General features: G+C 39.9%; 10 protein-coding genes and 1 non-coding gene across 23 annotated transcripts; 5 read left to right on the top strand and 6 right to left on the bottom strand.

Moving 5' to 3' along the window:
• Positions 1 to 7,211: 7,211 nt before the first annotated feature.
• On the bottom strand, positions 7,212 to 29,471 carry rheb (Ras homolog, mTORC1 binding). Of its 2 annotated transcripts, XM_022231419.2 has the most exons (8): positions 29,157 to 29,471; positions 26,565 to 26,636; positions 25,538 to 25,688; positions 23,302 to 23,358; positions 22,229 to 22,276; positions 18,364 to 18,445; positions 16,058 to 16,194; positions 7,212 to 14,741 (listed from the first exon to the last, which is right to left on the bottom strand). In XM_022231419.2, exons 1-7 carry the CDS (start codon positions 29,209 to 29,211, stop codon positions 16,102 to 16,104), a joined length of 558 nt encoding a protein of 185 aa, XP_022087111.1. In that variant the 5' UTR covers positions 29,212 to 29,471; the 3' UTR covers positions 7,212 to 14,741; positions 16,058 to 16,101. The 2 variants fall into 2 exon arrangements, with proteins under 2 accessions (XP_022087111.1, XP_086995741.1); XM_087139615.1 differs by having other exon boundaries at positions 7,212 to 16,194; positions 29,157 to 29,469.
• A 310-nt stretch (positions 29,472 to 29,781) lies between these two features.
• On the top strand, positions 29,782 to 49,972 carry LOC110977367 (uncharacterized). 5 transcript variants are annotated; one of them, XM_022231416.2, is made up of 6 exons: positions 29,825 to 30,007; positions 32,425 to 32,559; positions 33,202 to 33,994; positions 36,213 to 36,476; positions 37,288 to 37,442; positions 47,435 to 49,972. In XM_022231416.2, exons 2-6 carry the CDS (start codon positions 32,497 to 32,499, stop codon positions 47,516 to 47,518), a joined length of 1,359 nt encoding a protein of 452 aa, XP_022087108.2. In that variant the 5' UTR covers positions 29,825 to 30,007; positions 32,425 to 32,496; the 3' UTR covers positions 47,519 to 49,972. The 5 variants fall into 5 exon arrangements, with proteins under 5 accessions (XP_022087105.2, XP_022087104.2, XP_022087108.2 ...); XM_022231413.2 differs by lacking the exon at positions 47,435 to 49,972 and adding an exon at positions 44,577 to 46,589 and having other exon boundaries at positions 29,782 to 30,007; positions 32,425 to 33,994; XM_022231412.2 differs by having other exon boundaries at positions 29,803 to 30,007; positions 32,425 to 33,994.
• A 1,093-nt stretch (positions 49,973 to 51,065) lies between these two features.
• Positions 51,066 to 73,662, top strand: LOC110977376 (uncharacterized). 2 transcript variants are annotated; one of them, XM_087139617.1, is made up of 5 exons: positions 51,066 to 52,855; positions 68,924 to 68,980; positions 70,046 to 70,101; positions 70,348 to 70,443; positions 71,181 to 73,662. In XM_087139617.1, exons 1-5 carry the CDS (start codon positions 52,780 to 52,782, stop codon positions 71,217 to 71,219), a joined length of 324 nt encoding a protein of 107 aa, XP_086995743.1. In that variant the 5' UTR covers positions 51,066 to 52,779; the 3' UTR covers positions 71,220 to 73,662. The 2 variants fall into 2 exon arrangements, with proteins under 2 accessions (XP_086995743.1, XP_086995742.1); XM_087139616.1 differs by having other exon boundaries at positions 51,077 to 52,855; positions 68,921 to 68,980.
• Positions 73,663 to 82,575: 8,913 nt separating this feature from the next.
• Positions 82,576 to 82,649, top strand: Trnat-agu (transfer RNA threonine (anticodon AGU)). Its single transcript has one exon. It is a non-coding gene; the product is annotated as a tRNA-Thr (tRNA).
• Positions 82,650 to 112,165: 29,516 nt separating this feature from the next.
• On the top strand, positions 112,166 to 151,514 carry LOC110977375 (uncharacterized). 2 transcript variants are annotated; one of them, XM_022231434.2, is made up of 5 exons: positions 112,166 to 112,326; positions 126,577 to 126,654; positions 143,594 to 143,670; positions 144,574 to 144,654; positions 149,634 to 151,514. In XM_022231434.2, exons 1-5 carry the CDS (start codon positions 112,275 to 112,277, stop codon positions 149,676 to 149,678), a joined length of 333 nt encoding a protein of 110 aa, XP_022087126.1. In that variant the 5' UTR covers positions 112,166 to 112,274; the 3' UTR covers positions 149,679 to 151,514. The 2 variants fall into 2 exon arrangements, with proteins under 2 accessions (XP_022087126.1, XP_022087127.1); XM_022231435.2 differs by lacking the exons at positions 112,166 to 112,326; positions 126,577 to 126,654 and adding an exon at positions 135,909 to 136,296.
• An 8,336-nt stretch (positions 151,515 to 159,850) lies between these two features.
• LOC110977385 (uncharacterized) lies at positions 159,851 to 166,019 on the bottom strand. Its single transcript, XM_087140425.1, has 3 exons — positions 165,818 to 166,019; positions 164,655 to 164,768; positions 159,851 to 163,031 (listed from the first exon to the last, which is right to left on the bottom strand). Exons 2-3 carry the CDS (start codon positions 164,708 to 164,710, stop codon positions 162,590 to 162,592), a joined length of 498 nt encoding a protein of 165 aa, XP_086996551.1. The 5' UTR covers positions 164,711 to 164,768; positions 165,818 to 166,019; the 3' UTR covers positions 159,851 to 162,589.
• Positions 166,020 to 166,894: 875 nt separating this feature from the next.
• On the bottom strand, positions 166,895 to 195,616 carry LOC110977355 (uncharacterized). The gene is made up of 11 exons (XM_022231396.2): positions 194,256 to 195,616; positions 184,125 to 184,174; positions 182,896 to 183,090; positions 179,687 to 179,914; positions 178,171 to 178,374; positions 176,969 to 177,160; positions 176,406 to 176,684; positions 175,378 to 175,737; positions 174,131 to 174,248; positions 170,912 to 170,985; positions 166,895 to 168,760 (listed from the first exon to the last, which is right to left on the bottom strand). Exons 1-11 carry the CDS (start codon positions 194,408 to 194,410, stop codon positions 167,829 to 167,831), a joined length of 2,787 nt encoding a protein of 928 aa, XP_022087088.2. The 5' UTR covers positions 194,411 to 195,616; the 3' UTR covers positions 166,895 to 167,828.
• Positions 195,617 to 195,748: 132 nt separating this feature from the next.
• Positions 195,749 to 264,893, bottom strand: ubxn4 (UBX domain protein 4). Of its 3 annotated transcripts, none has more exons than XM_022231394.2 (11): positions 264,664 to 264,893; positions 221,144 to 221,249; positions 220,539 to 220,567; positions 218,947 to 219,068; positions 217,968 to 218,240; positions 216,649 to 216,932; positions 214,360 to 214,422; positions 204,216 to 204,318; positions 203,516 to 203,647; positions 201,246 to 201,487; positions 195,749 to 199,614 (listed from the first exon to the last, which is right to left on the bottom strand). In XM_022231394.2, exons 2-11 carry the CDS (start codon positions 221,227 to 221,229, stop codon positions 199,476 to 199,478), a joined length of 1,473 nt encoding a protein of 490 aa, XP_022087086.2. In that variant the 5' UTR covers positions 221,230 to 221,249; positions 264,664 to 264,893; the 3' UTR covers positions 195,749 to 199,475. The 3 variants fall into 3 exon arrangements, with proteins under 3 accessions (XP_022087086.2, XP_086996660.1, XP_022087087.2); XM_087140534.1 differs by lacking the exon at positions 264,664 to 264,893 and adding an exon at positions 224,111 to 224,332; XM_022231395.2 differs by lacking the exons at positions 214,360 to 214,422; positions 264,664 to 264,893 and adding an exon at positions 224,111 to 224,330.
• Positions 209,223 to 214,355, bottom strand: LOC147798410 (uncharacterized; the record flags this gene model as incomplete). Its single annotated transcript, XM_087139932.1, has 1 exon — positions 209,223 to 214,355. A coding segment is annotated over one exon (2,961 nt), but the record flags the coding sequence as incomplete, so codon positions are not given.
• Positions 226,435 to 249,132, top strand: stard3 (StAR related lipid transfer domain containing 3). 4 transcript variants are annotated; one of them, XM_022231397.2, is made up of 12 exons: positions 226,435 to 226,659; positions 230,520 to 230,786; positions 232,174 to 232,332; positions 233,045 to 233,104; positions 233,392 to 233,545; positions 234,331 to 234,450; positions 236,366 to 236,484; positions 237,647 to 237,808; positions 239,212 to 239,387; positions 240,550 to 240,654; positions 242,970 to 243,069; positions 243,851 to 249,132. In XM_022231397.2, the coding sequence occupies exons 1-12, from the start codon at positions 226,612 to 226,614 to the stop codon at positions 244,064 to 244,066; spliced, it is 1,686 nt and encodes a 561-aa protein (XP_022087089.2). In that variant the 5' UTR covers positions 226,435 to 226,611; the 3' UTR covers positions 244,067 to 249,132. The 4 variants fall into 4 exon arrangements, with proteins under 4 accessions (XP_022087089.2, XP_022087092.2, XP_022087090.2 ...); XM_022231400.2 differs by lacking the exon at positions 226,435 to 226,659 and adding an exon at positions 226,754 to 226,884; XM_022231398.2 differs by lacking the exon at positions 226,435 to 226,659 and adding an exon at positions 226,784 to 227,194.
• A 3,498-nt stretch (positions 264,894 to 268,391) lies between the features above and the next one.
• LOC110977331 (homeobox protein HMX3-B-like) lies at positions 268,392 to 274,374 on the bottom strand. Its single transcript, XM_022231336.2, has 2 exons — positions 273,404 to 274,374; positions 268,392 to 270,458 (listed from the first exon to the last, which is right to left on the bottom strand). Exons 1-2 carry the CDS (start codon positions 273,909 to 273,911, stop codon positions 269,920 to 269,922), a joined length of 1,047 nt encoding a protein of 348 aa, XP_022087028.2. The 5' UTR covers positions 273,912 to 274,374; the 3' UTR covers positions 268,392 to 269,919.
• Between the last annotated feature and the right edge of the window lie 4,598 nt (positions 274,375 to 278,972).

The following is a 278,972-nucleotide window of genomic DNA, read 5'->3' as shown; positions in this document are numbered from 1 at the left end:
TAATGGGTCGACAAATTCCGCGCATTGTGATTGGCCAACGCGTTGCAAACTCTTGGGGCGCAGTATTGTGAAACGGCCGTATTCAGTACGCAATACGCGCAACGCATTTACATCGCCTGTATTTGTTTACATGTGCTCCCAAAATACGTTTTTTTGCTCTTCGGTACTGTTGTCTCTTCATTTCAAACGTTGCAACCACATTGTTTTGAATCTGTAAGGGCCAAATAGAGGATTTTTGGCTGGAATTCTTCATTTGTGCGTAAATTCCTCATACTGAAGGGTGAATTTGCCGATAGTTTTGATTTTAGTCGGGCGCCGCGGAAATCACGAAAAACTCCTGTAGTTTTGAATAGGACCTGGCGGTCTATACGTTTATATGTCTGTGTCGAATACAGGCCATCTGTCATTTAGCGCCTTCTGTTGACTGGCTAAATTTAGTGCGCGAAAGCGTTCATTAATTAATTCACCAACACAGATAGTAACGTCTTCGAACCAAGACTAATTCCTGTATGGCGTGGCTCAACTCTTGAAGAGTCTCTTTCGGCTTCTGTCGCCGATGCCTCGGCTCGACAAGGTAGTTCTGGCTTTGGTGTCCTGAGCCAAGCTACCTGTCAAGCAGTTTTACCAGCTCACTACATATCAGCGTTCTAGGCCAGATGGAACCTCATCCAGTAATCTCAGGACATCTCCTTTCAGATAGGCTAGCAAAAAGGCAGCAGCCTGCTCTTCGTTCCACTGGTTCACAACTCTACACGATTCAAAGTGACAGAAATATTCTTTCCACAGCACTTTGCTACTGTATTTGTACAGGATGACACTAGGGCGGCGGTTTGGCCGTTCCACTGTCTCTCCCTCACAATCTCGCTTTTTCCGCTTCAGAGGCTGTGACCCTGCTGAAGTGGTTACTGTTTTCTCCACCGGTTTATTGCCTCCTTTCCCACGTCTGCTGGATGGGTTGCCAAGCTTATAAGATCACGGTGGGCTATACATACCGGAGTCTCCATGCTCTGCAAAGTCGGGTTACAATTCTTTGTACCCTGATCTGCCTCACCTGAGCCCAAAAGAAAGGATTCAAGTTCCTTTATCGCACTTACTGTGCTTCTTCGGGGAGTACTTTCCCCCAAACTCTACTGTCTTCCCAGCTCTGGGAAGGAACTCCGGTGAGTTACCTGAACCCACCAGACCACACGTCTCCAACTGAGAGACATAGCCAGAAGTCACTGCTGGCAACCTGAATGCAGTCTCTGAATGCACTTGTTTAATCACACGCCCGTTTCAGTCAGTTGTGCCCCGACTTCCTTCTGAGGAAGTTTTCTGAAATCCCACGGCAGTCTCTTATTTCTTCGCCATGAGATAGCTCTCCCACTGCAAAAACTGAGCTTCTATCTTAAGCCTTTGCAGCTCTGCCTCAATACTTGGAGGGCTCTGTTTTCTTATACTGTTACACTAACGTGAATTATACTTAAACCTTCCTGTTTCTCACATGGTTATTACCTACACTCGCCAACTTTCCTTTGGTGTTCCTGACACCTCGGACTCACTTTTGCCAATACGGGAAGCTGTCCCAAATCTTACAAATACGGAATTACCATCATGTATCTCGAATAACAATTCTTACCGGATCAATTCCAATCATCTCACTTCTGACACCATTTTTTGTAGCGTTTTATTCCCAACGACCACCCTAGGTCTCGCATATCTGGGCAAGCTATTTCCAACTGTGGGGAAAGACACCTCACTTAAACCTTAACTATCAGCCTTGGCCCCTGAGTTGGACGAGCCGTTTTGGCGGAAATATACCACTGATTGGCAATTAATTTGGTGACCCAGTCGACTGACTCAACAATGAGCATATACGTGCACAAGGTATTACCGGCAAGTTCAAATGAACTTATTAATAAACTTTTCTTTAGCTTGTATAATCGCTATATTAACATAGTTGGAATTATTTTATACAAGAGTTACAAAAGGCAATTACAAAAGAACACTTAATTAATCGGCAGCCAGAGGCGCTCAAAAAGTACCCCTTATAGTTTATTTGAAAAAGAGAAGATATGTGGCCCAAGAATTTGTGGGATTCTGGAAGAATGGCCCAGAATGAACTCCCAAGGTTCAAGGGCTCCCATCCCAGGGCAAAGCATAGAAAAATGCAATGAAAAATTGTCCCAAGAGCTTGAAAAGGTGGAGGGATGTCATTTGAAAAATGGCCGCTGACAGACTTGGGAACGTTCACTTTTTGGGAGGTGAGTTTGTTTTGGGTCGATAATTAAAAATTTCATTGGTTAACCTACTAAAAATTGAAAATCAATTGAGAGCTAAATGACCCCAGAACACTTTGTTTTTTTGTTTGAGAGGCATGAGGCACTTTGGTTGCCCGCACTGGGGCTGCAAACGTGGTCGATTTTACATTGTCTTCAATGGGGCTTCAATTCGTTCAGTGCACCTTTTATATACAGATTACGCGGGTACCAATACAGTGGTCTCGCGCATTCTCTGTGTATGTGCCTATGGGTGCACCACTAAAAGTAAATTCCCTTAGACGGCAGTGATGAATCCCCATACTTCACAAATATTTTAAAAATACAACGTTCACAGGTGTTCAGGCTGCACAGAAAAATGATGTTCCACATGTCCTCTTTCATTTTCCTTTCAATTTTCGGGGGGTTGACCAATGAATTTTTGAGAAAATTTCGCCAGAAGCAGACCACCCCTAAATTGTAGAAAATGTCCCTGTCCAGAAAAGTAGCCATTTTGAAAAACCCTCCCTCGGCAAAATGGCTCAAATAGTGCCACTTTCAAACCCGATTGCATCCAAATTGCTCAGAATTGAAAGCCCCGAGTCCGGCCCAGAGGTCCAGTCTCATATTTCTTCAATTCCTCAGTTCCATGGCTCTCCGGACCCTCTAATATGGAATATTTTGAGTCTATAACTTTTATTAATGAGCTCGGCGGACATATTTCTGGCCTAATTACGAGGGTGCACCCCTATACAAAGATAAGAATGACGTCAACTTCAAGTGCAACCTAAACTTATAAAAGTCATTTCGTCAAACTATTTCAGTGGTTTCATCGTGAATACAGGTCAAGAATGGGCCAAGAAAGCTAAGTTCATGGAGGTCAGGTCAGGACAGGGCCAACCATTCAGAATTTACGACCAGTTGGTTGAAACTCGTTAACTTGTGGCCTGCCTGGGCCTACTGCTTACGTTCGGAGGCAGTAAGGTTGAAGGCCACTATCGTTTCACAGCAACAGAGAATCATTTGAGGAATCATACGAACTTATCATACTATAACTTGCATGCTTTACAAAAGGAGTAAAAGGTTATCCAAAACAAGTATTTCAGAAGCATAAATTATTGTTAGACACTGAAAATTTTAATTGGAGCATTGGCTTGATTGCTTGAGTAGTCCTCGACCTGAGAAATACAAATCATTCTTTCTTTACAATGAAAATAATACTTTAAAATTGTAAGGTTCTGTAATGATCATTTCCTATGCATACAACAAAACAGTCTAAACATAAATACATTGTATACTTCCTGACACTTTAGCTATACTTTAATTAAACACCTACATCTATCTGTACCATGAATATGAATGTGTTTACTCAAGTCATGAATTGTATTTGTATGTAGTGGATTTAACGAGGAGGAGTTTTCTGTTATATCTCTTAGTCTTACAGACTGCAGTGCACGGAATTCCATATCTGCCGTTGGGCGTCGCCTCAGGCTGTCGCCTGTTGTCTCGTCTCTTGCTTTTTGTTGTGTCCCAATTTAATTCTGCCATTTTCCAGTTCCGTATATTATGGTGGTCTATAGCCGCCAAAATTACGTCGCGTCGTCCCGTTGCCCCGACGCCGGACGCCACGACGCGACGCTACGACAGCTCCGTCGCGTCGTCCCGTGGCGTCGCCTCCTTTCTCATTGCTTTAAATTAAATGCAGTGTTTAATGCATTGCGTCGTGCCGTCTGGGCGTCGCGTCGTGCCGTCGAGTCGTGTTGTCGTTTTTCACGCCGTCGCGTCGTGCTGGTTCCGTCTTGCCGTCGCGCTGCCACGTCCTGATGTCTTTCCGTCGCGTCGTGTCGTTGCACCGTAGCGTCACGTCGTGGCGTCGCGTCAGGGCGACGGGACATTTGGCGGATATAGAACACCATAATTTTCCGTCGCCCGTCGAGCGTCGCCCGTCGCCTTTCTGAAAATTCAACCAAATGTTTTTTTGAATTTTTTTCCCGCAAAATTGTTTAGGCAAACGTATCCGCAGTGCAATTCATTCTTGCCTAAATGTGCTGACTTGTTTTCATGAAATTCTAGAAAGAAGTCTGCCAGCCGATACAGACATTCCATTTTTCCTCTCAATTTCACCTTGAAATCCACATACTAGACAGCAAATTGTTTTTGTCAATTGTGCTGCGGATAAGTAACTGTTTATTGAATGTTAGGGGGCAATTATCACTTGGTTTAGTTTTCAGAAAATATTGGTTTTTGTGGGTGCGTATGCCATGGTGGGTAGGCCAGTGAGCACAGGTAGTCTAGCATGTCAGCGCCATTTACGGGGCTAACAAAGTGACATTACTGTTTAAAAGACGTCTGTATGCCTGTACTTGCAACTCAAGTCATCATATGATTTGGAGTATACAGCAGATCGCATCGTAGGTATACCCGCCCTCAACTTAATGTTGAATCGGTTCGTCTCTATAGTATAAAAGATATTCAAGGAATCAAACATTGTAAGTCATATTAACATTCAGTTCAAAGTTAGTCTTGTATTTCCGGGGTATGATCCGTGTTGGGATATCGTGAAGGGACAGACAGGCATGCGCAGATCGATCGAAGAAGTAGGTGAAAAGAGAAGGTCAAAGTGAAAAATAGCACTGCAAGCACAAGCGTGACCAAAGAAAAAAAACGACGGGCGACACACAACGGGCGACGCACGACGGCAGATATGGAATTTCAAAGAATTTGAAAAAATCTTTTTTACTATCGTAAGAAAAATCTGGGTCATTGACTCAACGTTATTGTAGCCTTGCCACTACGATTACATATTTTGCTTATGCAGTCAGTTTATTTCCCTGACACCCTCGCCTGTTTCTAAGCGCGTGTCTATTTCCTTGTTAATTTCAAGTTTCTATTCTTAATAAGAATATTTTATTCGGCCTACTTGAGACGGATTTAAGATCTCGGGGTGGTGAAAAGTCACCTTGTTTTACTGCTGTTGTATTCTTTACCATCAGTCACCACCTCGAATTTGTTTGATATCTCCCATTTAAAATCTTCGCTGAGGGGAACCGACCCAGTTCGCTTCCCTTCCTTCATTATTTTTCCTGCTTCTGACCACACTGTCTGACGTACAGTCTGTACTTTCGTCACCGAGCATTAGTAACAACTATGTCCATCGCCACTAAACTGACCACTGGAGGAAAGTCATCGTCAAGTATGACCATAGAACCCGGCAGAATCACTGAACAGAGCGTCATTATTGGCAGACGTGACAGGCACCCGATGTCACATGATCTTTCAATTTATGCAGTTGATGTAGTGATTGGTAATTGTTTTGATTAACCCTAACTCCCTAGGGTATGTGCAAAATCACATTAAAATTGGAGGATTCAGGAATGTTAGGGTTAATGTCCTAAACTCCGTTCTAAACTCTGAGCCAACAAGTTGAAGCAGAAGATGGTTTAACTGTTACTGCAAATTTTATTCATGGCAACCGAAAACGAGGCTGTAGGGAACTCGCGTGTCATGAGGGCTGTAAACGAAAAGTGTCTTTCCGTGGTTTCCGAGATAACCTTCTGGTTTATGGAGGATTACGTCAAAAAGGGCTCCAAAAGCAGTGGAGAGCAATAATTTGGTAAAGGCTTCACGTATTTTTCAGAAGCCCACATTCGTAATCTGAAGAATAAGCATTTTATTAATGGGATTTTATCTGGGACCTTTTGTTGACGTTGCATGCATGCACCATTTATGTCTAGGTCTAAACAGCCGGTTGTCGCCACGATCGAGCAGTGTGGAGACTTTTTGGTCATTCAGTGGTTTACCTTTAACGACTGGGCTGTTTCCTTTCGAAGTTCAGAATTAACCTTTTCGACGTTCGCATTGAAAAGGTTTATTCTGTAGATGCGAATTCGAAAATTACAGACGTTATTTCATTTATGCTGGGCGCAATCAATCACGGAGGACGAAGGAAAAGACTGGATCAATCGAACTGCTCCAAAGTGCAATAACGTGTACGGTGTAGGGGCAGTGATTATGATTTTTTATACGAACAACTTAAGTGCCCACAGAAGTCGTTTCAAAGTCAAAATCTACCTTGAATAGTGTCCCCTCGTCTCGTTTGATCTTAACAATCAAGTTTTTCCGCTGGATCGTGTTCTTTGGAATCGATGAAAGCTAATTTCTGGCGATGGTCTTCGTTCGTGATTCCTACAACAGGGCACTGAACAACGCTTCGCCATGTTCGCCGACAGCGCGGAATCCCCTACAGCCTCGTGTTCAGTCCCGTTGCATAACATTTGCGTAACTATTAAGAAAAGCTTATGGCAGTGCTTTGCCACGGCAAAGTTTCGGCTACATGATACAAACTGGAATGGTTCCCTGCCTCCATTTTATAGGGACCGACAGCTAGCTGCGGTTTAGCGTATGCTATTAGCCCCTGCAATTTGGATGCTGAATATTTAAATTTTTGTGAGGCCAATAGCCAAGCTTTAACATGTACTACGTTTCAGCGCTGACCCCCCCCAATGTACCTGTTCTTGCTAACCTCTGTTGATCACAGTGTGGTAATTTATATTTCAATGATTATCACGGATAAATCATTTTATTTCAAATCAGTAGCTATTTCAATTGCGTTAAATTTTTGATAAATGAACCATTTACGGTCAAGTTTTTATCGGTAACAAAGAAGAAAAAGCAAAATATGCTATCGGCTCCTCCTGCTTGATTTGTGCATTGAGAGGGGAGGGGGTCGTTTCATCATTTACATACACCCGGCAGGATTCTGCCGGACTCATTACCCTCTACCACGTCCTCACGTTTGTGGTAGACTGGTTCCCGTCCCAGACGTAGTCTTCAGACGTCTTATTACAGACGTCCTCTGAGGGCGGGAAAATGTTTGGAACCGATGTGAAAGTCTTTGAAACATGTTTTAAATAAACCAGTTTCATTCTAAAGCCCATACAAGAGATGTAAAACAAAAAGCCCAAAATGCCAGTCTTTACTGTCTTGTCTACATTTTTAATATTGCTAACCACTCACAACTGTGTTCACTAATACGCGAATCACCTCTCAGTAGCTAAATTCATTAAAAAAAAAAAACGCATAACGACTGGAGGCAACCGGAAGACATTCAAAATAAGGTAGCCTATTAAATATCTATACTAACGTATACATAGTAGGTGTGACCAATGACTGAGCTGAAGCACATACATGTATTTAACCAGTTTTTATTTTTGACCAGTTGAGAGGGTCAAGGTTTGAATCTAAGTGGAAGTTAAGCATTTCATAAAAAGGACGATGCACAACGATGATCACCTGCTGATAATTTAGGCCTCTTCATTTGCATTTATCAAAATAACTAGCCCAGCATTTACTGACTGATTACAAAAAAGATGGGAGTAACAGCACAGAAGCCATTTCTGAAACCTTGGATTTTGTGTCAGGTTCCAGCTTGTTAATTCTCAGCGCTGCGTCGCCACTGTCATTGAAACCATGGCATCATGTTGTGTAAAATCAAATATTCTGTTCGATGTGCAAGTATTTCTATTCTGCAACTTTAAATGTAAAGTTGAGAGTCTTGTAGTAAGAACTGTGTGAACTTGTCAGTTCCACAGGCTTCGAGGTCAAATCCACATCATTTTAATCGACCAGAGAAAATACTGCGATCACAATAAACACATTCAGAATCTTATCAAAGAAGTCAACGGTTTATATATATCTTTTGTTACAGAATAATGCATTAAACTGTACAAGTGCTCAGCTGGAATATTTATGTTGTGAAAACAAGTATTAAGGCATATGTACAGCCAAACAACTAATACTACTTAAGACCTTCACCATCTATTTTTGAGCGATTCATTCACTGAATTCCTCCAAAATTTTTTTTTTTGGGGGGGGGGCACAAAATTAAGGAGGCGTACTATTAAGGTACAACAAATATTAAACGTCCCACTGCTCTAAAGGAAAGCAGTAGCATACATGCCAACATTTGCAAATGAAAAAGTAGTACATTTATGACATTCATTTTCAATTCACAACTACACATGCTTCACAAAGAGGTAGAGATTTTGTTTGGCTGTACTGTATACCAGTAATTACATGTGGATCCCACTCTGCACTACAGAAACCATGAGTTTTACTAAGTTGTAATATCACCCCTAAATTATTGCTCCCCATCAAAATGTTATCTTTTTCTTGTGATTAGCAATAGCTGCAAAAAATATGCACTAGCAAATTCCAATCATACACCTACAATAGCTCTGAAGTATCTTGTTCAATCTCATTTCAGTAAATCGTGTTTTCAAAAGAGATTCCCCCAACACATGGACATTACATGGTTTTAGTTGGCTTGTTGAAAATCAGACACAGTAACTAAAGTAAAAGGTGGCTTGATAATGTATGAGAATGGTTTCTCATGGAATTGTACAAATTTTCATGAACAGTCTAGATAAAAGACTCTTAGCATACAGCAGCAATCTGGAAGAAGATGAATGTTATTTTAAACCTGTAATAACATTCACCAAAATCATACTTTATTTTTTTAAACTACAGCACACACTCTAAAATGGTTTGCTCCAAAACCATTTTAAGCATTTACAATTAGAAACTAGCATTTGCAATTATAATACATGTAAAGCAATCCAAATGAAAGAAGCTTGGAAATAGTCCATATACCTCACAATTTGGTCAACACTCTCCTGGGAGATAAACATACAGCTCGGAGTACCAATTTATGTATCTCATACATGCGCCATTGTAATAACTGCAAAACTCTTGACTTGATTTTATTAGCAATGCAATCAATGCATCTCATTTTGGGGGCCCATCTTGTGACAAACTCTGAATAACAATGAATGTTATATCTTCACTTGCAGAAACACCTTCAAGAACTTAAATTGGTAGAACCACTGACCCTACACGGATGAGGTCAATCTGTGGGAACATAATTTAATAACCAGAACAATGCTGTGGATAATTTGATTATGGATCATTCGAAACTCTTTTTACAATAAATAATATTTGTAAATGCTGAAAGATCAACATTTAACCTCTGAGACTAATTATAATTTGTGAAATTGTTGCCCTATTGTTGGCCATCTCGCTGCAAAATCTCCCAAATCCACCCAAATGTAGTAAACCAATACATTCCTCTAGACCCTGCAGTATGTCATGCTTTGCTTTATTACACATTATTTCTAATGGGAGCCAGGAGGGAATAAATAGTTCAAACTCTACAGGTAACCATACATGTAGGGCATGACATAATCAGTGCATAGATTTATTCTGTATCAAAACCCAGTCTTGCACTGAGCAGAAATTGAGAATTTACATGGATGGGTCATACACAGTTTTGAATAATGGCTCTGGCAAACAATCCACAAACTCCTCTTTTGGAGGAAATAGAAAAAACCACAGCTGTAAGGTTCCATACAATAACAAAGGTACAAAGTAAGAGGCCAAAGTAAGCCTTTACCCAACGTATTTACTGTTATTTTAAAGAGGGTAGTCCATTCCATTCAAAGAAATTACATTCAAGAGAGCGTGAGAGATAACATAACATCATAACATGAAAACCAAGGGGTGCAAGTGGAATGTAATCAGGTCCAATTCAGTCCTAGATATAGAACAAGATCTGTCATCTGGAACCAACGTACATTCTACATGTACCTTGCTACCTCAAACCAATAATAATAGTCAAATGAGCAGTGATTCCAATGTAATGAAATCCCTCCACAAAGATATGGAAGAAAAGATAGTTATCAGTCACCAGCCTTGACACTCAGAAGTCATATGCATTTTGGTACACCCTTATGGTCAATGCCAGCAGATTCACATGCATTCCCTTGGTTCTGGTCTCTCATTTTTTACAGTTTTAAAATAGCCATTGGTGCAGAGTTTTTACTACGTACTATTTCTCAGAGGACGTCTTTGCTGTAAATGCATTTCCATTTCTTCCCAGTTGAGTTGATTAAGATGTGCACAAAAGCAGAGCTACATACATGTACCCAAATTAATAAATATCACGAAAATATGTTGCATTCATAATCCCTGAGATTGGGTACTTAAAAAAAATGATTGAATCATCTTCATATAAATTTCCAGCAAAAGTAAAGGAAAGAAACCTGAGTCTCTCCTTCTTGCAATAAACAAACCTACATCATATTCCTGGGGTCAATTTTCTTAATTGTCAAGAGGACATAAAAAGCATTTTATTAATAAGTAGTCACTTTGCTCTGTAATGGATACAGGAACTAGTGACTAAATCCAGAACCCACTTCTACACAATTACATCAAGGTCAAATGAAATTCTCAAGTTCATTTTTTTTACCCAGGCATAATTACTGATTTACAGGCATACTGATTTTGTGCACCAGGAGTCACACAATTTTGAGATGTTCTAAGATTGAATCAGTCTTAAGAACAAAGTAAATTCTCGCAATGGATTCACTGATATTCTAGCAGCACAGAAACTGTAACAAATATGACATGTGTATGACAAATGAGATCTGTGTAAAAAGTTAAATCCCTCAGGGATAAATCATATACCTTTGGTTATTACAGAAATTAAAATATTTTCATCCACATTAGAAATTAAAAATGCACAAAATTATCCTCTCAAGCTATATAAGATACATCTAGCTTAATTCACCGTTTGAAAGTAAATACAGCATAGCAATACTTTGAACACAGTATCATTGGTATAGGTTTTCCCGGTCAATTTGGGTAAAAGAGAACCAATTTAATTTTAGTGCATTGGAATTAAATCAGTTTTTCCACTCAAGTTTTACCAGTGTTTCAAATTGTTAGTCATTCGGATTCCTTTTATAGCAGTGTGTTCAATTTAGAACAGCGTTGTTCTTTTACATAACGCACAATCATCATTCAATTTAGTAAAGTTGGTGCAACTCGAGATTTTTACCAATGTCCTAATTTTCAATTTAGTACAAAAAACAAACAATAAATTTCAAAAAATGAATATTCAAATTAATGTAAGATTAAGAAATGTCAAAAATAAGACAAAGCAAAACAAAAAGCAACAACTAAACTGAAACAGACTTTTGTCTGTGTTTCTGTCTGTTTCCAAAAGAATGTGAACACATTGGTTGTTTTATTTTCATTTGACCGCAAGCTCAAGGTAGTCTTGCTCGTTTCTCTCAAAAGCATCAATCAACCTTTCCCGATCTACCTGAGACACTTAATGAGCATACAACTGTAGTGAAAGGTTGTCTTCGAAGAACATCAGCAAAGTGTCTCCTGTGCCCATAAGTGAAGGGTATTTATACCATTAACAGTCTAAAGGAACCGTTTGACAGTGCATCTTTTAGATGATAGAAATGCCTGCCCAACAATGAAAACGTATGACCAAACACACCTTAAAAAAGTGCCCGCGACATCAGATTGCTCTTTGGTTGAATTGTTAACTTGGGTGATAATTTGTTACATTGAATGACGTAACAGTACTTTTGCCAGTCTTAAAATGAAACCGATTCACTGTTTTACAGCTGCATTCAACTTTTGTGAAATAGAATGGCACAGACTTTAAACTGGCTGATCATTTGCTGAAATTGACAGGGAAAACCTATATTAAACCTAACAATCCTAAATCATCCCACAGGTGAAGGATTGGAGACACTACAGTCTTAACTGATCAAAATACCAGTCTGTACCAGAAATGCCTGCCAGACTTAACTTGTTTTACTTGTATGAATAACATGTACATGTATACATGAACAAATGACAGCTTAGGTCCAGGCATACTGCTTTACATGAAGACCCTTCCAGTTTGTGCATTCCACAGTAAACTCATTCATGCTTCCTCTACAACACACGCATGTGAATGCTCACGCACAGTGTTACTCTCATGAGGCATTGGTGCTTAATCTGCTTATCACAAGGAGTCCATGACAGCAAAGTTTTGTGTCATGATAGATAATCTCAGCATGGATATGACAGTGATTTTTTGTTATTAATCTTAAACACAGAACGCTTACTTGTAAATCACAACAAGACCCTCAGAGAAAAGGTTTGGGTTCTCTGAGTGCCTCTAAATGCAGCAACAAGGAACAGATGCTGCGAGGCAAACTGAGATTAGATGGAATTCCATCTACAGCCTTTGATTTCTCTTCAATCACAGTCTGCAGTAACTGCAACACCGTTGTTGAGTTGTTGTAGGCTGGAAAAAAGGCACCAGTTAACTTAAACAAGAAACAACCTATTGGAAACCTCTACGACTTACTTATGTAGCACTTTAGATAAAGCCAAGTAAGAGGGAACATATTGTTTATCAGCAAATGAAATCATTCTTTCTACTGCTTTCCTGTTCATTCTTTATTTTACACAATGCTTGACTAAATGTATATTCCTGCCTGGAGGGATCATCAACGATGAGGCTAGACATTTCTTGTGGCGTAAAACTTGTATTTTTGTGGTACAGTCATGCCATGTATAGAGAGGAATAATTCCAGGACACATGCTCAATGACCCGCCAATCATATAAAGGGAATTTATTCAGGCATTGTATAGGATTCATTATCAGTGATTATCCTTAACATACAACATCATCATACTGATCAATGATCAGGTGTCTCAGTGTGAGCCAGTAGACTTCACACACAGGACCCCCTACACTGGTGAGAAAGGCTGAGCTAACACTGAATGTCTGTTTTAGTCCAAGCATAGATCTGATACTTGGTGCCTGTTCATTTCACAAAGATCTGACTCTTGATCAGTGATCCCGACGCTGGTTTGCTCCACCCACATAGCACATTCTGGTGTCACTGATCGCGGTTTGGATCTATGTAAAACAAAATGGCCCATGTATATTAGGAGCACAGCCCTTATACATGTACACGAATCTGCCACTTAGACACAGGGTCTCACAACCTTTGACACACGGGTTTGACTCATCATGCCACACAAGAAGAGATAGACAGGCCAATCAATTACAGGGAAGTTAGAATTAATGACACACAGAAACCAACACAACTATTTCCAAAACAAAAAGTAACACATTCATATTCCTATACAATAACGAGCAATGCTTTCCAGTCAACGATATGCCTAGCATACATACATACATGAATATGCAAGGTTTGTGTCCGTTCAGGTGGATATTAGATAATTACATACGTTAACACGTACATTTGTACTCTACAAGAAGTACATACCAACAAGTGTAAATGCCTCAAACGGCTTTACAGGAAGAGGGTTTACTTGTATGGGCCTAGTTATAGTCCACACAAGGTCTGGACAACCCACATTATAGTAACAATAATACATGTATCAAAACATTTATAAGGCGCACAGAACCTTACAGTATCTGTAATTCAAAGGTGCTGATATAATTCACACTATCCATGTGAATGAATCTCTTTTTTAATGGGTCCATACTAAGTACATGTTTATAAGATTGGCACCTCTACACAAGTGCGCACTCATCTTGGCCCCCTTGGACATCACTGTGTTTTTTATGCAGTGCTATCATCAATGCACACAGCCATGACCTACCCATTTCCATTAATAATGTGGAATGTATAGTCTTCTTCTGCTCCTCTTCAATGAAAATTCTCTTTCCAGCTTTTGTTTGATTTAATTAATAACATCAAGATTATTCAGAAACTTTGAAAGGTTTGAAACCCAGATTAAGTAAAACAATGCAAAAAACCTCTCACATGTCTAATATATTTTGCAGATTAGAAATTTTGGAAGAGAGAAAATGTTCACCACAGCCAGTCACACACTTTTGTCATGGGTAATATAAAGAACAAGTTGTCACTATCTTTAAATGCTCTTCTGAAGATGAAATTAAAGAAGGGAGTCTGCTGACCCTCTGAACAAAGAAACCTGTACATGTACCTTTGGTTTGGGTCACATGGAGAGGGAGACTGAGGGCTGGCTCGTAGACAAAAAACATGTTACTGAGTAATCAGGCACAACCCATCACTGTTTTAAATAGTTCAAATTACACTTTATTTCGTTTTGTCTTTTTTTTGTTTTTCTCTTTTATTTCCATACAATTCTAGACAGCTTTTCTCATAGACTGTTTAAGATACGTGTATAAATCGTAACTTTATACAGTCTGACCTCGATGCTGAGTGGTGCATATTTACACCATGGCATCATCAGGCTAGCAATTTAACTTTGACTGTTTTTTACTTGAAAAATCTACTATAAGATTCCTTATCTTGCTTTTAGGGGCAACTGATGGAGTAATTTTGGTCTTCACTTTGCATTATGTACATAACATCACCTGATTCTTACTTCCAGTCGAAACCAGAAGTGTCTTGCAATTTGGAATTTGTAACAGACACAAACTTGCTTTCAATGGTGTTAGTTTCCAGCAAGACAGCATTGCTGAAAACGTGTGCTGGTGACTTCAGATTCAAACCTTTCATCAACTGCCAATCACTGCCTGTATCATTTTCAAATCAGGAATATTTTTAAGATTCAGATCCATCCATATCTTTAACTAGCAACTGCTATCCCCTTTTCATCATCCGTAGGTACACTGTACTGTATGAAGAAAAGCTGAACAAAGAAATGTACGGAAATTGTATTTAATGTATCCTTTTAGAGGGTGTAAAATTTGACTAAAAATACAATGGATACTGATTTATCCATAATCAATAAAATCCATATTGATTTATCTGAGGAGACACCATTATTGCGATAACACAACACTCATACATAATTATTCTTAACCTTGAGGCATGTGTGCCTTTTGGAAAATCAGGATGCCTTTTTGGTTGCAGAAGCATGTAATGTACACGTACCACCTGCACACAAAAGTGGTAACACTAACACTGCAATAATGGTTTTTAAGGGTTGGTGACAATTTGTCAGATGTGTATCATGTGTTTGTCATATTTTGGGAAGGACTGAATGAACATGTTGGTGAGTTACCGAAACATTTTTAACAAAACTCATAAAATGCAGATAACAATGGGTTGCTGAATTATGACTAATTCTGACTGGAAACTAGTATAGTTTGATTTACTTCTTTCCAAAGTTAATAAAGTTTGTAAGAACCACATTTTATGGGTTCTAAAAGACAGGGTCAGTCAGGTGACCTGAACCAAAACTTGCTTAAAGTACCAATATGATACTTAAAACCTGAAACAATCACTTAGTTTTTTAAACCTTATGTTCTTGGTTGTTGTTTGATTCTGAAATGTAAGCTCACATTTCTTTAGTAACTGAACTATTAAAGTCAGCTGTTATTTGTAATGAACAAGTAAAACTTTGTGGGACATATTTATTCATTTCTGGAGGTTGGTGCCATATAATGAACGATCAAGAAATGAAAATTGGATGACTATGCGAATTTTCCACCAAAAAGACAGGGCAGAAGAACATGCTTGGACTAGAGGCAGGATTTAGCAGCAGAATGGAACCAGATATGCAGACACTTAGAGCACTGTAATAACAAACCAATAGTTGGCAATGTTTGGAAATTGTTCGGATTAAGTCAAAGTGTTTTGGGGCATAAATATTTTGGAAGACCAACACTACAAGATTGTAAGAGTACATGTATGTAAATTACCTTTGTGCCACATTACAATACATTACAAAGGTTGGCTGTAAAGTATCATATACATGTACAATGCATTTCACTAGCTTCAGATGGAGCATATATTGTACACTTTCATTCATTCTTCAAAGAGACACTTACTTCTTATATCATGTGGCTTTTACATGTAAACATAGCACTGAATAGATTAACCCAAATTTATTCATCTACATGTACATGTAAATAGCCTCTAGTATGGAGCTGTAACAGTTAAGAATGCTTTCTTATCTGTACCAACTAGACGAAATACTGAGTTAAAAATGTGACAGTGCACCTTTTATTGCTGGCAGATGACCATGATTTTTACATGAGACACAGTCACAGGAGAACACATTCACTGTCCTTCTTTTGTGTACCCCCATCTTTTTTCTCGATAATCTCTAGTAATGTCTTGAAGATGTCCACTACACTCTGCAACAGTGAAAAACAAAATCAGAAATTATTTGGCAAAACATGACACAACAGAATACGCCTGAAAGACAAGAAACTGAATGTCAACTCAAATTCTGGGTTGAGTACTGGATGGAAACCACAGCGCATCATTCATACTGCTACAAAAAATATTCAACTTCCCACATCACAGCAGTCAACTGTCAAATGTTTGGTCAGAGAGTTCCAATAGTAAAAATAATGAAAGTTTTAACTTTCTCTTAACCATTTCACTCTCAATGGCTGAATTCGGCTTGTTCTCGTCTGTTCAAGAACAGCTTGACTTGTTGTTTGTTAGTAGGCCACTCAAATGCCGGGAACGTACAACCGGTTGTTGCATGGAACATGGCAGCATCCATGTACGTTCTTTCAGAGGAAACTTGGAAAGCTTGGCTGAATTCTTTTCTATTTAAAAAGGAACATTTATTTCTTTGCTATGGAAAATGATTATTGTTAATTTTGTAACATTCATTTCCCATTGTCTCTGGCTTTGTGAGCCATCTCGTTATCTTTTGCGACTGTTCAAAAATCATAATCTCACAAGTTTTTCCGTGTGTTCCTGTAAAACCCTGACGAGGAGGTGGTGTGTAATCCTGTTCCAAGAACATCTTGGATTGTAAAAAGCAATGATGTCAGAAACATCACACAAAACTTGAGCAAATGACCAAGGTTCAGCACTAGTTCACTTTGCAAAGGACTGTGGTTGTGGGATTTTGTTGTTTTAAAGGGTCAAAATATTGGGCCAAAAATAATACCATTTGGGACAAGTTTCTTGTAGAATAATACTGCCAATAAGCAGTTAAAAAAGTAAGTTACTAAACTGTAACTGTTAAGAGGTTACATGTGAACAGTTGAGGTAATTTACATGCAAGGAGGTAAAGACTCATTTCAATAGACCGGAAATATCTATGATTGTTCTGGACCAATGAAAGTACATGTATGGTATAGTATCCAAGACACAACGTAACAAATTGTTCTTGTAGTGAGCTAGTTCAGTATTTTAAAAGATAAGGTCACTTAAGAAAAGAACATGACTTTACACCAGTTTGAAGTTTGAAAATGTTAAGTGTGTATGTGTCGTATTACAGCTGTGGTGATAGGGTAAACCTTGTGTGCTTGCACTGATGTTCCCTAACAACCTGCAACATACTTCATTGTGAATGGTTTCAAACATTTTGCTGGGAGTTAACAGCCAATTAACTTTTGCTGGGAAGGGACAGGTAGGTATTTCAATCATAGATCAGATTCATGGAGGCATAAGATGATAGCCTAGTGGTTAGGGTTTGAGAACAATGAACACAAAGTCAGGGGTTTGAATCCAGTTGCTACTGCTTACATGTACATGTTGTAACCTTGAGCAAGTCACTTCACTCCCACTAGGAGGGGAGTACTTGATACTGGTACATTTTAGGGCAGGCATGGTTGTTGCATTAGATGTTTGTGCCTGAAATGACAGCATTGAGCTGTTTACTCCCAAGGGAGCTGAGATGGTTTAGGAACGAGGGATAATAATGATGTAAGGTTCAATCGTAACGTGGTTCACGGAGACACCATGTGATCTATCTCTTCTGTGAGCAGGTGTGGTTCTGATATGAACCAGGGGCTCGATGTTTGAAGCAGCTTGCTCTGTTTGTCTTTAGGAGAATGCAGGATTTTGGATATAAACCACTCTCCAGCCAGAATCCTGCATTCTTCTGAAGACGAACAGAACAGCTGTTTGAAACATCCAGTCCCCCCCCCGGTTCTTACCAGATCCACACCTGCTCACGGAAGATGCAGATCACACGGTGTCTCTGCAAACCATGTTACTATTGCTACACGTACCTTAACAATGTAAGATTCCTTTATCAGATTCCTGAGAAAGTGTGTTTTACAAGTCAACATTATTTTAATTACTTTTATCATCACTCTGAGAGCTACCAAATATGATACGTATTGTGTTTTGGGAAATAAATTCTTGATCTGAATACACAAGATGCTTTGGGCAGAAATATTACGATGTGCTGCATTTAATCTGTCATGTTACATCAACCTTAACATGGCAAAGGTATTCATGAATGGATGTTAACTTGACACAGGAACCAATCGGCACATTCGCAAAGTGCAAATTGTTGACTAAGGGGAGGGATACTTTGTACATTTTCCACTGACCTCATTCTGCTTTGCTGAAGATTCAATGAAGTTTGCATTCCATGAATTTGCTAATTCTTTACCTTCAGCTGTAGATATAACCCTGTGAATGAAAACACAGCTATTTGTTTAGAGCTGGGACAGGGTAATATGCAATAACTTATTTGACAGTAGCCCGAAACATTGCAGAGGTCAATATTTGTATAATGGTCTTCAGTACCTGGCAGAGACTCCAAATGACATTACAATTTGGGAAAATGAAGCAATGAACGAGGAAATCCTACAGTTAAAGAGCACCACCAATATCAATATACATAGCCTTGGTCAAGGCGTTCATCATTCGTCTCAGTGCAGAGCGCACCAGCTGCTCACTGAATTAGTACGTACCTGTGTGTGTACGTACATACACGTACCGGCTTACATTACAAAATCAAGGCAAAGAGCGACCCCACGCGGCCTAAGAAATATGCAAATCAGCTGAACCAGTACACACGCCCTGGTGCAACCATCCGTAGAAGGTGTATTGGGCAGTGCTCATTATGCTGATGTAACCACGTCCCAAAAGAGGTCTTGGGTTACAACTTTAAATTTTATTTCTTCATGACTATGTTTTCCTTTTGCATACTTAAATTGTTCTTTCCTGAGCTTTGACTTTTCTACTGGTGAGCAGTGTTGCAGTGGTGAACCTTTGATCTATTACCTGTTCCTTTTGTCAAATAGCCTGCTCTTTCATCAGTTTATCTTTAATGTTCCTGCTTTCCTAGGAGATCACAGGATGCTCCTTGTATCCACTGCCTTTAATCTCTGACTAGTACACCAGTGTGTACAGTCCCAGTAAACTTTTCAGGAGATCAGCAGCATGTTGGGACACTTAATTCCTAGTTGTTGTTCATACCTTACTCCAAGCTGTGAAAGCCAAAAACTTCTGCTAAGTGCTCATCTGCCTAGATACTAGATGACCAATCAGTATTGGAGTCGTGTGTGGCACTTTTTAAGTTGTCCAATGAGAGCTTGAGCTAGTTATGAGGCAAAGGCATGTTCTGGGGAGCAGTTTGCCCAAGAGTTTTGGCAAGCTGGGCATTCCAAACTTTGCAGTCATGCTGACTACATGCCTGTCGAACTCTGTCTGCACACTGCACTACTTTTCTTTGGACTGGAGGACTTCAAAATCCAAGTCTTCCCCTTATGTTCACGAGTGTTGGCTCTCTGTCTTAGGCTCTCTATCTTAGGCTCTCTATCTTAGTTACTTAACTGCATGTTCTGAAAGAGGGTGCCGGACAGGAGTTTCTGTAGTCCAGCTGAAGAGCTGTCTCCAGGCCTCTCAGCCACCAAGCTACATATATGAGACTTGCAGACACAGCACAAGTACACCAAGGCATCTGCGACACTAATCACCAGCATCAACCTTGCAAGATCCGCAAGTATCCTTTTACGTAACATTTCTTCTGCTGAACTTTGCCCTTCACTTTTGCCGACTGCCTACACAACACAACAGACTCCTGTCATCCCACCTTGGAATGACTCGTCGCAACTCACCTTGGAATGACTCGTTGCAACTCACCTGTACATCTTGAACATTGGCGCCAAATCTTTTCCTGAGCTTAAAGTGTATTTTAACTTAGCAGGATCCTGCATTCTCTGTAAACCTCATATTTCACTTTGTGGCCATCTGAATTGGTGTTCTCTGCATTTACTTTGTATTTCTCATATTGATTAGCTGGCTCTTTTCCTCCAATAAAGCTAAATCTCTTTTGTATCCTGAATAGTGCGAAGTCAAGATTTTTTTCAAAAGGGAATTAAATTAACATGAAATTTGGTTCCTGCTATTTTGAAATGTGAACCACGGGTTACACTAATGACAAGAGCTGTGGTTTTAAATATGCTTTTGGATTGGTTCATTGCTACATAGCAACTGCATAATTCAAGTCAGTCGTAAGGTGAAAGGTTAACTGAACGCACACGTGGCTATACAGGTACATGACAAGTCAACAATATTTATTTTACCAGCTGATCAGAGTAATCAGAGATCGAGTTCGCCTTTGCTTTGCTTTACTGATTGCGATTGATTTTTTTCCAACAATTTCAATTGGTGGACAAACGTTATCTGGCTTCATCAGTTGCAACACAGACTTGGTCAGCGACCTCCGGTTTTCCATTGACAAATCAAATGACAATTGTCACAACTTGACTGCTTCCCATGGAGTTGTCCGTAACGGTATCGACCCTGCTGGTGTGTTTCGCGGTATCATGCAGTGCATGGACACGCAGCAAAAAAACAATTTCCTGTAGCCTGTTGGCAAATTCAGGAAAAACATTGTGACCCAACAGGAAGTATTCTAGTATTGCTCAGCATGAAAATCACCCACAACTAATTTATCTGCAGTGGAATTCAAGCAGCAAGACAATTAACTTGTTGGCTGCAGTCGTCTCGGAAGGTCGGTCATTTTACATGGTTATCATGCATGCCAGTTCACATTGATGCATTATGCATATGTATACTTTGCTGAGATCGGTCATTGTGCACTCATCGCACGCCTGCATCTATTTATATTTCACATAGGAGGTCATGCGCTAGAAATCTAGCGCAAAGTAAAGAAAAACATGAGCTTCCACGGACGGTTGCACCAAAACGTTCGACCTGGTTTAGCTGATTTGCATGTTTCTTAGGCCGTGTGATGTCGCTCTTCGCCTTGATTTTGCAATGTAGCAAGTATGTAGGTACGCAGGTACGTACTAGGTCAGGGAGCGGCTTGTGCGAGCTGCGCTATGCTGCAACAAATGACTTGACCAAGGCTACATTAAGTTTATCCCTTTCTTGAACAATTCAAGCAGGTTAACACTGAAAAAAAACTTATCATTTCAGCACTACTGAAAGTGCATGTAGTTTACATACCACCCATGAACTCCACCTCCCCAAAAAAGCCTGAGGGGTAACATTAGCATGCATGCGATACATGGTACATGTACTGTTGAGCCTTGTAAATAAGAGCACTCTTAATACAACATTCACAATTTTTTTGGCCCCAATCCATTCTTTTCTCATTGTTTACATTCCCGATTATAAAAGGTTCCTGTTACATAATGTTCAAAGGACCTCCTGTTTACGAGGTTCAACTGTGTAATGTACTTTGCATGTCATTCACTAAGTACATGTCAGTCATTATTACATTATTAAAATACATTGCCACACACTCTACTGCTTTGTGTGCGTGTTGTTTCGTGGTCTTATTCTGTGTAAACTTTAATGAAGCAAGTATGACCTACATGTACACTGACTAAAGTGCAGCCTGAATACAAAAATACAAAATATACGAATAACTCGGACTTGAAAATGCTGTGACATTGTTTTCAAAAAAGGGGAAACACTGTGTGGACGTGTGCAAGTCCACACTTCTTCTTTCACCTCATTCTGTGGACCTCTTTTGTTTGGACATCCATATTAGGTTTGCCATATTTGTGCATACCGGACACACAAGGTAGAAATAGGATGTACCTTTGGCCTTGCCAATGGGGCATTAAAAATATGCTGATCGCAACTTTGACATTCAAAATTGGAAGACACAACCAAAACCAATTGCCATATTCAAAAACTCTTTTACTGTCTGCAACCAATACCATCTGTAGTGTTTTTAGGAGGGGTCAATATACAGGTTTTCCTGGCCAATTTAATAGATTTTTCAGTATTATGACAAAGTGCTCATTTTTGTCTAAATTATGTAAATTTATGTTGAGATCAAGATTCAATTAATTAATATGGTTGTTCAAGTTATAAATAAAAGCATGCAGTTGCACACTTAAAAGAAATTGCCAACTGAATTAACAGTAGGCAATTAAGATTTATATTGGCCACAATAGTGAGCTGTGTACATGTAAGTTTGATCCTTACCTTTCCATGTGAAGATCCTTCTTGTTGCCAACAAGAACCACAGGAACACTAGAATTAGAGGAAATAAAGTAATTTATGTGTACATTGTACACATACAAGAGATCTTCCTCATCATTAGATTCTGAAAATGATGTGTTCTTGACTTTTCTACTCTTCAGCTTTCTACTAAAAGGTAGAAAGTTGTTGATTATAACTTCAAACCAGTGGCTTTAAGGGGGTCCAGGGGAAAATTAATTTGAGTAATGAACTCCTTCCATGGGACCATCAAATTAGCCAACTTCTATTCATCAAAATTAGTGACACTCCAGGAACAGTTTGCTGATCTGGCACAGAGTGACTGATGTAAGAAGGGGGGGTTCTGCAAAATTCACATGGTTTGAGGGTGGATAGTTGACGTTACCTCACCAAAGTATTGCAAGCTGACAAGCTGCAAAAGAATAGATCTTGAGGCTAAGCAAAGGGCACTGGTTTATCAACTTCCAACATAGTGGGAAGCTAATATTGACTAAACTATGTTATTTATACGAAAACAAATTAAATGCCCCACCATCTTTTTATGTGACGCTAGGCTGATGTTCATCTGTACATGTGCATACCCCTATATATGCAACAGCTCTACAAGTGCTTTGTAAAGTGCAGGTAAGCAGGGCCATAGTTTACTGTCAAACCAGTTGACCATACAGGGTTGGCCCACTAGGACAGGTTGGGCAGGGAGAGTTATCCTGCTAACTGACTGTATCCATTTCAAACTTTTGTGGGGTGGTACCGGTAGTTTTTGAACAGGATATTCTTCTAATTTCTTATTAACTCAAACTTCTCAGGACTGCAAAGCATGCATGTACTTTTTGACATGCGGCATATCTTGAAGCTGTGTCACTGAAATAATGGATAGAACATGATTTTGACCCTCAAAATTCATTTTCTCATACCCACAAAGAATCTGCAAATTTTGACAGTAAGGTTGAGTGCAGTAATGCAGAGCTGGATTAAAAAAAGGAAATTAATGATGAATTTCAACAAAAGGATTCTGCAAGAAGAGTTCTGTAGATCACCTATTTCTAAATCTTACTTACTTGACATTGCCTGTTGTATCCAAGAGCTTCTCATGAATAATTTTCACCACATCAAAACTGTTTGAAAAGATGCAAGAAATAGAGTAAAGGTTGAAGACCTGTGTATGGTGATGCTGCTAGAGAACGGAATGCTGAGTACATGTAGATGTATATTTTCAAACCTGTTTCTCTTCTTGTTAACGTTACCTCAAAATAACTGCCAAGAAACAAAACCATTTGCTCTTATGTAACACACTGCCCTGCCATAGGCTTCATCATTTTATTAAATACAATGTACATGTACTTGGTTCACCAGTACGGTTGTTTTTTATTCTTTGGGACACTGATCTTGTTTAATTGATGTTAATTAATTCAGCCACCAATACAAAGGAATTCATTTGAGAGTATAATGAAAAGCAGTTTTGTCTAAAAGCTTTCTGTCAATTCTTTCAAACTGAAAAGAAATGCTTTTTTGTATTTTAAGGTAGAAAAAGCACCCGTTACAATTTTTGTAGACTGCTGACAGGTGCACACATACTGTACATGGAGACTTTCTGAAATGTATTGTACATTACATTGATGGGCATTAGGCAACTTGGTTGCAAAATTTATTAGCATGCAATGACATTAGTTCAAAATTAACTCCTACATGCCTAAAACCCAGGGTTTCTTGACAGAACTTGTTTGTACTTGGCACGCCTATGAAGGCTTCGATTATGATTAGTACATGTGTATCAAACAGACTGTTTTGTTTTTGAGTTGATTTACAGTTCACATCCTAACATATTTTGCTTTGTACATGAGCACTTTTCACTGTGAGCAGACAGTAGGAAAGGTTTTTTTTACCCTAACATACTCATCTGTCCCTGAAAAAATGGACACTTTTAAAATGGTATGTCAGATTTCATATTATTGGAGTAAATATGACTGCAGGAGAAATGATAAAGGCTCTATGCTGTTAAGAAGTACATTGTGATGACATGGGAACAAAACATGTACAAGGACCAAGATGCAGGGCCTTTCAGGGGAAGTCTTAGCCAATTTAAAGAAGAGAGAGGGGTCAAAATTAACTTCAATCTCTTGGTGGCATGCAGGGCCAGCAGAAGTGCACCGCACTTGCCCTTGTGAAAATTTGGTGGCCCAGGTTGAGTACATGTAATGAAATCAATCTTCTCTACCAAAACAGCTGATTGGTCATCCTGGCTGGATTGAAATGCATTTTTTGCGGCCAAAAAAAACTAGTTCTGCTTCTGGTTACACGAATGATCCTATATATTCAGTGCAACTGTAAAATCTATATTGGTAAGTTAGAAAAACACATTTAAAATTTAAACAAAAAAGGAAAAAAAATCCTGTCTTCACAAAACACTTCTCAACAATTTTTCACATCTAAAAGGTTGTATTTTTTGTTTGCCTGCCTACTTTTGCAACATTTAAACATAAATTTCCGTTATTTTCACAAGTTCCCTTCGCATTTCATTATCACGGTGGTGAAAACATGCACCCAATATTGCTCAATGCATAGAAGCAAGGCTTCACTGGTTCCCGCTACGCCGCGCCCTGCCAAAGAAGGTGGGATAATGATGCTGCAACCAGTCCATGCATCCCCATGCAACTCTATAGCGGCACATCGAGAAAAAAATGATGTCACAGGAAGATTTCTACAACTTAATTTCTAGAACTTGATTTGTTGTCTATATATGTACTTTTTGTGGTCACAGACTTAATTTGTGGCTATATTGCTTGTACTTGACAGTCGGCCTGATGCAGACTCAACGCGACATGACCTAAAAGGTTTCTTTGGTGTCCGCGGGCGTTTAAATGACATTGTTAGAAAATGATACCAGTCAACATATCAGTACCCAGATCGTTTGCACGTGTATGAGCTGTATGCATGATTTTGCAATGAACATAACGTCGCACTGGGCACTACATGCGTATGTGGCACATGACCGCAGCGCATTATAGCAGGCAATCACGGCTGCGTGGACTGTGGAAATTATACTGTCAACTTGGAAGTGCTGCGCTGGTGATTTTAAACACGAGTCGTAAATGTCATAAAAGTTTTGAAAATGTGGCAATATTCCTCAAATGACCACTGTCCTGCCTGGCCATCGTTTTTGGAGAATGCAGTGGCCCAATGAATTTTTTGGTGGCCCCGGGCCAGTAGACCGCCACTAATTTTGACCCCTGAGAGAAGTTGCACCCGTGGACGTCAATAGAAATCTTAAGTAATATCAGATAATTTCCTTTTCACCTTTTTTGTGATGTGACTGTATAGACAAGGACGTAACCATGTATCGTGAAGGTGAGGGACTGTGGGAAGATGGAATACTCATCCTGGCCTGCTGTGTCCACGATCTTCAGTTTGTACTCTTGATTGCCAAGTTTGATCATTTTTTCAAAAGCTGCAATGCAATGAAAATATGATGAATTTCTGCCCCAAAATTTAGCTACCAATGTTCTTCCTCTTGGAAGTTTGTACATGTACTTGTACATGCAGATTACATATACTTACAGTAATTTGGTGAGAATTAAAAGCTGTTACTAAGGTTGCATGTACCATGTAGGCTGGTGGTACATGTATGCATAACATGTACATATATGTGTCTTCAACTTGAAGGGTTTATAACTTGCTGAAATGCACATGGGCATCTAAAGTTTAAAAATGTGTACATGAGTTTGGTGCCACCAAAAGAGATTTTCTGGTAGAAAAAGCACCTGAGAGCTTTGGGTGCCATTTGCCCCCCTTGGCAGTGGGTAATGGGGGGAGGGACTTTCCCCCTCCACAAATTCCTGGTGCTCCCCCAGATGACCCCCACTAAGAAAAATGGATGAATGGATATTGAACAAGGCTAACAAAAGCTTGCCCAAAACAAACCACATGCCTGAAAGCTGGTGTCCCTCCATAAGATGCCGGCCCCCCCATAAGATGCTGGTGCCCTTCACTAGTAAAATTCTAGCTACGCCACTGCTCCTTGGTTGTAAAAAAAACACCATGGACCACTACACCACAGGCAACAATAGTTAAATGTATGTTCCTAGAACGAGCACTGGATGAAAATGGCTTATCTTCATAATTGATGCTCTTTGTTTACAAATTGAACTAGATCGTTCCAAGTGTTGAGACAACAGCTGATCTGGTATATTGAGGTACATGTACATATACATGTAGGTTTGAAAATTTCAAAATATTTGATAATCACTAACAAGCTTGTGAGTACATGAAATGACCATTTAACTAACAAAACTTAGACACAGTCGCTTACTTCGATGTAACTTACTGTTTTCAATGGTTGGGTCGTAAGCATCCACAAACTGGTTCTCCACAAACTGTATGGTCAATGATGACTTCCCTGCAATACGTCAACAAATGCGAAACAAGTAAAAATGCTCAGTGATTCAAATAATTTCTCCTTACTCTGGGCAAACAACAACCGTAAAGATATTTTCAAAGCCATGCAATCTCTGGTGTTTCTCAGTTTTTGTGAAATGCTTAGCTATTCAGCCTGGGGAAGGGAGGTCAGATGAGTGTTTTAGTATGCAAAAACAAAACATTGTATCCATATGGATACAAATTCTGTAAAGTGTGTACTTGTATGTGAAAATCTTAGGAAATTTACAGGAAAAGAGGTATTTGTCTGCAATTGAACATGTACAATGTACATCTTTTGAGCATTTCGGGCTTTTGACAAAAAAATCCATTTGTTTTAAAATTCAACCAACATCAAAACAATCAACAGATTGCACATATTAATTGATTGCACCCAACATACACCTGTACACATAAACAGGCACCAAAATCATCTTTTGATTTCAAAACCAACTCAAATGAACAAATGCTGCAGAATTACACGTACATTCATTCTAGGCATATTGTACATGGATATCATCACATTCAGACATGCCTTTTTCACTTACCAGTTCACGTTAGCTATTGAGAGAGTGTTTTGTCAAGTGTCAACGGTGAAAAGCGACTTGACTTGTATGCTTACAGGTATGTGACACTCAGTGTACGCGTACAGTTTTACATAATTTTGAAAAAATGTTATAATTTTGTTATAGTTTCCTGTTTCCTATTTAACCAGTTGGAAAGCCCCTTAACTGAAATTATGTTTCTTTTGGGCAATCCAGCGCAAGCTGGTTAATATTATGTCCTTTATGTTTTGCTTCAAATGTTTCAATGTATCTTTGTGCACCTGACGTCTTTGTAAATGTATCCCAAGAACTGAAATAAATAAATGTATGGCGTAAGTTCACGTCACTAGAATCTCTATGGAATTGTACAGTTTCATCAATAAACAGTCCAGTTCTTCAAGTACAAAATTCTAAAAAGAGAGCTTAAAAATATCGGTGCTGCCTTTTGGTTTCCAGAAGTAGGCCTACCCTCAACATATCAGTGTTCAGTGCAACCTTGTATATTGTGCAAATCTATTGTACTTCATCCTAAAATCATTTGCCTTTGAATGCAATCCATTCATAGGATAATCACCTCTGGAGGGAATACAATAAATTTGCACAAGAATAAAGATTGTGCTGAATATTGGTAATGTCTTTGACCATATAGTTGCCAGGTCCTTCATTTTGCCACGTATCGTCAAGTCTCAGTGGTCTTTCACGGCAAGTAGGCCTATGTGGAGAAAGCGAAATAAGAGACCCGGCGACTACATTGTCGTGGACGTTAGGCCTATGGATTTGTTACGCCCCAACTATAGCATAAGTCCCAACTATAGTTGGGCCCGTCCAAACTAGGGTGCTACAGTTGGGCCGGCCCAACTACAGCAGAGAGGTCCTATGAGAATGATGTGCCCAGCATGTGTCAAAGTCATATTGTTTACAAATGTCATGTCACTGGTCATAAGGCTAAATGAACAGATGAAGTGCCACATTTTAGATGAATTGTGTCAAGTGTGAGACACACAGACTTGGATAATGTTGAGACATTTGCCACAGACATTGGTCGACAATAGTTGGGCCAGCTCAACTGCGGCACTAAAGTTGGGACTGTCCCAACTAAAGTAGGGACTTATGCTATAGTTGGGGCGTAACAGATTCAATACGACAACTCAAAGTCACAACTCCATGAGACTTTGGACCAGTGTAATTTACATGGGATTGTAACGCTATGGGTTTTTTGAATCCAACTTTTTGAGGTAAATGATCCAGCCGCTCAAATTCCACTTCTGCAATCAAGTTTTCCTGTGAGAGCAACCGTGAGGTACCTATAGCTCTTGAAAAGGGTGTAATTGATGGTTTCAGAGCATGAGAGCGAACGTTTTTTGAAAAATCACATTGTGCATGCATCAGGCTGGCCAATGGCCAAGCTTGCTCCGCATCTCAATTTGATCATTTTCGGAGACAGGGGGACAGTATCTTGTTTTCATTCCATGACTGTCTTTACTGTTATTACTGTGACTTGTACCTCATGGACATGATGGCGTGCAATATGCACTGTGCTGTGTGCAGTGACAGATTGCAAGATCTTAGAAATCCCCCCCCCATCTCCGAAAATGGTCGAACCGAGATGCTGAGCTGAGATGCGGAGCAAGCTTGGCCATTGGCCAGCCCAACACATATATGGGGCATGATGCATATGCAGGAATGGAGCAATCGTTTTCGAGTGGAAACGAAAAATGTTTTGTTTGGCGGTGACACTCATGTGAGTCATGACTCATTATATTCCTCTGTGAATTGACATCACATAGGGCTCTAGACTAGGCCACCATAGCCATGTTGCGTTGGTCACGATCATGTTGTTGATACATGTATTAAGCCTAGGTAGTGACTCACTATGTCATGACATGTATGTGGCAAATGATTTGGCAACTGCTTCAGTGCTTGGCAAATTTGCTGAAATCTAGGCCTACTCGACTCACCAACGGATCTGAAGCCCATAACGGCAATACACCTGTCTTTTTGAGGAGGTGGCATTATCGACAACTTTAATGATATTCTTTTCAGCGCAAGGTGGGGAAACTGTACACGAACTGCATGAACTAGGCTTTACAAAGAACGTCAGACGTTGAAACAAGTGACATGAGTGTACGTGAGTTCCCAGCGCGTACATGACCGACTAAAAAAGCCGAAGTTACGGCTGGAAATTACGCACGAGCCTAAGGAAGTGGCTGCGGCCAGTTCCCGTTGAGTTGTATGTACATTCCGGCCGTAGCCAAGTGACTCGGACACGGCCTTGTGATGTTTCAACTGCCTGACGCAGCTACGCTGAATTTTCACGAAACGGATTTAGGCACCAGTCTAAACCATCAGGACAACCTCGTACACATTACACGTCCTATGTGTTATACCGAGCGTCAGAACGAAAATAACCTCTGGGTATGAAGCTATTGTAACGGCGGCATATGTTTGTCATTTTTGTTGAGGGTGCGTTCGCGCGGTTACTCCTGTCAATGGAGTAGGATGCGTGCGCGTTGCACTTGGGTCGACCCCTGGGTCTAGCTGTACACTTTAGCGAGAGCTCGCTGACCCGCGGTCGTACTCCAGCGGACGAGCGCTCACGGGTAGCTCCGTTCGAACGCTTTCCTGTAACGTACACACGTCGTACGTGAACATGTTCACAGATGATGTTCGTTCACGGTACTAGTAGTAGTAACTGTGCCAACTGAGTTGTACTTTTACACTTTACAGTTCATTCTGTCTTGGCTCCTCCTTTCTTTTCCAACCTTCATGTTTCTTTCCTTTACTAGATGAGAACAAGCATTAAATTTATGTAAGTTGTTATAAACAGCTTAACTTTTATCGATGTTTGAAACAATGACAATAATTTAATAAAATGCGTTAGTGTTTAGTCCAGACTCGGCTAAGTAATGTGCCTAAGCGCAATCTTGAACCTTGCGTAAATTTATTCAATTATTGCACTCCGTCCTGACATGCCTGAGATGATTTGCCAGTTTGAATAACATCAAGTCATGGGATAAACAAGGCTTATGGGAGTAAGGTACAATAAACTTCAAGGTTGCGCTGAACCTAGACCCACTAGTGTGGCATGGATCATTTCCAATTTATCCTTAGCCACACATCCGTCTACGCAATTTCGTGTTGGCGTATTTAACATTCCGGCGCACCCACTTATCATCGTGGGCGCAATTTCCTTTGCACACGAACATGATTCTTGAGCTTTCCGCTTTCTAAAAACCATTTATTGAATGATTTCACTCACGTTATTCAGGTATTTTCCAGTCTTTTTGCCTTTATCCATTCAATTTAACGGGCTCGCTCTCTCAGTCGCCATCTTTAAAATAAGGTTGTTGAGCATTACGTCACTTGACCCCTCATCGTCTCGACGGCTGTTCGATGTCAAGATAACTAAATTGCTGCCAAAGTTTGGAAGACCCCATTGGTACATGTAGTATCTTATCGCTCAGTCCGTGTATTGCATATATCTTGCAATACATGAAACAGCCGTCGAGATGATGAGGGGTGAAATGACGTAATGCTCAACGACCTTATTTTAAAGATGACGACTGAGAGAGCGAGCCCGTTAGATTGAATGGATAAAGGCAAAAAGACTGGAAAATACCTGAATAACGTGAGTGAAATCATTCAATAAATGGTTTTTAGAAAGCGGAAAGGGCAAGAATCATGTTCGTGTGCAAAAGAAATTTCGCCCATGATGATAAGTGGGTGCGCCGGAATGTTCAATAGGCCGACACGAAATTGCGTAGACGGATGTATGGCTAAGGATAAATTGGGAGTGATCTGTGCCACACTAGTGGGGCTACGCTTAACCATGTTAAAATGCCTGCTTTCTGACTGAGGTCTCATCTGTCAGCCTATCGTTCATTTTTTATTTTATACGCCATCCAAGGTTAGTCACTGTTCTAGTTATTCTAGTTAAAGAGTTATCGAACTATGAGTAGAAAGCCTTTTGTATAACTAAAGAGTCTCATCCTGCAGTTCCTGCGAGATAAGATCGCTCGAACGTGCCGAATGCTATAACAAGTTCAGAACAAAAGAAAAAGCAGATGGGAACAGAACAATGTACATGTATCTACCTCAAACCAAAAACCAAATATTTCTTTAAAATGAGGAGGGGGTATAATGCAGTCGCCTTGATATGGATGCACTATAGAAAGATCAGGCAAAATACTTCAGAAAAGGTGCAGAAAATAGTCATGTTGGCCTACTCGTTAGTTGGCCTGTCCTCAAACACAAGTAATTCAGTTGATAATCATTTCATCTCATCTAGTGTGTAATATCATACAGGAACTAGAAAAAAGTAAAATGTTAGCAATGTGAACCCAGGGACAGAAGTTAAGGAAGGCGAAATCCACATACACGTACATGTGCAATGTACATGCATTCCTAGTAAACATGATGTGAGGGTCTTAAGAATGTACAAATATTTGGAAATTATAATTTCAATTTGTGGTACATAAAATCACTTTTACCTTGATACAAGGTAGCAGTAGTTTATGTATGTGCACAACGAAATCCACACCTTTAAGTGTTCAAAAGAAAAGAAAGAAGAATAAATGAACAAAGGTCTGTGTGAAATGTGTGTCCCTTCAAGTCATCTGGGGGCCTTTATCTGCCCAAAGATCAGTCACACTATACATATATGTAGATGTATTTCTGCTAAATACAAGGACTCCTGCTAATGGTTTGTAATTTTACATTAATCTGTAGCTGCAATAAATTGTTCTCAGACACTTTTTCTGTAGCTTTTTATTCTTCTTTAATGTATGAAAACACTTTTACATGCCTATTTGGTTAAATGCACTGAAAAAAATTAAAATAATCCATGCTTTCCTTGACAACTGAGGGCACTGTAGCTGTGATGCCATCCAGGGAAGACATAATTCATTGCGTAGGTTTTTTTGTTAAAGTTGTAAACTCAGAATTTCCTTACTGAAAACATTTCTGTGAAAGGGATTGGTGTTCATGTTTCCTGGAATGACATCACAGTTTTGCTTATAAATATGTAAACACATTAGCATAAAACCCCAAAAGGCAGTTAAATGCCGCAGTATTTCATGAGTGTGCATTACTGACAGAATAATGAGAAAGTGCAGCTTGGTGTCCCATTTAAAGAGATATTTGTTGAGTCTTTTTCTGTTAGCATGATTCATTTCCAGTGTACTTCATCCCTTTGTTAAATCTAAATGTGTATTTCTTCTGTTGCAGATGGAGTAAATGTATCTGAATTGAAATGAATGCAACAAAGACGCCTCAACGTCTGATGTAAAGCCTGGATGTATGTTGATGTGCTGTGGCAGTGTGAAAATGCTCAGTCTATGTGTTGCAAAAAACCTTGAAATGGTAAAGCAATTGTTGAGATTTGTGACCTGGAACAGATTCCTAACCTTTGAATCCCAACAGTACTTGAAACTGCGATGGCTTCCAATGATGCACGGCAGAAATGAGCGGGTATATTGTACACCAGCCTGGCACGCACCTTTAGGATATGTGCCAGAACCAAGGAAAAAGAAAGTGGAAGCAAAATCTTCCGATATTGTCTCATTCGAAAATCTTGTTGATGGGCAAAGTCTGACTTGCCTAAAAAGTATACACAAAGCTTGCTCAGCACCAGAAATATTCCAAGCTCTAAGAGAACTCCAGGGTAATCTGAATGAAGTTCATGTGGCACGAGCAATATCCAGACTAGCTGAAATTGGCCAGAAAATCAATGTTGCACAAGTCGAAATAGTTGGTGAAAGTGAATCAAGGATGCTTGCTGGTCATCAAGACAAGGACTTCGTTGACTTGTGCTATTTAGTACTCCGTAATGTGAAGAGAATGGATTGTAACCTCTTTCTAGATGCCCTGAAAGCCTCAATTGACCTTAGAGTTCCACAAAGTAGTGTGATGGTTCAGACTTTAATTGCCAGTGCTGAACAGCGTCTAAATCAGTTTAATTGTAGTGACCTGGCAAAGTTGGCTAGCGTTCTTGTTCGTTTGCAGGAGACGGATCAAAGAGTGCATGCATTGCTGCGAGCCATAATTCTACTTGTCCCTGATCGTGTTGGTGGTTGCACTGATGCCAGGGCGTTAAACATTATCCTTCGCACTGTTGGTAAACAACTCGATCATCACAATCGTGCCCAAATGGCCCATCGCTTGATTGCAATTTTCAGTACAAAGAAAGACACAGACAAAGAGAAAACTGTCATGGATGCGTCCAAAGCCATCACAGAATTTTATTTCATAAGGTATTACAATGGAGATTTCCTGAGGGAAGCATGCAACATTTTGTTGGATGGCCTGGAGTACCTACCTCCCACCAGGTTGATGAAAGCTCTTCATTCCCTGTCCGGTTTCAGATTTTACTGTCCAGAACTTTTAGAAAAAGCAGGGGATTTAATAGCACACTTGGTTGATAAGTTCAATTTCAATCACCTCTCGAGAATTCTGAAAATGTACACCGCCCAGCGATTCCTACACGAGAACCTGCTTAATGCAGTGGCAATTTCCTTGACCAAACGATCTCTTGATGATGAAAGCCTAATCACTCTTGTTGGAATGCTGAGTCCCTTTGCCAAGTTCCAGCATGTTTCAACTTCCCCAGGCAGTGATGCTTGCGTCTTTGGCCTTGTGGCAGCAGCTGCAGAGAAACAGATTGTTGGCTTTGCAGATCGAGAAACAGATTTGGGTCAGTTGGTGCAGCTGATGACATTATTGGCAATGTGCGGAGCATACTCGGAAAAACTGATGGAAATCATCATGAGCAGAACTTGCAATGAATCAATTTCAAGAGGTAATGTATTGCATATATCTTGTCCTTTTCTACTTTTGCTTTTAACCATTAGTTCACTCCATTGGAGGTAAAAGTATTTTTTTCTGAAGCATACATGCATACCTTTATAACATGTACAAGTATACACAGGATACATCTTCTATCTTACAAACGTACATGTACATGTAGCACGAAGCCCGTACTAGTAATTTTGGTGTTTTGCATGGACAAATGGATAATTTGTGTTTTCCATTGCTACTTGTGCCTGTCAACAAATTGTGTGTGCTTTTTCTGCATTTAGTTCTCAATCTGCAACTTTTTCAACAAAGAATTGACATTTACGTGTATATTTATGTGAGGAAGATTTGTCCTGCAAAATTTTCCTGTTGTATTGGGACAAATTTGCTAAAATGTAGACTTATGAAATGTGTATTATCGACAAACATGCGGATTTGTAACGGTAATAAATGGAATATTAAATCAAAGTTATTCAAAGTATTACATTTGAGGAGTGACTGTCATACGTGTAGAATAATTCTACCCAAAAATCATCAGTAGCACAGCAGTATGGGGTAAGGCTTCTCCTAGAAATACATGTACCCAGGGTGTGCACATTACCCAGCTTATGATGGGGTAAGGCTTCTCCTAGAAATACCCAGGGTGTGCACATTAGCCAGCTTATGATGGGGTAAGGCTTCTCCTAGAAATACCCAGGGTGTGCACATTAGCCAGCTTATGATGGGGTAAGGCTTCTCCTAGAAATACCCAGGGTGTGCACATTAGCCAGCTTATGATGGGGTAAGGCTTCTCCTAGAAATACCCAGGGTGTGCACATTACCCAGCTTATGATGGGGTAAGGCTTCTCCTAGAAATACCCAGGGTGTGCACATTACCCAGCTTATGATGGGGTAAGGCTTCTCCTAGAAATACCCAGGGTGTGCACATTAGCCAGCTTATGATGGGGTAAGGCTTCTCCTAGAAATACCCAGGGTGTGCACATTACCCAGCTTATGATGGGGTAAGGCTTCTCCTAGAAATACCCAGGGTGTGCACATTACCCAGCTTATGATGGGGTAAGGCTTCTCCTAGAAATACCCAGGGTGTGCACATTACCCAGCTTATGATGGGGTAAGGCTTCTCCTAGAAATACCCAGGGTGTGCACATTACCCAGCTTATGATGGGGTAAGGCTTCTCCTAGAAATACCCAGGGTGTGCACATTACCCAGCTTATGATGAACTCTCCAATTTCGTCAGTCTTGGTTGTGACAGACATTTAACAACTTGCACAAAAAGACCAATTTAAGATATTTAATTGTGATACCTAATGTTCTTTCTTGCCTTAAATTCATTGTGTTACTGTACTAACAGTGAAATATACTGTTGTTTTGCTTGACGAAATGGAATACAGAGAGACGTAGTGGACTGAATTTGGGCAAAATGTTTAATGCTGTAGAAGCATCTCTCAGTTGAAGAACTGAAGTACCAACGTACAGGATGATGACCCCCAAACAAGCAACAGTAAATTTTCTCCTCCAAAAATCATCAAATCAAAGCTGAGGATGACTTTTTTTTTTTTGAAACTGAAGACTTCGTTTATATATGATGATGCCCTGTGGAGATTTTTGCACACAGTTACATGGACATACATGTACATGTATATACATGTACGTGACGTAACTCGTATTTCCTCTCCAATGAAAGTTCAAACAGTTTATTTTGCAAGTGCATGGTGTCTCTGCAGTTCAAGTCCGCTGAGCCTGTGCAGTTTGTCTCATTTGTTACAATGCTGATCTTATTTACATGTACTTATCTAACATTAATCACTTGAACCATTTCAGGGTCCTGTTTGTTGGTGGGAAAGTGAAAGAGCTTTTAGCATAAAAGAACCCTGTTAAGTGTACTTCTTTTGCAGGCCTTTCCAATGATCCCATGTGTTAAAAGGTGTCATTGAACAGTATGGTAAATCTTATTGGACAAAACAAAAACCTTATACTTCTGTACATAATTGAGATCATCTCCACAATGTATGATCAAATTTAGTCATTACTTCTGACAAAAAATCCTACCCGGTAAGCTTCAATTTGATTCAAAATTCTGACATTTATTTTAGAAGATACTAAATCTTAGTATGTTAGTTTTTTTGTAAAACTTCAGAGCATTTAAAATTTACCCTAAGGTACTCACCAATCACCAATCTCAGACTCTTTCTGGGACACAATTTTGTTTCTCCCACTCCAGTTGACCGGAAAACTCTACTCAACCTACGGAGTCTACATACCATAATCAGCATGAAGCTACTTAAATTTTCCAGTGATGAGCAGTCAGTCCGCGATGCACACTCTAAGGAGCTGTCAAATATCCTCAGTCGGTTTGATCAAGACGAAAGGCTCACTGGGTTAAAACGTGAGAGTAAATTCAGGACGTCGGTGGCCAAAACATTGCATGAAGAAATAGGGACTTCCATTGCGACAGATGTGGCTATTGGCAACGGATACACTGTCGGTAGGAGCTGGATATTTTAACTTTTTCCCAGATTGATCGCTAAAAGCTTGTTACTTAGGGCACTGGTTTCATCGTGGTTTAATTAGCTTTTGCAATTCTTAAAAGACAACAATGATCGGTATTTTTCAAGTTTCATGAAAAAATTCTCTGAGGAGTTGCACTGAATTGGACCTTCCTCTTAATTTTGTAAACATAATAGAATGCTTTACATTATGACAATGCAGTTTAATATCTGGACAAACTGAACAGGTATTTAGTCAGATGGAAACCTCCCCTAATAAACCTCATTTGTTTTTCAAAATATAAATTTTTATCCCAATAGCTGGTTTTATTGTCATATTACTTAACAAGATCAATAAGTATAGAGAAAGGTACAGACTTTAAGTGCAAATTAAGCCCCAGAAACTAGACGCTTTGGTCTGGGTAATTGGACTTTCAATTGTGGGTGTAGGAATGTGATAAAATATTTGAATATTCGCACGAGGATTTGTACGTAATTTTATACATTTCATACATACGTTTCTTTTACCTTCATCATAATCATGGAGCTTAGATGGTAGTACGCTGATCCGAAAACTTAACAGCAACACAAATTATTTGTGACAAATGGACGCACAGTTGGATAGGAAGATCAGATCACCCACTCACTGATTGTCTGAATTGACATGTTTTTCAACGAGTTTGGCAAATTCAATCGTTGCTGTACCCAAACAGGTAACAAGAAGTGCATTTTGGGCCGAATCTTTAAAAGCATTTTCATTTAGCCGTGATTTTGCAGGTAATGTACAAGTTGTTTCTCATAAATCTATAGACTTTGTAGTTTCCGAGGAGATGCGGGAGCAGCGACCGATAGCTATTGACTTGACTAGTGCAGTGCACTTCTGCTCAAACTACCCAGACAGGCCTCTCGCTGAAGGAGTTATCAAGAGGCAGTATGTTGAAGCCATGGCATACAGCTTTCGAATGGTAAGAATAAAACTCATTTCCAATAGCACTAGCTATCTGAACACACATTGCAACGAGTGTGTCATTATAATGGGTAACTTGGCTGTGATCAACCTTAGCCACTCTTTACAATAAATTCTATGAACTAATTTCTCTAATCTCATTGGAAGAGTAACACATCAAAGCTATTGTTTTAGAATAGGACAATTAGCTTCCTACGTTTGATTATGTGAGTGTACATAGTTACAGATATTCAGTATTAGTGGTCTTTTTTGCTTTCCACAAGACGGTTGATAATTACTTTTGTGACCAGAGAAGAGCTTGCGTCGGACAATTATTAGGTCGTAATTACAAGTAACGCTTTTGTTTGTGAATTTGCGCTTGATTACCTCAACCGTGACTCTGAGACAATTTTTTATTCAACTAGATTGAGTGGCAAAAATAGAAAATGTCATCACGCCTAAATTCAAGGTATCTATTCCCCCCCTGAGAGAATTGGGCCTTCGAGTGGCCTCATTCAAATTACTCTCTCTTTCTCTGTGATACAAAGCTCTCTCTCATTGGCAAAACACAGGTCATGCTTCTTCCTCTTTCCATTATCTTCTGATTTCATTTTGGCTGCTCTGTGTTTCTCTTGCCCTCATGTACCCAAGGTTAGAGCAATACGTGAATTCTACATCCAAGAATAGCAGGAAAATGAAGAACAGCCTGAGCCAAGTAAAGCCATGACCTTGCAACACGACAGGCTTTCATTTACGTGAGAGACCTGAATGTATTCCAGAGATATAAATCAGTGTTTGGTTGGTTATGGATGTAGTTGTAATTTTCTAATTTGAAATTAGTAGCGCCGCTCGCTAAAATTTACAGAGTATGTTGTTTGTTCTCATCAAGTCGTACCATCTGGCTTGTTACAAAATGACACCAGTGAATCCCTAGTAGTGTAACCAGGTTTCTGCAGATAGGTGGAACTCAAGAGATAGAGCTTCCAGTCCACCTAGGAGGACCACTGTTATCTCAAACCCAGAAAGGGAGAGCTCATCAACCTTGGTTGGCTGTCTACCTCAATTTTCCCGGAATCTCCATCCTATATGTTGCAGCATTATGCAGTCTCCGACCAGTGACTAGATTTCTGGCAACTTTTTGGAGTTGCTGATCATCCCGAGTTCTCCTTTCTGTCAGATCAACCACCTCGGCGTCTCTTCATTCCCCAAGTTTCTTAACTTTATTGTTTATTTGTTTTCATTTCACTTTGTTCATGTCTAATTCTTACGTCTTAGGCGAATGTTCATTCTTTCAAGAAGCCACCTACTGTAAGTGACAACTCAAAATCCCTCATATGTCTCCTATTTTGGAGTGATTTTCATTCTTTTGGAGTGGTTTCCATTCTTGTTGCAGTAGTTTTTATGAGGGACTAACTCTTTTGGAGGGTGACTTTTTCACTCCATTACATGTGGAGAGAGAATGTAGAAATGATCTTTGCTTATGGAAGCATGTCAAAATGGTTAAAGAGCACCTCAAAGGAAAACATGTCTTCTCTGATTTTATCTGTTCAAATAAACATGGAAGCATCTAAATCGAAAGCAGTATCATTTGTCTTCAGAGCTCAACTATAACAAGCTAAAGATGCGAATTCTGATTGTAGATTGTGTCATTCTGAGAAAAGAAAAAAAAACGAGGGGAACCCTCGCCCTGTGTTTGTAGTGGATAAACCCTCATGCGTACCAAACAATGGCTACATACATTATTTGGCATGCACAGGGTTTATCCACAGCTTCTGTCTAGGGAGCATTCGGAAGTAAATCATTTTGGTGCTGCCTGGTCTTCATGTGTCAAAATGGAATACCAGACGAATATTGGAATTTGGCCATACATTGATCATATCGCGGTCAGCTGGCTATTTTGTAAAAAAATGATAAATGTGGACATCACCTTTTAATAACATATCACATGCACTGGTACAACACTTAATCAACAACACGCAGCGCTTAGCACAGCCTGTAACTTCAGGAAGGTCGGGAGGTGCAGTTGGCTTTTTCATGGTAGGGACACTGGGGTGACTGCTATGATTTTTCATGTACGTACAGTTGTGCTAAAAAATATTCATGCCCTTTGGAAAATAACTTACTTTTCTAAATTCTTCATTTGTAAAAGCTATTATGTTGGTACTTCCACTATATCTTTTGGCTGTTTGTTGCAATACACAAACTGACGTGTGTTGGCTAAACTCATTTGCATATTAATCGTTTCTTTTTTGCTCCTGGTCAAAATTATTCATACCCCAGGTTTACATTGTCCGAAGTCTTTTCTTAATAGTCAATAGCATGGCCTCTATTCTTGATGACTGCCTCAAGAGAGTTCCTATAAGTGTCCACAAGCTTTCTGCATGCCTCCTGTGGAATGTTGACCCACTCTTCCTTGGCAAAAGCCTTCAGCTGGGTCAGGTTGGTTGGCTCCTGGCCATCACTCTGGTCTTCTTCTCCCATCACAGATTCTCTATTGGATTTAGCTCAGGACTTTGACTTAGCCATTTCGGTACATGGACATCATTGCCCTTGAACCACTGCTTTACTACCTTGGCGGTGTGCTTAGGGTCATTGTCCTGCTGGTATATCCAGTGACGTCCAAGCTACAGTTTCTCAGCTGACACTTTCACATTGTCATCCGGGATCTTTAAATAATCCTCCTTTTTCATGATGCCCTGTATCTTAATGAGGTTTCCGGTGCCACTAGCAGAGAAGCAACGCCATAGCATTATGTTGCCACCATCATGCTCCTGGACTCGCCACAAACATCTGCCGGAGTCGAACAACAACCCATGGATGACAACCAAGGCCTTAATTGATACCCTTGACAAGGTAGGGACGAAGGTGTCATGGGCAACCGTCCAGCAAGTATTGCACAAAGGAGGTTTCCACAGATGCAGGCCAAGGAAGACACCACTACACAGGAAGAAACATCAGAAGGCTCATCTGGCATTTGCTAGAGCTCATCTGAACCAAGATTCTACCTTTTGATCATCAGCCCCGTGATCTGATGAGAAAAAGATGGCTATGTTTGGCCATATGGATATAGCCTTTGTTTGGAGAAAGCAAGGAGAGGCATACAAGCCAAAGAACACATTCCCAACTGTCAAGCATGGTGGTGGCAACATAATGCCATGGGGTTGCTTCTCGGCTAGTGGCACCAGGAGCTTCATTAGGATATAGGGATCATGAAAAAGGAGGATTATTTAAAGATCGTGGATAACAGTGTGAAAGTGTCTGCTGAGAAACTCCAGCTTGGACGTCACTGGACCCACTGGTACCAGCAGGACTTAGACCCCAAGCACACCGCCAAGGTAGTAAAGCAGTGGTTCAAGGACAATGGTGTCCATGTACCGAAATGGCTAAGTCAAAGTCCTGAGCTAAATCCAATAGAGAATCTGTGACGGGAGATGAAGACCAGAGCGATGGCCAGGAGCCAACCAACCTTACCCAGCTGGAGACTTTTGCCAAGGAGGAGTGGGTCAACATTCCACAGGAGGCATGCAGAAAGCTTGTGGACATTTATAGGAACTCTCTTGAGGCAGTCATCAAGAACAAAGACCATGCTATTGACTATTAAGAAAAGACTTTTGACTATGTAAACCTGGGGTAAGAATAATTTTGACCAGGAGCAAAAAGAAACCCGGGCCGTGTCTATTAGTATGCAAATGAGTTTAGCCAATACACGTGTGGGTTTGTGTATTACAACAAATAGACAAACGATATAGTGGACGTACCAACGCAATAGCTTTTATAAATGAAGAATTTAGAAAAGTAGGTTATATTCCAAAGGGTATGAATAATTTTGAGTACAACTGTACATGTACCCGTTGTGACTGACCTCCCTGTTCATCTCCCTAGGGGAGAACCTAGAGGGATGCTGTACTAAGTGCCCAGTGCAAAATTGTGTGTATTCAGACCTGGGAATTATGCAGGCTGAGAATGCTTGGACAGTTGCAGTGGCCATTCCTAGTGGTGTATCCAGTGGGAGCAAGGGGCAACTTCTTTCTTTGCTTTAGTACTTACTTCTATTAATGGTATATAAAGGAGTTCTACCTCAAAAAAGGTGAAAAAAGTACATAAATCAAAATGTGACAAAGCAGAATGTTATAGAAACTGACCCAGGAGATGTTGGAATTGCAAAGCTTCTGTACTGCCCGTTCCTTGTCCTATTTTTGGAGGCGCCTTGCGTCTCAATGGAAGACTTTGGGACACTTGGTGGTGGCAAACATACCAGTCCTTTTACCAGTTCTGAGCATGCACGCATTGTTCTGAGCATGTTTGTGTAGTTCTGAGCACCTGCAATACCGTGAAAAAGGACCAGTATATCTGCTGCCACATATTTGTCAAAGTCCTCCATTTGGTCCATGACGCCATATTAGAGGACATTGTCATATTCCATATGCACATTTAATTAAACTTCTCTTCCACTGGAGACCTGTGAGGACGCCATTAATATTATCTTAGTAGTCCATTTAGCGTCGATCTGCGCACTTCCACATTCGAAAACGAGGCCTTATGTGTCAGCTTCAAATCTTAATATGATCAGACGGTTGAAAGAAAGGTGTCAAGACACAAAATACATAAAGGGTACCGGTATGTTAGATTCAGACTTTTCAGGCTGCAAATTTTTCGGAAGAGTCTTTCAGGATGACTTGACTCGTAAAATCAAAAGAAAAAATAACTGCAATTTACCGCGAACTAAGGTACCTGTTTCTGCATGTGTGATGGGTGTGTTTTAAACTGAAGTGGCGTCACACTTACGAACTGGATACTGCACGCACTGTGTTGACTCCGTGGGCATGCACCACTAAGTTCAACACAGAGAGCCTCGGTTTTGATGCGGATATGTGCAGACGGCACTATTGTGAAATCCGTCAATTGCATCGCGTTAACAGAACACTTCGTGCATTAATCTTGTTAACAATTGACTGAAGATTTTTGTTTTGTTTTTCAAGGCACTAGTTGCAATATCAAGATTTTTTGCGAAGTTGCGAAGTAAGGGGAGCAACCCAAATTATTATTTTGAAACTCTCTTTATGACTGATGAAAACAGATGGACTTGTACCTAAACCATTCCAATATGAAAATATGACATCACTTTTGTCATGAACACATAAACTCTGATCATTAATAATGTGTGTTGCATAGTAGCTATACACATTGATGTATTAAAATACTGCACAGTGATATTGTTGCTAAGGCATCTCATAGTGTGAAGGTTTCGAAAATGTTTCATCGATTCATGTAAACCATTGTCATGGCTACAGGACTAAATCTATTCAGGGGCATGAGGAATCCCCAAAACTCCGCCGGGGTCAGCTTGGAGGTACTGGTGATATTTCACAAAGCTGCTTGTTGCATGGGCTGTTTCAGCATCCTGGGCTCTATCACAAGCCTCTGAGATAATAGGGCAAATGTCAATCTGGCTTAAGTGGAGCACTTCAAGAACCTATCAGAGGTGAAGCTTGCAGTTGGAAGATGGTGTTCCTCACATCCTGGGTGAAGAAAAGGGGACTTGTAATGGAGGGCTGGGCTTGATCTTGGTTCCAAGATTTTGGCATTCCTCCTTTTAGCTGAAATAGATTGATTCCAATTACAGAGGGCGCTACATTTATTTGGGTCCTTTTGTACCTGTGAGTTAAGGTCTTGGACACTTCGTTCGACAGTGCTTGTATTTCTCATGGTTATTTCCCCAACTTTCCTGGGGATCAAATTAACAGCTGCGTTTGAACTGTGTATTTAGTTATTCTTGTCAGTTCATGATGTCACTTGATGGGGAATTGAAAACAAAAATAGCATCCTGAGCTCAAAGTCTGAAAATTTTTTGCATCAAATTCCATGTTTAGGTGATTGCAACATACTTTTAGGACATGCTAATAGATTTTCTGAAGAATAAAAATGAACAAGCCAGAAAAATCATAGAGAAAGTGATCAAAATCGCACCCCAGTACATTTTCAGTTGCTGTTGCTGCCAGGCCAATTGTGCGCATGCGTGCATGAATTTATCAGTGAAAAGGTCTACTGAGAAGGGAGGAGCAGTAATTAGTAATACATTATGTTGAATAATGATCCTTTAGTCTGATGTAGCTTTCAACTTTGTCTCTGAAAGCCGTTGTGTTTGGGGGGGGGATGGGCCAGGTGGTAAGGGTTTGTAGTTTCCAATCATTAGATGGGGGGGGGGTTCAACTCCAGCTGGTTGAAGTATGTTGTGATTTTAGGCAAGTCCTTTTATCTCTTTATACTTGTACCTCTCTCCACCCAGGAGTAAATGGGGACCTGTTAAGGCAGATTATGGTTATGTTAAGCCATTTGTGCCTTAACATGGCAGCACATAGGGCAAGTACTTGTATACTGCCCAGGGAGCTGAGATGGTTTCAGGAATCTCCAGATGTTGTGAACCTAATGTGTAGAGGTAATGATAACATATCTGCCTTTGAATTACAGGTACTGTGAGATATTGTGCAGCTTATATATGCAGTGATAATATTATTATGTCAAATATATGATTTGGTAACTTATTCCACTCTGTAAGTTCTGGAAACAAAAGAATTTTTGTATACTGTTCTCCCGAAAGGTTGGTTTCAGTGGTACATATTGCCCATTATTGATCTACATGTACATGTCATTGTTGGTGCAGCCTGGAGGATGGATGTTGGGACAGCTGACTACCCATTGTGGATCAAAGTTAGGAGTGCTATGTGACATCTCTGTTGTAGAGTATTTCATTCCATGCTAGTGACCGTATCAGTCACACTGGATAGGCTGGTGTAATTATCATAGACAAAGTGTATCAAGCTGGTTGATATATTTTGTTTCCCATGGATCCCAGACTGCAGATGCGTACTCAAGATGAGGATGAACGAAAACAAAATATACTGTAGCTTTTGTCGAATGTCAGCATTTGTGCAGGCCTCGTCTCAACATTCACAGCACCTGATTTACTATCATAACCATGTGATCATTTCGATAATCCCACATGAATTTATGAGATATGTATAGTCTTCAGCACTGGTAATGCTTGACTGACTCCAGACTTCAACCTGAATGGGACTGCTCACTCCAACTCTGGAGGCTGTCTTTGTCTTCCTGCAGCTTGGTCCGATCAGTAAATCTTTGTGTTTCTCTATAGTCCTTGAGTGGGACCAAGAGAGGACATGATTTTCCTAGCAACAGTGGCTCCTTTGGCGGCAACTGCACTTCACATGGTTCATGAACGACTATGGTTGCTATCAACAAAACGAACACTCCCCACCGGCATGGCTCTTTTCAACTGATGAGGGGGTGCTCCTGCTCAAGGCAGATAAAAAATACAGTCGTCTGCAACGAGACGTTCCTCGTACTGTGACCCATCGGCAATGTCATTTACATGTATATAGAGCAGAAATAGTCATTCTTATCATTAAACTGTTGAACAATAGTGTATGGTTGACATTTTATCTTTGGAGCTTGGCAGGAACAATGCCTGCTAGCACTGGCAGGAGATCTGTAGGGGTTGGGCGTAGACATCCTGCAATGATCCTCATGGTGTAACATCCAGTTTTCTAGTGTGGATGTAACTTACATCGGCTAAAATCAAGGCATAATATTACAGTATTAAAATTTTTAACCTTTAAAACTTTCAGAAATTAAAACCTTGTATTGCCAGGTATGTGTGAAGATTTGAATCTTTGCGGTCTTATGATGCAGCTGACCAGTCAATGCTATTTTCAGCAGAGTTTGTTTATATGTCAGTATCTCCTATTGATCTGAAGAAGTTTCTCTGGAAACAGTCATGTTCGAAATTGTTCAAGTCATCATCCGGTTTACACAACATGGCAAAATCTAATCAACCATAACTAGTAGCGAGATGGCCACTGCCATGACGCAGTTATAATGACACAATAACTATGAATAGTCAATGGTCCCAGATGTAGACAGGTTAAAACATAAGCATAAAAGTGATAGGACTTCAAAACAAATCAAAGTTATTATTCTATGTCTGGTTTCCAGACCCAATGATTCTTACTACCTTCTCTCTGTTCAAGGGTCCGTTATCACCCAATGTTACATAACAAAAACCGAGGAATTCATCCGTTTCTGAAAATATCGAAACTTATTGTCAGTGTTCGGATAGTTTTGTTGATGGTCCAGCATTTACAGTTATTTTTGCATACTAATCAGTGGATGTGTATAAGTAAGACACGTTTAAAACCATTACGATTAGTCATGATATAAGTATGAACAGCAATGGATCTTGGAATTCTCGAGTTTTAAGCTCTCGTTGGCTCATTTTTTAATTCAAAGTTAACCCGGAGTTGCAACTTTGTTAAAGTAAAACAACCGACATGCATGCTTCTAAAGTTTGGGGGGGGTAGTCCTCATTATTTTTTGTGCCATTGTGGAATATTTAAAGTAGATGCTGAAAATGAAATAATGGAAGACATGAAATAGTTTCCAATGCAGATTGGGCTTCCCCGGTGCCCCTGACATCTTGGGTCATAAACTATATTTAATCATGGGTGATACCTGACCTACAGGTATGATTTTATCAAGAGTTGTCATAAATCGTCAGGTCATAGGGAACTAAACTGTGCCACCAAAGGACCATTGGCGCTATGTAAAACATGCCACCTTTGGTTACTCGCAAAGAGGATAGATTTGTCCTCATGGTGTGGGTGAAAGAAGACGAAGCTGGCAGCACGCTTGCATTCTGATGGTAAACACCCGTTACATTCCTGTTCAACCATTACGGTGTTGTGATCTCAGCCATTAAAGACTGGATTGGATGTGTGTACATGCTTGCCCTGAGAGAACTGGGAAAATGCAGACAGCCGGGTAGTGAGGCTTGAAGGTGTTCATCTTATACAAATATTGACTGCTTCCAGTGCATGGTGTTGTAAAACTAGCCTCTTGAGGTGATCCATGGAGCATTGCATTTTCCAAAAGGGAAGCCGAAGGACCCTAGAATGCTCCATGGATCATCCGATAGAGGTTAGTTTTATCAGTCCACGAGATAAAGCAGTCAACCTCCAACAGTTTGATTAATTTCATCTAAATGCATAGAAAAAGGACTTGTACTGGAAATTAAGTCCTTGTTTCATTTTTTTTTTCTTCAAAATGACAGTTTGCCAGAAAAAAATAAACTCACAGGGAGTGAAGTCCACTAACCGTCTTTAATCAAGTATGCTTTTCAACAATAATGTCGTCAGTTACTTTCTTGGGTAATTGCAAATGATAGATTGTACTTAATATGGGATGCCTGTAGGCAAACACAAAGCCCTTCGACCCTACCCTGCTGTGGTACCCTTAAAACATCTGGTTATTATTTCATGGATATTTCACTTTCCTCCAATCTCACCTCTGAAAACAAGATAGCAAAAATAGTGAATGCCATGTGACTGGCTCTTGGCCAGTCAAGCTACAGAATTTGTGGGCGATGTGTTATAAATAATGAATCTATAGGGCCTAATATGAGTGCAGTGGTAGAAATAGTTTCCTTTGGTTATACTTGTTCGGGGTGTTTTACATCACACAATAGAGGGAACCTAATACGACGCTTTTAGCGTCGTTCTGCGCACCTCCGCGTTTGAAAACGAGGCTGTAGGTGTCAGCTTCAATTCTTAATACGATCAGACTATTGAAATTAAGGAGTCGACATAAAATACATAAAGGTATGTTAAATTCAGACTTTTCAGGCTGCAAATTTTTGTGGAAGGATGACTCGAAATCAAAAAAAAAAGTAATGGCAATTTACCGCGAACTAACATACCTGCGATGGTCATATATCTTGTGAAGTGGGCATGGTTGAAACTGAAGTGGCATCACACTTACATGTACGAACCGGATACTGCATGTACTGTGTCGACCCCGCGGGCGCGCGCGACGAAGTTCAACACAGAGAGCCTCGGTTTCGATGCGGATATGCGCAGACGGCGCTAATGTGAAATCCATCTATAAACACATAAGCCACCTCTTAACACTATTTGACTGCGTTTCTTTCTGTTCCAGCTACGAAAAAAGGACTGGATGGCATTAAGGTCGACTACTGAAAGAGCAGAGCACATGAAACAAGTCTTGAATTTCCCGTCTTGACACGGGTAATTCAGCAATCAATACTTCAATTTTCATTCCGTTTTTGATTCCATTGTAATGATGGTCTTGTGAAGATAATTTGTTTTCCTGTTTTTTCAGAGGGTCGTAAGACTTTACTATTGTTCTTAGAGTGTTTCTTGCACATGTGCCCCGCAAACATACGTCGTGGAAGCTCTGTTCAAAAGTGGCTTGGGGTAAATGAACTTTATGGTCAAGGCGCTAGACATGAAGTACCTTTACCCTGTCTTGCGGATGTCAGATATTTTTAACACAAGGCTGGAAAGTGAAGTGCACAATGTACAAGAGAAATGTTCGATCCGTGGGAGTGGACATTTTGTCGAAACGTTTAGCAGAATGTGTAGTTTGCATTCCTCTCAATCATGCTTAATTTGCTTAAACTCCCATTTACTCAGAAAAACAGTGTACCAACAATGTTAATGCACTCTGTTTTTTGGCAGTATATTTGGCTATTGACCAATTGATTAATTACGTTTTTTAATGTAGGGAAGCGTGTTTTAGGGGGCACCGTGGTTTATTTGGCACTCCGCCCAGCCCTTAGAAATGTATAACAAATGCCCGCGAAGAAAGTGCGGTGGGTGCGCGAAAGACATGTTCCTTTCCAGCGTGGGCATCACAGAGTGATTATCAAGGGGTTAACCCGTTACCATGAAAACTAGCTTTTTGCACTGTAATAGCTGATTTGTAGTCTCTTCACTTTCGCAATCTATGATTCCATAGTGTGTGACCCGACTTGATGATTATTGGGGTCATGGCAGAACGCGGAATGAGTGATTTTGGAGTGAAAATTCACAGTCTTGATTGTAAAAGTTTCACGTGAAGCGTACATGTGATATTGTCATGTTCACTCTTTATTGTACTTCAGCTGTTTGTTTGTGTGGCGACTCGTATGATTTACACTTGGGTTTCGATCTTTATTCCACACTCTTCAAAACTGTAGAAGGCCAAGTCCAAGGTCGCACTCTGGCCTGGCATTCGGGGAAGTTGAGGAATTGGGAAATTGAGAATTTGGGAAATTGAGAACTGAGGAATTGATTCGAGGAATCCGTGGAATATGGAATTTTCATGTAAAGTAAATAAAGAATAAAAGATTTAAATTGTAATTAACTGTGATCAAACCTAAATATTTGAACCCTCAAAAGTTGGCATGTAAATAAAACTCTATCTGCCCGTCTTCCTTTGCCTTGGCATCCTTACACTAATAATTTAAGTGGACCTCCTTAATAGATGGCCGGTCATGACATTAATGTATGTCCATCAGATAATTTGAGAAGTTTGGTTACATTGCACAATTTGTTTTTGCTTATTTAATGGCCTGGTTGATTATAGTGTCTCCCGTTTTATTGGCTAATTTTTGTTTTGTGTATGACCTTTAAAGAATACTTTTATATTATTATATATTTCTGGTAATGACACCAAGGATATTCCTCAAAAGCACCCTAGGCACTGTAGCGCGCAAGTCGGAAGAAACCTGTAGAGGGAGACAATGAGAAGCAGTTACAGTTTGGAGATGGGAGGAAAACCCCAGAGGAATATTCTGGGTAAAACCCACGGAATCAGGTAGGGACTGATATGAAACAATTTAGTCTTTAAGTCATTAAATTAAGCGTTTCCCATGTCGACGTCGCATAGGTACTTTATGTCTTTATTTTTTACAAGGGTTAAATTGTGCCAGAGAAGCTAGTTTCTTAAATAATTTAAATAATTTATTCACTTAGAAAGCGCAGAATTTCATGCAAATCTGTTCAAATGCGCTGTACAATGAAGACATTAAACTTGGTCGAGCGAATGGAATGCAAGGGCGCCTCAAGCAGCCGCCAAACGACACACTTTCACAGGAGACAATGAGAAGCAGTCACAGTTCTAGATATGGGAGGAAAACCCTCGAGAAGAAATTGCTGGGTAAAACGGAATCAGGTAGGGATTGAAAACCCAATCCACGTGTGGACCCAGCTGGGAATCGAGCGAGGAAAGAACTTTGCCAACCCGACTACCCGTTCATATCCCATTGCAATGAAATCGACTAAAAGTCGCCCATAACATTTCCAATCCTGTTTATTTTCTCAGCTCAAATTTGACGACGTTGTTCGCAGTATGTCAGGTTTTAATTTTTCCCCTGAATCCGTGAAAATGTGCTGTAGGAAAAAAGATGGACTATTATATCATTCAGAAATTTGCTCGCAATTGTCTCCGGATTTACGCCCTCACGGGTTGAACACGAATGAATGCAGCGAGGTTGTGTATGATAACACGCCTGAAACGAAATGTGAAGTAGTAAATGTCTAAAATGATCAAGCTTGGCATAAATTAGCTGTCATAGTAAATGATGGAACTCCTTTAGTAGAAATCTTTCGTTAAATCCCTGAGAGAGAATTTGTTTCACATCAACGGCCTGGAAATTTCATTAAAATATCCTGTGGAAGGACTTTCAATCGATATTGTTTGAGGCCCGACTTGTGGGGGATAGCAGACGCACAGGTAGCCATCTCGTCATCATTTGATACCAAGGTTAGGGAGGAAATGATCGGCTAAGTGCTGCTTACGGGTTTCATATCTATCACAGATGTTGCTCTTAGCTAATTACATTGCAAATCGATGACATTCCTATGGAGATTTAATTTCCTAATGCCCGCGTTGAGGCTTGAATATTGTCAGGCCACCTCGTTTTTTTACGCTCTTCATGCCCATTAAAGCTATTACTAATCCATCCCGTTCGCCCCTCAGGACTTGAGAACTCGCAGAGTATTTTCCCTTGACAGAGCATGCGTATAATGAAAAGACACATATTTTCAGGCTAGCTTTCCGTATAGGTCAAAGCATTTTCAAAGATCAGTGTTACAATATCGGCCAGTCAGCTTCTGTATCAAATCTAACACAGAAATTACGCTTTTCGCCAAAAAGTACTGTACCAATGCAAACTACATTTTGTGCTAGACATCGTTACATGATTAAACAATATACAGCTGTTGAGAGAATAAATCTGAAGATATGCCTCTAGAAAAGCAATTAAAACGAGCCTGAAACTCAAAGTAATCAAATCCATATTCAAGCTTGGCACACATTTAATTTTATTTTTGTGTGTATCGAAAGCCGTTGCCCAAAGGCATGTCTGAAAATACAGGAATTGATTGACTAAATTCCAACCTGTTAAATGATGCCAAGTGTAACCATTGAAATGGTTGAAAAAAAATTGAAAAGCGAAGAATTTTAAGTTTTTTCTTTCATCAATAATGTAAACGTTTGCATTTGAAGATTAGAGTCGACTCTGATAGAGTTCGAATTATTGTGGTACTGGTATGCCGCTTTATGGCACATAATGAATGGGTAACGTCGTTTGAGACCGGCTCGGGAATGGACGCCGATAATGTTCCTCACTTTCGGCTCAGGCACTTTCAGCTTCCATTCTCCTGAACTTGTCTGAAATACCGGCCAAGCACATACTACGATAGGCCGTGTCCAAATCACTTGGCTACGGCTGGAAATTACGCTCGAGTTTATGGCAGTATGTTATGTATATATGTATTTCAAATATATATTTTCAATTAATTATGAGTGCAGCTGTTGCGTTTGTTGAGAAAAATAGGTGGTATTTTGTTGAATTTTCGAGAAAACACAAAATTACGATTACACAAACTTGCTTACGACATAATTGCAGGCAACGTAGCTGAATCAGTGGGTGTGCTGAGGGGTTGGAACGGATTTGGGGTTTGGGTTATAAAGCTCACTTTTTCGCCACTGAGAACCACGGTAGGTCCACACCTGATCAGTATTCAAAGTATAACTTACAAGGTGAATTGTGATTATTATAGAACTCGTCAGACGGCTGCAGTCAAAAAAAGAAAGTAAATGTACAAACAAAGAGAACGAGCCAGAACTCAAAAGGTGCATAAAGATTTACTTTTTAAAAACTTTAATTAGGTGGGTTCCTTGGTTGGGGATTTTCTTTCAGCTTCACCAATCACCAGTGGAGCTACGCTTGACTGTAGAACCAGTTATCGTCAATACATGTACCAACACCCCCCTAAAAAAAGCTGTGTAAATTAATGCAAGAGGCATCTTATTGTTGGTGTTTGCTAAGATTTAAATTGCCGTTTCTGCACAGATAAAATGTGGACGTCGTAAGTCATTTTCAAATTAACATCTTAACAAGGAGTCGTATGCACACAGCAAAATCATTGTCGTTCAGCTTTGGATAACCATAGGGGAAAAATGACAAAATGGAACCGCCGACGAAACCCGAGTGGTAGAGTGGAGGCACACAACGGTCTTTGTGAACAGGATTTTGAGGTATACAATCCTGATTTTTGCCCTGTTCGTATAGGTTGATTTCACGCATCAGATACTGAAGATGCAGCTTTTACTCCCAAAGTGTGACACAAACGAGACCGGTGCATTTGGGCTTAAGGCACGTCTTGCCATCTCTGAAATGAGCTGCTGTAAATTAGAGCTGAACGCCGTAGACGTGCCGTCCACGATATCACACGTGTTACCTGTTGACTCTTACCGCCTACAATAATCATTTCTGGCTGGCTGATAAAGTCGTCTTGGCCTAATTCAAAAACATATCTGATCTGCATCGATGTTGTCTAATCATGAAGCATAGGCAAAGAAAAATCGGATAAAGTATGCAAAGACATCTACTGGAGTGAGACGCAGAGCGTGTCACGCGCTTCTCTACATGTCCCATTCAATGTCGTAGAGAACTTGTTGCGTGCCGGAAGTGACGGGTGTACGCATTTACCGTCTAATGCGATAAGAGGTAGTGCGAAGGCGGCAGTTGCGCCACTACTCAGTTTGCGCTCTGCCGCCCATGCGTTGACTCCAGCTTGAACCTGAGACTGCTGGAGACAATAATTGCGACGTTTTCCCCATAACGAGATTTCGACGTTCTAGTGGGTGTATCCAACGCTCTTTAAGAACTATTTCAGCTTCCTTCGCACCACTGAGTAGACCACTGGACTTTTTAAAACCTTGTTGAGAAACGATTCTCATCTCATTTAAGTCGGTAGTATGATAGATCAATCATCATATTCATTAGCAGTATTCATTTAAACTGCTTGCAGCTTTCTGACCAACCAGTCTGAGTTCACACTCTCGCTCACTTGCACCTGTTTCAATTCGCACAGCATACCGGTTGGCGTTTTTTTTCTAGTATCAGCTTCATAGAGAAGCGAAGAACTCACCAACGTCTTCTGTTATTACTTTGACGAACGATATCACAAGCTTGATTTTTGTTGGCGGAAATGATGGGAACAAGACCAACAGTCGCTTTGGTTTTTCTACTGTCGTTTTTACTTTTTTGGAGCAAAGACGTCGATGGTAAGCAATTGTAATATTTTGTTTGTGTGTATTTTTAAAAATAGATATACACAATTTATGTCAGGTCATTTAGGGTATCATCTAATGAATGTGTTATTATTGTATTCCTATTTTAACACGGTAAAACTGCATGCCTTCAAGGTTGCGTTGGTCAATAGGTTACTGAGGGGCAGATGTATATTGTCTATGCATCTAGGCCCAAAGTGGTTTTCCTGCAGTTTTCAGTTTGAGGAGCCGAAATGTGTTTTGTCGATTACTTTTCGGAAAACAACGGCCAGCATACATCTTTTTTCGCTGCGTTCAATTATCCAATTTATCAGAGTCAGTTTGACCGGTGATTTTCAGTGGAATGTTAATTTCATTTTCGTTAAACGCAGTTAACTTCGCAAAATGAAAATTAAAAAGCTACGCAACTTTTCTTCCCTACCAGAAGTCGCAACAGTTGATATGGCTGTGGACCTATTCATGTTCAAATTACGTGCAAGACAATATATATTTTATATAAAAAGAAAAAAATGTAACGGGGAAAAATGGCACACTTCAAGTAAGAATAAAAATAAAGAAGAGACTTGAAGAAAATAGAACTCTTGGGGAACTCGCTAAAAAAACTTTCAAAATGATCAAAAAGGGAGGAGTCGCAAGAAGTCTAAAAGAATAGGGATACGGAAGCTGAAACTTGATTCCAACAACAAAATCTTTTATTTCTTCTAAAAATACCCCCCCCAAAAAAAGGAAAGTAACGGGAGAACTAAAAAACAGGACTGGGTCAAAAATCAGATTTAAAAATATTCGCCTAAAGACTTGAAAATCTAGCCAAGAGAATTGCAGAAACCAAACCTAAAATGTAGACCAAAAGACCAAAATTAATTTTTTAGAAATTAGAAATTAGACCAATCCTAGACCAAAGTAAACCCGCCACAGAATCAAGGTAAGGCTTAACTAATCTAAAACAAGACCAACCCAAACTTAAAGAAAAAAGCCAATAACCAACAAAGCCAACAAAATTAACACAGCACCTAAGAAAAGTTACAGATCAATTCAACTCAATTTGACTCCTATTCGGGCAGAATGTTCATATAGCTCATGTTGTTAAATCTTACAATGCAACAGTACACCGCATGCTTGTATAACGATATTGAATGGCGATTTGGAGTATCGTAATTTCACGCAACATCGGATGACATGCTGTTTAAATCGGTTCAAATGGTCGGGAAAACCTGCACTATCGGAACAAAATCGGGCTCCTTGCTGCAATTTGCAATCATTTGGGCAAGCAAAACAGTTTTTTTTCATTACGACGAGGATTATGTAAAAACATAAAAAGCTAGTGATCTGCAAAGCAATGTCGCTTGGTCTGGATTTGTTTTAGTTACTTACACAAACGTTCTTTTAGGTTACCTGCAACATCCCGATCATCTTATAAAAAAGTCAATGTTTTCGGTTTTTGTTTTCAGTACACACTAACTCCACTTGTTTACTGTTAAATTGAGCAACTCCCAAAGTTTTTCTCAGGTCTGTATCAATTGCAGAAATATGACCAAAATTACTAGATCCATCGGGTTCAGCTGGCCGCTGATGTACTGTTACCAGAGGTAATCGGTGTTTCAGCGTGTTTGACTTCTAGTTATTTCGGAAAACCACTAGCGCTCATCTGGCCGGAAAAGGCACCAAGGTTGACCTTAGGATAAAGCCTCAGCTAAGAAGCCGTCAATTTAATTAATCGTGCTTGTCACATCCCTTCTTAATTTGCATCCCAAATCCAAAAATCTTCATTTTTATTTCAAGTTCCTCTAAAACCAGAAGGTTGTTCTTGGGTTATTGCTTTTTGAGATGTACAACTGAATATCCTTTTTCGCTGAACCTTTTTTTCGCGGAGGAACCGTCTCCCTGGAAAAGGTGGTGAAAAATTCTCAAAGGAGAGTCATTATATCTGGGTTTTTGTTTGGAAAAGTTCAATTCTTGATGAAAAATTAAAGGTTACATTTGACGCGGAGAGATCTTAAGATTAACTCTTTGATAGAGACACTTTTCATTTTGTTTTGGGGTGGCGAAAGGGAAAATAACATATGACGCCATCAGTCAAAAGTCTTGTCAAGTTCTGTCTTACTTTGGCTTTTAAGTAGCAAGTGATAGAAAGATTCTTTACGTCTTTTGCTTTGACGCAAGAAATGCACTTTAAGATAAATGAAAATTGGGTATGAGGGCGATACGATAAACAGCCAAACATGAACTCTTTGGAATTTAAAACAGTGAAAAAAGTAACATTATTATAATGAACCTTACTTTTTGTTGGTAAAGTCCGTGCTTGCAATGGGTCTAACATAATTTTAAGGATTCTTACGTTTTAAGAAAAGTTACAAGAAAAGGAAAATTAATGGAAAACATTTTCGTCAGTGACCTTTTTCCTTTTCACCAAGGGCGTCACAGTGATTTTTTTTTACGAAATGGGACAAACTTATCATTAAAGAGTAAAGACCAACTCCAACTGTTTTAAATGTTTTGAAAATAAACTCTTATTGCCTTTAGTGTTTAATAAATCATATATTCATTACCAAATCATGTCTCTATTGCGTCTGTATTTTTTGTAATTTTGCCGAAACTTTTGAACGTTGTCTTTGAGATTTATGAAAATTTTCCACAATCTGACCGCTGGTGGCGCTGTTGAGAAACGAAATCTGGATGATGTAATACCGGAGAAAACATTGAAACTGGTATCCGTTTCACGACTGGTTGCGCTACGAATGTACATATACTGTCCATGAAAATGGAGCTACATGTGCGTGCACCGCGTGTCGGGGATCGATCTGTGTGCAAGCTCTACTGTGCCGCATTATCTCTTTTCGGTCGAGAGTTGATGCTCCTTTCTTCATGACTTACAATAATGCCCAAATCGTGCGTCTTGATGGACGTACTAGAAATTCTGCGAAAGAACTGGGATTGAAATTCTTCGAGTTTCCGAAGAATGAGAGTATTCTTCAAGTTCGTGCTGTCGTCCGCAGCTATGCGTGCTATGGATGCATACAGCACGTGCACTGTGGTATTTCCTCTCCACGGTAATACATCACAGAAATCAATATACATTATGCTAATGAGTCGTGACGACACGTCCATTTTTACAACTGCAGACTGGACTCCCAGGAAAAATAGGTACAAAGACTGTGTTTTATTAACACAAAAGCGTGTGTTGCAAGGGAGATATTGATATGTGCTAATTTAATTAGACTTGGTTCTTCTGAATAGGATTCAATATGAGAAAAAACAACATCGTTGGAGTTGGTCTTTAAACTGCTTGGTAAAATAACGCGTTTGGACGTATAGACGAGACAAAATGGAATACTCGACGAAAATGTCTACTTATGGTTAAATTCGATGGTGTGACAAATGACGAAATTAAAAGCTTGAAGCAAACTTAATCTATATATTCCAGTGGACGAATTGGCAGTACAAATCCGTGAATTTGAATGAAACGCGCTTGAAATTACTCAACTAAACTTAACTAGTTTTATATAAGCTGACAACATCAACCTTCAAGAAATGATGAAATTCTCTTCGTTTCATTTTGGAGATTGCAAAATGGTAACAGTTTACCCCGGATGCCCCACTGCAATTTTGGTTGATTGTAAGATGGTTCTAAATTTCCATTTTTTACCCTTGTAATTGCACTAGCCGAGACCTTTATTTAGCCAGGGTAAAAAGCTAAGAATAATTAACATTGGAAATTAATGTGATCCTCGATCTCTCTAAAATGAATGATATAAATACATCAAAACAAAACTGAACACTGCTCACCAGATGGTAATGCCAAGCTTTCGGTGCTCGGCACCTTCATCAGGGGAGTTAAGGCTTGTTCAATCAATCGCAAGGGAAAATAGGGCCTAAACGCGGTGAATTCAACGTTTATAATACTTAAACAACCAAGACCCATTAAGCATTAGCTACATAAGTAGAAACTCTCTGTAAAACGCTGACTCCATGAGAAGTCTTTAAACGTTGGTTGAATAGAAAGAACATAAAGCAGCCTTTAGTGTAGGCGTAACTTCATTTGAAAAAGATCCTGTCAGTACTCCCCTTTTTTTAGAGAGAGAGAGAGATGGCGTCATTTGGAAATACATTTATCGATTACTTTGGAGCTGGTACGTCATACACACAGAAACGTCCCTGAGTTGAAAATTCAATAACTGTAAAGCCATAGCAGGTCACTTTATTGACAGCAAAATAATTCCGGTGATTTCGCTGGTTAATTGCAAAACTACGTCCCTCAAAATACTAAGAAAAATCTCTCACATTTTGCCCTTTTTATGGCAATGAGGTCGGCTGAGGTCATTTCACAATTCTTGACAAATTTGTAACCTTAATTCTCAATCCTTGCCGCTGTTTTAGCTACGTGTATGATGTCGGGTTTCGTTTTCTTTAGCCCTGCTGACACAGTTGGGTTATTTTGTAAAGTTTTGTGATTTGTTTTTGAGGCAAGTTGTTACACAACATTTGTTTGGATGTTTGCTTCCCAAACAAAACAATGAAGGGACAGAAGGCAGATTACATACCGTTAATTCATGGCAATCGGCCTGAGCTGAGCATGGATTGAGATCCCTAAATTATAGTTTAGTGCGTAAATGGGTCCCAAATTCGTTTTAGACACTCATAGTAATAACGTATACTTTCTTTCTGATTTTATTTTTCAAGAATTAACTCCAGCATCTGTACGGAGATGAGGTTGATTTCGGTGTTATTGGTTTAAAAAAATTGGCTTTAAAAAACATAAAACACTATTCAATAACTTGCCTTAAAAAGCAACTGAGGTACCTCACAATTGACTTTATATGGATTTTTGAAAATTAATACTATCAAAATTTAATTGCTTGTAATTTGACACCCGATGACATCACAGGACGTCACAAAAGCAAGTACATCTCAATATCAAGGTCTTTGTTATAGTACCAATACCAAGATAGTGACCGATGTATTAATTTGAGGGGTTGTTCAGCATTTCAAATGTACCTGAACTTTGACACTTCATAAACCCTGGAAGTAAATTCAGACAACTTTGATATGAAGATCAAAATGGTTGCTGAACTGAAGATTTCTCAGCGCCCCCCCCCAAAAAAAAACTAAATTCTTGTATGCACATGTAGGAACCAGAGTTGAAGAATGTCTCAAGTTTCAATTTTATACATTATACCATCTTGGAGAAAAGCCGCAGAGAATTGATATTCGGACAAAAAATGAAGGAGAAGATGGACCACTGACCAGGCGGTACCCTATCACCCGAGACAGACGGACAGAAATAAACAAAGATTTAGTCCAACAATTCTATATTGGTGAGCGGTCTCTACCCAAGAACTTAAAAATTACATTGTGTTGGCCTTAAATGTTTCAGCTACATTAATGTCGAATCACTCATTTCCGTTCAAGTTTGAATGCACAATTGATAAAATAATTCAATTTTAATTCCGTTGTGCGGCAATGTGAAAACATTCCTGGTCGCTGTAGCTTTCAGTTGCTGAAGTTTTGTTGTTTGAATCCACTAATAAGCAAACATCTGTAAACTACAAGCGAAGATTTTCAATTGCGATCTTTCATGTTACCACCTTAGAAAGGGGGGGGGGATATCTATACTGCGTGTATATGGGGGATATTTTATTGTACCACGCGGGGATAAAATGAAATATTTGTATAATACAGAGAGCACTTATGAGAAAACTGAAATATTAAAGTTCAGCATGAGCTTTCGTAGATGCAGCCTTTTCATCATATGCAGTGAAGTGGGATAACCTCAGAGGCAGTAAATACAGTAAGGCCGGTGGTGACAAACATGTCTGAATTTTTTTAATTTTGGGATGCAAACTAATTCAGTGTGCCCTCACTTGTCTGGAAAAGCTTGGTAAATTTTGAATGTTTCAAAAAATGTACATTACAGTTCACTTGACTCCAAGAAAATTTCAAGGAGTTTTCATGTATTGGAGAAAATTTTAAACATTCATTTATAGTGATTCTAAGAAAACGTTCCCTTGCATTACAAAAGTTTAAACATTCATTTAGAGTGATTCTAAGAAAACATTCCCTGCATTACATTGTTTCTTCAAAATAATTCATTCAGATTTATTTAGGGATTAATGGTGTTGATTTTGATGCTGAATTCGCTTCTGTGTTAACATACCATGAATGTGTCGTCAAATAGAAACCACTATTGCCGGTATTATTGCTTGATCAGGAGGACGTATGCATTAAATTGCATCCTGTTCTCCTCTCTGCTTCTGTAAATATGCCCCATACTTTTGATCTGAAACGAAATGCCTTGCTTTACATTTAGAGTACTGATGCTTATGTAAACGTTTTTGAAAGAAATCCCTCGTACTGTGCAAATAACTATTCAGCAAGGCGACAGTAATGAAACAGACCAAGTCCTTCATCAGAGATTTGGACGTATCAGTGAAAATGTAGTGATTGGGATAAATAAGATTATTTGGATATGAAACCGCAACTAATGATGGCGTTGAAAACGAATAAATTTGCTCATTCACACACAACGGAAATGCATTTCCATTTCCAAATGCCATAATATGCAGTTTGTATTTGATAAATGTGGTTACTGAGTCAGATAAGCTAACTTTTTTCACCTTATTCGTTTTGTCCACGTGTGGTAGAAAAGACTCGCTGGTCTTGTCACTCATAGAGCGTCAGCCACGCTGTCTTCAGGCCATTGTGTCTCAGCCAGTCTCATTGATCTGTCATGCATTTTTCAAAACATTGCTCGCAGAAAAAGTGTTAATCGGAAACCGTAACAGGTGACAAGGAGAGAACGTGGAAATTCCCAGTTAAATTTTACGAAATTTTGTAAGAGGTTTGAAAGTATCACCTGCCGGAAATCAGCGCACAGTTTACATGCTATTTGACATTTTCACTGACCCAAGCTGGGTTGGTGGTTTAATGGCATATTGGAAGTACTAAACATCGCCGTGCGCATGTCTATTTGTACATGTGTAATTTTTCCTTCTCCACATCAGGCCTCAATAGAGTCTCTATTAAGAAGGCATGCACTGAATTGGTTTCTGTTTTTTCTTTTTGTTTGCCTGTTTTTGCTTCAGTTCTTGACAGGAAGCCAGTGAGTAAACCTTTCTCGCAAATATTTGAACAAATAATTGGCCCAAAACTCCAAGAATGAATAGTAACCTCCCGTGGCGATTTAAACTTGAAGCACCAACATCCTCATTTATCAGGAAGGGCAGAAAAAATTGAACGTTTTAAAAGTGCACATTTTCAATTAGAGAATCCAAAAAATGATGTCAAGTAGTTTACTTAATGTAGGACGTGTAAACTTCATATCTCGAGCCCTTAAACGTTGTTTAAACATACAAACATTGCTTTACATGTTTTTTTGTATCGTATGTTCTTTATTTTGGAGGTTAAAAGTTCGAAATTACTGACGTTTTTACACTCACCACAAAATGTGGGAATGATAAACGTCTCATTCCCTCAGTAGGGCATAATCGTGTACACGTTGTCATGAAACTGACAGAGGAAATTCTTGCACAATATCACCTGTCTACGTCATCCTATTTAATTTTTACACAAGAGCTGTTTGTCTGCAAATTGTGTAAAAATATTGTGACTGACGTTGAATATAGCTGGATATAAATTTACACATGAAAATTGTTATAAAGCACCCAGTGCCAACAGACTTTGTATAACTGCATCCATGTTTGACATAACTTGTTTTGTACAGCGTAGCTCTAACATGAAATGTAAGGATCGAGCGCTTGAGCGCTATGTTGGCTATAGGCCTACAGGATGGTCTTCAGAAACTCAGTCTGAGCGGTAAACGACGCCGTAATGTTTGGAAATCAGCAACATTATAAGTACGAACTTGATAAAAACAATTGAGGTGAATGTAGGCCTTCAGGAAAGCAACAAACTAACTTCAGGGGTTTACGGTTTAAGGGTTTAAGGGAGAGAAAGCTGACACTTAACTGGGATAGATTCCCCTCCTCCCCAAAATGCCAGGAAGTTTCTTCAAGTGTTATCCCTATATTCAGAAGCTTTCGTTGATGTTCGGGAAAAAAGGAATACACGCTAAGAAAAAGAAAACAAACAATCCAAACAAATCATACAAATAACTCAAAAGATCTTTATAATCATTTATAAGCACACAGTCAGTTTCTCTATATAATTTGTTTCATGAAGTGTGTTCAAAAAGTCGTATCCTCTCCGATGGATCCCTGTTCACCACTTTCCAGGTTGTATCGTGTTATTGGGGTGCAATCCCTGGCTACATGGTGTTTCAGGTTTAATGGCTTCTGGCTAGCGCCTCCCTAACAAAGATATTGACAAATGGGAAGAGCCCCCAACACAGAGCTGTATGGCTCAGTTGGTAGAGCACCGGTACGGTATTCCAGAGGCCACAGGTTCAAATCCTGCTTCAGTCAATTTCTCTCTACATCTTTGTAATCCAAAAGACTGAAAGCTTAGATCAAATTGTAATGTTTGCTAAAATCACTTGCTCAAGGTTCTGAAAGGACTTAAAGCGCAAGATTCCAGGAACTTTTGCTGGATTTGTAAATAAAAAGATACGTCCATGGCATTCCAGTGAGTAGTTTGAGTTACAACGTAATTTCATTCAACACTTATCTTAACTTGATGTTGTCATTTGTTCATGAATTCTTTGATTTTGAATTATTTTTTAATTAATTAGTTTTAATTGATTAGTCACATTGCGTTCGAAAGTGGATAAACAGATTTTGCTAGTACGTGACCCTCTTATTAATGTTGTTTTGTTCAACGTTCAATATAGATCATTTGAAACTTTAGGGTTACATCGCCTTGTTTCTTTCCAAGAAATAAATTGACTGAGGTTAAAATTTCAAGGGTGAAACGGGAAATAAGGTTCATAAATTATTAATCCTACACTTGGCACGCCACCTGCCATCCTGTCAGTGGAGGCGATGGGGGAATCAACTTGTTTGCCAGCCCGTCACGGGCAGGGACAGCAAGGCGCTTGGGTGTGGAACAACCACCTCGGGAGCGAACTCACCGCCCTGCACATCAAATACATTTGATCTCATTTACAGACGGTGTTTGCATAGTCACTTAAATACGAAGTGGCATGTTTTACACCCTTTTATTATAAGAAGGTATACAAAAAGTTTAGAACCGATAACATGTATTGCTCTGTAGTTCATAGTTGGGACGAAAAGTATTAACATTTTGCTGATCTTTCTGCTTATCCACAATCTTGATGATCTTTTACATGGCATTTGAACGTGCCTGAGTTGAGTTAGTATTAAGGAAAATTGGTGCAAATCATAGAGCTGTGTCGCTCTATGATGGTGTAAACACACACACACAAACAAAAACATATAAGAAAAACAAAAGGAAATGTAAAAGCAACTGTGTTTAAGCTTCTTGGCAAATTGATTCACCGGAAGGGGCCTACAACGTACCCATTATTTATATGTCATTCATAGATTCTGACCAACTTGGCCCCGTATCCAGCGCCCTTTCCATTATTTTACCTCTTCAGTAAGAAGTCCAAGCAGCCCCGACTTTAGATGTTGCTGCTAGTCGGCACTCTACTGAGAAAGCACAGAGAATCTATTATATACTGTCCCGATTTCACACTGACATCTTCATGCTTGATAAGAGAATAAATATGAGCTTGGCTGGTTATAAACAAGTATGTTTAAGACTAGCTGGGATATGGAAGCATGACTATGAACAAAGTTCCAATTCTGAAGTACCATTTTGTATGATTCAGTAAAAATTCCGGAAATTCTCGTACGTAGTTTTCGTCATTTCGTGAGCTTTTCCCCCCTTTCATTCAATGTCTTGTTTCTACCTTTATCAATCTACAAAAAGAAAAAAAAAATTTCAAGTGGGACATACATTAAGCAGCTGCATATCGTAATTATGGAGTTTCAGCTGGAGGGCGAGAGGGCACAATAATTTTTCTAGCAACGTACCGGTACGGAGGTTTGTTTGGCAGTAGCTGCGCATCGCTAGTTCACGAACAACTGTGAAACACAAGCGTTGCAGTCACATGGCTATCAACAAAATGAACATGCCCGACCAATATGGCTCCCAGCGCGCTTTAACCTCTCAGGCTTGGTAAAGAAATTTACACTGGAATAGTTTTTATTTGCGATCTTCAAGACATAAAGTGTTTAACATTAAACACTTTCAGGACCAAATTTGATGTCTGTACCAATTTCGTGTGGAATGTGGAGCATTGTGTTACATCCATTAAATGTTCTCTCAATACTTTACTTTCAACGGAAAATAAGAACGTGAATCTTCCTCCCATCCCCTTTCATTTTCAAATGTTAGCACGTGACAAGAAAGGTTCTAGACAATTTTACAACACTAGCGTTTCCTCGAACCGGTCGTTAGAACGTTTGTAGACAAATGCGAAAACAAGCTGCAAATTAACTACAAGTTTTGAAAGTGGCAATTGTTTTCAATGTGAGTTTTACTTGCACTGTCTACTACATACTAAACTGAGATGCTTCAGTTTGGATTAATGACTTGCTGAATTAAAATACACGTCAAATTGACATCAGAGTCCCGATGAGAACTTGCAGAGATACGTTATAATTATAGCCAGCCAAGCAAATCGGCTTATTGGGGATAAGATGCAAAAATTAAGGCAGGGGGTGTAATGGGGGGGGGGACTTTCCAGGCCATAGAAATTTGAAAAAAAAGGGGGGGGTGCTGACACCATATGACAATAGGGGGCGATATTCATGATAGAGATGTACATCTGTAAACATTACATTCCTGCAGAATCTCATATAAAACGGCATATTTATAGCTTTTACACATTGTTTTCTCGCCGTTCTGAGTGCTGTTGAATATATTTGGACGTTAAATAGTCTAAAGTTTTTTCACAATGCGCCTTAATACTTTCCGAAAAGTGAGGGGGGATACTTCAGTAATGCATCCTCCGGTCAAAAAGTGGGGGAGATGTAATATCCCACCGGGATTTACGCCCATGCCCAAATAAGTTTACTCGACAACATCCAGCTTATTGAGATCGTGATATATTTTATCTCAGAATGACTACTGACAAGCTTTCCACACCTCCTGAGAGAATTTACCACGAGATGACCACATCCTCAGAGAAGGGTTCAACATATTTATATTATGTATCTGTTTTCGGCATATAGCCATCCCCTGGCAAATTTCCGAGGACGATTGACGTCCTATCCCCAAGATGTCGTCATCGTGATAATGTCGTTATCCTATACGAAAATTTATCCAACTTTGAGGATAAAAATCCAACTTTGAGGATGTTATCATCCCGAGATGGATCTTAACAAGTCAGATTTCCGAACTTCAGCGGACACATTTTTTTCATGGTGAATACACCATTATACTTATTTGTCATGTCACAACTTGTAGTTTTACAATGTTCAGGCTTATGGTGACTTCAGGCACCAAATACTGTCAAAACAGCGCCACCTTGTGTCAAATGTTGTCTAATGCTGCCTATCTTGAAGACCGAAGGTTTGGCCTGATAATACTCTACTGTACAGCCATTAACCAGTGTTAAATCTGAAGAGGGCGACGGATTTTAAGAGAGAGAGAGACATTTTTTATCCTTTTATTCGAGTACTGGTCCAGCTTGCTGGTAGGCTTATATTGATATCTGTAGCTTTTTAATAGATGTATTATTTATGTATTATTTATTTGGTTCATCTCAGAATACCTGTAATAGAGCGATTCGATGAGCATTGGTGTAGGTGCAATGCACTGTTGAATTTATTTGCATCAAATGGTCGCATTCCTCAGGCAATCAATTTAAGCTCCCTGACATTACTACAGCATTAAGTCGACATGACTGATCAAGCGAACAGTAGTGTGTATTGCATTGGGTCAAGATATAGTGCAGTACTAAAGACGAACCAGCCGGTAATAAGAACATATAACCATGGGCGTCGTGAGGGGAGTGAAGAGATCGGGAAAAAGTTGAAAAATGGGAAATGGGGAAGGGGAAAACGAAAGAAAAAACCAGAGAGATAACAATAACCAATTTGATTGGCAAAAGAATCAAAATCAACCCGTTCCAAATCTATATTTTGTTATTGTCTGATGAGAAGTTGCGATCCTTCCGACGGACCAAATTCCCTCTCTCTACTCACATTTATATACCAAACCATTAAAGGAACAATACAATGAGCACTTTGTTAGGATCAATGTCTGTGTGTTTAAACTCTTCTTTGAAAACTTGGAGTTGAGTTTACTGTAAAGTGCACTTTTTAAACGCTCAAATCGACCAAACTTTTCCAGACAAGTGAGGGCGCTGTTAGTGTTATGTTTATCCAGAAAGACACCATCCAGTTTACATGTTTCATGAGTCAAAGTTTGAACCCCAACTTTGCTCTTCAAAAACAGAATTGCTCGGTGGCTTTATTGCCATACATTTATACAATAATAAGGTGCCAAAGGAAGTTGAAATCTGTGATGGCATTTTGTGCACAAATAAGTGCAACATTCAGGTTCAATGTCTCATATTACATCACAGTGTTTTTCATGAATATGCAAATCATACTAGCGTAAAAACCAAAATATCCCCAAATGCAGATAAGATAGTAAACCAATATTGCAAATGGGGTTAATTGAAACACAAAGGTGCAATATCAAGGATTTTAGTAAAACATTTTTATTGTGTGGTCCTTTTTCAGATAATAATAACATCACCTGCCCTAACTGTCGATAACAATACCAAAGAAGAATGTAGCAAATAATACTAGGCAAAAGAAAAAAAAAAGGGAAAATTGGTTGTGACATTCCTCTCAACATTTTCTCCTCTGGAAAAAAACAGGTAGTTTGGACCCCCTTTGAACAAATCTTGGCGACGTCTGCACATGTAACGTGGTGGGTGGGCACAAAAATGGTTATCTTTGAAAGTTTTTCGATCTGGATTGGAAAGTCGTTCGTAAGAATAGTGTGTTTCCGATTTAGCATTTTGACTAAAGAAGTTCCATACTGGTAGAGATAGCCTTTTTATTGGAACGTGATTGAGTTTCCTCCCAAATATTTAGCGTTGGGCAATATTGTGGGGTTTCGTTAAATCCAATTAAAACGAGTTCGCTTCCTGTCTAATGCGCTAAGTGACAGGATGATATGCATGCCGAAAGCCTGGCATTTTGTTGTAGAATTATCACTTATTACCATCTGTTGGTTGTGGGATAGGCTAATGTGTTTTGGGGAGTCAGTTCGCCATGCATTAGGCTTGCCAGAAAGAACAAAACACGGACAATTTATTTTTTAGGCTGGTTGTATTTCAAGGAAAGGATTAAGCATTTTGTATTTTTATTTCGAGCAAATTTTTTGCTTTGGATGCATTTATTACTCGAGTCTTTGTTTAATTATTTTTAAAAAGGTCATAACAGAAGACGTTTAAAGGGGTACATAAATCGTTTTGTTATATGTTTGTTTTGGACAGGGCTCACCATTGGCCTCTTGTTGTAGGGTGGAGTGAGGTATAGAGTGCTGGACGTGTAATGGGCTATGAAGGACGCAGATTAGACGAAATTGAGACGACAAAAATTGATTATAATCCCAAATCAAGGCTGTCAAAACAAACCACAAGCAAAATCGGGATGTTGAAAATGGATCACAAAAATGATGGAAAGTTAACCATTTATTTTTTATGATCCCCATGAAAAGATTTTGTTCATCTACGGTTCAATATAAAAAGACTTTGTTTTAATTCATTCATTGATAAGAAATGTGATGAGAGACGCTGCCACGTTATATCCATTTCCCTTCATGACTTCTACTGCTATTATTGACATGGGTGGACGTTTGTACACTCCCGTCCCGTTGAAGTTGTTAAAGTTACATCCAAAAGTAGATCACGCTCAAAACCACATCCAAAAGTTGATCACGCACATGGGCTTCATGAAGGGGGAACGGGGCACTTGGGTCGGTAAGAAATGAAAAATATAAAATGAAAAGAGAAAACAAATGAAAAAAATACGTACCTTTTTCATTGTTACTGATTTGTTAGTTCGTTACTGATAATTGCTTTGACCCTCACCGGAGAGTTTCCCTGTGAAAAAAGTGATTTGTCCTTGGAAAAAATACTGGTGAGGTTCATGATCACGCAGCTTTTAACTTGCATTTTATACTTTTTTTTTGCGTTTGAGAAAGATCTTACTTGGATTAAAACGTCAGGCCATCCTACTTTGGTTATTTGTATTTGAAGTCACTGTAGCCAGCAATTAGTATGCAGCCGTTTTTGTTTGATATATGCATTGTATACTTTGCACTTTGTTATAACGTTGGCAGCTTACCTTCTTGATGTACCTGGCCGTAATGAAAAAAGTGGTGAAGACTTTGGCATATTATTTCTGGGAGCAGTTGAAACAGAAAGCTATAGACGCAAAAGTGCATATAGTGTGATGTTTGAAATGAACAGTCTTTGCAAGGAAATATATCCAATATGCTATTAATGTAGAAACAAAATTTCTTGGAAAAATCGGTAAAAAGAGCTTCACTTTTCGGCTGAAGTTCAACAGAACTTAGGAAACCAAGACTTGATGGCCCTAATGGCCAAAGACGCCAAAAAGCAACGTAAATCATCCATCAGATGGAAGCAGCGTATGACAGTGTTACCTTCTGACGTGTGGGAGTGGGTGCGCGTCACAGACTCTGAGGAGACATCTGCATCCATTAAGAAATGGGCTTTAATTCTAAACGCCCTGTCAAGACACGTTTAGAACAAAGCTCACTCGTATCTTTCTCGTCGTAACTCATTTACAACCTATGAAAATATCACACCATGAAGTCAACCACAACTGTCAGGGAAGGAAAAATATAACCTTTAGGTGGATACATATGAAACGTTGATAGAAGTTGCTTATAAAATTGTTGGTTATTATTATAAGCATATAGGATTGATAAATTACTTAAAACTGACGTCCGATTTGCGTTCGTCCTTGAGAAATGTCACCTATACTAGGAATATGAATTCTTATTTGTAAAGGCTTGCAATTCAAACTCATACCTCATATTGCGTACATATATAGCATTAACAATAATTAATTTATAGTTACGTGTAACATTGCTTTCTGCTATACTTGCAGAGATTTTAAAGGTAAAAAAATTATAAATCGGGACATGCCTTTTGCTTGTTCTTGTATGCATTACAATACCAAATAGGCCTAGTATATTGCTAAAAAATTATTGTTGTTCATAATCAGTTCACCAATGATAGTAAAAATTGAGAATTAAAGTTTGGTGTTGAACAAAATGTTAGGAAAGGATCCTACACGTGCTCCCACGGGCGTCAAGGATGGGGTCACGGTTGACCACAACGTTACTGACGGACCAAAACGAGCAGTTACGCCGCTAAGAACTTGCCCAAGATTAGGCCTAACTGACCATCAGAAATTCCTAAGAGAATGTGATGGGGAGGCAGTTTCCTCAATACAAGCCATAATGCCCGCTGGAAGGGTGTTCAGGCAATTTTGAAACAAAACTTAATTGTAAGAGCTTCCTTAAGACATCCATCTGTCAGAGTGCAAATATCGTGCTATACGATGGTGCGTGTACCTTTAAGTCTAAGGGCAGAGCACGCACTCGTACACCTGTTCCTGGCCTTGTAGTTGATGCAGTGTAAAAAGATGGGATAATTTTTCTTTAGCGTTGACCTTAACAATTTACATATGTAGATGACGAAATATTCCATTTCTGACCCATCCAGACTTGACTCAAGATTTTTGTCCAGCTGGCTATCCATTACACTCATTACAAAAATCGGGAGGTTTTTTCAGACACTGGAATTTGTACGTCGTGTATTGAATTAATGTTTAAGGTACGAGTGAGTTCTTAATAAGGCTAACAAAACTTTTATAGTGGAACCTCTGGCCTTGCAGATGTAAATTTTCATTTCTGATAATACATATCAGGAATAGAAAACAAAGATTACGAAAGATTACGAAGGCTTAGGACGTAGCCCGTCCAGGCAATATTAAGTAAGGTTTTATATCAACAGAGCGTTTATAATCGGGCTTTGAATGTGTGTGTGAATAAAAATGTTGATTTTTGTTTTCATTTCGACAGCAGCTTCTTGCAGCGACTGCAAAACCAGGATGTGTAACCTACACTGTCAGGCTCTTGCGGGTAAGATACATAATGCCTAAATAAGATTAGCTGAACTTCTGTTGTACCGTGTAATAGCAGAAGGCCTTACCGCCACACTTTATTCCCACACTAAAAACTTCCTAAAAAGAATAGGAAATAACTAAACAAAAACAAAAATTAGTTGTAACCTTTTCTACGAAACTGTTATGTTCATTTTTCATTGCAATGGTTTTATCAAGTTAAGCTGAAATTTTGATAAGGAAATCACTGTGCATTATTTATACTCGTTGAACGTGATACCTGTTTCCTTCAGGTTCAATATTCCGGTATAACAAAATTTAAGTAAAGTATTTTCATTTACGAGGAAAGACTGACCCATTAAAAGGGGCTGTGTGGCGGAGTCAGCCTACTGCCGTGAGATTTGTCCCGTTATACTGTCGTACAAAAGATGCATTGGGAATTTGTGACAGATAGATTTTCCCACTTGGTCGTTCCTGAAACTTTTCATGCATATAAATCGCTCATAATGAGTAATCTGTGAATTTTCAATCTAGTCGACTGTTTCGTGGTTATTTATAGGCCTTGGGTGATAACGACATGTGCTGTGATGATGTCAGCGAAAATGTACGAGGGCAGGCAAATGCCTGGCATTTTTCACTGCAGCTTTCTTAGAATTTGTGTTTTGCCAGAGAGCACGTTTCTTAATGGTTGTCTCGCTCGGTCAAATTAGAAACACTTGATCCATTTTCACATTTCTCAAGCTTAATTCGCACAGGGTTTTCATGGAAACACTTGTTTACTTATAGGTGCAGTAAAATTAGTGAAATAGCTTATAATACTGCCGTTAATTTGATCACTGTATATAAAGTTGCATATTAATTTCAAGGTGATGATCTTAGCATAACAGTAGACATGATGTATTAAAGTGATTGTAATTACATTCTAGCTACTGAACATTTCATTTTCGTTTATAAATATCGTTTACAATTCAGGCATCGTGTCAACACTGAAAGCTCATTCGATTTTTAACATAATGAAGTATATCATATAAGGGAGATAATAAGAACAGAATTGAAGTTTTTCTTATGTATATTTCCTAAGTAGGTAAGAGATCTGAGGTATCAAGTCGAGACCATCTAAATGAACTTCACCAGAATAAGGTGAGCACACGCAAATCGTCCCCTATTAGCGTCAACATGGTGTCACCAATTTGTTTTAATAGAAAAATCTTTAAAATTCTCGTTGCAATTACACCCAAGTTACAGTGGACATGCGATGCACAACGTGCTTTTGTCCCAAAAGTAACAGAAAGTGAACCAAAAAGATGTACTCAGGGTCTACGCGCTTGAATAAGCGCGAGAAAGACCCGCAGGGTTATAACTGTGCTTGATTTCTTGTTATTTTAGCCATCTCCGGGGATTGAATGGACGCGGAACCAGAGGTGCACACTTGATGCTTGGTTTCAAGAATTACCGCTCGATTGGCAGAGACACATTATCGAGGTGAGTGAATTCACGTTTCACGCCTTAACGGAAAAAGAGTAGAACGCCCTCACTTTCTTACTTCCCATAGCTTGGTTAGTATGATTTGTAGTTTCAAAGAGAACTGATCACAAAATCGCAAAACAAAAGATGCCACAGTTGTTTATTTGTCTTGGTTATTCCACCTAGAAACCATTGGCGTATTATTCGGTGGATTATTATAATTATTTTTTTCTTTACAAAGAATACCTCATAGGTAAGACAGTAATGGGAATGTTTCTGTATCAAATATTAGCACCAACATTCTAAGAAACCCGTACACCATGAAATAAAAACCGCAAGTAAGGCGTTCGATATATTTTTTCTCCCAAACATCATGTTTAATGAGCCCAAAGCCGCATTCGCTTTTGAATTTGCCTGCCCCCAACGCCAAAAGCCGGATACACCGCTGCTAAAAGCCATGTTATGACCTACACTGTATCATTTTTGTATAATTAACTATTTTTCCCGTTATAACAACCAAAGTTATCTTAGTGAATTTTTTTCAGTAAGGTCAATTCATTCCCCCTTTTTGGAGAATTTACTGCCTGTTATTTCTTAAAGTTTCGGGGCCTATCACGTGAGATAAGCAGAAATAATTATTGGTACCATTCAAAAATAATAAATTCTACTTTTTGCCAACATCTTTAATTACATTTTCAGAGTCTCTTAAAGTCTGCTTCTATTATTCATTATCCATTGTTACTTCGTCTATGCAGTTATTTCAGCTAGCCTTAGCATACACGGAGCCGTTGTAGATTGAAGACGAGTGACCGTATATCTGCCGTATACACTATTGGAACTGATTGCCTGCATACGCAGTCAACTGCAACTTGCATGGAGTCTACACTTCACCCTGGATACTCATTGTGTAGCATTCTGCCACAGGAGGGCAGTATTAAAAATGACTATGGCATCTTGACTGACGCTTTACTGAGTGATGACTTCCTCCATAACCTACGAACTTATTTAATTAATGCACTGTCCCTGTGCACCGCAACTGTTCCAGCAAAAGGCACGCTCTTGAGATCCCACTGGGATGTTATATTTTTCACATGCAGTTAATCTTGACAGGAACTTCGCGATTGAATTTATCAGCATGCGCTCAGTCCTCTACGAAACACACTGGGATGATTATCAATGTGAAGAACCCATCTGATTTTTCAGCGTTTTGGGATCAAGGGGTGCATTCTACTCACTCATACGACGTCAGTATTTCCGAATGATTTCCATTGGATTATTGCAACTGTCCAGTGCCAGTTCCTTTGCAGGCTTAAGAGATTTGTATGTTGTATTGATTTGACAAAACAAGCTCTATGTCTGCAAAAGGATTACTGGGTTCAAGAAAAGTATTCTACAGTAGTCTTGTATAGTCTTGTAAAAGACCCATTGAAGAATGAAAAATTACTTAATTTAACGACCGAAAATAGTTTCTTTTACACTGTAAAAAATGGTCAGTGTTGGACATTTGTTATTTGCCCAACCTTGGTTAAAGTTACCACGTTTTGATTAATTTCCATCATTGTTGGTGAAACATTGATCAACGATTGGGAAGAATTTCCACAAGGTTGGGAAGTTGATATATACACCAACATTGGGTAAAATATCAAACAAAAATTGGCCAACCTTTTCACAGAAAACAAACATTTCTTGTATGAAAAGACGACTCTTTTAAATTACATCGATTACTTTACCACGAATGAATGATCAATTATTTTCCCCTAATCCCCTGAGTGCCCAAAGATATTTATAGCACTTAGTTTACCTGATACTCGAAGTAAGTCGGCAGTGCCACACACCTACCTTCGATGCATGGGTGTTGCAAAGTTTTTTCAGGGGGAAGGGGGTGAACCACTTTTATTCCAGAGGATTTCCAGCGGAAGCAAGATCATCAGCTATGAAATGATAAATATTAACAGGGGGGGCTAACATGTTTGAAGCACGTTGCTGATTTGGTCCCCATTTATCTCCATTTTTCATTTCTGCTTTCCCCCATTCTTTTCCTATTCTATTTTTCATTTTTCCCCGGGATTCGTGTTCAATTGTGTCACGTGTATATTTAGTACCGAGTTGAATTTAAGAGACACGGTCGTGAATTGTGATACAGCAGGTACTTTCTAAACCCTTCAAACCTAAACGACAGTTTCGGCAGTGCCAAAGTAGGCCTACGTCGGACCTTTCCTGTCTGAAACATTGGAAATTCAGTGACATCAAATTGCTCGTAATTAAGTTCAACAATTAGTTATTGTTGTAGGTCGCTCCACTGCAGACTTGTTTGATTTTTAGGGCGTATAATGAAGTCATTTACGATGTCGACTTTCCCGAGGCGATGCACCCGTAAAAACATGAATTTAACATGAATTGAAAAAGATTAACATATTTTCTCGGTATGTATGCGACACGCTACGTCAGTCGCCATCGCTTACTTCCTGCTTTCATATGTTTCGATTCACTAACGTCAGACATTAGCCCATAACCTGAGCAATGACGGCAAATACATATTCATCGTAGCATGATGATTCTGTCAGATGTACTCTGTACTCTGTCATTAAAGTTCTCTCCGACAAACGAGCTATATTCCTGGGGTATTCATACGCCCTAATCTTTGTTTAGAAGATCAAACTTTGCAACTATAACACGCCCATGCTGCAAAACCGTTCCAAATTGATCAGAATATTTTTATGCTAGAATGGTTGACTATACGACATTTATTGCAGTTGTTATATCATAGTATAATTTTGTGTTACCTTCAATTGCTATTACCTTGACCAAAGCTCACCTATGACAAAAACCACTAATTATACAATGAGTGACTTTGATACAAAGAACAGGATAATTTTCAGACACAGCTTATAATAATCTGAGTAATCAAATTATGCAAATTTATTAACGCATTGAAACTTCATTACTTCATTACAAATCGACTGTATTGACAGTTTAGACTTTTAACCTTGTTACATTAATATTCACATTTTATGCAGTGTCCAGAAAGTACTAGGATGATTAGGCCTAAACAAATACACTTGCTCTTTTTTCCCTTGTTGATTATAATACAAGTACGAATGATTATTGTATCAATGTTGTATGCATAATCTCATTTTCCCGACTCTAACAGTTTGATTGTGATATATTAAGTCGTGTCAGATTTGAACTAAACTGATGTAACAGTAATACATTAAATGTCAGGATACGTGTCATCGATATCATATTCATCATCTCCGCGTTTTTACGCAAACATTTGAGCGTCGACCACTTTTCACAAATGGTGATGGTGGGGAAAGGTCGGAAAAGGCCAGAACACCAGATCCTGATCAAGCTGTGCGGTTAAATCAAATAACCGCGTATAAAAGTATGCTTGGGCGTGTTTTCTCTTTTTTGGGGGGGTGGGCTGTCCTTTCTGTCCCTCACCAATCTACCATTGGTAAGATGCTGAGAAGCGGTGTTGAAGTCGAGTCACCTATGTCAAGTCAGAGTCGCGAATCACAAGCCTCGAATCTGAGTCCTGGAATCGAGTCCTATAACAATGTTGAGAAGTACACAGACTTACACATGTTATAGCTGGGATTTGAATGATTCTATAACAGGGAAACGTGTTACTAAAGCTTCGAAGAATCGTGGTTCGATTTGACACACATTGCAATTTCACTTATATAATTTCACGTGGTATCTAGTTTGAAGTCACGTTGGTGCCTGTTCAAATCTTTAAATCCACTTGGTTCCCCTTGGGATGAGTCAATTTGTCCCCATATATTTAGGTCAGCTTGGCCCCAATTCACTCGATTTGGCGAATACAAATATACCCTGCCATGAGTATGAAAGCCCTAAGAGGAAATGCAACTAATGCCCAATGTCAAAATGCCACCCTTCAAGCTTCCTGGTAATATATCATTCGATATATTTTCCTAATTATTCTACATGTATTATCCAACAATATCTAATAACGTGCTTATAAGCGACGCTTACCACTGCCGACACAAAGCACTGAAATAAATGTATTTACCTTGAATAAAAAAATACTCTATGCTCATTGTGAACGACATTGAATAATCTTTGAAAACCCAACCAAATTGACTCTCGTGCAGCAGTCCACATGAATGCGTATCACGACGGAAGGGGAAGAGGTGAGCAAATTTGTTATCAACAGCCTTACACGTTAGTAACTGCAGTGATAAACTTGCTTTTAGTTTCTTGTTCCAGGGTTTAACAGCAATGCAAAATTAAAAAGCAAAACACATACAAAAAACAGATGCAATGAAAGAAAAGAGATACCAGTTTTAAAAACATTGTTAAGAAATCAAAAGTGCGCATCCTATACAAGAATACTTTTAATCTTCTACTTTCCTATGCATGCTAGATGGACCAAATTCTTCTTTTAGTTTTCGTATAGTTTACGTTACTACTACTTGTACGTTGTATTTGGCTGTAATGGCCAAACTTGTTGACAGTGGTGTGCAGCCGGATTTTACCGTTCTGTGAACGGCTCTTCAAAAAACGAAATATATTGGACAGACAAGTTTGTGTTGAAACTACTCAACATGAATAATCAAACACAATACCATCTGTCAGAACCATTTACCCGTCTCTAAAGCGTTCAATGACCAAAGCAAATAAAATGAGGTCCCCAAAATCTTCTACGGTATCTTCTATCGGAATTCAGCACGTTCTTTTCAACAAGTTAAATTCAACAACTTCAATTCAAAATTTAAATTCGGGATCAGGCATACCCTTAATTCTCCACAGTGACGACGATTATTCAACACAAATTAACAATTACACGAATAAAGCCCAGTGGTGTATCTAGCTTTTGGTGGGTGGGTGAGTTTGTTTCTGCATTCAACTGGGGACCCTGAACAACAGAGGACAATAAGGTCCCCGATTGACAGAGGATCCCCGATTGACAACTGTGTACAAAACATATGGGTGGTCTTCTGAAAACGTTAAAGTACAAACAAAAGAGGAACAATAGGGGGTCCCCAGTTGCAGGCAAATACACACTGGGGTGTGTGTGTGTGCAATGTGTTCTTACGGCTCTGACCCATTCATGCAAGTACGTACAGGAGTTAACTCTGGGAGGAAACCGGTCTTTTTGGACCCTTTCACAGCCGAGAACTCGGCTGCTGCATTCTTGATCTTTTAGAACAATGCAGCGACACTACTCATCTGTGAGGCTTTAAAGGGTCCATGAAGACCTTCGTGGACAAACTGTTGAATGTTTCAAATACTCACCACTAGTCACCAGTATTCCTGTAACACGATGGTGGATGTAAAAAATGGAATAAAATTCCCTTTGTGATGGTTAATTTTACTGACCCCTAAAATGAACTTTTTAATCTTGACAAAATGATGGCGTTATGCGTGACGTACATTTGAGAACCCACAATTATAGTCGGGCGCCGTTTTGGTACGGCTGGAACGGTAAGGAATATGGTCATTAGACACGCATAATTTCTGTCCCCGCGGAATGTTTAAACGTAAAATACTTGTACATGTCCATATATATAATGCCCACGCGCCCTTTAAGCCCATGTGCACACGCGGTACAACCAGTGTATGGGCAATTACAAACGAGTGGGGTCTAAATGGGTTTGGGCGTGCTGGGGTGAGATGCAGAAATGAGCACCCACATTTCCTCTGTAATACCCCATTCATAACACAGCGTCTTTCCACTCGCCTCTCTTAACCAAATCCTACGGTCTGGTTTCTTGTTCTGACCCTGTTTTCACTAAATAGCAGAGGGTGTCAGCGAGTCTCTGGCGCTATAACCAGGTTGCTTCAGGTAGGTGGAGCTCGCCAGACTTGAGTGTCAGTCCACCTAGAAGGACCGTTTTAATTAAAATTTGGGCAGGTGGTGCCTTTTAGCCTTGGCCGGCCTGAGCCTTGTACCTGATCACAGGAAAGGCTTTGGGAGTAAACTTTGAGGATAAATCCGGAGTGGAGGCCTAAGGAGGTTGGTAGATGCTCAGCACTACTTTCCGGCAAAACCTGCAGTGGAACTTGAACACTGACGTATGGGCAGCCCCGTGTCTCCATACCACCCTTCCCAGGCTTTTTAGCGCAAACTGGGCAGGCCATTTGTGACCGGGTGGCTCCACTGATAAAAACTCTGGATGAAGTTTTTTTTTATTTTTCTGTCTTGTATGTACTGTGTTTTCACTATGTACAAAGGGTATAGTTACAAGACATAAAAAAAACCGACAGTCGTGTGCCGGCTGGGATGGTGATAACCTGGACAAAATACAGAGGATTAATACAGAAAATTAAATAACCAATAAATCATGCTATCAAATAGCCAATTAAATTTACTAGTTTATTTAAGCCAGTAATTTCTTTAAAGAAAAGTTTTCTGAAGAAGAGCATATAGCAACAAGAGTTTACCCATTTCAAGAGACAAATTAATGAGAATGCTATCAATACCAGTCTCCTGGAATTTAAGAAAACTTTATTTTAGAGTGGACATGTTAAGTCATTCCACAGTCACAAGTTGAAAAGGTAAATGCATAAAACTAAGCTATGGCATTAGAAACGGCATAAAAAGTTGTGTACAAGTATTTTATTCAAAAGTCCTACTTACCACCTGGACTGGCCGTTCATGCCTTTATTATTCATGTGCGGCAGAAATGATAGCAAGTGCTGCACAAAATTTGTGTAGATGCACGAGCAAACAGGTCGACGTGCGATAAATGTGGTAGCTGGATCGAAATCAGCCTTGTGCTACTGCATTACTTAACAAGTTAACTCAACGACGCCCAAGAATGCCCGATACGCAGCTGAAACTCAAGAATGCCCGGTATTCAAGTCGACGCCAATGAATGTCCGGTATTCAGTTTAAACAAAAGAACGACTTCTTAAATTTTGGATACGCGCGCAGTGACAAAAAAGTTTCGTGAATCGCTAGAGGGCGCTATTAATATTTGCGAGCAAGCGATCCAGAAAGGAGCGCCGCCGCGCACACCAACACGCACTACACCTTACACATACAAAAAGGTGGAGCGTGACTAAGAACAGAAGAAAAATTAGCAGGAACCGGTGTAGGGTAAGAGTAAAGAATACTAAAACTCGACCTGGTTACAAATTCCAGCGGCGTCGCAAGATTCCGGCACAACACGGGACGAGGCAGTTATCGGTTATAAGCTCCGACCGATTGGCGTAGGGAGTAGCGCCTGGGGTCTTGTCCGACGGTTGGAGAAGCCTTCGCAGCTTCATTGGGCAGCTACCGCCCGCCCCAAGCTTGACAGCCCCCAGCCAGTATTAAAGGTGCCGCCCCGCCATGGCATGCCTGCTCTATACTTGGTGCCTAGAGCTTAAGGGTCTCTCCCGACAAGCATGCGTCAACCTGCACCAAGCAGTCAAAAGAAGAAACATACGAAGACTCCAGCTCTTCGGTTTGCAAGCTGGAACGTTCGCACCATGTGCCACGGACTTACCGCTGATCTCCAACAACTGGACGACTCTCGCAAGACCGCCATCATCAATAAAGAACTGGCACGACTTAACATCGATGTTGCCTGCCTTCAGGAAACCCGCCTGGCTGACAGCGGCTCTCTTAGAGAATCAGGCTACACCTTTCATTGGCAAGGCCTGTCCCAGGACGAGTCCATGGCAGCATGGTGTAGGTTTTGCAGTGAGGAACTCGCTGATCCCCACCACATAGACCCCTACAGGAGGGTCCGAAAAAATCCTCGCCCTCCGCATGAAAACATCGTCGGGCTTTTTGAACATTCTTTCTGTGTATGCCCCGACCCTCACTCCCACCCTAGAAGCCAAAGATCAGTTCTACGCGGCTCTAGAGGAAGTACTATCTAGATTCCCCCGCTCCGAAGGCCTATTTTTGCTAGGCGACTTCAACGCTCGCGTCGGAGCAGACTTGCAAGTGTGGCCATCCTGTCTTGGCCACTTTGGCCTAGGCGTGATGAACGAGAACAGACAGAGGCTGCTGAAACTATGTTGTCACCACGGCCTCTGCATTACAAACTTCTACTTCAAGTGTAAAGAGTTGCAGAAAGTGTCTCGGAGACACCCTGTTCCCGTCACTGGCACTAGCTAGATCTTGTCATCACCAGGAGAGCGGACCTCAGCAGTGTTCACACGAGAAGCTATCACAGCGCTGACTGTGATACAGATCATTCCCTTGCTGCCAGTATTACGTCAGACTGAAGCCAAGGAAGATCCACCATGCCAAGACTAAAGGTTGCCCCCTCATCAACACTTGCGGAACTTTCGACCCGATCAAGGCTCAGACCTTCGCTGACAGCTTTCAGAGAAAACTTGAAGTTCACCTCCAGTCTAAAATCCTAAGCGACGAGGACGTCAAATGGAACCACCGTCACGACACCATCTACGACTCAGCCATGACTGCAAGAATGCTGACTGGTTCGAGGCTCCGTCACTGGGACGAAATGCAGCCAGTCACAGAGGCAAAAGAAAAGCACTGCTGGCTCCCAAGCAGAACCCTTGCCCTGGCACACGTGACGCCCTTCTAACAGCGAGGAGCAAGGCCCAGCAGATCGCCCACCGTTGCGCCAATGAGTACGTCCAGGTAGCTTCCGATTGTGGATACGCCAAAGGAATGTACGATGGCATCAAAATAGCTATCGGCCCCACAAGCATCAAAACAGCACTGCTGAAAGCTATGACAGGCGAAACCATCACTGATAATTTACCACCCACTCTTCGGTCGCGAATATTGATGCCAACATTCACAATCAAATTCACGACTCGCCCTCCGGTTGCTAATATTGCCGCAATATTTGCGACCAAAATTCATGACTCGTATCTCCGGTCGTAAATATCGGCGCGAATTTTTTCCCAGCAAGCCAGGTAGAGAGAGAAGTAGCTCGGCTATGAACATAGCAATTGCTTTTAACACTGTGCCCCTGTGTAGAGCCAAATAACGAATAGCCGAATAACGACTTCAAGCAGGAAAATGTAGATCATTGCGCGTGCGCGTGATCACACTTCATTTCCGCCTAGTTTTCTGGAAAAAAATAGGCGGAAGAACTGAAGAATTACTAGAGATTTGTTGCGAGACACGCTTGTCAGATACATAGATGACACTGTGCAGAATGTCCCAGTTGCTCCAGTACATATTGTAGTGGGGTCGCTTGTTGGTACTGTAGTGGCGTGTACTTTCGTCAGGTCCTTGATGGAGCGAAAGCTAATTAACTATGCAGCCCGCAAGCCACACTGTGCCTTGCACGGACCTTCGGATGACCTACAGTTGCGGCACCTGAAATACTCACTTTTGGGCAGGGAAGGGGTCGTTGGGATGGGTGACACAAGTAGCTCAGACACAGACACGGGGCACCCTTCTTTGAGTTATCGACCCTTTATTCCCCAATCATCTCAATCAAAGTCATCCGTAATTGGCACTTGTTTGGCGGAGGTGTACGCGCTAAAACCTAGGCCTATATAGCAGCCGTGCAGGAATAGTCCAAGCTGGCGGGCTACAGGTGTAACGCCTTTGGAGGATTATATTTAATCAATGGAGGTTTCCCCCAAACAAGACTCTAGCCCTAAAAATCCGATTAAGTAGAAGTTTTACATCCACTCACCACCCGGTGATGTTTGCCTTGTGGACAGAATTCTTCCCTCAAACCACAACACGTGCATGTCAAAACTAACTGTGGACAGTGATGCACTTGTCCTCTGAGAACGAACTGAGTAGGAAATGATTCCTCTGGCGCGCAGCACGCTCAGTATATGCTACTCGTGATTAGTCTAGCGCCAACGTTTAGAACAGCATGCCAGCGCTGGCTGGCGTATGGCTACCTGTCCTCTACACAACTACGGTAGCACCCAGCTACCACTCGGCAAATTGCTATAGCGCTACAATTTTATGCACGGAAGACCTCGTGTGAGACATGCGCGCTGTTTATTATAGAACAGCGCGTGCGTCGGACTGTAAGGCTTTGCATTGGTAGGACATGACGACCATCCTCCATGGTTAAACTTCTATGTTAAGAGTAGGCTTTCTAGAATTGATACAGTGAACTTTCCCGTGCATTTGCACATGCTGATAGATATTTGTGTATTATGTCGTTTATATAAATGTATGCAAATGTACTATATTATGTTTTGACAGCGGCTCGAGACTTTGGGGTTTAAATGCCTACATGCTCAGGCCGTCGCCAGCAAGCCTAGCTTTAGAACTCATCGCTGTCTGAGCAACCACACCGGGGTAGTTTTCCAAAGTACATGTTTTATTTCAATTGCATAATTTGCGAGACAATTTTTTATTATTAGAAACACACGGTGGGACTGTGTCTTTGAATTTTCTACCTTGAACTGAGACAGTGTTTGCCTGTGGGCCAAGCTACATCAAACACAACATCGGATACTGCATGTACTGTGCGCTATGTAAATGTACGCTGTACATGCATTGTTCCCGGCGATGACGTCATCCAACAGCTTGGGAGTTCGAACGGCCAAAAGGGGATTTTTTGAGGGCGGGGAAACGCGGGATCTATTTATTTATTTTGTGGTCACAGTTAATGGGGTAAACATTAAATTTATGATGTTTTGAAATTGTTACGTATTTATTGTTATTTTGAAATACTTCACGCCAACTAAATGTTTTCTATTTCTGTAACCCTTCGCCTGAGTGCACACCTTTGCTCCATTTGTGCACGGATTTTGGCTACGTGAAACTGAGAGTCTTCATGCAGTCAACACCGTCAGTGCTGGATATATACACGTATTCTTGTCTCTTCCTCTTGCGTCTCGGATTCATTAATATGTGTTCCGTTGCAGCTAAACCTGCTGGGCTAAAATCATGACAGGACTCTATGAAATTGAGGAATGCTATATCAACTTCATGACAGTATGGTTAGCTCTTTTTGAACCACTTTACAAGCTGCTCAAAGTGAAGTTCACTGATCATTACACGCTCTATCGTTCCGAAATGCCCACTCACCACATATTGCTATTTTGTTTGGAGAATGAGCAACGTTTGATTCAAATTACGATGCTAATTTTTGAGTTCAATGATAACAATAAAGAATTTTTTATAAAGCTCACATATCCACCTAAAATTGCTTATAGCACTACAAAATTAACAACGCAAGAAAATTTAAACGAACTGAGGTAAATGTGCTGGACCGCAAAAAGTAGACAAAGTAGCCAAAACACATCAAATTTATTCCTTATTGAAAGGTGAAGAGAAATTCAAATCTTTGTTGAAAATTGTGCTCTACAGTTTACTGCAGATTCGAAAAAAAAAACCAATCTACACTTTGAACAAAGGAGTAACGTCACAGAAGAAGTTGAAGTTGAGCATGACATTGGTTTCAATCAGTTACGCCCACACTGTTTGCGAGAAATACAGCAGGCAGATCTGCGCCGGCGTGAAATTCCTTCATTCTTCAGCATGCATTGTTCCAGTATGGCCTGAGAGAGGGGGGTGAGTAGAGACAAGGAAAACCCACGAGATGCTGTAGTACATGTATGACTTTTTAAAACTAAAGATTACATCACTTAATTGCCTCCAGGAAAACCGATTTGTTGAATTTAAAAATTCCATTTTTTCCCTTGACAATATTTGCATTGTTTAGATTACCGCAATTTACATGCTCTGTGGAAAGCAAACTGGCACATGTGGATTTTAATACCCTCTCACTAGCTGTGAAGATTCTGCCTTTACTGAAGCAAGCATGTTTGTAATAAACATATTCAACTACAAATGAAAGTTCGATTATAAATTACACACACAAGTTCCAACAGTTCAGAAATTCGGTCAATTGTCCCATTAGGGTTGCACTATTCATTGGAAGACACTGCACAGACAGGCAGATTATTCTGATTTAACTATTTCTGTGACGTTACAACTTTGTCGATAGTATGGATTACTATTACGAATCTACAATAAACTTTAGATTCGGAAGTTACGAATCTACAGTTATAGTTGTTTTGTTTTAATGGCGCTTTCAGCAACTCAGGCTATTTGCGCCAATAACTGTACGTTTATTCATACACTTTATTAATCAGCATCACATTACGGAGTTAGGAAGAAGGTCCGGTTTTAGCGGCAGGAAGAAACCAGAGTACCCGGAGAAAACCTGCGAGAGTGAGTATGTACTGGAAACCAAATGGACTCGGACCGGCCAGCCGACCCCGGCAAGCTCGGTGGTCGAGTGGTTAAGACATCTGCCCTAGTAAGCAGGAGGTCGTGGGTTCGAGTCCCACCCGAGTAAGCTTGTGAGGTTTTTTTCGCAAGCTCTCGGACAAGCACTGAGCATACAGTGCTTATTAATATACGTTGGGTAAGGGCAAAACCTGTTATATAAAACCAAATGCACTTAAAGCCTGGGCCAAGCGAGGACTCGAACCCGGGCCTCATTGGTGTAAAGCGAGGAAAGAACCGCTACGCTAACCCCCTCCTCCCAGTTTACTAGCTGTGCTGCCGTGAGACTGATTCTACTGGGCCTCGTAATAGCTACAGTTAGCATATTTAAGAGATACCGGGAACGCCCACACTCCGGCCTTATTGCGTACGTTTGCCTTTCTTCATAGAAAATGACATAGGTTGTTATCCCTCGTGTTTTCAAGATCAATGCTTTGTACAGCAAAATTTTCAACAACGATTTGAATTTTCTCTTCACCTTTCAATAAGGAATTAATTTGATGTGTTTTTGCTGCTTTTCTGGGTCTAGGTTTTGCCCACTCTTTTATAATGTTGAATTATAGCTTAATTGAACTGATACAAACTCACGCACATCTTCTAGTTGTTCCAAGATCATACCGGTCCTGAGGTGACAGATCAGTCAGAATCGCTTCTCCCCGAGCACACATCTTGCTTGAAGAGTTAGCCCGTAAATTTTTCTTGTATTGCTAATATTTGTAGTGCATGAGCAATTTTAGGTGGCAATATGCGCTTCATAGATATTCTTAAATGTTATTATTTAACTAAAAAATTGGCATCGTAATTTGAATCCACAGTTGCTCATTCTCCACATGAAATAGCAATCTGTAGTGAGGGGGCATATCAGAATGATTCATATATAATAACATGTAAGTAGCAGTGAAGCTCATTTTGAGCGGTTTGTAAAGTGCTAACCATACTTTCACGAGGTTGTTCTCGAATGTTCATGAACAGCTCAACTTGATGTTCGTGGGTCGGCCGCTCGAACGCCGGGAAAATACAACCGGTTGTTGCTGGTGGTTAGTGGCAAGCGACATGCAACACGGCGGCGTCCATGAACATGAACGTCATTCGAGAGTTAACGTGTGGATAACTGAGCTGAATTCTTTTCTACATATTTAAATAGGAACATTCATTTTTGTGTTATGAAAAGTGATTAATGTTAATTTTGCAAAACTTCCCATCGTCTCTGGCTTGGTGAACCATCTCTCTACTTTTCGCAGCTGTTAAAAAATCAAAATCTCACGAGTTTTTACGTGTGAAAACCTTGACGAGGAGGTGGTGTGTGATCCCGTTCCGAGAACAGTGTTCTTGAGTCGTGTTCCCGCCGTTCGAGCTTAAGAATGAGAAACCCGTGTCAAGAACAGACCGCCCGGAACTCGACCTAAGTATGCACTTTTAATGCATGTAACCAAAATTTGTCAGAGTTTCATACATCGAACAAAAGTACAAAGATACAGAAAAATTGTGTCGAAGATAAGAAAATTCAGTGCAGCTATACACTTTAAACCGGCACTCCATACAGGGTGCTGCCGGGATAAACTTATCATTTTCATAAAATTGTAAGGGAGGTACAGGCGTGGCAAAGCATTGTACGTTGATTGTGTAGGGAGGTTCCAAGTGAGGAAATTAGGAATACAATTTTATTATGTAATTACCCATTTTAAGATTTTCCGAATATTATACGTGTTCTGATTTTGTCTATTCTCTCTGGTTACAAAAAATTGTATATATCGTGCTCATATTTACTACTGCAGTGCTGGAGTTAACCAAAATACTCACTGGAGGTCACACAAAACAAACGAACTTCAACTTATTTGAATTTTTTACATATATTTCGTAATGGTTTGAAATTTCAAATATGGCGCATTATCTGGTGTTTTACAGTATTAAAATTATTCATTATTTTCCCAATTTTGCTATCCAAAATTCCTGTAGTCATAGGTCCAAGCTCGTCTCACTGGGTTTAATCGTTTACCGGACATGTAATGTGACCTGACAGAGGGCGCTAGTCACAAGGCGCGGTGCGAAGTTGTAGATGGCGCTCTGCCCAGTAACAGAGGCAGATGTTAAGCGCGCATAGTTGTGTGTTAAACGAGCGCGACGCACCTTGTGCGTAGTGCGATAGGGCTGCGAAAGTCACTGCTCTGAAACATATGATTGCCGTGCTTTCGGTAAGTGAGTACCTTCTTCAGGGAAAGCTGATTAAGAAGGTACTCAGTTACCGAAAGCCCGGCAATCACATATTTCAGAGCACTGATTTAATCTTATATTCTTGTCGATATTCTGATCACGGTGCTACGCAGCCGGCCCTTCCATATTTCAGCGAAAGTCACTGCTTGGTCACGAGAGCGCGTGCGCGGGCGTGGTCACAGCAGCACGAAGCTTAGTCTTGACCCAAAACGTCGGTGATCGATAGTTGTTTTAATTCTGTTGAAGAGCGCCCTCACACAAGTAGTTTTTACTTACTCTCACTAACGTCTTGGGAATCTTGCAGCTCCCGCAACCTAGTACAAGCACCACACTAACCGATCGCACCAGGTACACTTGAGGTAGATCCCCAACCACCAGCGGTTGTATGTCAGATTTACACTTGCAACTCAGAAGACAACACAACTCCACAGAGCTCTGGTTAGCACGCTGCCATCTTGAGAAGTCCCGGCAACCCACGCAGCAAGCGCCCAGACCTAAGGTAATGCGCGCCTCTGATCGGATGCTGCGGGCACGTTTAATGCATGATTTACACGCGACTGAATTATTATAAACCCAGACTAAACACAAGTCGGCGCAGCTACCCTGTTTCGCCACAGTATTATAATTCATGTACTTCGAAGTTCGAACAACACGGCGGCTTCACGCGAACAAGTACAATGTCGATAGTGTTTGGTTTGTAGGAAGGGATTAGTGACATGTAAGACATATTTTTCACTCCATACCAGACATGGAATTTCCACTCTTCTAAATGATATCGGGGACTACAGTTGTGCTGCATCGCATCATGTTTGCGATATCTGTGGCAAAAAACTGGAAAAACAAAATCGTTGTCTGACACCACGCAAGAAATACGTTCTCGTTTTTGGCAACTCACAATGAGCATGCTGCCTGAGGCCAAGTTACTCACACAAGTGGCAAATAACCCTACACGTGCAGCAAGAGAACGACAACCAACTTGCAGTCCGGGTACTCTGTCTTCGAAGGGTAAGGTCTACATGGTCTCTAAGAACGCTTAGCTGGGGAGGGTATGCTGACTGTACATGATTATGGGTCACCAAGAACAGCATCCTCTGTCATAACCTAGGCCTAGCCTAGTCCGAGTATATACTCCGTGCTAACTTCGTACGAATGTCTGTGTTGTAGTGTCTGTGTTGACGGGACTGCAGACAGCCATGATGCATGTGACCTTACCATGGTGTATTATTGAGGTCATCGAAATTTATTATGCATGCAATTAAGCGAATGCTGATTGATTCCCTTGGAAAGCCGAGGGAAAAATAAAGAACAAGTTAAAACGCTGCTGCAAGATTCCCAAGACGTTAGTGCAAGCTGGCGCACAGTCTAATTATGAGTCGTTAGGGGGCGCACTATGCACGGTGTCCGCTATCAAGCACTAACGTCTTGAAACCAAGACTACATCAAGGGCTGATCCTGAGGTAAGCGTCGAGAATCCTGTGCAAGGGTTAAAATCACCTAGCCTAGTGTGGAGGTGCCTAAGTTCCGAGTGGTGCGTGTGTCGTTGAGGGGCTTGGTAGGTTGAGGGGCTAATTGGTGGTGCGGTATAGTTCCTGATAGGAGCTTGCGGTCGATGCAAGGGCGGATTGCTATCTCGTGATGAGTTGCGTGTGGCGCAGTTCTGATAATAAGCCCCAGAGACTTGCTAAAGTCTCTGATTCGGCACTGGATGCCCACAATTAATTGTGGTGTTCGCTGCTCTGGGCGTAGTCCGGTCACGTATAATCACACAGTCTCCGTCAATAGCGCCCTCTGCTGGTATATTGGTTGAGTGTGTTGATGAATAAACCAGCCGCTCATCATTAATTGTTGTATATGGCTGAGTTCGGGCGGCTTTTTCTCGTATGTTCACGAACAGCTCCATTTGTTGTTCGTGGGTCGGCCGCTCGAACGCTGGGAATAAACAACCGGTTATCACTGGTAGTTAGTGACAAGCAACATGCAACATGGCGGCGTCCATGTAGGCTACGTTATTCGAAAGTTAATGTTTGGATGGGCTGAATTCTTTTCTATATAAACAGGAACATTCATTTGTGTCTTACGGAAAATATGTTAAGTTTTTAAACACTTTTTAATCATAAACCCGTTTGTCTGTTTATTACTCGAACGCCTAAACATGTATATAGACTGTGACACTTTTATACACTTTGACACGTTTATAGAGGGTGCATTCAGTGTTTAATCTTGTGACACATGAACGAATAATAAGAAAACAAGATAAAGAAAATATAATTAGAAAATGAAATTCAAAGAAAATATAAAGGACTCCTGAACCCCAATAAAATAACAATATGCTTTATTTATGTGTTCGAGTACTGTCTGTCGATAGAATTCCTTTACGCATACATGTCCAGTGTAAAAATAAGATCTTGAAAGAAAATTAAATAGTTTCAGTAAAATAATGAAATTACACTTACCGTTGCTTAGTTGTAACACAGTGAAATACATGTACATTTTGAAAACTAAACCAATTTTTCAAAGTTTTATCTACGAATAAAACATTTTTAAAAAATCAAACATTCAGTACATTAATCTTTGCCATTGTTCCTTCGCTTTTTAGTTTCTGTGCAATAAGTGACCCCACTTATGTTTAATTTTACGTTAGGACCCAATTATTTCATTCAAGTATAACAAAATGTAAGACCTTCACTTGACTTAAAAAAAAGCTACAGTTCATGAGCCATAACATTTTCTAGGACAGAAATTCAGGCGAGTAAATTCGGATTTAATTAGCAGTTTTGAGCTTAGGCCTTGTCTAACTGCCACTTAGCACCAGACTACAACTGCTAGCATTGTGCCCACAAACGTACCATAAAAAATACGAACAATGTATCCTTACGTTCGTACCTACCATGCGTGGGCGTGTCTTGTGAAATCGTCCGCGACGCGTGCAGGCACATGGTTCTCTCTCATTGTGTATTAAAAGAACAAACTAATTTCTGAAAAAATGAACAAATAAGTAACTGCAGTGGAGCACATAGTAAATGCTGAATGGGGATTTCGGTCTCTGTCAGGGAGTTATCATCCCAAATTTCTGATATGTATCACTCATCCCGAGATTTCTCCATAGACTTGTGCACACTGCTGAACTACTTCCGTTCATGGTTTCAGGTTTAGACAGGCGCCGTCATCATTATATATTCAGACGTTGGTTTCCATAGGCGTTGTTGGTCTATGGGATTTTATGTCTGTGGGTACAACTGACGTATTGTCTATTAGAACACGGTATTTATTTTTAGTTTCAAAATTAAGCGATAATCGACGGGCGACGGACGACGCACGACGGGCGACGGACGACACACGACGGGCGACGCACGACGGGCGACACACGACGGACGACGGGCGACGCACGACGGGCGACGCACGACGGGCGACGCACGACGGACGACGCACGACGGAAAATGGCATGTTTGGAACTGGTAAATGGCAGAATTGGGACACAACAAAAAGCAAAATGCGACAGACGACGGGCGACGGACGACGGCAGATATGGAATTCCATAGTTTATCAAGGCGTCAAACGTTTTGGGGTTTTACAGTGTAGTTTCGATATGGAGCCAAAAATAAAAACCAAAAACAAACTGACACCCAGATAATCTCAGCGTTGTATATGGGGCATTTGAAGGAGCAAAAACATTTCTTATCGCCCGAGTTTCAGAGAGCGGCGGACGATGGCTGTACACCATGATCATTGCGGGGCGCGGTGTTTGAGATGGATGGGATTCAGCACCATCTAATATGCTGTGTGGTGATACTCTTCATAGCTGATCCTACCACTTCATTTGTTAATTGTGACGATTTTATATTTACTGGCCAAATCATGACAAGTAAGGTTTGACAACAACCATGTCAAATTTGAACTTTGAATCATTTGAACTTTGTAACGACATCGCTAACGTCTTGTGGTGACTTGTCGCTGGCATTAACGACAATTACCCTACCTCATATTCATAGTGGATTATAATGCACTTATTTGTAAGAAGGCGATATTTTAGTGTGTTCAGGTACAGGAATCATATCACAGACTCTCTGAAGGCAATTGACCTCATAGCTAAAACACTGCACAAGGTTAGTGCAGGCCCTTCTGATTTGTGTTGCAAAAAAATTGAAAAAATAAATAAAATTGTTAATTGGCCACCAGGCATTTTACACGGCCTGGATGTGATTTCTCGGCAGAAATGAAAAAGCAACTCGCCTGAAGGTGATTTTGGTGATTATTATCCAATATCACATCTTCACAACCAGAAATCACATCCGAGTCAGAAACGACATCCACGATTATGTTGTTCGAGTCCAATAACACATTTCGTGTCCGCGCGTTTCCAAAATCACATCATCCTGGTTGTGATTTTGGCTAAGATGTGATTTAAGATGATGCATGTCCATAGCACTCCCACCCAATCACCTCTCCATTTTCGCATGGGAATCATATCTATGCCGTTCACAGTGAGAGTTGTGTGTTGGGTCTTAACTTAGTGAGATAAGTATATTAAATATACCAATTTATAAAAGCAATGTACTCTCACTGGCATACATGAACATAGATTAAGGATCGGTGTAAATATTCCTAAAAGTCAGAGGAGAAATGAAGAAGGCAAGTGAAACATTGAGAACAAAGGGCATTATTTGAAAATTAAGGAGCGCAACGGATGCCAAACCATGTAGAAAGGGGTTCAATTCTGCCACCAACGGAGATACTGTCAACTGTAAGAGTAACTAACAGGGGTGAGTATTTTATAAACTGGTATTATTTGTATTTTTTTGTTATGCCAAAAGCACTACTAGAATTTAAAAAAATTACAATATACCTTATGTAATTACTCGTCTTTAATAGCTCTGTTTTTCGAGTTATCTTCCTCTCCAACTCAAATAGATTGTCAAATTGGGTGTTTACCATTAATCTGCTCAGGGTTTTTATTTACTTCCATGCTTTTATTTACTTTTGCTTTGAGATCTTCCACAATATCTTGATGCGTGTCACTTTTTTTCAAATGTTTGTAACTTGACAAAAATCTTGGTACATGTAGTTGTTTATAAAATGTAAAGGAGACAATTTTCCACCAACGACCAGTTAGATGTGTCCCAATAAGACGACAGACTGAATTCCTGGCGCTCTTGTAACAATCCTTGAAAAGTTGAAGGGAAAAGAAAAAAATGATGAGGATTTCTTGGTATAACTTATAATGTATAAAATCATTTGGAGTCGGAGTTGGAATCTATTGATGTCAGCAATATCTACGAAACTCTTAAAGAGTGCCATCTGACTTGTTGAGAAATACTATATGTCATTTTTCTGCTATAATTCATTACGGCATGGGGACAACATCTTAGAAGCTCGATGAATATCACCTCGTATGTTGAAGATAATTAATAGAGGGTTGACAACACCAAAGAGATAGATATCAACCCTCCGATGAGGTAATAGGCACGAAATGGCTCTCACAAAGTATATTTTTACAGAATGATGAAATTTATTACTTATAGGTTATCACCCTTCCCTCAAAATGTATCTCAGTATGTCAGGTTCTTACTTTTGATGTCGTAATCCCTTGATAAGTTATATCAAGATGATACCGATATGATAGTATCCTAGAGATGGCAAAGAATTCTGCATGGCTGATTTTGCGAGGGTAAAAGCGTTATGGAAGATAGAGGGCGCTGTGAGAGGAATTAGCATTTTCCAACTCTTAGGGTGCACCACAACAAATAAATTCCCATAGACAGCAGTGATAAATCCCCATACTTCACAACTCTCACAGGTTTCCAGGATGCACAGAAAAATGATGTTTCACATGTCCCCTTTCAATTTCGGGGGGTTGACCAATGAATTTTTGAGAAATTTTCACCAGAAGCAAACCACCCCTAAAATGAAGAAAATGTCCCTGTCCAGAAAAGTAGCCATTTTGAAAAACCATCCCTCTGCAAAATGCCTCAAATAGTGCCACTTTCGGACCCGATTGCATCCAAATTGCTCAGAATTGGAAGGCCCAAGTCCGGCCCAGAGGTTCAGTCTCAGATTTCTTCAATTCCCCAGTTCCATGGCTCTGAGGACCCTCTAATATAGAATATTTTGAGTCTATAACTTTTATTAATGAGCTCGGCGGATATATTTCTGGCTTAAATACGAGAGTGCACCCCGCAGTTCTTTTTGTGATTGTCTCATGGTTTTCTCATCGTCTCATCTTGATGTCTACCACATTACCCTGTTGAACAGTTGTAGGCCTACGTGTATGAAAAGACACCTCGAATGGACAATACATTTTCTTACTCAACTTTCTTACCTGTCCCAAATGACAAATTAACATATTTAAAAAAAAAAGATCTATGGATAAAACTTACAGGTCTTTATAGGTCTGTGTGCCCCGAGCTGGATCAAGAGTGGACGCAATTTTTCTGGCAACGGAGGATCGTTTGGTAAGGACTTCACGTCGATTTTTCACGAACGACTATCAAATGCACGCGTTGCGTGCACGTCTCTGCCAACAACTTAAACGAACACTCCTGACCAGCATGGCTAATTCCAACCGACGAGGGGGTGCTTCTGCTCAAGGCGGATATTGAATTAATTTAACGTCTCTGAAGATTGACACAATAGGTATGATAAATGTTTCAGAGGGAAGTAATGCAAAGCATTTAAAATGGTTGAACTTCAATGCTAAATGGCTAACAGGGAGGAAAAATGTTTGAAACCTTTTAGTTAAAGAGAGCAAATTTGCACGGACTAGTAACATGTTTACATAAAAGCATTGTGTCGTAAGGCTAATTCCATTAGTATTTGTACCTTGATCGGACAACCGAACGTAATAGTGCCTAGCCATTGTGAAGGAACATAGATCAAGCAAGTTTAATTTGCCTGTGTGCACTTTTTCGTTTTTGTGGGGATTTTCCGGTGTATTATATCTGCTTGACTGATATAGAGTCTGAAAGTTGATCCTTGGTAGCGCGTGTCCGGACCCCGTGGATAGGAACAATAACTTGCAAAATTTTAGAGTTTGTAACATTTTCTCATTCAGTTACTTCTCATTTGTAAAAAGGATTTTAAAAATTATTCACGAGTATATCAATTTATAGAAACTGAAAAATGACCTGACCTAAAAGATAAATATCCTGCCGAACACTTCAAAAAAATTGAAATACTTGAAGAACATTGCAATTTAGTGGTCTCGTACTCAGATTAACAGTTACAGAATTATACTTAATGGTAGTCTGCTCGTAAACGAGAAAATAAACAAAGATTAAAAAATATTAAAGATTATTTTAATGTATAAATAAGTAACCTTTAAGTAAAGCTTTTACACAAGATTCTAATATTTAATTTAATCTTTACTGACAAGAACTGCGTTAAGTGAACTCGACTTAATCTAGAACCCATCGACTGCAAGGAGGCAAATCTTTGCAACGTTGTACAATCTCACTTCCATGTAAGCACGGGGAGTGAAAACAAACGTGCACTAACAAGGAGAACTACGAATGATATTGCCAGAAGAAAAAGGTCGTTAATGAAATTCGTTTGTAGCCATCTCCAGGACTTTTCCAACATATTACAATTTCAGCCAAGCGTTTGGCCTCTTTGTACCGATTACAGACATGAAGCTAAGGACGCCAAATTGACAGCATATTATGCAAAGCAGAGATCGTTCGTTTTAATTTTTTTAAGCAAATACCTCAATTTCCCTGTTCAACAACGCGTAACGTGACATTTGATAACGCATGCTGCGATTTGATAATGCCCGCCTGCGTAAAAACGTGGTGGCACCTGAAAAGAGACAGTTTAATCTGTGTGCAAGGTGGCACGTAGAATTCGTCAGGCCCGTGCGAAGTCCATATAAGGAGAGGCTAGCAGCAGTCATTTCCCCGCAAGCATCCAAACTGGGTCATTTCTCAAGTGCTGAGAACTCTCAGGGCAACGTCCATCTGTGTGGACTGTCGCATTTGCACTAGAGATACTTGTAGACAAAGTTCATTATTCACCAAATATAAGGTAACATACTGACCGCCGGTTCATTTTAAATTTGTATGTCGTTAAGCGCAGACATTCTGTTCTATTATTTGGCGTTAGTCCACAATTACGTTAGTCCACAATCTATCTCCTTGAAATGTTACGAAAACAACCCAGATTTCCTTTTCACAACAGTAAACACATGCATGCATAATGGAAGGTCTTCTCAAGACACGGGTAAAAAAGGGAAGCTCGAATGCAATCCAGCAAAAGTGAAAGTGCCTCAGTGATCTCAAACACTGAAAAGTTTAGCGTGGAGATAGAAGTCAGCCAATATTTTGTTTAGCTGTTGTCGTTCATGCCGACGCTTCAGATAATAGTTATGAAACATATGGAAACGGATCAAATTTCAGTTAACTAATTTGAAGGTGTTCAGATGAGTAACGAGTACCACTTTGTTCCCCCTCCACACATACCTCCACATGCTTATATGTTGGAACTCGTTAGTGTAATATTGATCAACGATGAGGATTAACCAATGTACGTCTTCATCCTCATCAAATTCAAAATATCGACTGCAAAGTCACAAAGTACATTGAAAAATGTACAGCGCAGAGGGTTTTACGAAAAGAAAAGTGAAAAAAAAGCAGATGAGTGAAAATGAAGTTGAAATTTGTGCCCCCGAACATTGTCGTTGGACCTCTCAAGTTTGTTGCCTTCATATGTGATTTATACGCATGTGCACATATAGTACAATATATAACTCGTCTATAGACCTTTTTCCAGTGATGTCACGATTGTGCTCGACATCTGCTGTGTTGTGATGGTAATCTACTTATTCAAGATAAACTGGTCAATCATACAGCGTTCGCACGTGCGCTTGCACGTGGTTGAAGCTGCCCGTAGGAATATGTACGATCACCGTGGCCAAGGCAGTCCACACGTGGTGGTATTGTTTGAATTTGGTTACGTGGGTAAAAAAGGTCTGTAGGATTCGTAGTCTCTGGGTAAAGCCGCATGTTGCAGGCTCGAATCCAGCCTGGGGCCACGGTGCATGCGCCCTTGGGTAAGGCACTTTGCCCTTCTCTTGCTTCCCCCACCCAGCCGTAATTGGGTACCTATGAGGGAATATATGGTTCTGTGGTTTATTTAGCCACTTTGTGCCAAATGGCTGCATCGAGCTGTGTATTCCCCAGGGAGCTGAGATGTTATTTGGAAAATTCCGGTTTTTAAATCACTATTACGTTGGAGAAAGCATCATAGCAGCTACATTACATTGTGCATAATAATCTCCAAAATTCGTCAGTTAACCAAATTGTTGAAAAGAAATGAAAGATGAGAATTAAACTTTATTTTGATGCCTCTTCAACACCTGAGAAATGTTCAAATTCTCTCTAAAGTGGAAGTGGCTGCTTATTTACTGGTTTGCAACCTAGCCATGTGTAGAACTTTATGCTAATTCGGTAAATAAACAGGGACGCTAATCGAACATACCTTTGAGTCTAGTCATTAACGAAGTTATCTTACAGGTTAACCAAATTTCTTTTCCATACACTGAAAGTCTTCTTCCTTATGACATGCATCGCATTTGTTCTGCCAAAACAAAACACATTCATATATTTGTGTTCTAAAAATCAACGTTTTGCTTCAAACAGTGACAGATTCCAACACTATACAGTACATTTTAATTTACTGGATATCTGTGGTTTTGTTTTACTGTGGTATTACTGTGTATTTACCAAGTAAGAGAATAAAACCGTGAGCACTGGCATGGGTCTCGACATTTAATGTCCCATTTTTGATATGCAAAAATGACATTAATGATCTTAAAAAAGACGTTGAGAGCTACGTTTTAGACACATTTCGAGTTATTCCCTTTCACTTTCTCATCGTCTCTTCCTGTCCCCGGTTTCTTTCAATTCGGCAGTCATCTATTCATTAATTTTAACACTTTTGGTAAAATCGTACTAAAACTAAGGATTTTTCACAGGCGCTGAAGGTGGAAAGCCTGGAAAAGTCAAGGGATAAGACCTTAACCTAAGTCATTTCAGCGGGTTCACCTGACCCAAACCTTACTTAGACCTTATTAACCTTGGTCCTTTTCAGCAGCTTCACCTGACTCCAGCCTTTTAGACCTTAACTTTGGTCCTTTTTGGTGGGTTCAACTGCCTCAAACCATAACTGGACTTGAAGCTTTGTCCTTTTGAGCGGGTTCACGTGGCCTAAATCTTAACTGTCCCTTAACCTCAGTCCTTTGTTGATATAATGCAGGGCCTTCCAATCTGTAAGGTTTAATGAAATATATAGAGAAAATGAAAAAAAGGCATACGCCGATTAACCATTGTAAGATTCATGACGAATATCAAGGGAATTTCATAGCACCGAAAAACGCACGGAGCTTGCAAAGTCCGATTGTATCGGGGGGGGGGGGCTGTCTGAGGGTTATCAAGGCAGTGATACATGGTGTCCACCCCCAATCCCCCCCGAAAAAAGACGCCAAAAAGTTTACCAGGTATACCCGGTAATATTTGAAAATGAAGTAGGCCTCCCATTAGTGTGCAAATCTCAATAACACTTTATTTAGGGTCGCATAACAAGGACGATCTAAAGTTTTCCAAAATACTGCCAGAATGACTGCCAGTGTGCTGTCATATCTAGATTTAAGTTGATCTTTCCACATGTAAGAGAGTGTTTAGATTAATTTCCCACAGACAGTTGTCATGAAAATAATGAAAAAATCGCATTAAGACCACAGAATGGCCGATTGTTCCCAATGGATCTACGCATTATCTTTGTCGGTTAATGCTTTGTGAAGAGATGCGTGTGATTCATAATTACACAATGTCATGATTCACCCTTGTTAGACTTTTATCATGAAACCCATTTAAAAGTATTCACTTTGAAGAATCGAGCTGTCAGTGGCAAAATAAATCGGATGTTAAGCTCAGGAAGGATTTTCAGGATAACCTGCCTCCATCCTTTTGGTTATAAAATCAGTATGAAATTCGGACGACTATCGTTCGTATAAATTGTAGCGTCTTCCCAACGGAAATATCAGTGTTAATGGAGGACTGCCTCTTGTTTTGACGGTCAATTTTGTCAGCAACGTTGAAATGATGATGCACATTTTAAAGTGTAGCTGTAATGAATTTTTCTTAGACATAATATTTCTGCAACTTTGTTTTCTTCTTCAGTATATGGAAACTCTTCCCGTTGTGTTTGATAAAGACAAGATTAATCGTGAAACAGCATGGGATATCAGTCGTCATTATCAAAGAAGGCAAAACCATTCATTAACTACTTTCAGCACGCGACCAGGGTTAAGAAGATTACGCAGCAGCTTTTTTTTCGTCATATACAAGCCAATGGGGTTTACAGTCCACTGCCATCTTAACATTGTACACAAAAGCCTATGTGAAAGCCTCGTGTGGCACTTGCATTGAGACTGTCCACCTAGAAAGCTTGCAGCTGCAAAACGAGGTTGACGTTTTCCCTCCACCCGGCCCCACCTGTCAACACCATTTCTTTGCCACTTTGGGGAATGAACAGTTATCTGTGTACTGAAGTTTAATTATCATCAAGAACAATCGTTAACGATAATTAAGATGAGTACGGCTCATGTACATTTAATGGTTAAACCCCCATCACACTCGAGCACAAACTACAGTACGTCCTCAGAAATCGGGAGAGTGAGGCCAATCGTGGTGAGATCTTGTGTAGTTGTAAGAACTCAGTTGGAACTTATAGCGACGTGGTATGGTCCTCATGGACGGTGAGGTCGGGGCAAAATTTTGAGCATGCTCAAAATTTACGTAGCAAGGTCGTAGTGGCTTAAAATCGCGGCGACAGAGGATATTAGTAACCTAGTAACGGCATACACGTCTTGGCGTATCGGCATCGTTGTAGGATCTTTATTACACGTGATACAAGTGCAGCTCGATCAGGACGAATTATGCCCCCCCCCACGCCCGAACTGCTTGGGTGCACTCTTTCAACCAGTATACCTAAATGCACAATATATGTAAAGTAAATGCTCGGAAACGTGACGGTAGCTTTCTACAAGCGTACTGCACACGTCACACACGCAGCAACAACATATTACCATCGTAGTTTCGTACCGTGATCTTTTACGTCGTGGTACAATCGTATCAAAGTGTTTTACATCGTGGAACGATCCTATTACGTCTTAGCAGAGTCAGGAGTCATGCTCAGTTTAATTAATCGTACTGAAAACGTACGTATTGCTATCTTCATACACGTGTCAGAAAGGCAGTATCACCCTAGTTCGATCTTAACAGAACAATTTTTTGCCCAATTTTCCTGGTTTCATCCCGTCCTAGCCACGTTTCAATGAATTTTACAACCTAGCGGGTCGTCCCGCTTGTCGTCATTAGAGTATGATGTGGGTGGGGGGGCTTTAAAGGATGTCGTGTAATTATTCGAACGAAAGAGGTTACTTTTATAACTATTTCATAAACATAATTTAAATATTAATTTTGTTTAATGGTAAAAAGTTTGGTTCATTTATTTATACATATGAAATAAATATGAGGACTCCTAACCCTAGAACATCGAAAGCAAAAATGAGCGGTTTCGGCATAAATTTGATAACTCGGAAACCCATAAATTCACTGAAAAGAGAAAAATTTGTCCAGCAGACTCTACAAAAATGCAGGACTTTTTGTGTACAAACCAATGAAACATTAAGGCTTTCGTCCGGTATGACATCACAGTTTTGGTCCTGAATATGGAAATATTCATTAGCATAAATATTTAAAAGGACACTAAATTAGCCTTTATGATAGTAAAACAAAAGTCGAAAATATGGTGAACTGAGAGACAAACGTAAATGGAAGTTTCATATAAAACCCAGTTGATTGCAGCTACCCTTTATAGCGCTAAAGTGATTTTTACCATAGATGTCTGGTTTGCTGGCCTTTGCAGATCCATTTCCCCTCTGGTATGGAGTGATCGACCCCAATGTGTTAAGAGATGTCAAAGTATTGGGGTTTGTTTTCTGTTTTTGAAATTAATTGACTTTTGAGAGCTCAATGTACCAAACAGCATGCCATGATTCTCCTGACAACAAGCAACGTAGATGTTGTATGGTCCTTTGCCCTCCGATCTAAAAAAAGAAATGTCACAAGTGGAGACCTACCTTCATTCACTCATTTAGAATCGATTCCTTCCTCATCAGGTGTGGTTCGGCTTGGAAGGGAGGTACCGGTACACCTTTAACATAATCTCGCCGGTATCAATATTTTAGAGTAGGCCTATGACATTCTCAAAATGTCGTCTAGGCTAATGCTCAAGATACTTACATTGGTTTAAACTTTGAATAATAAATCTCTGGAAATACGAACATTAAAAAATGTTCTCTGAATTTTTTCAGTGATTCATGCAACACGTTTTCAAAATGGGCAAGTCCAGACATCTTTTTGAACCTTTGAAGAACCGCACCTGCTCTCCATTGTAGGGTCACGATTCACTGTAGCTTGACAATTCCACAAGCATGGAATTTGCTCATTATGCATCCACAGAAAATGTCCCCATAGGGGTTGTGCAGTATTCACACACCAACCATATAGGCCTGACTGAACACCACCAAATGAATAAAAAGGTTTCACTTCACATATCCATTTCAAAATGAAACAAATATGGAAAAAAGATAAAGGTGCCTGGCTGAACTCAGTCAATTATAATCATCAGCATATTTGCTGAAGTAGACCAAGTTAACGCCGCTGTTTGCAGAAGCGTAGCAAGGGGGTGCAGAAGCGTAATCAGTGGTCTTTAACATATTCCAAAATGACAAAGATTTTAAAACCAAAATTAAAGCAATGATAAAACAAGTCAAGACAGTGAAACGGGTAAAATAGGACAATTTCATTTTGAAATGGAAAACAGTTCTTGCTACGTGACTGACTAACTAAAACGTTTACGGCGATGTTTATGTGGACTTGGGCTCTGCAGGGTCATTTCACTTATTTTAATAGCTGTATAGAAACTAGGGGTAAAAAGAAAATGATTTTGAATTGTAATGACATAATTATGACCTCAATATTCCGTGCAAAACCTCAACATAGGTCTTAATGTCAGTTAACTTTTTAAACATTTTGAAGAGCTGGGTGAAGTCCCGTCGAGAAACACCATGTACAAAGTCTAAGGGATTTGGTAGAGAAGAATGAAAGGTTACAAAAATCTTGACATAACAAAAACACTTGTTTTCTCAAATTCAAGGGAAAAGCCTAAAACAATAAAAGGTTGTGAGGGGGTTTGCATCACATCCTGTCCTACGCTCCCTTGGTAGAGAGCTATAGCAATTGGTTAAACTACAGATGTGCGAAGCAACCGAGCCTTCTTGGATTTGGTATAATTTGACTTATCCTGTCCAACCACACAATCTCCTCGGAACACCCACTCGCGTTTGGTTTGTCAGGACCACCTTTTTATTTACAAGATAATATTACTGTCAAGGTCGACGTTTCTGCAGAGGTGGACATGGGTACAAATTGTGTGAGTGTGTGCATGTACGCCTCCACATTACTTTGTAAGAATAATCCATCCTCCCACTCGTAATCTTGGATTAATAGTGCAACTAATCATTCAAGAAAATAATTGAAAGTGGATTGTACATGAATATACAAATTTTGAAATCGCATTCTTTCAGTTTTTATTTTGAACACAATCATAGTTTAGCGCATCTTCAATCTATCCAGTAATTCACACATTAATTTGGAATTACCTCAATTCAAAAGTACGCAGACACGCCAAGACATCGGATCATTGTTTAATTTCGTGCACATACCTTGGTGACTAATAACAACAATCCTTTTATAATAGGTGCGGTCATGAGCTCGTAAGTGTCTTGGCTTTTAACTAATACCCAGAAATGTCTTGCAGCACAAGTGCAAATACTTCAGAAACCGTATGCGAGATAAAACAAGGATGCATAATAATTGATATAGGGAGTAGACGCTTGATTTGAAGTGGCGAACGCTTTGTGTTTAACGAGCCATTTTACGCTCTTGTATACACGGTACACAAACCATCACAACAATCTTTTATTCACACCGACGTGTTACGCCCAAGTGTTTCATTTTTTAGTGCTAAGTTGGAGCCAATGGACCTGTCATGAACCCCACTATCAACATCACTGCCGTCGTTATCACCCCCTTAGACCTGACCCAGAATAGACCATCACATCTTTCACAGCACTTGCCGTTGGGAAACGCTCGGGTCCATACCTGCATGTACGTAGTGCTAGAACCTCTACGCTAGCGGAACGGAGTAGCGACGGATCACGTTCAATCAACAATTTATTTTCGCCAAAGCCGCGGCTGGCTGCGGCCCGCGCATCAATCTTGCATGAGCCGCGGCTCGCCAGCGGCGAAGGCACCCAGGAAATTCCCTTCGTAGTCACGTACCACATCTTAAACCGTCACGGTGGGAGAGCAAAGTGATGATCTCTTCTGTATTATCTCCGTAAAGGTTGAAGGTAGACCGGAATTGTGACTGCAGTGTCCTTTTGCCGACCAGTCATTAAAAAAACCCTGAAAAATATGGATAAAAACAAGACGTCAAAGCAATATCTTTGCAACAAGTAGTCGACCCATAGTTAAAATGAATATACAGCCAATAAAAGTTGCATTTGAAATATTTATTGATATTTTGTTGCGTTTAAAATGAAACATTCGCATGAGCTTAACCATTCCAAATTGAGACGAACTGTATTCGTCTGTAATAATAGTCTCTCATATTTTTAAACAGCCATACCATACTATTTCATTTAGAATGAAACAGAGCTAGAGCAGTGCAAGTTTTTTGTTTGTGTAAAAGATAATGTGACACATGCATGTGTCATGCAATCTCCTGACCTGATATGTGCTTTTCAAGTTAAAGTGAACTTGGCTTGATATTTGTCTAAATTTAAAGTATATTTTAAAAAACTGCTTTTCTCTTCGCGGAAAGGTCTTTGCAAAAGCAACCGTTCGAAATCTGCTTAAACTAAATTTATACAGTCAAACCAAAGAAATGAGCAATCGATTTGGAGTTGAACCATTAAGGGGAGTGGAAGTCTTGGAGTGTTTTTACACTATAAACTTGTTGGTGTAATCATTGTTGGATATAACAGGTCTGGCCGTTTTCAAAGACACACTGATAAACTTGTCAAATTACAGAAGTAACCTGCTAGAATAATTTTTAGCCAAGGGCTTGACTCTTCATGAACCGAACTATTTGATGAATTACGATGACTCCCCTCGTAGAAAATGATCCCTTTACCTTAAAGCAGATTTCTTGTATTAGTGTGTAAACAATCTTGTTCTATGTTATCTATCTGAACACAATGTGAAAGTCTCTGATATCCACAGCCATGGAACGAGACTGTCAGCACCGAATTGCTAATGATTCCCGAGTACAACTCAAACTGTTATCGGCATAGTCCGTTAGTACAAGGTTTGTCAGTATGGAACACCTGAAATCGATGTTGAATGATCTTTCAGGAAAATCCTAGCAAATAGTCCACAATGTTTATTTTACTTTGAACGTTATTTTATTTTAACTTTAATTTAATCTGATATTCTTTACATTTGATATTAATTGTTATCCTAAGTATTTCGTTTTTTTATTCTATCACATTTCTATTTTAATTTGTATTTTTTTAGTGTTTAAAGTTTCAGTCACTTTTCTTTACTTTTATTGTATGTACTTTATTTTGTACTTAATTACACCTTTGATATCTTGTCCCAGGGCCCTGTGGTAGACCACATTGTAGTGAACAGGCTAGCCTGGTTAAATATAAGAATAATAATGTAATACAGAGAGATGGCAAATGTTGTGACACCACAATTACTTGGAACTCAGTTTTGAGATCATGACGTCCCCAAAATGTTAGTCAGTGTACAAAAGAACCGTCGATATTAATAACTACAAATCGTATTGAGTTAATATGATTCTTAAAAAGTTAATGGTTTGCTGTTTTAAAGTTGTGTCGTTTATGTTTGCCTTATACTTAGTTTGGAAATCAACATGATTTGGCAAACTAGTTAAGCTATTTATAATAGTGTAAAATACATACTATTATACTATTTACTTAATTAGTTCAATTATTTTGTGTGTGTTATGTTATATTACTGTTGGTCATTTTATGTGTACTTTTTAATTTTCATCTATTCAACCAGCTGTGACCCATGGAAAATCAGTTTTTGTACTGAAAGTGGGTAACCCAGGGCAAAGATGATAATAATAATGATAATTAAGTAGCCATCATGGGCCATTAGGTCAAGTAGCTTCATATTAGACAGTGTATTATTTAACTTTTGTGAAAGTATGAACCCCTTTAAGACTCTCAGTAGACGACTGTTCCGAACAACATGACATCGGTTATATATCGGTTTAATATTTGCTTTGTTTATTAAGTAAAAATACAAAGCTTGGGTGGTTTACACGTGTGTGAATTCGTAATGCAGACGGTTTGAGCCTGAAAAATGGGAAGCAATCTCTTATGCACATTCAACTGATTTCATACCTTCCGATGACCACAGGGAGGCTGGGCTGATCACTTTTTAATAGACAGGAATAGACGTGACTTGGTTTGTGATTCGCTACTCTGCTGGTTAGGTCAGCTTTAGCTGTCCATTTCATTCTTTTATTGTTGAGATCTCAAGTGAATTGAAAGATTAAGACCCGAACATCAATATTAATTTGCTACGAGACTCATATAATTTATATTATTAAAAGTAACTTTGGAAGAAACATAAGGTAAACTTTGTCTTGCCTGCGGGTTTTCTTCCATCAATGTCGCAGGCATTTTCATCATTTTCAGATTTAATAACGAATCTCGATTCATTATCAATTCAAAATCTCATTTTCCCGAAAGAATTAATTTTAATCAGTTGTTATTGATGTTTATGAGCGTAAATGCATCAAGAAAAGTATAAACAGAACTTTTTTTTGAAGGCACCAATTCAAAATACAGACGATTCGGAAATTGTCCAATGGTTGGTGTTATTAAACTGTTGGCCGGTTACACGGTAACTGTTAAACGATTTCAAAGGATATTCTGGTCAAAAAATATCTATATCTGGCAATTGGAAAACGAGGTTTCCGTCGGTCCGTCATAGACGTACATGTAGTTGTTTTCAAGCAGGATTTACTTACGACTAGCAGGGAACTCTGTCCGATTGCTTAAGTCCGTGAGGAAAGACCAGTGGAATTGATGTAGTGCATTATAAAAAGGAGCTGTTTTTCGACCTTGCTTTTTCGTGTCATTGTTGCATAAGTGTTAAATCCATGCCGTACAAGTATTGAGGTACATGTGTTTGTCGAGATGGCTCTGAAGAGTCGCGTCCGTTATCATCGGAACAGTAGGAGAATGCAGCGTTTGCACACATGTTAGTTACATTTAATAGTAGTATATTAGGTCTAAATAATAATAAATTAAATTTGTATTACGCAATCGCCATAACAATGACCGAACGTGCATCACGAAGAAGTAATTCTAAAATTACTTTTAAACCAGGAATCGAAACCACTTACACGGTCAAACTACTTCAAAATATGTCAGTGTAATTGCAAAAACTTTCATTAACACACAAATTACATAAAAACCGGTTAAAACAGGTCCCAACTGAAAGCTTGAGAATGTAACTACAAACATTAATACTGCGGCTATGACAATCAATATTTGGTGTGTTTTGCACACAATTTTCAAGAGAAAAATGAGCAGTAAATATGGTTAAAGAAAAGCCAGTTTAAAAAGATTGGTCTTTACTTTATGCTTGAAAATGACCTTGATTGTTTCAGGCAACCTATTCTGTAATTCAGGGGCTGCGTACGAAAAAGATCTAACCATCGGTGTTTTTGACATTGTACGCTTAGGATTTTCAGAACACACTTTATTATTATTGGCTTTGATATGCGTTGTTCAACAAGACCACAACATACCCAAGAAAGGCCTAGATTGACAGTACTGGTAATTTATTTCTTGAAGACAAAGTTGCCAAAAGTTTTGTTCTTAACACGATCAGAGATTATGTAGTTACGAAAGCCGGGCAGTGCCAGCAAGTATTACTTTTCAAAAAGTGAAGTGTATTTTTTCTAAGTTTGTTTTTATGAAGTGCATTTTTAAGCTTCATTTTTAAGATATATTTTTTCCAAAGTTCGTTTGTTCGAGATATATACTCTAAAGTTTGTTCTTATAAGATCTATATTTAGAAATGTTGTTTTTATTTTTGGAAGGAAAGACAAATATATTTCCAAGGTTCGTTTTATGAGATGTATTTTTACATTTCGTCTGTTGAGTCATATTTTTGGAAGTTCTTTTTTCTTTTTTCGCAGCTAATGGCAACTGATGTTGTCTCCAACCCGGTTGTTTTACTAAAAAAAAATAGTCTTATCAAGTAGGCTTAATAGTGTACAGTGTATGGCTCGAACCATAGCGTGTAATTCTGATGTAATGTATTCACAAAATGTGCTAAAAGACAGTTCAAAATGACCGTCCCAAGAGACAGTACGACGGTTTGTTGTGATGGGATTCTGCAAGGGTTACAGTTATGTTTTTTTTCAAATTCAGTTTAGCATGCATGCCTAATGCTTTGTAGCCATGTATTCGTTATGTATAGTTATATGCCCAAAATAATATAGGGAATGCACAGCCTTTGGGGACAATGGTAACATTTACCATGGGCGTCGCGATGTTTTTCGGGGGGGAACCAAGATTTTCAGGGGAGGGGAAAGCACTAATTAGCAGCGAACTGTTAAACCAATAACAATTGGAGGGGGTCATTTCTGAGTTATTCTCAAGCGAATCGGTAGCTTTCTTCCCTCTCCTTCTTTTTGCTTTCACGTTTGTTCTATCATTTCCCCCCTTCCTTTTTCGGGGGGGGGGTCCCCTTGCGACGCCCTTTAAGCTGCCTTTTGTTTCTGGCTGGTGAGATGCGATGGAAAAATAAATAAAAAATCAATAAATGTAAAGGGCGTCGAGGTGTGGTGATAAGATCGATATTGATTTGATTAGTAAGTCACAGTCCTACCATGATGGACCTAACCAGCCTGGCTGATCTAGCGCGATATGCTAATGAGTAATCCATTACTCACATTGCTGCAAAGAGAATACTGTATATATTTTCGATCTCCCGTCAACAAAAAGAATATATACTCTTTGATATCACGTATCCATGAGATGACAGATGAAATGTTCTTTTCCTCGAGATGAAATGGAAATGAAAGGGAATATTCAGCCTTTCACTGCATGTTATTCTGAATGTTTTGTAAAGTTTTTATACAGTGCCCGAATACATCTAGATAAATGCCCACCGGAATAAAATTTCTTAATGCTTGGCCTACAGGTTCAGAAAGTTTTTAATGACTGCAAAATGGAAATTTAGTTCACTTGTGCAATGTAAATTCTGTTTTAGACGCGGCCGCGCCGTGCGTTTGTTTGAATATTTCAATGACACATGAAACGACTCACCAATCAAATGACAGAGATATATTCAAAAGGTAAAAAAAAAACCTTCCATGTTCCACTGCTCTCTTTACTCAAATTCAAGGCGCTGCTGCTATGATGTCATTTCAGACGCACAATTTATAGACTGAGGGAATATGGAGTCCCCTTATATGCAAACGTCCACCTTTCTTCAAGCTCATTCTTTTTAACATTTGTTCCATTACCTTCAAAATAATGTTAATAAAAACCATCTAAAATATTTAAGCAATTTACAAATTAACTTGTAATTAGAAAGATGATGTTCAAATAGTGGACGCCAAATTGGGCAGAGAGTGCCCTACAACATGGCACACTTTAAAATAATAATGAATTATTGGGTTAATTAGTGATCAATAAGGTAAAAGATTGGGATTTGGCTTAACCCTAAAATAGCAGGGTTATTTTGGCTCCTCTCATAGCTGGATGGGGGTGGATTCTGCACCCAAGAACTCGGCTGTACCTCCCTCGATTCTTTGAAACTTGACAAACTCCTTATCATGACAATTGTGGAGTTTGAAGTCCTTCAAACAAACAATTTTGCTGTTAAGGTCATTCGAAGGTCAAGGCTACAGGCGTGCCAGCCCTCAGCATTGAGTACCCCGGGTGGAAGTTTATATGGATGATCTGTTTCGGAAAACTTGACGATGCACTAGAAAAGTACCTTCAACTATCACAAAATTGGTATCAAAATGACTGTAAAGAGTTACTCTAAAATATCCTAAAGGTTAAGCTCCTGCAAAAATACACTGCGGAGACATCGGAAAAATGTCGGGGGGGGGGCTGATTCTGCTTCAGCTCTTTTAAGGTTCAACTTTGACCCCGCCTCATAAGGAGACTGTCATTACCAGCGTCAAAAATGCAACATGAAAACAGAAAGAATGTCGGTGGCAAAAATATAAAAACGAAAACCAACGTTTTATGACGCAAGCAGCATAAGCGATGGTACTTGCCCCACATGATATTACTGTTTGCTTAGTTTTTTTTTTTCAATTTGCATAGAAATACACCCCCATTAAACCCTGAGACTCAGAGTACTGTTACTTTAAAAATAGGACAGGTGACGTCATGAAATTCTCGGAACCATGGACGGGGGATGGGGGTATATGCCCCTTACACACTTTTTGACTACCTTTTGGCTACCAGCAGGTGACTGTACTAGAAAATCTTCAGCACATATGCCTGAGCGAGCACGGTGTTTCTAGCGTTCATGCCAGTGTTTCCTGGGCAACTTTTCCATATTACGAACAGTCATAATGTGAAAGGTACAACTAAACACATTATGTTTAGAAATGCATTGCCCCGAAATACATGGAACAAGTTTGAACCATTTTCATGAACAGACAAACACGTGACCCCCACCTACCCCATGTTTTCTTATTTTTGTTTTGTATGTGTCCTTTGTTTTTCATACAGAATGTTTGAACGCATTTATTAATGACCTTTATTATAATGTCCTTAATATTTTTTCTGTGTTCAAATGTGTTCACATTTAGCGAGTGTCATTACAAGAATGTCATCCAAGGACAGCTAAACTGAAGGCAACGTTTCTTCATTAGATTACATCACTCTACTACCAAAAAATATGAACCAAGTTAGTTTTACTTCATTTATTTATTTATTTGAGCTTAATTTTTTAGGGAATTACTTTCTGTGAAAACTAGGTTTTTGTTGAAATTTACTTAAATGGTGAAGATCAGATGACAAAATTGCTGTTAAGTGAAATTTGGATATGCACGGCTATAAAGTATTGCTATTTGATCAACAAAATTAAAAGCAACATGCAATACATTTTGAAGAACCTTTTCGCAGGTCCGAAATTCACTGTATTACAACGGAAATCTTGTAATTATTCAGTCATTCGCACTGTGTGTAGAGTTTCAATAATGAAGTACCAAAAGTTGTTGCGTGACTTAAGATGAACTTGATCAATTAGCAACCATGTATTTCATTCAAAGTACACGTATCACTATATTACATGAGAGGTTTGACCGTTGAATCTAAATCAGGTGTTATGTTATATAGTTCATAGTATTTTGGGGCTTTGTACAATATGCGTATGCTTTGCATGCATAATGCCTAAATTGCTATTAAATGCAGTTGCAGCTTAGTTGAAATTTCGTGCTGATTTTGTTCGATGTATTTGCATATGATGACGCTTATTGCTTATAGACATAATTTATGTCAAACTAGATTGTATCTTAAACTTCATATTTTCTTACTATTCTCTTGTTTAATGATTTATTTTTAATTTTTGCCCCATTAGGATGACAATGTGTAATAAATCGTTACAAAGATGAAAGATTTTACAGTTTCCTTTATTTTTGTTTTAAAATGATTAATATGATTGGTCGCAGTTTTGAATGACTGACTATAAAATCAGATGACTAACGTTAAGTCCTTTCAGACACTTGGATATATCCAGGACTGATTAAAATAAGTCATTTTGACAAACTGTTAGTTATATTCCATTATTGATCTGGCTTGCCGGACTTATTTCAATAAGTAATTTCTGACATAATTAAAGGCAGGACTAAATGACTAAAATGTTTACTGTGATAACTGGCTTGTATCGAAAAAAAACTTGGCTTTGAAAACACCATTAGTTTTGTCATGATTGTCCACCAATAGCTATTTTGATGGTGACAGTGCTTTTACGATCTTAAAGATATTTAGCTCACCAAGTTGTTTGTGATGATGTTTCCACTGAAAATGTCCAGTGCGATGTTCATGATTGCAATATTTCTGGTCAAGTACCTGTTTCCATGGATGGCGTGATGAAATACAAATTAGTCTATTACAGCGTGCAATTCAGCGATTGCCTATTGATAAGCTCGAGGCATCGTGACTTGGTTCACATGTGAATATGGTTCAGGTTGTAATCGTAGCACGAGAGTTGATTCAAGTCGAACAAACACTTATGAAATAATCTATGCACTTTTAAACATAATATTAGACTTGTTCCCGTCCCATACGTAGTCTATAGACGTCTTACAGATGTCCTCTGAATGTAGGGTCCAGTAGCGGGTAATGAATCCGGCAGAATCCTGCCTGGTGTATGTAAATGGAAACGATACCCACTCAATGTACAAATTAGTTTTGCTTTTTCTTCTTCGCTACTGAAAACAACTTCACCATAAATTAATCGTTTGTCTAAAATCTAACACAATAACCACTGATTAGAAATAAATTGCCGTAAAATGATTTATTGATGATAATCATCGAAAACAAAAATAACCACAGTGTTGATCAACGGAGGCTAAGCAAGGATAGGCCCTTGTGTTTTCTCCTCCGCCGCGCTGAAACATAGTACATATTAAAGCATTGCTATTGGGCATGACAAAAAGTTAAATATTCAGTCTCCAAATTGACAGGGCTAATCACACACGTTAAACCGTGGTTAGCTATCGGTCCCTACATAAGAGGGACAGGGACCAGTCTAACATAATGCTAACTTTGTGGGTCCATCACTATCAGTTTTCAGTTGGAAGAAAATCATCCACTTATGCTCATGTCCGCAATTTATTTTGATTGATGTCTGAAGATTTTGGTCTTTAATGAAGTGCTCTTGGCACCCCTGCAGTACATCGTGCCAGCTTCTCGTAATTGTCATGTTATCACCATGTCCACGTACACATCGCTATATAACCCAGGGCAGGAGCGTACGTTGTTGAGTATGTAAGTTGTACCGTTTATTCCTCCATGGTTTGACCGTGCAAGTTACTCCTTTTAAATATGGATCGCTCGTGCCATACTCCAAATGAACTTGCCAATTAGAATGTTTGGGTTTAAATTTGGCGCGGTTCTTGAGCCATTTTTGGAGGGGGCTTAACCTTTCGCACGTGACGTCACCTTTTAACTTTTGCGACTGCTTTTCCACCCCCCGAACAGCGCCTGGTTTACATTCGTTGCGCATATGCCAGTTTTCTGTGCCATAATTGCATGATTTAAAAAGGTATGCCACCTCCATACGCACGTCAAACTTACCAATAAATAAAACAAAAACAAACAAACAAAAAAAAACCAACAAACAAAAAGTAATTTCATCTGGGGCACATCCAGGATTTTGTTCTGGGAACTTTCGAATCTTTTCGGGCAGGGGGGGTTACAATACTTGTTGCCCATGTTGAATCCATTTAAGCTCTTTGTTTTGTCCTTAACCGCAAATGCAAGGTTTAGGCCATTTAGGGGGCCTGCAACCTTTGACATAGGTGTCTAAAAACATTGTAAAACTGAGAAAGCAATGAGCGGGGGGGGGGTGCCCCCCAAATCCAACCTCATATCCGCTCATCTCAAAGTGAACCAGTTCTGTATTCCAACGGCGCATGCTCAAAAGGAGGAGCGTCAGAGGTCATTTAGGCCTGTTTGAGGTCCATTGATCATAAAGACCAGATAGGACGAGGCGCCCTACATCTTATGTACGCACGCGTTTCATTGGTGAGGTTTGAAAGTTTGAATGACGGTCATCACACCAGACCGTCGCGCGCACTTTCGATAACCGCGCAGCTGGACTTGCCCTTCCGTAGTTAGTTTCTTTCTTCTTTTTTTAAATAAAAAACCACACCGACCGCAATTAGCCTAATCGACAGTGACCAATGTGAAAGTGATTCTCAATGCATGTACCATACTTGGCATATAGTGGAAAGTTTTGTTTATTTGGCTTTGACAATACAACTGGCTGTCCAAATAAAATGTATAAGCCTATGATCGGTTTCCAGTCAAATTTCTGAACCTACGTCATCATTATTGTACAGTCTTTTTATTGGAAACTATTAAGTTTAGGTAAATGCCCTCAGTTTTTTCATTGACATTCGTTTTGCTTGTTATCTTTAAAAGATAGAATTCCAAAAACACTTGACAACTGAGGCGTATTCACTCGGCAAAGACAAATAATTTGAGGAAGCCATGATTCCATGCTCGGAATACTGCCAACAAGAGTGCGTGCATGATGAGGTCGTGTCAGGAGCAGTTCAAATAGGGTTTCGTTGAATTAGTTAATCTGTTATCATGGGCATTGTTGCTCATCTGAAACATACTTTGAGTAAAGTTGTTTGCTTTTGATTGTTATGAGCAATCTTCCAAGCGTGGAGGACCAATTAAAATCAAAGTGATTTTGCTGATGCATAACGTCCTAAATTTTGCCCACGTGTGAGATTGTTAACTTGTTTGGTCTATCATGCCAATCAACGTCCATGCTCATTTAAATTGTAGGTGTATATAACTTTTAAAGTAAACTACTACTCATACGAGCTCATTGTGTATGCAATGTATCTATCGAAATTCAAACATACGTTCTTTCTTTTCGTCCCATCCCTTAAACATCTTTGTTAAAGAATATTTCTGAGCTAAGAAAATTGAGATTGATTTATACGATTCCCCAACATACCTCGATATTACAAAATACCCATGCGCAAAACCCTGCAAACCCTCACAGCCAGCTGTCCACGTTTCCGAATCCTCACCATGTGTAAGCGTACGTGTGTCCTCAAGTCTTTACTATGAAGATCAACAGTGAAGTCTGTCCAATCAGCGCAGTTATTCACCGGTGTTTGTTTTCAAATGACCTTGCTGTTTATGAAATAGGCCTCCTGAACTGGCTCGTCGCAAACTTCTGACAATTGTTCATATTCTTGCTTGCTTCGTGCTCACGTATTTAGTTAACAAAACAAATTTTATTTTACCGTTACTTCTGCATGCTTCTGCATGCAAGTCAAGTCCAGAGTGTGCTGTAAGTTTTCCCCATTACTCTAATTGAAATGTACAACCTAAACCTTCCGACCACCACCCAAGCGGCGTTGCCCCATGTAGCTCGTCTAGCTACTCAGGTAACACGCTTTCGATAATTGCATTCGAAACACTTAGCTAAACATGAGGGCATTAACCCTTCGCCAGGGGAAGGGAAAAGGCACCTGCTCTCATGCTACATGAGAACCTTCCACTTCCCCTAGTAACCAAATCCCACGAATTTCAAAAGAGATTACAAAACAATATGTGATAAACGGATAGTGTTCCTGAGCCACGGATGGTTTTTGCTTTGTACTCTTACATAATAGTCATTGTCAAGTTACCCACTTGACACCTGTCTGTTTCGTGTTCACTTTTGTCGATAAAGAAACAAATGCAGTATCAAAATTGACACCATTCTGACACAAAATCCTGTCCTGAATGTTTAAAGTTATGACGTGTGAACACTTGAAGAGGAATGGCTTTTATCTGAAATATATTCCCTTTTTGTTCTGAATTCAATTACACAACTTTAAACTGACATGCATAATTGCCAGTGCTAACAACAACTCGTTCCTTGAAGTTCTTCCATGAAACTGCTGTTTGAGATGATGAATTTGAGTCATTGCTCTCCATTATCAGGATATCGAGCGATAAGTCCCCATAAAGCGGTCACAGACGAAGCATGATTCCCTCAAGTTACAACATTATCTCGACTTTCACATTGTGTAAAATACCAGTTTAAACCCGTAAAATAAATAGCTGGCATCGCATCATAGTAGTCCACATGGTATTGAATCTGTATTTTGCAGGGGAAAAAATCAATACTCCCCAGCTGTAAAAATTCTCTTGAATCCTTCTATTCACTTCTGTGTGTAGAAATTAAACCGTGGCAACATAGTGTCGATCGAATCAAACCCACCAAGTGTCGAAGTAATACTATTAACAAATCACATTAATAAGAAGTCGTTTTTACTTCGTACTAAAGTGAACCTCTTGGAATTCAATTTTACTGATTTGTGAATAGGCGGACAGCAGTGGTGATGCCAATACCCATGACGTCACGCGACTCATATGAATGGCATGAGGGAATTACAAGAGTGGCTTGAATATTTTATGTTGGCGTGTTCCCAGCAGGCTGCCGATCGGTGAAGTTCTGTCGTCAACTGAGGGTGCATATAAAACCAGGAGAGACAAGGAGTTGAAGCCAGACATCTTACCCATTCACAACTGGGCGGTTAAGTCGACTCAATCTTTACCCGTTGCAAAATCTTTCATTATTTGTCTGAACTTCAGAAAATCATGGCATCTTCAAGTCTGGCGGTAATATCGACAATAGCAGTTGTGTTAGCAGGTAAGCTCTTCTCATTTTAGCACTTGTTATGAAACTGGTAAACTTATGTTCTGTCAGAAAGTCTGTGGATTTGGCTTAAGTGTATTTATAGGAAGTACAGGAATGTATGGTTGAAAACTCGTAAAGCGTTTTGACCAGCAATGCCCATTAGACAACTTCGATAACAAATTCCCCAATTTTGATTACACGTAAAATTGATTTTTCCTTCGTTTATATAAAATGAAAGGGGAAATTATTTTCTTCCCTTCTTGTTCAGTGTTTACTGTTTTTCCCTCCAAATTCAATTTGTTTTTCATAGTATGCTTATCAAACTTGGAAATATAATTGCAATTTAAAGAATTATTATTTCACCATACACGAGTATTTATGTACGGTATAGTTGCTTTTGGTGGAAGCAACGGTAGAAGCATCTTAATTTTGAGAACCACGACTGCTACATAATGACAATCTGGTATGTTTCTGAAATCTTCTAACTTGTCTAAATACCTGCTTTAAAACAAGACATGTTGCCCCGTCGTCCACAGCTTGGCTATGTGCAAATAATAAGCAAGTTGTTAATAGCGTATACAAATGACTCTTACAGCAGCACCGAGTGTAACCGAGTGCTGAGAAAACAATCATACAGGATATAAAACAACATCTACTACAAGGAAACATGAGCGTTATACCATCAGACGTCATTTCCTTTTAAAGTTTACAATGCAAAGTGTTTAAGAGATAGTGGATATTGTATCAGAGTAGTCAGAGTGTAATTTCTGCCAGAAAGTAACTGTATTGGAAGATAAACCCCACTGAGTGAAAACTTCAATTTACTTATAACATTTTCATTAAAAATACATTGAAATTGAAAAAAAGTAATTAAATTGTCTGCAAATGACGTTTGGGATCTCATCGCATTGAAATACCTCTCCTCTGTAGAGGACAACTGATTATGAAACCTCTTTGGTTGAGAATCTAAAACCAAAAACCTTAATTGAAACCAGAATCTTTTCACAAACGGCAATCTATAGATTTTGAGAAGAGTTAACCTGTCACTGATCGAGGTTTCTTGTTTCATTGTATTTCATGTTTCTTTGCATGTTCATGTTTAGTTTTTCCTTGGCACGTTTGTAATTTGTTTTGCAAATGGTGCAGGCACTCAAGCAAGACCATCACAGACTCTTATAGCTGCACCTGTCGTTTCGTATTACGGCAGTCATTCTAATTAATTCGATGATCCTCATGACTCACAAGACGATTATGTTCTGTTGAAACAATTGTTTGTTTCATGAAAAGTGACCCAGCTTTAAACTATTTGCATATTCCGTAAAGTTGAAGGTTCAGTGGAATCGTATACGCGTTCCGTTTCTTCCCTTTTCCCTTCTTTTCTTTCTTTTAATTCATTTGTAAAGTATAGCGGGATAGCCTATAAACTCTAACGGCATGTCAGTAGAGCAAAGTTTCCATTTTCATCCAATGTTTCAGGGGCTATAAGGCTGATTTATTTCCTGGAATTTGAACAACACATTTGTGTTTATGTTGATACAAATTTATATCTTTTACACAAGTGTTCCTCCTTAATTTAAAGAACATGATCACAGCAGACTGGTTTAACGTGTGTTCAATTCAATGATTTGTTCAATAACAGAAGTATAGAACACCAAATGATTGCATAATGTCAAGTTAAAATGCACTTGTCAGTTCAGTCAAACCCTTACAGGATATAAGCCACATAAATGTTAAAACGTGATCATATTGTTATTCATTAGGATGGACAGTTTCATCTCAAACAAAACGGTTTTTCGGGAACGGGATTGTCTATTTCAGGTTAGAAAGATTTTCTTCTTGTGGAAAACCATGAAACCAATTCCCAGTCTTTCAGTGCAAATCCACAGCTTCCGTTCATCAGAGAAAAGGTCATCAAGGTTTGTAAAGGGACAGATTGTCTCTTTTAATCCGCGTATAGCTCCACATATTTTCAGTGAACGAGGTATCTTGGGATTTGTTGGAAATATACAATAGTTTAATTTCTTAAGATCCATGACTACTACTTATATATAGACTTAGTATCAAGAATTCCAGTTCAAAAGCTGAACCAAGAACCCATAAATTTTTTGACAATAAGAAAAACAATTGTGTATACATACACTAAGGTGATGCGGTTTCGTGTTGTTAAAAACAATGCTAAATTACGTGTTTCCCTTTTTGGATTCTGTTCATTTCTGAGCTCATCAGAAACATTCTTCCGTCCAATGTAAGATAGGCTACATTAAAGTAAAGCTGGCTATGTTACAGAGTTTTCATTTTTTAAACATTCGCACCAACAAAACAGCACACGAAAAAATGTGTTCTTCTCTTTCGGAATACGAATAGTTGTATTAAAATAGAAGGTCGTTATTTCATTTCAACTTTTTGGAAACGATAGGTTTCAGTGCACTCACTAAACGGCAATGCTGAAATGTATAATTTATGAATTCATATACCGCCGAAGAAAATTAACACTGAGAAAGTAAGAAATGAGTGAACAAAAATTGACGATAAAAGCGTATTTCAGCAGTCCATGTAGCCTTTGCTTTCATCGTCGCTTCTGCTTACTGTTTGTCCGTGTCGTGTTGCTATGATTTATTTTGAATGTGAAAAGTACTGAGTGGATCGCACATAAATCGAAAAGAGCCCAAGGCAGAAACCTTACTGAATCGTATGTCATATGAAATGACGAATAGGTGTTATTTAACTGACTGATGCAACTTCCTATTTGAACATTATCGCAAACAATTCTAAACTCTACAAGCGAAATGAATGGAATTACCAGCTTCGGCAAAACCAATGGCATCAATCCTGACGACGGACAGAGCATATAATGTCTGTAACGTTGAATACCCTCCAGTTCTTTTCAGAACTACACATGCTAGGAACAATATTTTTGCATAGTGAAACCGCAAACCTTTCTATTTAATTAACTTGAGCGAAATCACTTGATTGTGCGTCCTAAACAGAATACATTTTCTGATGATTGAGAGAACTGAGTGTGTCGGTTTCTGTTAAGAAATCGATTTAGAATATAAAATATTTCTTTAACCTTTTACAAGTAGCCTCTACTCAGAAACTTTCATTCCATTTTGTTGGGGTTACACCATTCATTGCTGGCTTTGACATAAAAACTGTTCCGGTGGACAAATGTTTAAGACAGAATTATTACTTTCGTAAAGCCGTCATGATTGAGAGTTGAATGACCTTAATGAAATCACCAAGAAGCACACATCATAAGCACACTGTCCAAACAGAATACACGGCCATGATGATGCCGTTTAAAATGTGTGAATCCAACCATTCAGAAATATTAGAATTGAAAAAGGCGCTTCTGTTCTATCAGGACTTTTCCATATACAAGCACTACTAGCCCGTTTTCTGAACCAATAAAAGAGATGACACCTTGCCAAACGAGTTCCATAATCCCATTCACAGACCGACTTGCCCAATCCGTTTTGACGCGCAGCACTCAGCTCCGATAATTGGGACGACGCAAGAAGGTAAGGATTTCCCTACGTCCGATCTTCAATCCAATTGGTTCTTAATTAACTCCGCGCAGGCTGCATCCCATTTCTTTTAAGCCAAAAACCTAACAGAGAATAAGAAAGATAAAGAGTTTCACACCTCAAAAGCTGTGTCGGGTTATCTATCTGGGATGAGCACGAAGGATTGATCATGCCATGTAGAATGATTCAATCAAGTATTTATAATACGTACAGGAAAGATGCACGGCTTTGTGTCGTCTTCTTTTTGACTATGAGAAAAGGTGACATGTACTTTGCCGCATGGTGTTTTAATATTGGAGTTTAAGGAAGGGGATAACACAGCATGCGTCAATGTTTTGTTAGGAAACACAAGGTGACAGATGTTGACAGCGAACAAAATTATGAGACCCATTTGAATTTTGGGTTAACAATTGGATGCTGTAACTAGGTTAGATTAGCTTTGGTCGGAAGCCTTGGCCAATAGTGCACCACTCTAGCTGTCAGTTGATAAAACAGTTAAACAGTAATTCTGGCTTTGTCTCTCACCGGGCTCCAACCGCATGATGCTGTACCCGTCAGCATCACAGCTTCATGTCTCCAATCTTACTGTGGGTCTGTGATTTCGTATTGAATCAACACGATTGTTTGAATTGGAATATTTGATGGTGCGGGCGGCATTATTGGAATAGAACGTTAAACACGTTCAGTGAATGTGACCTGAATTCATGGTCAGACTCCATGACTTATGTTCGCCAAAGTCAAATAATTCTAAATGCTGCCGATGGTGTCTAAGCACGAAACTGAAGTTGCTATTCTTTTTTTATATTTGATTTAGCAACTTCACTCGGGTGTAATTGGTTGCTTGTTCTCTCAATATTTGTACACATATACTAGATAAACCTTTTATATATCATGGGTATAGGCCTATTCCCATCTAGGCCTAATCTTGTTTTGATGATTCACAGTCAGAGAAAAATAATCAACATCGTAGAACATTAAAAATGACCTTGGTCAATAATTAATTTATGTTCTTCTACCATTGGTTAAATTTGAATTTTTTTTGTTTTGTTGTCGAGCATACCAAAATTTAACAGCAGAATGTCTTTGTCTTCAGAGTGAAAAAAGCTACCCATGCAGTATTTTCACTGTGTAAAAAAAAATAATGAGTTGTTCCTGTTTCAGTTATACCTAGTAACCACCAAATCAGATACTAAGAAAGCAAATTCCAAAAAAACATTCAACAATATTTGTCAGTAAAATGGCACACGTTGTAGGAGCTTTTTGTGTTGTTGGGAGTTTACTCTTTTAAAACACATCTGCCGGGAACTGTTGGCGAAGTGTTTTTCATTGTCCCCTTGACGTTGAATATCATCTTTCTCGCCAGGGACGAAGGACTCGTACGGCTGATAACGTTAATTATGAAACAAATTATCGTCTTTGTCATGCTCTTCTAACCCAAAAATTTCACTTTGTTTACCTGCTATCATCTTTGTTTCTCTTCCGATGCTCCCCCGAGGACATTACGATATTTTTTTTGTTAATTGTAATGCATGATGTCATGTTCACCTAAGCCTAGTTACACAGTTCACACCATAAGCATTGCTTTGAGAATAAATAGCCCGCTTGACATTGTGGTAAAAGGTCGCGTAACAATATTGACCTTCTAATTATTAATTAGCTCAGTCGTAGTCATGGTTACAATCGAAGGCGCAATATCCAATACAAATGAATATAAAGAAGAATTTTTCATCGATTTTGTTGCTGCTAAAATGAAGCAGATATAAAGTTTGAAGGCTTTGCTAAATTTATCAATACATGGGCACACTCACCATTTAATATCAAATTATTAAAAAAAAATAAAAACCGCCTTCAACTGATGCCTCCAAGTCAAGTGCAAAAAGCCAATTTAAAGTACAGTATTGAGTATAGAAGAATGACACCAGTTTTTTGAATACTTTTTAAAGACAAATATAAAAGTGCTAAAACCCTTTCGTCAACTATTCAATGCTGCCATTTCCATTGAAACTGAACCTGTCGTGTCAAAAAAGGAGACGATTTGTATGTGATTTTTTGTCAAAATACATTGGAGAAACCCATGTTAACTTACAGTCATGGAATATATGACTTTGTTTACAATAAGCAATGGTTAGTGCCAAATGTTATTATTTGATTGAAATGTTCCTCCTTAATCCTGTCAGCCCGATGATCTTGACACCAGCTGGACTTGACTTCAGGCTGGTTCATGCTTCAAGCGAATGCGAGACAGAAGTGAATTTGACGTCACGAAACATTTACATCGAATTTCGCAGGAGTTCAGCTTTAGTTGATTCTCAGCGAGAACATTTTCATAACGATTCAGCGTTTAACCTTGTGATATATTTAGGATCTTTCAACATTCCGTCTGCTTACCCAGAACAATGCATTAAACAAAGTTGTGAATAGATAAGCAAAAATATATACTGGTTTTATCAGAACTTCTGATAATTAACGAATATTTAGGCAGACTTTAGATACATTTTACTAACGCTGACCTTGCAATGCCTACCTGCCTCTAGATGATAAATGCAACACAACACGGTAAAGCATGTCATTTTAGAAGGCATCGCAAGAACTATGGAATCGGCAAGATGTTGAACTTCTCTGTCTCTTCTTTATTCAACGATTCTATTCCTATAGGCTTAAGAAGTACACACAGGAGACATTTAACTTAATTATTACCTGTGCCCTATGGATCAGCTTGAAGATGTTTATAGTTTTTCCAGTAAACCTCGGGGATGGGTAAAAGGATTACACGATGATCCTACTTTGAAAAGTTGAACTACAATAATAAACTTCCACTGGAGAAGTACGTGGATTATGTTGACAGAGTGCACACTTATTTTAGACTGACATATTGGAGGGGCATGAGGGGGTGGATTTATACATCAGGCAAGGTACCCCGCGAGAGGGTTAACAAGTCAAGCAAGGCTGTATTTTCATTTAGAGGGCCGCTGGGAGCGTTCTTAGAGTCTCTCACAGTGGATACAATCTCAACTCGTATAGATGCGACAACAACTAAACTTTATTTTCTTGCGGATGGAGAGACGGTACTTTTGCCAACTTTTATCATTCTTGCTAAAATGTCAGGTTAAGATGATTCACTGCCAAAGCAGGATTTCATCGAAATCATGAATAAGTATGTGTCCATTCAGTATACAATTCATCCAGCATTCAGTGTATCGAAAGCGAATGGATAGGTCTACTGGATAGAGCAACTTCATTGAAATGCTCGCATTTTGTTAATTTGGCTGAGGCAATAGTAAGCAAATAACAACTCGGAATAACAATTTACCAACTTATTTACTAGAATCGGATTCAGTTAGTTGCCTTAGGGACATTTACATATGAAGCTTTATTTAGTACCAGTAGTCATAATTTTAATTTACATTTTAATGCAGTAATTTTTAAATCTTAGTAGTCTCGACCTGGCTACTTAAAGCTTCCCTATACATACAATATAAAGATGAATTTCACATAATATCACATGAAATAATATTACAGGGCATTCGGAAAAAGAACTTAACATTCCATAGCTACGCTATTAATAAAAATTTACAAAATCTGTTCAATAAAAAATAATAATAAAAACCCATAAAACTGCAACATTTTTACACTTAGTGGCGCGTTGTTCTAAAAACGAAATTACTGGCAGTGGCCACAAGGGGCTGCAAACTTTCTTGGCCCTAACACTGCCAAACCTGAAACAGTCATGATTTAAAGGGCCTATGACCTCATAATTCTTCAAACAAACAGAGTTTTAAATCGACTCACTTTTACTCCTTCAAAAACAACCCTTAGGCCTATTATGATTATCATACCAGAGGCTTGCATAAGATATGAAGTGGCAAGCTAACACCCAAATGCTCCGTCAGATTACAGTCTTATTTCACGCTGCTATGAGCATCAGCAGGCTGGGGTGGCGGCGAAGGCCGGGCACAGTACAGGTGGTAGTTGAGTGTAATGCATAAATAATGACGCCAATATCAAGCATCATACTTGTCATGCATGTCCCGGATATTCCTGTTTTGATGAAAAAGTTGGAAGTTCTACTAAACTATCCGGAACAAATGTCATCTGTGGCTCAGCGACCTCTTAGTGGTTTGTAGAGGTGATCTGGCGTTTAGCGTTGGTGGTACCATTTCAAGATCATTTCATGTGTGTATATTTTAAATTGCCGGTTAGTACGTGCATGTAGAGTTTTTATATAAATGCGATAAAAAGTAAATGAAGTAAATGGAAATAATGTATCATAGGGCTGATGAGCAAAATATGAAAAACAGAATAAATTAAACAAAACTGCATGTAAACTTTACACAAAAACTTTGGCTACATTTCCGATATGCTTACCTGTTTGCAGAAATAAAACAATTCTTGTTCCGTAGTTGTGGAGACAAATATAGGACGTTTCCCTCTTTGGGGGGGACCAAGGGGACGGAGAAAATTTACTCAATGAAAAAATTGCCCCCTTAACCCGGAGAAGGCCTACCCAACGGTACAGGCAACTTAGTATCTGTACTACATTAATCTTCTTGTACTGCAAACACGTTTGATGTCAACTGGGTAAACCTGTTGTTTAGATCTTCGATATTTCAAGCGACACGCCGACATAAAGCTCATAAGCAACGGTCAGAAGTATAGAATGAATCCATTAGACCTACAGGAATCCATACGGACCAGCCTGGATATTGTTTGGCATTGTGGCTCATTTTTAAATAAACCGGAATGGTCTTTCCACCATTTACCATGCCACGATAATCAGCCTGTTACCTTCGGGTAAGAACCTCTGCATGGCATAAGGACACGCCCCTCCCCCACCAGAGATGAGTTACCATTCACATTCTACATTCAATAATGCACAGTTGTTGGTAACCTATGACCAAAGCCACTGAGTCCCTCTCCAGAAAATTGGGACAACACGTGCGATCTGCAAATTGGACCCACGCCATTATTATTTAAGTCTCAATTGAGCATTCATTACTATCGACTTCCACTGAAATATCAGTTCAGGAGTGATCAGATGTGTCTGTATTTTGCACATTTTACGCGCAATATCTGGATTCAAGCGGCTTTATAAAACATCTGAAATGACAACCGGTCCCTATGAAAGTCCACAGTTTGTCAACCTGCAGGTTCCATTATGATTAAATTTTTTTAGTTAAATAAAAACAGCACGATACGCTTTACAGCCTTTGTATCCAACTGTATAAAGGCTAAATTGACAGTTTTGAATTTCCAATATTTTCCAACAACATGACCACACTACGTTAATGGTTTCCATATCCAGAAACTAATGTGTAAAGTCATAGAAGGCAGAACAGTACATGTAGTGTCACTATGGCCATGTTTACATCACATTTTTCTACATTGGCTCTGAATAAGGTCCACTTATCACTCATTTGTCCTAGTAAGCAGTTCGCCTGGACAAAAGAAATACCCGCCATATCTTGAAAACTTTGGTGAGTAATTTTGAAAAACTATTTGTGTTTTTCTTATGCTCTTTTGACAAGGAGGGCCTTGTGTAATAAAGCAGAATAGCGCCCTCTAAAATGTATTGATGACAGGATGCTTGGAAGGCAAAACAAGCACCTTTTTGACACTTCCGATGAAAAGTAGCAGTTTACCGAAGATTTATCTGATTTTCCCTTAAACTGCCGTTACATGTTGGAACAAACTAAAAGGCACAAGACGGTCACTTACCATGACCACGACAAGCTGCGTTTGGAACACATTGACTGACTGTCAGAAACATGCCAGCGCGCCAGCGTACCCGATGGGCCCAAGGTTTTTTCCACCAACATGCGAGTAATTTCATCAAGTGACATTTTGCCTGTTGTATGTCAGAATGCTAGTCATCATGTGTATAACTGTAGTTTTTTTTAAAACAATAAGACGTCGAATTTTTCTATCATCGCTCCTACATCAACCGAGCGCAGATATTTGACTCCGCTTTGCATTTTTTTGGGGGGGATTCAGGTATTTCTTTGCAAGCAGTCATAACAGCCCCACATGGGTTACAATTGATCATCCCAATTAATGCAATTATTAATCTGTTAGCATGTTAAAGTTATGGGGATGTGTAAAGGTTAAAAGAATTTATCTGTGGTGCTACCTGATATCTGTTGACCCAAATCTGTTTTCAAATTTGTCTACCGCGAGAGATTGAAAGGTAATGTGACTCAAGAGTTCTTAAAGATTAGTGACGAACAAAAGTTTGAAGGCTTGCTGTATCCTATTTTGTTAAAGATACGTTAACAAATCTTTGTAAACAATATATTAACTGATTACATTACAAAATATGCATGTCCATTGTAAATGGGAGACAGAATGGATGTTGCAACTTGTTTACTGATGTTGAAGGCCAAACTAAACTGAAAATCAACTACTGTATATTTAAAAATAAATAATGAATAAAAGGACTCCTGAACTCCAAATAATAACGACGTTAAACCGTACAGGCATATTTCTTTTTCTCTTGTGTTTCGGGTACCGTTGTTCCATAAATAAATACATGGTAATTTGTCTGAAATAAGTTTACCCAAATGTCCTATGTACATAAGCGTAAATCTCCGGGGATGGGGGTATATAATTATATCCCCCTTTTTTGAGGTGGGGGATGGGCTATTGGATCAATTCCCCTTCCCCTTTTGTGATGAGCAAAAAAATTAAAGCGGATTGGGAAGGATTTTCAGGATTCCCCAACGACTAAAGCATTTGCAATATCACTAAAAAGGGGAAGCAATTTATTTTAAAAAGCCATAAATATACCTTCGGATGTAGGATTCTGCATATTAATTTGATACGCATTATAGATGTACATCTTTTTCATGAACATCGCCCTCTATATAGTGTATATGGTGGCCCCCCTTCAAATTTCCATGGCCAGGCAAGTCATCCGCCCACCTTTCCCCATCCCCCAATTTCCAACTCGTATTTACGCCACTGCCTATTTATGTTTCACACACAAGACTAACTTTGCCAAAAAATGAAAAATCATTGGGTCGTATGTATAAAAACTAACAAATACTGTGAAGTTCAAGCAAACGGCAAAAACATTTACCGAGAAGGAAAAGCACTTAGAATATTAAGTAATTCGTTTCATTTATATGAATAAAATTATTTTCTTGTTTAACTGCTTTTTTGGTCAAACTGCCTCATTCGCTACACAGAAAATGCAGGGAAAAATGGACCCTAAAGTCAATCTGTGGTAAGCAAACTGCAACGAAGACATTTTCCCCTTCAGATAGCTCTAGTGTCCGGAACAGCGGAAAGCATCAGGAATGATTCTGATCCAGAAAAACCTATTTGGTGAAGGATGTTTCTCTGTCACTTCAAAAAACAAACGAAATATAGGTTTTCCAGCATATATTTTCTACCTTTTTTTTTGGAAATACACGAATAGTTAATTTCAAATTCGTCTTTAAAATCCATCACCTTTCATGATGTCTAATGACCTATGCTTGATTTCCATTTCATGCAAGAAATAATTACCGGTAGGCCTATATGAAAAGCAAAATTTATTCACATTTTCACATCTTTCACAAGCAGCCGATCCATTTCTTCTTGTTCTTTGCCGCTGTTATTCTATTTCAGTAAAGCAAGGTTTCGATCCAGATGTTATTATTGGCAAGTGGAAAGTCTAGTTCCCCCCAATTGTAAGGTTGATCTTTGTCAGACGACGGTATACGGGGTGAAACGTATCCGACTTGAAAAGTCTCGGAGAAATGATGACATTGCCAGAAATAGTCTGTTGGTCCAGCAGATTTCAACGATAAAATCACATTTATTTGCTTGGAATTGATCTGATTGGTCACTGGGTGAAATCCTAGATGGTGGATTCGTGCGGCTTCCATGTGGCTACGCTTACCTGAGAATAGCAGTTTATGCTTTGTGGAACAAGCGAGACTGTTGCATCGAATGCGCCGAGTATGCTATAATTAAGGATTTGTATAGCCACATTAAGAGAAAAGGGTATTTTCTTATGGTGTTAATTAAAAAAACCACGAAGGAAATATCTTCGCTGCCGCAGTCTGGCATGACTTCATGGCCCAAATTTAGATCTCTCTAGCATCATCTGATATGCCACTGACTTTTCCACATGAGAACAAAGTACAAATCACACCTTCTTTCAGTACAAACTATGTTGTGCTACTTACCGAGGCCATTATATGAATTCTTTCCAGACATCTCACAATCTCCTGCAGATTGTCCTCAATGTAAACCTCGTCCCCAGGAACAATCCTCAGCATAATGTAGGGCATTCTAATCTGTTTCCTGGGAGCTAACTTCCTGCTCTCTCAGATAACCTCAGTGCTGCAGCTATATTAGAGGAATATATTGCCAAAATTTCGTCCTTATATTATATTTTGCTGTCTTAATTATCCTTTTGCTGTTTGCTGAAACTATTTCCTGTGGACAAACTTTTTGTTTGCAATTTTAACAGACTTCAGTGGAAAAACAGTTTCCCCTGACCATTTGAAAATGTTTAAAAGTGCATTTTTATCAGATAACCAAAAGGGAAGAATGTTGCACAAAATATAGTCCGCAGAAAAAAATCATGTCATAATAGGGCCCATTAAGCTAGATCACATTTTGTGTTAATAATTATGGATTTAAAAATGAGACTTTCAAATAAATAATCCTAGTATAGAATTTGCAGAATCAATGGCTAACTGTGATGTTGAAGAGTGGCTACGTCAAGGATAATATTTGCTAGCACAGTGAATAGTTGGTCGCTTTTGCACAACCCTGAGCAAAGCGCACTTTATATGTGTAAATGGAGGGAAAACGTTCAAGAAGCAAGTTGTTGAAGTTACAAATGGATGCTAATTCAATTTCTCAATAGAGTTTTCCTTCAATTTGGGATCATTAAATTCATATATTATACTTCAAGTTAATCACATTTAAAACGTATTATAAGTCGAAAATATAATGACCAGAGCAAGGTACGTGCAAATTTGTACTGTTTCACTTGACCTTATGGTAGCTGAATGCTTTTTTGGACCATACTGACCCGCTCGTCGTGTGTAATTGATGTTTTTTTTCCTAAATTTACAAGTTGGTCTTCATTTTAAATATATTTAGTGTACTTGTCAACTTTATTTGATAATTGCAGCAATCTCTATAAATTTAAAAAATGTCCAAAGAGCAAATGACTTGTATGTGCTTTATTTTGATAGCACTTGGCCTCATTTAATGAGGCTAATTTGAAATGCTCGGAGTACTGGAGTACAGGTGTTACAAAAATGTGTAAAAACACTTCTTTTTCACAATTCTTCTCAAAACTGTTATATTTTTGACATTGGTTTGCCTAACACCGTTAATATTAAAGTTTCTCTTTCGTAGGCTACATAGTACTGAGCTCGCGCAGAGATAAAATCTCTATCCTTAGAAACTGCATGTAAAACCCAGAAAAGGTTACGTTCAGTTTATCTCCTATCAGTTTTTGAGTTGTACTCGGGATGGTGGTTAATTCCATCATCCTGATGTGAATTGATGACTTGGAGGCAACCACTACTGTCACGACACTTTACATAGGCCTCTGTTGCAGAACCAAGAGATACTTGAATGAAGGATAAACTTTGACACAAGCCGTTCCACCCCCCATCCAGCTTCTAGTAATCTGGTACGTGTTGGCAGTGAACAAATATGATCGTCAAACAGAACTTCTCAAAATATATACATATTCAGACCCTGCAAGATCGTTTGATTGTTAGCAGAATTTTCTTGTTTGTGGAGTCAATGACATCCAATCATTATAATTATCACATTTATAATAATCCTACCGAGTGGGAGACAGACGTCTAGTTCCTAATTCATTCAAGCACGAAGCGGAGTACCCTTGAGTGAGGCTTAAACCTTCAAATTGACATGTAATATCACACCTAAACCCATATAGCGAACTTTTTGACACTGCTGTCACCTTTTTTGCGCTTACCCGGGGCTAAAGAATTTTCGCTGCATTAACACCAAGCACCGAAACCACGCACTCCTCACCTCAAGGCGTTGAATCGTGAGAATTTCTTCTCTTTTAATGCAATTAATTATGTTCCAATCTGTACGTTGTAAATACAACACTCCTGCCGAACAAATTAGGATATAACATGGCACCCCAAAGCAAGTCTTAGAAAAAGGTACCCTTTTTAAGGGAACTTGTAAGAAGTATTTTGATTCCCTTTCTTGCAGCTTAATTATTTTCATGTTTAATAAATTATGCTGCATAAATGTTTGTAACAATTTTGATTGCGTTTACCTTTCTTCAGCCCTTTATAGACAACTCGTACACAGAAAGCAAAATGCCGAGATCACCCGAAAATATGAAAAGCGATACTTAAGAGGGGAAAATGGCATTTTTATCTGGTATACGATGTCACTGATCAACCATCAATACTTTGATTATAACGACTTAAATAAAGTTACATGTATTCCGTAAAATGATCATGAAATTAAATAGCTATTAGCACTTCTTCAAAATAAACAAACATAAAACGACTACAGGTTGGACACTATTGATAAACACTGAAGAGAGTCAATACGATGATTATTAAAGTTTATTTAAAAAAATGTTTTGGCTAATAAAACTGTATGTCTTTTTGTAAGAGTATATTTCCTCGTCAATTGTTGAATGATTAGTTCTTGCAATGAGCCTGGTACACATGTCTGATATATTTGCTTGAATATCGGATTGAAATCCGCACTATTTTTGTCCGTTCTGTTCCAGTATTAAGCACCCTTACTCCCAGCCAGGCAGGCAAGCTCACCGAACATCAGCTAATGTTGCTACAGGGAGGGGGACTGAGTAAGTACTCACTATTTTGGATGTATGCTATAGTTGTAATTAACCCACTCCATTTGAACACCTGCATTTGGGTACTCGTTCCACTCATGTCGCAATGTTAATAGTTTAATGGAAGGGTGGATCTAGGATTGGCTCAGAATAGCTGTAATTAAGGGGAGCTTTGCATTATTTGTACCTTTTATTCACTCATTTTGGAGCTCCATCATAAGAGGATTTCAAACCATTTAAACCGCTTGAAGGAGTTCACCAGGTTCTATGACAATAATCCAAGAGCTGATCACATGTTCATTGTAACTATCCTGTAAACACACGAATCAGTGCCTGATAGACAGTCTTTCGTTTGCTTTGTGTGACTGCATTGGATTTTCCACAAAAAACATGATTTTATTTACCAGTGACCCCTTGCTCTATACTCCATTGAGGGCGCTATACAGTAATGGCGCACCTTCATGTTCGATACCAGCCGTATCAATTGGCAAACAGTTATTACGTGATTTCGTATTCACATAAACTTGTAAAAGCCACCCATTTATTTTCTACAGGGAAATGGTTCTTCCCCATTTGGCCACTTTACATGCATATTACCTCTGTTGAGCTGGTGCATCACCATCGATATGAAGCTCCAGTGTGGTGATATGACTTCAATTATTGGTTACATAATGCTCGGTGGCAATGGGACATTGTTCTTACACACACAACTATACAGTGTTGTAGTCTAGTCATCAATATTGAGTAATTCGAGTCCGAGTCGCGAGTCACAAGCCTAGAGTCCGAGTCATGAGTCACTTGCTTTAAGATATTCACCAATCTGGCGGGTTTTTTCTACGCATACCAAGAATTCTGTGGTCTTTGCTCGGCATACTTCTTTTTCAGATTGCTTAGGTTAATTTATCACTTTCCATGGTTCATAGTAAAGGGAAATCTAGTTTTTTTATTAGAAAGGAAAATAATCCACCTTGTAAACTTTGAATACAAGCCGGAATTAATTTACTGGGTACAACTTTATTAGCCTTCTGTGCAAGGGCCCAGAATCAAGTGCCCAAATAGAGTGCGTGTTCAGTACAGCTAAATCCCCATCTCTAACAGGAGCTTTTTGTTGAATTTTACAAATACAGGATGTGTTAGAGTAGACGATCCATGCTTTGCTCGATGTGGGCACTCTTTGGTACGTTCGCGCACACGTTTCCACAGACCCTGCATGCAAGTTTTCTGTGGCCAGGCTTGTAGTTGTGTTAAGAAGGAATGTTAAATTAGGTTCCTCTCACAACATTTGTATGTTTTTTAAGGACTCACATTTGACTGGAATCATGAGCCACCAAGTTTGAGTTGGAGTCAACAGTCGAGTCCAAGTCATTTTCCAATGTGACTCGAGTCGCCGAGTCCGAGTCACACCTTCTGCGTTCCATAATTATTGCTCAGTGTTCAAGGGAAGGGCCCTTGTGCCTTGCGATTTTCCCCACCCACCCCCATGAATATGAGTATTTCTTCATAGGTAATTGGAATTGTGACGTACCCACAATATGTTCTATGCAAAAAAGCAAAACGAAGCTGGGAAGGTGATACGAAATTCAAGGTCTGGTCTACTGCGTCCCTTTCACCGACATTTTTTTAACACAACTGACGCAAATACATTGCTTTTATGCACTTACTACGGTTCAATTAAAAGCACAATTTTAAAATCGTCGTTCATTTCAAGCGAATCCAAATCATTATGTTCATCGACTAGAAAGTTGGATATCATGAATTCTGCATCTAAGATGGTGAAATTTAAGTAGAACTATACCTTTTGTGGCTCTCACCAAAGCTAAGCCCCGTGGTGGCGCCCTTCATTGACACCTTTGGGTTGCAGGCCAGTAAATAAACTGCCATAGCCAACACTGATAAATATCCGAACTTCAAAAAATCAGGAAAAATAGTCACGAGTTTCTCAGGCGTTTGAGACGCACATCAAATCAAAGCTCAGTTTATGATTTTTAATTTTATTTTCAAATTCCCAATCATGAACTGATGACTTCTGGAGATATTTATTTTCACGGAACGTCAGCCCTAAAATGCAGTCTTGAAGCCCCTCACCGTTTTGAAATATCGATGCCTACACTTCTCGAAAAATAGACCGTTTTCAGGCACTGATTTCTTCCAGATCTCACTCAGACGCAAGCTGGTATTCTTTTTGCCCGCCAAAACTTTTCTTTTCTACAAATCTTCAAGTTCATGGGCCATAAAATGCTCTATTGTGATTTGGCCCGCGCAAGCACTTTTTGGGCCTGTTTACTGGCCTGCATCCTTTGTTGGTAGGCCCTATGTCCTCCGACTGCGTTTACAGTGTGTTTATGATTGGCATCTACGACTCCCTACAACACTCCCTCACCTCTTGTACATGCGATTTCCGAGTTTTGATATCACAGAGAACATTTTAAACCTAAAAGAGCCAAGATCCCCCAACGTTTTTTTCCAATATTGCCAGGGTGAGGTTTCTCACAAACTGAGTTTTCAGGAGTTACTAATAACTCTTTGCAGTCATATTGACGTCAAATATTGTGAAAATCGAAGATACCGTTTCCGGGCAGCGTCCATTTTGCCGAAACAGGTCAGCCAAAAGTGTATACTTTTCCAATGCCATGCATGCTCAATGCATCTAGGCTGGCACGTGTGCGGCCTTTAACTTCAATTTTAAATGACCATAACAACAAAACGAGTTGAAACGTCACATTTGTACCGATAAGGATTTGTACTGATCAGGACAGCCGAGTTCTTTGGAGATGAGCTGTGAGATGGTCCAAAATAACCCGGTTTTAATAGGTACGTTAGAACGGTCATGCGTCCAGTCAGTACGACAATTTACACCCCCACAAACACACACAGCCATCGTACCCTACATTATGTGGACTTCTTTTGTGCAGAGGTCCACACTATGTATGCCACGCCCGCACACACACGAAGCACTCCCAATGACTGCTTGATGTACGGAACCCAGATCCCCATGAATGCTTAATGTGCGGGAGCCAGATCCCCATGAATGCTTAATGTGCGGGAGCCAGATCCCCATGTGTGTTTAAAGGTGGTATACACCACTGGTTTTTGTCGTAATTTCACAAGATTGGCTGATTACAGTGTGTAATAGTCACTGCAACTTACATTCCACTCACTTGTTTCATAATTGAGTCAACTGCTTTGTGTAGACAGCGCGGCATTTTCAACGCTTAAATGGAAGGTCTTGCAGTTTATCGCGTTTGAAATCTATGGATTATAGGGCGTTCGTAGTACAAGCCAACATCGTCCGCGGGGTGGGAAACAAGCATGACAGGTTCTCACTCCCTTAAAAAGGAGCAGTTTTCAACGGCTAGGAGTAATAATTGAATCACCTTTGAGTAATGCGCCTCCTCGACAATGTAGAATTGCGGATTCATGGAAAAACTTTCATCCAGGAACACAGCAGTCGAGTCGTGTTCGTAACATCGAAACGAGAATGCCTATATGGTAATACACGTGCGCGCGATTGTGCTTATAACGGCACTTTCATGTCAGTTCACACTCGTCGATGAAAGTCTCAATCACTCTTCACAGTCGAGTCATTAATAATTATAAGTAAAAAAGAATTACGTCTTTAAACAAGGAGGGGGGGGGTTAACGTGTGGAAATCGTACTTTTTGTTGACGAAAATTATCGTGCTCGGAAACAGCCACCATATTGGATCATACCATTATTATCTATGGGTGATTTTGAATTTGCAAAGTTTTCCATTAAAAAACTTTCCTTAAATAAATCCAACTTCACCCGGATCAAGTTTATTTTCTACTTTATGCCTAACACTCAGGTTTCTATAATTTCAGTTCACAGTGTTTTTGGTGAAAGAATGTCAGTATATTTATTTTGCTTTTAGGTATATCCGTTCATTGATGGCGACTCCCACATCATCTGCAAACACTACATGTAAGAAATTTGGCGCCTGTTAAAGAATGTGGTGTGCGAAGTGAAATTAACTCTATTACGATAGTCGGCCGACCATTGTAATAAAAGAGAACAAAATTTTTGTTTTTTCTCGAAAACTACAGCATTCTGGGTGGAAATATTTTACATACTGATTGACGCTGCTGTGTACTTTCTTCTTTCAAGTAAGATATTTCAGGATTAGGCCTATACGGTAGTCCGATTTTCGGGATTTTACCCCACCTTTCCCCATTCTCATTATCCCCATTTTTCTGGCACAAATTTATTCACTGACACACAGGGGTTGTGCATGAATTACATGTAGTATCCGGGCAATGTACCGGTAGCAGTCCCATTACTGGTAACAGTAAATCGAAAACCTATTATTTCACCGAAAAGGCCAAATAACTTCCCCGGGTTCCCATTATAAATTAGATTGTTACACACCCGCTGCAGGGGAAACTACAGTTTTCCTGCATTGCCCACTACTACACCCATAATTCCATATTGTTCCTTATATCACCCCTGTGATGACAATGGAGAATCGGCAGATGGGTTGTTTTACACCATTTTCTCAAACTGCAAAGTATGTTTAGGATTTCGTCATTTTCAGTATATCTGTATTTGCTTAATTATATGTCTTAAGAACTTTTGATATGTGGCGCTATGCTAATCCAAAAACTTCGTACTTCATTCAGGACTGAGCCCTTAATTTTTAAACATTCGCTCTTATTGCATCACGCGAACGCATCACACGTGCTTCAGAATTGCGTGCACTCTTACCAGTTGGCAGCGCGAATACCGGTAGGCCTACATGTACTTCTTGTGACGTGATCGATTCCCCTTTCTCTTACCTTGCGTATGAACTGGCCTTTATTTTGCAGGTTAATGGAAATTTCGTTCATAGCTTGAGTTATTCACCATTATGAAAGGATCAACTGTCGAATACGACCACCAACGCCTTTGACTATGCCTTTACAATCCTTACATTTTAGTTCAGCGATGGTCTACATCATGCCTACGTTTCTGTCGTGCTCTGTTGTGCAGTATTGTCTGGCCTCCACATTGCGCTGAATGACCTAATTGGGGCTAATGCGCCCATTAGTTCTTGCGTTCTGACAACGCGTTAGCCGAGTGGCGACGATCGACGGGTGATGAGGGTTTTTCTCAGCTGCACATCGCTGCCCACATTATTGTTGATCACATATTGATGATTTGTCTACCCAGATCCATTAACAAGTTTGATCTGAATTTCTTACTTGAGAATATAATACGTCGAATGACATACTGTTTTGTAAAGGATCATATAAGGACTTCTTGTACATTAGAATGTTGTTTCGTATCGCTGACAGCGTGGCTTTTCATCTGACGTCCAAGGCTTTTAGTGGTTTTCAAGACTCATACGACAGCCATTAAATAGTAGCCGCTAAGTCAGGGCGCCCCTTTCTTCACTCAATGAAACTTTGGTCCTGTTCATTCTTGCTCCGTAATCCACTACAGTGCTTTAATCGCAAAAAAAGTCGTCAATGTCGCTAGTGCATTCCACTCAACGTCGCTCAAAATTTCAACTTGACTACGTTTCGTATCGACCCACCCGCGGCTACAGGCTAGGAGACTTCTCAATCCCTGTCGCCTCCAGCGTTCAGGGCTAATAGAAGGACATTTTTGGCGCACTTCAGTATTCAAGAAGATTTCCAAAATACATGTACAACCTCATCAGTCAGAATAGTTGAAAATTAATATTTACTCATTTTTTGTCCTCGACTTCTTGCAGTGCAACAAATGCATGAACAATTCTCCTGAGGTTCTAGTTTGAAACAATACTGCTGTTTCACGGAAGATAACATCAGTCAGTTGTAAAACAAGTCATATTGGGGAGTCAGGTTGGCGTAGTGTTTCTTTCCTCGCCTTCCACCTCTGGGGGCCTGGTTGGAATCCGGGTCAGGCCACATGTGGCCATATGTGGTTTTGTGTCCCTATACCCAGCAAAAACCTAAATATTTCTTCACCGTCTTCTTCACTCATTATCATCCTGTAATGAACGGATATTTTGTTTGGTTTGGTTTGTTTTTGGTGGCTGGGAGGACTTCGGTGATTCTCCCTTTGACGCCATCCCACTGACTAGGCCTATGACATGTAGCCTTCTCCACAAAAGCATTTTAACGAGATGTATCGCGAGTGCCCAAACTGTACACGTCACATTGCACTCGTTTTATACAGAGTGCTTGTTTAACGTCCCGTCACTACCTGATTGAAGCCAGTGTTTGTTTTACTCGTTAATTAATATCCACAGGCACCTCTTAGCTTTTCATCCGTGACAATCACGTTATTCATTCCTGGTCCCTTATTGGTGTCCATGATGGTCGCGCCATGTACTGCAGTGACTTATCTTGTGGAGGAGGGGTGCCTGATGGGGGAGGAGTTCATTATTTTGTTCACAGTACCCACACTGTCCTTTTCCTAGAACACTGGTGAAGTCTGTCTTCGGAATGTTCTAGCCTTATTGGATGGAATTCATTTCTTTGAACAACACGCGAGTTAGGACTACCACTTACTCTGGGTTATGGCGTGCAAAGTTAACATTTAATCCGCATACACAGATATCTCTATTATCAATAGAGACATCTCTATTCCTGATAGACATATCTCTATTAATAATAGAGACATCTCTATTCCGGGAATAAATTTTAACTTGGCACATCTAGGAATAGAGATATCTGTATACGCAGATTAAATGTTAACTTTGCACGCCATAGTGGGTCAATGTGAATTGATTATGCTATTTGACTCCCCCAATACTTTGTGATGTCTGTCTGGGCGATAATTCAAGAGATTACCGACTACAAGCGTCCTTATGCAGTGTGCAAGAGAAAAGTTTATTTGCATAGCGGCTCAGTAAAAGCGAAACACAACTAAAGTATGAATTTGATATTCAAAAAATTCTTGAACACCAAGTAATTCAAGACAACCAACACTAACAAAGCAAAAACATCATTTTCATTTTTTATTGGCAAATCATTCTGGAAATCGTCAGTCTCTAAACCAGACTATTTCTACTGTGAAAAATATTAATCGCCAGCTAGACCATTTTAAATGATGAGAGTATGCCATCATGAAATTTGCAGACAGACCATCAGCAAATGATGAGTGTAATGGTGGTCTGATTCCCAGACCTGACTCTTACCTCCCCCCTTTTTTCCTTTTCCTCCATTCTTGCCTACAACAACCTGATTTTGCCAACAAAACTGACTCATGGGGGGCTGTAACAGCCCCACATCCCCTCTAGCGACGCCAGTGTTTCACATTAACACGGTTCATGAATTTTTAAAGATTGACATAGAGGTCAAAAGTAAGGGAACAGCCCATGATCGAAACCGATTTATATTAGTGAACAACATTCGTTAGGCTAATTGTTTTACTCAATCCTAGCGTGTTGCTTTAGATGAATATAAACTGTTTCCAGCCTCTTTGGAATCTAAGTTTCGGTTAAAAAGATCACGTATCTCCAGGTGATTTGATAAAGTGGTGCGATACAGAATTATACCTGATCTTTTCACAATAAATTGACAGTGGTAAGTTTTTGAAATGGGTGATTGTGTTACATATGAACGTACTTGAAACGTTATAATGATGAGTGTTTCTGCAAGTATTGTGTCTAGACGAGGGATGTATTATATTACACAAACAGGGCTGTGTTGCTCGTTGTTAATAACAGCTTTTCACAGAATTTTGAGTACTTTTTAAATTATTGGTCATGGAGTGCCTTACCGGTAGGCTTGGCTTGATGTACACCCAGAATCTTAACTTTCATTAACCTAATGTTACTGTTTTTGCAAATTCAGTGTGCCCTGCATCCTCATACCGCTTATCGTGCAAAAGATAATAGCCTCAAGAAAAACGAATTCTTGCCAAGATGGCACTTTCCTTTTCTCTACACGTCCTTTGGGCTGTAGTACTGATCACTGGTAGTGGTGGTTGGTAGTGGAATGCAGATAGTTTGCTAGTTGGCGGATTATGTATAGGCAAACTGGTGAAGCGAATTTATATTTGGGCTTTGAACAATGCAAGGGACGTGTAACGTCATTTCCAAGAGTTAGTTACTATCTAAGATGTTCCCAACACGTCCATTTAGTGAATGGAAAGTTCCAAATTAGCTGAAAAACCCATCTTCATAAAAGGTCCAATTTTTTCCATCGGCTCTTTTTTTCTCCACCTTTCCCACTTTGCCGTGTTTCGGTATTTCGAAAGAAACGAGGGCGACTAAAATTAATTTCGAATTTACACACAGTGTAAAACGCCATGCATCCAGTCTTTAAAAAGGAAGCCAGTGGACAATATCAATTTTGTGTTAATTTACGTGTCAATTCTGTTTACTGAAGTGTCCCGAGAGAAAGGTTCGCAATCATGTTCACAGGAACCAATTTTAATCTATGAACAATGCTTGTCTTTAAAGGCCCCCACCAACCGGAAGTTATTCTAGAGCTGAGGAATGTCGCCGCACGGGAGAAACTTATGCATACAGTACGTTGTTTCTGAAAGATCTTTCAACAGGGCAGTCCAAATGTCAAAGTTGTTTGAAGATGTTAATAATTTCTAAAACTGCTGTAGAAAAGTACTAAGTTCACCTATGTAGTCTTGAGAACATGTAGTTATACTTAATAATATACATTGTCCACATATGTACAAATAGCGCCCCCGGTGCCTGCAAGTAAAGCGTATCCTTAACCAGCCCGCCTACCATGATTTCATTAATGTTTCCAGAAGAGAAGAATATCCCATATTTCCACTAATGGTGATCAGTATGATTCAATCCGGCTACAAATGTAAATCAATATCACACAAACACACAGATGTCATAAAAACATTTTCAAAATGTCAAGTCACTTTCCCGCAGGATTCCGAGGATTGAAAACAACTTTGGAGAAAGAACAAAGAAAGGTTGTCAAAACAAACGTATACCGAAGGCGTTTCTTCATTTGGTCTTTTAGCGATCGTTTTTGGTTGCACTTAAGTTGTTCTTGCTTGATGACGAATTGGGATGACGGACCACAATTCACTATCATGTCGAGACATGAAGTATGAAATCTTAGACAGCTTCTTCTCAGGGCTCCATCCTGTTGTTTGTAAGGGCGCCAAAAAGAAGCACATTCATGTATTTTGGACTGGTGGCTCGATGAATGGAACTTAATATTTAGAAAAACTCGTTTTTTGACCTACGAGTGACTCCCTGCCTGCCCGCCTGCGCTCTCCAGTCGTGCATTGGCTGAGCTGACAAGGCCAAATCACATCAAGCCTTCTAGTTAGATGACCGACGAAGAAAGTATATAAGGAGCCCTTGTAATCCAGCAACTGTGCAGAAGAAAATACGACTTGGCTCTAGACGGCACGGGAGAGAAGCTGCAGAAGCGACAGAAGATTGGAAAAGACACAACGTGATAAAACCGATTCCACGGTTCCTGAAAAGTAATCCTTGAAGATCTGAGTTCAAACGACTGGGGCCGTACGCAACACTGGGGTGTTTACCACCATTAGACGTGTCTTCTCTGAGGCTGAATTTTGGAGCCGTTTCTAATCGAGGCTTGTTTATCATTGACATTCCCCTTGTATCAACAATGGTGAGCACATCTCAACGGCTAGCTGTGGCTATCATGTGCCTCTCAGTAATGTGCCTTGCACAACCACGAACAAACTTCAACAGAATCTTTGGACCGACATGTAAGTTTTCAACCTTATACTTTGGAAAACTTAGAGATATTTACAATGAAGATGTATTCAAACATTTTTCCTGTGACATAAATCTACGCGGATGTTCCGTTTTACAAAATTATACACAATCAGTGGTTCTATGGCTGACTATGGAACGTTTAGCATTAATGGCAAAAGTGACCGTCTAAAAGTCGTTCGGTGTGACATGGTGTACCTTAATTCCATGTAAATGGGGAATCTCATATCTGTTATTCTTGTGGTTTTTTTGTGGTGAGGTTTTTTGTTGTTCATTTGTTTGTTTGTCTGTTTTGGTTGAAGGGAATCAATGTCAATGAAACTGCTTCATTTTGAAAACTGCTCTTTGGGATGTCCATGCCCTGATTTTTACGATATTAAAACATGCGCTCACTAGAACAACTTGTGCCTAAGAACATGTCCGCGCATCCCGGAAGAGGACAGCTGACAAGACAAATTTTTGTGCAACGTTTTACTCCTCTTAAAGGTTGAACATTATTTTATATCTATTTCATTTTGATTGTTTTAAAGTGCAAAAACTGAAAGAGATGTTGCTGAGTTGCATCTTACTCTCACCGTCCCGATTTTGTATAATCCTTTTTCCGTTCCAATTTTTTTTAAACAATTCATCCCTTCGTGTTCTTTCACTCTGCCCCCTGGCTACACTACTGCCCAACGTCGCTGATTATTCCGAAATTATTCCCCAAATCATTGCTGGATATCACAAATCCTGCCCAAAATAACTACTGAGCCTAAACCCGCTGAAGTTTTTGTTTTTGACATACAGACAACTCACAGGAATGTAAACTGTCCGTAAATCGAGAACCTTTTGTAAGAAGAAAATTTGTACTTGCAGGTTGCACCGACAGTCATTTTCAGACAGCTCAGGAATTTTCCTATATAAAAAGGAGTTTCATAGTTGACAAAATTTTCCGTTGGCGTATAAGCCGAAAGAAAATGTTGGAATCTATGAGCACATGGGGATGTATAGTATCATTAACCATGTCGATATTACCAATATTAAAAGACAAGCCAAACCGAAAATTAAATGTTTGTTAGTTCATAGAAATAAACTGAATTTGAATGTAATTGTTATCGTTTTAATCAATAGCAATTCTTGTCATAAAAGTTACGCAATGGTGGATCTGTTTGTTACAAAAGAATTATACAGTCTTGTGAGGGATAACTCTTCCTTCACTCTAAGATGTTCGTGTCAGTTTGACTTGGAATTCGGGTCGGTCCTATAGGGCTCAGACCTTTGTGGGTCAAAAAGAGACACTTTCTTGTCGTTTTGATCTGTTTTGGGTCATTTTGCCCGGGTCAATCTAACCCGGGAGGTTTTTAGAGGGTTTACACACATTTAAAATTAACCAAAAAAAGTAAAAGGGTGACAAACCATGAACTTCAACTCAAGATAGTTTCTCACGTAGCGTCAAAAGAGACAGAATTCAACTAAGCCTATTTAAAAGGAGAAATATGATGGGTATTCTTACAACAACATTCATGCTATCCGTACAGGAAAGATAACTCAGCACGATGGACTAATTTCATTCAAAAGTCAGAGTCTTTGGTACTTAAAAATTCATCAGATTGTAGGTACCATCAAGGATACAGAATGTATCAAAGTGAACAGGAATATTCTTTGCTCGACATACTTACACTTCAAATGCCTTTATCCAAAGATCCAGTAAGCGCTTGCAGCTCTACTCCAACTAGCCGCACGAATCACTACCAGGAAGCACATCCGTATTCCCTACAAATTGACCAATTTATCACAACCTCCTCCCCAATGTTGTGGGTTATTGCTAATAGCAAGAAACTCCAGTTTTGTTTGGGCCTAGCTTAGTAGGGACCGTGTTTCGTTGGCTTTCATGAACAACTAATGACTTTGTAATAAAGGGCATTACTGTAATGCAGTATGGCCAACTACGCATTGCTGCTTGTAAAATTCTCCGCAGACAATTGATATTTTAAAATCCTGCATCCAGTTAATTTCGTCATCTGTGATGAGGGAGAGACATGGCTAAATCGAATTTATTTTTAAAGAACTAAATTTTTCACTATCAAAGGACATTCTGACAGTATTAGTTTGAGAAACCACCCTCTGTTGGTGGTTGAGTTTGGAATGATAGACCTGGGGGATATTTGAGGATCTTGGACAGTGTTCGGGTTTATACTTATTTTCAAAAGAGTGAAAGTTGTACGCAAAACCGTAGAGTTGTTGACTCTTTCTTCTATACCTTGTAATAGCTGCATATGGATATTATTGTGAGAAATAAGGAGCCAGGCTATGAACAATAGTTTGCTTTCTGCCTGGTATCCGCCATTCATTATCATTATTCATTATATAAATAAACGTGTTTCATTCTATTCTTATTGTGATGTACGAAATTAAATCAACCAATTACTTCAAGCAAATAATATTGGTGTAAATGAAAAACGCCATAAAACCGATTAAACGCGTGGTGGAATATGTCTTCAATGTTTAACTTCCTAATTATGGCTGAGACGATTGCAGAAGTGCAGCAGAAGGTAATGTTCAACATTATTACGATCTCTGGTGTCTAAAACAAGCCTGGAATTAGACCTGTAGTAAATTTGGAATGGTCAGTTTTAATGTTATATCTGTTACCAAAATCATTCCAAGATTGAAGTCTAAACAGAAAATATCCTGAAATCCTGGAAATATAATAAGGCTAAACACGTGAAACAATAACACTCTAGCAAGTCAGTCGGCAATTTGTGCTAGCTATTGGATGCAAGCGGTGAAGCACCCTACGGGACTGCGAGCGTCAGCAAATATTTTTAAAAAATGAAAACAGTTTCCCCTCCTGATAGTACTGAAGTTCGAACTAAGTAGTGGGAGGGATCTCACCTGGCTGTCATTGCGAAATGGAATCCTAACTTGGTTGTTCGGCAGTACCTATAAGCCAAGAAAACTCGAGCCACAACGAATCTTTTAGATGAGTCTGGATGAATATTTAAGGTTGATAAGCATTTCTGCGTACACAACGCTGTCTTTACTTCTGATTTCAATTTCTATAACATCTCCACGCATGGTTATGCCTGGAAGTAAATATGGCTCATTTTAAGCAAACAAGAATTGGTATGAATTTTTCTCTTGGATATGACAGTGACACTGATGCATTCTAGGAGAGCATTTTAAAGTGGATTGCAAATTGACGCTTCCGCGTACAAAAGCAAATTGCGTAGAGATGTTTTGTTGGTTTTGCTCGCATACGGGATCGATAGCTGAGGGGAAATAAATACAACCCAGTATACAACCTGAGACGTTTATTTAAAGGGATGGGAAACCTCTTGATATTTGTTGATATACATTTTGAAGGAGGGGTTTGGGAAGTCTTTCTTTACTTCTTTGTGGGACACAAAAATGCATTCTTTTGAGGTCAAAAGTAACTGACCGCCTCTTCGTTCAGATTTCGTGCTTCGTGGAATTGACTTCAAGCAATGTGACATACTTTTCTGTCAGTTATCACTTAAAATTTTTGTCACTGGGATGATTTTTCATGAATTTAAAGTAATACACTGTACACTCTAGCAATTTAGCGGCGACTGCATTTCGGGAAAACGTCTCCCCAAACGTTGGCCACATTTTACCCTAAGAAACAAACGATTATTGTCATATTCAGATTATTTCACGAAACATTTTATTTGAACTTTTCCTTAAAATTGCACTTATTTGTTGAGGTATATGTCTTCATCCTCTCCGGCGAGGTTTCATTTAATTTATGAAATTGTACCCAATTATAACCCCTCGAAGCCCGATGTATTACATTACATTTGGCACAAATATATGAATATGTACTGCATATTTTTTTTGCAATTGTAAATTTTGCCTCAGCTGACCTTAACCCACGCAGAATTGAATTGCAATTACACGATTACAATGAGTACTGTGCCGTTCATCTCCACTTGAAAAACGCCACTGTCGTCTTCTATTTGCGCTTTCCAATAATCGATTGAGCTTTTGACAAACGATGCCCTTGGTTAGCCACAGTGCTCTTCAACGTGCAGTGTAATCTCACTGAAACTTATAATCGATGAAACCTAGATGTGTTCCACAAATGCCTTTCGTATCTGTTAATGTCCTTGCTACTTTACATCTCCTCAACACTCAAACTCTAGCTTAAAACACTCGATATGAGGGTTGTGTCACTGAGAGCTTCCTGGGCAGGGACCAATCATAAACCACCGAGTAGTACTCAAAGAGTGCTTTGTTCTTGAGCTTCAAGCACAAGCTGTATGGCTGGAGAATTAATTATACTGTAGACTGCAACAGCTGCTTTCAGTGTCACTTTTGAAAAGAAAAAAACCCAAGCCAAAATACACACACAAACAAACACACATACGCAAACAAAAACAGAATGAATAGAAAACAACTTGAACCATGTGCATCTTGGTAGCAGCCACATATATAAACCATACCATGTCTGTATAGTCTGTTGTCGGCTATCTGGGTGTCCTATCCCTGGCCAAGAACTAACTCTAGGACCAGTTACCAGTTTTCCCAGATGATGGATACTTTGAATTTCCTGAACATTTGCTGAGAGCAGTTGTTTAATGGAAATGATGGAATATTCTTATTGTCCAAATTCTGCGTAGTTAACATATGGAGAAGGTATTCCAATCCATATCGCACAGTTTTTTTTTTCTTCAAATTTGCCACGAAAAACCATTTGAATATGTTGAAAATAGTCAGTAATCCCCATTAAGCTGGATTAAAAGGCTTTTAACTTTTAGGACATAGCCAATATTAAAAAAACATAAATAATGTGTCTCATGCACTAAAAAACTTATTTTTAATATTACTGAACATCCAGCCAGGGTATGATGGAATGAAACAGTTATACACTAACTAGAAAAAAATAACGCAAGCTATCTCTTTAAGTAACTAAAAGGCTTTCCTATAGTATAACCAGGGATATGAGTTTCTGTACTTTCATAGCACAACCTAAGAATGAGAATCCTTAATTCCCTTTAACACGGTATTCAGCATGCTAAAATCTCGCCGAGGGAACTGACTTCCGATAATAATTGGACCTGAGTCACAAGGCTGGCATTTAATGGAGGATCAACATTCAGATATCTGGATGAGCAGCGCCACACGGAATAAATCATTGCAGGGAAATTTGGGAAGGCCGTCAACAGGCACGGCTCCTAAACTTTTTTAACAGATATATAAAATTATTACACAACTAAATTCAAAGACAAAATAAAAAACATTTTTGCGGAAAATTCCAGTCAAATAAATTCTCTTGAGGCTGAAAATCGGCGAGTAGTTCTCATTTTCTTTGTTGGCAACTGCCAGAGGGGAGGCCACAGGGACAAACGAGCACTCTTGCTGAATTAGCTGACGCGTTTGATGATTTGATCTTTTTGACCTACTCAGTATTTACAGCCGGTGTGGGGTCACACACCAGAGATATTTCTTTTAGGTTACGCTGTCAAGGAACTCAATAGCGGTATGGACAATTAAAATGCATCGTTGAATATTGGGGCCGAAGACCAGTTACAAGTTTTGCAAGAAATTGCCTTTGAAATGTAGCAAAAATGTACAGAAATTGTCACCCCTCAATAAAAACAAAAACTGAGTCCTTGGAGATTAACCTTATAACCTCAGCTCTCAATAATGCCATCACTTAAGGTAGCAAAGTTATGCTTTGGACGTTCTGTGTGATTTATAAAGTAAAAAAAAAAGTCTACGACATATCTGAACCGAGCCAAACTAAAGAATCCTTGGAATGAATTTTTCTTAAACTTGCCTTTGGTGCTTTTTTATACTTTTATTCAATATTTGGCAATCGTTTGAGATCCTTTGGAGTTTAGAATACTGAAGCGATGCGCCTTTTACGTTTAAAAAAATGGTCCCAACTTTTCTAGACAAGTGAGGGCGCTGTTGCTGTGGTGTAAATGTTGGAAGACATTATTCAGTTTATACGTTTTCATTTGCACATATTGAACCCCAAATTTAATCTTTGAAAACATTTTGGATGTGTCTAGTGCGAAAAATAACAGGATTCTTTTATGACAATCTTGAATTTTTTGTTCTTCACAGGAATCAGTACTAGTTATTACAATCATTTCTAACTTATATGAAGCATTTAAAACCACTTGCTGCCGGGTGGATTTTTCTTGAACAAGACAAGATGCCGGTTCATTTTCAAAATTTTCCGTTTTCAAAGTTCTTCAAAAATTCCTCATTTCATCTAATGGCCGTTTATACCAAAATGAAGGGCTCTTTAGACACTATTCTAAAGCTGACAGGTAAAATTCATTGATTCCTGAATATTTCAGCCAGGCCTGCAGCCTTGGAAAAAGAGTTTAGATTGTACGGTGTTACGTAAGATTCTTTTGTTCCCGAAACCGGCACAGTGCACTGCTGACCTGCTTTTCAATAGGGGCCAGATTAGCGTGCAGCGGTGCTATATGACTCATCGCTGCGGTGGTGGAGAGCTTTTGTCCCCTGTGGTAATCCGCTCGCTCTACATGCCTCAAACCGTGTTATAATGTTTCAAAACAAGGCTGGATTTTCTTCACTATTGAGAGCGAAAAAATGTCGGTAAAGCCCAACAGCTCAGTCTTTTGTGCCGAGCACAGTCTTTTGTTATAAGGCCCAACTCTTTTGTCCCAGTTCCGGGCTCCCCGCTCTGCATATAAAGCCTATGTACTCGAAAACGGGTCGCCCGGCAGAAGTGGTTAATGACTGACTTCTGAATGAAGTCTTTATCCGTGTCCTTTCAGTTATTCTTCCAAGCTTTTCATATATGCAAATGAGTGAATATCATGAGTTCAGAGGACATTGTTCAACTTATGAAGTAACCAGTACTTTGGAATTAATTTTGTATTTATGGCTACAAACCTTACAATAACATATTTAAAAGAATATAGTCACAAATCAGGTGGTGTCATGTCACGGGGTTCCAAATAAACTAGACAAAACTAGGAGCCATGGTCGGTTAGCTGCGAACTGGAGAATCGTTGTAGATGGAATGTTAGGGGATATGTATATAAATATTGGGTTTACATTTCGCAGTGTACACTCTAATCCGTATGAACAACATCGGAGTGGTAATATCCGGTAGATTGACACCGGTCCATCTATCATGACGTCACGTACAGTATACATATTTTAATATTTTGTTAATTTATAGGCTGATGCAGGTACTGTGAGGACAACACATGTTTGTATCGTTTTAATCTTCCTAGACCTGATTTTCGGAAATTTCTTGAAAATTCATTGCGATTTCCTTTTATCTTTTTCTCTCCACAGATGGTAAAAGATCACAGACTGGCATGAGGCCTCAACACTATCTTAACCTGATGGATGGTGCCGAGGGTTCAGAAGAGGTAATTAATTATACATATGATTTTTGATGATGCTTTTTTGTATCCCAAAATCTAATTTCTCTTAACAGGGAAATTGTTTTTTTTAGGTGGTGAACAAGACTGAAATGCGCGTAGAAATACAAAATGTGCTATTTACAAGGCGCCAAATGCACGTGCCCTTTCAGATGGGTTGGACTTGAACCCTTCGAGAGTTTACAACCTCACTAAATAATTAGTGAAATGGTTCTTGAAATTTTGTTAAGTAAAGATGAAAACTGACCAATCAAAACCCTTTGAGATCGAGCGTAGACTTCCTGATTAATTAAAGTAACGTTAACTGAGATGTGCATTTGGACATTTTGGAATTTTAACTAAAGGTATGGACGTAAATCCTGCAGAATGAGGGTATATATCCCCCAACTTATGACCAGGGGTGGGTTACTGGATCGTTTCCCCTGTTTTTCGTGGTTAAAAAAATAGGCGGATTGTGAAAACGTTTTGGACAAAGTGATATTGAAATGTATTGAAACAGCACTCAAAAAGGAGAACAACATCCTTAGAATATGTTGTTGCCATATGGTATCAGCATCCCCCTCCAACTTTTCAATTTTCCATGGCCCGGCACGCCATCCCCCACAATCCCCCATCCCCCGACTTCCTGGCACAGATTTACGTCACTGACCAAAGGAAGCTTGTGAAAGTCAGAAAGAAAATGAACCCCCTTTGCCAACTAAACAGTTATCACCTGCTTTAAGTGTGACGTGATACGAGTCACAGTGTTATATCATGCATCCCAGCCTTATCCCGGAAACAACAACATTTACGCTTTCAACACCTTCACGAAATCAAAATAATCTCAGTCATTATCCCTATTTTCTTGAAAGGAACGTTAAACCCGTATCCTTATTTACTTGTTCGCTGCAGTTTGAAAGGGAGCCTGTAGAAAACCTGATGGCTGGGTACCTTGCTCGTCTTTCACCAGGGAAAAGGCATATGCTTTCAAAGGTATGTTCTTTGTCTGTTAACGCATTAGTCTTTTCATCAGCGCCCGTAATTGACACAATTCCATATTTTTCCTTTCTGGAAATCCGGTTTTCGTTAATGTGTTAGTTGAGAACATCGTTTTACACAGACATGGAAAGGTAATTGCATTTAGCGTTGGGGTGGGGTAGTGGCTTGTAAACAACCGCCGATACTTGTGAAGAGCGTCAGTTGGGTTTATTAGGCTGAGGGCGTTGGAGCTTTGCGCAGAAATATGCAGCATTGGCGGGGACATTCAAACTAAGGTTTAAGAACACGTGTACGCTTGGACGGGATTTATCTGGCTTCTTAGATTGGTTTTTAAAATGATTCGCTTTAACATATCTCTAACCAGTTGCTAACACCTGCCATATTCCACTGTAAACGGATGTGAATTGGTGATGTATCTATTTAATTTATCGAGAATAGAGCTTCCACACTCATTAACGACCGCGTCCGTACAAAGTGATACTGCATGGCTGCCTCACATCCCTAAATAAAGAAATGCTTATAAAAATATTGCACCTAAGGCAAATATAGATGTGCGTGAAAATAAACCTGAGGTTCAACCATCTGCTGAACTCTGTATGAATCTAAGACTGACTAAAATCAGAAAATATGTGTTCTGCTCATTTTCCTCTGAAACTTGAAGCCTTTTCTCCTATATTAAATGACAAAATGAAAGAACATGCCCTTCTGACATATCATATGCATCATCATGCAGGCCCAACGCAGGGGTTCTACACTTACCATTTATGAACACAGATGACAAGAAAAATTATCACTTTTAACTGTTAAGATGTGTGCTTAACCGAGATGGTAGGGCGTAACAGACGCACCAGAAACACGCATGGAATACCTGCTATCGAAGGATAAGGCTCAGCCGTTCCCCTCGTCAATTAAAATGTTGCCAGAGCGAACTTTTGTTTTGGATTCAGTTTTGGGGAATGTTAAGGTTCTTGCAAAAATGTGGGAATCTTTGCATTAACCATTGCTTCAAGGTATGTCGTCGGAGATTTGAAAACAGTAATGAATGAAACGAGAAACTAAAATGACAAGGGGACTTCTTTTGATGTATATCCCACTAAGGTTTCTCTGATGAAGAATTCCCGTACCTACTTTTTAATCTCAACTGAAGGATCTGTATTAATACGTTGCAAGCCATCGGATATATTTGCATGAGCAAACTCTATGAAATTTTCTGGTAAATGATTGTTTACGTCCTCATAAGTTGGGGAGAATTTTTAATAAAATACGTTAATTGTGTGCTTTTTTTGTGGGGGGTTCTTATGAGACACTGATTGCAGCGGATTTTAATTCTCTACCATAAAAAGCAAAACCTGTCTCGTCGTACTTCCTTGGTTTATCTTCGGTGAATAGAGCTCAAATTTATGATATGAAATAGCATACGAACCATCCCACCCCAAAAGACTGGATGCTTCTATGCAAAACGTGCGGACAATAATGTATAAATTATCGACAGTGATCCAGTCATGTAGATAGTTGTCTCCAAAATTCATGCTGAAGTGAAGACGCCTAATAGTTGGAATGGTACTAAAAACCACACCTTAAAGTTCATGCTCCCTTGGGCAGCTACCAATTGCGTGTTGCGGTGGTGTGGACAATCAATCAGCACTCACAGAAATTACTTAAAAATCAACTTTCTTTTGCGATGGTTTTAAGTTCACTAAACAAAACTTAAGAATGGAAAAATCTAAGCATATGGTCTCATCCAATAGATTTAATCTTCGTACAGTTAGAAAATGGAAATAAAGGCAGATGTTTACAGCGATTTACACTGGAGGTAAGACTAATCCTGATCGAAATCCGTAAAAAAAATCTTGCGATGTGTAATTAATCGAATTACACCTGGTCAACAGTCACGCGTGAAAGTGACCTTGTGATTGAGAATGATTGGTTATCCTTCGCTGGATCGTATATAACGCTGATCTGTAGAGAAAGAACACGCAGCAATTGGTATGAGTCGTCTCTTAATACGTTTCTCAGTGCATGCATTAATGCCTCGTTGTACATTGAATAGCAAGCTTGGATTGCACAAATTGCTCTCTAAAATACTCACTTTGATCCAAGAAAATAAAAATAAACAAACTGACAAACAAACAAACCGTCCTCTTCTCACAAGATCTGTAAGCTGAAGCCTATTTGTGCCGACCTGTCGTGGCAAGGGCGAATACGCAACTATTTAATAAGAAATCATTGCTCACATTTTTGTGTGACCTACTATGACTTAAATTGTTCTGGTGAGCAACGCGTGTGTATTATTGTGAAGGACAGGTCTCACCTGCAACATAATTACCAGCTGGTCAGATGAATAGTAATAATCCACGGGAAGCAGGTGCACTCAGACATATTGCCACCTATATATAGGGCTGTTACACTATTGTTAAAGGTTTGTGGGAACGTGAACAGTCTTGGTGACGTCTTTCACTAGGCCACTCATTGTAGGACGTGAAAAGAAGTTTGAACTGTAAACCTTAGAATGTCCAGATATTCAAATTATAAGTTTTTAACCAAAAGTCCAATTAACATAGGCCTCTTGCTGCTCCTTTGAAAGCAAATTCACGCCCTCCGTTACATTGCGTGCAGCCTTTCTTACATTCTATTTAGGACGTGAGACCTACATCATGACTTTTGTCATTATCATGATTGTCATCGTTATTATATTTGGACCCAGCGGCACATATACAAGAAGGCAAGACAAATAAGGAAACGAGAAATAGAAAACAATAAACAAATCCAGTCGAAATGGCTATATGCATAGTTTGGATTATGACATGTTGGCAAAACTATCGAAAAATTCGATTATCTTGAAAGAGGGCTAAATAATGAGTGAACAAGTGATAAGTGAAGCATCACCAATATGAGAAATGTGTCATGGAGGAATTTTAAGACGATCCACATGCATTGATAAGAAAGATTTTGGAAGCCCAAAGATATTAGTGAATTGCAATAAGGGCGCTACTAACGTAGGCCTATATTTCAGGACATTTAGAAGTTAAACTGTGACTGCATTAAAACAGTATTTTTCGTGATGACGATTGTTTATAAAGTTTTTGGTTCAATTGGATACATGTATTAAATATCTTTCATAGTTTTATTAGACGTCACGTTTATACTCGCGTAAAATGCCCTACCTTGGCATGTGCAGTTGCCAATATGCAAGCTTCCTGCTGTGAGATACCATTTAAAATCAGTTGAGGAAAAGGGAACGTTAATGCAATTTCACGACACGTTGGAAAACGTTCAGTTCTACCGACTGAAAAGTATTATTAGAATTTCAAAAGCGCCCAGATATCCTTGGGAAACCCACCTATTTTGACCAGAAATTACACAATGCGTCTTGCAAAGAAACTGAATTTGCAATGAGTCCACCAAACGTCCAATGTAGAGGTGAAATACGGAACAAACCTTAATATTCAGGAGTCTAATTTGATCAAGATTGCATTGCATAGATCGTGGCAGTTTTACTTGCTACTGGATGTTTAAAATAGGGCACTAGTCTAACATAAACGACACTGCTGGAGTTTTACGAACTCATCAGATTTTTACGGGTCGTATAATTGAAAAAAAAATTCTTTTACCGAACTGCCTTCTGTACCGGTAATGGTTTTATTTCGCGTGTAATAGTCCAGCCCAGTCTAAGGAGCATTATAAAGGTTATTGTGTAGAATTCACTGTAGTTGCAACCTTTTTATCAATGCGTCAACGTTTACGGGTACCGTGTTTAGCTTTGTTTTGTAATCTTGTTTGAGTATTCAAATAAAATAACCCCAGAGAGTTATTCCTAATTTTAAATGTGAAGTGGGCTCACTTCACAATGACTATCAAGCATGGGGGGTATATTTGGGTTAGGGAAAATATTCTGTGTGTTTCATGTCGCCTCTTTTTTAGTCTCTCCAAGGATTAACCGCTACATTTTGGTGTTGATTGACAAGCTTTTTGGAGGAAGGGAGAGGAAATCCCGCCATGAAAATTGCCTCCCTCTCATTATTTTTCAATAATGATAAAAGGTTGGAGATTTTCATCAGTGACGTGAACTTTCTCAAATTAGTATTTTCTGAACTGCTTGCATTGATGTTGGATATTATCGGCTTTGTGCCGTTCATTAATAATTTGATTCCACCGATAATTTGATCTGAGCTTTAATCAACTTTCGAATGAAAAGGTAATTTTTTTCCTGTTGTAAATTTCCAAACAATTAAAAGAACATTTTTGAAGATTTGCTTTTATACATCCACTCAGATGGTGAAGCCTTTCACTTTCTTCCGCAAGTTAAATGGAGATAGCGGACTATATTTCAACATCCTTTTAATTAATATTGAGCGAAGCTAGTCTTTTTGCCCAATATCGAATTCAAGGGTCTAGATCTCAAAACCAAGGATATTGCGATGTATAGTTTTTAAAATATAAAAGCTCTATTTAACAATGCCTGAGGAGTGGTGATTTGTTTGAGTCGCTCTTTTTGAGGATGGAAAAAATCTAAAAATATAAAAAAAAATTGTCTTGTAGATTAAGGTCACTGTTTTGGATCTGTTTTTGTTCCCCTTTCTGAAAATAATAATAGTGCAACATACAAAGAATTACATCACACTACCATCATCCTGAAAAATGATTAGAACTCCATATAACGAAATGACATGGCACTCTAATAATGAGTCTCCTGGGTGCAAAACTGCAACACGTTATAGTTACGCCAGATACCCAAGAAACGTGATGATGTTGTTACTTGATATGCCTTAATCTTATTTGAGTTTACAAAGATGAGGTTGTTTTGGGTGCTACGAAAATCAAAATGAGGATTATCGCAAATAGATACACCACGGCTTTGGAAATCACAGTGAACATTTGTAATGTTGTTGGTCCTCTGTTCACCTTGAAGGAATAACCTTCGTATCGCAATTGATTATTGTACTTTTATATTTTATTTTTCCTCAAAACTGCAGTTATTGGAAGTGGCAAGGATGGACAATGAACTGAGTGACGAGTGAATGTTAAACGAGCCAGCCTGCCGTGAAGAAAACCCAACTTCATGCCAGAATCAAATAATGAAAAAAGCTGTCATTTTCAAACGAAAATAAACCCGTAGAGGACAACGACCTATGCACTGCGCAGCGACTCAAATAACAATGAAGTCAAGGGTGGAAAAATCAACATGCAGTATAGCTGGGGAAAGCAATACGAGTAACCAAAAGTTTTGACCAGCTCTAACTACACTAAAGGACAGAAAACATTTCGCTGGTCCAGCAGCATGTTGAATTTTGCATACTTGTTCACAGTGATACAGGCGAATTTCTACTCAAGGTAAATGAATGACATCATAAAATTTTATCTTCTTCTTTCAATTTGGAATTCTTCTTTGTTTTCAAAGGCACACATAACCTATATTTGTACCTTGGAAGGTCTGTAGGAAGATTGCAAAACGTTCAACCCATTCACCAACTCCTACCAAAAATAACGGACGATAAAGGAAGTAAACATCATTAATATTTCGTGACTAAAACGAAGACGGATTGTATTTCTCATATAAAAATTTCATTTAAGAACGCAATGAGCCTTTGTGTTTCTGAAACCTGTTACTGAAACAATGTGAAGGACACTATTCATTCCATAATTTACTTGTTTAATTAAAACTTTTTGATCACTGCAGAATATTAGGAACCGATTCATAAGCAAATGCTTGACAATTTTGAGCTGTAATACAATACAAACGAGTTTTAAACTTCAGAAGAGAAGAATATGTACCTTGATGCAGCCATTCATTTTGAGGTAGTCCTTATTTTGCTCAGCAATGCAACTGAATCATTATGAATGTTAAAGTATGGATATAATACGAAAATAACTTTCTTTCAAGCACTCCGACGTACAGAGCCTTATTTTAGAAGAAAGCTGTCACATTTCAAATTATTGCACTTAAGTTTTGTTAAAGTAAGTTGCACCACTAAGACGTCTGAAATAGGTAATTTTTGTCAAAAGTAAAATACAGAAGCAATCTTCTACTTTATACGCATGCTTACAAATTTGACGCAAATATGTCCATGCATCGTACTAATGGGGAAAATAAATTTGTTCTTATTTTTGTTTGTTAAACTCAGTAGGTAAATATTCAATTTAGTAGAAATCTAGAAGTAGTTTGTCTTTTATATATTTTGTTGAAGGAATATTTAGTTAGACGCCGGTTATTGGGAATGGCTAGAGTACTAATGCAATTTCACGCTAATGGATAAGTTATTGTGCCCTTGGTAACACAGTATCAATTACCAATAATACAACGAACATACCATTTCAGGTGAGCACTTCTTGCGTTCTCCTTAAAAATACAAAGTTCAGAAATCCCATCGTTGATGTTGCAGCAGTTTGACTTGAACAATTCCCAGATGCATCCCTCCTTTGTAGCCCCCTTATTCTGAGTTCAACATCTCCTCCTTGACAGCAGCAAAATCGTTCAGAACTGCCACTTTCTTTTTATCATTGTTAGTTTTAGATGCAGCGACGATTTCTTGCAAACTACCAACATGCATGCGTAGACAGCTATAAGCAGATTCTGTGTAAAATGTTAATGCCCAACCCAGTCGCTTTTAGTGTGTTATTGTGCATATAACAACGCCTCATTACAGTTATACACCTTTTTTCCTGAATTAAATATCAAGACAGTTTGGCACTCGTTAAATCTAAGGAATTTATCATATTCAGTATCATTACTCTCGTGTATACAATATCAGGGGTGATTTGTAAATGGTTTGGGAAACACACCATTAGCCTTCTATGATCATTTCATCTTGTGTTTTTGAGGAATAAAATGGCGACATATTGATTTAGCTACAATATGTTGGTGTAACTGCTATGTCTCTTCCCGTCGAGTGGTTCGTGACTAATGCTGTTGAGTACTGCGAATAACTGAACCGTCATCCTTTTATTTCATTAATTTTGTCACGTTGGTGAGTGGTGGTATTTTATGGCATGACACCTTACTTGGTCAAAGTACATTAGTCTCAGTTACATTTTTGCTGCAGATTTTCCAAATTTCGCTCCCAAGGTGGAAACTCATTTATCACCAATACAGCCACATTAACTACAGCTGTAAAAACAATATCAGCAACAATTAACCATAACAATCACAGTAATTGGTCCCAGTAATAAAATCGAGGAATAGTAACCATAAACCACCCTATCATCACACCAACAATATCAGAATAAGAATCAGCTAACGAAACAACAAAAAGTTACAATGTCCAAACCAGCAAAACGATAGTGACCACAAATTTAGCATTCAGAACACCGACAACCAACAAAAACCTGCAATAACCGCAAAATTTTAACACGGTCACTATGAATGCCAAAACGACAACCGTATCACGACACTGAGCCATAAGTAAGTGCTAATCGACAACCTTTTCTATATTTGAAAAAAGCTTCAGTTATAAAATATCCTGCTGCCGCGAAATACATATGGGGAGAGGTTTTCCTTGCAATAGGCCTATTCCTTCTTCGGAATATGCGCTACGAATCTTGAAACTTGAAGTATAAAACTTGTGTTTGAATATATCAGCATGTTTTCTTTTGTTCGTAAATTAAATCTGTGACCTTTAAAGATCGAATTCAGCATAAAAGGGACGATCGGGGGTAACTGTAGGATACCTGGCTAAGTCTTTTCCATAAGTTAAGTAATTTAAATTTGCAAGATCGAAATGTATATTTCGTTTCATACCATTTCAAGTATTCGGAGATTGATATCCCTTAGAAATCAATCCTCCATTCTTCACAAGTCGTCATCATCCTGTCCCCTTTTTAAAATGCATCATCTTTGGACAACAGAATTGTTGGAAACTTTTATTTTGATGTAAAATTTTGGAAGCGTTTGTATTTCTTGTAAATACAAATGACAAACAATTTTTCATAAGCAATTAAGTAACTTCAAGGGAATTATTATTATTAACCAGCAAATTCCCACTTTTTGGGCATGCTTTAAGTTAGTTGGAATTTGTTCATTAATAATATTTGACTGTGAGCGAAAAAATTGCGGAGTCGTGGTAGGGAAGAACCATAGACCATTTCGAAGAACATAAAAGAATTAGGCAAGAAACGACGAATCTATGTATAAGATAACGTCTTACATGTAATGTATATATGAGTTGGCTGTGTGGTTCAGGAGCGGAAAAATCACTTGACAAATATCCATTTTATTGCCACACACGCGTTATATATCAACCCAATCCTGCATCTTACAGTTATCCCAATTAATGACTGAAGCATTTCCTTCCTACAGGTAACTTACACTAAAACCCTAATATCAAACATACCTGTTCGAAATCACTGACAAGTACTGAAAGTACTAAATGATTATTGCCCACTATATCTTGTAAATTTAAAAGGCTTGCATGATGTCCCCGTACAAAATTATGTGTCACGGGTTTGCAGATAAAAATAAAAGCAATAAAATTTAATTTCACGACAAATAAGTTCCCAAATACTCTGATGAACATTTGTGATAAAAATACCTCAGTGTTTGAGCCAGATTTTGAATTACTGAAAAGGAGGCTTAGAACACAATTTTAGAATAGTCTGGTGCCATCCATAACAACAGTTTACAGTTTACGAAACAGATTCGAGGGACAAGTTAAAAATGACTTCTTCGTGAATAAGGATTATTGTTCAGACAAAACACACACATTGACATTGAATGTACAATTAATGCTCGGAAACTTCAACAAGCGGGAGTGCCACCCACTATTGTATAATGAACCTCGTCACAGTGGTATGAACCTCAAAGCTCTTCCTAGCAGCCACCCTCCAGGACCCAAGCCATTATCGTGTCTTATCGGATGAAATCACCCGGTAACTTCTTTGAGGGTATTAACAGGTATCTGTTGGCCTCAAGGGAACTTGCTCTTCAGTAATTCTCCTTCCCTTTCCGTTTCAGTTGACCCAAGCTAGTAATGACTTGTTTTATGGCGGAAGCGGACTAGTCCGTACTTCAGTCAGACAAGTTGAACTAATCCGCAGATTGATTGCAGACTGACGAAACAGTAACTGCCGAAACAGTAACCTTTGTGAAGAACTGCAGCTTTCCTGACTGGATCAAACGTGAACACAAAGACAGGATAAAAATGTGAGCAGATAAATTTCTGAATAAAGAGTGGGCCAAAGCTTGATAGTGAAATGCAGAAAATATACGGTGATTATTATGTTTCTATTTTGCCAAGAGGATTGTGTTATATGTCGTCCATAAGACTGATGTGCAAGAACTGGCATAGGAGATGTTGGATTTCAACATTCTGGTTCTGATTGAAATTTGATTTAAGTAAAATTCCAACCCCAAAAGCTAATGAACTTTGAGAACAGGATTTTAAAAAGAGATATAAAAGGAGCTTTTCAAGCTAACAATTACCTACCATTCTGAATATTTATCGTCCATGGTCTCCCCACATAAAGTCAAAAACTGCCTCAATTATTTTAAAACGAAGTGTTTGAAAGCTGTTCACCTATTTTAAGGGCAGCCCGTGCAAAGAACACAATGTGCCACCTGATACGTCCTGAAAAAGACCATGTCAGATGATTTGGTGATCGTAAAAAGATACGCATTCAGTAAAATTAAATTTGAATTTAGATATATGGGCAACATTTTATAAATAGTTGCTAAACCTGTCCTTAAAGGATCCATGAAATGAATTTTTCTTAGAATCACTTTTTGTATATCTGTGTACTCTTCTTAAATGTATGAAGACTGTTGGACTTTTTATTTTGAGTTACGTGAACTGAAAAGTGCACTTTTTAAAACTTTCCAAATTGACTAAGTATTTCTGGACAAGTGAAAGCGCTTTTGCTTTTATGTAAATCAAGGAAGACATGGTTCAGTTTGCATGTTTTTCTGTTCAAATTGTAAACTCTAAATTTGCTATCTGAAAACATTTCTGTGAAAAGGTTGCTTGCCTGCCTATTTTCATATACTTACACAATAATAAATTGCCAAAGGAAATGAAATCTACGATAGCAGGGTTAAAAAATCTAGAAATTTTCTGTTCACCTATCAGTGCAACATTGAGGCTCGGTGCCTTGGATGACACCATAGTTTTGCTCATGAATATGCAAATGGTTAGCATAAAAACTAAAAAAACTCCGAAATATGGGTTAATATTGCAGAGCAAACATTTAAAATCAGGTAAATTGAAACCCGAAGGTGCAATTTCAAGGGTTTTAGAACAGTTTAGTAAAACGTTTCTATTTCATGGTCCCTCTAAAGTCAGATTTAGCAACTACTATTCACAAATTGTTGCTCGTAAATTTAATTGAACCTGCGTAATTTCTGTTCGTTATACCTTGCCAGATAACGAGCTAAAAGTAATAATTTTCGTAAAAAACGAAAAGGAAACCCAATTGTGTCGACATACAAAGAATATTGTAATTTGAATCATGCAAGGCACATGTATTTAATTCCCGGCCCTGCGGACAAATATACGCAAACATCAGTTCACGACACTCATTGCCCCTAGCATGTCTTGTGAGTTACATTTAGTGATAACTAGAAATTAAATGGAAGCTTTATCATATATCTTGTTTTCGAAGTTCAATTTCGTTTAGAGCCGAAGCACAATGAATGCATGGGAGAGTAATAACTATGGAAGCGTGTGGGTTGATGATGACGCCAGCCAACCAGTTTTATTAGAAAATCCTCAAGACATCTGACGTCTGAGCTTACATGACAAATGCCTGCGCGATTATGAGCTCATATAAGTTTCTCTGATGCAAAGAAAGGTCTAGCCAAGATCGGCAGCAATTAAAGACACTCGTCAGCTGTCGCATTACACGCCCCAATTCAGGCGTCTTTCCTAAATCAATTCGACCGTGTGGTTTTCTAGCGTGCGGCCGTCACCTTAACTTGTTTGGCTGAGTGTACAGACCTCGCGAAGCAGATGCATTTCTCTTTAGGTTCAACTAGGTACCCTGTGGTTCCGGTCTCCGTTCAGTGTTAAGCTCTGCCAGAGGTAGCCTTTTAGGATGCGAGTATTCCGTACACATCAAACACGCCCCTTTTCATTGGTCAGTCCTCAGTACGTCAGGGAAGCAGGCCTAAAAAGTACCTGTAACTCGCGGACGCGCGTTCCCTGTTCTTATAAGCCTATACTCTTGATCGATGGGGAAATTTTTTCAGAGTTTACAACTGCAAAATGGTCAAAGCAGAAGTATAACACTAAAATAACAGAGCTGAGCTGTTGAATGAACTGACCCACACAAAGCGCAGCGGAGGGAGGTGGTTTGCTTCTATATTGTTGGGACACACTTGGTGATATCTGGCCACACAGATTTTTCTTTTGTTACGTCACAGCGATACTTTCTTTCAACCAATGGTTGGCAAACTATGACTGCGTGGTCCAGTGGCGGAAATTTGTGCCAAATCTGGGGGATGGGGATTGGGGGAGATGAATTGCCCAGCCATGAAAATGTGAAATTCGGGGTAGGGGTTCGATGGGTGCTGACACCACATGGCACCACGTTCAATTTTTGTAATACAGGTGTATATCTGTAATCATATTATGTATAAATAATTACACTCCTGCAGAAAATAACTTCACAACGGCGTATTTATGGCTTCTCTCTCCCTTTTTCTATCTCTTTTTGAGTGTTAATGAATACATTTTGATGTTTGGAAGTCCAAAAATTCTTCACAATAAGTGTGATTTTTCCTCAACACAAAAAAGTAAGGGAAGATTCAATGGCCCATCACCCCAAAATTTAATGGCTCCGAATTTACGCTCATGATATGGTCGCCAGTACAAATATTCCAAAGTGTTCCGAAACTTCACGCATAAACTGCAGCTATTACAGCTCTGATAATAGTAAACACTACTACTTCAGACTAATCCATGGTCAGTGTTTGTAACAAAAGAAAAGTTTATAACTTTGCAACATCCCCAAATGGATATTAGGTAGTTGTAAAGTACGGAAAACCCTAATCATGAATATGCTATTGGTGCGTCAAGGGAGTGATTATAATAAACGAATCCCTGTAACTGCTCCGTAGTGGGTCTTTAACGCCCAGATGATCAAGAGACCATTTTTTTCAGAAGTGTTTATGGTTACTATTTCTTTCCGATTGGTACTAAAGTTACCGGTGCTATCAAACTATGTCTCAGTTGATTTAATTTGATGTTACCCACAGGCAGATGAGAGAAGCTTAGCCAGCGAAAGCTGTACATTTTGGGTCCTCACCGTTGAAAGACCAATGACGAGATGTTTAGAACAGGAGGAAACTCCAGGTAAATTTATCCACAGAAAACCCGAGGAAGGCGAGAAAAGACCTTCACCAACTTGACACCCTAATTCGACATGACTATTGTAAAATTGACTGATTAAATGCTTAAAATAGTAAGGAGCTATTTTTGCCACAAAGACACATTTCTGGATCACTATAATGAAAAATGACTCCAAAATGTAATATGGATGAAACCAATGTCAGCTCTTTGCTCATTGGCGTATTCACAGGTGACATTTCAAGAATAGTCCTATGAAAAATCTTCAGCCGGTAGACATGATGTCTGCAACCACGCGTCAGGTCCTCCAGCGAAATGAATACCGGACTGGGGGCAACACTATCCGGCTAACCACCGCCTGTGCGACACGGTGAAGTACCCACATAAGTGCCTTCCCAGTAGATACACTTTACAGTGGCGTTTAGCTCTTCCGAGCTAAAGAGCATTCAATAATGAGGAGCGTGTTTCAGCAGTCTTGCACAAGAGCAGGCAAAGTACGAGGTACCCATCAGGAAAAAATGCATTTTTATTTCCAGTCGGAGCACTGTCCATTTTATGTCCATTGCATTGCACACCTCTGATGTTTAGAGGTCTTTTAAGCGAAACTCAAATAATGTCATGGAAACGAGGGTGATGATGGAGTGAAGCCAGACTAGGCTAGGTCAGAACCCTACCCCCAAATTACAAACAAAAAACAAGTGGAAAAGAAACAAGAACAATTTCATAACAACAAGTTCTCGAAAATGTCCCATTTGCAGCCTGTCTCCACCCTTAATATAAACAGAGGAAATCACAGCCAATAAACTTGGAAAGAAGGATACACGGACAGGGAAGGAAACGGGTGAAAATCGTAAAATCACTCCTTCATCTTCAAACACCGACTGGAAGTTTCTTACATCTGATAACATGCATACTGTACACCAAGATCACGGACTATACTTTTATCAAAGAACCATACCAGTTTCATTATTACACTTTGGATCTCAAAATCCAAAGCTAAACTCAAATCCTCTGCAATTTTCCAAAATCCCCACTCCATATTTTAATCAGATTAATTGTTTTGCGGTGCACGTATACTGTTGACTGTTAGCTGAAACTTTGAGCCTTTTCGTTGTCACTGCATGAACAGTCAAGTCTTAACAAGGGACAGTGGCCTGAACTTGTAGTGACCTTATAATTACAAAATGCTTGGCCCAAACAGGTTAAACCCTCGTACATGATGAGGAAGGTGTCTTTAAATTATAAAGTAAAAGGGAAAGATATCATTGCATGGCCACATGCGGGGGGGTGGGATCCAGCTGCGAGTTAAGAAACATAATACACAAAATGAAATTTTGTTGAAATATCTCCGCCTTTGATCTTAAAACTTCACAATATCTGCTGTATCTCCAGCTACCTCGGGGTGCTGCGGCTGTTATGTCTCCCTACAGGACCCGTGTCCGTTAAGGTAACCGTTGCTTTGATGGATGTCAATACCTATGCAAGTCATACAAAATTTCCTAGAGTTTTCCGCTGCGATTGCACATTCGTACATTAGTGAAGACACTCTCGTTTTCGCGTTAATGGTAGAAATCCATCGCTGTCATTGTGTCCAGTAGTATCCATTCCCATACGCTGATATATACATTTCAAATCCAAACTTCTTGGATACAATCATTAAGCGCACTGGTTATGTGGAAACCAAACCACAAAATACGAAGCACTGCTTTTTTCTGAAAATGGTGTCTTGGTAGGTAGACTAAGCAGTTTTCAGAATTCTTGTTGGTTTTTCCGAGCTTCAAGCTGTCAGCCCAGTTCTGCCCGTTAACACGTAAACTGACAGTGAACGAAATGGTTGAACGGATGAAAATTGGCAATTAAAATCGCTCTAATTGAGTAAGCCATTCAGAATATGGGAAGCCATTTATTCTCCACGCAGTCTGGTGCACTAACATGGAAAAGGTTATTTGGCACTCTGGGGTGACAGGAAAAGCGAATTGTCATTGCAGACTTAAAGCACTGCTCGGGCAATATAAAATTTTTGCATTGGCCAGACTAGTTTGGCCACTTACTGCTTCTTCTTACTCAAGTGAAAAAAATTCATTTTAGATCTAGGAAGAACTGCGGATGGTAGACTAGATATTTCAGTGTCGGCCTGCAGAAATTGAAGTTAAATGAAACGCAGCGCCTTTCCTGTTTCTACTCTATACATTTAATTCACGCGGCCAAATTGATACAGGCCTATAGGGGTCCAATAAATCACTGAGCTCCATGATATTGCTATATGCTTCAGACAACCACAGTGAATTATTAGTCTGCTCAAAAAGGGTGGAAAACTTGGTTTGTATTATAGCAGTTTATAAACAGTCGATGTGAAAGGTTTTCGAATTTTACTGTCTTCAGCATGTCTCGTGTGTGGCGGGAGATTATATCTACGAGCATTTGGCAGAGGGGAATGCTGGTGTAACATAAAGATAAGGGTTTAACAAACTAAAGTCAGTCATTATGTTCTTTGGTTGAGGATAGATGCCACTACATATCCATAAATCGAAACATATTTGGTTAGCCATTACGTAATGAAGTACACAATGTTGTCAGTTTCATTTTTATAACTAAAGAAATTAGATAGATGGCTGCTTGAATAGTGAGTTGTCTCATATTCAATCGTTTGAATTTGAATTGAAAACAAACAAAAGAAAAAACATCAAACATACAACTTGAAAGTTTATTTTGTTTTGTTTTCTTTGTTTGTTTGAGTTTTAAATTGTGACAGCTGTCAGTCTGTAAATCAAAGTATTTAATGTAGTTGCATCCTCCAGGAAAAGAGGAAAGCTACAGAAATACGAATGTGTGAGCTTAAGTTTCTGGCATAAACAACTGTGCCCATAAAATCTCATTGTAATCAGTAATAAACGTATTTTGTGGATAAATTCAGCTTTTATTTTCCATATCATCCAATACTTTATTGATATTCTCGGAGAGGTCTCAGAAACTATCTGTGCATTTACCTCTCATTGAATCGAAGCCTGGGACAAAGATCAGCAAACAATAACCACCCTTTCTGCTATGAAATTACGGGTATACTGCAGTGATGGATGTACGGGAAATCCAACCGACTGGAATATACAGACAAGCACTGAAAGGACCGGCTATAACAATGACCCAAAAATGTCTCGGTAATTCAGTTTCTTGGAGGGTCTTTTTCACTTGCTCATGCTGTGTTGACGACGTTTGTCGAGGCCATGTTGTTGTCGCTGGAATTCCGCTTATTATATTAACGGAAGCACTCTGGATGGAAAACGGAGCAGGAAATTCAGTTATGTGGTGTGACATACCTAACATCTAAGAATAAACCGACCACGATTCAAAAGGATACATTAGCACAGTACTAGTCTTTCCAGAATTGAGTTACTCTTTGCTGAGTTTTATCTAAAATACAAAATGACTTCACCTGATCTAAGTTCAGGTACAAGCAGACATTAACATACTGACATGCCATGCCGTATGGACAACGACACGTCCATGCTACTTTTCTTCCGATACTCGATCAAGAGTGTGAAGCAGAAACAAATTCACAGCATCCAAGGTGTTATTCGTGTTTCTTTCCAAGTTTGCGGTTCATTAAAAACCGTACATTATTTATGGTATTCTTGACATTTTTCTTTGCAACTCGTTCAATCAGAAATGCATAAACCCAAATAATATAAAATGTAACAATTTCTTAGTGAATCACAAATAAGATTTAAGCACGTATGATTTTAATACCCTTGCCACAGAAGTGCACGTGGCATTTGGGATACTTCTAGTCGCTTTATGGATACCGCAGGCAAGTATCTTTTCCCCTTGTAATTCAAGCCTTCAGTTGTGTATCAACACTTCAAATAATTACTCAACACAAGCGTTCCGTGTAATGCTTCGCAAGATTTAAAGAATTGTATGCCATTAGTTCTTCGGAAGGATGAGACAGATTAAGAGGCAATCAATTAATTTCTGTAAAGTTTTGCTTTTCTGTCACCAGTTTACAAGATTGTAAAGAGTAGTGACAGAAAATTGTAGTCATCAAGATTATGATGAAGCGAGAATAAGTTTAGTGGCAAAGCCATAGCCAAGACCAGGATATTTTTCCAGGGCATAGGCAGCAAAATGACAAAACCATTAACGGTGAAAGTTGGTCTATTCTGTGGTATCGTCCAACGAATTGGTGCTTTTCGTCCCACTTCGTCCCTTTTCGGTTCGTTTGCTCTTTCTTTTCTCTTTTCCCCTCTTTTTAATATTTTGTTTTTACATTTTATTCCAGGGGAGGTGGAAAGGGACAAGGGCTCCTTTACGGTCCTAGTGATGGCCTGGGCAAAACCAAACATTGCATGGCAGCTCTTTTTTAATAACGAATGAAATGTGGAAAATGTGAAGGTAATGTAGTCAGGCGCAGACCCGGGGGTCGATCTCCCCTGCTCTGAAACAAAAAAGGTAATAACAATGGGGAAATTAATAAAAAATAACTAACGTAAATTTGAAAACAAGGTAACATCCTGTATATTCTTCAAAATGTGTACGCCAAATACCATTGTAAGCAATATATGCCATATAATGTTTCACCATTGTTTCCGCTTGTTTGCCAAAAAAAATCCCTAGCCTGACCCCCCCTGGAAAAATTCCTGGATCGGCCCCTGCTAGTGCTGACAATTTCCAAGTAATGTGTCCCGCCAGTTATGTATCCTGCGCAAAATACTTGAAGTTAAAACTCAGCCTAAACAGTCTCACTGTACTATCCAATGTTTCAGTTTCCGTGGTGACTGTTGTGTGTGAAAACATTCCAACAGCTTGTCTTGAATCTTCCTATACGTAATATAAGTGATATATGCAAAATACTAAAAAAGGGGGTAATACAGAGGATATTATTTTTACATTGACAACATAGACAAAATTTCGATCAAGAATGTGCATAGTATGTGGGTGAGCACTTTTGTGCACAACGAAGTGTAGGCCTATGCATGCAGTGGTGTAACCTGAGCTAAATGTCCGGGGGCATCCGGGAATTGTTTCAATTGGGGCACAGCTGCAGCTGCATTTAAACGGAGGTTATTCACAAATTTCAAATCGGGGGGGGGGATGTACATCCGCTGGGGGCACGTGCCCCCGTCCCCCCTTGTAGTTACGCCTTTGTACACATGACACTGTAACACACAACAAAGTGCATTACGTAGCATTAATTTACCTTTATGTGACAAAATAGAAGTTTAAGGCCAAGGCACAGGAAATGAAGTCAGTCGTCCTTTTTCAGGCGACAGAAAAATGAATTTTAGTAGTCACATTTTAAGTACCATCTTGTAAAGTTTTGCTTTGTTTTTCGTTACTATAATTAATGCCATTCCTCTTTAGAGGCCAGCAAGTTTATTTGTGTTTTATGTGGCTTTGGTTTTGTCTAAGTTTCATTTCTTCAGTTGCTCGTTTTTCAAGAGAATCACTCGAAAATTTAAGTAATACGCTGGAATAATGCCTACTACGCGTACACATTCCATAAATTTGGTGCTCCCCTATTAACTTCTTTGAGAGTCAAACAGTCATTTCTTTAAAATATTTTTACCACTGTACAACGTTCACCCTAAACAGTATGTTTTGCAGTTGTTGTCCTCGATTATGTTACGCCTGCCCTCTTATGTTTAGCAATGTCCTCTTCAATTGTGTGGAGCGTATGGAGGTGGTCTCTCATCTTCGCGTGGTGGCTGGGATAAAGCGTTGTTCTGCTGGGAAGGGGCAGTCGCAGATGTGGAGCTACTCACTGCGTTACAAGAGGTGGGATAACTGTAGTAGGTCGTTGGATGTTTGTGATCGTAAGTGTAGTAATGGCGAGGGGCCCCTTGAGAGCCAGGAGAGAAGGGGACCTGCGACTGGCGGTTATACTCATGGATGATGCGGTGATAATGTGACTGGTCTCTCTCGCATGTTGACTCGGTATAGCTTGGGACCTGTGCTTCCGGTAACCTCATTATGATCGTTTCCATTTCTTCGCCGCTCTCGCTCCCTTGGCAACACTCTCGAAAGATGAAAAAAAGAGCGCTGACAAGAATCACGAGGCAGCCAATCACTAGAACGTAGTTTAGGTAGTACATTACAGGGCTGCAAGAAAGCAGAGTTTTAGAAAAAGTCATGTTGCTCATTGTAAGAATTATATTGCAGCCGTTATGTAAAATAGCCGGTTGGAAATTTTCATATTTTTTCAAATGGTTTTCGCCCCCCCCCCTTAAAAAGATTTCAGCCTTAAATTTGTAGTTTATTTATTTTTCCAAAACAAAGTCCTTTAGATTTTACGTTTTATTTCGTTTTAATTTCGTTTCTGTTACATTTTATCTTTTTTTTATAATTTTAAACGTTTTCAGTGATTATGACTTGGAGAGAGACCAGTTTTTAAATGTTACGGCAAAAGCTTAGATAAATAAAATGGCAGCGTGACTTTCGGTTGGAGACTGGGGACAAACTGATACCCCTTTGTCAGAATGTAGAGAAGACGGAACATAACCTTTGCATTTGCCTATGAGTATTTGAGACCAATAATCATTCTATGTAAGTGTTACACTGAAATGTTTTGAAATGAAAAGGCTAGTTTTAAGGTCAACAGATTTTGGACATATTTTACCACCGACGTAAAGTACACTTGAAAATACAGAATCAGTTGCAATATCTCTTAATCATGGTGCAAGCTTTCATCGCTGTTTTTCATTCTATTCCTTCAGTTCAATTAATTCAGTTCAGTTCACAATACATTATCCTTAATTTTAAAAAGACACTTGACAATGGTTGGACAGCTCACTATCAGTATAAAAATGGATCTGAATTTAAAGTTGATTTAAAAATTAATAGTCTACTCTTTAAAAACGATGGAGAACGTAAAATAAAACGTTAGACCTTTAAAATACAGATAGTTTGAAGTTTAATATCCCCTAGAAAAATGACACTTAAATAACATACATTAAATGACATTTAAAATATAGTAATTTAGTGCCCTTAAAAATACAAATATTAATTATTCAAAATGGAACGAATGAGAACTTCATTTGGTTAGTTTTGCAGGGAGCGCATCTGAGACGGCACCATGATGGAAGAAACTTAACGATAGGTTTCAGCATAGGATGGTCTCTTGCTATGATTAATTGAGCATTCCGGAGTATCCATTCACAGAATTTACTGAAGTGTCTCTGTGCCTCTCCAATAATTTTAAATCTCAGATCAACAATTATTTGCAAATTTCCTGTTTTTATAGCACTTAGGTTAAACTGTATACCGAGAAATAAGTGAAACGCTCAACAAAGCTTCAAGGAAAATATTAGTAAAAGCTTTAACTGCTCTTCACGAAGTAATCCCGCTTCCCCATAAGTAAAGAAGCGAATAACCGTAAAACAAATGGAATGCTGTCCTAAATGTATTGCAATCCTACATATGGCGCATGTACATAGAAAGTTTTCAAATTGATGAAGTCTGAATGCAGGTAGTTTGGGTTGTAAGGGCTGAATTTCATTATGCACTGAGGGTGACTGCGCTTTATGTTTTGACAGCCATAGCGAATTGTTGCCATTCAGGTTGAATTTTAAGACGTCGTAAATTTTAGTTTTGCGAAATGGTAGGAAAAGGACAGAGATGAGTCAAGGCAAAATGGATGAAAACAGACAGGCGTCATAGAAATATGGGGATGATACAGCCGAACAATCACGATAATGCTTGTGCATGGTACATGTTTAATGTTACCTTTGACCCTGAACGGAATCCCACTGGTTGTCGTTATAGCCATCATCCCATCCCATATCATTCAGCTCTTGCTAGACAGATAATGCCTCCTTCAGATATTGCCTTGGATACATTCTACGGGGAAAATGCACGTGAAGCAAAAATAATCCTGAAAACTATTTCCATTCCGATTTGGAATCATGCAAAAAAATCCAACTTTGATTTGAGCCCATTCAGCTCGTTAGGCCAGTTTTATCTACAGTTTCGTTGGTATAAACGAGAGGAAATAATTATAGGGTCTTCCCTGAATAGGATGATCCCAAGGACTTAGGTACTATTTTACACTCCTCCAAATTCACTGTGATCTTTGCTACAAAAATCGCAATAACCATCATGTAGAATTTGTTTATTTAACTATCGTTCAAGGATGTAATGTCGGCAGGGATTTAGGGGCGAGTTTTTATTTAGACGTGGAATTTGGGGAGTTGTTGCATTTTTATAATATGTGAATTTCAGCATGAATTTGACAAGAAGAAAAGAAATCTCTATACTAATTAACCAAGTTTTGCTTATCCACAGCAAGTATATGTCTCACTCTCCCAACTTTAGATGAAGATATCGTGCACGTGTAATTTATTCACGATAATGAATATGCCAGAGGTACTTTAAGCAATACAAGCAAAAGGTGGGGAAGATAAGAGAAAATAAAGTAAACGTGATGGAAACTCAATTTTGAAATTGCTTCAAGTTGGGAATAATCAGGTCTTTCTTTTTGTCACACAACTTCTCGGAGGAAGTGGGAAAAATGGGGTCTAAAACTGTTTGTATTTTTTTTAGGAATGTACTTCTCAAGTGGCTAATATTACGTCACAAATATTCCTTTTATTTGAATGCATGCACTAGTTACTAACCATCCCCATGTCAGAACTTACAGCCTTGGGAAGGTTTTCCAATCATTGTTCTACAAGTTTTCAGAGACGTAAAAGAAAGACAGTAATCTCTTCCTACCCCAACGCCCCTAACATTCTTGTAGATATGTTATACGTATAGAAAAATCAAAAACAGACATTCAGTAATTAGTATTGTGCAATTAAATTTGCGAGCTGTTGGTTTACATGACGCATAATTGGTTCTGCAATGATATACGCCTAAAATATTCTGTCAAAAGTAATCACAAAACTTACCTAATCGAGTAAATCTTTTTCTATATCACGGTTATCTCCTTCCAATCTGCCCGAATCCAATACTTTAAATTTGTTGACGGCAAATTGTACTCGCCTGATTATGCAACTTCAACATGAAATTTACAAGACAGTACATAAATGCGCATTGGTGTTTAGAAAAAGGTAACAGATGTCCAGGCAAAGTGGAGTCGAATGCCTGTCGCTCAGTTTTATGCAGAACAGCTGGCTATGTCAACGAATCGATTCATGCATATTAGAATCTGGATAAATCTCTTGTGATGCAACGTTTTGAACATGTATTGTGTATGCTGTGAATATTTGAGAAGTATCCAAATCACAGTGTGCAATATGTAGCTCTATTAAAATATATCTGTTCATAGAACCGATATTTTTAGAATGTTTTAGGTTTTTCATGACAACACGGACGTTTCAGTTAGAAAGTTAATGGTCCGTTTGAAGTATTAACGAATAACAAGGCTGTCGTGTACTGGGTTTGGTTGTAGTCCACAATATTTATTTATTTAATTATTTAAAATATCCCACTCTACATGTTCAAAGCATGTCACGTAAGTGCAACTTCAGCACTCGTGTTATTAAAACGAACATCATGTGGTATAAGACCAGTTGTCCCATATAGCAGACCTGTGGTATCTACAGTGGTCCTATTCTACAGATAATACACGGGGTCAAATATTGACACCACAGAGTGTTAATTTAACACCACATTTATCACAGTGTTTGCGAAAATAATGCTCGTTGAAAGATTTTTGCAAAAAAAATTTTTTTGAGGAATTTAGGAAATTTCAAAGCTGAGTGACTGTTACTTTAACATATTTTATGGAAGAGTTTTACGGAAGAAGCCGTGGGTTACATTAATTCTCCTTGACAAAAGATTTCGCACCACCTAAATATGTATTCTAATTTTCAATGGAATTTCACGATCCATTTTGAAGTTCTGAATGTAAAATCTTATCAACAAAACTTGTTATTTCACCTTTACTCTCTTTTCTCTCCATTTTCCTTCTTTTTTTTTTGCTGAACTAAGAAATGAACAACACGAAGTGGAAGTATATGGAACATTTTTTCTTTCAGTTTATTTGACATTTGATTCTTTTTATTATTTACATGATTATTTTTAGCTGGAAATAAATACAACTGCATCAATTTCTTACACTATCGGTCTTTACATAAATAGTTTTTCAATATATACATATATTCAAAGCAATCTCTTACAGAGCAAATGATCAGACCATCAAAAGTTACTTTCTTTTTTAGACACGTATACATGTGGATATGTACGTGAACATGTCCCAAACTCAGCGGAACCATCGTCACTTTGATCGGTTATATGACGGGGTGAATTTGATTTATATCTATACAAGAACAAAGCCACTTGCGTCCAACTGCAAAACATAATCATAGCGACGCGTCTCCAGTGGCACATCCATGTTAACCCCCCCCCCAATAATAAATAAATACAATGTGCCAATTGTCTTGAGACCTCGACCGCTGGACACGCCGCTGGATGGGCCCCTTTCCTTCCACCCCGCCTCGTAGAAGGTGTAATTAAACAACTTTCAATTATCTACCATATAGAAACACTAGAAATGTTTACCACTGCAAATCAGTCGCTTCGCATCTTCTTTTTAAGACAAAATCGGCTGCAATAGTCACATGTTGAAATCATATACAGCAAGAGGAGACGAACGAAAAGGATAATCAATGAAATTAATCTTCACTGAAGCAAATAGGCAAGACTGTTGCGAGAGGCAAATAAGCTATTCGTCATGCTTTCTACCGAGTACCCCAAAAGATGTTCATTACGAAAGAAAGAGACAATTGTAAAAGCCCGCAAAAAGTTCCCAGGATGATTTCTCTATCTTTTATTTCAATGTTTATTAATTTGGAAACGGTAAGAGCCTCACGGACTGATGAAGTTGTTTTCAGCACTGTAATTCTTCCAGGAACTCAAACATTTGTGTAAAACATTGGAATAATTCCAATATGTCAGTTATGAGCCAAATTCGTCCACGCTCCTTGCTTTGGCAACGCGAGGTCGTCCAATTTTTTCGTTTACGTACACATGACCTTCTGACCTTTCTTCACCTTCCTTCCATGGCCAGGGCATCAGGGTTGTCGGATCCGAATCCCCTTGGCAACAGGTTCCCGAATTTGGAACTGAGGTCCCTCTCTGGAACTTGTGGCGCCTAGTATCCGTTGAATGACGCGCCAAGTTTGTTGGTGAATGTTGGCCGAGGATTTGTAGCTCCAACTCGTCACGGCGTGTCGTACTGCTCTGAGGATCAGACCTACGTGAGAGTGTCCCAGAACCTGAGCAACTTGGTCTGTTGCATGCCTTGTTTTTGCTGGGGATTAGAGGTCGCAGCTTGATGTTGTCTGGTTTAGGTTTTAGCGGAGGTTTCTGTTTGAAGGTGCGCTTGTGATGAGTTTCGCCCGCAACTGAGGCTGCTGCCTTGTTCTCAAGTTCTTTACTTCGGAAGGAGAATCGGAGTCGATAGGGCATGTGGTTGCCTCGATTGCTGCGCCTTTTTTCTTTCAGTTTGATGATGGAGTCGTTCACATAGCCATTTGGGGCACTGTTGAGCTCCTCCAGGTTGGTGACTGGGCGGAACAGGAACGGTTCCCAGACTTCGTCCGGCCCAGGGGCAGAACGCCTCCAGAGCGGCTCTCGACCAAGGAGTTCATAAGGGTCAGAGTATTCGGTGTCGTCGCGGTAGCGCGTCACGTTAAGATAGAATGGTGAGGGTGGTGGTGATTCCCCGACTTGGGAATCCACTGTGAGAGGGGGCGCCGTGGGCAGTACAGACGGTCTACTTTGAGGTGAGTCGTGGAGAAGCACCGCAGTACTTGACTCGAAGTTGTCCATAACACCCAAAGTTGCCCCCACCGATGTCTCCGAAACAACTTCTTTCCCAGGTTGAGCTAAAAACGAAAATGAATTATTTCTGTCAATTCACCAGCGTTATAATTAACTTTCAAAGACATACGAAGCTTTACACAAAAGTGAATATTGAAAGTAGACTCTCAAGAGCAGACAGCTGAATTCTTGATAAGAAAACGTTGACGTCAACAAATGATTAAATGCTCAAACTCATTGAAACAATTGTAAAACAACTAAGCCTTTTAGTCGAAGAGCCCAGGATGGAATTAACGTTGTTGGAACCCCTGGGCCGAGAACATATTAATTACATTATCAATGTATAACGTAAAGTCAAATATTGCACTATTGCATCCTTGATCATTATTTGCTTCACAATAACAAAAAAATGTGTTTTTTATTTGTGGGAGGCTCCCGAAATGTGGAGGGCCGTGACACAAGCACGCCACTGCACAAACTTATCCTTCCTACTTGTTACATGATATAAAAATGGCGACAGTCTGTTGTCGGAAGTATTTTAAGCCAAACTGTCCACTGAACCGTTAAGAATCAATTCCATGGACTTTAGAGCCTTGTTTAAAGTGAATCACGAGCTCCTTGTTGTGTAACACGTCTAGTTGCTTCGGAATACACTTTCAGGATGAAGTACACGTGCCATTCCATCACCCTTATAAACCATTTGGGGCATTTTACGAACATCTGAAAATGAGTCCGGAGACCCCCCATATTAGCAAGACAGCAGACTTTGCAATGCCATGCACAATTCCGCGTCGAGAGTCGGCGTATATCACACATGCCAAAGGCCAGTCAACTGTCAAATCCAATTCATGTTCCAATGTACGAATCTTATGGACGTGCGAATCCCAACCGAAAATAACACTGCCCTTGTAGGGGACATACGACTGACTTTGTAATGACTTTGCTCCCCAGTGACAACACTAATTTTAGAGCTGTCATCATTAATTAGGGAGCAAATCCTGTTAAGCAACGAAATTAATGCACAAGGTCATTCAACTGGATGATAAAATGGTGAATGTAGGCCATGAGCGCTTGCATCTACTACCAGTTTCACTGAAAATGACGGCAAACATCTCTCAAATGTACTCTTACATTTAAAAATACCTCTGAAAGAAAAAAATGTTCGATGTGTGCCTGTACTTTTTAGTTCATTCTTTACTTTGTTCCGTTTAAGCGTGATCAGATATCACAGATGAACGCCACTCAGCAGGTGATTGTAAATGCTACCGCGACTGAGGCCGAATGCTGCAGAAATGGGTCGGTTCCTCAATGTTGCACATCCAGCGACGAAAAAATTGGCAGGGGCGTAGCGAAGAACTCTCTTTTTTGGGGGGGTTGTCAGAGTCAATTTGCCGACTTGTAACTTGGTCGCCAACCTCGTGTCGTGTAAAATGGAAATGGCACGCTACATTCATGGTTCAAAACAATTGCTGAGGGCCAATTATCAATTATCTTTTACGTAGGCTACCAATTTCATGGGCATAAATCCCGGGGGATGGGTGGGGCATATATCCTCCTTCCCACTTTTTGAGGGGGGGTGGGCTATGGGCTATTGAATCACCTCCCCCACCCACACACACACAGTGTGTATTTGCCTGCAACTGGGGACCCCCTATTGTTCCTCTTTTGTTTGTACTTTAACTTTTTTAGAAGACCACCCATATGTTTTGTACACAGTTGTCCATCGGGGACCCTCTGTCAATCGGGGACCTTATTGTCCTCTATTGTTCAGGGTCCCCAACTGAATGCAGAAACAAACTCGCACATTTTTGGGGTGAGCAAAAGTTAATTGCGGATTGCAAAGAACTTTACTAACCACAAAATGCATTCAATATCACTTAAAAAGAACAATAAAAACAACCATAACTATGCAATTCTGAATACATATACATATGTAAATCAGTATTATGAACATCGACCTCTATATAGAGTCATATGGTGTCATCCCCCCCCCCCCGGTTTCCAATTTTTCATGGCCAGGCAAGTCATCCCCCTTTTCCCATCCCCCATCGTCCCAATTTCCGGAACAAATTTACATCACTGACCAATATGGATTCATTTGCCGACCGGAACTCTATTTGCCGACTGGAATTAATTATTCGGGGGATGCCACCCCCCCCCACTTACACAAACCTCTGAGAACAGGTATTGATACAAAATACCAAACAATGTCTCACCAGAAATCTGTTGGTTTTCCAATCCGTCATCAGTGTCGGAATCGGTACCAATTTCTTCGCAGTAGTCAGAATCGCTGTCAGTATGAGAAAAACAATAAGCACCTCCCTTATAGATGGGTAAAAATAGTTGTTATTGCGCGGTCCGTCTAGTTATCTTTGGGGATTTTACATTTGGCCGTCCTGTCACGTTCGATAATTTTTGGAAGAATGATTTCTAAATAAACCAACCCAAGAAACACTCATGTCGGACTTTTTCCTTTTTCCTGCTCAAGCAATATTTGGGAAAAGTCACCTAATTTCACTGACGACCTTTCACTTTCGGCAATATCTTTTCTAGGTCTCCTTGTTCGAGCACCTTTGTTTTTATTTCCTGCGCTTAAGTGAAACCGAGATTGTACAACGTTGCAAAGATTTACCTACTTACAGTCGATGGATTCTAAATTCAGTCAAGTTGACCTGACCCAGTTCTTGTCACCAAAGGTTAGACTAGAATCTTATATAACAGCAGATTATTTGTTTTAAGTTCACGTCCTCATAAATTCTAAAATGCTTAAATATTTTGGCAGTTTTAATTTCGCTTTTACCAAAAGACCACTATAGAATGTAACTCCGTAAATGTTCATCTTTACCACATTGGACTGTTCTTCATGTATTTTAACCCTAAAAAAGCCGGGTAATTTTGGCCCATCTCACAGCTGGGGGCGTATTCCTCCGCCCCCCCCCCCGAACTTGGCTGTGCCACACCCGATGTTTTTAAAGACTTTCCGTACGTGAACAGACACTCCTTAACAGTACGAATGTGAGGTTTGAACTTAATCGAACATACGGTTTTGTTGTAACGGTCATTTGAAGTTCACGGCTACATTCGTTCCAGTACGTATGCATTGAGTACAGCACTGACAAAAACATTTTTGGCTGACCCCTCTCGGGAAAAATACGCGCTTCGCGAGAAGAGTCTGATAGATTTTTGCAAAAATGGAGTCAAAATGTCCCAAAAGAGTTACTGTAAAACTCCTAAAGGCTCAACTCCTCAAAAAATTCACTGCAGCGATATCGGAAAAATGTCGCAGGGAGGGGGATTCATAGGGTTAAATTGAAGTGATAGGTCAATTTTAGCAGAATATTTCTCTCTTAGGTTGGGTAATTTTTCAGTTTCTATAAATTAATATGCCAGCAAACATCTTACAAAAGGCCTCTTTTATGAATTGAGATTTAAGAAGTAACGGAAAGAAAAATTATTACAAATTCTAAAAGTTTTGCACGTTATTTTTAATATCCAATGGTTCCGGGAACCCGCCATCAGGGGGCAACTTTCAGACTCTATAACTTGGTGTCAATTAAATGTAACAAGAATTTGTAATAATTTTTCTCTCCGTAAATTCTTAAATCTCAATTCATAAAAAAGGCCTTTCGTAAGATGTCTGCTAGCATATTAATTTATAGAAACTGAAAAATTCTGTGTTCTGCGTTCGAAACTAACTAAACAAAACGTGAGGCATAGGTGATGTTCGATTAATTCATGGCGGCCAATTTCAGGTAACCTTGCTGGATCTGAGCCGCATTACATTTTTCCCCTGCTTCTTTCTCAAGCAAAACGTTAATTAAGCTTGATAGGACTGATGTGGACCACTTCACGACCATACCTGCAGGCGTATTTCCCTGTTACAGTCACATGAGCTTAATAGGTGACCCAACCCAACAAATGAGCCGGAAGTAGACAACGCCTATTTTGGGTCATTGAAAAGAATCTTGCTCAATGGAAATCAATGAAAGCCGCAACATTTTTATTACACACGTCTCCAGTTTCATCAGGATTCCAGGCTAAGCGATGCATCTAAGGAATGAATTCGGTTTGACGGAATAGAATAAAATTGATGGAAAATGACCCTAGGACTCATTTTCTAAGGTCCAGTCACGTTTGACCATCAACTTGCACCACTTTTACAGTTCATCATTTTTACCGGCAACAAAAAGATATAAATGAGGCATGAAGGATAAAAAGCAGGGGCCAATGTGTCCTCAAAAAGGAGATAATTTTATTTTTGAAAAGAAATTATGAAAGAAAGACGATTCGGTCTATTTTATTTTCCTTCTTTCAAAAAACTGTATGAAAAGCACAAGCGGAGCCTCATCCCTCAGAATGGCCATAAAAGGTTACATGAAATATTTCCGAATTTTGTGGACCCCGAACAAAATCAAGTTTGGCCTTTTAATCCAAAAAAGGTCATCTTGTGCTACCTTGTATCCCATGCATATATTGACTATACCTCTCGGTACACTGGCGATATTAGGACATAGATACGGTCGTGATATTGAATACGATCCCTTCGTTTCTTTCCCTTTCGCGGAAAGCTTTCGATCAAGTCTGCGCACAAAAATCAGCTGTTTACTAAGTGAGTGCTGACGAACAAATGCGCCACAGGATCACTAACAGTGGCAGAAATTGAATGCAAACATACACTTCCGAAGCATCAGTTCTCAGCAATAGCGGCAGCAAGAAAGAAGAAAAACCTGCCAGGATCCGTAGATGTATTTGCAATTTGATGTGCTATCCCTTATGCATGTAGATAAATCAAAAGTATGCACACCTGTACCTCAAAAAATTGTCGGACGGCTACGGTGAAGTAAATAGTATGTGTGCAGCCTATTACAATGTGCAACGAGCCACAAATTTGCACAGCCCCACGTCTAATATGGGCAACATGTGGCATGGCGTATCCATACTGCACCCTGGAGGCGCGTGAAGACTTAAAATTATGTAGGGATCTGCACTGTTTTGATCACTGTCAAATACATTGTATTGAGAAGTGAAAATGTTCATTAGTTGGTACATTTCTCATGGAATTCAAAACATCAACACTTCAGACTTTCCAACATAGTCTGTTTCACTGGACCCAAATAATAAAGGTTTGGCTTCCTTTTAATTTGTACGTCATGGGGATATAAGCCCACGATCTCTGATTAGAAATTCGGCACGTTAGTCCATAGTGACCGGAACTTTGATAAGTGGCTTAAGTGCAATGAAAAGACTGCCTAAACATAGATTTTGTAATCGATAGGAATTCACCTCTCTATACTAATGACAGAGAACATTGGTGGACCTATATCCCTAATTCATACACTCTTAGGTTTAACCTGCAGCAAAGAGCCCTAACCAACTTAATTCCTATTGGTCGGGATTGGCAGTCATTGACGTCACACCCCTCCATGAGCACTTACCGCTTGTACTCAACCCTTGTGAGGTTTCTGCGTCTTCGAATGATGCCACAGGCCAGACAAGCAAACCCCAGCACGACCCAGATAGCTATGAAGAGGGCGAGTACAGCAACCACGTACGCTGAACAAAGTAGTAAAATTAGACGGGTTTAAACTATTAGATTTGGGCGAGACGGAAGGCCCTTGAGACCGGCAGACATGCAGTGGCCCAACCTCTAAATAAGGGTTACGAGTCCATAATTACAGCTCCAGGTATAAGGGAAATAAGAATCTCAAAATTATAAATGCACGTTTACTTCACCTTAAAATTGACAGATACTATGACATAATCTTCCGCCTTAATCTCCCTCTTAAAGGTCGGTCCATACTTGGCACGAAATTGTCACAGCAGATCAAATTTCGCACTACTTATTCGCAACAAGTTGAACACAATCAACTCAGGCGAAATTTCGCCCCAATTTTTTCGTGACGTCAATTCCGTGCCGTCTTTGCATTCTCCTGAAGTATGAACTGGTCTTTAGCCAATAGATTCCATTTGGTTGGAACGATAGCGGACAGCACGCAAGAAGTCCAGACACAGACAATCGCGGGAAAGATGGTTCATGGTGTGTGACATCATACTCCCAAATTGAAACAAAATGGCGTTCAAAAAAATTCGTGTGATAATCGTTTGGTGCTTTGACTATTTCTTAAAGTTAAACTGATACTTCCATTCCATGTATTTCATTTATGATCAGCTATTTTGTTAACATCTTTTTTCATAGTCATAAGGAGAAAATACACCAATTGGGCGGAATTTAAGCGAAAGAAGACTCTGTAGCCATGTCAGCGTGCGCGTTTATATTTGATCTCCACGATCGACGAAAGTAGTTGGCGAAGTTGAACGTGATCCAAGTTCGCTGACTGCCTTACCACCACTGTTTGCGTTAGTTGCGCTAAGGTGTTTCTGTATTGTACAAATTATTATCGGGCCTAATTTGAGAATGCTGCTTGAGTCTCTTTACGGAAAATACGCTTGAAAGTATAACACAAAGCATGAGGTAATGACAGAGATACTGAAAACGGAGTGGAACCAATTTGTGAGAAGGCGCGATAAAGCAAACTTGCTTTATCGAGGGCGCCCACATTACCCCACACCTGCAATACAAAACCATCTTAGCGGAATTACTTTATTTTATGTAGTCTTATACACCAATTTCATTCTGAAGTGTTGATGGATGGCTACAGTTTGAGGATTGATAACTACTCACCAGGACAGGGACAAGAGCCATCAGTGCTGTCGCAGATACAGCCGACTCTCACGGCTACACTACATATCCCTCCGCATGGTACTGTGGGTTTGCCGCCTGGTGGATTGGTGATATCACCTTCTTCCTTGAGTGTACACTCGCCTGTCACATAGTGGCAAGGTTCTTCTCCTGGGCACGGTGGACAATTGGCGTCACAGTTATAGCCGAACTTACCAGGATTGCATCTCTCACGGCAGAAATCTCCTTGGTAGCCACTTGGGCAGATACACTCCCGTATAACCGGATGGCATGTGTGACCACGGTCGCAAGGGCGCCGGTCTGTGCAGGGCGTAGCAAAACTGCGAGGTGTTGGCTGGTTCCCTGTCAAGGAAACCCACAGATGTGGACAAACAATGAAAGAAAAAAATCAAATCAAAATTAAAACGAAAAGAAAGGAAAATGCAATTAAGTGCTGAATGACGCTCCACGTTTCGTAGCTGATGGGCAACACCCGTCACTTTTTTTAACCACCCTCGTTGCCACTAAATAATTATTTGTAATTATCGTTCTGACTGTATGAGAAACACTGATTAAAAGGCAGTTTGGAAAATTGCTGTTTAATTTAATTAAAAGCGTAATGTTTAGACCTTTTTCCGGTAAATTTACTTGAAATTACCTGGTAGCTATGGGAACCAACAATTTCCCGTAAAGGTTCGGGCAAAAAAGAGTATTAAAGATAACGGTTTGCCGCAAAATTCGTATAACTCGCCCTTGAGGTCTGTAATTACGGTGACCGTACGTTTACAGGAAATCATTGACGCCGACAACTGCCAGGTAATCTCCCGTAAATTTACGGGAAATCTTTTCCAGTGATACACTAAATGGTGTGAAACATTATTAAAATAATGTCTCACACCATTTGGTATAGGCCCTATCACTGTAAAAGATAAAAAGAGAAAGATATAATGCTTTGACCTGAATGAGTAGACCACGGTGATTCTATGATACATGTACATGTATTTTTTTTATTGACAAGTCATTACAAATACCTTTAATGCACGAGACTTGTGGTTCGCCTATATAACAAGGTTTCCAGGTCACTGACCCCTCACTTTGGTTTTCTATGCACCAGGTTGAGTCTCTTAGACCGCCTGGATTACGGCAGTAATTATGGCCTTCCAGAGCTAGCCATTCAGTGTCCGAGATGGGGTCGAGGTTGAGGGCGCTCATGGAATCTCGATTCCAATCGGAGCATTTGCCACCGGCAGCAGTGATGTTTACATGACCTTTGTAGTCTCTACCGTCAGTCCTCGTAAAACATTCGCTGTCTATCAGCAATTGGACAAATGGAATGAAACGTAGATAAGCATGCATATTCTTTTTGTACAATGTACTGAAACATTGCTCGGCAATATTGACATTACTGAGCATAGTGAGCAATGTCAAATTTTGCTAAAAAAATGGATTTTTGGGTAGTTCAAAAAGCGTGGAGACAATTTACCCTCCTGGATAAAAATTTTATCCAACTTCTAATTGTGTTAAGTTTTTCTTTTTTTTTTACTTTCTCCAGTCAAAAACATAATGACAATTTACAACAAGAAAACAAACTTACTTTCCTGTATTTCGCAAACGTAAGAAAAGTTTCGATTGCAATCCTTGTTGCTCCAGCGTGCACCAGAGTCGATCTCTGCACATTTTTTACGGCCGCTAAGGTTGGTCGGTTCTCCAGGCCTCCATACATCGTTCGTCAGTGTTGAACCGTCTACCCATTTCCAGACGCCAGAGGGCGTCTCGTGGTATAATCCTGATAACAGTGATCAAAGGCACTGTCTCGTGAATATGCGAGTTGCCTAATGGTATTAATTTGCCTTCGCTACAAATCAGTTGCGTATAGTGTAAATCTTACCAATAAACTAACGTGAAAATGTGAAACGGAAGCCCCATTATAGACTAATGAGCCCCCCCCCCAAAAAAAAGAAAAAGAGAAAAAAGGCCATAAATAATGTTGCTTGGCAATCAGACCTCATCCACCTACCGTAGAGACTCCACGACAGTTGAGAAGAAATCTATCACAGCAGTATAATAGGTCAATAACTGGATAAAATCCATTGCGCCAGTAAAAGCGGACATAACGAGATTAATTTCCAAAAATTACTAAATAATTTTCCTAGTTTGAATCAAATTTCTTGAGTACTCCACGACAACTGGCACACACTTTTCAAAGACATAATGCCTTATTTTCATCGTTAAAAATATTAACTGGTATGCCAGTAACACGATAGGGGATGTGAAAATGGAATAAAATTCCCTTTGTTGTGGTTAGTTTTAGTGACCCCTAAAATGAATGTTTTAATCCTGACAAATGATGGCGTTATGCGTTTTGAGAACCCACAATAATAGTCAGGCACCCTTTAGGACGTCTGGAACGGCGAGGACATTGGACAGACACAATTGCCGTGCCCGCGAAATGCTCGCAGGCTGCAGCAACAAATCTGGTCGGCATGATCTCTAAACTCACCCCAAAATAGAACTGAATTTTCCGAGCTCGACACAAGCAAGCATTGACACGCTAGCAGCGCGCGACGATGTCTCCTGAAATGTACGCCACTGATAATATGCAAAGTGTCTAGGTTAATGAAATACCTCTCAGGGTGGGGCTGTTTTGCCAAAAAATGTTTTTTGTTTTCCCATTATTTAATTAAAACGACAACTTTTACATTCTGCATATTGTTTAAAAAGTTAAAAAAATTTAAATATAATTAATAAAAACCACTTTAAATTCGCCAAAAAGCTATAGTTAACGGTATTATTTACCTATCCAAAGATCTGTCACTCTAGGTTGAACCCTCTCCAGGAGTAACTGACTTTCTTTCCTTGGTTCCTCGTTGGTTACAGCTAGGTCTCCACCCGGTGCTCTCCGACATTCAGCACGGGCCATGCTCCACGGTACCGGCCGCTGGGTCACATATCGGTAGCAGTTGCCACTGAAGTCAAGAACAAAACCTCGTGGACACTGGGCTGGAAGAAAAGGCACATCATTTTCAAAGGAGGGGAACGTTACGACTCCTCTACTTACCGACATTGTCCAATTTCTTGTCAAATACCCTTAGGACGTATGTTTTATTATATCGCCAAATGGTCTGTCGGCTGGGGGCTTCAAGGCTTGTTCTTTGCATACAGAAGTCATCGTACCTCTGTTCTGAGTCGGCCATTCTGCAACAAATTTGGCTAACCCCAGACCGTAGGAGTTCTTGCCAGCCGGACCTGTCCAATTCATGAGAACGATCACTCGGAAGTTTTGACGAGGTGTGAGGGGGTGTCCTTGTTTCCTGCCCTTTCAGCCAAGCAAATGCAGTTGGGGGGGGAATGGGTGGAACGGGACAGGTGCAGCGGAACATAGCAGAGAGGCACTATTTTCTTCATGTACAGTTTTGCCCGAGAGCAAGTTTGGACGGGGGGTCATATTGTGTCTTCTTTAGTGGGTATGGCAATAGATCGTTGTCAAGAAGCTGTGATATGTCATTTTGTATTACTGCATGATACCATACTGATTACATTTTGTATCAGGCGAATCGTTTATCTGCTTTCGAACTGTAACTCCTTCCATTTCCATAAATTCAAAACTGTCCTGTTATATTTTTGAACCCTTTTTAGATGATTTTCAGACAGGCCTATATTCGTTAATTTCTTGAAATATTACTACTGTATAAATCGTCTTCGTATTCTGTGTTTCCCAAAAAGCCACAAAAGACTAGTGGTTGCGATTCATAGCCTGCTGCCGTGAACGCCTTTATTGGCTGGTTTTTAAAGGCTTCGTTCGGAATAACAGTGGCAATGATTCAAATGTGCAATTTTTTTTCACCATGTGCATGAATGCAAATGTGCAGACAGTTTATTTACTATCTCGCTGCATAGTCGAAACAAGATTGTGTCTTCACCGCTGAATGTTGATTCTGCTACCAAATTTGGTGAAAAAATCTAAAGAAAAATGTAAGCCCTAATAAAACAAGTCAGTACACGCAATCCTTTCGGGCGGTGATAAATTGAACAGCACGCTATCAAGTGCTATGAGGGTGCCGCGATAAAAGACAGGAATTTACTGGTCGCAGTAACTTGGTTGAAAGACTTAAACCACAAATTTCGAATCACTGATGAAGAAAAATGATTCATCACCATGCATAACTACTAATGTACACTCATCAGCCGACAAAAAATATACATATAAGTAAAATTTCTGTAATTGTTTCAAGCTACTTACGTCTTAGACTCTTTTTGTATAGTATAGCTAAAAGCCCCAGAGGACTAACATTCAAACAGTCTTCATACTCACAGCGAGTTTTACACAGAGAATCCAAGGGCTCGGAACAGTCCCTTAACTCTAGGGTTCCATTAGTCAAGTTAACGGCAACACAGGCCTGCTTAAACAGGGTCGATGGAACTAAGGAGGAGATACCGCTGGAGAGAGTTTGTGGCATGAATGAAGCCAAAACATCTGTGGAGGTGAACTGTGATCCATCGACCCACACCATGGACTTGACAAAAGGAGCCTCCCTCAATCCTGTCAAAACAGAATACCACAGTCATTGTTCTAACAACGTAGCAGTAACACTTTGTTAATCAAGCTTCGAATGCTCAAATGGAAAACGTATTTTTAAAATTTCAATTGCAACTTCTTGTAGGCTTAAAGTTTGGAATTGAATTGACGAAGCAGCAATGTTCTGATACATAATTAGGATGAAATTTCATGGAGGCACACATTATTTCACAGGGGCATGAAAAACAAATGTGTTGCTGCTTGTATACACATAGGCTGCGTACATTTTGAATTTTTAAACTTGATGGGGGAACCTGGGACATGGAGTTCCGATGAGGTAGTTATATAGGCCACTGCTGATACTGAAATCCTTGTTAGAAATGACCTATTTGAATATGCACACTATGTGCATGCACATTTTAACTAATTGAAATGAGATGATACATGCGTACACTAAATAATTGTTGCCTGCGGTGTAGGGGTCCATGGCGTTTTGTACACCTGAGGGGGCAAATGACACTCGAGGCGAATTTGCCTCCATGGATTCTGTCACTGCAGCCAACAATTGTTTTGGTTTACCACAGTCATAAATTTCACTAGAACAGTCTTTCATGTGTAATGTGTGCATATGTTACTGCAAGAGAAATTATTACCTTTGACTAATTGAAACACGTGAACAGTGAATTAGATATTAAATTTAAAAAAAAATTATTGATTATGATATCCTTTTTTCCGGGGGGGCTAAAGAAGTCTTTGACTTATAAAAAACTGTTTTAACAGATACACCGTCCGATAAAGCACTGGGTTTTTCTCGACTGCTTGAATTTCAAGACATTATTTACACCACATTCCTTCGAAAAGTATTGACAAGATTGAAGAACAGACGAAGAGAGACGATATTAGCATTCTATATAAACAACTGTGGCGATTGCAGCAGAAACAGTGATCAGAGCATACTCGTATTCCACGAGCAGAGCTGGATGCCCGAACAGAAACTCGTAAGTATTTGTCATGGTCAGAGTGGAGAGAAAAGCACATGCGAACAAAGAGTGTTTCAGTGTCCCCACACAGAGCACATCTACAATCATTGGCGCGTAGTACGACCGCGGCTATCAACCTTCATACTCAAGATTACACAATTACAACGCAGTAGACACGACACATCAGCTTTGGGAAAGATTACATTTATCCATCGCCTTTCTTAAGATTTATGGAAATTTTATGCACCGGAACTGAAAACGAGGCTATAAGGGACTCCACGGAGCTGGCGAACATGACGAAGCATTGTTCAGTGCCTGTTGTAGGAATCACGAACGAATATCATCGCCAGAAATTAGCTTTCATCGATTTCCAAAGAACACTATCCTACGGAAAAACTTGATTGTTAAGATCAAACGAGACGAGGGGACACTATTCAAGGTAGATTTTGACTTTGAAACGACTTCTTTGGGCACTTAAGTTGTTCGTATAAAAAATCATAATCACTGCCCCTACACCGTACACGTTATTGCACTTTGGAGCAGTTCGATTGATCCAGTCTTTTCCTTCGTCCTCCGTGATTGATTGCGCCCAGCATAAATGAAATAACGTCTGTAATTTTCGAATTAGCATTTCAATGCGAACGTCGAAAAGGTTTATTCTGAACTTCGAAAGGAAACAGCCCAGCCGTTAAAGGTAAACCGCTGAATGACAAAAAGTCTTCACACTGCTCGATCGTGGCGACAACCGGCCGTTTAGGCCTAGACATAAATGGTGCATGCATGCAACGTCAACAAAAGGTCCCAGATAAAATCCCATTAATAAACTGCTTATTCTTCAGATTATGAATGTAGGCTTCTGAAAAATACGTGAAGCCTTTACCAAATTATTGCTCTCCACTGCTTTTGGAGCCCTTTTTGACGTAATCCTCCACAAACCCGAAGGTTATCTTGGGAACCACGGAAGATCCCTTCTGTTTGCAGCCATCGTGACATACGAGTCCCCTACAGCCTCGTTTTCAGTTGCCGCGAATAAAATTTGCATAAATATAAAGAAAGGACCATACATGTTTGCTTGTAGCACATCACGTGATCAATTCGCGACCAATAAAAATTCACTCTCTATGACCGTGGCATAACAAACAATAGTGTATCAGCGTATTGCACTACTGGATTTATCCGAACGCTGATAACGGTCCAACATTGCAATAGAGACCCACAGGGTCATTTTTGTTCCTGATGGAAGAAATCGGTGTAACAGATTTTTCCTACACAAACTGCATCACTTAATTAGATTATCTGTTCCATATGTCACATGGTATACCAAATCGTACAGAAGAGCCAGCCACGCAGTTACAAGACTTCATAGCAGAGCTGTTGAAACGAGGGTTATAATGCGGAATATAGCTGTAATACAACGTTAACAGTGGTCCACTTTACCAATTTTCCACGTGTGGGGACGAATACAAACCTCCCCCATTGTGGACTTGATTCTACGCCCTTAATTAAGTGATTTGCAATTTGTAAATGAACAATCCAAAGATATTATACATGTGTAATTAGACTTCGCCTTGGACTGTAACATAGTGGAATAAAACGATTTTAGTCAGAAATATTTCTATACCAGTTCTCATCTGACCACAATAATTCCATCCTCATTTTTAAAAACATTTTTACTAGCAGAAAGTGTGTGAGAGTTACTTTGTCATTCACTAATAACTTTCTCCTCTAAAACCTGAACACGACACAGATTTTGCCGTCATGACTTAAATACCGCTTTGAAAATTTCACTCGACGAAAGAATCATTAGAGAAGACTTACTAGGTCAGTGGAACTAGAAAATCAGTCTTCAGTTTGATTTTGGTAATTTGTAGACAACATAATTACTGTCTGAACATTCCTCTCCATTATCTAGATATTCCTCCTATGCATCAGTGTTACGCTTCTCATTTTCTGTTGACGTTTTGTAGGTTTACTTTTTACTGCCGTTGTGACTGTAAAAAGATGGCTCTTCATTGGTAACCTTACCTATCCACAGCATGCTGATCTGCCAATTGCGACCCAATGAAATTAAAAGATCAAATTCCTCAATGGAATCGACGATTGCGAGATCCGATCGGTTATCTCTCTGGCACGTCTTGCGTGATTCCGTCCAAGACGAATCTGACGAGACCAGCTTCCAGCACCCTGTTAAACGGTTTCTTGAGTAGCCATGTGGACATACTGAGAAAAAGAGAAGAGATAAAAGAAACCATTTGAAACAAACGTGATGTATAGGCCTAAACCCTAAACAAATGTTTCAAGAATGAAATCGTCTGTAGCTTACTACAAAAATTGCACGGCACACTTCAGATAATAGAGGCCTAATCAATACTTTGCCAAGTATATACAAAGGACACCTGAATCGGGAGGGAGGGGCAACCGGGACCATACCCCCAAGGGACAGTTCAAAGTTAATTTTGGAAGACTATGATTATTGCAGCTTTGAGCTGGGGTGAAGAGAATCATTAAAAACCTTTATAAGGCTAGAAATTTTACTGTAGCATTTCATATTCGTATTTTGTCAATGACAGACCATCCGAAAGAGCGGATATTAGCCAACTGCTAAAAAGGCAAAACAACAACAACATGAAGAACAAAACAAAACAAAAAACACCACCTGGCCTTCATAACAACGCCAATTCCTGTCTCAGTATGCCTATATAAGGCGAACTTTCAGTGGCATATCCAGCTGTAAAGGGGCGGGGTAGGTTGCCCCCCCCTTGTTTAAGATATTGAAAGTGCTGACACTTTCAAAACAGTACCATCATATCTCTTGACAGGGACATTTCGTTTACGGTGAAACAAAATGTAGATTCGTTTTCATCAAAATATTCTGTCCCCGGGACCCCCAACACGGATAGGCCACAGTGAACTTAATGACTTTGGAGGATTTCCTATCTACATCACAAGTTTTTAATCGTTTGTGTGACTTTTTCTCAACAGCTTGTTGAAAATCCTGAAAGTCGAGATAAGGATAACAACTTTGATGTGTCCATCGTAAATATAAAACTCGTGAGTGCAAATGGCATACAAACTTCGTTTCGAAGAAGTTAAATACCCTGCTATGCCTGCTGCTACATGGGCACCATACACTCTTGTCCAGAGTCAATCAACTTGTATGGCTATCGGTTACAAAGAGTAACATACTCTTTTCATTCTCAAACAGAACAAACCCCTTATCTTTTTTCTACACAGCAATCTCCAGTGAGTCTCACCTGGCACGCATCTACTATGCATTAGCTCCCATCCATCACAACATCGGGGCCTGAGATTTAAAACAGAAATAAATTATTGCCACAAAAATTGGGTGATTCATGTGGCCCACCTTTGAAATGGATGAATCACGTTTAAGTTAAATTGTACAATCGACAAATCCCAACCCTCATGTAGTAAATAACACGTGCATTGCATCCTAAAAGTGGCCAGGGGTTACATAAAAATGAGACTAGAACGGGGAATCTGGTGTTGTCCTCGGGAATCCAGAGTACCACATCACGAACCACAACACAGCGGCGTATGCTCGACCGCAACACTCTTCATTTGGCCTATAATACAATTAACAAATAAATAGTGGCTGATGACAGTGAGGTGTTACATGGCTCTGGCAATACTGATAACGGTTTTTGTTTATACAATTTTGTTATGCGTGTTTTAGAGAGACTACTCATGGGTATAGGTGCTTACGTTGGCTGAACGCCGGCATGCACGCGGATATTGTTCTCCCCTTTGTATAGGGCCTATATCGTGATTAGTGCTCAGTTGCCAACCCCCAAATTTATTGTCAACATGATTAAATAATTATTGCCACCAAACTTTCCTTCAGAAAAATGGGACAACAAAAAAGCAACTGCAGCATTTGCTTCAGTCCTACATGTCAATGTATTTTTGCATTAGAGTACAATGACAAGTCAGCCGGTAACTATGAGAGTACAGTCATGCCCATCCCCGCAAAGCCATCTCTTAACCATCAAGACAATTGAAAACAACACTTGCCATCATCCCAGAAGGTGTGGCTCACGACTTTTTGACTGACGGCCAATTCTCACTGTTCGTCCCAAACACATGTTATTAATTTCCGTACAACATTATCTCAAAAAAGAAAGAAAATGGATTGGAAAAATGCGCCATCATCACTTTCTGTTAGGCTGCTATTTTGCGTGACAACATTGAACAGACACGAGTGGAGCAATATCGAAGGAGAGCGTCCCTTGGCGGGCGTGAGTGGATGGTATACCAAGTGTTCGTAATTTCCTCCCCATGGGCCCAGCAGCACTGACTAAGTTTCTCCTACCCTGCATTTAACAATCTCTGCTTCAGGCTGTATCTCAAGCGATGCCGGTCACACACGACAACGTGGCTGTGGCACGCACTAGTCATGTTCATGCCTGCAGACGCCACGGAAGGATGTCTCAGGGCGCGCGTCGCAGTACAGCCAAGAAAAACAAATAATGTGGAAAATGTGTTCGCAATGAACAACGTTAATGCGATGGTAATCGAAATGAAATACAGACCTGGGGACAAAAATCGGTATTGGCAAACAGAGGTTGGCATAATTATATGCAAGATACCGGCCCTCACTGAATCATTTTCAACTTCGTCGCCAGTGACATTCTTTTGAAAACAGATGAAGTAGCGTCACATCATTTCCCTTCATCCATGATTCACTTTGATATCCCTGTCAACATGTCATGTGTTTTCCTCTGTACAAAGCAGACAAGTGAAATGTCATGACTGTACAGCGCCAGGCTCTTTCTGACAACCGCACAACACGTTGCTGGCATTTTAGAACTGTTCCTACGCATAAATCAAATTAAAAAGACCACCCGCTTTCTTTTTCAAAAGCTAAACCTGTTGGCATTTGCCATCCCTAAGAACCTCAACAAACTTCTCACAAACCTGAAAATGTAACCAGGCATAATATATCACAGCTTTTCATTCTTTCAGACTGAGCCAACGCCCTAACTTTCCGTCACTAATCGTTTAATCTCAAATGGGCCCTCGTGCCTCGCAACCGCAGAGTATACGCTCAAGGAAATCACAATAGCGATCACCCATTAAGGTAATTTCCGACGTAAAGCCTATTTACCGATGACATGTCTCTAAGACAGAGTACATCATGCCCTCCAAGTTTGGCTCTAAGTCGCTTGGGTCTGAGCGAGGTCGGAAAGAAAATGCAGTCAATGGTACCTAATGTGCATACGACAATCGATAGATGTGTAAACTGGGATAACCGTAGCGATAAGTCGAGGGAAAGGATTGCGAATGTTTATTTTGTTATAAGATGGTATTTAAGTCATGGATTCTTTTTTTTGGGGGGGGGGGTGGGACCATACAGAGTTAGCAGTGGTTGCGTCTCTTGGCAACAACTGCTCTGCTCTGGACTAAAGGTCGTCAGTCACAAAAGGATGACTCAGGAAACTGCCAAGAAACTTGACGCATCCACAGCGTACAACGAACAAGTGACAGACCAAACTTCACCGCTTGTCTGTCAAGTTCCTCATGCATCAAGCTATCATGTGGTGACGTGAACATCTAGTCAAGTAGAGTCATTGTAACTTGGTGACTCGAGTCGAGTCGAGTCATTTATTAGTCAAAATAGTCGAGTCGACTCGAGTGAAGCATTTAGCTCGAGTCAATTCACGTGATCAATATTTGAACGCAAAACGTTAGATAAAACATTTTTAACGTCATTTTACTATTTACCTCTCAGTTTCAATAGACTTCAGGAAACAGTGCAAAAATGTTCGCGTTAAATATATGAAAACCATGAGAAAAACTGCACATATCCACCAGTTCTGCTACATGACTTGTACCGGTACTTTAGGCACTTCACTGAACTTACAAACATTCCTTAATCCATATTTCAGCTCCATGAAAATCTACAGCTTGATAATATTACTTCGGTTGCACCTATCAGACAAACACCGTCTCTGCTCACACAGACGCCATGGGTCGACACTCGAGAGACGCAATAGAAGTAAAGTGACTTTCCTCAGGTCACAACATATATGCCTCTAGCTGCTAGATTCAAACCCGCGGCTTTTTGATCGGGAGTCATAGACCTTTAATCTACCGGGCCAAACGTCCCAGTGTGTTAATATATTCATACAAAAAGGTAATTCAAATTTTATATAATTTTAGAAAAAATTCTCGCAGCACGGGAAATAAGGGCGAAACAGGCAGAGGGCGGGCCGGGACTTGAGCGTGCTGCCGTTTGCCTGTCATGTCACCCTTGCAAGGCGCAAAGGGGAACTTATGCCTTTCATTAATTTGTAAAGAAAACCAAGGTTGTCAACACTTGCAGACAAGTTAGCTTAACTTAATTCGATGAAACTATATTTTGTGCCTACGTGTCATGGAGCACATGGAAATGTTGGCGCTTGTCGTCGTTCGAATAAGTTTTATCCATGTGAGGACTTAAACATTTAAAGCTTTGTAGCCGCGAAATCAGCCCGTCCATGCGCCCTGCCTGTAAGTGTGGCGCGGACAAGCGAGGGCACATCCGTTGCTAAGAGTCGTAGTAGCGTCTTACTCCAACGACTTCAAACGTCGCCGGTTCAAATTTTTAGATGTCGTGGTTTAACTTTTCTAAGGGACCTTTGTGGGTTCTTTGAATGTAGACCGAACACTGGAACTTTGAAATGAAAGAGCATTTGAGAAAAAAAAAATCAATGAAGCATGTAAGAACGACTGGTTAAAGTATTATTTATAACCATAAAGTTGAAGAGTTCGAAGTTAATAAGAAGACATGTTGTTATATTTGACAGGGAAGTAATACATGACACAAACCACATACTCAGACGCCTATGAGTCTCGTCCCAAGAGGTGTCAATATCATAAGCAGCATCTGCAGTGATAAGACTGGTCCAAGCATACCTCAAGCCTAAATCCTAGTCCCACTGGGCCCATAATGTAGGTCCTGGTCTTGACTCAGTACAGGAAAGGATGCGGTGTACATTCCTGTGTAGAGAAAGCGTTTTGGAGGACGAATTCCAGGCAAAGGCTGTGCCCACAATTCAAAGACTGGAAGTGAGCACGACTATGGTATCAGGACCAGATCTCTGTAGCATTAAGCTTCGGTGTTCTGTATACAGGAAGCAATTTAAATTTTCTAACTCCCGAAGATATTTAAACCTTGGCGAAGTATGAACCGGCCTTGATTAAGTGGGTTGCAAATCCTACTAAAATGAAAAACTTCCAATGCAATCGTAGTTCAGTAAAAAGTTTGACTACTTTTTGGTCTCAAGAAAACTTAACTTTTCACAGTTTCATCAAATTGTCTGTGCACCGTAATGAGTGATGACTACATTAATGTGTAAAATACCAGCTAAGTCGTAAGTGCAATAGCGTTGCTGGGGTGCATAAAAGTGGACTGCAATGGGATGGAGATTTCAAAGGCAAAAGGTGGACACCGATAAAGCAAAATCTGCACTGTGAAAATTAATTTAAAAGGGTCAAATTCTGTTTTGGAACAGTCAAACAAAATCGTGACTTCGCGCCTGATAAGTGCAAGACTGTATACAGTCTTGCTTCTTAAGAATTGTATGATACAAACCTATCGTTAGAAGACCATAGTCTTTCATCCAAGAGGTGTGGCGGTGCCATAAAATGCTTAGGATTCCGTTAGAATGCTTCGTCCGATGAAATGCAACAAACTCAACTGCGATGTTTGCTTTATGAGGTCAAATAAACCATGGACACTAGCTAGGTACAAAGACGAACAAAGTAATTGACTGGAGGAGAATTTGAACTTACGGCAGCTGGGACAACGTGCCGGCGCCCTGTACCAACTGAGCTGTCCGACCCTTTAGTTTCGGGTTCACATCCCGCTCTAGGCAATTTCTTCGTTCCCCCTTGAGGATGGAGACGTTACAAGAACCCTTACAGCTACCCCTCAGCTACCCCTGACTGTCACTTGAATAGGATTCCACGACATAACACAGTACACAATTTGTAAGTAATGTGATGATGTCTCAAGTACAGTCACCTCAAGTACCTCATGAACTTGTCTCGTCTCTTATTGGAAAAACCAGTTCATAGAGCTTCTGAAACCAAAACATTTGCAGTGCACGCCGACGCCAAGTCAGCTTGCTATAGAAGATGAACAAATTCCGTTGAGCAAATAACTTTACGTTACATAACCCATTGCTTGTCAGTACTTGTAAGTTTTACCCGAGGCAAGTTGTCAAGCTTACAATTTTGTGTGCTTAAACTGATGTATCACCAATTGGCAGCCCTACACATTTTTAACTACACAAACCCTGTGAAGATCAGTTTTATAATACATACATTTAACCAAAATAACATGGGTACACACTAGACTGGATTTAGGTCGACATTCAACGCGTCCGATGATGAAGGTTGCAACGCAGCAAATCAAACATCAGCACCACTTTCGAAGGGGGGTTTGCAAAATAATTAAGTCCAATTATCCGTCCCCTACTGGGATATGCTCTTTGATTACGGACGAAACCCAGGGCATAGTGGAGTGATGCTGCGGTGGTGGGAGCGAGCTGACACAAGATCCCACCGGACAAACCTTGGCGGGCCACGCACGCTGAATCAGAGCCCCTGCTGCTCGGATCATCTGTTGCCGTGACATGGCAATTCTTTCAGGAGTCATTACAAAAAGGATGTAAAAATTGCTGCACGGACATCAAAAGCATTCAGGAAAAAGCGGAAGCGATGTGTAAAAGGGGGTCTTTTACCTACAGCGAGGTTTTGCGGGGAGGGTTAAGTGGCAGCTCGGCCAAGCAGGTGGTGTTCTCCATCACGTTTCGTCATGGGAATTACTCTCCTTGTTCGAGAGAGTGACAAATACTAGAAGACCGTGCAGCCAGGATACTTAAGCAGATTAATCTATAAACGTTGACCGTGAACTAATTCTATTGCTGAGTTTTAGAAAGTACATTTTATTACACATAGGGCCTAAGCCTTACTGGATGGCAATTTTTTTCAAGGCACCACAATCGTACTATTTGCATTTTTTTGCCAAATAAACTAAGCAGCCCTTCGCAACAAATTGTGGCAAGATCTTCTACGATGATTCACACAATTACTATATTCATTAGCACAAAAATGGCAAAACAAAAAACAAATAATCTTAATTAATTCACTTGGTAAATTTGAGTTAATAAGTTGGTTGGTCACGGGTGATAACAATAGTTACTTATGCCAATTTGGTGGGACAGATTTGCTGGCCTTTACAACGATGACATGTGCCAGGGCATTGAGCACAGTTGATCCCATGTACATGTACACGTGCGCTTCTCCAACGTATACGAAAGTTTGCAGGTTACCAGGGGCGAAGCGACCGGGGTGGGGGTGTGGCATCCCCCGTAATAATAAATAATCCAAAATTGGTATATAAATGATACACACTGGCCATTGGCATTTCCTATGAAGCATGAAATGTAGCGTACCACGGATTTGCATTTTACACGACATGAGGTTGGCGAACAAGTTACAAGTCAGAAGGTTGACTCTTGCACAGCCCCCACAAGAAAAATCCTTCGCTACGTCCCAGCGAGTTACCACACATGCAATACGGTCTACAGAAAATAGATTTCTACCTTATCCCCAATAGCTCGATTGAGTTTAAATGCCTATTTTTTTAAACTGTTTTAGTTTCATTTTAAATTTTAAAATGAAACTCGATGAAGGGCAGAAAAATCTAAAATGTATTCCATGTTGACTAAATTCCTTGAAAAAAAACACGAAAATAAGAAAGTCTGTGTGGCAGATCATGGGGGACAAAAATAACTCGAGGGGCAGGATCTGGAGTGGAAAAGAATGAACGGACCATAGGACACTTTTACCCAGGTATTAATTCCGTCTCCCTGGACAGTTTTACCTGGGGACGGATTTACCGTGTCCAGTTGCACTACTTTCCCTAGAGGGACAACCTGCTTTTAAGTGTATAAACGTCATAAATAAAGGGTGGTACCAGGGGTTACAGGCCGGGGGGGCGTTCCCTTATTTCCAGCTCCCGTAGTTACGCCCCTGGCAGTGAAACAACACAATATGTCCAGTTTCTTTCAGTGTGTAAATGAGATTCCACTTGCACACTATGCTCTCTCACATCGCTCTGTGCAAAGACTTTAGAGGGCGTTTTTTAATAAAGATCTCAAGAGAAGAATGGTGAATTCAGTCGTTTCTATAAGACCACCTTTTTCAATGCTGTTGATCTCATTTTTTGGCTCCCGATTGAGGATAAGTCTTTTTATGTCGCCAAACCCTGTCTGCAGTACGACCAAGAAAAAGATGAAAGAGGAACGACAATATTTTCAATTTCATGGCAAAAACGCGGAGAGTAATGTCCAATTTTACATCCCAGTTGGGCATTCGTATTTTTCCGCAAATTGTTGGATACATACCTACACAGCGGCAGACACCGAATGAAGCACAAAGTGATGGTCCATGCCGCGTTGCCGCGGTTTTCAAATTGTTTCAGTCCTGATTCAGTGCTTTAGTTTATTCAGAAAAAATACAAGTAGAAAAACCAAAAGTTCGAAATCTCAAATCCACTTCAAAAATGTTCAGACCCAAGTCGATCAAAGAGGTTTCTAAAGAAACAGCGTTTATGTGCTTATCCAAGGTGTTAAGGAATATATCACATGATGGAATAATGGACGATGTAGGGCTTACATCACCAAACCTGTGCTGGTTATTGTAATATAGCACCTATGGATATAGCAAATACAGATTTTGGGGGCTTGTTCAAATATTATAGAAATAACAGTTACCGGTATTTCAGAACAAGACAATCATAGGCCTACAATGAGCAATTTGCATCATTTTACTTAGCCTAGCGTTATGTGTAAACAACGTTTGCGTTTTTTACCTAAGATTTTGTTTTGTCAATACTAGTTTGATTTACATTATGGGACAAAAGGTTTTAAGACTTCAAACATTTGGTGTTTGTGTGGAGAACAGTATTTGCGTAGAGAACAAACAATTGTTTAAGTACATGTAGGCATAATCATGCAATGGCTTGGCTTTTACGTCATATAATATCAGACTTTGAGACACTGGTGGCGGCAGACATATCGGTCCCTTTTCACAGTGGGCAAGTTCGATCATGGAACATAGTTTAGTTCGGCTAACTCTGATTGAACGCAGGCTATATAATTGACGATGGTTGGACTAGTCTAATCAACTTTTCGCAACCAGCCTATCCAGGGGCAAGTTCGAGCGTCGACTATAGTTTACTATAGTTCGAGTAAAACCACCCAAGCGACGGATAGTTTGGACAATCTAGACGATATTTTGGGGCCAAGCCCAGGGTATGGTCGCACTGCTGGTTAACATGTAGCCTTATTCATTTATCATTACAGAGGGAACCATACACATGAAAATAATTGTACGAGATTTCAATGACCATGTACTCTGCCAGAATTGTAGCCAACGGTGAAATGTGGGTAACGGTGAGATAAAAAAAAATTGACCGACTAGGGTCGTTTGGGTGTAACTGAATTCGGCATGCGCATTGTAAAAAAGTAATTCACTAACGGTCGAACTGTAATTCGCGCCCAAACTTGTCCGAGGTTGGTTGCATTGTTGGTTGCCATACATCGTTATTTATAGCACAGCGCAGAGAGGACCAGTTATAAGAAAAATGCTGGGAAAATAGTATGTCACTAGTTATAAACGACCATTTTCACTTTTATTTGTGCTATTTTGCCCTTCCTGCGGCCACCTTTTCTCCTATTCGACCTAATGACCCAACAATGTTTGCGCTTGAACTTCACTGCACATGCGCTATGCGTACGTGACCTACGCCACGAACCAAATAGTTAATTAACTTGCAAAGTATTGCATCCGCCCTGTGCGCGCATGCCCAGAACTAGTAAAAAGCACCAGTATGTTTGTCGCCACCAATCATCTCAAAGTCTCCAATTGCGTTAGGCACGCGCTACCATGCAGTCACATTGTATGGCCACACACACCTGGCGAACAAAATTGACAATCCTCTTGTTCACAATTTATAGGATTTGTTTCGATGACTCAGAGTAAGTTACAATCATAATCCCTTTGACGTCTTGACTTCGGTAAGGAATAACAAAACTTATTTTACCATGCATCCATTGGGTGTAAAAATTCAATTGTTGAATTAATCTTCGTATACATGTGCACTTCAATGCACGGCAATGACGAAAAGCCTTTTCTTCAAAAACCACGTGTGTCTCCTCTGAAAATGGTCTTAGGCAGGGACTGAAATAAACCCAACAGTAGACATGTTGACTGCGCACACTGACTACCCAGGGAGTTTCTGGACATGTTGCTTCATAATACAGGTTTGAACTATAAATGAGGTTAGTTGACCCAAAACCTTTGGACCATTATAATAAGCAAGTACTCTCTGGTAAATTACTGCCGTAACTTATTCATCGTGTTTTCGAAAAAAATTACAACGAATTTAAAAGGATACTCAGGCTGCCTTTAATTTAAAGCAAACAGGACTTTGACTATTGAAACCAAAGTCTTGCTGATTTCAATGACATAAGCAAGAACAGGTGTCTGGAACTATTGGGCCTAGTGCCAATCTGATTACTATGGTTATCTCTAAAGCTGACAAACGAAACGAAACCAAATCACGTCAACTTAAGCTGCGCACTTTTGGCCAATAAAATTCTCAAACACAGTTTTTTCATGAGGCAAATATCAGGAACTGAGTGCCACAATTCAAGTTTGAGACATCAATTTAAACTTGAAAAGAGTTGTGCCTGCTCCATTTCGTACCAGAAGTGAGCCCGATTGATTTTTAATAAAGGAGCTTATGATTATACTGGCATATGGAAAACAGGACCATTGGCTGTTTGCTGTTTGATTGATTAATGGAGAGAATGGAGGATTGTGGTTTGATTATGGAGAAAATGTACCCAGTATATACATGTAATCGATACTGGGTAAAAGACATATCTGAAGTTCGCTTTCTTGTAATGAAAACTTTCTCAACAGGCCTCGGCCTATGCAGTTTTGAGACTCTCTTACACTGTATTTGTCTCAAATATTCGTATGAAATACTTGGAGTTATTAGTTCCTATTACTGGATATTTTATGCGCTGTTCACGGTCATTTATATAACTATATATGCTTCTGAGGTCGAGAGGGGATATTATCCCTAAAATTATATTGTATAATTTACTTGACGCATTCATATTGGAACTGTAATGGTAGGTCAATGCCACAAACTCACCTGTCACTTGCATGTAACTTCCTCAACTTCACGCCCCCCCCCCATGCAACAAGATACACTCAAAAATTGTGCCAGTAAAAAGTGCGTGTTAAGTGTGTGCCATACGTGTGTCTATGTCTGTCCAATAATTGTGTGGTTGATGCCTTACCGGTTGGGATCACCTGGACTGGATGGGACACGGCAACCGCCGGGCTGATGGAAGCCAGCTGGTGGGGTTGACTCTGCAGATCCGTTCCGGTAAGACAGCAACCTCAGCAGAGCCACAGTCAGTAACACAATCCGCAGCTCGCCCATTGTTTCCATCCTTCTCAGAGGAACTAAGTTTAGAAGACAAACAGTCAATGTCTGCGTGGACGCCACACTTTAGTCTGCACGGTACACTTCGAAGCGGACCGTTGGCAGAGCGGAGAGACACATGCGATCCGAAGTTTGTGGACAGGCAGGGTGTGGTCCACGCAGAGGTATCTTAACTTAGAGGCGGTAGTTGACGCCGGTTCCAGAGTGTGACATTCAGTGCGAGCTGCACGGAAATGGGGCGGTCTTTAAACACTCCGTTTCAACTCTCGCGAAACAATGCGCACTTTGGAATAAAAAGTGGGTGAGCATTCACGTAGGCCTACACCTGATGACCCGGGCCAACTGCTTGGATTACTCATCCTGACTCGGTGTGACCAGTGGGACAGGAGCTCCGAGAGACGAAACAAACTCAGCAACTAGTTGAATACTAGGACCCCAAATGGGTATCCTTTCCGTCGGTTAATGGCCCGTATCCGCTCTGGGATGGCGACCACGCGATACCAAGAACGGGGCGGGGTGAGTCACGCGCCCTCTCCCCTACCGCGGAACGAGCGGCGTGGCCATCACCGGAGAGGCGTTTGTGAGAAACAAAGGGGCAATTACCGCTTGATGCGGCCGATGAGTCATTGATGGAAGAGTTGATTTGTACTGTCTAGCGACTCCCAGATCAGTCGGAGTCTTAGAAGAGTGATCTATGGGTGTCAGGAGGCATTTGCTTCTGTGACATTGTAGTGGTAGAGGAGAATCCTTCACACCAGTCGAAAGTCACTAACCATGCTAGGCCTCTCAGCGATTTCAAGTTGAGGCTCACTCGACAATTGCATACGAGGGGTAAAACACCCTCCAACCAGGGGTTATATTGATTAACATCACACTGAGCAAAGTTCATAATCAAAAATGCCGAGAAGTAAGGCTTTGCCTACCATTTTTCAATGAGACCTGATAATTTCACAGATCGTGACAAAATCAATTGACTGCACCTACAGCGAAGGAAAAACTCACTCCCTTCAGAAGGCTGTGTCAGACTTTCCGGAGTCATACTCCTCAAGAGCAATCGCTGAAATTTTTCTCGAGCAGCTGCTAAGCCTTTCAAAGGAGCCCATGCTTTGGAGAATTAGAAAATCTGAACCCCGTTAAACGAATACGAGGTATTACACAGCTCTTGAATAGTTAAAAAAGCGTCTTATTTCTGATTCATTCTTTCTCTCCAATTGACCACCTTGTTACAAAAAAAATCGATGTTGATCTGATTCGTCATTTCTACTCCAACCTCAAATAACCATCGGAAAGGCGGAGACACTTGCATTACCAACTCTAGAGGCCAATAACTACCCACATGACATCTTGTTTGATTGCAATGTATTTGTCACTATTTTAATAAGCACTTTCATCACCGGATTTTCTTTTAAATTCACCGTCTCGTTGTAAGTTAACAATTTTTAATAAGTCCAAAAAAGTGGCTCATGTATAAATGACAGGGTTAAATTTGAAGGTACAGATGACAACATGGGCCTCTCTGTTATGCTGCCAACGTTGGGTTTATACTCAGATTGACGGAAAATCACCACCACACTAAAATATTATTTCTCAAAAATAAGAAGTTATACAATACAAGTGGGCTATCTCTATCAGTCTTTTCCATGGTATTTCGTCGTGCTAGAAGTAAGGGCTGCCAAGAGTGTGAGAAAATATGTATGGCAATGCCGCTGCCAACAACACGATCAAATTATTCGTTCACCACAAAAAGACAGGAAATATTTTCTTTGCCATGTAAGGAAAATATTTCAGCCTGACAAATGTTATATGGGTGTGACAGCGTGAGGAAATCATGATATGCAAGAGTCTCTCGCTCAATGCGTAAGAGTTGGCTACCCTGCTCATAGATGAAATACATTCATTAATGTAGGATTGCAAAGTTGAAGTTTAGGTATCAAGACGGCAGGCCAAGGAGCAGCCTATGACTAAAATGTAACTGAAGCCTATTGAGAAATGTGGTTAAAATTAGAAGTCTGCCGCTGACAAGGCTGCCTGGGTCTCCAGGGATAGACTAGCATACCACTCATCATTGATGCTTTCTTGGCAAGGATGTCCAGGACTGCAGGAAGGCTGCTGAAACAGATAACAGGAACTATCCAATTCTGTTCCTGATGGAATTGTCACATCTAGGGTATCCCACCTCAGTTTTCCCCATTTCAAATTGCACAATGTACAAATCCCAGATATTAGTAAATAAAATTAACTGATACTTAATTTAAATATTGACAAGAATATAATATAAATCAGTGCTCTGAAACTTGTAATTGCCGAGCTTTTGGTAACTGAGTACCTTCTTCAGAACCGAATCTGCTTGCCCTGAAGAAGGGTTCTGATCACGGTGCTACGCAGCCCTTCCATATTTCACTTAATTTAAATAGATGGCGACGAGCAAATGCTACAACTAGTTGTAGCCAGAACATACACAAAATTCCACACGATTCCCTGAACACATTACAGGCAAAAAAAATCGAGTCATGCAAAAAAATATTACGCAGCAAAATTTCTGGAAATATCAGGGTAATGAGCAATCTGAAGAATGTTCTACTCACATAATATGCTTTTTAACATTCTGAAAACCTCATGCCTCCATACGTTAGTTGCATGGTCTACCGTCCTTTGGGAAAACATCAGCATGATTCAGCAAACATTTTATGTAGTGGACGAAAGCGGTTTGTATTAGGAGTATTGTGGGCCACCTTGGTCATACAGTCCCTTTTTTTGGGCAAAACTCAAGTGTACACTGAAGTTAAATTGTCTCTTCAATCATCGACTGTGTATATTTATATGCAAATATATTCACAACATATTCCTTTTACTTACAAGTATTAAAGCGTAGCCTTTAACAACTTGATTCTTTTTTAATTCGGCTGTTTGTTTACATACACATATGAATAGGTGCTCTAAGTGCGAGACAAAACAGAACTTCCTTCATTTCATCGTGGTGTCATACACTGGAATGCACTTACCAGCAACACTGGTTGAAAACAACCCACTACTCTAGCTACTAAAGAACTGAAGAAATTACTTGCTTATCTTCGTTAAATCAATTATGCACTTACAAAGTCTTACCTTAAACATAACTATAATCCGTATGCTGTCTTAAGTCTTGAAAGGCACCAAAACGTTCACGTCTTACCTTTCTGTTGACATGATTGAATGTTAGCATTAAACACCAATCAAAGGATAAATATAACGAATAAAAAAGGCAGAGAAGACGTGCCTGTTAGGGGTGGGAGGAAAGCCTGGACAAATGTACTATGGAAATGCTATGGAATCACATAGGAGCCGAAAACTCAATCATATGCTGACCTAAGTGGTATTCAAAGCCTAGGTTGCAGAAGGTTGCAGGCGAGGAAAGACTCACTGTACTCACCTCTCATGTCAATACACCAACCTAATTCTCATGCATTTAAGTACCTACCATCTCTAATAAAGTTCTGAATGGTGTTTCTTCATTAACTATCTCTGAACTGTCATTAATGATGTTAATGGAAAGATCAATGTGGACCTGATTTGATCTGCATGCGATCAGTTTGTCGATAATTCCGCCATTGGCCCATTTTCTTTCTAATTCACAGTTGTGAATGATTATTTTACCAGAAAGAAATTAAAATGGGAGATTTCAATCATACAGAGCAATCAGATGATGGTGCAGATCGACAAATCGTGCCCAACAGTTACATTCTACAATTTGTTCTGGACCTTAATAAAAAAAAGTTATGATCAATATAAATTAACTTTCAAATGTCTTTTACTGACAATAAATATTCAGCTTCCTCCTGTAATTTTTGGAGATTTTATGAGAGCAGTGTGTGTATGTATTAAGCTACTGGCTTTTCATATTAATTTTCGAAATGTAGCCTGAGAATACTCATATACATGATGGTATGTGTCACTTTGTCCCCAAAGTTACTGATATTTGGTGAAGGACATCACATTACATTTTATATTAGGTTAATCTTTTCTGTCACAAAACATTTTATCTATAGTATGACAGTGCTTATGCCAAAATGTATTTACCTTTAAGGAAAGTGTTCATTTGAAAACTGGCATTTTATTATTTCTGTTTTGCTTGTAATGTCATCCTCTTTTTTAACCTTAAAATTTATAGAAATAGGTAAATGTGTGCAAATAATTGCTCAAAGCACTAGTTTCTAGTTGGTAATTTAACCTGTATGTGATAGCACTATTAAGTTCCTAGAATTGAATGAGCAAAGATAAAGGAAGGAATCTTGGTTATTTACTTTAAAGGAGAGATGCAGATTATCACAAATGGTCAGTTAATACAAGCAACAAAAAAGTCGGATCTGCAGGTCAGCGGTCTGACTTTCCTGGATTATACTGCATTGTTAAATTGATGAGTATTGTACAAAAAAATGTCCTGCTCTGGAAAAACTTGATCGATGTTGGACATTTGAAATCAAGTTACTGCCATTTGGATATGAAAAGGATCATAAATTAATGCAAAGAATAACAAACTGAGATAAATTCTTCCTTTCTATTTACAAAAGGATGTGTATGTAACTATATTTTTCTCCATGCATCGTGAACTATACTAGTGAAGAATGTTTGTGACTGATTTTACATCAATTGCTTGAAGTAGCTTGATGATCCAACTAAGCAACAAGGCAGCTTAACAAACGACATTTAAAAATGCCCATTTTCTTATCTACACGATCTTAAGCAGAGGCTCTGAAAATGAGGGAAAAAAGGAAGTATCACTATGCAACTTGCACATTCATGCAACAGTGTGAAATGTAAAGTTTACAACTGGGGATTACTGTCACCAAGATAAATTTCTTTATGGAGTACCAAACTTGATGTCATTTGAACCAGGCAGTGTAGTGCAAATGGATGGAGTACATGTGAATGTTGGTTCACACACTGGTTCCCATGCTAATGCCTTTTACACACATAATTCTGCATGTGACGTATTCAGTTTGGTACTCAAGAATTAAAAAAAGAAAAGGCAATGGAATCTGGAAAAGAAAGCGATGTGCAACAATTAGACAAGGACAGCTTGGTTGCTTGCTTTCTACATTTGCTGTGTGGAATTACCATTCCATGTATTATTGTCATCGTCATCGTCCTGTGCTGTCACCAGGCGATGGACATTTCCCTCTTGCCTGGAGACTGACCCATCACCTCCTGGGACTCGTCTTCTGACCTGGGCACTGCAAGGAGGAAAGAGAAGAGGGAGAAATGAATTACTCAGCTTAGAGGGGCAATCCTGCATGTGGCTCTTAGAATGATCCTAAGGGTGAACTTAAACTGAGTCAAACAGGGGAAAAACTGTCACAAACATGTACGCAGTGGAATTGGTCACATGAGCTTTGAAATTTGAAGAATACCTTTGATCTCTGTAAGATTTTGTGCTTTGAAGATTTACTTATGCTGTCCAGTTCAAAGAAAATGCCTTTACAGATTCAGCCAGAAATAAGTATGCTCTTGGTACAAGCCAGGGAGACCCATTGCAGGAGGCCGCAAACCACAGAGCTATATGTATAAAAGAACTAGAGCGCTAACGTCTCATTCTCCATGCGGAGAAAATTTAATGCTGTCCTGGGCGCAGACATTTTGAATCCATGTACGTGCTTGTAGAACATTCAAAATCAGATAGAATGGGTATCAAATTATGTATTCCAAATACAACGCTCAAGTACAACATCCGTAAATGTCAGCGCATCTTTTGAATAAGGCGCACACATACAGAGCAATGGCACATGTTCACGTATATCCATAGCTGATTATTTTAAAATGAATGTTTCCCTCATATTCGAGCAAGGTCATCCGATTTCGTATGCATGTCTTTCGATGGCTTTCTTTCAATGAGTAAGTTCAGCTAAATTTAAAAGTTGTTCCCTTAATTCAGTCATTGTGAAGTGAGTTGATGGCTCTGAAGCAGCAGCTGTCCTGCCCATCGGGTACCAATAAAATCTGATTAAAAAACATCATGGTAAAATTTAAGTGCAGCGCATACACACGTGTTTGTGCTTTCTGGCGTAGAGCAAAATGAAACGCTCATTTAGTGATTGTGTGTTCCGGTTGTTTGAGCATCGGCTTTGTTGATGTATCGTTTTAGTATACAGACGCAGATATGCGAATAACCGTACAAAATTTCGAGTTTTCCACAGGTTTGCGCACAAACATGGATGTGCCCAGCAGGCATCACTTGTACGAGTTGGTGCTTTAGTTTTTAACTATAGCCCAATGGTCCAATGGTGCAGACATAGTATGGGTTTTGCACAATAACAACAGTTGTGTTGTGAAGTATTGTAAGAAAGCAGTTAATATTGGTGAGATATGCCAACAATACGGGCGATTCACAATAGTGCGCCTCCAAGAGTCTGCAACGCGTTGGCCAATCATAACGCGTGAAATTTGTCAACCCTTTCCAAACGTGCTTTGAGTCAATAAATTTTGCACACTGTGATTGGCTGACGCGTTTCAAACTCTTGGAGGTGCACTATTGTGAAACGCACGTCTTACTGGCCAAGCACCCCTGAGACCCAAGGAAACATGTTGAAGAGTCTTCTGTTGGGTATATTAAGGACCCAGGATCTTAATGTTTCCTCAAATGTCACACATTTGCAGCATCCAACTTTGCTGCTATGCTTTGGTATTGAATGCTGGGATACTTACACAAGCAACCAGCCTCAGTAGGTAGATTACTTCGCCCCAGCCAGAGTAATCACAAGAACAAGAAGTCATGTAAAATGTGCTTGCAAGAGTAGATGCAGGGAAAGTAATGGAATGCACTGCTCAAACCATAAGCTACATGATGAATAAAATTAATAGATGATACCTTTTTGGTCTGGCTCCTGTGGGGCTCTGTGCATATTCACCAGCAGGAGGTGCTGTCTGTTGCATGGGTACCTGACTATCCCCTTCCCTTTTCTCTGACTTGCTAGGCTGGCCAAAAATGAAGCTGATAATCAAGTTCCACAGGAACAGAAAGGGAGCCAAGATTAAGGCTATGATGCCACCAGAACTAGATGGCTTGACAGATGGGGAGTTGGTGGTTGATGGGACACTGTCAAATTGTCCCTAGACAGAAACAAAGAACAGGTCATTTAATAATTAGGAATGACAAATATTGGTAAGTTGTATGCCTAGATCCACTTGTCGTCACTCTTTTGACCGATGTATCTGCCCACACAGCTGAAAATTGTATCTAGAGTTCATCGATTTTTCAAATTGCATTTTTCATCAAACACTGAAAAACCTGATATGAACATCCATTAGTTGGACAGCTGAACGTTTTCTTTGTTTTCATAAATTTATAAATCAGGAGACATTAATTAGTAAATATGAATGTCACTTCATCAAAATACAAATTCTACAGTGCCTAACAAATGTGACCTATGTTTGTATACAGTGAATTCACATATGTTAAATGTAACATTACAGACTACAGATTTTTCCCTTAATCAAAATGAAAATCTTGGAATCTGCACGTTCATTATAGCAAACATCTAAGTCAATGAGATTTGTCAGGTACAAGAATGCAATCCTATCAATGGCACAATGTACAGTGTAACCTTGTGTCACAAATCATATAATGGGAATCATATAGAGGAAATCATAAAATATCAGAATATCCAAATATCTCTGATTGCCATGTTTGTACACAGCAGGTGCACAAAAAAGCCGAAAGTAAGAGTCAACAGCTAAACAAAAAGCTGAAATCAGCTAAAAAGCTGACTTTGCACACCTCTGTACCATTCTGTGATCAAGTCGCCTAGAACTAATGTGTACAAATCCAGTTGGGAATCATGGATTTAGATATTCTGTTGTAACTGTGACAGATGATACGTTTACATAAGAAAGTACAAGGGCAATGGCTATTAAATAATTGCAATGGCTAGGCTATTGAATAATCGTAATGGCTAGGCTATTGAATAATCGTAATGGCTAGGTTATTGAATAATCGTAACGGCTAGGCTATTGAATAATCGTAATGGCTAGGCTATTGAATAATCGTAATGGCTAGGCTATTGAATAATCACAATGGCTAGGCTATTGAATAATCGCAATGGCTAGGCTATTGAATAATCGCAATGGCTAGGCTATTGAATAATCAAAATGGCTAGGCTATTGAATAATCACAGTGGCTAGGCTATTGAATAATCACAATGGCTAGGCTATTGAATAATCACAATGGCTAGGCTATTGAATAATCACAATGGCTAGGCTATTGAATAATCGCAATGGCTAGGCTATTGAATAATCCCAATGGCTGGGTTATTGAATAATTGCAATGGCTGGGCTACCAAAGACCTTTGAAGACTTCATTTGGCTCGATTCAATGCCTCCCAGATTACTTTGATTGCCAGAATGAACCCAATTTGTGGATAACAGACATTAGCCAATGATTTGAAAAATCATTACAGAAAATGAACTATGGCGCATGCATAGTTTGTTCATAGAGAAGTATAATAGCTTTCAACCAGACAGAGTGCTCAAACTGTCTTTTGCATGAATATCCATTGATGTCAACATCTCTGCATTAGTCATAAAAACTAATGCCTTGTCACTAGGGATTCTGCCCAAACTCATTCAGCGACAAGGAACTGACATTAGCCATTACTTCAGCAATGGCAGTTAGAAGTAACATACATGTACAAGGTATACAGGATCACTGAGTTGGTTTTGCAGGTTCAAATCCCATTTCATGCCAATTTCTTTTGGTTAATCAATGATTGAAATTCAGTCCATTCATTTCCATTTCTGATTTGATGATTTTAAATATTGAAATCAAAATCCACATTGTGTAATATGTCTCTTTTGGAAGCCACACATCTCAAATCAGTTGACAACAGATGTCATAATGGAATCTTATTCAAAAATATAGAAGACATCAAGTGAACAGCTGGAGACACTTGGCAGAGCTTATATCAGGTGCAGGTGGTCCAAACTGGTTGTCCCAGGGATGACTGCCCTGCCCATGCGCCTCAAGGCATCAAAAACCTCACCTTGTCTCTCCTGTATCTGACACCACCTGCAGAAAGAAATTGCAGTGGCCACAGGTTTCTTCACACCCACATCATCCTGGATGATTTCCTGCCTACTCACCGGAAGCACAATCACAGCGGCTGTCGGCACCAGCTCAAGTTCCAGAAAGGTGGAATTCAGGTCGGAGGCCGCAAAGCGACGTCTAGGGAAGGTGGTAGACATGGTAAACTCCCTCAGACTACCTCCAACATTCTGAGGACAAAGGAGGGAGGAGAAGATAATTGCCTTTTTTTCTGTCTCATTGCACCAAAGACTGAGGTTAAAAATGAGTGATCTGAATCATCTGTATCAATAATAAATCCTGCATCCTCAGGACTCCCAAAATGTTATCTAACTTTAAAAGGCACTACCACCAAAATTCTCACTATCTGCACTGACTTTGAGAATTCATATTTGAGTAAAACGTGTACTATTTAATATATAATGCAGTTAACACTAAACCTCATAAATCAAAAATGAAAATAATCTGTTCTTCTCAGGTACAACTATCCTAAACATTTGGGAAGCTGTTGGTCACTGAAAAGCATGTACATGTAAATATTTCCAGGGAAGTGATTACAAATCTGCAGACAAGTTAAACCAGTCCAAGGAGGTGACAAGGACATCTCCTGGGAGTCCATCCAGTATCATCAAGACTAACTACACACCCATAGAGTTTTCAACTCTCTCCTAAGGTGCAATAAATAACAGCTCCTCTGTGGGCAGGGTAAATGAACTGGGTTCCAATGACCTCAGAGTAAGGAGGGGGGGTTAAACTCACCTCCATCAGGTACTGCTGTGCTGCTTGTAAGGGGGCTTTGGCATCAAACTGCTGCATGAGCGTTGAGCCATCTGGCAGTCGGAACTGGATCCTGGCAACATTCCTGTCATTCAAAGACACACAAGTCATGTCATAAAGATGAGAAATGGCCCTTAAGCCAGGAAAAGTATACCCATTATTAATGACACAAATTGGGTTTATACTCAACAGTGATTGATAACCAAGTAACAGTTGTTTTTTCTCAGTCTCCGTAATGTTTCATCCAGATGCTTAATTAGTGAACATCTAAAAACTCAGACTGTTTGCAGTACCATCGTAACAAAATAACCTGTACTCTGCCATGTGTAGTTCTGAGAGTCTCGTACTCATTAGGAAAGATCACCAACTCCTGCACCTTAGTTGTGGGGATATACACGCGACATTTCACCTATTTTGTGGGGACCGAAAACATTGGGCTGTATGAATAAAAAGTAGCATTTGCTTTTACTACCATTTTCGAAGCATTTACTCGTGTTTGTATGAATAATAATGAAGGAAATGCTTTTACTTAAGTGCAATTGCTAAAAAGTAAAAACATTTACTTTTTACTCTTTCAGCTTGTGCTTGACAATAAGCAGTTGCTTCATTTTGTATGAATAAAAATGAGTAAGTTCTACAGAATAGGAGTATTTACATGACACTTTTTAAGACTGGGTCAGGGCAAGCTTGAAAACGAGGAGCATTTACTAATGTTCAAAATGGCAGCGTTCATGAATGTCATTCGAAAGGAAAACCTGTATGCCTTTAGGAGAGAATCTCAAGAAACCAGATGCAGGCAGTTGTACCGATTTGAGAGTGGCAGAGCAATTTTCTTCATCAAGGTTTTTGTGATCAAAATTACTGCCATTGTGCTTATCTGCCATGCTGATGTCTCAAGATACGGCACTGTGCTGCACTCTGTGTGTCTGTACGTGCAGACAATGGAAGCTCTATTGTGCAAAACAGTTTGGCTGTGAAGTCAGCCACAAGCATAAAGCATTTGCTACTTTTTGTACAAGCAGATGCTGAACAATAAAAGAAACATTTTATTCATACATATTCAAGCAACTGCTTATTCTTAATGCTTTTACTTCTCAGTAAATGCTTTTGCTGTTTGCTTGAACTTCATAGCATTTGCTAGTTTTTATTCACACGACCCAATTCCTACCTATTGCCTTATGTAAAAATACAAGCAATTTTTCTGTTCTAGACTAGAACAACAACATCCCTCTACATTTGCAAAAATTTGAGCAGCAGAGCTGGAACATTTCTAGAAAAATATCATGAACTTGAATATCATCACAAAAAGTAGTTAATAAGCTTCCCATTCACATATTTCTGAGACTCTTCCAATCATGCGCACCCGTGTACCATTGAGTTCAACGCCAAAGTTGCAATCCCTTTGCTACTGATGTGATTCAATGGTAAGCTGTCCGGTGCTGTCAAACTTAAAACATCTCCTCTTCACAAAGCCCAAAGCTATGGCACATTAACCTGATTGCTCATTTCACCAATAAATTACACAGCTCTGCTGAAATAAGTTTTCAGGTCTTGCTTTGACATTAGGGGCACACAGTCATACATAGCTGCAGGGATGCAAGTGGTGTATGAAGCTGACAATGCATCCTTTAAGACCAAGCCACACTGAATGTTTTATAAAGTTCACTTAGTTAACCATTTTCAGATAGTTTTATTCAAGCCGAAAATTCAACTATCAAAACAAGCAAGATACGACAGGTAATTATTGATATGCAGCCAATGCCACAAATACTCGGCGTCATTTGAATTTATTTCTCACTCAAAACCTCATATTTTGCAACACACAGTGGCACTGTGATGATGCCATATTTGCTAAAACAACAGGCTGTATACCACTGTTTTGGGCATAGCGCGCCTGCGGATTAGCACCGCAGACAAAAGTGCTCCAGGGCCCCATTGATGAGCGACACAGCACCGCTGCATGCTAATCCAGCCACGTTTGAAAAGATGCCACTCGCATTCACTGGGGACAAAGGAAATTACGCAACATCTCACAATTCTGGGCTCTCTTTACAGGGCGGCAGGCCTGGCTGAAATATTCAAGAGTCAATGAAGGTCACCTGTCACCTTAGAGTAGCAGCCAAACAGTCATTTGTGTGGGTGAAAACATCCATTAAATGAAAAAATGAATTTTTAAAGAATTTTCAAAACTGAAAATCTTGAAAAATCTCCCGCATGTGTGCACTGCATTTTTAAAAGCACCTGGCAGCAAGTGGTTAAGGCTCCGAGTATATATACAAAACAAATGGGGGCATGATCATGCCCACACGTCTCATTAGCATGTATGGTAGTTAAACCGATCAGCTAGATTCCCGAGTACATGGACTGCCAGACTATCTACATGTCCTCTGCTCTGGCACTTTCAAACAGTGGACAGGAAATTGGGGGTACCCTACATGTAGAGGGTACTGTAGATGTTTCATCTCCCCTCTGCTGTGAATGTGAGATCCACAATTTTACTTCAGTACTGGTTGGTAGCACTCAAAAGCAGAGACAACCAGGGATGGGCACAATACGTTCCATGTTTATTCAGCCTCCGTTTTGAAAAGATGAAAGGTCTTAATTCAGTTTCCTTTCCAATAAGTCACTTTTGGGTTTACATTCCTTGTGTGCTCCAACCTCAGTTTCCCTCCTCCAGTTTCTTTCCCACTTCATACATTTTACTAGTTTTCAATTATTCACAATGGGGATAACATTCATGAAGATATCCATTTCGCGCTCAGGAACTGGATGTTTTGTGCTGGGACATTTCAGTGGATGCTTTTAGTGTTCCTCAAACACAACACACATCCTACTAAAAGCTCCCATCCATCTCAGCTCTGGAATGGAAATTCCTTTTTCCCCCATACTTGAAGTTCATAACTGAAATGAGCCACTTTCCGCTGACAGTACATTTCATGCTAACTCCCCTCACCTTTATGCTTGGATGACTAACAAGCCAAACTCCAAGGGGCTATCTGATTCATCTACATACACACTCTGTGCCATCTGCTGTCATCATTGTGTAGTCAGTTACAAATAATTGTGATGATGGAGCAGTAGGAGACAATAGAATGTCAAGCAAGCTACAGGTGACTCTAAAGCAGGCTTAAGGGATGGAAGGGTCCCCTTTTGCACAAGGTGAAAGTGGTAAAATTCACAGAGAGCCAATCTTGTTTATTGCCCTCAATGCTTTGAGTCACCAGAGAGTCTAAGTTTTGAGGGGAAAAGTGGTAATGCTGTGTATTAAAGTCACCCTCATTTCTTGTACATGTGCTTATATTTTAGCAAAGCAACACACTACAGGAAGTAAAGGACAGATAGAAGGCACTGTGTTCGATTTTTCAATTAAAAATAACAAGGACTCAAGCCAGGCACAGTTGAGGATCTGGGTTCGTGATACAGGAATATTCCTGATTCATCTCTCGGCTAGGCACTGCTGTACTTGGGACTGATCTTGAATTGCAACAGAGACATCCGCTGATCTCTGCTTATTCCCTGGTACTTGAATGGACTTGTGACCTGACCTGGAATGTGAGTCTTGGGATTAATCAGTCACTTGACTTGTGATGGACATAACTTTCTATCCAGATTCCTGGCACCTCTAAGTGCATTGTGTGCATAATCCTCAGATTAAGCAACCCTATTAGAATTGCCTCCAACAACTTTAGAATTGCAGAAGGCTGGCCTCTTAAAATGTCGCTTCATCTTTCAAAGTGACCACCACCAATGCTACTATCTTTCTGCTGTTAGAATGACTTAAAACTTGCTACTCACACGTAAAGAAACTCAGTGTAAGAATAAAACACAAGGATTTATTTGCTCCAATGTGGCTTGTCATTTCTTTAAAAAAGCTAGTTTTATCTAGTTTTACCTGTACCGTCAAAGAGCCCTGCTTTTCTTCACCTTCCATACAATGAAGTTACTTCGTCCTCAATGAAATTAGCTATGACTGATGTAGAAGGTTCTACTGCCTACATGTACATTCACAGGGTATGTGGGCACATGCTGTATTCAGGATGTGAGGAAAAAGTACTAACTTAATCTAATAAGGTCTGCCACCGGATAATAACCCTGGCCATGTCCAAGAAAACAGGAAAAGAAATGACATCGAGACAAATGTTACGGTTGAAATCAACTTGTTGACGGGCTGTCATTAGTGGGCTGTCATCTGCTGATTTGTTACACAGCCAAATCAAACTTCACAAAATGCGATATGTCACATTTGCAAGCAATATCCAGTTACAATCTGGATGGAGTCAAAGTGCCTGGGCTGCCTGTTGTTACTGTGAGAGTCTGCAGGCTGTGTTAATTAGTCTAGGGGAATGATTCATTCTGAACTTAAGGGGGCAGCATGCCCTAATCAAGCCCTTGACATCCTTGATTATCCCATGAAATCTGCCAGATTTTTCAGTCCATTCCTGTCCCAATACACAGTGTGAGTACTGTCATAGGGGTATTATAAATAAAAAACACATGCATCATGCAAGGCATATCTCTTGTGAGGCGGCATGCATGTACATTGTTCAGAACTTTCCTCCCAACTGCACTTCAAAGGAATCAACGATACACGTTATTCATCACATCAAATCAGTGGCATACCCCTGTTGAAATTGTCTAAGTGAAAACTTCAGAGTCTATTCCAAAGCTTTGAGTTTTGAGTGCCGACAGGAAAGGTGTATACAGGTTGTGGAGCCTTGGAGTGGGGTGAAAGTTGGAGAGTTAAGATAATGAACTGGGCAGGGTTCAGTACAAATAATGTGCATAGTACTGTATGCGTACATGTATATGACAAATGTGCATCAGCAGACAGGTCCAAAATGCAACAACATGAAGCTGCAGTCACCATCCCTTCTTGAAGCAATTATTCTAGAAACTTCTATAAAACACAAGGGTGAGAGGGCCAGGACAACATGCACAAGTACCAATAAAAAAATTAATAAGTTAACATACATTACAGGAGGGCACTGGTTTGCTTGGTCACCTTTCAGCTCAATTTCTCTTTTATTTCGTACAACCCCTTGATTAATGAAGTAACACTGCATATATACAATAGCTGGCTTGATCATTCCCAGAATAGTTTCGATCAATGAGCATTGGAACTAAATTCACACAGTACAGCTAGAAATTTGGGATAGGATCTGTATATCCATGTGAGGTATACATGTACAATGTACATGTACCTGAGGTGTTCAGTGACCATGATGTCATTCAATGTCTGTAGACTAGCATACATGTATGTTCAGGATAGTGGCAGTCAGTTGACTGCAGCATGTCACCAAATGAGTCACTGTATCATGCCCGTAGAATAAAACATGGACTTCTGTTTATAAAAAGTACATGAAATGCGAGACAGTAGTCAATCATGTTTACACACTGACACCTTGATTACAGTGTGTAAATGGCATCCCACTTTATAAAGAATGTTTAGAAGTGAACTTTTGCAAGTTTCTCCTTTTCCCAGTAAGGACAGTACACCAAACCACAGATTAACCAAAAGCGACATTTAAGACAACTGCCCAAAAGCTGTTACCTCAATGGAAGTAGACAGGAAAGATTTTAAAGTGTGTACTGACATGCAGATTGGATTTTCAGTCCCTACCTGATTCCAAGGGTTTTACCCAGAATATTCCTCTGGGCTTTTCCTCCCCCTCAAAAACTGTAACTGCTTCTCATGGTCACCCTCTACATGTTTCTTCAGGCTTGCGAGCTACAGTGCCTAGGGTGCTTTTGAGGAATCCTTGGTGTCATTACCAGAAGTAATTAATAATAATAATGATAATAGAAGAAGCTTCATGTTCAGTACATGTCAGTTTGGGTTTACAAAGGAGACATGAGCATAACAGTGCCCAAGACAAGTACACTCCATCAGTTTTTAGTTTTGGAGTCTGGTTTTGGCTCATTCATCTGGAGTTCTATAAATGATGCTGCATGTATTGCGTAACTACATTTGCATGTGATCAGTCCCTTAAATGAAACCCTTTGCAGCATCGGTAGTTTCACAAGTGGGACTTAATATATAAGCTCCCCAAAAAGACTGTTTTGCAAAGATTTTCCTAGCTAGCACGTTCCATATGACAAGGTTTCCTTCTACTAGTTTTTTAATTGAAAGAGAGGGCGCCCCAGCACAACGATGGCATGCAGGCTGTGCTACACATTCAAGTACCTGTATACAGTTGAACTTCGTTAATAAGAAGTCCTTCGGACTTGGCAAATTACCTTGCTATAACAGGAACCTTGAATTATCAGGCATGAAAACAATGAAAAAACAATCGATTGGGACCTTAAATGTTCCTTGTTATAAGCAGAATCTTGTGTTAACAGTGCTTTTATTAACAAGGTTCGACTGCATTAATGGTAGTGTAGTTGAATTTGAAAAAACCTGAAACATTTGAGTTGCACGTTGCCAGAGCCACTTTCAGAGAAGGGCCTTAAACGAATTTCGCCAAATGAAAATCAATCAGAACCATCGACATTTTTAAACCACATAATGTCCACTTAAATCAAGATATTCCAATCAAAAAGCTAAGTGTGCTCTTTCCACGGCAAACATAAACTGTTACTAAAATATGGCCTGAAGACTCATGATGTGGAATTACATGGAACGAAGAGGCAAAGTGTACACATAAATATGACCATTTGAACTGCAACATAAACATGTACAATTTAGACCAGGACTGCTACATATTAACTAGACAAAGATATTAGACAGTAACCCTAAAGCTATTATTTTTTCATGGGGTGGGTAAGGATGAGGGTTGGATGCTGTTCACTCGACTGACTTTTATACACGGAAGTAGACTTGTTGAGTACAGATCCAGCTTTCATGAACATTCCTGCTTCTTTACAGGGTTGACTTGACAACACTGGATTTTAGATTTCAAAGATAATCTTCACTTTCTGTTTTCACTTGTGCCTGTTTTTCACCTTTGCTCTCTCATGTGTTGGGGGCACCAAATTTCAAAAATTACCTCACTGCCAAAAGAATACTCGTTCCTACAATTTAGAAAATACTATTTCTTGGGATATTGTATCAAGTTTAGCTGACATCCATCTGAATTCTACATGTACCTTTTTCGTTCTGTTTTTAGATAATTCTTTTAATGCTTTAAAGTTTAGCCTGGTTCTCATAAAGCTTTGAGTTTAGTAGCGGGGTGTTACTGTCCTGTTTCCAAAATCTGCCTCAAACATGACTTCATAGGTCCTCTTCACTGTTTCCTCCTTGATCCTTTTGCCATCTTGATATATGACCGTGTGACTCTCCTCAGTGACCTTGGTGACCTTTCCACGGAGCACCTCTTCCAAGCGAGTGAGGGGAATGCATGGGCTCTCTGATGTAGATGTTACTGGGCTCTCTTCCCGCACTGTGTGGTTTGCTGCACTGTCTTGTGGTGAGACCCATAAATCTTCCGCCAAATGACATGTGCATGCTGCACATTGCCCTTGCAAATTCACAGAATTCTGAGAACCCTGGAGTCTATTTTGTTTCACATTGGGTGACTTGTGTTCTTTAGCAGTTATTTGTGGTGTGCTACACGCAAACTGACCTGTGTTATGGGTCATATTTCTCTGTGGTGAGTTCAGAGGATTTTGGATTGCATGATGTGCGACTATCGGAGATTTATGCCCTGCATTTCCAATGATATTTATATGTTTTGATTTCAGCACAGAATGACCCCTGGTATTGATGTCATGTTTTTGTGATGAGCTTGGTACATCCTTATTACTGCCATCTACTGCATTTTCTTGTGAATTCAACTCAATGAATTCTCTGTTGCTTGTCACTTGTACTGGAGAACAGACGGGTGAATCTTCGATAATATGAAGTGCTGCATTTCCTTGGGATATTGGCTCTTTTTGGGCGATACTGAGAGACATATTTCCCTGTGGTGCATTCAACAACTTTTGGACTGCACTTTGGTTCCGTTTCCTTTGCTGGTGGACAAAGGAACGTTGGCATGAGCTTAGTGTTGCACTGCTAGGTGGAAAATGTAAGGGACTGCAGCCCACACTCTGTCTTGAAGTACTCTGACTGTTCGGAGGATCTGTGACCTCACTGCATTTAAACCGTTTCTGTGGGCGATCTAAGGAAACCTTGGCCATGCTCTGTGTCACATGATCTTTTGAAGATTTCCTTCCTTTTAGTGTGGTGAAGTGCGACTTTGTGATAACACTGCCTGCCGTACTTCCTTCCAAGGGGTTGTGAGATTCTTCTTGGATCACAGTGTTAGCTGTGTGTTGTAAGGTGTTATCAACGGAGCCACTGGCTGTGAGTGCATTGTCAGTTCCTGTATGACGTGCTGCATCATCTGGTGCCGGATGTTGTTCTGGGAGGACAATCTTTACTAACTGTACCCTTGGTGATAGCACCCTGTTCGTAGGTGACATTTGCATGGGTTGAGAGATGGGACTGTGACATGATTGAGACTCATTCATCTGCACTGAAAGCTGTTCTTCTAAATTTGAAGACCAACTTGCAACACTGACTGACTCTCCCCTCTCTTGCAGTGTCTCTTCTTGGCTGCCACCTGATGGGGCTTTAAACAATCCTTTTTTAGATTGCCTTGGAAATTTTGTTAACTTCACCACCTTCATTTGTTCATGTTTTACACGACTCTCTTTCTCCTCACAAGTTTCAACGGTGATCTTCTTCACTTCCCCGATATGTTTTTGATGCAACTTTTTGTAGTGCCTCTTGAAGTTGTCCTTTCGGTTAGTCCGAAATTCACAGTATCTGCACCAAAAAAATGCCTGAGGCCCATGACTGAGTCGGAGATGTCGATACAGACTCCCCTGTTGGAGAAATTCATGACTACATTTTGGGCACTTGAAGCAGCCAACTGTCTCTTTGTTGTGCTGTACATGTACCTGCCACTCCGCATCTACAGTATCAGCTGGGGTGTGCACAGGTTCAGATGAACAACTCATGTGGGTGCCTGCGACGGAATTGTCAGAGTCCAAGATCTTCAGGCTACTGGTACTGTTGGGGGCTTGCTGTACCTCTGAATGCCCCACAGGAAACAAAGAGTTCACAGATGATACATCTTCTTGTGAGATGGCAAGACTAGCATCTTGCAATACCTGCTCAGCTGCCAATGATACATCTCTGTTGGCAGGTTGCTCAGCAACTATCTTAGATGCACTTGGTGATGGACTGCTGCTTTTTCCAAACTGCTTGGTGCATGTCTCTGGCATTTCATTGTATGTGGAGCTGTTTTGTCTAGGAGATAGTGACTCATTCAATCTTTGGTCATACTCAGCAACAACTTCAATTCCCTGTTGCAAGTCCAGGTGTTCTCCCATCTCTTTCACTGTCATCGTCTCAGGTGTTATCAAATCTATGTCCTCCATCTGTAGTGGATGCGTTCTCCAATAGTGCTTTCTCAGGTCTTCTTTTCTCTCACTTCTAAAACTGCACCATCGACAACAGAAAAATGTGAATTGCCCATGCTCCCTTTGCAAATGGTGCAAAAGGCTGCTGGAATGGTGGTAAGTATTAACACATTCTGGGCACTGGTACCAACTGCCTGACCAATGCTCGCCTTCCAGGTCTGGATCCTGAGAGAGGGTGGCAGAGGAAGATGCTGGCTGTGGTGATGACCGCAACTCAAGGATCTCCTCTGCTTCAAGTTTGACAGGAACCAACTCCCCAGGTTTCTCTGTTCCACTTGAATTTTCTATGCTGTCTTCCGGCTGATAATGTTCAGCCACTGATTGTGTAGGAGCCTTTCCAGTGAAATCTTCACACGGCAACGCCCACCAACAACCTCTTTTTAAATTTCGGCGAACAGCATTCAATGTCTTCTTGCCTGTCTTCCTCTTCTGTTTGCATTTGGGCTTAGAGACAGCCAATTGCTTCTCTCCAGTTTCAAGCCACACCCTACTGTTCCTCTGTTCAAGTGTTTCCCAGGCTATTGTTTCAAGGTCTTTGATGTGATGGCCATGAACCTGTATGTAATGCCTTCTTAAATTGTCCCGCCTGTTGCAATGATACTCGCACCTTCGACACCAGCCGAATAACCTTGGGCCATGTTCAATTTTCAGGTGACGTTTGAGGCTCCCCTTGGCATGATACTCTTTCAAACAAAGTGAACATGGGTACACGTACGTTTTGTCTCGCTTGCGTCTCTGCAGATGTTTAGGGGTCTTCTTGTGACTCCTCTCCTTCAACCTGCACAGGGAAGCAGAGAGTACGGACATGTCATTAGCACAGCAGGTGGAGTCAAACACTTCATTTGGCTGCTCACTTGACACTGATTTCCAATTAAAGATGAGACTTCACGTTAATGCCTGAAATGTGATGTACACCCCTTCACACTCCTTCTCCACTCGCCAGCTGGGATTATCCTTGGTCGTGTGTCGAACTCCTCCACCATTCCTTGTTCGTTAGCATGTGAACCTTCTTAAAATGTAATAAAATTTCTGACTGTTCTGAGTGAAGTAACATGCAAAACACATGAAAGTCAGCCTGTTCTTGGAGAACATCCCTTGACGAAAATCCACAATGAATAAAACAGTACTCGATGTTTCACTAATCCAAATTTGAGCAAAAGTTTTGTGGGCCTCCTCAACTTGTACAGCAGTCAACTGACGAAATTTGGTTCAAGGTTTCGCTGAATCTGAGCCAGCCACCTGACCTTGGCGTTGGCAAGCTCAAAAGTGACAGATTTGTTCGGAAAGGTTTAAGTCATGGGCAGGCAGCAACTAAAAAAAGGGTACGTCCAACTTTTCCTAGGCTGGCATCTAAGTTGTTGACTTATTTACACTTTGTACATGTAACTACACATTTGAATAATACAGTATTGTGTGGCCTACTGAGTGTTTAAAGACACTCCAACACCCAAAAGGCTCGAGCTTGAGTCCCAGATAAGAAAACTTGTGAATTTACTTTCCTTGAAACTCTAAGATGAAGCACTGAACATGCAGTGCTTCCAACAGAGATTACATCTGCAATACACTGTACAATGTGCAGGGCAAAACCTCACATTCAAATTGACACCCTGCCAGAAAGTCAATGTCTAATTTCCACCATTGTATCAGAACAATCTAGTTGACCACAGAAAAACCCTCGAAGTTCTGGTCAAGTCCATCACCAGCCAGTTGTCAGTAAATTCACCAACTGTAATGCTTTAGTACTGAAACTGGTTAATAAACACTACATCCGTCTATACCAGATAAAATGATGTACAAGAACGACGGACACTGCTCACAAACTTCCATGCATCTGAATTACAAGTGTGTTGGAAGAAATAAACAATAAACTAGGACATTGACTTTTCATAAAAATCAAGCTCAAGGAAACAATTTCTCATTTGGAGCCTTCCAAAATGCACAATTTGCTACAGTCCTTGCTCAGACGTAGCACAGTTCAGCTACTCAAAAAGGGGTCCGGATATGGATGGTATGGAAGTGATTTCACCAAGGGAAGGGAAGGGATGGAATGGGATGGGATTGGAAACAGCTGGTTCAAGTGAAAAACCAAAGCTGAATCAGCTGATGTTAACTCGGTAACATGCTGTTAGTAATGCTGACTTTTAACAATTATTGACTCATGTGATATTGGACTGATAATTTAACACATGTGAGACTCATGGTACCCAGGCAAAGAAGCGGGTGCTATACATCTCGAGGGTGTTAAGCTATCATGTCCCACATCACAGCTGTCAATTATTGTTATACCTCTGTCTTGAATTCTTTGTAATATTTCCTCACCTGAAGGTCTCAAATTTAATTGAAATAACAAGTACCTTGGTTCGCTGCTGCAAGTTGTAGGATGCAAATAGGGACTTGATGCATCACTGTATCAACAGGTGTCTTGCCCAAGAGCAATATCATTGCATCTCAAAACCCATTTTAGGAGAAAAATCTACAGGTGTCTTTAATATCAGCAGACATCATGTTGAGGAACTTACCAAAAAAAATGAACTTCAAACGAACTTCAACCGTTATTAAAAATACTCCAATTGCTGATTGTATTGTCTGCCAGTCCAATACTCCCACTAGGGTGTCCTATTATTAGTTGTATAGTGAAAGTAGTAGAGAAACCAATATATAGTCTGGATAACACTCCTTGTATTATGGTGGGAACTTTGGAATGGGGACTAGTCTATGATATCAGGATGTGATTTCCAATGGTGTGGCATGTGACATGCATTTTTGTCACCCAGTCATCTGCCAATTCAAGACAGAGGTGAAGAGTACCGAAGCATGAGGTCAATTTAACCAGAAAGTGAAGTGTAAACGAATGGAATACACACATGTATTGATTCATATGCTGGTTCTAGCACTGATACCTTTTACATACAATACTTGTGCACATGACAAATTCACTTTGGTATTCGATAACAATCATAGTGCTAACCCTCTCAGAGCAATATAACAAAGGATATCGACTCACATGTTGACTTTCCTCTTGGGTGCTTCGTTAGCTGTACTTGCAGTCTCCTTGGCTGCTGCCTGTGTCTTTTCTTTCTCTCTTTTGTTGGCTTCATAACGTGACTGTTTCTCAGCCCGATCTCTAGCAATCTGCTCTCGGACACGCTCCTTGGCGAGCCGGCTCTCTTCCTTCTCTTTACGTATTTCCTCAGCAGCTCGTCTGGCCTGTTGATCAGCCTTTTCTGTCATGGATTTCTGGACAGCTTGACCCACCTTCCTTCGCTCTATTTCTTTCCTTTTAATCTCCTGCAAAGTCAGAGTCACGTGCCAATGTAAATATCTGAAGTGACAATGCAATAGAGTACAAGAAAGCACCTTTGGAGTCTATATCAGTCAGTTGATTCTATCAAGTGGACTGTGGGACTGACCTAATGAGTGGTGCATACCGTACACAGCTTCACTATCCACCCCGTGCTGGTTCACAAGAAGGCACAATTTTTCCAATAACAGACTCTCCTTGAGTTAAAACTTTACTTCACTGGTTCACAACGGCTACGAAATGCATACATTGTGGTTACTTCACTACAAACAAAATGGACATTACCCCTAAAACACGGCTCTTTTCACAAGATGACAGAATGCTCTTACGTAAGTCAGATACAGTACAAATGAAGGCAGGTGGCTTTGTCAGGGTATGTCCTTTCTGGTCTGCATACACTTTAATCACTTAACAGAATGTGCTTTTCCAAGGAAATTGAGCTCGTCCAATGGAAGATGCTTGGTGGTGGCAGACAGAGCAGTCCATTTTGCAAGTTCTGGGCATGTGCACGCAATTCTAAGCATTGCAGGGTTGTTCTGCGCAGTAAGTATATGCACAACTGTGAAAAATGGCCAGTTTGTCAGCTGCCACCAAGTGTCTCAAAATGTTCCACTGAACAATGCCACTGTTGGATCCTAGGATGGTAGGCAGCCTTAAAGGTTTTTGACTTAAGGATAGTTGACTTATTTCACTTCATTAAATCTGTATTTTTGTGTGTCAAGCAGGCAGTCTCATCAGAATAGTGTGGGTGATTACAATTAACATTGCTTTAACTTTTACAAACTATTTAAAACATAAAAATGCATTGAAGTTCCATGTTTACATTTCTGACATTTAAGATCACAGATGTTCATTGTAAACAAGTGAAAAAAATGGTGTACAGAAAAATTAGCCGTTGCTATATGCAGAAGCATTTGAACATAAGGAATGGTGCTTTGGGATTAACTGAAATTGGGCAGCACAAATATTGAGGGAAAATCCTCCCCTCTCAAGACATGATGAGACTTCTCTTAGATATGTACCTCTTCCTTCTGAGCCTCCTTGCGTTGGTGGATCTCTTCCATCTTCTGTCTCAGCCTAGCTGCCTTCTCCAACTTACTCAGTTCCTTCTGCTGGCTCTGGCTAGTAGCTGTACTTGCAGGTGGGATTTGGGTAGAGGATGCAGCTTGAGCCGGGGAAGTTGAGGCCTGAGCCCCAGGAGATGGTTGTGGACTTGCGGTGGTCACTGGTGCCATTGCCGGTGGTCTGGAGGTGCTACCTGAGGCCTGAGCTGCAGCAGGGCCTTGCCTGGACATCTGCAATCAATTTGTAGGGCATGTACATGTACAGTAGTTGTCTTTGTTCATAACGGTTTCTTTGTTTCTGAGTCAACATCTTTCTAAGAAATGTACCAATTCAAAGCTGTGTTTAATTCCAATATTATACCAGAGAGTATACTGTACATGTATGCAAATTTAAAATCTTCTTAAGATGCGCCTTTCTCTGCGTACTTATCAAGAGAATGTTCATTGGAAGCAGTGATCAGATGTTTTTTTATCAATTGTTTATTTTTTTAGGATGTTCTTTGGCGGGTAGTAATGAAGGCACAGAGGAAGCCTTTGGTGCATTTTTTAGAAACTGAATACATTAATCTGCTGCTGGTAAACCAGAAAAAAAATGTCTGTATGCTTCCGATCATACCTCCACTTGATACCAGCCCGAGCCTCGTGAAAGAGAGCACTAGTGCACCATTGGATTGTTTAACTGAACTCTAACATGTGGTGCCAAGGATGGAAAATGACTTCAAATCTTACCGTGATATAAGTTACGACAAAGAATTTCCCAAGTAAATTCTTATCAATATGTAAGTTCAGGAACATTGTCAAGGGGGGTGGCAGAGGGGCCAGGCCCCTTCCCTTCAGCAAGCAGCTGCCCTCCCCACACCCATCAGCAAAAACCATCCCATCTTGTATTGTGCCCCTATCATCCTCCCCCCCCCGGCCAAAGCTGCAACTGGCTTACCTCTAAAACTTTCTGAATTCTTTGTTTGAAGTCAGCTGGGCTGATGTGGCCAGCAGTGCCTTCAAGGGGTATGCCAGTCTCCCCAGAGATGAAAGATACACAGGGAACATATATCACTGGATCTATGGTCAGGGTCACTGGTTAAGGAATCAATTTGTCTAGGTCCTCTATCATTGGCCCCTAGTTTTATGACGTGGAATCAAAGTTACGCCATGTAAAACATTTACAGGTCAAAATTGTTCCACAACACGATCTGGGGCACACTTTGATTTGACACTATGATAATTTGCAGCAAAGTTGGGAGAGCTGTGCAAAGCATTAAATTGCATTCAAGACTTTGGATTAGATTCAGATTGAGCCAAGGCTGTCAGACTGGGATCAGCTTTTTACCTGGAGCTGTTGGATTCACTTGACCTTCAATCTACTCTGATGAACATGTTTACACCACAGTCTGTATGATGGCTACTTAAGTGGGATATCTAAGCTACATGTACCATAAAACAGAATGAATTCTACCTGCTACACTGGAAACAGTTCTTCATAAAATTGAGTTGTAAAAATTTACTGAGAGGCATTCTTATTGGGTGTAAAGCCTATTTCCACATGGTCAGAATGATTGCTGATAACATGCAGAATATTGTCAAAAGAGTGTCATAGAAGATATTTGATAGTGTGTGATATCATTTGACCAAAAACCTGGTAACAAAATTTTAAACTCCAAATGTTTGGGCAAATGGAAAGGATTTTGTCTTCAAAATAAATCCAGAAAACACAAATACAAAGAAAGATGAACTTTTGTGGCTGGACTTGAACAAATCTTCGGTGAATGTTTTTTCTACTTTTGACCATCTGTTTGTGCGACGCTCAGTTCAGACATGAACCATGCATTGTGGGTTCACTGCTTAAGACTGGCACACAGCCAATCCATAATAGTTTTTGAAACTTAGCAGTGGGAACCAGAGTAAGAGTACAGCTCATGCGCAAGTGTTACATGTGATTCCAATGCACCCTCCCATCCATTAAACTCAGTGTAAAATGATAAATTCCTCTTTGTGACTTGACTTGTGAGGAGAACCAGAACTTACAGATGTAAGTGCAAGGAACAATGGCGATTTCCCAAAATGTACAGACTTTTGTGTTATTTATTCTTGAACTAGACTTTTTTATGACCAAGGCAAGAGTCTTGCATGCAATGTGTGAAGTCGTTTCAATTTTTGTTCTGCTAAATCTATCTGCTAATGTGTGCATTCAGCTGGAGAGCTGACCGTGGATACCTTCCAGCAAGGCACGTTTATGTGAATGAACTGCAGGAATGGACCAGAGTCTGGTTGTCAGTACTACCAAACCGTATCCTCTCTACATCTTGGCGCTTTTCAAACCTGCAGGTCAACCGCTTGACAGCAGTGACCATAATGGCAACATGGACATGTACGGCAGATTTCAATGCACATAAAGGGCATGCCTGCCAACCTGGCCGAGAAATCAGGTTTGATCTTGGACGGCACTGGGCAAAGTGCATTGAGGCATTGCAGCAATGGCCACTCTTGGCCGCTGTTAGGATCAAAGCCCAACACTGTCATTGCAAAGGATACAGTACTGAGAGAACTGCTTACATTCATCACTGCAACAAAGAAAACATTTGATACAACTCATTCAATAATACAAGCAGATTTTTAAGTTATGAAATAACAAACAAGTATACATTCAATCACTCGTGAAATAATTTTGGGGTTATATTTACAAATATATGCATACGTACATATACATGTGTGTTGTGATCATTACTGCAAGGCGAAATGTACAAAGACGAAAAAATACCTGGGTACATGAAGCAGTCTGCCTCAACAGTTTGTACAATAGCTTAAAACCAGCTTGGGGTCTGGTTACCAATAAGGACTCAAGCCAAAGGCACTAACTGTTACCTATGAACAGATCCCCAGCATGTTTCAGAACGGGTAAAATTCTATACCTATAGCAACATGTACAAGTACTCAGCACAAAAGACGTCTGCTTAGCAAAAGCAGGTTACCAGGCAAAGTGTCATTCCAGGTTTACTGATTTTGACTGGTTCCATCACATTTTTCCATTTCGTACATAAGTACATGTATATAAAGCTAGGCCCAGCTGGGCTTTAATTAAAGAGAGTGCCGTTTGCATGCATTCGGATTAGTTTCAAGCAATATTTGCATATGTGTACCTGTCTGCATCAAACTTCACGGCCACCATGCCAGAGTCTTTACACAGATTGGATATTTCTTCATCCTCCCAGGTACTATCCATCATCTTTGTGACATCATCATCTCCTGCAATTCAATGTGACAGCCAAGATTTTAAGGTACAGTCCATCATTTACAGTTACCCAAATAGTGACTGACAAAATTACGGTCGAAAAGTAAACTTGGTTTAAAGATAGTTATGGGACTAAACTCTCTGTGACGCTTTGTGTCTGGAGGATCGAAAGTACTCCCCGTCCCCGATCATTTTCCAGTGAAGTTCCTTATCATTTCTACTGTGTACCAGCCTACCTTTTTATACACCTGTTTGCACCTACAGTTATTCAGCTTTAACCGACAGAGCTATTACCTAATAATTTTCATGACTCTGGTATGACTTTGTGCCCCCTTGGTTCTACGAGTGCCCTCTTCTGTTAATGGAATAAAGAGCGCATGCATGCGCTACATGTATATGCGCCATGAATACACCAACTAACCAACTCCCTGTGAATGATTCTGTCTGGCAAGCTGTCATTTTCAGGAAAACAATGTAAGAGGGCATTTTCCAATAATGCTTTTTCAGATGCCCTTTGGAAATTTACTGTTAGAAGCACAAGTATTGACGACACTAAGAAAGGCCTGGGCGATGAACTATGGGCCTTGAGCAGAAGCACCCCTCATTGGTTGAAAAGAACTTCGTTGAAGGGGAGCATTCATTTTGTATTTCAAGGTCATCAGATCTTCTGTCATTCAAACTTTCTGCAGATGATTCCAATATGTTTTACAGTCCTAAAGATTTTTATTAATATTGTGGACTGTGAGCATGTGTTTGTTTCTGACTGGATTAAAATCCAACTAACTGTCTCTGAACATAAACTTACTGCATGTTATGTAGTAATAAGCATAGTATTTTTACCCAGAGACATTCTCATCGATTTTAAGAGTGAATAATAATGGAGTGACAAGTCATGTGACATTAAAGGTGCACTCTTTAAGCCCTATATCTCCTGAAGTACATGTCTTATAGGGTTGACACTTTGCAGATACCGGAAGCTGAAAAGGGAAGGGTTTAACTTATAGACAAAAACGTGACATTAAAGGTGCACTCTATCTACCGGAGTCTAAATTGAAACTTTGCAGACAGCTAGAAAGGGAAGTGTTACGGATGAAAATATTGTGACATTTAACGCCCATTCTTTAAAGCTCTATTCTCTTTTTCATAAAAATCATTCAAAATGCAGACAAGCCTTATGCTCTGTTCTCAAACAGGCTTTAACTTCTTGTTTTAGTTTCTGCTTCTCCTTCTTGGTCTTCCAGCACTTTTTCTCATCACCTCTTTGGGCATTAAAGAAAGTCACATGACTTTGAAACTCTACATACTTAGGTAACTTATGGCAAAGGTCTTTCGCAAAACATGACGTTATTATGACACCATCACCTGATTTATTATGGAATTTTAATTATTTCATATTTCCCCAAATGTTTTGTACACGTTTTTCACCAGCCACACACCGTGAATGAAACTTCCAACCCTTTTGCTTGTCACCTCTTTGGGCATTAAACAAAGTCATATGACTTTGAAACTTTACACACTTATGTTACTTAAAGCAAGGGTCTTTTGCGAAACATGATGTCATAATGGCATCATCACCTGATTTATTGTGGAATTTAAAATATTTACTATTTTTCGATACTCTTAAGTTTTTCAACTTCAAGACAAAGGCCTTTTTTCTATCTGACTCAATACATATCAGGTCCACACTCAGTCCTCAGGGTAGACAGGTCCAAGAAAAAAATTGTTATCATGATATCACCACGTGTCACGTGACATAGCATTTAAAGATTGGAACTTAAACATCACATGACTTTCATCCATAACAAGAATTACACACTTTACTAATGTTTAATTCTGTGTGGTTGGGGAAGGTTAGGGTTAAAGCCCTATTCTTTTTTCCCTGAAAAGCATTCAAAATGCGGAGAAGCTTTATGCTCTGTTCTCAAACGGTCTCAAACTTCTTGTTTTACTTTCAATTGTAACTAATTTACATTTGTTGATACATAATTCTGATATATGGATTATGTTTGTAATTTTCAGTTGTGTGTTATTGGTGCCCTGTACTAAACAAGCATTGCTTTTTATGAGACCCTTCCACTTCCTATTGTTACTGTCCATTGTAACGTTACATGTTACAAGTACTTGTTTATTTTTGTGTTTGCGCAGTGGAAATGTTAACATGGTTAAGCGCAATCTTGAAACTTGCCTAAATTTATTGTATTCCATCCCGAGTTGATCTGCCTTTGAATAAAATCCATACTATAGGATAATCAACTTATGGGGTAGTAGGCCTACAATACTGGTCAATAAAACTACGCACAAGTCAAGATCAGAAACAAAGTGAAATTGAATTAAATCCTCGTCAACAAATCAAAGTTTGCCTGACATGCCTGACAATGCACTGAGGGACTGCGCAACCAGATGATGGGTGTACTGAGGCTTGTCTATAGGCCTAGTAATAGATCAGTACATGTATCACTCACCCATGGGGCTTAAACCGCCTAAAATGTTACATCCTGACTCCACTTTTCTCATCATATATCATCTCAATAAAAGTCAGTCATTACAGAAATGTTTGATAGACACATATTCCGGACTCAGAAACATTTACTAATGCTGTTGGGGAAAATTCTCTTCATTCCCCATAGACTTTATACCCAACTGCTGAAGTGGAGTCAGGATGCAACATTTTCTCCCTTAAACCCTATAATAGTAACAAGACATTCATATAACACTGTATACTCGACCATATTCATATCATAGAGTTTATTAGCTCCGTGATCACATCATAGAGGAATAAAAAATACACCCTCCATGATAGACACAATCAAATCATCGTTTTAGCCCTACCGGTACTTGAGTACTTCCATTCCTGCAATGTCCTGGTTAGACCTACCTCGAACATAAACAACAAACAAAACATTGCGCTGTTTTGCTGTTGTGATAGCAGCGGTAATGGAGCCTTCAAACCAAAGCATTGTGGTGATATTTAACAACAAATGGGGAAACGAAAATCGGTACTTTTTTATGGATCTAACCGTGTACTCTGTGTGCGATGTACAGCGCGCTGTACATGTACGTCCCGAGTTCACAATCAACACAATAGCAGTTATTTCTACTACGGCCGCATATGATAAGGCGCCACGTAAATACCACGGTACTACGGAGGCCGATCATGGCATGTCAGCAGTACCCAGCTCGGTTTTCCCACTGGCTCTAGTGCAAGTACTGCAGGATTACTAATATGGGACGCCAAATGTACCAAAATATGATGTTACTCTGTGAAAGTAGTTTGATCATGTCCTTAATCTATTATGTGATGTTGTCAAACCATTGTGTGAAGTTCTCAGTCCATTATGTGAAGTTCTCAAACCATTATGTGAAGTTCTCAATCCTTTATGTGCAGTTGTCAATCCATTATGTGGAGTTCTCAATCCATTATGTGCAGTTGTCAATCCATTATGTGAAGTTGTCAATCCATTATGTGAGGTTCTTAATCCATTATGTGAAGTTGTCAATCCATTATGTGAAGTTGTCAATCCTTTACTGTATGTGAAGTTGTGAATCCACTATGCGTTGGGACCGTCGAGCTTTACGGCCCGTGAAGTTCTATTTCGATTTGGAAACAAATAATGGGGAAAAAGACGGAGAAGTTTGTTTCTTGTTTTTCCTGCTGAAAACGAAAAGTAATCTTGTTTGAAATCTTAATCCCAATTAATCCCACGTAAATTCGCGGTGTCACGGACATCTCTAAACACTTCTCAACTTAAAGGTTGCTTTTGAGCATGTACTAAATTTCCTTGTGAGGTGCTGCTCCTTTTACTTTATAAGCAACGAATTCTTTGTATTCCTCTAAGACCTTTCTTACATTATGCAATGGAAAATGGAACTGTTTTTCATTTTTGGAGCAATAGATTACGTCGTTGTTCGTTTTCACTTTGAAAAACGAAAAAAAGAATGTGATTATCGTTTTTCAATGAAAAAGCGAGAAACGACTTTTTTCACATCGAAAAACGAAGAACGACTTGTTTTTCGACTTTCATTTTCGTACAAAATGTCAAGTTTTCCATAGGTTTGTGTACAAACATGGATGCGCCCAGCAGGGATCCCTTTGTACAGGAGTCATCGCTCTAGTTTTATTTTATAAAAAGCTAGCCCTATGGTCCGGTTGAGGCAAATAATTCATGGTATGTGACTAACATAGGCCGATCCATTGAGCCCCGCCCACTGCGCAGGTGGGCACATATACAACGTACTCTTTCCAGTGCCATCCACGTACATGTACGTTTCAGCGGGACATTTTGTTTGTGCCCGTGCGAACTCAAGATGTCTGGTGTCTTAGATGTACATATACATGTACACTGGTGGCTGTTTCGCGTAAACACTGCTTATTGGGGGGTTTGGAAAATTACGGTTTTTTTCAAACGTCAGACTTCTTTGCCAGCGAAAATACCCGTAACAATGCCAGCAACTATTGGTCCTTTAGGCAATATGGTAATTTTTTAAGTGTCTGTTTTAAAAACGGCAGTAAGTTAGTTTGGTCGTACATTTAAAGCTGCGCTCACTTTGTAAACAGAAAAGATTCTCACTCTTCCCTCTGCCGCATGTCGGATTTCAATCAATTTTAGGGGCCTAGTCAATATATGAATGAATTTTATTTAGTTCAATTTTTCCTGAGAGTGTGTAAAATTAAAATAATTTTATTGATGATTTTTTCCATTGTTGGCTCATCGAAACCAGACGGAAAAACACATGGACAGTTTGGACATCATATTTACTGACAAAACTCTATCGCATGTCCTGGTGGGATTCTAAAGGTTTACATACTGAACAAATCACGATTGAACCGACCCCTAAGTGAAAATATTGCTAAAACGAGACCGTAGACAATAGGTGTAAAAATGAATTAAAAACAAACACACACAAAACAGATTAACACTATCGCTTTTGAGTGGGTTAGTTACTAAGAAAATAGTCAGTTATTTCTGGAAATGATATTCTTGCATTTTTTGTATATTTTTTGGCTTGTTTTCGGGGAGGGAGGCTGAGGGTTTAACCATCATCCCATGAGAAAAAGGTTATGTTGACCAGAAATGCACAGCATGTAGCATCACATTACCCTCCTGAAGCGCCGCCATTGTTCGGCCGCGCATTTTGTGCACAAACAATGGGCGATGTCCAGTCTTTGGAGATCAATGGATAGGACCATTGAGCGGAGGTAGAATGTGATTCTACCTCCATGATAGGACAGACTGTCAAGCGTGCACGAGTTGGAAGGAACAGTTACTTTATTCGTGACTTATAGAAATAATTCCATGATTAGTCCATGGCACCTCTTATAAAATAAGATGCAGAAGAGAAAAATATTACAATTCATTTGAACGCTTTTAGCCTACAATGCAGTCAGGGAAAGATGTTGGAGACAAGCTGCAACGGGGAAAAATGGTCTGTAAAGAGCATAGACTAGCTTCCTCATTACGTCGCTACCACTCTATTGCAATTTTTACAGATTGAGTGTAACCAGACTAGAAGTTAGAATCGCTAGTTGGTGTACCTGGTTCTAGAGCAGACTACCAGTTGCTGTAAATTTGACCTGCAGAAAAGTCATGTGATTTGACGGCTAGAGCTAGCAAGGGCATCACCGGCGCCTTGTACACAACATGCAGAAACGTAACAAGCACTGATCATGTGGCGATGAGTAGACAACGTGATAATACTATGGATAGCTAGGCATGCTAGGAGTGCAGTGGTTCCCGATCATCATTATCATGAAGTGAAATGTTGTAACTTTACCTCCATTCTTGTACATGTATCATACATTGTGTAATCGAGCGAGCGAATCGAGAAGGAAATGGTGTAGGGCTGTTGCCTAGCCTGCTTCAGCATGTTCAGTGAATCACAGATTCTCATCATTCATGTCATTCTGTAGGACTAGGTTCCACTAATAATGCCAGGAAATAACCAAGACACGAGGATGGCTGTAAGTGTTCTAACTTAAGCACTTCGTACACTAGCACTAGTCATGCTAGTCCTAGCAGTTTTGCATGGTTAGGACATGAGAATGAGCATATTAGAATTCTGTCCTGAAAATTTTGAAAACCTAGGTACGCTAGGCGGTAGCCCCAGTGGTGTGGCACGGACTCTCACTCCGAACCATCCTTGGCCACACATCCATATACGCAATTTCGTGTCGGCGTATTTAACATTCCGGCGCACCCACTTATCATCGTGGGCACAATTCCTTTTGCACACGAACATGATTCTTGACCTTTCCGCTTTCTAAAAACCATTTATTGAATGATTTCACTCACGTTATTCAGGTATTTTCCAGTCTTTTTGCCTTTATCCATTCAATCTAAGGGACTCGCTCTCTCAGTTGCCATCTTTAAAATAGGGTCGTTGAGCATTACGTCACTTGACCCCTCATCGTCTCGACGGCTGTTCCAAGACAAGATACCTAAACTGCTGCCAAAGTTTTGGAAGAGCCCATTGGTACATGTATCTTATCGCTCAGTCTGTGTATTACATATGCTGCCAAAAATGTACTGAAGAAATTTTTTCCCTAAAGTCCCCAAAAATGTAATCTTATTCCACTAATGATAAACTTTGATAGTTTTCTCCATCTTTTGATTGTAAATTCTATCGAAAACTGGACTGCTCGCGCGCCGCACAGCTCCGCTTGCGTCTGCGGCCTGTTTGTGCAATCGCTGGTGAACATGCCTAAAGCTACATTCTTCCTATGCCTATGCCCGCTACCAGCTTTAACACGAGGCCGTTAGTCTTTTTTCAAGGCGGAGATGGAAAATTTGAGAATTGGTCTTAATTTTGACCTTCACTTCACTCAGTAGGTTGAGTAGAATTTCTTTTCTTCATGGCAGAAATGAAGGATGAAAAGTAGTCAAAGATTTGTGTTTTTGGCAGAGTGAATGACGGTAATCATGGTGCATATCTCACAGACTCAAACCCGAAGCATCTGCAAAGAAACGCTTGCAGTCGGCCCACAGGTCCGTATGCCTGTGCACCCACAGAGAGCGGTAGATGGATGCAGGACTATTAGAAACATGCATGAATTGGAACACCAATCTCCACCTGGGCCAATGCCATTGCCGATCTCGCCAGCTTCTCTTTCTTATGAATGGTTTAAGTTTAGTTGGCAAACCCTGGAAATGTTTTTGACTTTAAATAACTTCGGATTGCTGATTTTATGTCAAGGTCTGTGGGATTTAGGGAATTTTCCAAAAGCTGGCATGTTTAGGTTTTTTCTTTCAATTCTGAGCAAATTTTTGTAATATGTGACGAAGTACATGTAGGCCTACTTTTTCCACCACAGTTTGCTTCGATCTTAAAATGCGACATTGGTCCAGTGGAAGATTTTTTGGGAAGTAATAAACACTCCAAGGAATCGGTTTCTAATTGGTGTTGATCCTTCAGATGTTACAATTGAGTTTCCAATAAGAAATAGAGGGGAATCAGCAACAAGAAATTTCATTGCAAGGAATTTGGCGTGTGGGAAAAACTCCCATGTACGTGTAGTTTTTATCGCTCACAATGTAGCACCCAAATGCTCAGCTTGTTAAGGAGTCAGCCATCAGTGGGCCATCGGTGTGCTGCAGACAAATTGGTCGGAGTACTGCATGGTGCCACTGCGATTCTGCAAAGCATGTGGGCCACGTCTCATCACAGACTTCAGTTTTTGGCAATGAAAATAAAGCCGCGCTGTTTAGGTTCCTTGATTTGGCATAAAACCACACATTTTTTTTTCAAAAATTGACGGATCATTTATATGGCAGTCTTTTGGAATCGCTGGACTGTTCCTGAAATCAGATCTCAAGGTTATGGAATTGGCGGTGGCGTGGATTCGATTTCTCAAAAAAGTGGAATTGCAACTCCGATTCCAAATTTGGAATCGATTCTACCCGATTCCAGGGTGGATTCGCCCAAGCCTAATGGTCTGGTATTTGTAATAAAAATACTGCGATATTTACAAACACAACATTACCTGAAAAAGCAGCAACAACAAGCTGACATTCATTGGGAATATAAACAAAGTCTACAGGACAGTGCCAAGGTTGTTGTCAACTTGGCAAAATACCATGAACTTAAGTTTTATCATCTGTCAATCCATTTATTTTCAAATTTATTTCAGTATTATTTATGTGAAAGTGAATGGACAAACTCTGGCTGTTATTTGAGTGATTCTGAAACTTGTAATGACCTTCATGCCACTAAAATAACATGTGAAAATAACACTGTAGAGTGTAATACCTTAACTACCAAATTAGTAATTTATATCTGCAGATATAGATCTTTATAATGCACTTTTCAAGATGATATTGCTATGCCTGGGCATCATGATGCCACTTCAGTTTTCATCTGCAACACATCCCTGTCTAAAGAAGATACAGGTCTTTTTATTGTGCACCATAAATGTCATGTTAACTTGACACCTGATGATTTCATCATGACGTTATCTCAATTTTCATCTACATACATTGTAACCGTCTAGGTACCTGTAAGGTTGCAGCCAAAATGAACATGCCTTTCAGATGATATAGAGCTTTGAGAATGTTGCACCTTTAATGTACTGTAACTTGACACCTGATGATGTCATCATGACATCACCTCAATTTCATCTTGAGCACGTCCCTGTTTACATGTACATGTAAGTGCCTCCGAGGTTTCAACCCAGTCAGACCTGTTCAATGGAGATTTGAATAATGCACCTTATTATTTCATCTTAAATGTTGTGTAACTTGACACCTGATGATAGTAATAATTTATAATTTATTCATTTTATTTTTGTATGCTGTACAATGAAGACATTAAGCATGGAACAATGAATACATTTAAACGTGGTTGAGCTGATGGCATATACATGTAGGGGTGCCTCGGGCAGTCGCCAAATGACCCACATTCACCAACCTCTGTAAAGGGGAGACAGTAAGAAGCAGTTACAGTTTAAGAGAGGGAAGAAAACCCCAGAGGAATAGTCTGGATAAAACCCACAGAGTCAGGTAGGGACTGAAAACCCAATCCACACGTGGCCCGGGCCGGGAATCGAACCCGGGACCACAGAAGGCGAGGAAAGAACTACCTTGCCAACCTGACTCCCCATTATGATGCCATCAAGCTTTTGCAATTCAATGAATGTAAGTTTCTCTATTTTTCAACATTCTCCTTTCCGTCAGGACACATCACTGTTTGATTAATTACTTGTAAATCCCCTTTAACTCCGTAATTGTGCCCGGATATATTTTCTCTGAACGTGCACTGTAACTACATTTTTTTCTGTTTACATCTACCAGGATGCAGCAAATGGATTCCAGCAATCAAAGCGCAGTGGTCAAGCCAATGATGCTGCATACACTATTTATACTCACTCGGACTCTGACCACACACCACTGTTAAACTCTAGATCTACCACCAGCATTAACCACAGCCATGGCTCCAACCACATGCGTGCACAGCAGCTGCAGAGGGAGTTGGCATTCTCAACAGTTCGTCGACTCTTCTGCCTGGTTGCTACGTTTGACTTTCTGATGATAACAGTACTGTGGTTCATCTATGTCAATGTGAGGTTTGAAGAATGTGTGCATGTACATTAACTATGATTTGCAATTTACACTTGCACAATGCTAGTCAGGTAATTACAAGTGTATTGATGTGACAAGAAGTTGTTGACAGGTGTTTGTTTTGAAAAAAGAGACGGTAGGATTTTTTGAAACTTTTTTTTAATTTGCCGATAAAAAATTCTTAGGGCTGCGCCGAAAAATTCGGGTCGGTTGGGAAACTGGAACTGGAAGTGCGATGGGATTACACTTTCATTTTAACAATTTGGCATCTCTGATTAAATGTACTAATTCGATCACTACGCTGAACAATCCAAAAATTTACCCAGCACTAAAATCTACATACAGCTTGAGGTCCCAATCCGCTCTGAATGGAACAAAAGAGGGCTTGTTTTTTTGATACCGCATAGACACACTATTAGGCGTGTAAGTATATGCACGTTAGACACAGAGCGTGTTGAGTGTGTGTTACTAATTTATTCTGGTATATATGGTCTTTGCGTACACTCAGAATGCATGCAAGATCCCGCTTTTTAACCACCTGTCTTTCTTTTGCCGATTGGGGGGTGCACTTCAGCTCGGGGTGGATAGGAGTGGATGAGATATCAGAATCATTCATGAAGATACTTGGCAACGTTGGGGTAACTTTCCTTAATGGCTGCCAGAAGTTATTTTTTGTTATATGTTATGTGCGGTATTGTTTTACAAAATTGTGCAAAGCACACATGCACTGCATGTCAGTAAAAATAACGCAAATCATCACAATGTCCTTTGCCAAAGTTTAACGGCAGGAAAGAATGTGAGGACAAAGTAAGTCCAAATTGGAAGAAAAGAGAATTGGCTTTGTAACCTAAGCGTGGTCCTTGTATGGTACATGTATACATAAACTAACCAGTCAAGATTGCAAAGATATTGACTGCATATACAGCCCTGCCAATTGTAAAGGTAATTTCTTCATAGCAAGTTTCTCTTGTGAAAGTATTACATTCTTTATCAATTTAATTCCTTTGGAACAAGGCTTTTAATGCTCTTTTTGCATTCTTTGATGTTAATGTTCAAATAGGCCTGAAACAAAGTAGCATAATCCTTCCCTGGGACAGCTTGATGGATTGTATTTCACCTTACTACCATAGGAAAGTAATCAAACTGTGACATGATCATGTTAAAGGTCTATTGTGCACATTACTCTCAAAGGCTGCTTCACTGCTTCACATGTAAACGTACCATATCTTTCTCTGTCCCTGTTGTCAAGGTTGACAGGGTTGCTTGTGCAAAAGGACCTAGGACCCCACAATTTGCCAGCACCTGCCTCATTGACTGTCTTCTTTCTGCCAAATGGAATTACATCATTTGCAGTTACAAATCTCTTTATGTTTATTTTCTTCTGTAGCTTACAAACTCGAATGTAACAGCCAGTCTGACGTGTGAGGTGTTGAAGTACACTGTAAGAACGTCACTCTTTGATTTTCCAGTTGTTGCAGCCTTTCGATGCGTCATTCTGCTTTTGGCATATGCACTGTTCCGCAGCAAGAGATGGTGGACCGTTGCTGTGAGTTTTCACCCATGGGGCTGAACAGTTTATGTTATGAACTGAAATTTCTTAGACTCATCATAGCCATTACCAATCACCGTTTCCCTGAGGAATTTGGTCAAGGATAATGGACCTGTGATAGGGCATCGAAAACAAGGTCCAAGCCTGTACATGTACCTGCAATGGGATTCTCTATCCTGCACTATCTTCAGGGAGAAAGTGACAACCAGAATCCTAGATCTTTTTCATGCATTGTGGCAATTTTTACATGCTTGTGCTCTGTCTTTGCAAATTGAAGGAGGATTTTGAATTTTTATTTTAAAATGAAAAAGTACTTTCACCATTGGGAGGTCCTGTGAAAGTGCAATTTTCCCTTTTCCCATCGCTACTTAGCAGATCACGTGGTGGTCAGTCCAAGTTGTAGCTGCATACAGTGTGCCATGTGGACTTTGTAATTTTGATTCAGCACATGCACAAAGACATGCTGCTTGTTTAGTCCAGCCCTCAACTTCAGTTGGATGCTGATCAGGATTGTCCCTAGCACAATTGGTAGATTTGATGATGGGGGGCAGTGCTACAGTTGTGTAGTGATACAAAATGAAAGTTTGCACTCAAAGTGAAAGGGTTTTATTCTTTTTGTGTAAGTGTAATGGGACTGCATTGCTTCTGTACCTAAGGGGAAATAGGGTTAACTGTAACTGAAATGTTTCTCTTGTTTCTTGCTAATTAGTTGACCACCAGTCTATCATGCATATTTTTGATTACAAAAGTCTTCTTGTATGATTTTGAGGTGAGTACAAATCTTACAGTCCTTATTTCCTGTACGTGCCTTTCTTATTCATTGAAAGCAGTGTATTTGTGCAAGGCATCTCTTATGTAACTACCGGTAAGCCAAACCTTGCTTGAAATGTGAGGAAAGCAACAGTGTCTTTAGTAGGGAGATTCAATTTGTTATGTTCACGTGAATTTAATAGAACTCAGTGTATCAGATTTTTTTCAAATTTAACTTGCGGAAGGCTTATTTTCCCACTAGTGACACTCATGGATTTTCTAACCCTTCTTTATTTCTGTCAACAGTACAAGCATCATGATGATAATCCTTGTGTGCCTCTGGACTCAAAGGCACACCCTGTAGACTTCCTTATTGCTATTGTTTCCTTCATCATTCCATGGATAGAGACATGGATCCTAGACTTTCAGGTTATCTCCAGAGAGATGAAGCTCCAGCGTGGTGTGTATTCATTCCCCGTCTTGTAGATTGTCTAGTTACATGTCCCTGCAACTCCCAGTGATTGTGGGGGAGACCCCAGTTGAATTAGAGCAAAAAGTCCTTGTAGAAAAAATGTTCTAAAATGTCTGCATTGAAAAAATATTCTTTTAAATGTGAAATTGGGAAAGAAGTTTGGGTGAAATTTAAATATACTTTCCCCTGAAAAACTAGGTTTACAAATAAAATAGTCTGGAACATAGTCTCTTGCGAGTAAATCTTTCTTTCTTGCCCAAAGTAAGGCCCTAAGAGTATTTTCAAAAATTACATTTCTGTTTAAAGGACCTTTCAGCATTGCGGTGACAACTTGTGTACTGCATGTTTTCACTATTGATGCAGATTTCTACACCGTACTTACAGCATGTGGGATTTTACAGAAACCCACTGTACATTGAATTTATGAAGAGTTCAGACATATAGCATACATGGAGCAGGCCGTGGATAAAAGTGGTGGCTCTTAAGTGAACACTGAATTTGTTAATGAAAGAATTTTCCACTTCTTGTTGGCAAAGCCGAGGAAAAAGTTTGTTCATATTGTGGTAATTTCATTGTCAGTAAAAATAACGTTCCAGTGGATAAATTTTATATGCCGACTGTGTCACCTGTAAAGTGCTTGGGATATTCATTACTAGTGTTAAATCATATTATATGAGAAAAATAAAGATCGCTGTGAAATTGTAAAATTCATATAAAAATGTTATGTTATCTAATGTTGGTTGTTTTAAGATGTACTTCACTTTTTGCTACAGATCTTAGTAATCTGGAGAGGCAACAAAATGCTCCAGCAGAACGACCTTCTTTGCTACAACCTGAACCTTTTCCCGCCAACACTGAGCCAATCAGATTTTACTCCCCGGAGGGCTCTCAAGGTGAGAGGATTGGATGTCATTTGCTCCTTTCGCAAAAAGGGAGCATGAATATGGTGTTTGTGGCCAAGAAGCTTTGGGTCAGTCCATAGTGCTCCTTCAGCAAAAAGGGAGTATGATTATGGTGTTTGTGGCCAAGAAGCTTTGGGTCAGTCCATGGTGCTCCTTCAGCAAAAAGGGAGTATGATTACGGTGTTCGTGGCCAAGAAGCTTTGGGTCAGTCCATGGTGCTCCTTCAGCAAAAAGGGAGTATGATTACGGTGTTCGTGGCCAAGAAGCTTTGGGTCAGTCCATGGTGCTCCTTCAGCAAAAAGGGAGTATGATTACGGTGTTCGTGGCCAAGAAGCTTTGGGTCAGTCCATGGTGCTCCTTCAGCAAAAAGGGAGCATGAATATGGTGTTTGTGGCCAAGAAGCTTTGGGTCAGTCCATAGTGCTCCTTCAGCAAAAAGGGAGTATGATTACGGTGTTTGTGGCCAAGAAGCTTTGGGTCAGTCCATAGTGCTCCTTCAGCAAAAAGGGAGTATGATTATGGTGTTTGTGGCCAAGAAGCTTTGGGTCAGTCCATGGTGCTCCTTCAGCAAAAAGGGAGTATGATTACGGTGTTCGTGGCCAAGAAGCTTTGGGTCAGTCCATGGTGCTCCTTCAGCAAAAAGGGAGTATGATTACGGTGTTTGTGGCCAAGAAGCTTTGGGTCAGTCCATGGTGCTCCTTCAGCAAAAAGGGAGTATGATTACGGTGTTCGTGGCCAAGAAGGTTCGGGTCAGTCCATGGTGCTCCTTCAGCAAAAAGGGAGTATGATTACGGTGTTCGTGGCCAAGAAGGTTTGGGTCAGTCCATGGTGCTCCTTCAGCAAAAAGGGAGTATGATTACGGTGTTCGTGGCCAAGAAGCTTTGGGTCAGTCCATGGTGCTCCTTCAGCAAAAAGGGAGTATGATTACGGTGTTTGTGGCCAAGAAGGTTTGGGTCAGTCCATGCCAATCCAAACACCCTCCATGTGACCCAATTCAGATTTGCCTGAAAAAATTGTTGCGACACTCTGACATACAAAATTAAGGGAAGTAAAATTTCAGCTTGATATCTTCACAGTTTTCTTGTTGTTAGCTGTGACAGTTTGGGTGCAGTGCCTGTTTATGGCTCCCACAAATTGCTTATTTGTTTTATTATCTTTGAAAGCTGAAGCATAGTTTTCAAAATGTATTTTTGCATAGGGGAGATATTAATTTATGTAACAGGTTTTGCCCTTACCCAATGTATATATTAATAAACACTGTATGCTCAGTGCTTGTCCGAGAGCTTGCGAAAAAAGTCACAAGCTTACTTGGGTGGGACTCGAACCCATGACCTCCTGCTTACTAATGCATACGTCTTAACCACTCGACCACCAAGCTTGCCAGGGTCAGCTGGCCGGTCCGAGTCAGGTGAAGCAGTGGGTACCGCGAACTATTTTCAAGATGTATATTTGTGTTAGGAGATGTTAATTTATATAATGGGTTTTGGTGTCAGTGCTAATTCCGAACCGTATCTTATTATTCTATGATGAAAAATAAATCACCTCTTCTAATCTGTCAGTTACGTACCACGTAAATCCTAAATTTGTAGGCCGTTCAAGTGATTTTTTTTTCAGATTTTGGGAGTTTATGTTTACTTTTAAATTTTGATATTTTAAAATAAATAAGTTTAAATAAGTAGGCCTGCATAAATATGACTCAGAACCCTCGTTAATTGTGTAATCGGGTTACCTATATTTGCTTTCTCCGTATGTTTATCTTATTAGATGAAAATTATTATGCCAAAATGTGGTACTGTAACGGGATTCACCATTGGCCTGCTTGACACAAACGTTTCTTCACTTTATTACTTTTATCCTTGCCCACGCTAGTTACTTGAATTTCTTGGTCATTGCACATTTTTACATAGCTTCAGAAACAGGGAGTGATTCCGACTACAGTGAAAGTCTTCGTTCCCATGCATCAGAGTTCCAGTCATTGCCAAATAGTCGACAAGGAAGCTCAGTCAATCTTGCTGCTTCCATTGAGGTGAGATCACCAGCATGCTAGAACTTGCTATATGTACATGTAAACTATTGGGTGTTCAGCTGCTCTAAATAATCACCCAAATGCACTTAGCGATTGGTCTATTCTGCATGAAATCTCCAACTTTCCCTCCCTTTTTTGAAACATTCTTTCACAACTGTGAATTAGAAAGAAAAGGCAATTGACTGATGGCAGAATTATTGATAAATCATGCACTGAAATTAAACAATTGCCTAAAGATAGAGTGCTTTCGCACATCGGCTGATAACGGCCAATGTACATGCATGTACATGAAAATGGTTTAACAATCAGTGGTTGGTATGATATTGAGAAATACACTGAATTTTACCATGGACTATGGTTGTGGGTGTAAATTACAAGATGCTTCCCTTAAAGGTAAAAACGCGAATCCCCTGTGAGCTGTAGAAATTGGAAGCCCTATTTTTGTTATTAATGCTGTCTTTATAGTGAAAATGTAGTAGACTTCATCGGGTTTGCCATCAGGTCTAGATCTTCCCCATGCATATGTGCATAAACCTGTGTGTTTACTCTGGGCGCCTCCTTTGACCAAAAGTCTCACCAGTATCTGCTTCAGCCAGCTTAACCAGCTCATCAGAGCAGCGCTGACTATGCAGCATGTTCTATCTTCATCTGATAAGCTCCATCTATCTCAGTAACACCCTTGTACAGTTAACCATGAACCATTAGAAATTGGGTTCCATAGAGTGAAAGTTAAAAAAACTGGGGATATTTTATTTACATATTACATGTAAATGTCTTAGAAAAATCAGAAGGTTTCAATTTAGATTTGAAATAGCTGATATTGTGTAGCAGTTCAATATCAAGCAGGAGATCATTTTAGAGTCAAGGATCAGCAATACATGTCGTTAAAATGATGTACTCTGTCATCAATGTGTTAACATTTTTTGTTCATTTAAGACAAAGTCATAAATCCTCCTCACAATACATTGACATTGTGGTGTGATTTGTTAGAAAGCATTGAAATAGTAACCATTCCTGTATTATGTATAATTTCTGACTCAAACAAGGCTGATCTTCAGTTAATTTTATTTGCCCTAACTCAATACTCGAGTTCTAAGTCCATTTAAAGAAAAATGCTAACAATCACACTTTCTGTCTGTTTCGTACCTTGTCTCTCATTCAGGAGCAAGAGTACCTTCAGAAGGCGAAGGAGTCGCTACGATTACTGGACAGGATTTTGGCCAAACAAGATGGTTGGCATGATGAAGTGAAGAAGCCTGAACTTAATGCCATCATCAGAAGCAACAAATTTGACAACATCAAGGGCAAAATCTATAAATTAGAGGTATGATTAATGCTGTAATGTCATATTACTAGCTGCTGCCATCTGAAGCTAGAAGTTTTGCATTTGTGAAATGGTATCAAATTTGGAAAATTAGAGGAAATAGAGGTGTGAAGTGTGTCTGTAGAATGTTTCATTTGATGTGTTTGAAATAACAATTAAGTACAAAAGCTGTGAATGTTTGTATTACTGTCTTCATTGAATTAGATGTACTGGCAGTTTGTTAATCCTACCATGTTCCATTTTCCAAGACTTGTTTTATATAATAAGACAGTCCAAACATTTCATAACTACAAAGGTCTGAGCTTTTTTCCTTTTCAAACCCAACTGGGTCATTCTGTGAATTCAGGGTCCAATTGTTCCTGTCCTTGTTACGTCTGGCGTATGATATTTAAATGTTTAGAACTCATTATTAACTTTCCAGGAATGAATAAGTACTGCAAATTACCTGCTAAACAACTGAAGTACAAGCACTCTTTCTCAGAGATGAAACTTTTCCAATTTTAAATCAGAAAATCTCCCAAGAAATTCCAATTTCAGATTTCCTACAAAATTTCATTTGTAAGTAATAATTCCAATAACGTGATAACAAAAATGAAACAGTGGCAATGCATACACAATCTAGTTTAATGGCTTTCACCTGTTGTGAATGTAGTTAGCATTTCTACTGTAGACACCCACAGGCCAACACTAAACGATGCCTTTTCCGACAAAATAAAAGATTAAGAACCGAGCAGTATGAGAATTTGTGTGTGGGAGTAGCATTGGTAACTCAAGCTTACACTTCTGGTCATGACCAAGTCAATGACAAGTACTCTCCACTGCATATGCAGCGGGTACATGTTAATGTTTGTGAACTGCAATGATAATCTCTTGGAAATAGAAATGGATGTTGCAGATTGATCCCAGTTATGATTTGGAATATAGTGTAGCCAAGGGACTATTCCTCGATGTACATTAGGAAACTCCACGGTGGACTGTGCTGTAACAGTGACATGTACATCTAGGCCTACCCTATTCTTTTCCCCCCTTAAGTTGGTGTTATGAACGCAAGAATAAATCTATTCATCCTCACCTTAGTAAATTTGATAAAACATTTGTGAAAATCAGTTTTTACTGAAGGAAAAGTTTTTTATAATTTTCCCCCCTCAGGCCTAATCATATAATTTTTTGGGGGGGCGGGTTCATTGTTCTTGGGGATAAACCAGGTGCATGAAATCACATTGAAGGAATGTGGTCAGGCGCACATTTCTGACACTGATTTCGGTCTGGTGATATTTTGCGTTTTTGGCCAAAGCCAGTTCGTCTCTGATCTGATACACACATGTACAACTTTCACTTAGGGTTACTTTCCTATACTGTTATAAAGTTATCAGTTTCCTCTTTTGTATTGTGTAAATCATCAGACCCAACTACCATCACCACCAGAGCAAGTCGTAGATGTACTTTGGGATAAAGTTGAGAATGCACCAAGCTGGAACCCGACAGTTCTTGAAAGTGAGGTTTTACAACAGATAGATGACCACACTGATATTTTGTATAATGTCAGCACTGGAGGACCAGGAAATATCGTAGCTGGCAGGTAATGTTATATGTTTATGCTTTTGTTTGACAACACAGAGATTCATGTGACACAAATACTGACTGTATACACCCTTTACGAGTACACAGATGTATGTCTAAAGAATATGTACGTATGAAGCTGAATGTTTTCACCTGTGCTGTTTGAAGCATGTGGTCCAGTGGTTAGGGTTTGTGATTCATGAACATTGGTTTGGGGGTGCAAATGTAGCTGCTGGTTACATGGTGTAACCTTGGGGAAGTCACTTTACTCCCTGCTTGCCTCTCTCCACCTAGGAGTATAAATGGGTACCTGTGAGGGCAGAGATACCTGTTGAGTTTTAATAACTGTTTGTGGCTGATGTGGCAGCATCAAGCTGTGTTCTCCCCGGAGAGCTGATTTTGTGTAAGGAATGTTTGTGGGCTTGATGAGCAGGGATAAGTGTACATTTTCAGTCAGTGTTGTTATTTATTCTATGTTGGTATCAGCACTTTGCTTAAAGTTTTAAGTCGAAGTTCTTAAGTTGCCCAGACAAATGGAATTTAAGGGTGGGACGTTTAAACGAAAAAAGTTCCAAATCCGTTTACAGATTTTCCCAAACATTTAAACAAACCGCCCTTTTTAGAGGTTTGCCGTTTTGATTGACGTAATCAGGCGTTCATTTTAATTGCAAACGATGCCTATAAAATGTATCTGATTTTCAGAACACTTTACTGCTTGGTGATATCAAAGGAATACCATGAATTCATCACCAGAACTTTGTGTCAACTATTTACATTGTATTACAGTTTATTGTGTTTAAGGTTTTCAATGACCATACAAAAATATCTTTTTTTGTGAGTACCTGTGATTCTGGAAAGAAATGGGTTCTGAAAAGAATCCTGTGGTTCTTTTCAGAACTGCACATACTCACAAAAATATTGGCAAACATGTTACAATCAAGGTTGAGCAACTTTGAGTCTTGTACATGTAAACATATAGGACAGGCTTTTCTGTTTGCTACCCTCACTGATGCAGTATTTCATTCTGAGGATTCTTGAACTGTGAATTCCATACAGCTCGATAGAAAATGGTTTACTGCCCACTCTAAGAAGAGTGTGCTTCGTAACATTCCTTCTCGTCAGCTACCATCATTTTCTCCACTGTCTACTAATGACTCCCACATTCTTGATTGTCGTTGTAGGGACTTTGTGGCAGTGCGTAACTACTGGCAACGAGGAGATGTGCATGTATGTAGCAGCATTGCAGTTGAGCATCCCAAGAAACCTCCATGCAGTAAATATGTCAGGTTAGTTGGACTAGCATTGTAAGGCATAGCTGCCAAACTCTTCCGTGGAATACAGATTTTATTGTTAACGATTAAGGTAGGCATCTTCCTACAGTTATAAAACTATGGACTCTGTAAGGAAACTTGTGTACTTGCAGCAGTTGAGTAAGGGAAGGTGGGGCTACTGGATCTCTTAAGCACATTCTTGATTCTAACCATATTCAGTAATCTAGGAAAAAGATAAAACTACTCTTAAAACATGACCAAAACACTTGTTTGTTTATTGCAAACAGCTGAAATCAATTACATTAATAAAACTTATGAATATTAACTCATTTGAAATTCATGCAAAAGTGGACCACTAGCCCCACACCAGGGGCAAGTGGACCACATCATAAAACCTTAAAACTTGTCACCAAAAGAGTACAAAATGAATGTTGGAATGAGTAAATTAATAATAAAACACTGAAATTGGCAATCGTAATTGTCTTCGAAGCACCAGAGTTCAATTTAAAAAATTCTATAGAAAATGCCTATACCTTTCCTCCAGTCAGGTAATTTCTGGATTTAGGGATGTTAAGGTAAGTGTGGAGTTGCTTGGATTGGGCATTTTTATTATCCTAAATCATGATTTGAAGTTTATTTTTCAAGTTTATTTATATTTTTCACTTGGGCCTCAATTTATGTTCAGCTTAATCTCTGAAAAATAAATATACAGTAAACTCCGACTAAGTCGGCATCGCGTAACTCGTCATATTGTCTAAGTCAGCCTTTTGACAAAAGTCCAGATCATCTGTAATGCATTTCCATTGAAAATTTCATGTCTAAGTCGGCATTTATAAGTCGGTATAAAAAAACATGCTTCAGTATCAGTTTCCTTCGCCATGGTTGCCAAGAAGTGTCAAGTGACAAGTCCCACACTGTTTGACTGATGTCTGTTTATTAGCAGCACAGGTCATGGTTGATAATCGCGGCCAGCATGAGTACATCAATACCAGTAACTCCTCTTGTGCTACATGCATGCGCTCTGTCCATTTTGGGGGTCGCCATATTGAACATAGTCTGGTTCCCTGCCCAAAGATTCTCTGACGACCCTTGATAATGATTCGTCGGGTAGTCGATGACCCACTTGCCCCACCCTCCCCTAGGTCAGCAATAAGCAATGGTAGAGTTTGGTTTGTTAACATACATGGAATGTAAAGCATGACCTTGCCTGTGTCATCTCATTCCTGTAATTTAATGAATCTGAATACTTACCAGTAGATCATGTGCATTGGTTTAGCTGAGTTCAGTTCAAAGCGGAAATGCTTATGGCAAGCAGAGCACTCAACAATTTGTCAACCAAATGTACCAAACTTTGACCTGTGCTGTGTAGCCTTCAAACTATGTCACTGTATCACGTGAAGTGAATCATCAAGGACATTGTTATTCTTGTTAGTTTTTCAAGTTTATTAAGAGCACCATATTTAAATGCATCACATTGTTTGAATTCTGCAGACAATTATGTGGAGGAACAGTGTTTGCAAAAGTAGCCATAGGGGTGTCTGACTTATTTGATGTTAAGTTGATTTATATCTCTTTATAGGGTGATTACGAATTAACCCTCCTTTGGTTTTACAGCACAAATATGTACGAGTGCCCACAGTCACTCTCTTGCATGTATTTTATATATGGAACACAAACATGCCCAGGTTCAGTGTGTACACATTTGGTTGCCAGCACAAAATGACACGGTCTTTTGTGCAGTCCTCTTCACTGCATTTGGTTTACAGCACAATTATGCACATGAAACAGTGAAGCACAGTTGTTTGGCAGCACAAACATGCAATCTGGTATTCCTGTGAGGGAGAGTTGGTGCAGTACACAATACAACACAGCTGTGCTTCTTTGAGGTATTTACAAAGAGACCCAAAGAGTGACTTCAGCAGGAGGGTTAAAGAAACAAGTGAAATGGAAGGATGCAGCCAACATGGAACAGTTTGGAACTGTTGACCTGTAGAAAGGCATGCATACAACCTTGAAATTTATCTTGCAAACACAGACTTTCTCATTGCAGGATTATGTGGATGATGAAGTGCAAAATGAGTCAAATACAAGTGACAACAAACATAGTAACGCCACATGGGAATGTTGTGTCTGGGTCTGTGTTGGTTGCTAATACTCAGCCGCGTGCTGATGATAGACTTGACCATACAGAGCTCTGGAAGACCCTTCAGTACAGTTGTAATTATGCCTATATCTCAGATGTTTCCCAAGTCACACATGAATGTATTCACAGTGTCTTCTCGGTGACTCATTCAGCAAAATGGTAACCCTCGTGGTCTTGTTCTTCCCAGGGGATTCAATGGACCAACTGGATGGGTAATTGAAAGTCTCAATGGTGACCCCTCACAGTCTAAGTTTCTATGGATTTTGAACACCGATCTCAACTTCAAGGTATGAAAACACACTCTTACTCCCACAGGTCTGATCTTTGTCACATCCATCTTTCTTTCTGCTTTCTTACTAAAACAGGTCACCTCTGTTAGTTGAGATGAGGACAAAGTGCGAGAAATTTGCTGTTTTTCCCAATTCAAATAACTAAAATTCTAAAATAGGAAATTTCCCGTAAGTCAAAATAGTATGTGAAGATAGGATTGTTATCCTGCCTGCTTGAGTTGAAACAAGTCACCAGTTTTTGTGTCTTAAGTCAAGTTGAGTCATTGCAACATGATGATTTGAGTTAAGTCATTGTGACATGATCATTTGAGTTAAGTCATTGTGACATGACCATTTGAGTTAAGTCATTGTGACATGATCATTTGAGTTAAGTCACTGTAACATAATGTTGTGGAATCTTATTAACTTTCACTGAGTCGGGTCTTCTGATGAGGGCCTTGAGTTGAGTCATTGCTCACAGTGACAACTCATTTACCCACTGGGAGTCGAGTTGCTAAAAATTGCAACTTGAGTCAAGTCATTGACTCGAGTCATTACAACTCTGCCCACCTGACATGCTGCCACACCTTGCAAACTGAATGTACTGAGAAATAAAAACCACAACAGTGAGCAGATTCAGAATGTTAAGTAACCTCAGCAGAAGAATTTTCTGAAATTCTTAGATTAGCGCCATGCATCCTGTGTGCGTCGCCATACAACAATCATTATTGTGTCCCATTTCCGGTTCCCATAGTTATTTTGTTCAATTTATTCCATGCTGTTGAATGTCCTTCACCAGGTATGGACCCCACAGGCCATCATAGATACTGCCCTCTGTCATGTACTCATGGACATTTGCACTAGCCTTCAGAAGTACCTACGAGAGCTCCATCAGGAGATTAGAGCTGTCCGGCCTGAATGTGTGAATCAACGAGATGCAGAGAAGGTTAGCATAAGCAGTTATGAGGATCTGGAGGAACATTCACCATCCCTGGATAGCTTTGGCTCAGTGTAGTGAGTTTAACGCCGACTTTTGGAGGCTGAAATTTGGGGGCGCTGTCATTGTCCATCAGAATAGAAATAAATGCTATATGAGCTTTCTTGCAGGAACAGTACATGTAGATGTGATAACTCACATGAGCTTTCTTGCAGGAACAGTACATGTAGATGTGATTACTCACGATTGTAGACTGATTTCCAGGCACATTATGACAAGCATGCATCAGCTGTTTTTTGTCTGAATCTGTACAGACCTGTTGTGTCATTGGATTGGCTTGAGCTTGTGACAGTGCCAATTAAATGTTTACTATATTTTTTGGCCATTGAGCAGTTACTTTTGTATGGAGTTTGACACGATGTGCCTCCCTGTAACAGCCGCCATTGTAATCACACATTGTTAGGATACTCACTGCAGATATTTTAGACCTTTTTGTGACCCTTTCTTGCTGTTTATGTCAGAGAAACTCATTGTGTTGTATATCTGATAGAAGGGCACTCAAGTCCTTTTTTATGTAGCTTCTAATGCAAGAAATGGTTTCATTATATCTCTCTGCCGGGCAGTACACAAGCATATATTGATCTTGATCTAAATCCTGAATCAGGATATGTGAATTAAACTTCCTAATGTGGTTTTGTCAATCACAAAACTCCTACACTTTGATGTATTGGAACCCCAAATCAAGCTTCTTCAAGTCACTGATTATCACAGGATACACAATACGTCTCAAGATGGGGGGGGGGTTCGGATTCTGCACACTATGCACCTATGCACACTTGTAAAACTTTGTCTGTTTGAAATGTAGTGTTGTTTAGGTTTTCCTATTCAAACTGATTACACAATTCAGGGTTGTTTTTGATGTTTATACCTGAGCAAGTTTGATTGTGGTGCTAATTGTTTGGATGGTATTTATTTTCATGAACCACATGTACTTTGGTTGACAGTTTGTTTGCCAGCACACACGAATTAGAAACTGTATCATTCCACGCACAGCGTTCATCTTGATATACATGATTAGGTTTCTGCCTTCAATTGTCACTTGCCCTTTTTTTGTGCAATTAATTGAGTATTTGGTGCATTCACAATCGTTTAATGCACATAGGATAGAAGGCACTGAAGCCAAATAATGAGGATTGTACTTCTCATCCTTACCTTCTTTTTCATTTTAAGATACCATTATTCTTCTATCATACATCAGTATTCCTGCTGGCCTAATTTCAATTTGAACTTATGTACCTGTAAATAGTTTCTGATCATGTGCTGACAAAATTGAAATGCTCTTTTTAGTCTGGATATACAGTGATCTGAAACTGCAGTCAAACACACCCTGAAATGAATGACTTCAGCTGATTTGGGTAATAATTTGTTTAGATTCAATGGGAAAATACATGTTATAAACATGCTCTGAATTTTTTACAATCTTCTCATGTACATATTGTTGATTCAATTAAACAATTGGAAATCCCTGTTTGATATTATTTTCCATCGTTACTAAAAATAGTCATATTTTCTATAAAAAATAAGAATTTCCATTGAAAGAAAAGTTTAGTCAAAAAGTGTCTGATACAAACAAATGAGAATCAGAAACTGTAAATAATGTGATTGGTATTTCAACTACTTTCGTCTGTATGTGTGTATCATGAGCAGGGTTTCTTTTGAATCTCAGTTCACTTCTGTGGTCCAGTGACTGAACTGTCACTTAATCGGCTCTGAAAAGTGTCTGTGAAATGATGAGTTTGAAACCAAGTATAAATAAAGTTGCAATTTCCTAAGCACACAATCATGTACATGTAGCTTTAAACTGCGACGATGGTGCGACTTCTGTTTAGTTAAAAGTGCATTTTCTACATTATGCATCCTATTTTTGCTGCCTTTTTTTCAACAAAATAGCTTCAAAGTGGTTATCTGCTTGATTTCAAGTGGAATGAATTGTATGTATTTCTTATAATCTTACCCAAGTGGAATTTTGCTGTGGCATTTGCATGTGTCGCAAATCATAAATGTTTGATATACGTACATTTAGTTTTCCAGATATTGATTGCTCAGATTTACTGACTGAATGGTAATCCAAGTGACTCAAACGTGTTCAACACTGAGTAGGATACTAATCTATCGTTCAAAATACTGAAGCAGTATCAAGGTATTTATTTTCTTATTCTGCTAAATAAATCTCTCTCTCTTCCCACGTGACAGTCATTACTTTAGCCTGCAATGAATGATAAACTGTGGCAGGCTTTCAGAATGCAAAAGAATCTTTCACAAGTTGCTGAAAAATGTAGGCAGGTATCAAAATATTGTATTATATATACCACTTCTGTACACATGTATACTAAACGAAAATGTAGTCTTCTCTAAAAGAAGTGGAAAGTGTACAGTTTGAAAAAAACCCCAGCACTAACCAAGGGTGATATTTCTGCGTACTTTGGCTGTCCGTACAAATTGCAAGCAACATGTACTTAATTGTACCAAACTTATCTAGAGCCTCGTAAAATGTAAGAAGCTAACTTTGACTCACGGGCACTTCCAAACTATCATTGCAGACATGTTCTATTAAAGTGCACAGTCATCTGAAAACCAACATGTTCAGTTCCTACATTTTAGAGGCGACGTAACAACCCGATCCCCGTTTTATGAGAAGAAGGTATAATTACAATTATTCACTTTCCAAAGTTAGCACACATCGGCAGTCGTATCGATCACTCTTGTAAAATAGATTGAACACTGAAGACTGTACGTGCCTGTAGGAAAAACCGCATTTATTCCGTCCCCGGATCAGGCTAAGATTTTGCGGATATTTGAATTACATGTAGTTAAAGTGGCTTTGTAATTCTTGGCATCATTCTCGGTTTACATTGCACTTAACAGGAACATAAATGTCATACATTTTCCCGATCAACTTCGTCAACTTGCCATTCGAAGTTCGTGCGGTCGTATTCAACGGTTTGGCTCATCCAGTTGCCGTTCTGATTCGTTTTCGGACGTGCACTTTATGAAGCAGCACATTCAGTGTAGAATTTGCTCCATTTCAACCATGCACAACCGTCATCCCCATCAATGGGACTGCTTAGAATAACGAATTCACAACCAAGTTCACATAGCCTCGCTTGCAAACAGCGCAGAAAGTCAGAAACTAAACATCAAAGGACGTGATGAAAGATGCATCCAGTAACAGTTCAATGGTGGTTTTACTCAGTAACATGATTAAACCACGTCAGTTACTGACCTTGTTCTAAAATTTCGTGCATAATCAATAATAGTAGATATTTGGTTTCACTTGATATGAGCAACAATCGATACACCATGGAGGCGATGGGGACCGACAGATAGAGATTATTATTTATGTACATGGGATCAGACATCCTGCTGTCTCACTTAAATTAATGACCTTTTGGACGTTCCCATAGCATTATGGACGACAAATAACCAATGCATTATGTGCACAACTTTGTGATGACAGTGAACCAGGCAAACTTACTTAATATCACCTTGAGAACCCAGAGAGAAAATAATTTTACCTGTTGCGTTGGTAATTTTTTTTAATTAGAAACTTCAGGAGTGGAATGTAACGAGGAATCGTTTTGTTGATGTCAGTGAGCTAATATTTTTGCAAAAGAGAATCAAAGTTTGACCGCCTCAGTCGACCAGTCACATTCGAAATTTAAGCTCGGCGACTGGAAAAAGTCAAAGGTGATTTTTCTTTTAAGATCAAAGTAATTTTTATTGGAGACTGTGCATTCATTTTGTTTTAAAATCCATCAATTTAGTAACAATGGGAATCCCGTAAAGATCAAGAGTGCACCATTGTTTGAATATTCCTCAGAAATTAATTGGCCGTTTTTGCAGTGTTATTTATGTTGGTGGTCACTTTTGATTACTCTGTCACTCTTCAAAGAATACCTTTTTCTATAAGCCTTATTGTTTTGAGGGCTAAATATTCTTGTTTCACCTTTCATCATGTTTCATTTTGCTATTAAACTATCAATCATTGGCCATCCAGGCACTTGAACATGCATAGGCCCTATTTCAATTCACTTGTACAATTGTTACAAAGCTTGCCCGTAAACTGTAACACCTGGTCAAATTGGATAGCGATCTGCATGCTGTATTGGAATGCATCGTTTTTTTAATTTTAAAGACACAATTACCTAATCTACATACCTCGAAATGAATTGAGTAAAGTGAAAACCAAACTTTGTCGCAAATTGCACAAGATATTTACACGTAAAATATCGAATGAACTAAATACCTAGCCTATAGAACATTGCTCAGTGCGATATCCATTGTGACCGTTTGATAGTTAATGATATGTTTGCAAGTTCCATTATTTTGTACTCGACTTGTAAGTGTCGTTTTTCGCTGGGCCTGGAAGGCGTTGTCCTTTACATTGTAGTATGTTTGTAATGTTCAATGTGTTATGGTAGTGACCATGTATTGATTATTTGGAAGAAGAAAACAATAGTGGTGAAGATAAAGATCCACCTACATCGTTATTTTTATAATACATATTTATTGTTCAACATGCGTTGCCCGAGAGCCAGTATTTCTGTAATTCAAATAATGTACTTGACTTGTTCTCTACCGTGACAATTCACCGATGCCTCTTATTGTAAGGACACTTAGCTGTTAAAGTGTTAAGAAAATAATGTTTACCAATTAACTGTGTAGCTCGGGCATGCCCGCCAATTTTTAAAGTTACACACATTGAACAGTTGGGCAGAGGTTGCATGGTGGTATGGGAAAAAAATCGAGAAAATTGTGAGAAGTATGTGAAATGAAGCAGGGAAATGTGGGACAGTTTCTCAATCTGGCCGGAATTCTACCTGAATTGGTCACGTGGCAGTGGCGAGTGCCTGGTCTTAGGATTTCGCAAGAATGAAATCACGTTGGGTTTGATAACCATGCTGTGAATTATGCCGACAGTAATGACATCATGGTGTTTGCCTATAATGAATAGAAGACAGAGAATGACACGTGAGCCAATGGCAACCAGTGGCTAACGACCGCAGTCGCTTCCGTGTTTACGGCAGACATGGCTTAATAAGTTAAGGTTATATCAAGGTAATAAAATGCTCCTTGCAATGGAAGGACGATAATAAGTGTCATACTTTTGTCGCAGCGATGAATTCCATGAAATCAAATTATAGATATTTGGATATTAAAGCCATTTGACATCATAACAAAACGGCTGTCCCTGGTATGCGTGAACCTATAGGGAGAATGAAACCTATTTTTCCACAACGACGTATATAAAAGAGATGCTAACAGCATTAGCGAACAGTCCTCGATGATACGCAGTCATATTGGAAAGGCTTACCACGATAAAGGACGAGTCACCAGGCTACAAAATGAATGTCATTGCTTGATTATTGGATGAATAAGCTTCAAATGACGATTCTGATTGCCCAATATCAACTCGCTGACTTCCATCACGGTAGCCAAGACAAAAATTATTTGTCCATGTGTGGATTCCCAAACCTGTAAACTGATGATGAGTTTTAAACTTTGAATGTTTGAGTAACTTGTGTGGGGGGAAAGACTCGATTTTGAGTATTTAGAGGTAACTTGGAAATTTTGTTGTGCTGCTTCGCTCCCTGATTGGTTTGAACATCAAATCTATTGCTTGTTGTCCAATCCCATCATGCACAGAGAGAGTGAAAAGGATTTACATCGTATGTTTTAAGTCCTTAGAGTCTTTCGGTTCGCTTGTATATCTTGCAACGAATTAGCGTCGTTCAGTGGTTTGAGCATGGGGTTGTGCTGAAAGATTCGGCAGACAGACCAAAAGGAGGTGAGAAACGGTCACATTGAAGAATAAGTTTTCCTGGGCTAGGTACGTACGTTGATGAGATGCCACGTTTTCTGAAATGGGAACCAAATAAGAATGGTAAGAAGCGGTGTCGCTTACACCAACAGATTGTCGGGCACCATCGCACGTGCTATGGGCTTAGGCCAATGCAACCCCAAGCCGTGCCCTTGCGGTCATGGAGAGAACTGATCTCTACCTACCAACAAAGGGGGCTGACGGTGCTTCTGAATCCGTACGAGACACTGGTTGAGTGGTCTGTTGGGCGGATTGGTAAGGTATTGTGTCCCCTTTCACCACCGCACCGCTGCTGCCAGAGGCTATTTTTCATGCCCGACGTGATGGTAACAAAGCCGGCTAAATTGAACTTGACGCTGGAGTCAATCAGCGCACAAAGGCACGCCGATGCCTCCTCCATGTTAACTATGCACTGGGAAATTACTTTCCATTTAATGCGGGGTCCTTTTGCCCACTGGGCCGCGGAATTAAGATTATACAATTGCATAGTTTTAATACCGTCAAAGGGACCACCGCAGTCGCTTTTTCGTCAGTCCTCTCCCCTTCATTTCCTTTCTTTGGTAGGTGGAAAATTGGCTGTAGAGACTCCATGTCAAAGGGTTAATGGCAACTGTAACCGTGTCGGCTGTGTGGAGATTGCCGGGGCTGGGCGGGCTATGATACGGCAGCTTAGACCTACTTGTTCAGGGGCAGACACTCGTGTAGATAGATGTAAACCACAAACGTTTCTGGATTTGGTGGACACGGTCAAGCCCGTTCACCGAGGACAGGTAATTCATTCCGAAATAACGTTAGAACATTTTAAATGCGAATTTGGACATTGATAGGTGTGAAGTCAAGAAGGAATATTATTCAATGATGTAGACGTGTGGATGTTATGAAATACATTATTATGTTTGGCATTGACCTTTTTGACAGCGATATTTTGACGTACTTTGCAAACTGATTTCTTTTACTACGCAAATTTGTTATAAATTTTGTCACTTTGTGCTAGGTTTATATGAAAGTAGTAATTTGAATCTTCAAACGACTGATGCGATTGAAAACCTCAGACCACATTTTGTGTACTGTTCGAGCTGTATATAAATAAAGGAAAAGCCAGACCTTTACAGCATGATTATGCGACCGTAGATTGGATTTTCCCGGCACAGTCCCGCGCCCAAACATTATGGAAAACCAGAGCCTCGAAGGACACGATCGATGCATATAGGCCTACATGCGAAAACATTCCAGCGGCGATTCAGCGCTGTCAGAAGGCCTATACGCCGACCATAGAGGCACTAGATGCTAACAGAATGGTTTAATTCTGATAAAATGTACCTGGTTAGGTTTGCTCTGGTTACCATCTTGCAGGGAGATATTACTTTTGTTTTCCAAAAAGATCTTCACCAGAATAATTGCCTTAATCTACTACGGTAATTTATTTTGGGGGAGGAACTGGGGTGGATACAGTCCAGCTTTCTTGTAACGTGCACTTTGAGTGTATTTGTGTCGTAAACTTATGCCCGGAAATTGACTCGGAGTTAAACTTCGAAAGTAAATGGGCAGTTGGTATCCAACGTTGATATCGAGCCTTAACTTTAGGTAAGTTCTTCTACAAGGTTGATGAAGGTTTAAGGTGATGCAATACTTGTGCAGAATAAGGGTGCCAGACGATTCTTGACCACTAAAACAGGGCAGCCCTTTCCTCTCAAACATAGACAGGTTCACTCATCGTTGTGCAAAGCACACCGCAAGCCAGACGCACCCTCACGGGTTGCACTTCAACTCACATTACAATCTCCAATTGTAATGTGAGTGTCTCCGAACACAATTTTTCTGGATATGTATGTGATATTCAGTACTAAATGTATCGCTACTGCATGTTTTTCAACTTGCCCCACTTGTCTTGGCTTCTCAACGCCCGCAGCCCGTGTGATACGAATCACCCGTGGCGAGGGACGAAACCTGTACCGGTACTTAATTAATTGTCCCCCGCGGAGAAATTAGGATATATGCCTTTAATGAAGAAATACGGGGATCTCATGATCAAAGTTGATAATTTAGAGATGTCACTGCTGAAATTGTATCTGCAGATAGCCTCCACGATCGGGCGATGTTGCGGTCTGGGCTACAGTCGACCAATCCCCCCCACCCGCGTGCTGGATTTTTCCTATATGCAGAAAATAGCTTCGACGATATCAGCACGAGAGTTTTCAGCACTTGCGGGCTTTTTCAAACAATGCAAGTTTGCCCTTAATGATTTTGAGTAATTTCCTGTTCCTGCGAGTTTGGTTTATGGAAACATACTTATCTTCAAGTAAAGCCAAAAATTTTGTGAACCCTGGTTTTGGAAATGTCTTCTTCCTCCCTCCCACTAATCTTGAACATAATCCTTCAAATAGCCTAGGAATAAAAAGTAACAAAAGGAATTTTGAGTAAAGGCAGATATGGAAGATAAAAACACTGGACCCAATTTCACAAATACTTGCTTTAAGCACAAAATGCATGCTTTGCAAAGACAGGTTCACAGTTGAAATGTTCATATGTAACTATATAGTCTTGCTTGAGTCTTTCCGGGTGGTTTAAGTCCAGTGCATCAATGTACTGTAAATACTACCCACAAGCTTCCTGAGACTTCAGTGCCTGGGCCTTAAGATATATTAAATCTTACTGGGGGGTGCTTGAGGTTGCATTTTGAGACGGTAACCACTGTGAGAAGTCATAATTTCTCAAATCTATCATGGACATTGCAGAAACCTGTCGCAAATGTGTTTCATAAAGTGTTCATTTTGGCGCTGGTTATTAGCCGGAATTCCAAAAGTGACACAAGACCAAATTACAAAAAAGTGACTGATCTTTCCCTTTATACCCGCGATGCGCCATCCTACAGTCTCTGTCGAAAGCCAGGGTAATTCCGTCACGACGGGACCAACGTGCCCGATCTGTCCAATATCGGCTGATGTTTCAGCCCAACGTAATGTGTGATATGCTTCCGTTATGACGGATTAATTTCAGACTTGCCTCGGCGAAATGATGGGAACGGTGTCGCACAGATCGTTTTACGGTAAAAAGCCCCGAAGACCGCCTTCGTATGTGGTTTATAGCCATGCAGGCAACATCAAGACAAATAATGAAAGGACAATAAAGGGTGAACAAAAATCCACCTGACCTACCTGTGAAGACGGATATTTGCCATAATATACTAGGATGTATTTTGTCAAGTGTTCATGGAGTGGGCCTGCTTCATATTTTACGCATAAGATCAGATATTCAGTTCCAGTTGATAATTGAGACAGGGCCACGAACATTGGCAGAGTAGAGGGCGTATACCTTTCATTAAGAGATTGGTTCACATTTTCTCTTGAATGAAATAAAAACCAAAACAATTTACAGCTACAAAAAAAGACAAAACCAATTCACGTTATCTTATTTACTTTTTGTTTTCTTCAATACCCTCTCATAACGTGCGTGTGCTATGTTGCAGAGCTCTGCCGTTTCATCAGAGGGGGTGGGGTTGCGGCCTAGCTCCCTTTCAGCGGAGTGCTGGACAAGACTCCTTTCGTGTTTATATGCGATGACCGGAAGCGTTCCTTTGACACAAGAAGCTCATTCTAATCAGACATCCGGCACATTTCTCAAGATTTTGTAAATAAATACCTGATTTGTGAAGCGGCGTTGAAGCCCAAGGTGATAACGCCACATTGTGAAGATTTGGTACCCACCGGTAAACTGGAGTTAATAACAAATATGTCTGGCTGATCTTCTCACACTCAATTGCACTGCAGATATAAATTTTGATGCAGTTTTTGTCTAAAGTTTACCATCTTTCATAAAACAGAAAGAATTCAAGTGATAAAAAAGTAGTTTATTGTAAGTAATTGTTGGAATTATAAATTGAACCAAGTGCAAAGAAGGAAGTTGTGTTATTAAGTAGAAAAGAACTGTATTTGGCCTAGATAAGCTACTTGTTTGTCCTGTGTGTTTTAGAATTTTTCAGCGGACTTTCATAACCTCGCCCGTTAAAGGTAATACGCTACTCTGCGAAATATCTCCCACTGTCAAAATTACCCGATAAAGTGGCTTTAGTTAATGTCGGGACACCTGTAGAACTAGTTCACGGACCTAATATTTACAAAAAGCGCTAATGAGCGTATTTGCACAGTTTCTGAGTTGGTCTAGATCAAACATCTATAGGCGTCACAGATCGCGTCTACGTACAGTGAATGTGCTAAACCGTGGCGGAAAATGTTGAGAGTAACTCGGTTAAGCAAACTTTTGCGGTTTCACGGGTTGTCTGGGACGCCCTCTTTTTGTCAACTTTTCTTTGTTACAATTAGGCAGATTTTGTCCTTTTTAATTTAGTGGAAAGATAAGAGAAATAAAACATGGGAATTTAATAGCCATCTATGATGTTCAAGTTTAGAGCCTTTTCTATCCCCAAAACCGATGATCCTTTTAAATGTTGAGAATTTGCGAAGTTTTGTCTCTAAGGAGCAGTCTCTAAAATTTAGGCCTACATTTAAAATAAAAACAGATTCTCATGGATAAATTATTTTCAAATTGTATCTCCAAATCACCTTATCCCCCGATACCTTCTGAGTGTAAGATTAATCGACCAATACTCAAGGTGATCAGAAATTGGTTTAGTATCATGCTTTGTTTCAGGCTTGTGGTGACTGTTTCAGCACTTGTTTCTTCCATTTCTATTTCGCGCAGCAACCACTCGGTACACTGGATGTCTTTAAATGAGAATAAAGCAAGAGGGACAAACCTCTCTTTCTCTGATCGAGTGGGTTACAACCATATGTAGGTCGGGCATTCCTAATTAATCGGTAAGCAGGTTGATCATGCATTTCGGGGTGACAAAAGTGGAAACCATACTTACTTAGAACCAAAACTGCAGCCGCCCTGCAGCAGCTGCGCAATTGGATCTGTTGACTCTGATAAAGTCTATTTGGCAAGCAAACACAATTCACCGTCTAGTTTCTACTACTTCAATGGAAAGGCCGGTCCCTCCCCGGACATTACAGGGTAAATATTCCTTCCCAAAGCAGAACTTGGTAAATACTTGAGTCTGGTGAATGAATACTAATGAAAGGTAAGGCCATGCCAAGGTATAACACAACAATCATCTTAGAGGTGCTTTTTTTTTAATTTTACTATTTCATTGAAAATGAATGCACAAAATGTTAATGATCTGTCCGCGCATAATTATCACTGTGGGACGAAAGCATGTACTTCCAAGATGACTGTCAACTGTCATCTACCTTCTATTCCGTCATGTGAAGGTTACCCTTCAGCAATTTGTGTGTTAAAAAAAATCGGTATTTTTATTTTGTATGTGTGAAGAAACCCCGTTTATCGATAAAGTTGATACAATAATTGTTAAACTATTCCAACAATGCAACTGTCTTGTTGAATTTCAGGGATATGAGATCAATGTCTCCCACGGACAAAAGCAACTCAGGTGGACACAGGTCGAACTCAGATGGGGAAAAGAGTTTTTATCGTCAGTTCACAAAGGCAACACAATGGCATACTGTGGTCAAACCTTTTCTATATCGTGTCGCTTTCAGCACAATTCCGGAAGACAATTCAAATGGAGAAAATTGTTGTATAGTTATAATGCAAACGGATTTGAGAGATCACCGGCTGTGAGTTCCTGAGAAAGCTTTCGGCTTGTTCAAAAGTAATCCCAGTGGAGCGTGAAGCACCGACAAAGACTCAAGGTGAAGAGCCCACACAAAATCATAATATTAATTCGGCACAAAGGAGCCAGCCACCCAAAACCGGTGTTCACAGTACCACGACAGCGGCAGACATCAAAGAAGAGATGATAATGAATCCAAGATGACCTACAGTTTAATTGCGCAGAAAAACCGGCATCAGTGCCGCACCAGCGAGTTATGCAGGACTCCCCAACGGAAAGGAAGTACGGAGTGAGCAATGAGATCATTGTTGAGCTATCTGATGCCACCACAGACTGAGTATCGGGGTCCATTTTTCTTCCACGGATGACATCGCAATCAGATCTGGGGGACACGCAAAGGTTACCTATAAATAATGTCTTCTTCTTTTTGGATCGGAGACAGACTCCTAAAGTTAAGGAAATTAAAGTCGAGCGTTGTTAGCAGACTTTCTTATTTCATGCTTGGACTCACCACTCACCAAACTGTGTCATGAAGCACAGACATACCTTCGGATGAAAATCATACCAGACTCCCCGCTTAGTCGAGCGTTACGTTGGCTTAGACAGAGCAAACGGGTTCGTAATACTCCAGCGGAGATGGACACATTTTGGGCCCAGGCACTAAAGATAGTTCATGACTTTATAAGATCATTCGTTTCCATGTAGGCCTAACTGCAACTCTCTTGTTATCTGCTCCAGTTCTGTAAACTTGCTTTGTCTTGTACACCAGGCTAGTATTTGAAATGCGCGCGTCTTGTAGTTTTTGACCAAAAAGTTCAGTTTTAAGTCGATGTTTGCCTCTGGAACCCAAAAGAATAACATGTCATCAGAGTGTAGAACGCTAAAGGAATGTGGCGTATTTATTCCTGCTTCCACAAAGACGTTAACTGAAGCTACAGAATTATAAATTGCACATCAGTTTTCAAACATAGGAAAGAAAATTGTCATTAAACCAAAGAAGCTTTTAATCGGTTCTGTGATTTTGTTACTTTACATACCAAAACAATTCACGTTCGGGGCTTGTGGTTGTTACTGGAAAAGGCTTCTTTCTTCTTCTTTTTTTATAACATGCAAGATTAAATTTCAATTTATTCCCAAAGGCACATGCAATGTGTTGTTTTAATCCGATCCTTGTAAGTGCATTTTTGTGTGCCATTTGATCTTGCCGTCATTTCTTCATTTACAGGCGCATTAGTCTTAGCGCCTTTTTTTTATTGTGACGCGACTTTGCAAATTCTATGAGCAAAAGTGCGTGTGTCAAAAGACGCATCAGTGTTAGGGTACTAAAGTATTCTAGAATTTAGGATTTCTTATTGTCTTCAGCTTTTGTACTTTGGTGATACAGAAAGTGACTGTAGGCCAGTGAGCCAAATCTCCCCACCGACATTTTCAATGAGCCTTCTAGGGTTCACAATCTGAACCGGAAAAAGCCCTTAAATGAACACAGTCTTCCTGAAATAACATCACAGCAACAGCGCCCTCATTTGTCCAAAAAAGTAGAAAATTTGACATGTTTTAAAGAAGTCCTACTTACCGGAGACGAAGAAAATGGGATATCAAGTAATCACTGTACATTTACGAGGAGTGGAAAGTTCCAGAAAATGTGTTCCCTGTAAAATTCATATCATGCATGGGCTTTTTCAAAGCAAAAATATCAAATCAACCACTATGCTCTGCAGTGGCTTTACGACGGCAATGTTACAGTACTGTGGAACTAGCGAAAGTTTTCGATCATGAAGAAGGTGAAAATATCATAATAATATTACATCGATTCAAGAAGCCACTTTGGTCCGAATATCCATTTAACTTGCAAACGTACGCCATAATACGCATAAATCACTTGAGACGTGGAAAATGATGAAAATCGCCAGCTTTCAGGAACTATACCCCCCAACCACACGCGTCCGAGTCCTCAACACCTGTTCATGCTGTTCACCCAAATCTACATCTCCCCGTTCGGCTTTGTTGGCGACTAACAAGTTTTAGGATCCCATCCCTGCGGGGATTCTGTCCTGCCAATTTCGTAAAACGCTACACAAATCGCCGGGATTTAGGGGGTCTTTTCAAAAGCTGGGCGACGAGAAAATACACGGCCCGCGAGCTTTTTGGGGACAGTACTGCGGGCTCCGATGCCATTGATATTGTTGCGGTAATCCAGTCTACTCGTGGACCAGTTCCCTCTTTTCTTTATTTTCTTCATTCTGTGCTGACTCAATGGGTTGCGGATCACAGCTTTCACGGCGTGTGCAGATGGCTTGGGTATAGTCAACACAACTAATTCAATGGCCCTTGGATGCTATCGGAGCAAGAACAAAGCTATAGAAAAATCAATTACAATATTTTTGGTTGAAAAGGGTACAAAACACGAATATTTTCATTTATTTTATACTGATTCTTTCTTTTTCCATGGAAGTTGGCATTTACAATTGTTTGAAAGTCTGAAAGTAATGTAAGTGAATTTTAGTGCTCACTGGCGTAATGAAGATCTCCTTGTGCTGTCTCAATTTCAAGACAAAGGCAGACTCGTAAATTATCAGCTTCAATGTCCAGTATTCATCAAACTCAGGATAATATTCATAAATAGCTCCCATCATGCCGGCACTAAAAATTCAAGATCTCCCGAGGAAAGAAGCTTTCCCAATATTCCCTAAAAGACTCGAATGAGCTTTCCAGACATCTGCCAGAGGGACTCTTAGAAAGTTTATGGCATGTTTGGTGGCAGTCGGCCCGGCGCCGAACTCATCAAAAATACGGGTACATTGGACATGGTGGCTGCACGTCATCTTGGTAATACCATTCGCCTAAATTGATTTGTTCTTATTACTGTGTTGTTAATTGGGAACCAACCCTTAATTTACGGACCAGCGACTTTTCAGTCCGCTTAATTTGTTTCAGTGACACACCTAATGAAAATTGGGTACATCTATTCAAAAGGGGAACTAATAAAAGAAATAAAACAAAAACAGTAAATATAGAAACGGGTGAGTGCACTATGCATTTTAAGCGGGAAAAAATGTAAAGGGGGGGAACCCAGCGTCTTTTCGTTAATGGAGAAGTGGCTGGAAAATGTGACAGTACATTGATATGATCAAATAACTGTTCTCATTCCAGGGTGAGATTTGTAAGGATTTTTCATGATTTCAGGATTTTGTCATCAGGATCTTCTGGATTTCAGGATTTTTGAAACAACGATTAACCATCTGGCAAATCCTAAGGTTAGCTTAAAGGTGTTTTATTTACTAAAGTTGATAAAGGTTCATGCTTCCCGTTATGAGTTGGAAAAGCCACCTGCCTTGCTTCGTAGTCAAAAGATACATTCTTCCCGTTTTTAGAAGGAGGTGTGAGTTTCCAAGCGACCATCTCAATGGCATGGTTTGTTTTGTGCGTTCATCACGACACTGAATAATATCGTTCTCCTGGAAGCTTAGCTCTTCTCTACTTTTGGTTCGATTTTGCGGCATGAAACTATCGCCAAAAAGACCAAATATTTGTTAGGCCATGATCAGTGAGTAAAATCATCTTTTTGCGTTCAGAGCGTATAGAAAAAGTTTGTTTTAACCTGGCTTTTCGAGATATTGCTAAGAACGGAAATTTTTCGAAGGGGCCAAACTAGTTTTTTTGGGGGGGGGTTGGATTTTTTTTCATGTAACTTTTTATGGCCTCCTGTGGGGTTGTAATTATAGGGTATTGTTGGTATTCTTGGATATATGGGTATTGTTGTTGTTGTACTGTTTTTTTACACACTTTTAGGAGGATGGGAAATGAAATAAGCCCCAAAATAGCCTTTCTCTCGTTATTTTTCAAAGACAAATTTAGCTCCTTTTAGGGATCAAAAGCCCCCGGATCCACCCTTGGCTATTGCCCAATTTTATCTTTATTTGATATTTAATCTTATAACCATTGTCATTCTTGCCTTCACGCTGCCAATCCTGTCTTTGATTCGCCTCTGCTCAGTGTCCCTATTTCGGTGTGTAAAAGTGTTTTACAGGCTCGCTTCGTGCGTGTAATACAAGGGGGAGATAGGAATGGGTCTACGCGCAACCCCCGACTCTCTTACTGACTATCGCGCCTTTCCTCCCGCCAAGCAAAGGTGAGAGGGATACGTGCTCGTCGTGAGTGCTGCACAGGGCAGGTGTAGCTCCAACGCGCGATGTGGCCATGAGCACCAGCCGCTGAAAGCAGACCGGCTTCCTGAGTCAAAGGATGGCGGCTGAATAATTTAGGTTTACAGTAACAAGGGTCTCATTGGAAGCGATCCCCCTGCGTCCCAGTCCCCGTGGGAGGGAAGTGGGGATGATTAGGCCAAGTATAAATGCTGGGCATATATCATCAAAGCCTGCATCAGACCGGGCCATGATTTTTTCATAAAGATTCACTATTTTTGTGGAGTCGCGAGTCCGTAAGTACCGGTATTAAGCCTCTGACCTTGGAGAGCGTGATGAAACCGAATAGACCGTAACAGCATCAGATAGTGGTTCACTCCAACATATTTGCTATTCTAGGTTACCATAATTATCTACAAAAATCCCGCCATCTGCTAGTCGGACAGTGGTAGACAAGTCCATCAAGGGCACATGCACTTTCCGTATGGGATGATTAAAGTTAAGTTTGGTAAATGTAAATAGAGCGATACTCAGCCGTCACAATTAATGCCGTCTCTTGTTTAGGGCTTGCATTTTGATGACTGTAATTATCAGCAATGCTAATGAGTGTCCATGGATGGGAAGAACAAAATGATGTCTTCCACCTTTGATTACAAGTTTATATTGATGACAAATTGTGCATTGATCACCGAGGGGCGATCTAAACTCGAAAATAGATTCACCATAGGTCTATTGCCCTTTTCAAGAATCCACTGAAAAGGGTGAAAAATAATAAGGTACATAAGATAAATGCAACCCACCAAAGTTTCAACTTATGTCTGACTTCACCTGAGTGTCTAAAAGAATTCTTTTCGTACTTTTAGCCCCCACCCCCATCCTCTTGGAGCTAACCAGCCCTTGTAGCGGTCTTCCAGTGTCTTCGTCATGCCGTTTAATTAGTGCTTTTCTTTTTCTCTTAATTCGTTTCTCATCCTCAGAGTCAATATTGAAAGGTCGTTTTGACCATTTCAATTTGGCCTAATTAAATGACGACTGTTGAACGAGCAGTTCAAAATTTTGTCCCCTTAAAAAGGGAATTCGATTAACGAAATGACTACCAGTAAGAAACACCGATAAGCAAAAGACTATATGACCCTGACATCTCATAATAAGTGGTGCCTTCTCCCGATCCCATACAAGTGCCGCCACGTATACGTTATGCTGCTTTGTGATATTTTTTGGAATACTACCTCGACTCAAAGCGTTGAAATTTTTTTATTTAAGCCTGGGGACAGTTATGCGGTGTGAATGGGTATAATTTGTTCATGTTTAGTGATCTTCAAATGAGATGTTTTCAAACTATTTATATAGGGTAGTATGAAACACGGCATTCAACTTTAGACGATCTTAAACTTAAGCGTAAGCAGATTAATTTTACCAGCCACTCTTATCATTAGGGATAGGTTTCACCTTTGCGTCAAGCGTTGAAACCCATTTTTGCAATTAAAATTCAGGCTCAAAAATTATCTTACCACCAGAAAGGACGTGCACACTACCAATTTGTGGGCTTAAGAAATGTTCGTTCAGCGCAGAGTCGGGCAAACTGGAAGAAGGACGAGGCGTTACGACGGGCGGGGGGAAGCGGCAGTCCATGCCTCCAGATTCCAGCTTTTGAAATTTTGAAAAATGTCGCTTCCTGACCCGCGCACAAGCTACTGTTTATTTGGTTTCAGTGCCCCCTTGCATTATGTATACACCCTGGGTGCCCTCGGAAAGTTTGCCTACTTAAGCCACTGATAACTGGTCATTTTATTTGCCCACTTCTAAAAAACACTACGACAGATTCCAATAGTAGAATTCAATAAAAAATTGAATTTAGTTCCTCCAGTGCATACATTTTGTAGTTTGCCTTGGTAAGGCTGCCTTCGTAAGAAATTCGGCGGCCATTTCACCTCAGGACATACGATAGGCATGGTAAGATCTAGTAAGTCTAAAGTACTTAAGAAAATGGTTTCGTTCTCAGTCTGTGACATTCTCTCCGATATATTTCTACCTCTTATCCCTAAATATGACGATGACTGGCAGGCACCCTCTCTTTTTGAAAACTGCGAATCATTTTGCTGCAGTCATATCATTATCTTCTGGTGAAAGGGCCTGAAATGTCCCATTATCGTTTCCCTCATCCAATCCAATCAAGTGCATCATAAGATAAAGGAGATAACACAATGTAACGCGGTCCTTGGTTGGTTATCGGGCCTGTGGCATAGCTGGTTAAACAAACATAAGGCTGTTGTGATAGGCTCGTTCACGGAGGTTAAATGATCGAACAGCATCATTTCCCAATAAGTCAATTACATTTCTGTAATTGCAGACGACAGTTAAAGCAAGGCGCCATTTCCTGCACATTATGTTCACTCATGGACCGTGTTACAGCGCCATAACGATTTCGGCAGCGGGACAAGTCGGCGCGGCTGCCCTTGAAGAAGCCAGAAGCGCAATGCGTAAACGCCAGTCCGCCCGACCTGTCATCCTTACTTAACTTGGTGTCGGTATGAGAGGGGGCACTCACCGGGCCAACGACCGGGTATGAATGGCCCCACCTGATAAAGATCTCCGCTGGACCATGAACAGCCTGTTGGAAACTCCAAGCTCCCAGCTACCAAGCCACAAAAGCATTCACTCGAAAGTCTTGTCAAACTTTTACCACTTTTGTCCACGCAAATTGAGTAAACCGATTCCCAAACAAAATCAACCTTGCGTTTTGTCTTGATGGTAGGCAGCAAACCATTCGGGACTATTTTTGTTTTTTCGTACAAGTGAGATCGACGTGACTCTTTGAACTTGTTTTGAAAAGCTATTCAAATTCTGAGCACGATCACTTGGATCCCCATGGCTGATGATAGATCCGTTGTCTAATTGTAATTTTTCTGTCCGTTCAATTTTTCATAAATATTAGAGCCAATGCAATATATTCTTCACACCGTGTACCAAAAAAAACCCACTGGACCCCGCTAATATTTCGGATAGTTGAATAGGGTTTGCACGCAGCTTTAACTATTCAAAATACCCTATAAGCCTACAGAAGTTGCGAGAAGTTGTAATTTCAAAAACTCTAAACAGAGATTTCAGAAACACGTAAACCTGATTTTCTGAGCTGGAGTTCCATCTGTTTTGTCTTCATTTTTTGCCTCAATTTCATTTTCAAGCATCCATAGCGCGGTGTCAATCCCGTGACCATTACGACAAACGCTTTACCTTGAGACACCCGTACAAATATTTGATATGGTGCAATCAAGCTGAATTGACTTGTCAGACGACGGCAGAAAGTTGTCACACTTTAAGGTACAAACTATTCTATCATCAACGCTATTACGACGGCCGTAACTCCTATAAAGATAAATCATTATTTGATTCCACAGGTCGACTACACGACCCGTACTCCACACATGCCATCTGCAGTCCAGCCAAGGTTACCGTACGTCTCAGTATCAGCATGTCATGAGCGTACGCAAGGAGGAGATGTCCTCGCCTCAAGATTCATGAAATATGTCATCAGCCATAAATAGTTGGAAAGACGGGGGGGGGTCTACAAAGACTGGGTGGTTGACTGAGGGCGATTTATAGGCAGATGGCCTGAAAGTGCGGCAGTAAATTATGGTTTGTCGGACGAAAAGTGCGTGCGGAATGCAAGATGCGCTCACGTCTCCAGGAATCCCTGTCTACAGACACGCGCTCAAAATACTTGGCTAACTTGTTGACAACTTCCAGTCTGACTCTTAGCTCCATCATGTTTCGACCATCCGCCCTTAGTCTCAATAGCAGACTGTGGGGTGGTGCAGTTATGATTAGTATCGAAATAGTACTTTGGTTTTGATTTTCAAAGTTAGTGAGCCTATACTCTTCACCCACACGCTTCTCCTCTTTTGCGAACATTTTAGTATTTGTCCAAGACGAGTGAGTAAGACCATTAAATTTCAGTATAGGAAATTAATTTGTCCTCAAGTCCTCATTCTTAGTGGGTCGATGTTTCATGCGAATGCAAAGTGAAATTAGTGTCACGATTAAGCATTCGCAGTGATATTTAGTCCACTGTGACAAGTTTGCAAATTCCTCACAAACTGATGTAGGCCTAGGTGTCGAGAAAGTACTGGTCCTGGTCAAGATTATGGCAGACAGAGTTACAGCCGTTAAACGAATAATACTCAACTAAAACGTTTATTGTGCAATCCCAAGGAATTGACGAATGTTTAGCAACTGATTATGATGAATCGCAGATTTTGGGGGTACAAAGGGATCTATATTCCAATCAGCACACACTCCTTTGTCACTTGTTTTTTCGGGGGGGAGGATAAAATAACTATTTTCAGTCTTGTGTGATCAGCTGGATTTCACATGACGATGAATTTTTAATTTTTTTTTAGGATAACACTGACACCCTGAGGTAGATTAAACGATGCATGCTCGCACTATTGAGAATTTCAATCTTATTTATTCTCATTTTTACTGGCCATAATGCTTTGATGATCTGGTCTAATTTTCAACGGCATACAATTTAATTAGTGAATTTATTAGTTTCGCCGATTGTGAGTCAAAGCATAGTAAGGCTCTCTGTAATAAATTAAAGGCAACACGCATGGCCTTTCTCAGCTTTCCGACATTGTCCAGAATTTTGTCAGAAAAGTTAAAAACTGGAAATAATCTGACCAATCTCCAAGTCAAATATAAAAGCTCATGATTGGCTGTCATAAAGCTAACAATGACAGTCAAATGAAGCTAAAACCAACAAAAAAATGATCAAAACGTTGTTCATTTTATTTTGCCCGTCCTTCGGGTCATCATTTGGGTATTCAGTCCCAATTGAAAAATAACTTTAAATGGCGAAAAAGTGGGAAATTCACGCATGTGACTCATGGAAGTATACCGTTTCAACGACTGCCATTCCATGAATAATCCTAGAAAAGAACAAAAAAGATGTCGCTTATTTGACAGAAATTACTAGAAAAGGACATAACCCTATGCTAAAGAGTACTGGTCTACTTACTGGCGCCTGGGGGTGAACGAGGTTGTCGACGAACACGGTCAACGATATGTCATCCATACCCGACATCCAGAAATTACATCGACGGGAAAGACACGCTCTTGTGTAACACATAGCCCCAAATAATGAGAAGGTATCAGACAGAAGATGTAAGTCTAATTTGTAGCCGACCGCAGGAAGCATACCCAATGTCTTGTCGTTTACACCTTTGCGCGCGGTGTCACTTTGGAAAGTGTAATTTGAAAATTGCCCGCGTCCAAATTAATTACAATTTCAAATCTGACGCGTTCGAGCGCTCACAGGATCGCATGTGTATGTGGTATTCCCTCTACAGCAATGTTTCCTTCTCATTGCATCATTATAAGCATGATTGTAAATAACGCTTAACAATTTTAACAGGAACATCTAAAAGCTGAAAAATAAAAGATTCAAAATCAAATAATTCATTTCATGAATCTTTAAGAAAAGTCGATTATTATGCTTAATATACCATATAACTTCTTATTACGTGCATTTACAATCACTCTTTGACCCATTTTCTAGAACTCGAAACATTGCACGACCATGCAAGAGCAGCAGAGCAACACATTATTACAGCAGTCAACCACAGACCTTGTATTAAAAAGTTGAAATGCTCCGTGCAATTGGGCAGTTTTCCTAAGTTTCGTAATGAAACGAACAATTCTCCCAGAAGTGTTTTCCAGAAAAATTCCTTGCCTCTTAGTTTAAATAGAGATTATGATAAAGGCAAGTCTGTACCTACCAAATTTACCCAATAAGAAAAACACTAGAACCAGTAACCAGTATAAACTATACGAACAAGCGTTCGTATTGATGTTTTGATATTACAATCATGGGGCGAGTTGGGGATTCGAAGATGTTTCATGCGCGCTACCGATCTTAATATTCTGGTGGCTCCACTCGGCATTAATTGTTCTTTTAGTGAATGCTCAGACTCCATTCATTACAGTTTCATTACTGTCAATAATTCACGGCGTCCCGAGAATGAGTTTGGTTGACGAATGTTATAATTGATGAGTTTGGTCATGGACAGTATAAGCCTATGTGTAACAGCTTGATCATGTATGATGCAACGAAATTCATCAAGGACTGATGTCTACGGAATGATCGAGTCATGATTGAAGCAACGGTCGCTGGTGATAATATTAACATCTTGAAAGCTTTCTTTTTCAAAGGTAGGTTGAATCTGCATATCAGTAACAAACAACAGTAATATGTATCAGCGCACAAGATCGCATTCGGTCATTTTGCGATTCGGGCTAAGATGAAGTACCTTTGGTTATTTAAAAAGGTTTCATTCCTACTAACAATCTACTGACCCAGATTATTCCGAGCCCACACACGATATTAGAATACTCCTTCCTCTAAAAAATGCAAAGCCTTTGAGCTGGAATCGGGGAAAATTCATGGCTCATCTTGGGCAAGACGACGCAGGAGTGTTGGTGAGTAATCAGCGACGTAAGGGTCCCTTCTCCCGGGACCTCTCCCGCGGTTGTTCCCCAATCCACACCGAGACCCTGGAGATTCGGTCGGAGGTTGTTAATAATGTAATGGGTCGTGCAGATATCACTCCGGCGACAAGCGTGGTAACTGCCCTCTGTGACGCTCTCGCTGTGCCGCTGCGCTGGGTTCTGCGGCCAGCTTACGGGTCCACGTGGCTGAAACCGCACGTGACAAGATTACATCGACGGCAAGGGAGGCAAATGGAGTGAAGATATTATGAGGGGAAAAGAATATGCCATGTCGTGAGCTCATATGATGTGATCTGAAAATTCCAATGAAAATCTAAATGCAAACCTGCAAGATGAGGGCTTCTCTCCATTTACGACAACAGGAGTTTTCAAATATGAATACAAGCGCAAAAGTGGGGAAAATTGCACTTCACCAACATGAATCTTTCAAGTTGATAAAAACCTTACCAAATCATGTCGGTTTTTGTTCGTTTTTTTCATTTGATGTAGTTTTCCAGGAATTTTTCATTATAACAAGCAATCAACCATCACTTCATTTTTCTCTTAAGCAGGCTTTTCTAGAACTTTAAGTAGAGATAATGGCCTTAGATGCAGTTTGCTCTGTGGTTTAACTGTACAAGCGGGACAGCAACGGGACCAGACGGAGTGTAACACCCTAGGCACATGAAGGCCCCCCGTTCCTTTTATAACCCCGGATCTAATTCACGGCTTGCGGGCCAGCGCGTTGCAACCGGCCTGCTGCCGCTTATGTAGCACTTGCTCTCCACCGATCACCACTGCCGTATCTGTGTCGGTATCCATTGCAGACCAGTACAATAGTTCTTTTCAGGCCTTTTTATCAGCACGCAAACACTTTTCTGGGAGTACAATGGGTTCAGACTCACGTAGTGTTCATGCCAGGCCTCCTTTTCTGGAAAGCTCCTATCCTCGGACCAACGATTAAAGAAAAAATCAGCATGTACAAAAGTTGTGTATAGACGTGCGCTGCTGATCAATATTCGTTTAAAGATGCCGGCTTTCATGGCCCTGCAAAGGGATAACCAATTCTAAGGTCCATGATGAGTTGTCTTGGATCAATGGATTGGGGTTATTACGGTGTCCAATCCTCTCTATATCGGGAGTGATGGTAAACGATCGTGTCAGTTCGACACTGGATTAGCCTTGTCGTTTGATATGTTGATTGTGAAGCAGGAAATACAGGTATCTCCCTTGCAGTTAGTCGATAGAACGTTGAAAAGTTCACGATGGCATACAAAGGAATTCTATACTTGCACGTACCTACTATCAGTGTGCAAATGTTCATATCTATTAAAATACTCTTTGAAGTTCACTGTATTCAAAATACAATGGAACTGACAATGTTGCATTTACATGAAGCCTATTTCAAGCCATAACCTCCTTATTCTAAGCACGTCGCGTATAATTCGAACGCAATTTAGAGTAGAAAGTTGCATTCAAGCAGGAATGAAAATTACTAATAAGTGCCTCACGAGTTTATCAGTGAAACATCTCGCTGATATTTGATTTCAACCGAGTGACACGAACTCACAGTCACGTGCTCTACCATTGTTCTTCCCCCCCACTTTCTCCAAACTTTATCTTTGGGTCGGTATGATCCACACTTTGTCGTTGATAAATCGTTCATTTCCTTTCACTGTTTTCTAAATAGCACAGGAAACTTTTATTGCCGGATGGCTTTTGTTGTCAAAATTACCTCATTTCTTGACAATCGTGAAGTTTCCTAAACGTAGCTTTTTGTTGCCTCCGTAGTCAAGAGATCAGCTACAGTGCGCCTGGGGGAAAACTGGCGGTGTTCGGGTGGATTAAAGGTCTAAGTCCGTGGAAGGTCAACCGAAACATAAAAACCATCAACCCACAGTTTCTGTCACAAGATTCCGCTTTTTACAGAGTGTGAATCACGCAGTCCTTTTGTGACTTAGGGGTATCAAATTTGTGCGAATTTCATGTCGTATCACTGTCATAATTGTGAGTAATTTGTTGATCATAATTACAAGGGAAATAGCTTTACTTCAAGTCTCCAACTTTGTGCTTCGTCCCAAAAAAGTGACCCAAATTCAAGCTACATTTCATGACGCAAAATCAGGCGCAAAAGTAATCCAGTGAACGACTTTTCAGGATATCCCAGTCAATGCTCGTAAAATAAACCTGTTGACAATAACATCGTACTTGCGACGAATATTTTCAATACAAAATGTACTGCTCACTGAAACTAGTGTATTAGTAGGGGCGTGGCTGCTGAGAAAAACTCCATTTTATTCATGTCAGATTACTCTCCGTTGCTAATGAAACAGAGACAAGGAATAATTCCCTCCCCATGCCAGTTGAATATCTCTCAACGCATGAACTAAACCGTGACAAAACGAAATAAATTTACAAAGGCCATTTGTATGTTTAATGTGACATTAAATTTGGACCAAATCACACCCACTGTTTTCATACGCGTTAGCACAATAATTACTGAATACTGTTGTAAGACCGTCCCTTCGACACACTTGCATTTCGGTACAGCTTTAACAAACAGTTCAAGAAATGAAGCTCTGAAAGACAACACAGTTATGCGACATGTGAAGCACTCTTTCTGGAGAGCAAATGCGTACCGAAAATCGCTACGGAATTGATGCCTGAGCACAGGAACCTATAGAAGCTAACAACTAGATTAAGTAACACATTTATCGATTGAGACGGGTTGGTCCATCCAAAATACCGGTCAAGACGGTGGAAGTTCATAACTGAAAAGAAATGATCGGCCTGAATTTTCGTTCTGAGAGTACTATTTGCCTCAATATCTAAGTCCACTTTACATAATAAATACGGCTGTAAATTAAACTTTCGGAGCAACTTGCTGACTGAGAATTAGATGCATTTTGACATTTCCTCACCAGAATCTCACGAAGGAACGAGTTACAATGATCAAAGGATTTCTCATTGATGCACAACTTCTGAATGACAAATACTTGTTTTTCTCCAAGAACCTCGTGAAAATGCCAGGACGTGGGATTGCAGAGTATCAAATTGAACTAGTTCGGATCAAATCCGTCATTTAAACTTAACGGCAGTACAAATGAGGCGTCGAAAAAAGACGGAATTTGACAGCATGGCACAGACTGCGAGGTTATGGCTTACAACAGTTTCGATAAAAAAAAATGTCCTTTTAGTTTCAAGTCCAGTTCAGCCCTCAAATTTGGGTGGCATTCCAGATAATTTTCCCTCAAGCTGGGATACCATTTCGCCCTTAACTGAAAAGAGATATTGCATTTCAAATACTTTTCTGATTCAATTTTCCTCAACTGAAAGGAAAACTGTCACACTTTGTCGCCAAGAAACACAGCACAAAGATAGTACACACTGACTATGAGATCACGAGAACAGTACGGTATATTAAATTACGGTGGGTTATTTGCGTCCTTCTTCCAACATTTTACATACAGAGGATGCAAATGACTAGAGTCAACAGTTTCAATCTTATCTGCAGCAAAAGAAATCGATGCGGTATACCTTTTTAATCGCGACAGGTGAAGTGTCTTAAGTTCATGGTGACGACGTGCTGCCGATTCAACGTGTCCTGTATGTTGTGTACATGGCTCAACTAGAAATGTACAAGTGCTCCGAATTTTGTCAGGTAATGACGGGTACACAATGTGACATGACCATTTGCACAGTCCTACATCACTTCGTCAATTTGCAGTTGCTGTGATCAATTTGACCAGTCGGTGCGAAAAGATGAGCGTTAGATTTGCCGGTACCACTATACAGTGGCTGTCTTGCCGTATAATTCTCCCACACTGTTGACGTCTCGGTGTAAACCTATCTGTGGTACAGGGTCATTGGGTTCTGGCAAGCGGGGCCGGCACTGCTGCTGAGATCGGATGGCGAACCGGTTGACATGTACGGGGATAGGCACCACCAGTTTTGGATTAGGATTAACCCCGTTACGTCCACTCGTAATCCCCGCCTTCAGGCGCTTCCATTTGGCCCTCCGGTTCTGAAACCATATCTTGACCTGCACCTCGCTCAGGTGTAGGGACCTTGCAATTTGCGACCTCTCGCTCAGAGTCAAGTATTTCTTGCTGTGAAATTCCTTCTCGAGTTCCAGGAGCTGGTCGCTAGTGAAGGCCGTCCTGCGCCGGCGGGACTTGGAGCCACCCCGCCCGCCACCGCAGCCAGCGTCCCCGTCACCGTCACCAGACTCAGCCTGGTCGTCGTCCGGGTCTTCCTGCAACGGAGACTCGGTGCAATCCCCGCCGTGCTCACTGCGGCATTCCCCGTCCACTTTACCGTCAGAATCTGTAGATCAAATCAACTCAGTGATAAAGTCAACATTTAACACATGTATATGACTTGTCCCAACTGGTGCGCGTAATTTGATGGGGTGAAAAATACGATTGAGTTTTGAATCAGCGTCTGTGACTACTGGACAGATATTAATTTCAGATCCATGAATAACTTCACTTCCCTTTGAGATACTGCTTAGGCTTTTTGGTCGGAAAATCGGAATGCCAATTGAAACGAATCCCCACCTCGTGGACAAATTGTTTATATAAGGTCACTTATAACGTAAACAGACATTTTCTTCTAAATACTGTGTCTAAGATTGGTCCTTAATTACTGAGTGCAGTTTTGTTTGATATTGTCATTAGGAAGTGTTAGTTCGGCCGTACGCCATTGCGCTGGATCCCAGCGCGCAGCCAACAGCCCTTTGACTTGCCGCGGTGGTGGATGCCACAATAGCACCCACAGTGACATGTGCCAATATCACGTACCTAATTTAACAAAAATTGTACAGACTGGATGATATCGAGAGTGGAACCATATAGTAAACTGCCAATCAGTTTGTATTGATATCTTGCCTTTACGCACTGACATGAGTCTTGAACGATTGCTTGTTTTCAGTTTCGTAAATAAAACATTTTAATAAACCGAGGAGAAGAGTGCTACATATAAACTGTACATTAATTATTTCCATCCTTTGACTTCTCTAAAAATGACAGTGATTCTGAAACCGTGGATACATATATGTTAGGTTTTTTGTTGAAAAAGTCTGAATTTCTTTGGGCATTGTGAACAATTTCCCGAGGCACATTTTGATAGATTTCTTCCGAACGACAGAAATGATCAACGAAGTTTATCAAATATAGTAGCTGATTTCTGTTACTTGGGATCAATTAATTTGTTTGTAATTATCTGTTCAACAATAAAAGCAAAGATTGCTGTCCTAGACTATTACATGCAGTATAATTATAGCCTAGAGGACAGCAATGAAATGACTACATAAATCATACTGACCGGTTTTCCTTTTACTTTTTTTTTTCAAGTTCACCATGTTAACTGCACGAGGAGTCAACGACGGCCAAAAAGAGAGTTCCAGTATTTCTTTCGTACTTAGCTTTTGGAGTGTAGGAAGAAAATACCAACTGAATAGAAATGGAAGTGATGCCTGATGTGTCCTGTGGAGATCAGCTTGTATTGAAGATTATACCTGAAGCATATGCTGGTTTGCCAGGATTCATCTCAGACATAATGTGCCCTACGATTTAAGCACAGAGCTGAGGGTACGACTCGCTATAGTTTAGTTGACGGGCAATCGTTTTAAAACCCATAATTGCGACCAAATACATTTATTTAGAGCCACGTTCATTTTATAAAGCTGAAGTGTGTATTTTTAACGAAACAAATTACATTTCTGAAACTGGAGCAAGATGAGCGAGATGAAACATTGGTACGCTCTATGCAAAACCTAGTTATTTGATATACTGTATGTAATGTGTGTGTTTCAAGTATGCAAAGTATTCGTCTAAAATTTCACAGTAAAATAACTCTTCTTTCAAATGGAAAATCCTATCACATATTCTCTTCATGCCCGCCGCCACCCATCCCTCTACGCCAATTTTCCTTAATCATAATTTACGTCGCCTCCGAGTGCTAAATGTCAAACTCAATTCGGTGCGGGCGGTCTGCGGGACGCGGACCGGCGCGTCGCATGCCCCCATCAAGACTCCTCGGCGTCACCAAGCCAGGCGTTTACCTTAATGACATGTCGTTAATCCAAAGTGCCACATGTAAGACAGCGCTACAACACCTTCCGTGATCATAAACCATAAAATGAAATTCAGTCGAATTTATCACCCGACCGGCTTGCGTCATTAGCACCATTAAACGGCCTAACATGCGTGCCCGCGTTTAAAGCCTTTTTTTAACCCCTCGGTGCATGAGACTGGCATTAGACCCAAGTGCTCCCAGATGAATGGCGCTAACGACAAGTCTCGTATGTAGTTCACACTTTTCAGCGACACAGCATAAATCGACAAGCAACGTAGTGCAACTGTCCCTTAAAAAATTTCAGACAAAGCAGATCATTTCACTCCCTTCAAGCTGCTGACTTTATGAAACCATTCATTGAGAAGACAAGGCACAATGGCTCCAACCTTGCTCCAGCCTTAGAAGAGGAAGATGTTAGTGTTTCCGAAGTTAGACGGACATGATGAGGAATCCTGCAACACATTCAAGCGTGTACTGGATTGCTAACATCAGAAATTATAAGATTCCTCCTTCATCGCCTATCTTTTCAAATAAAGTCTTTTGATAGAAAAAAAGGATTCTTAATCTGGTATAAGACGAAGGATTTAAACTTAACTCACAAGAAAGGAAAACTGTCGCGGTGCATGTACAACAGCACTACAAGACGGTTGTTTGCATGTTCTGATATATACATGTACTCAACTACATACCAATCTGTTTCTTACCTGATCTTTTTCGTCATCTTAATTAAAAATTTGATTTGCCTTATACAGTGAAATTAATGAGTAAATATGTCTTTACCTTAGGTTTTCTTTGTTTTGGAGGTCATATCAACAAAAACCGCATGTGCATATCACACATGGTATCATGCCGCATAACACTGAGAATTTGCAATGCTTTTGTCATGGTAGTGAATGAACTTGTAACTCGCTGTATTTCAGTTGACACAGTAACATTGTCGTCCGGCCTTATATCAACAAGACTCTCTTAGAATTTTTTAAATTTTAGTTTTCAAAACCACTGAAATGTCAACTACAGCTGACAGAAAGCGGTCCAGACTGACTCGACAGCAGCTCCATCTATGCACGTGACAAAGCTGCAAGTAAGTGCAGTGGTTGATTCACCACGTTATGACTACTCACAATGACTCAGACGAGACCTAATTTCATATGTCTTAATTAAATTTGACATGTGTTTCCATACTGAATACTCACCCGAAAGTGGGCTCATATCGGCCTGGGTTAGCCGGTCACTTATTATCGATGAATTCGTTTCTCGAAAATGGGCATTTTCTCTAAGAGCTCTGCGCCAGGCAGGTTCTTGGTCGAGGTGTTGCTGATAATCGGTAGGTAAATGACCAATCATAGTCCTAGGTGGGTAGAAGTCCGATTGTTGGTCATTAAGTGGAGCTTTTGTACTTGGAGTGGAAGAATTTTCGGTATCTGAAATTGCTGTATGAGGAGGGGATATCAGATGAAGAGGAGGGCCTCTTATGGAACCATGGTACGACAAGTGGTGCTGTGGTGTGTGGAGGTGGTGTAAAAGTCCGTTCCCGTGAGCTGGGACGACCGCTGCGCTTCCATGAGGATGTACGGGCAGGAAGCTCCCAAAGCCGGCGTAGTGATGGTAGGACGGCGCGCTGCTCACGGTCGATTGAGACGGAGGGGCTGGTGCCATCAAGGAATCCACTGTGAAAGCCATAACGGCTTTGGATGGTTGCATCTTCCGGCAGATTCCCCGTTGAATTTTGATAGCCGTTCTTTAATCACAAAAAACTGCAATCGACACAACAGCGCCTGGCATCCTACGATGTGCTGTCGCTATTGTCATGTTAGCCGGCTAAATTTGCCCCTTTGATGTTTTTGGACATACAAGTCTGCATCACTAGTCACTGTCTTGTTTAGCACAGTGTTTTGGCTTCATCACTGCATTCTCTCCCTGTGTGCAAATTCAGGACAGCATAAATCAAACTGAGCTTGCCAGCAATGTCTCCCCTGATTGGCTAGGCGGGACTATCTTATCCATTTCTCTCTGGTCAAAATTTAAGGACTCCCACGATTGGCCAGCGCAACAAACTAGGATGTAGTTAGACAACCTAATCATGATTACTAACACATGACACTACAGGTCTGGCTTTTGACACACATGGTCCCAAACTCAACCCTGGACGGCGGAGCTAGCCCGAAGTGCCCGTGTAATTCTTCAGCGTCAGGTTTCAGGTCAATGGTTGGCGAAGTTCGTCAGATATTTCGGGGCTTTTGATTGGACCACGGTTCCCTAATTGTCACCGGTAAGCCACGCCACACTCATCACTCTGTATTGACACTGCTTACCGCTAGTCTGGATAACTCTGCGACTTCTTTATTTGATTATAGACTGAACCACAGCACCAAGAAGTTGGCTTTGGGAAGACAGTTTTTAGATTGAAATGAAATTGTACTTTTCTTATATACGCTATGCTGATAAATTAAAGGTAAATTAATGCATGGGACAAAATGATCTTAGAGTTGGTCTTTTTCATCCGTGCGTTGCGCCTATTGGTGCGTCTGAGTAATTTTTGGTCAATAATCTACTTAGGGAAATTGACCCACGACGATCCATGTACATCGATATCTTGTGTTTTTTACTATTGGCATTCGATTTTTCAAGTGAATAAGAATGGTATGAAAAGTTCTTCCGATTATTTGGCGCGCTGTATTGTGTTCGCTAGACCAGAGTAGGCCTACACACTTGCACAGAAACTTGGGTATCTCCCCGCCAGAATGTGTCTCTCTAGACAGTTTTGACATTAGCGGATAGTTCTCTCATGTTGAAGTACGATCAATATAGTGAAGGAGAAGTCTTTTGCAAATTGTTACTGTGAAGTTAAAATGACTTGACGTGAATTTTATTAAGTTTAGTACCAGTTTCTCTTACCGGTTGGCACGTTGGTTGAAAATATGCGCTGTTTGTGGGCTTTCCAAAGTGCCTCTTTCAAAAAGTTCTTTTCTTGGAAAAAACTCTCACGTGATCCAATCAAATAACCACTTGTAGACATTTGAAGCAAACCGAGGAGAGATGAAAAATGAAAGTGCATCACTAATAACCCGGATGACGACTGTAACGACGAGGGCGCAATTGATACTGACTACAATAAGGGAAAGAAGTAGTTCGAACAATGGTCCAAATGTTTCGTAAGTGGCTAAATGATACTGATGAATGATTTGACAGGCTGGTTCGGTATAAACACATTTAAATATGGCAAATACGCTGGAACACCCTTAATTGCTATGACGTCATCGACGCAATTTTGGCTTCATTGTATTGATGTATGCATGAACGGTCGGAAGATTGGACCATGGACGGAAAATGGGGCGATGGACGGATCACTGCACCGCAGACGAAAGTGCAGACTTTTATACCAGGATCAACTTCATGACAGCCTGGCGATGGATATGGTGTCCCAGAGGCCTTATACCGCAGACATACAACTTGAAAGCCTAGAGTTGATCCTAATTATTCAGGTGAGCTAGAGGTAATCAGACCCATTGTATAAGCAAAGCCTTCCAACCAAAGGCTCTCCAAACAGGTTGCAGTCCAGGCCAAAAAAAACAGCCTTGGACCCGAAGTGGTCCAGTTATGCAGAACACACGGAGGAGATCGTTTGGCTGTCGAAGGGGAGGGAGTTGTTATGTCTCGCCCATCCCCTGGGAAGACCTGTCCGGTTTGCCCCTGGGCCCCTTATGCCCCCGCACATCCATCAGCAAGGGGAAGTCATTAAGTTTCAATCCTCCTCCATTTCAGATTGCGTAACGCGACTTGATTAATGATCGGCTATGTGCTGTGTCCGAGACCAAAAGCACCTGCCCAACTCATTTACTGGCCCTTTGCGATTTGTCAGGGAGCTACCCCTATCAAGCCTCGATGAAAGCCCCCTCCGTGACTATTTATTTACCCACGGCACGGAGGGACCCTGTCTCCCTACCACCCGCTGCATGCGATGAATTAAGGCATCATTTGAAATATATATGGGCCACGGTATCTTTCAGAAAGGACGGAATGATTAATTGCGCTTGTGTTTGTAGAGGAGGCTCTTCGGGGATTTCATACGTGTTAAACTTTTGAGCCATCTTCGTTACCAGTCAATGTAGTGGTCAGAGAATGGAGTACAAGAGATTTTTATATGCTGTGGACCTACCTAGTCCTTCGTCTTCTGACTCGAACTTAGTTTTAAAGCCGTTAAATACACTTGCACGGATTAGAATGTGATTCCGGACTCCTGGATGCATGGGTGCTGTCGGTGCAATACTTCGAACTTTGGCTGAACTGCATGTACGGATGGCCAAACCATTGAGCAAACTTCTTTGGTCTATGAGCTTTCTTTGCAAAAACAGTTCTAAAGGCTTGTGCTATATATTTGACTTTTGAGACTAAAATTAGCCTACCTCTAAATGCATCTGCCATAATGCTTCATTGCTTGCAAAATCAAGTTCTAGTTCGCTGAGACATTAGCAATCTTTTGTTTCTATGAGGAGAAGCACTACGGCCCTATACCAGTTCATTTTTCAGCCAACACTCTTTGTACTGGTTGTAGATTAGCGATGAATTGTGTGTTAAAGCTCAACTAGTTTACTTCGCAAATATACTGTAATGAGGCGGAATGGATTGTGAATTGATGCTGGTGGATATTATGCAGACAAATAAACCTGTTCACAAACGTGAAAATGTTTAATCAATGTGCGAATGTCAAACCCACATACTGCGGGATGTCATAACTTCCCGGTAGTGGTGTGTTTTATAGCTCCATAGGTAAACAGAGTCCCATGTTTCATTCGTGGAGGGCACTCTATCCACGTCCTTTCATTACTACTAATCAGCTGTGGCTGAGGAACAGGCCGGGTTTCAATTGTGTCACTTGATAATTGGCCCTTTTATCCTGTTAAAGCGATACTTCGGAATGCCGTGAGAGGGCCCAAACCGTCTTTTGGGGTTATATGCGGGCGGTTCTGAAGGCCGCTCACCGGGTGTTCCTAATTCGTCGCACGTGTGGAGGGATCGCTCTGTGGATAGATGGATGCCTGACACCCGGCGTAAGATCGAGACAGAGCATGGGGCGATAATGGCTGACCGCGGACTTGTCACCCGTTTGCTTAGTTTTGTCTCATTTGAGTAAAAACAAACTGAACCTTAAAAATGAGATAATGGTAAAATGTGAAACAATTTACCCAAAAACAAAAGTACAAACACAATGGAGAATAATTCGCTGGTGTGGGTTCAGTTTGGGGGAAAACAAAATGTGAATCATTGTTGTTACGATTCGAAAGAAATGTCGACACTGGTTCTCGCTCTTTGGTGACACAAAGACATCGATCTCAGCACAAGGATAAGTCTAGATTAGATATTCTGAAGTGCTATTCTGTATATAGCTCAAACTGGTTCTGCTTGGACGCATTTTGTTTTCAGCTTGATTATGATTACGCCATCAAAATTGTAAGATTTGGTGCGAAAAGGGCCCATGTTTCAGTCTTCTCCAAATTGGAAAAAAATAACTATTAACTGGGCCAAAGCTTCTTAATTACTATGTTTAGGCGTTTCGTCGTGAAGCTTGAAGAAAGTAACAAATTTAGATAAACACAGGCCCTATTAGAAAAGAAAGGTGCGGTTTTAAAATAAAACAACTGAAACCTTGCCGGATTTAAAATGTCATACTCTGATCATTACACTGGCGGGAATCTTAAAGATTTTCAATGTCAAGTTAAGCGATTTGCTTAATTATTATTATTTATTACTGCTTCTATTTTGCAGGTTAAGACTTTACAATTGGTAAAATACAGTTAAATAATGTTTAAATTCAGTTTAAACCTTTTACCTCAAGGGCCTAGTCTGTATTGTCAATAGTATTGACAATACGACATCTGCATTTGGTGTTGATGGTTTCTGTATTTCATGAAAGAAAATTCACCCGATCACCTAAAGTTGGGCTTGGCCGAACGCTTGCATAAGGGCTATTCATCAACTTGACCATAGAATATCGCAGAAGACTAAATAGCGACTAGACAGCTGATCATCACTCAAACATGACACCAGCATGGGAACACGGGGACTCATACAGACAAAATACAGACAAAACTTGGGTATATACTCAACAAGCCGAGAAGCTATTCAGTCTCAACAAACACACAAACAATCCCTCTAGAGACCACGAAATAGGCCAGGTCTTCCAATTGCGAAAGTAAACATGAATACGAATGCGAATGTTGAACCAGGTGGTGCCGCGCAAAGTGGACGTCTGCCTGTGCGCTGGCCAGACAAGCAAAATGCCAGCATTTACTGTGACATGAGACTCGAACGAGGCCTTTTCAGCAAATTGAACCAAAGCAACTACTATGGTTGCCTCACTTTTGAATAAAGAGGAAAAGGGTGTATTAGGCCTAACAACCGATTTGTTATTAACAGAGGATGTTTTTGAAGTCATGATTGATCAAAGTTTGAGCAGTGCTCTCATCCCCCGCGTTGGAGCAAAAGGATAGACCATACCGATCAGAGACGGATCTCTCACGTTTCTTGTGAGCAGCCATGCAGATTTGCGTTGCTACATAAATCCAGAACATCCAGAGTATAATATATGTGTCTTAAATCACTCGGGATATATGGACGACATGTTTTTCAAAAGAAAATACTTGTTTCTTACTTCTTCCCTAATTAATTTTTCGTATCGTGCTGATAAATTAACATGTCTTTGCATAATTCTGATCAGTCTTCTCAGTTTATACCAAGAATATGCAACAAATAAACAATGATTTA

Source organism: Acanthaster planci, linkage group LG08, assembly GCF_054643075.1.
Source record: "Acanthaster planci isolate LZ-2023a linkage group LG08, COTS_SCS, whole genome shotgun sequence".
Classification (NCBI taxonomy): Eukaryota; Metazoa; Echinodermata; class Asteroidea; order Valvatida; family Acanthasteridae; genus Acanthaster; species Acanthaster planci.
Note: the sequence above shows the minus strand (reverse complement) of the source record. Positions and strands in the feature narration are given on the sequence as shown.

What these genes read in the sequence shown, in the direction of transcription:
- rheb (XM_022231419.2), bottom strand. Translation starts at nt 29,211, where the DNA reads ATGCCACCTCCTCAAAAAGACAGGTGTATTGCCGTTATGGGCTTCAGA. An exon ending in TATGGGCTTCAGATCCGTTG is followed by an intron (nt 26,637 to 29,156) that starts GTGAGTCGAGTA and finishes GACGTATTGCAG; the next exon opens with GGAAGTCATCATTGACCATA. An exon ending in ACAGTCACATCACAAAAAAG is followed by an intron (nt 23,359 to 25,537) that starts GTGAAAAGGAAA and finishes CTTTTCAAACAG; the next exon opens with TTTTGATGTGGTGAAAATTA.
- LOC110977367 (XM_022231412.2), top strand. Translation starts at nt 32,497, where the DNA reads ATGTTGATGTGCTGTGGCAGTGTGAAAATGCTCAGTCTATGTGTTGCA. An exon ending in CAATGAATCAATTTCAAGAG is followed by an intron (nt 33,995 to 36,212) that starts GTAATGTATTGC and finishes CTCCCACTCCAG; the next exon opens with TTGACCGGAAAACTCTACTC. An exon ending in TGGCATACAGCTTTCGAATG is followed by an intron (nt 37,443 to 47,434) that starts GTAAGAATAAAA and finishes TTTCTGTTCCAG; the next exon opens with CTACGAAAAAAGGACTGGAT.
- LOC110977376 (XM_087139616.1), top strand. Translation starts at nt 52,780, where the DNA reads ATGATGGGAACAAGACCAACAGTCGCTTTGGTTTTTCTACTGTCGTTT. An exon ending in TTGGAGCAAAGACGTCGATG is followed by an intron (nt 52,856 to 68,920) that starts GTAAGCAATTGT and finishes TCATTTCGACAG; the next exon opens with CAGCTTCTTGCAGCGACTGC. An exon ending in ATGAACTTCACCAGAATAAG is followed by an intron (nt 70,102 to 70,347) that starts GTGAGCACACGC and finishes TTGTTATTTTAG; the next exon opens with CCATCTCCGGGGATTGAATG.
- LOC110977375 (XM_022231434.2), top strand. Translation starts at nt 112,275, where the DNA reads ATGGCATCTTCAAGTCTGGCGGTAATATCGACAATAGCAGTTGTGTTA. An exon ending in GCTACAGGGAGGGGGACTGA is followed by an intron (nt 126,655 to 143,593) that starts GTAAGTACTCAC and finishes TTCTCTCCACAG; the next exon opens with ATGGTAAAAGATCACAGACT. An exon ending in GTGCCGAGGGTTCAGAAGAG is followed by an intron (nt 143,671 to 144,573) that starts GTAATTAATTAT and finishes TGTTCGCTGCAG; the next exon opens with TTTGAAAGGGAGCCTGTAGA.
- LOC110977385 (XM_087140425.1), bottom strand. Translation starts at nt 164,710, where the DNA reads ATGGGATGGGATGATGGCTATAACGACAACCAGTGGGATTCCGTTCAG. An exon ending in GATTCCGTTCAGGGTCAAAG is followed by an intron (nt 163,032 to 164,654) that starts GTAACATTAAAC and finishes GCTTTCTTGCAG; the next exon opens with CCCTGTAATGTACTACCTAA.
- LOC110977355 (XM_022231396.2), bottom strand. Translation starts at nt 194,410, where the DNA reads ATGGAAACAATGGGCGAGCTGCGGATTGTGTTACTGACTGTGGCTCTG. An exon ending in TTCTCTGTGTAAAACTCGCT is followed by an intron (nt 178,375 to 179,686) that starts GTGAGTATGAAG and finishes CTTTTCTTCCAG; the next exon opens with CCCAGTGTCCACGAGGTTTT. An exon ending in ACAAGTCTCGTGCATTAAAG is followed by an intron (nt 175,738 to 176,405) that starts GTATTTGTAATG and finishes TTTCCTTGACAG; the next exon opens with GGAACCAGCCAACACCTCGC.
- ubxn4 (XM_087140534.1), bottom strand. Translation starts at nt 224,192, where the DNA reads ATGCTTTGGTTTGAAGGCTCCATTACCGCTGCTATCACAACAGCAAAA. An exon ending in AGGAGGCTCAGAAGGAAGAG is followed by an intron (nt 216,933 to 217,967) that starts GTACATATCTAA and finishes CTGACTTTGCAG; the next exon opens with GAGATTAAAAGGAAAGAAAT. An exon ending in CCCAAGAGGAAAGTCAACAT is followed by an intron (nt 214,423 to 216,648) that starts GTGAGTCGATAT and finishes TTCCCTGTGCAG; the next exon opens with GTTGAAGGAGAGGAGTCACA.
- stard3 (XM_022231397.2), top strand. Translation starts at nt 226,612, where the DNA reads ATGCAGTCAGGGAAAGATGTTGGAGACAAGCTGCAACGGGGAAAAATG. An exon ending in AGCTGCAACGGGGAAAAATG is followed by an intron (nt 226,660 to 230,519) that starts GTCTGTAAAGAG and finishes TACATCTACCAG; the next exon opens with GATGCAGCAAATGGATTCCA. An exon ending in ATCTTGCTGCTTCCATTGAG is followed by an intron (nt 236,485 to 237,646) that starts GTGAGATCACCA and finishes TCTCTCATTCAG; the next exon opens with GAGCAAGAGTACCTTCAGAA.
- LOC110977331 (XM_022231336.2), bottom strand. Translation starts at nt 273,911, where the DNA reads ATGCAACCATCCAAAGCCGTTATGGCTTTCACAGTGGATTCCTTGATG. An exon ending in CGATATGAGCCCACTTTCGG is followed by an intron (nt 270,459 to 273,403) that starts GTGAGTATTCAG and finishes TTTGATCTACAG; the next exon opens with ATTCTGACGGTAAAGTGGAC.